At 35.8% G+C, this 288,358-nt stretch overlaps 1 protein-coding gene across 50 annotated transcripts; it reads left to right on the forward strand.

Annotated features, from left to right (window-relative positions):
- Positions 1-21,021: 21,021 nt before the first annotated feature.
- On the forward strand, positions 21,022-239,458 carry MBNL1 (muscleblind like splicing regulator 1). Of its 50 annotated transcripts, none has more exons than XR_008523969.2 (12): positions 38,352-43,287; positions 73,341-74,311; positions 189,074-189,244; positions 206,871-207,071; positions 219,134-219,391; positions 220,557-220,610; positions 221,471-221,624; positions 229,385-229,420; positions 230,108-230,202; positions 231,959-232,022; positions 233,112-233,186; positions 236,067-239,458. XR_008523969.2 is itself a non-coding variant. In XM_054552862.2 (12 exons), exons 3-11 carry the CDS (start codon positions 109,421-109,423, stop codon positions 233,166-233,168), a joined length of 1,032 nt encoding a protein of 343 aa, XP_054408837.1. In that variant the 5' UTR covers positions 38,352-43,287; positions 99,483-99,621; positions 109,307-109,420; the 3' UTR covers positions 233,169-233,186; positions 236,067-239,458. The 50 variants fall into 50 exon arrangements, 48 of the variants coding, with proteins under 48 accessions (XP_054408826.1, XP_054408830.1, XP_054408837.1 ...); XM_054552862.2 differs by lacking the exons at positions 73,341-74,311; positions 231,959-232,022 and adding exons at positions 99,483-99,621; positions 109,307-109,426; XM_054552851.2 differs by lacking the exons at positions 38,352-43,287; positions 231,959-232,022 and adding an exon at positions 21,022-21,141.
- The last annotated feature ends 48,900 nt before the right edge of the window (positions 239,459-288,358 follow it).

Consider the following 288,358-nt stretch of genomic DNA (forward strand, 5'->3'; position numbering starts at 1 on the left):
TTATTTTAGGTTCAGGGGGTACATGTGCAGGTTTGTTACATGGGAGAATTATGTGTTACTGGGGTTTGGTGTACAAATGACTTAATCACCCAGATACTGAGCATAGTCTCCAACAAGTAGTTTTTTAGTCCCGACCCTTCTCCCACTTTCTACCCTCAAGTAAGCTCTGGTGTCTGTTGTTCCCCTCTTATAAGTTTCCAACTTATAAGTGAGAAGTGCAGTATTTTGTTCCCTTTCCCTGCATTAATTGACTTAGGTTGATGGCACCCAGCTGCATCCGTGTTGCTGCAAAGGACATAATCTGATTCCGTTTCATGGCTGCATAGTATTCCATGGTGTATTGCACTGCAGTTTCTTTTTTTTTTTTTTTTTGAGACGGAGTCTCGCTCTGTTGCCCAGGCTGGAGTGCAGTGGCAAGATCTGGGCTCACTGCAAGCTCCACCTCCCGGGTTCACGCCATTCTCCTGCCTCAGCCTCCCGAGTAGCTGGGACCACAGGCGCCCGCCACCATGCCTGGCTAATTTTTTTGGTATTTTTAGTAGAGACGGGGTTTCACAGTGTTAGCCAGGATGGTCTCGATCTCCTGCCCTCGTGATCCACCCGCCTCGGCCTCCCAAAGTGCTGGGATTACAGGTGTGAGCCACTGCGCCCGGCCTGTACTGCGTTTTCTTTATCCAGTATACCATTGATGGCCATCTAGATTGATTCCATGTTTCTGCTATTGTAAAATGTGCTGCAATGAACATACCCGTGCATATGTCTTTATGGTAAAACGATTTATATTCCTTTAGGTATATAACCAGTAATGGGATTGCTGGGTCAGAAGGGTAGTTCTGTTTTAAGTTCTTTGAGGACTCTCCAAACTGCTTTCCACTGTGGCTGAACTAATCCAGTTTCTAAAAATAAATATTTTCTATATTTACTCAGTTTTCTAGTTGTTTATGGGTGAAAGTTAATTCTACACTCTGTCACTCTCCCAGGGCCAGAAGAAGAAGTCTCCTAGTTTTCAAGCATGACTTCCTATTGTGCTTATGGTTTCACTTCAGTTGCTTTTAACACACAAGATCCTGTCTTACCACTGTGCTTATATGTATACAAAATTGAAACATTCCTGAATAAGTGATTGTTTTTGCTTAGGTTATTGCTTTTCCTATTCTCAAGAGAATCTAAAATATTTTTTGATCTAGATTTTTGACTGGAATATCAAACCACTTTTGAGACAAGAGGCTTTTGTATTTGAGATGGAGAATCAGGTGGAGGCAGAATTAGAACTGTTCACTCACAGTTCCAATTATTAGTGGTGGTATCTGCAGATTCAGGCTGCCATAAGAATAACTCAAATCTCAGTGAAAATGAAAGTATGATATTCTATAGATTTTTATTATAATTAGTTAATTATAAGATAAGAGAGAAAATTTTCTCTTGTTGGTTGCTTTCTCTTCTAGTTGTTATCTATTACTCTGTTTTCAGTGAAACCCAGGATTACGTGACAGAAAGTTTTTGTGTGAAAACTCCTTGAAAATCAGTTTTAAATGTAGCTACAAAGTTAGGCAGTTACTACCATTCCAAATTAGGAAGAAGATGTAGCTGCAGATCTAGTTAGGCAGAAATTATTACTTTTTTTACCTTTGAAGATGAGAAATATAGAACTATTACCAAAATTGATCTTAATGTAATAATCATCATGAAGCATTAGTGGACATATAAGTTAATAGCTTTGTTCCATTTGAATCAGAAAATTCATAGAGTCTATGTAGTGCCAGTGGTGCCAGGATTATGTTATATCATTGTTTTAAAATTATTATCCATATCTCTATAATACAATTCAACCAGAAGAAATGATTATTTTTTTAGAGTCAGGGTCTTGTTCTGTCATCCAAACTGGAGTGCAATAGCACAATCAAAGCTCAATGCAGTCTCAAACTCCTGGCCTCAAGTGATCCTCCCACCTCAGTCTCCCAAGTAGCTGGAATTACAGGCGCACGCCACCAAGCTCGGTTAAATTTTTTTATTTTTATTTTAGTAAAAATGGGGCTTTACTATGTTGCCCAGGCTGGAAAAAAAATGATTTTTATGTGCAGAATTAAGATATGCTGTGTGCCCTAGAGGAAGAAGAATACCCAAGTGATTTTTGGTGTTGACCTAAATCTTTATTCAAGAACACTCACCGTTTAATAATAATGTTTTACTGTATACATTTGTATATATAAACCACGTTTTAAAAAATGCTCATCTGTTCCTAAAAATCATCCTAAGTAAAGTTACTAATTGAATCAGGTAAACAGCAAAGACCTTTTTGTGACATATTTCAGAGTGAAATACCCATGACTTTTAACTTTAAACATTTAGCAGCATAAACAGTGGTAAGTTTGCCTTAGACCATTTAGAAAATTGCCTGGAAAGAGTTTGGGTCTTAGAAAGAATTTTGCTTCAACATGAGATCTGTGAATTGGAGAGCTGTGAAACACTGTGCAGAGAGGCACCAACACCTTCCCGCCCCCTTTATAGTTAGTTGTAGGACTCCCTTGTAACAATACCCCTTTTGAAAACACTATTACAATGGAAGATAGTACATTGATTCAGTCACATTTCTAGTCTTTTGTAGTACAGTTAAAGATTGTATTGTTTTCTTGACCAAGCTAAAATAAAACAGATGCAAGTAAATCAGACAAAGATGTGAATTTGGCATATGAGTGGACACGGTAGATTTATTCCTTATTGTTTAGTTAAGCGGTGTTAAACATATTCGGTTAATATGAACAAGGGGGTAATGCTTTCATAGTAAAAACTGCTAAATTTTGTAAGTTTTGAAATTTAATAACTTAAACATTCGAAAAAGAGAGTAATGGGCAGAAACATGATACTAAAATCTGGAACATCTACTAAAGAGTAGAATAGTTCATACACTGAATCACTCATTCAACAAATACTTGTGAATGCTCTGAGTGTGTGTGTGTGTAATTATAAATATTGTGCTAAGTGATATGGGGAATGCAAATTATATTAGGTCAAAGTATAGCCATCACCAGTCTAATATTCACTGTGAGGGGAAAATAAGACACTATTAGTGCACAACAAAGTGGAATTTATGTTTTTTTTATTTTTAAATTTGTACAGATTCAGGAGGTACATGTGCAGGTTTGTTACTTGGATATATTTTGCAGTGGTGGGCTTTGAGCTCAGTCTCCTGCCTTTTGGAGTTGGAAGTGTTTAAATGTTAAACTCTTCTGGAAACACCCTCACAGGCACGCCCTGAAATAATGTTTTACCAGCTATCTGAGCATCCCTTAGCCCACTCAAGTTGACACATAAAATTAACCATCGCAAATGTTTTCAAAGGAGAAAAAACTAAATTTTAGCTGAAGAAAGACAAAAAGACGAAATTGGTGCTTAGGTCTACGGATTGTGATGATCTCGCTTTGCAAAAACATCTGGATATACTATGAGATCATGCTGGAAGATGCTCAGATTAGTTCCCAAGAATCTATGAGAGTTTAAATAGGAAGCAAATACTATTTTCATTTTAAGAAGGTATTTATTTTTCTTTTTAAAAAATATATTCTGGATAAATTTTTTAATATTGATGTCATAACCAAAATTTTACCAGGGTATATCATATTCTATTTTGTCAGTTGTGCTTTTATTTTTAACTAGATACTAAAATGTGAGTAAACAAAATCTCAACTAAAGTTGATTTCTTCAGTTTTTTTTTAATTTCAAAACAATTTTAAACAGAAAATTATGATAAATTTAGAGATATATTAATGTTAATAAAATTACCCAATATAAAGCCAGATGCAGTGGCTCACGCCTGTAATCCCAGCACTTTGGGAGGCCGAAGCGGGTGGATTACTTGAAGTCAGGAGTTCGAGACCACCCTGGCCAAGATGGAAAAACTCCGTCTCTAGTAAAAATACAAAAATTAGCTTGGCGTGGTGGCACATGCCTTAATCCCAGCTACTCAGGAGGCTGAGGCAGGAGAATCATTTGAACCCAGGAGGCAGAGGTTGCAGCGAGCCGAGATTCTGCCATGCACTCCAGCCTGGGCGATGGAGTGAGGCTCTGTCTCAAAAAACAACAACAATAATATAAATAAACCAATAAAGGAATACGGGATGTAAAATTATTTATTCATAAAATAATTAATTAATATTTGCAATAAAGGCAGGAAATCATTTAAGAAATATATCTTGATTTGTTTTACTAACTGATGGAGAATGTTCTTTCTTATTATCTTTTCCAAACAATACTTTATGTCACCATGAGAAAGAGCATGATTCACCAACAATTCAGTACGGTTTTTTTCAGGTTCTCTGTGTAATAGTTTTGGACCGTTTCAATCAAAACAGTTGAAATTCTTGCATGTAAAGTGCACTTTAAAATATTTATCTTTCTCAATCTTGCTACCTAATAGCAAATGTAACTTTATAAGATATAATTTTAATCAATGCTCACCAATCAGGAATTGTTAATTTTTCCAATTTGCTATATATGCTGAAGAACCAGGGAATTTGGTCTTTTGAATGAAAAAAATTGCTTTCTTAAGAAGTCAGAGTACATAATATTCTGTTTACTACATGAATAATACGTATACAAATATGATAAAATAAAATAAATATGACAAATATTATTTCATAAATAATATGAAAATTGTGATAAAATAATATAATATAAAATATAAAATATGTGTGGTAAATGATAGATCATATGTACAAATTGTCTATAGTTTTGAAAGGTGTTTATTATATTTGACTTTTATAAATTTTTATTTTTTTCAATAATATGCTATGAATTTGAAATGAATAAGCCTCTTTGTATGTGCCAATCATGTATGTAACTATTATTTCTAAAGTGGAAATAATTTGGGTTTCTAGTTATATTTAAGGAGTTTTTACAAAATTTTGAAAGAATCCCCAAGTGTTTTACTGAACTTTATCAAGAAACAGTAATCCAAAGTTAATTATGTGCAAGGCAAAGAACTATGTTCCAGTTTACATGCAATCAAATAATCAATAACTTAGAGGTGATTTATTTTAAATCCCCTCATTTTACAAATGTAAAGCTAAAGTCAAGAAAGGTTTGGTAATTTTTTTTTGTATTTAAAAGTTTAAACCTATAGAAGAGTTGAAGTAATAGTATAATGAACAACCATATAAACTTCACCGTTTGATAACATTTTGACAAATTTCTTTGTTCTCTTTTCCTCACACACACACATGCATATGTATGTATGTTGAATTTTTTGTTTAATTACTTGCTGTTAAACATCATGATAATTTACCTCTAAATGTTTTAAAATATACCTGCTAAGTAGGACATTCTCCTACAAAAGCACATTACTATTATTACCTCCAAAATTACTTAGTGTAACTCGGTTATAACATCTAATGTATCATTCATGTTCAGATTTTTGTCTCCAACATGTCTTTTGTAATGTTTTTCTCTTTATACTGGGTTTCAATCAAAGTTCATTCATTACATTTGGTTAAGAATCCTTGGAATCTTCTAATTTAAAACAATTCCTATGCTTTTTAGTTTTTGTTTTTAATGATACTGAATTTTGTGACAGTCCAAGCCAGTTGTCTTATACAATGCCCCCATTTGGATTTGCTTGATTGTTTCTTTATGATCAGATGCAAGTTAACATTTTTGGCACAAATATTAGGCAATTAGTTGACACTAGATAGTTCTTATTGCATCAATGAAGAATCACATAAAGTTGTATTGTCTTACTTTTGGTGATCCTAAATTATATCACTCAATTAATGGAGTGATCTCAAGATCTCTTCATTATAAGGTTTATTTTCCCTCTGTAATTTAAAAAAGTTATCTGTGATATGATATTTTTAGACTGTGTGAACATTCTGTTCTCTAATAAACTTTCACCAATTGGTTTGCCAAGGATCACTTCAGCACAACTGTCTCCTCTCCTAGAGAGCCTTTTCTCACTCCTCACCTTTAATATGGCAAATGCTCTAGTCTTCATCCATGCACCAACATCTACCATCCTGGCCATTTCAGACATGCCTTGAAAGCCACTCGGTCCCATTGGTTCTGAAGGGCTCTCATGGCTTCATGGCTCCCAGGTCCTCGTGGCTCTGAAGGACTGAGGAATGACTGGACGCGAGAGGTCCAGAAGAAAGGGTTTAGACTCAACCAAGACACAGTTTAGTGAAACCAAAGTTTGGATAGTAGGATTAAGGCTGACGGACAGATTATTTATTTACACTTTTAGTGAACAATTTCAAAAATAAGAAAAGCAGTAAAATAGTAAAATAAACCCTCAAATACCCATCATTCAATTTCAACAACTTTTAATATTTTGCCAATTTTATTGGATCTATTTTTCACTCTATTTTTTGTTGTCTAATGAAAATCCTATGCATGATGTCTTTCTATTCTTATATATGTCAGTATTTATTAAACTGATAGGGTTTGTGTTATGCAGAATTCCGAGATCGTCCCCCTAGATTCCTGGACCCTAGAGTACACACATTTTATCCCAGTCATTCAGTCAAACAGTAATCTAGGCACTGCTCTAAAGAATTTTGCAAAAGTAATTAAGAACCTCAATCAATTGACCTTAACGTAGGAAGATAATCTGGGTGGGCCTGGCCTAATCATATGAGCCCTTTAAATCTCAGTCTAGAGGTCAGAGACAGAGGAAGTCAGAGATTTAATACATGAGGGGGATTCAACATGCAAGACATTCTCCATTACTATTAATAGCTTGAAGATAGAGGGGGCCAAGTGGCAAAGAATGAGTCCTCTAGGAGCTGAGAGCTGCTCTGGTCAACAGCAAGTAAGAAAATGAGAACTTCAGTCCTAAAAGCATAGAGAACTGAATTTTGTCCACACCCTATATGAAATTGGACCCTAATCCTCAGACAGGAGTAGCAACCCCTAATGTTGCCTTGTTTTCAGCAGTTTAAGATCCTGATAAGAGAACTCAGCCAAGATTCCTGATCCATAGAAAGTGGAGATAATAAATTTGAATTTTTTCAAGTTCCTAAATTTATGGTATTTTCAAAACTATAGAAAACTAACAGAATTATAATAAAACTATATATTTGTATATAAAATAAAATAAAACTGTAGCAAACTAATTTTTAAGAAATATTACCACCATACCATTATCACATCTAACAAAATTAACAATCATTACTGGGGAAAAGACAGTCTTTTCAATAAATGGTACTGGGACAACTGGATATCCATATGCAGAGAATGAAACTAGACCCCATATCTCTTGCCACATACAAAAATCAAATCAAAGTGGATTAAAGTGGATTAAGGATGTCAAACTGTGAAACTAGAAGAAAACATTGGGGAAACCCTACAGGACATTGGTCTGAGCAAAGATTTATTGAGCAATACTCCACAAGCACAGGCAATCAGAGCAAAAATGGACAAATGAGATCACATCAAGTGTAAAAGCTGCACAGCAAAGGATACAATCAACAAAATGAAGAGACAACCCACAGAATGGGAGGAAATATTTGCAAACTACCCATCTGACAATGGATAAATAACCAGAATATATAAGGAGCTCAAACAACTCCATGGGAAAAAATCTGATTACCTGATCAAAAAATAGTCAAAAGATTTGAATAGACATTTCTCAAAAGAAGACATAGATTGATGGGCATTTCAGTTGGTTCCAAGTCTATGCGGTACATATACACCATGGAATACTCCGCAGCCATCAAAAGGGATGAGTTCATGTCCTTTGCAGGGACATGGATGAAGCTGGAAATAATTCTCAGCAAACTAACACAGGAACAGAAAACCAAGCACCACATGTCTTCACTCATAGTGGGAGTTGAACAATGAGAACACATGGACACAGGAAAGGGAATATCACACACCAGGGCCTGTCAGGGAGTTGGGGGGGTAGGGGAGGGATAGCATTAGGAGAAATACCTAATGTAGATGACGGGTTGATGGGTGCAGCAAACCACCACGGCACGTGTATACCTATGTAACAAACCAGCATGTTCTGCACATGTATCCCAGAACTTAAAGGAAAAAAAAAAAAAGCTGAGATACAACCTTGGAAAAAAAAAAGAAGACATACAAATGGCAAATAGACATATGAAAAGGTGTTCAACATCACTGATCATCGGAGAAATGCAAATCAAAACCACAATGAAATATTATCTCAGTCCAGTTAAAATGGCTTACATACAAAAGACAGGCAATAACAAATGCTCCAGAGGATGCAAAGAAAAGGGAACCCTTGTACACTGTTGGTGGAAATGTAATTAGCACAACCACTATGGGGAACAGTGTGGAAGTTGGGCTAGAAATTGAGCTACAATGTGATCCAGCAATCCCACTGCTGGGTATATACCCCAAAGAAAGGAAATCAGTATATCAAAGAGATATCTGCACTCCCATGTTTGTTGCAGCACTGTGTACAATAGCTAAACTTTGGAAGCACCTAAGTGTCCATCAGCAGATGAATGGATAAAGAAAATGTGGTGCATATACACAATAGAGTATTATTCAGCCATAAAAAGAATGAGATCATTCAATTAATGGAGTGATCTCAAGATCTCTTCATTATAAAGGTCTATTTTCTCTTTCTAATTTAAAAAAGTTATCTTTAATATGATATTTTAAAGCTGTGTGAATATACTGTTCTCTAATAAACTTTCACTAATTGATTTGCAAATCTCTGATATTCTTGTCTAAGTTACATATTACTTTGGGGGTTGTATAATGATGATGTTTTAACTCTGTAATTCTATATTTATTGTTAACATTCCTCTCTATGAAAGACAGCTCCTCTTTTTCAGGCATCTTTATTTCCTTGTCCTTTCCCATCATTATGTTCCTTCCCATCATAACATTATGTTAACATTATGTTAAGTAAATAAGCCAGGCATAGAAAGACAAACATCACATGTTCTCACTTATTTGTGGGATCTAAAAACCAAAACAATTGAACTTACGGAAATAGAGAATAGGATTGTTCCAGGGGCAGGGAATCGTAGTAAAGGGCTGGAGGGGAAGTGGGGATGGTTAATGGGTACCAAAAAAATAGAAAGAATGAATAAGACCTGCCATTTGATACCACAATAGGGTTACTGAAGTCAATAATAACTTAATTGTACATTTTAAAATAACTTAGAGTGTAATTGGATTGTTTGTAACTCACACGATAAATGCTTGAGAAGATACATACCCCATTCTCCATGATGTGCTTATTTCACATTGCATGTTTGTATCAAAACATCTCATATAACCCATAAATATATATACCTACTGTATACCCACAAAATTTTTTAAATAATTTAACAAAAAAATGAGAAAACAATCATTGCTTACTATGTTTGATCTTTGAGGGTTTTTAAAAGACATAATAATCATGGCTGCTGTGTTATTCGTTAAGTAGGCTTTCATGAACCTGTCAGGAAAGTTAACAACATCATATAACCTTATAATTATGAGAGAGCAAATTCAAACAACTAACATGCAAATAAACTTTCGGATCACATCCCAAAAAAACTTGGAGTCTGTCTGTATTTCTCAAATTAATTAGTTGAAGAGTTGTAATCAAATGACTGTGGAGACCAAATTACTTAGAACATGTTAAATCATGTCATAGTTAACATCACCTCTTTGATGAGTCTCTGCCATTTTAAAAAATTCCAATGAGTCACTTATTCTAAAAGTTGAGTGTGTATCATTTGCATTGCATATTACTTATTCTCACAAAGGTGTTTTCCCTTTCCAGTCCCTTTTATAATATTCCCAGTGCAACCACCTCTCTTCTTGTACTTCAAGGTTTGGTTTTGTAAATAAACTATATAAGAAATAAAATACTGAATGATGATGTACCCAAGAGTTAATGATTTTTCATTCTGAGATGTTAGTTATATCCCTTTCTGAACTTAACTCTATTTAGAATTTTGTTTCCAAATTAAAAACAAACTGGTCATTTTCTAAATATTCTGCAGCTCCTGACATCAATTCCTTAGTGAGTTTTGATCTCTTGATGATTCTCAGTACAATGTTCACTGGATATTTGTCTGAGATTTTGATTATATATCTCCCTGAAATCTTCATTTTCCAAACTAACTTTCTTAAGTACTATAGCTCCTTCCCTAATGACCTCCTCCAGATCTTATCTCTTTTTAGAAACTTTCCCAGGTTTTGTGGAAAGAAATTACTGATGCATTTCGCTCACTTTTAGTATAAAAACCACTAATACATTCCTCCTGAAGTCACATAATTACTGATTTCCAAGCTTGTTTCTTGCAAGTTGTGGCCTATTCTGGTTTGGAGCAAATATTTTGCGTGTCTTTGTTGATAATTACAGAAACTATAGCAGTAGAAATTGCTTTGAACATGGAGCAATCAGCATAGCCACAAAAGGTTGGCTTGCTGCTAAAAGATTTAAATCAGTAGTTTACATTTGCAGGTCACAGTTTTTACAAAAGTTCTTCAAATCATACATCCAAATCATTCAGTAGCCTGGCTATATAAGTTTTCAAAGGATATGTGTAACTATTGTTCAGAAATATGCAAGTGATGCTGTGAATAATACTTTTATATGTTACTAAAATATAGTAGCTTTGTCATTAGCATATTTCCTGTCTGTAAGTAATAGAAATAGAAAGGCGGTTATATAGGATTTTGTTGTATTTATATATAATCCTACTTTCGAAAAATAATCTCTCTCTAATCTGTATCTATAGATAGATAATAGATAGATATAGTCATGCATCTTTTAATGGTGGGGATACCATCTGAGAAATGCATTGTTAGATGTTTTGTCTTGTGTGAACATCAGAGAGTGTACTTACACAAACCTAGACAGTATAGCCTACTACACACTTAGGCTATACGGTATAATCTATTGCTCCTAGGCTACAAACTTGTACAGCATGTTACTGTACTGAATACTGTAGGCAATTGTAACATGAGCTAAACATTTGTGTATCTAAATACGTGTAAACATGGAAAAGGTACAGTGAAAATACAGTATTTTAATCTCACCAGAACATCATTGTATATGTGTCCATTATTGTTATGCGATGTGTTTATATACACGTACATGTGAACCTGGAAGGATGTACGTCAACATTGAATAGTAATAATCCCCAGCTGATTGTAATAAAGAATGATCTTTATTTTCCTTCTCACAGTTTTTTTATTTTCTAAACTTTTATGATGATCATATATTGCTTCTATAACTCCCCATCCACCAAAAAACTATATCTATAGTGTACATATATATATACATATATATTTGTGTATGTATATCTCCAGAAAAAGTATTTTCAAAAAGCAAAAGTTTATCATGTCCTGACCTTCAAGAAACCTTTAAAACTACTGATTTAGTTAAGAACACAAAATAAGGACTTAGTTTCCCTAGTGTGTGCCAAGTACTTGAGCTTTGATATTTTTGTGAGTTTTTAGTCACTGTGAAACATGTGAAGCTTTCTAAAAGCTGTGTAACTGCTGGTAGTTGGCTTTTGGGAAGAACAGATACATTAAGGTCCAATTTCTAAACTTTTTATTATAAACAGTACCTTGAAAAGCTGTTCAGTATGATTATCGAGGGCTCAGTCTGTAGTGACCACATGGGTATCTATACTTGCCATCAACTGTCAGAACTAGTCTTCAATGTCAAAAAGAGTTATTTCTATTGATACAGACTACTACCTCCAAAAACCAGAGATTAAATTCTTCCTAAGAAATACCACTTCCCTTACTGATGATTAACAGTTCCACAAACTGTGGATTCCACATTTCCAAATATGTATCTCATCATAACTACAAAGAAAAAGCAAATAAATGAAGTCAATGTATCATTTTATGAGACCTCCCAACACTAATTGCTCCATTGTTCCCTGGTGCCCTTGTTACAAAAGTGGCTGCAACTATCTCATTTGCTGAGGCCACCACTGATGGCTGTTGCATTACCTTCTCCATGGCTAGACATGGCCAGTACCCAGCAACTTCCCTCTTGGGACTTTTTTCTGACCTGCCCCCCGTTTAGAAACATGTTCTTCTCTTGTACTGGTTTCATGCTGTTGAAGGAAAACATATCCTTTTTTGTTTCACTATAGAAATAATAAACATAGCCCTCATCCAGTTGGCAGAAACAAAAAAATGTTTACTTAACTATATAAAATGCCTCTGCTCAGGAATTTGAAATGTTCTTACAGAAAAGGGTGTTTCTCACAAAAAAAGTTTTCTGTTTATGTAATCCATTTGCTAGGACATAAAGACTCTTGGAACTTACAATATCATTTGATTAAAATTGTAATTAATGTTCTAGGTAAGAAGTATTATATCTTTAAATAATTTCACATTTATAAAAAAATAGAAAGAAAATGGAGTGTTGATCAGAAAATTTTAATTTAAAAAGTTATTAAAAGATGTTAAATAGATTTAAAATGGAAGACTACTTTTAAAGAATTCTATTTTATTTTATATTATTTATCCAAGAAGATTAGAAAGACTATTATTTGTATTTTATAATTCACTAGCTCCATTAAACAATTTTTTTTTCAGTACCTAATATGCCAAAGAACTGAGATGGGACAACAACAAAATGAAGCATACTTTCCTCCTTTGGAGCAGAGAGTAGATAGTATATTTTCTTGACTCTAAGACTTTGTTTTCCTGTTTGAACATGTCTCAAACCAGGATTGGTCTTTTAGTTAATGAATACATTTGAAAAAGTATTATTAATCATTCATGCATCTTACATTTGACTCCAGTCTTCTACTGTCCCGGATGATCTAGAAGTAGAAATCAGAAAGCCAATGCCACTTAATGCTATGGGGATGTTCCAAATCCTATCAGGGACAAAAGAATGGGTGGGCTAGGTCTTGAGAGAATCCTGCTCCTCGTGAGTTATTTCTATGGCTGCTGCACTCTAAATGACTAAGCATTTCTGACCCTGAGGAACCTGGCATGTGTCCTTATGACTTCACGTGAGAGGATTATAGAGAAAGGCATTAATTTGACTGGGATATCAGGAAAGATTTAAAGATACTGGAGCTGTCAGATTATTTTTATAAAAGCATTGTTTTGCTTCCATTATTTCTTTGTTCAAAAAATATCAAATATCCAGCCTGAGCAACATAGTGAGACCCCTATCTCAACAAATAAATAAACAAATAAATAAATAAGCCTGGCATGATGTTGCACACTTGTAGTCCCAGCTACTTGGGAGGGAGAGGCAAGAGGATCGCTTGAGCCTGAGAGGTTGAGGCTACAGTGAGAAATGATCATGCCATTGAGAACGGAATTTTTAATTATATTTAATCAATTAAATTTAAATTTAAAAAGGGAAACTTTGATTTTCTATATTGCTGCATATTTGAATGGTAACATTTTTTATATATTGGGTTAAATAAAATTTTTTATTAAAATTTATTTCACCTCTTTCTCTTTAAGGTAGAGACTAGAATATTTTTAATGATATATATGGTTTGCATTATGTTTTTCTTAGACAATGCTAGTCTAAGGACAATAAAAAAGCCTGCTTTTCTTAACATTCTACACTTCAAATAAAACATTCCCTTTCCTCCAGATTTCCTCCCTGTTATAAAAGACTTTTGGTTGCAAGTGACAGAAGTTTAATTCAAACTGGTTATAGAAAAAAGAAAGAATTTATTGGCTTAGTTAATGAAAACAAGCGGAAGACGGATTCAGGCATAGATGGAGTCACAGACTCTGATGATGTCATCAGAACTCTCTTCCTCTTCTCACTTTCCCTCAGGTCTACCTTCCTGTCTGTTGGCTTCATTCTTTGGCTGGTTTTCTCCTCACAGTAGTCCCCAGTTTTAGGCTTATATAATTCTTACAGCTAGCCAATCCCAGCAAAAGCAGAGCTTCAAATTTCCATAGGTAAGTCTTATTGGCTGGCTTGAATTACACGCTCCTCTTTGAACCAATCACTGTGTCAAAGGAAAACAATTAAACTTATTTCCCAGACATTGGTCATATGCTTACACCAATGTTGGTGTAGGAGGAAATTGATGCCACTCACCTCACATGCAGTGATACCAAAGAAGGGCCTGTTTCTCAGAGAAAAATCGTGACAACTTGTCACCAGAAGAAAGAGAATCATTAATGGGTAGGAAAAAGCACAGACACCCAAAAAAACTGATTGTTCACACTAGAAGTTTTTTCTTCTTCTTCTTCGGAAGACATATAAGACGCCTGGTCAACGTAATGAAACCCCATCTCTACTAAAATACAAAAATTAACTAGGCGTGGTTGTGGGCGCCTGTAATCCCAGCTACTCGGGAGGCTGAGGCAGGAAAATCGCTTGAACCCAGGAGGCGGAGGTTGCAGTTAGCCGAGATTGCGCCATTGCACTCTAGCCTGGGCTACAAGAGTGAAACTCAGTCTCAAAAAAAAAAAAAAAAAAAAAAAGACACTGTTCCTTACAACACCCTTCATTTTCTGAAGCCCCTTTCTCTCTGGCTTCATCTGTTGTGCTCCTTCACCACCCCATGCCCAACCCTTCTAGTTTATGCCTCCCAAATAGGATATTACATGTAGCTCCGTGAATATGATTCTGTTTCTCTGACTTTCATGCCTTTTCCAATTTGTTCCCTCCCCTTTCAAACACCCATGAAGTCCTACTCATCCTCAAGTGTCAATTCAATCATTACACTTTCTGAACCAATTCTTGATTTGGCTAGCCTATGACATGTTCTATAACTCTCCTTTGTGTTTCCTCTGAAACGGTACACCTTCTAGCAGATCAGTTTCCAATTAAAGTGTATAATTTAATTGTATGACAGGACTAATGTATATTTTTTTAACCTTGCTTTTTCCCCTTTAGAACCTTGTTTTCTTGCTCAGGCTGGACTTGAACTCCTGGGTTCAAGTGATCCCCCAGCTTCAGCTTCCCAAGTAGCTAGGACTACAGGTGCACACCACTGTGCCCAACAAGGACTAATGTAAATCTTGAGCAATGTCTGCTTGAAGTGGTATATTTTAAATGATCGATTTCATGTAGTTTAATGAAGGGAGTATTTAGAGGTGTTGCCATGATTAGTAGTAAACGAGGTTTGGCAGATATGAGCAATGGCGGGAATTGCTAATTGGATTACCACCCCTAGACCTGAAAGGCAAGGAAGAATCATGATATTGGAACCTAGTAATAGCTAATAGCTGAGACTGAGAAAGACAGAGAGTAGCTGTGGCTGTAGGTGGAGGGATACAGACACTTCCAAAACCATGCCCTGGCAGCGTAAAGGAGATACAAACAAGCACTCCAAGTTCTCTCTTCTCTATATCATGCTGATCCATCCATTAGCCAAAGTTAGCTGGAATTCATTTGTATTCCCAGTCCCTATCATAACTCCTTACATATAGCAGATACAAAATATTGAATGAATGACTCTCCATAAACCTCCTATATTCCTAGTTTTTTAAAGTTCATTTTTCTTAGTAAACACAATCAATGTAATATAAATATACAACTAGATGTGATTTAATTTGTTAACCTTTGCTATGTTTTCAAATAAATATATTCAAAAATTAGAAGAATATTTTTGTCCAACTATTCATTCACAAATCAGGTTTGAAAATGCTCATCACCATCGTTCTCAGGAAGCATGGTCTTCTTGGCCCTGTACCTATGATATTCAATTAATCCTCACAGTACCCCAGTGGAGTTGGTATTATCACCCACTTTTATATATAAGGAAACTAAGGGTCAGAGATACTTGAAAATAATCAGACTATGCTTTCCTCTTCAATTCTTTAACTGTGCAAAAAAAAGAATGTTAAAATATTTAAGCCATTCTCTTAATAAGTAAAAAACAAAATCAGTGAACCAGAAATATTTCTGTCACCACTGAGCTATGAAAAGAGCAGTTGAAATATTGCTACTTCAGTAGTTTTAAAGTGGCCATGAAAATATGCCTTGAGAAAGAAATAGTGGTTAAAACCATAAATATATTTATTTTATTTTACTTGAAATCTGTTTCCAGAGACATATGCACAGATGCTTATTTTCTTCTATGTGATAGGCACATAATAGCAAAATTTAAAAAAAAGAAGAAGAAAGCCGATTTAGGATTAAAATGGTAAATGAGAAGGAAGATAATGAGAAATATGAAAACTTTAATATTTTTCTAATCTGCATGGTTTTTGAAATTTCTTTGGAAGGGTATTTTGAAAGTTCTAAATGCAAAATGTGATTATTACTGTATTGTTACCTTTATCAAAATATCCTTTCATAAGAAAATAGTGCCCGAATTGTATTTAAAAAGAAGGTATTTTTGTGTATTAGATATATTAATCGTAAACTATTTTTAATGCAATATATGATGTAACATGTTCATATATAAACTCCTAATACATGTTTAAATATATTTTTTCTTGCAATTATATACTGCTTGGCACATAGAAGAAACTAACAATGTGTTGACTGAGTTTATTCCAAATGCTATTAATAACCCAATAACAATAAGCACTACTAAGGTTTAGATGGTGATCTCAAAAATCTCTGTCTACCAAAAGCAATGAAGGTGCTTTAGATAAATGACTGATTTCAGTTCTGGGGCAAGAAATACACAAAATGAACCGGGCTATCTTGTGCCAGAAATCAAAGACATTATCAGAGAATATTAGGGTCATCTCAAGAGGTTACCATAGCCAGCATGAAAAGCCCTAAAATGGAGGATGGGGAGAATGGACTATCACCAAAAAAGAAAAATTATTGCAATGCATTCAAACAGAATGTACTTATAATCCTACATATCAATAAAAAGTTGACAATTATGCAATAAAGAAATGTTTGGTCCTAGTAGTAGGTGATCAGGTAAAAAAAATAATAATGAGATAAAATAAAAAGAAAAGTTTGGAATGAATTAACAGGTAGTTCACAAAACTGGAATTGTAAAGGAGGATACAACATTAATATGTGTTCAATATCCACAGTAATCAGGGAAAAGCAAAATAAAAATATTAAGACTCCATTTTCTTGTCCATCAGATTGGCAAATCTTTAAAAGTTTAATTAAAGCAAATACTGGCAATCGCATAAAAAAACAGGAAATGTCGGAGTCAAACCTTTTTTGACTGGGCAATTTGGCAGTGACAATTATTAACACTTTAAATGTATATGCCTTCTGATCTAACAATTCTACTTTCCTGTGTCTACCTCAGATAAAGACTTGTACTACTTTTAAAGAGACATTTAAAATGCTCAACTGATCACATTATTTTTAGCTGTGAAGAGTAACACAAATTCAATCAGTAAGGGAATTAGATATATATGAATCCGTTCAAAAGTATGTCTTGGGATACCTTCAAGCTATATTAAGTTTTTTAAAAGTCACAGTGAAGAACATACAGTGTGATGTTATTTACATTAAAACCCCACAAAATTATTTAACTCCTTATATGTCTTACAGGTAATTATATAGGAAATAGTTAAGCAAGTATACACATCAAACTGATAGTATTACTTATTTCTATGGAGAAGAATCATGTTAGAAGGAATTAAAATGGACTTTTGCTTTAACTTTATTTTTAATACTATAAACATAAGAAAGTATTTAAGTAGTCTTTGTTTTATACTTCCAGTAACCATCTTAGGTGGTCATTTAAGGCCCCATTTACAGGTGAGGAAATAGGGCTCAAAAATAATCCCTGACCTGCTGAAGTTTAAACAATAGTAGAATTGAAAAATTAATTGAGGCTTATCTTAGGGCCTCTATGCAGACTCTTTTCTGTACATTGCAAGTAGAAATGATTTTATATTTTGCATTGGTGAAAACTTTTCTAGGGAGATAACTCGGTTGGAAACAGAGATTTGGGAGCAATCAGTATTTGCCAATTAAAACCATGCAAGGATACTGAGATTGTCGGGTAAGGAGAGCAAGCCCAGGACAGAATCCTGAGAAGTGGCAACGTTTACTAGAGAAGCAGAGTTAAAGACTCATAAATAAATCAGAGAAGTTGCTACATAATCAGAAGGTGAGAGTGAAGTCAAGAACTGAAAGACAGAGAACATTTCCTGGAGGAGGAAGTGGTCAACATTGGCATGTGCTGAAAACAGGTCAAGTAAGAGGGCTTTTGGATTTTGGATTTGGTAACAGGGAGATCACTGGTGATTTTGGCAAGAGTCTTGATAAATAGGAGGAAGCGGAAACCCATGCAGAAGGAAGAAATGTGAGAAAGATAGGTGGACTTAGTATGGTGGTTCCTAAAAAAGTAAATATAAAATTACAGTATGATTCAATTCCACTTCTGGGTGTATATACAAAAAAAAATGAAAGCAAAGATTCAAACAGATATTTGCACACCCATGTTTATAGCAGCATTATTCTCAATAGCCAAAGATAGAAACAACTCAAGTGTCCATCATCTGATAAATAGGAAACAAATGTGGTATATATATACAATAGAAAATTATTCAGCTTTAAGAAGGAAGGAAATTCTGACACATGCTGCAACTTTGATGAACCTAAGTGAAATAAGCCAGACACAAATGGACAAATGTCATATGGTTCCATTCATATGAAGTACCTAGTGTAATCAAATTCATAGAGATAGAAAGTAGAATGGTGGTTGCCAGATTGAGGGCAGGAAGGAACATTCAGTTATTGTTTAATAGGTACAGAGTTTCGGTCTAGAAGAATGAGAAAGTTCTGGACATAGTTGGTGGTGATGGTTGCCTAACAGTGAGAATGTACTTAATGCCTCTGAACTGTACATTTAAAAATGGTTCAAATGGTAAATTTTGTTAAATATATTCTACCATACACACATACAAAAAAGATATAAGGGCTCAAGTCAATGTGGGCAACTTTCTCAAAAAGTTCTGATGAAGGAAAAGAAAGTAATATGACAAGTCAGTCAGAGGAGGAGTTTCTAATATGGAAGAAAACTTGAGCATATTTATCAGCCTGGAAGGGATCATTAGAGAAGAAGTAGAGATATACATCCACTATTCAGGCAAAAGGTACACAAATATTGAGAAAATACATTAAAATTACAGCAGACATTGAGGACTATGCTTCCAGAGTGTGACTGGGTCTTTGGGGACTGATAAGCCTAGTGTTTTATATAATGATACCCAAATACAATAATATTTAAAATTTGTCTAAACACATAGAATCTAAGCAATTTTAATCACATCAACAACAATCTTATAAGGGATTTCCTTATAAGTAGTTCACAAAAGAATTCAAATAAAATTTGATATCGATGACATACTGGGGTTTTGTTCGTTTATTTGTTTGTGTTTTTGGTGTGTTTTTTTGGAAGGGGCAGCTTTCTTCATTTGGTTTATTTAACTTCCTGCAAACTCACATTAAGTATGAGTTTAGGTGAAATGGAAAATATTTCAGTTTCTAATCATCTCCTAATTACTCTTTGTTTGTTTGTTTTTGAGATGGAGTCTCACCCTGTGGCCGAGGCTGGAGTGCAGTGGCAGGATCCCGGCTCACTGCAAACTCTGCCTCTCAGGTTCAAGGGATTCTCCTACCTCAGCCTTCTGGGTAGCTGGAATTACAGGGGCCTGCCAACGTGCCTGGCTAATTTTTGTATTTTTTTTAGTAGAGATGGGGTTTCACCATGTTGGCCAGGCTGATCTCGAACTCCTGACCTCAAGTGATCCACCCACCTCGGCCTCCCAAAGTGCTGGGATTACAGGCGTGAGCCACTGTGCCCAGTCTAATTACTCTAAATTTAATGCCTCTTTGGACATAAGGTTAAATAAAAAGCAAAGAGTGTGGTGTAGTGACAGCTTCTAAAGTCCAGAAAGTGGTTCTTGCAACATGTGGAGGTTTGCATAATTACTGTATTGCGCTTGCAATCCATCTCCTTCTTCCCCAATGAGCGAGGGAGGTTGGGAGCAACTGCCACACATAAAAAATGAAGCTACACATTGGCTTCTATTATCTGGCAACCTAAACCCATGATAAATATATTTGTATATATCCTTTTATTTGAAGTTGGCAGTAGTACTTGCTTTGATCAACTTTTTTATGTCTTTTTTCAACCATTGTCCCTACTGTCCTTTAAATATTCTCATTTACTACTCCAACCTGTAAGAAACTTAGCCAGCTAAATGTTCAGTTTTGCAGGATCTGCACCTCTGCACCTGTTTTTTACTCTTGTAGCTGAAGTAGTGAAAGACCATAGTTCATGTGTAAGTAACAGTTTCAGTTTTGCAGTGCTTTATCTATATGTAACAGGCAACTATTCATGAGAAAGGAAGTTTGAGACTTGTAGGTAAAAAACCACTACCCAAATTCCAGGAAAATGCCTGTTTACTGGAGGTTTTTTTTTTTTTCTTCCTTTAGTAAGATGCCTGTAGTCAGACTGGCATTTGGGTCATACTTCAAAGACTTTAAATTAATTAGATTTGTAAAAGCAAGTTTATTCCCATATATCAGCTGGACAGTTTTCTTCTGCATAGAGAAATATTTTCTGTGATCATTGAGCCACACAGGAGATGTTTCCTTATGTAAATGAGCACTACTTAATCAAGTACACGTTTCTTTTCTTTTCTTTTTTTTTTTTTGAAACGGAGTCTCACTGTGTCTCCCAGCCTGGAGTGCAATGGCTGCGATCTCAGCTCACTGCAACCTCCGCCTCCTGAGTTCAAGCGATTCTCCTGCCTCAGTCTCCTGAGTAGGTGGGATTCAGACGCCTGCCACCATGCCAGGCTAACTTTTGTATTTTTAGTAGAGACGGAGTTTCACCATGTTGGCCAGGCTGGTCTTGAACTCCTGACCTCAGGTATTCCGCCCGCTTCGGCCTCCCAAAGTGCTGGGATTACAGGCGTAAGCCACCGCGCCAGGCCAACTATAGGTTTCAATAGCTTAACTTTTCTAAAATTTGCTTACACATATAAACATGCGTATACTTTAATTATATATGTGTACAGGCACCAATTATAGCCTGTTGCTGTGATTTCAAGTGTAAGCTTTATGAATAATTTTCCATGCCCCATAAAATGGATAAAGCATAATGACTGTTATTTCATAACTTCCTCTTTTGGTGCACTATCTTTTTGCAGAGGAAAAAAAATAATGTAACTAGAGAAGAGAGTTGAGCAGAGAACCGAGCTCTTTGAAGTGCTGGTAGTTTGTCTCAACCCGTGAAGCAGCTTAACAAGCAACTATAACTAAGCATAGAGGTAAGAACAATTATTTGCTATTTTTCATTTTATTATTTGGATTGCTATTTATATAGCAACAATTTAAATGCTGACCACATTACAGTGTAGATTAGATAAACCTGATACCTCTTTCAAGTAAGTAACCGACATTTTAAATAAAAAGTTTAATACATTTACAAAGCTTCAACTTCACATACAAGCTTTTAAAAACTTAGAAAAATTTAAAGTCTTCATTGATCTTCAAACTATTTTACCTGCAAAATAAAATGTTATCTTTCTTGTGTATTTGTAATTTTGCACACAATTTAGTGCTGAAGAGGCATTTGGATTATTAACAAATTTGATAACTTTTCTTCTTTCCCAGCTCTAGATTATTTCTAATATTCTCTCACAGATATACTTTTGTTCATTTTGCATATTATTAGTTGAGCACTTTCCAGAAAAAAGCATTCTTACATTTGTTTTTACCCACTGTGAAAATATATTGTATCACTTAAAATATGACATTTCAGTATTATTTTTATATCATCACTTTATGATGGTATTTGTTTAGAAAAATTAATTTGTAGTGTAGATAGCATGACTTAAAATTTTAAATGAAATATGCAAATCTAATTTTTAAAATGTATTGTTTTCTAAATAAGTTTAATTTGTATTTATAATGCTTAAAATATAGTAAGAATGAAAACAAAGTAAGACATTTGGATTGATAATTGGAAATCAAACTAAACTGAAACTGATCTTATTAGTGAAATTCTAAAATAATCTAGATCCTAGAAACTTTTATTCTCATTTGCACTAATCTAGAATAATACCTACACATATTAACTGTATTTAATACAATCATATTCATAATATAGCAATTTTTAAATCTTCCTTTTAAAAGCTGTTGGTTTCTTTATACTTTGGTAAAAACATTAAGGAGTGTTTAATACAGCTTTGAAAAGAAAAATCGGTTTAAGTGAACTACTCTGGCTATATATACAAATGGAGGTTTGAAGAGTTTGCCTCTGAGCATTTTCATAACTGAATCGTTTTGAGAAAGTTTCATACATCACACATTTACCGTGTGAGATTTGGTAAGTGTAAATATCCCAAGATGTATTTGAAGCTTTCTTAGTTTGGTTTGAAAAAATTAGACTGATCTCATGGCTTCCAAAAAAGAAAGTCCACATTATTCCATCAATTAATAGATTTAATTTTTGATAAATTTTGGTAAATGATGCTGTTATTACTGGTTCTAGTATGTTACCTAGTACCTAGTTGGTTTTTTTTGGTTTGTTTGTTTTACCTATTTTCATGTACTACACCAATAGTTGCTGTCTTCTTATTATAGGGAGAAGGAAAGCAGATTGTTAGTGTTACAAACTCAGATGTGAATTGTTGAATCAAATTTGACATACTTAACTCGATGAAAATTTTAAAATTGACGGTTGTGAGAAATCCGTTACAATTGTGTGTCTTCATCTTTATCACACACTAATTAAACACAACTGCTTGTCAGGTCTGGGGGCTCAAGCCTGTAGTCCCAGCTACTTTGGAGGCTGAGTCAAGAGAATGGCTTAAGTCAGAAGATCAAGGCTGCAGTGAGCTGTGATTGCATCACTACACTCCAGCCTAAGTGACAGAGCCAGATTCTGTCTCTAAAAATATAAAAATAAAGAAACCTTAAAAATAAACACAACTACTTCCATCAGAAGTTCAAATGTCCACAATTTTAACTATGAGATATTCTGATATCATGAGCTATTAAGTGTCATATGTAGTATGGTAATATACTAATATATTAATATTATACTAATATACTAATATAATGGCTAACAATCACAAGGAAACATAGCCCAAGAAGATTACAATATAAGTTGGTCATAAGTGTAATTCAGAACAGCAAATGAAGGCTAAAGCAGCAGAGAAGATATTATCTTTCTGGCAAGACAGATTCATTGTTGTTGTTGTTGTCAATAATTAATAAAGTCTGAATGAACATCCTAGTTCTAGATTATGGAAAATAAGTTTTTAAGTTGTTCTCTCTTTGATAAAATTGTCTTTACATAAGAAAAAAATGAGTGCTCATCTGAGTTTCCATGATAATATTAATAGTAAATAAATATTAACAAATATTTAATATTAATTATTTAATATTATTGTTTATTCATCATAAATAAATACAATATATAATTTATTACTGGAAAATTTAATTTTAACTTCTGAGCTGTAGTATATATTTTACTGTGTTTTAGTAGATTATGTTTATGTGACATGATTATCTAAGAAGCTTTCATTGAATCTAATAAAAGTTGAGACTGGATGACTGCTGTATACAGTATTGTAAAATTTGGTCTCTGTCTTAATAAGACATAGTTTGACTGTGTGAAGTGGATGATCTTCTTGGGGGTCTATTAAACTATTGGTTCCGTGGTTGATGCTGCTAATCTCACAGTTAAATGGATGTTCTCCTCCTCCTTCACAAGATGACCTTCCCAAAGTTGCTCATCTATAGAAATAGAAAAGAATGATTTGCTTATAGAGGGCTCTATCCCACTCCAACAAATAAACATATATTATTTTTCAAATAATAATTACATTTAGGAATAACAGTGCTATTTGTTTTTGACATAAATTACTAAACTTCCAAAAGAACATTGAAACATTTAGTTTTTGTTTAGTTGTTTTGTTTCCTCTTCTTTTGGCCATTTTTCCATTTGCAAGAATAAAGAGAAGAAAGTTTGTTGCCTGAAAGAAAGATTACAGTTTGGGTGCAAACTCAGAGACATGACCTGTTATTGAAAAACAAAAATCTTTGTATCCCAGATAATGTGGGTATTTCAGCCATTTAAAAGAAAATTTGTGCCCTCCTGTGTTTGTTGACTTTCTATTTGTTTTTAATAAATGTAAATTCCAAATGATTGCTATATTTGCATATTCACATATAATTAAAATATGCTAAATAAATAAGAAATTTTTATGATTGCAAAAATATGAGCTATGGCAGTACATGAGCTCTGTATGATAAAATATGTATCATTTTCATGACACGTGAAAAGAAAATACCTTTTACAGATACAAAGAATAAGGGTAAGCCATTTTATATTTCTGAATATTTCCATTAAAAAAAAATGAAATGGGATCTAATTTACATATCTGCATTGTAGAAAATAAAACCACTGTTCATTAATTTTTAATCTTTAAAATGTAACTTGTTATTTGAGAATTAGTGTAGTTCTGTTATTTGTCTGACATCATTGATGCTTTTTATCATTTCTTATTAACTAAAATTAGGCACTTAGATTTAATGTTTTTAAAATGCCTTCCAGTTTTATTTTTATCTTTATATACCTTTTCTAAATATAGGTTTTAACTTTTTATTTAATTTTTTTACTTTTAATATTATGGGGGAAAATACCAGATTTGCATATTCAAATCCAAATTTAAATAAAAATGTCATTAGAATCATTCTTTAATATTGGAACCTTGGAAAGCAGATGAAGAATGAAGTTAGTCTATTGGTGTTGCTCCATGAACCAGTATAAAATTTCATACCTCATTATTATTCTACTTTACAGATATTTCATCATGAGCCTTTAGTTTTTTTTTAATATGTAGTGGTTATCACATTCTCAAAATTTTTCTCACCTTGGGAAAAAATAAATTGTAATATGATTTTGAGAAAAATCACCACAGTTGTGATTTTGAAAAAATAAGTAAAATTTTTAAAAGTGTACTTTAATTCAATTTATTTTCTTTTTGCAAAAGAGAAAAATTTTAAGTAGGTTGCTTTTATTCTCGTTCTATGTAGGTGAATATAGCTGAATTGGAGGAGCAGCAAAAACATTTTCTATGCAATTAGGCAGCCTTCTGAATAAAATACAATCATATCTGATGGCAGTGAGTTTTCTTAAATGCTCACCAGAAACTCTTGTTACACTTCACCTACTTTAAAACATCTTATTTAGAAATAATTGGAAGCTCATAAAAGTTGTAAAAATAAAAAAGTATAATGAACCCCTTATATCTTTACCTAGATTTGCTTAAATATTTTATCCCATTTGCTTTATAACGTGCTCTCGTTTTTTTCTTTATATTTTTCTATGATCATAATTTTTTTCTGAACAACTTAAGAGTAAGTCACACATAACAAGCAAGGCCTTTCAGTCTGAATTTTCCAAGAATAGAGATAATCTCTTATATAATGGTTACATCCAATTATCTACTTCATAGATTTACATAGCTACACTACTTTTATCTAATTATTTGTCCATGTTCCAATTTTGCTGTTTATCAAATAATATCTTTTTAAATATTTCCTCTCCAGTAAATCACCCAGTCTGGAGTCAATTATCACACTTAGTTGTCTTGTCTTTTTAAAATGTATTATTCTTAAATGATAACTAAAAATTGTTTATTTTTCTTGTGTAAAGCATGTTTTAAAACATTTATACGTGGTGGCTAAATGTATAATGGATCAATTGAACTAATATATGCATTACTCAAATCCTTTTTGTGGGGAAAACATTTAAAATATAATCTCTTAGCAATATTTAGGAATAGAATACATTGCTATTAATTATAGTCACTATGTTGTACAATAGATCTCTTGAATGTCATCTCTCTTTAGTCTCCTTTTGTCTGGAACATTTCCATATCATTTCTTTGTCTTTTATGAAAATGAAGATTTTAATGATTATGGTGTATTCACTAACTCTTTTTTTTCATTTTAATCAAGTGCTCCTCATTGTTTATTTTTCTGACATTTCCCCATGATTAGATTACGGTTATATACTATCTGCTGGAGTTCCTCATGGGTGATGTTGTTTCCTCTCCTGCTATCATATCTAGAGGCACATGAGGTTCTTATGTCCCACATTGTTAATGTTCATTTTTGTTGCCTAGTCAAGGTGTTGTCTGATTTCTCTATTGCATAATGATGGCTCCTCATCAAAAATTTCCCCTCAGATTTAACATTCATTGATGTTCTTGTCAAATGCAATCTTTACTATAATGGCTGCAGTATGATGGCTTTACAACTTCAGCACTCCCTCCACATTTACATTAGTCTTTCCCATTCTACTGTAAGCAAAAGAACTCCCATCTTCAACATCTATTTAATTATTAATTTATGTATCTGTTTGTTACTGGTATGGATTCATGAATTTCTTTTTTCCATGACTCAACTATTTTGGTGCTTAAATTGTTCACATTTGACCAACAGAGCCCATCCATTCTAGAACAAACCAACCTTCCTTCCCTCCTTCCTTCCTTCCTTCCTTCCTTTCTCCCTCCCTCCCTCCCTTCCTCCCTTTATTCCTTCCTTCCTCCCCTCTCTCCCTCCCTTTGTTCCTCCCTCTCTCTTTCTGGCTTCCCATTCAGGGTGATCACAACACTCCTTTTACATACAATTAGGTTCATTGTTCCCAATTTTAGGGTTTTTCCCTTTACATTTTTATTGATTTAATTTTATTTTTTGAGTCAATTAATTTACTTTAAATCTTTTTTTAACCTCTAGAGATTAAGTGCTGCTTGCCTTAGACATTTCTACTAAACAAACCTGATACACCCTAACTCAAATGTTATTGATACAGTTCAAAAATACCTGCTTGAGTTTGGGGTTGAGCTTTTATCTTTGTATTTCAAATCTCTTCAATCTACATTTAGTCTGAAGTCAAATTATCCTCCTTTGCATTCCAAAACGTGACAATTTCAGAAAAGAAAGTAGATAGCTGTAGTCACACTGGTAGTTCACTTACCTTATGGGTTTATTATTCCAGAGTTTTTAAAAGTTAAATGGGCATGTTATGGAAAAAATAATTCCGTAAAGCAAATAAAGACAAGAGCAATCATAAATCTATATGGTCTATAGGAGCTAAAAAATTTTCGCCCTTTTATATGTGATTCTAGAATATTCCTGCCCCCAATACTTCCCCATATTTTACTCCAGTATTCATAACTGAAAATAAACCCTAAAATTCATAATAAGAAGAGAAATTTGTGGTTGGTGTTGAAAGATTCATTTTCAAGTTCCATTTTATCACTTACTGACTGTGGATCTTGTATAAGTTACATCTCCTGTTTTTCCAGACATCCACCCTTATAACCCTAAATAAAAAACAAATTCATACCTCCTCAACTTTCTACCAATTTCTGGGCTCATACTCCACACAGATTATTAAAGCTATACACTCAGATGTTAAGAGGCATCTCAAATTCAACATGCCCCACATAAAACCCCTCATTTCCTCCCACTCTGTCTGCTCCATCACCAGTCTTCTTTGTTTACTAAATAGTACCAACTTACCCCCATTATCCAGGCCAACAGTATCCTTAATTTCATTCTTTGTTTCTCTCACCTACACTCCATCTATCAGCATGCCTGTCTCTTCTGTTCCCAAAATATATTCCAATGCTGACCAGAATCACCTGTTTCACATCTTGAGCAAAGTGTAAGACACTGTCATCTCTGTTCTGGACGTCTCTGTTTTTGTCTTAGCCTATTAAGAAACTCTCTTTTTCTATTCTTGCATCCCTACCAATATGATCATTTAAAATATCCATCAAATCATGTGACCTCCTGCTCAAAATTCTTCAATTGCTTCTTATTTTAATTAGGATAAAATCCAGATTCCTCACTAGAGCTTATATGTCTTTGTGTTTTCTCTCATATCCTTTCATCTCTTCATTCATGATATTCTGGCTCTACTCCTTATTTTCCCCCCCAGAGTATTCTGAGCTCATTCCTGACTCAGGGACTTTCCATATGCCCTTCTCTTTTCCTGGCATGCCCACACACCTTAGTGTGACACAATCTCTTCTTTATTCAGGTCTCTTCTCAAACATATCTCCTAATAGATGCTTCCCGTGGTCCACTACATATTTAGTTGTAGTATTCCCAAACCCATCACTCTGTCATTTTACCCAATTTTAATTTTACTGATAGCACATAAAATGTTACACAACATGTTGATTTTTATTTCTTTATCCAATTATTTATTATCTGTTCCTTTCACTAGAATGTAAGTTCCATGAGGGCAGAAACTTGGCCTTTGTTGTTCATGCTACCTTTACATTTTCTAGTAAAATAAATGGAGCATAGTAGGCGCTCAATAAATAAACAATGATTAAGTAAAAGGCCTCGACATTTCTGATAAGCATAATAGAAATAACTATCTTCCAACACTGTCTTCAAGGGGCCAGTACTCTAAACTGCCATGCAAATGTCAGGTGTAGTTTATTTTGTCTGTGTTGAGTCAAACGAACTGAGACCAAAAAGTGGTCCTTGGAGACAACAAATAGACAGAGAAGTTCTCTTTTTTTCTGTGCTGGAAATTTTCCACTGAGCTAAAAAGAGATAAGTTCATAGTGACTGCCACTAACTTTTTAGAATCCTGGGGTGCAACACCTCTGCATTTCTTGCCCCATTGCCTCTGCCCTTGTCCTGCCTTGCCCTAGCCCCCAAGAAAAGCATGCACCCACTCTTCCTTGACAGTTAGGGTTCATTGTTTTCCTCAACCACATGGAAGAGTAATCTCCTTCCAGAATCCTTTCCTGATTAGCCATCTGCCTATGCTGGCCTCACTTCTATGTTTATTTTCAATATTGTTTTGTAATTACTTCCTTGTTCTATTTTTGATCTTGAAATGGATTATAAAACTACTCTAGGAAAATTCTTTTTCTTGTACATCCAAAATATCAAGTTTAGTTATATGTATTAACATATAACTAAGTTTTTGAGATTATAAGGCCCTAATAATAATAAAACCAATGATAATGATGATAATTGCAATGTTAGTAACAATAATAGCTCTGCTATTTCATGTTAAACTTTTTTTGTAACATCATATGTCAGGTGCTTCACATGATTAACGAATTTAATGCCCTCATCAGTCCTATGAAATAAGTACTATTATTTCCACTTTACAGATTTAAGGAAAAATATAGAAGTTCGGAGAGGTAGGTAGCTTAATAAAGGTCACACAATTGATCTTGGTGTGTCTATCTCTAAACTGGATCTGCATCATATTTATATATGGCCTACACCACTTAATTTTTGAGAAGCAAAGTAGGTAAATCTGTGGTTTAGATACAGTTAAGAATTTATGGATTATTATGATGCAGTCCTAAGCCAGAAATCTTACAATTTGGTGGAGTAAATATTAAAAGAAATAGATTTTAAGACACAGCATAAAAAATAGAAGGTGCCACATGAAAGATCAAAATAATTTAGAACTGTATTTCCAGGTGCATTGATGGTTACAAGGCTCCCTGGAGGTAGCTGGTTTAAAGATGAACTATTGAAATTGTTTCACTAGGTGGAGAAAAGTTGTGATAATAAATTTTCAGAAGAGTCCAGAAAATTTTCAAAGAAATAAAAATATTCTAATATTACATTAATTTAATATTGAGCCTTAACTTAAAATATTGAGCCTTTTTAATATTGAGCACTATCTCCTATAGTGCTACCACAGGAGATATTTGGTAGCTCTGACTTTATGGTTCTTCTCAGGAAGTGGGTTATGTGATGAGAGGATTTTTAACTCTTGCAAGAAGCTCTGTTTTCATTTTAAAGTGAGTTTATTCATGAAGTCACATATCAAGCACTATACTTTGGGCACTATTTTAGGTGCTGGGGAAATAGTTACGGACAAGATCAAGTTTCTACCCTCAAGCAGCCTTCAGTCTAATGGGGAAAGAATTGAGTAAACTAGTAAAGAATTAAAATTTTAAAGGACTTTTAGATAGTGATAGTGACCAGAAGAAAATCCAGCAGAGTAAAAGGATAAAGAGAAGATGGGAAAATCATCTTTACATAGGTGGTCTCCTGAGATGGCCTATTTGAAAAGGTAGCATTTAAGCTAAGACCTGAACAATGAGAAGATTGAGAGCACCATGCAGAGGACTCCGGAAAGAGTAGTTCAAGAAGAGTGATTGACCAGCGCAAGGGCCAGAATGAGCTTGGCATATCTGAGAAGTAGAAAAGAGCCTGGGTCTCAAAGATGGTGGGAGATGAAGCTCAGGAGCTGGAGTTGAGAAAGGGCCAAGTCACATAGACTGCAGACCAGGGAATGGAGTTGCACATATGAGCAAACATTTGCAAGGACATTCACATGTGTTAACTGGGGATGGGAATGCAATGAGTGAACCATTATCTCTGGCTAACACAGGCTTGGAAAAACTGTTGTTTGAAGAGAAACAGGAATTACTACATAGGTAAAAGTTTCATAGGAGATAAATTATTACATTTAGGTGAATTTCAGATAAGCCAAGTTTACCTGGATAAAAGTGAAAGGGGCTCAAGTATTATTTAAATTTGCAAACTCAATGTTTTCAGCAAAAATTGCCATGGAATAGTTGACTCTAATCTTGGCCATTTGAAGATATGTACACTGATTTCTGATAATGGTGTCATCATGCAACCTAGTTTCTGCATAGATGAAGCAGAAAAGACTACAAAAACAACTATATTTTTGCCTCCAGAGACCGCAGATGTTCCCTTGTTTATTGTTCCCAAATCCCAGTAGCTATTGGGATTAGGGATAGCAATCCCTGGCAACATCAACCTGCTCCTCTTAAAAGTAGACGTAAATTACTCTGCCATTTTCCATAGTAATTATATTCCCTATGATTTATTTTTATTATCCTAAGAGATCTAAATGACTCATATCACTACATTTTAAATCTCTGTTAGTTGGACACTTCTTCCTTTAAGGGGTAGGAGGTTGAGGGCTGTGATTTGGAGAAAGAATATAGAATAGCTTACTGAAAAGACTCTTTTTAAATTGAGTAAACAGGCTCAATATTTATTTGTTAGGAATAATGAGAAAAAATGGCCTTCCCTCACACTTAAGAAGTTAATAACAACAAGTATAGATTATTCTATTTCTGGTTCAGGTTAAAAGCCACCCATTAAAAACATTACCTGGCCTTGGACTGAGTGTGTACTAGAAGGATGACAATCATGTTGTCCCCAAGGCAGTTGGATGTGTTGTTGCAGGAGCCAGAAGCTTACTTTTGAGTGCTCCTGGCAACCTCCAAATAGAAAACCATTGTGCTACTGGTATTACAGGATGTGGAGGATTATAGATGACTTATGCGCTATTTAAGCAATGTATTCTATCTTATCATGTATATATGTGGGTATGATGACCACCATATTATCAGATTATTGCAGAATGTGAGGTAGTGTGTGGTTTTTAAGTGCGTGTGTGTGACAGAATAAATGCATGAATATCTGCAATAAGTATTAGAGAGCACTCCTGAAATATAAGCCACTTCCTGACCTGGGCATATTAACCAAGAAGCAAACCTATTAAAAGTATGAGAGCATTCGATTTTCTACAATAATAGTACACATTTGTTGACATGAACTAGATTCAGGAAGGGAATACAGAAAGAGCAGGTGGACATTGAGCCTATTTAATTAACTTGGGGCTGATGATCACCCTTCAGAAGAGGATGCTAAGGATGCCTTCTCCAGAGCCAAGAGGCCTCTCCTTGTGCCTTTACTTGGCTTTCCTCCTCTCACTGGTGACCCATCATGTTAGGAAAAAAAAATCTCTCTCAAAAGTGTAAATGTTATTCTTTCTGTGGGTGATGTCATCATTTTAGTGGCCCAAGCATTTGTTACTAAAATAGTACTTAGCAACACATAATCATTATTTTCTCCTCTTAAAATTCTGAGTGTGTTTGTTCTGATGAAGTCAGGAGACACATTTCTCAGGGAGGTAGGAGTAAGAGCTTAAAAACACGAAGTAATGCCTGGAATAATCTCTTGACTTGTGTTCCTTAAATAAGCAAGAAGACAACTAAATTTTCCTTCCTGTGGCGACAGCTCCGGCAGAGTAAAAAAAAAATTTTGAAATATAGTGCTAAAGGAAGTGGTTTTCATGCAACTGTGCATCTTATACTCTTCGTTAATGTGGTAGATACCGTTTGCTTGGCTTCATTTGACTTGTCTTTCTCATGTTTTTGCTTGTAAAGTGGGTGAGAAAACTTCGACCAAAGAAACCTGTGCACTGACCAATCAATAGTGATGTTTCTAAAGTTCCTGTTAATCATTTCAGGAAACATCTTGGGCTCCTTTTTAATTACATCCTACCTAATATAAAAACTGTAAAGGTATCTCTGTATAGCTATACCATCTTGTAGAAAATAGCTATATATTTCTTAAAATTTGTAATTTGATTTGAATCCTCATATTTTGAAGAGACTTGAAGCTTAACAAGAGCTTATTTTTTAAAAAACATATTCTGTATTTTAAAATATCTAATTACTATTTTAAATAATAAAAATAGCTGTAATTTATCAAAGGCCTGATCAATGTTAGGATAATTCTCATGAAGTTATTCATTATCATAATTCCACAAGGTAGACATTTTAAGTTTGCAGGAACCTGAGACTAGGAAAAAATTGTCCAAAATCTTATGCCTAATAACAGATTCTAAAGCCTGTCTTTATGTCTAATAGCCAAGGCCATGGGAAATTACACTTAATCTTTTCCTGCCCTGATTCTTCTAAAAAGTGTGTGGGTCATGTGCAGGCCATTGCACCAAGTTGGTTGGCAGGGGGAGGTGGGTATGCCCTGTTGCCAAGAGCAGCCAACAACAAAGGCAGCAGGGCAAGGTTGCAGCAAAGACCAAGGTTGCAACATCAATAACTACTGCCAGTGGAAACTAGCCCATGTGTCATAATTGGTATGTGTATATCTGTTGCCAATAACCCCAAAGTAGATAGTGTTTTCCTTTTAGTCACTGAGTAATCTAGTCATAAACAAAATAGATTTACTTCATTGGCTGCTTCTTTCATCATGGTAAGGAAAATGCCCAAAGTTATGCCACATATCATCTAAGCATACCTTCTTTCTAACAATTAATTTTGGCTGCTTTCTATGAATCTGATATTGGTGCCAAACATTCCCTTTCCCACAAGTTCAAGAGTAATCAAGCAAAGTTGACACCTTCTAGTGCCCACGTGGGCTTCTTGGTATTTAGGGACCTTGGCAAATTATTTACAGCTTCTTTCAGACTAGCCTTCCAGAGCTTTGTAAGAATAAACAAACTTCAAAGGTCTCCGAAGGGGAAAAACTGTCCTGGCTAAGTCTATAATTTAGGCTATCTTTAGAGAGTAAAACTCCTTAAAGAGAGAAGTCCAAGAAACCAGCTTCTTTTATACAATTAACTTTTTCTTTACTTAATTGTAAAGACTAAATGGCAAGTAGGAAAGTGCTTTTGCAGGAGCGTGGGAGTCTTAAAGCTGTAGAAGGAAGATACACTGTGCATGGGAGTAAGTATGTGGGTGGGAGTTATAGATTACTGCTCTTTTGCTAGTCTAGAATAACTACGCATAAACATCTTTCTAGTAGTAACTTGAATAGAATCGTTAAACCTCTATTAAAGGCACTTGATACATCATTCAAAATAAGCACAGGTTACCTTATATCCGGAAACAGAAAAAAATCATTTTACATCCAGCCAAAAAAGATTTTAAAAGAGCCTTTGATTTTTGACAAAACAAATGATAATAAAATTAAATTTTCATTTTATTTTCAAGTATTAATTCAAAAGCTGACATGCTATACTTCTTGAAATTATCAAAGATAAGCTGGCTAGCTTTGTCTGTAGATATCATACCCTAAAAAGATTAAGCCCAGGAAGTGAATGACAGTAACACCAAAGACAGCAACAGCAAGAGCATAGTACTAATGATCAGTCACAGATTTCTTCCGACCTTGCCTTTAGAGGCTATGTGGTGGACACCTTGCCACTTAACACAAATAGTCACTATTTCATGCAACTAGTAATAGAATTCTGTCCTTATAAATGAAGAAGAATTCAGACAATGTGCACATGTAGTACAAGTACTGTGAAGACTTTCAACTATAATGTGAGACATTTGAATTCAATAAAAAAGGGAGAGAGCAATAAAATAATTATAATTTGTTTATCTGTTGAGTTTAGATTCACCAGTTACACACTCTCATTTTTCTCATTCACTAAATTTTGCACATTTATATTATTTACTTAGTTGATCATAATTATTTACCATTTCATATTCATTGTTCTTGTTATACTGCATATTTCAAGAGGCTTCAGGTCTAGTTTTTCTTACCATGTAGCCTCAGACTCTAGGAAAGACTGGAATTATGGCAGGTGCTCAGTGACTATTTGTAGACTGGATAGGAAAGTTGATAGCAATAAGGTTTAGAATGAAAATGCAGCAGTAACTGGTGAGCTGGTGACCTATGGCCAGAAAAGTTTGAAAAAGGAAAAGAATGCTCCACATTGTCTAAAAACACATTCATTACTGGGAGGGCTCGATGGAACCAGGCCCTGTCAGCAGTTACTCATTGCTAAGCCCATTGCAGAAACATGGGCATTCAGATCCATCCAGGTGGGACCAGGAGGGTCAACTGGACTGATGGCACATTCACAAAGGCCATAAACTAAGATGTCTAGCATTATCTTGAAATGAGTTTCAAATGAGGTATGTTCTGCTAACTTGTTTGTGTTTATAATTTAACTATGTTAATTTATTGAACAAATTTATAAAATATATTAAATGTACAGAATAGCTTTTGTTGAATACACATAATTACATGTATGAGTATGTAACTGGTGAAAATATGTGTATCTTCAAAAGGAAGTGGACAAGGACACACTTTATCTCTCAGAGGCTCTGAGGTCACTCTCAAGGGGGTGCTTATAATCACAATTTCTTAGCAAGAGACAGGGTATAGAATTTTAAACAAACAGCAACCTAAGCATTTTAGAATATGTAGGATTCTCCTTTGTGTGATCTTAACTATTTGTCTTATCTGTTTTTAATCCTATGGACCACTAATGCTTACCTGGCATAAAGTGAAACATATTTGGGTTGCCTAAGAAGCACCACTTCCAACCCCGTGCATGACAAAATGTACCACCTTGCACCACCAGTTTAGCTATCCACAGCTAGTCCTAACTCCCTCATTTCTAGACACATATGGGCACCGGCCTACCCAAATCTAATTCTATTTGAGACCGAGTTTCCTGCAGATAATTCTGTTTCTATTGAGCCAAATAAACTTTACTTGCCAAAGGAAAAAATGGAACAGGTCAATGGATTGCTACCTATTCTGGTTAATTTCCATTTCCTAAACTCTAGCTTCTTGCAGAGTTTAGGCAAGAAGCTGGCAACCTTGGCTGTGCTTTGAAATCATCTAAGGGGTTTAAAAAAGATACAGATGCTTGGATGCCACTCCCAGAAATTTTGATTTAATTTGTCTGGGTTGCAGCCCGCCTATCCAAAATGTAGTCAGGGTTAAGAACCACCGCCCTAGTTTCAGTCTCCTCATTATGAGCATGGGGTCATAATTACCTCACATACCTCTTGTGATAAGTTCAAGGAGATAATGTGTGACCTTAGAGTCCCTAACACTTTCATTCCTCCTTTGCTTCATGAAAGACAAATAAAAAGGAAGGACGTGGGGTTGGCAAGTCTGGGAAGGTGAGGAGGAGGGATCCTTCTGCAGAGTTCTTCCAATGAGCAGTTCATTAGGGTTAACAAGCCATCTTTTGTTAAAGCAAACGCTATTGAAGGATTAAGCCTCATTCTCGCCTTAGTGTGAATGACTTTAATCAGATAATCTCCTATCACCTAGTTGAGGATTTGTTACTGAAAGCCTAGGGGAGGCAAGGAGAGAGAGTTGCAAGGCCAGTTTGGGATTCACTGAGGCAAGCCAATGAAGCCTCAGCCTCTAGGAAATAAACCTGACACATAGTAAGCTTTCCATAATGACAGCATGAAAAATCTGAACAACAAACTTTCTCCTCACGTTGCTAGGACAATATTTGTTAAAAGTGTTTTTCTGATCAAGCCTCTTGTCTGTCCAATAGCCTTTCATGACTTTTTTTCTGACTTTCTTTCTGCCATGACGCTCTTAACAAGTGTCGGATAATTTTACCATTTGCCAGCTGCTTGGGAGTCCCCGTGAGGAGCAAGGCCTTGCCCAGTCCTATCCTCCTTGCCATCTGCTTGGCACATGGTAAGCACGCAGGGTTTGTTGAATTTAACTGAATGGTTTCATTTGCTACACTCTTTTCCAACTGTGTTTTTCCCCCATGTCTGTCCCCAACCGCTAGACTATGAACACCTTGCAAAAGACTTAATAACTTCTTTATCCCCAGTGCCAAGCACAGCCCTTGGCACATAGTCAGCAGTCAATGACTATGTGTTAAATGTATTAAGGAACAGTAGCCAGTGCACTGATGCCTAAGTTAAGATATTAAAATTAATTTATGACTGTACTGCTCAGTTCCCACTCTTTTGGACAAGGCAAAGAGGAAAGAAGAGAAAAAGAAACAGATATATGAAACTCCCACCATTTATTAATGGGACAAATGTTGTTCTTATTCAAAGGTCTCTTTAGAACATCTTTGGAGACATGATTTGAAGGTAATTTCAGGAAACTCAGATAGGTAAGAAGGAATAAGAGGAGCTAACAAAAGATCCACGGAGAGAACTCACACAATGGAATGCAAAGAGAGGGATGTGGAATATCATAGAAACCAAAGGCAAGGAACTTCAAGAATACAATGAGTAAGTAGATAGATACAGCCAACATTTAGGAACATCGACCCTGCTATTGGCATTGTCAAAGACTGGTTTACCTTTAGAAATAAATAAGACAATGGCCATATTTTTTCATATTTGTTTTCTATATGGAACAGTGTTACTACATAGAAATGTTTGGGTTACAGTACATAAAACAGTTTCACTACAACATTTATATTAAAAGCCCTATTAGACATTATTTTTAAAAGATTGCAAGGGAATTCTGGGCTAAATGACAACACAGAATTTTATGAAATGGTAGAAAGTGTTTTACAATATTACATGTAATTACATATTATAAGCACAAATAGATAATATGTCAATTTTGATCTTCTGGCTGTATTCTATATTTATTTTTATATCCGTTTAATTTACTGAAAGACCACGATTGCATATTCACTTGTCTTTAATAACAGTCCATAGTAGAAGGTACGCATACATCCCAGGTAGAGTGTTTATAAATATATTACACATTAGACAGATGAATTCAGGAGCTTGGGGTACTGGCTGTGAAACACTGTGGGGCAGGAGGTTTGTCCTCTTGTTAGCTGCAAGGCTTTGCTCAAGGGCCAACTCTCCAGCTTCCATTACCTCATGAAAAATGAAGATTATATATAAATGACATGAGGGGGGTGGCCTTTGTTTTATAAGACTGTCTTAAAAGATTAAATTTAGAAAAGAAATTGCATATATAGTACAATATTAACTATGCTTTTAAAAATGCGTTGGAAAAGCCTAGAAGGAAATAAACTGTAATACAAACAGTTCCCTATCTCTGGGAACTGGAAACACTGCTGATATAAAAATATTCTACCTTCACTAATTTGGAATTTTCTATATTGTATTGACTCCAAATAATAAATAAGTCACACACAAACAGGCATACCACATCTCCCTTCCCTCAAGGTATCTTATCTCGAGGATCATGAGTCTTATGGCTTCTCTTCAACTCTGCGACGTAAGGTTCTAAGGTTTGTTGTACCCCATTGCTGAGGGTCTTCAACCTGAAAATCACATTCTGCTGCTGGGTCCCCAGCCATTTGTTGTCTGTTGCCCTCCTAGACAGAGCCCATTTTTGGTTTGCTCTCATTCTCAGCAGTGGTGCACTTCATGCACTCTCTTCTGAGATTAGACTATCAGCCTTTACACAGCAGTCAAGAGTTATCTATTTATCTTTGTGAAAACAAAATTTAGATAATGTTCCATCACCCCACCCCACCCCTGCCTCTAACATAATCAAACACTTCAATGGTTCCCAGAGAGGAAAAGTATCATGGTTGTAGCTTTGCATTTTGAGTGTGATTAATTTGATGGAGATTCATTTTTTCCCTTTCTTGACTGTGAGCTCCTTGAGGATAGGTAGTTTTTGTTCACCGTTGGCTCTCTAGCCCTACCATGAACTCAGGCCTTAGGGCTCTTGCCATGCAGTCCCCACTGCTTTGAACGCTCTTTCCCCAGTTATTCCTCACTTCACCAAGAACCTTGCCTGCAAAACACCAGCTCAGTCCTCCATCCTGTTTCACACAACCTCCTCTCCCAAATCCCCCTAACCTGCTTTATTTTATTTCATAGCGCTTATCTCCATCTGCAATTACCTCATATGTTTATCTTTCATTTTTTATTTTTGACTTATTTTTTGTTGCTTGTCTCCCCCTAGTAGAATGCAATCCCTTTGAGGGAAGTGATTTATCTGTGCTGTTCATTTCTGTAACCACAGTACCTAGTACAGGAGTTAGCCATGGCTGATGCTCAATAAATGTTTGTGAAATGAATAGAGTCATTGTGTGAAAAGTGTTTTCTGTATGGAAAGAAGAAAGGAAGGATGAAAAAATAGAAAGAATAAAAGAAGGAAAAAATGAAAGAAGGAAGAAACAGAGGAAGGAAGAACTATACTCTTGGAAATCTAATGTAGCACCTCCTCACATTAAACTGGAGGAACTGTTAGTCCTATTTTAGAGCTTCTTCTTGTCCTTATTGTCTTTAAGAGAAAAAAAAAAAGGCAATGAAAATGAATGGCCTGAGAGAGTCAGAAGACACTGATGTCAGTTCTGCTCTGCCATGGTGCCAAGTTCCTTATATAATGCACTCCTCTGGTTTAACAAGGGAACAAGGCCAGATGCTCTCTAACATTCCATTCAATGCTAAAATTCTATGATTTTGAACTTTTAATTTCAAAATGTATTTGCTTACTGTCTCTCTATTGCCAGATCCTAAAATAATGATATTGAAGATATAGATTCAACTTTTAGGTAAAATAACTTAATTGAGAAATGCATAATATTTAACTGCTTTAAATTTTATAAACATTTAGTAGCAAATATATTGATTTTATATATTTTCACATTCATGTGCAATATACATGTTATACATACAATATATTGTATTATATATCAAATATATACATAGCATCTATCAGAATACATATTTTTATTTTTAAATAATGAGCACAAAGAAATTGTGTTGTGTACGAAATATACAAAGGTCCTTGAAGATAAACTAAATTTGTGTAATTCTTTCTCTCAAATATATGTATTCAAATATCTGAACAAGTTTGAATTCTACAAAAGAAGGCTACAAAAGGTCTCACCTCTCTCCTCAACCCTGTTGTGAAGTTTAATGTGATACATTTAATGCATCTACTTAAACTTGATTCTCCATACAAGAATGTTTGCAACTTTTGATTGCCTTTTAGAGTCATCTTCTCTTGACCATCTATATTTAAATATTGATTAGGAAGCACAGGACATGAGACTAGGTTCTGGTTTTGACACCATCTTTCAATCAATTATTTTTATCCTGGTATAATAAAAACAGCATTTTAAAAGAGTATACCTCCTTGAGATATTTTTATTTAGGTGATTTGTTTGTGTGAGTGTGTGTGTGTGTGTGTGTGTGTGTGTGTCAGGAAAGACAAGTTATATTGCAGAGGCAGTGAGAGCTTATTGAGCTATGAATGAGGTATGCAGAAGAAGTAAGTCACAATTCACACAGGCACTCACACACTTACATAGGTACCTTAAATATCGCCATTGGACTGAAAAAGATAAATGCTGCCATTATCTTTATCTTTATTATTGGTAAACAAGGAGCTGACATTATCTATAAAAACCATATTCCTTAACTGTATTTTTATTGAGATTCATTGGTATAATTAAAACTTGAATGGACTGAAATATTTCAGGAACCTGCAGTGAACACTCTTTCCTTTAATTGAAAATGTAGTTTATTTCACCTGAAATTGTTTTCTATAATTTCCCTCTCCACCCATAAATGACCTTCTTTTTATACTCATGGATATACTCACTTACGAACCTGTAGACTATACACTTCACAGAAATAGGAGAAACCATAATGTTCTCCTGGCACTGAGGGAATATCAATGGTATTCTAAATGAGGAACTATTAACTTATTACAATAATGATTTTTTAGTAATTTCCATAGTTTGAAATGTGGTTAGGATGCTACTGGCAGTTGAAAGCTGACAACATGATTGAATAGTTTTAACATATGATCTGGTGTTTGTTACAGTGCTTTAAAATTTTAAATATTATCATTCATGTTATAATGCTATCAATGATAGTAAATTAGGCCAAATCAGTGGTAATGTAGTGTTATATCACAATATATTTGGACTCGAGTTATAGATTGACCATTGCTTTATGAGTTTTCTTAGCCATCCTTTTTTTCTGTATCTAATGTAAAATAACATTTTTTCTCTTCTTTTTTATTTACCAGGATGGTTACTCTACTGTTTCTAACATTAAAGGATCATCCTTGTATTGCTTTGTATTCTGTCATGGAGTAAAAAACATGTCTCATCTCAGTTTCAATTTCTCTTTTGCTCCCAGAAGTTCCCCCCTCCTCCAGTGTTGAAGTAGAAACATAATTTCCCCTTTTGCACCATAAGCAGGTTCAAAAGTCCTGTATTTCACCATGTTGCTCCAAACAGCAAATTTTCTAACCCACACGAAAAAAGAACACCACAGTTCTAACTTGGAATTCTACAAGGGTTTGAGAACAATTGAAAATAAATTTCTACCACTAGGATTAGTCCCTAGTGGTTCGCAGGCATTCTAAGCAGAGGGGGCATGGAAGCTAGCTAGGGCACCAACCTGCTAGCAGATGCAAAGTTTGCTCTACTAAGAAGTTAGGCCTTTAATATCACAGACAATGGGAGGCAAAATGAAGAAATAAAAAGGCAAGTAGCAAGCAATTCAGTAGGCTAAGCCAGGGATTTGAGAGTCTCCCAAGGCTCCTCCCTTCCTCATTCCCTGCATGAGTCATTTTTCCAGTCTGTCTACACCCATTCACCCCTCCATCCCACACTCTCATTCACCTTCCAAGCTGCCGTCACAGGAACTTTCTGCAATACAAGTCCAGACTCCATCTCTGGCCCTTGCTGCCTAAACTTTCCTAGTTCATTAGTTTTGACAGTGAAGTTGAGACTCGTTAGATCAACACAGATCTACTTTTAGCGTCATCTCCTGCCACTCTCCTGTACTACCCTCCCCTTGCTTCTCACAGAAAGGCTGAGAAGGCTGGCAGGCCCCTTGTATATACCCTGCTCCTTTCGTTTTCTTTGAGACAGGGTCTTTTAATGTCACCCAGGCTGGTCTCAAACTCCTGGCCTCAAGCCTCCCTCCATGGTCTCCCAAAGTGCTGGGATTACAGGTGTGAGCCATGCCATCCAGCCTGCCCTGCTTTTTTCTCTTCTCCACCTGGACTCTACTCCCTTTTGATCTTGCCAACTTCTACACACCTTTCAAGGCACCAGTTAAATGTAAATCCTCCAGGAACCCTTCCTTCGCCATCCTCAGAGCCCTCACTGGATTGCTTCCCACATATAGCACTTATCCCTTATGCAGAATTAATCGGTTTGTCTCTCACCTAGTAGAGGTGTTATCCTTGAGTGTAGGGACTGTCTTATCCATTGTTGCATCACTGGCATAGTAGGCACTAAATGTAGTTGCTGAATGCTTAATAAGAGGAATGGAAGTCTTCGTAGCTTGGGGTAGATACTAATGGGCAGATAGAAAGTTCCCATCCCTGTTCTCTGAGAAAGTGTCAGTGTTCTTTTAGTTTCCTTAAACTGTGTGGGTACTTGAGTCCTTTTAAACGATTAACGCTGGGAAGAGGCACCATTTAATTAATTAATTTGTTCTGGAAGGGATCAGTGTACAATTTTAACTCAGTGCTTTGTGGATCTAGCTAAAGGTCAAGAACTCAAGTCGGCTATTAGTGCCTCTGGAAGATATTTCTGCACTTTAGCACCTTTCTGATGTTTTTCCTTCACCTTGAGCTGGCCTCACTCTCTTCAACAAAACCGAACCTGCAGGAAGAATGTTGTACCATATCCAGCATTATTGTCCCAACAAACACGGGACAAACGTTTTTCATTAGAATCATCCTTGAACAAGTTATCCGAATTCCTTACATTCAAAGGAAATCCTGCCCCCAGTCTCCAAAACTTCATCACATCACAGACGTTCAGGATTCTTTCCATTCAAAGCGAAGCCAAGTTACGTCTTATAGCACCCAGTGAATTATGATATGGGGCTGCGGTTTATTTGCTCTGGTGACAATATGGCTTACTTGCCGTGGAATATCCCGGTATTTCAGAAAGTAACATATTATTTTTAAAGAGGGAGCTTTACTTTCTCTAAATCACATGGTGCAAAGTTGGGAATACAGTGGCTTGTAAATTACAAATATTATTTACAAACTAGAAGGAAAGCTGACATGTGAGTGTTTGTGCTTGTGTGACAGTTTCACTAAGGAATTCCAAAACTGTGGATAGCCTGTTACTTGAGAAAAATATACGGTGGCAGTCTTGCAGATGTTTTTCCCGCCTGTTAGCCCTCCAGGTTCAAAAACTGTTTGGTGCATTTTAAGGCGACAGTCTCACCAGATCGCAGGATTCTAGTCTAATCGGCTTCTAACCTTCAATCTAACCTTGCCGGCTTCCTTGCAAAGCCCGGTGCAAGGGCCTCTTTCAAAACGAACCCACTGGTGTGCCCAGCAGTCGGTAGAAGTAAGTAGCGGGAGGGCGTCCGGTCTGCACGCCCGCCGCGAGGTTACAATGTTGAACGCATGAGATGGAAGATACCAACGGGAGGCCGAGGGGATCCACGGCGCCCGCGCGGGCTCCGGCTTCCTCCTGCTCTCGGCGCCGCGGGGCGACCGCCCATGACCCGCCCTTGCGGGCTCTGTCCGGTTGACAGGCGACCCTGGGGCCCGGTGAAGCGCGGGAGGGCGCCGGCGGAAAGTTGAAGAGCGTTTTTCTCGCCGCCGCGTGCCTTAGGAGCTCGACGAGTCCGCCCTGGGCTTCCTGGTGGGGCTGGGCGGGCGGGGGAGGGGCCGCGCAGCAGCAGCGGAAGCCAGACCTCGGCGATAAGAGGCTGCACAGCGACATGCAACAGTCTTTTCACTGCAGCTGAATGAGTTGTGGCGTCCACAATGCTCCCATGACAAGGAGCTGACAAGTTCCATTTTCCGTCGCGGGCATCTTGGAATCATGACTCCCACAATGCCTTGGGCACTCGGTCGACAGTGGGGCCGCTTCTGAAAAAAAAATGTGAGAGGTAAGTTTCCATTTTCACAGTTTCCCGGTGCTGGTCCGCCGCGCTTCATTGTTCGGACTCCGGCGGGTCTGCCCGTGGCTGAAGGAGGAAGTGCGAGGAGGTGCTCGCCGGCCGCGGTTCTCCCGGGCAGGGGCGGGCCGCGCGCGGTGGTTGGTTTCGCGTCCCTCAGCACCTCCTGCCCGGGGGAAGGCGGGAGGGTGAGCCGCAGCCGCTCCTGCGCCCTTCCCTGCCGCGGGCTCTGCGGACGCTGTCACGGCACAGCCGGCGCACGGCTTGGCAGCCCTGCGGGACCCAGGGAGAAACAAGGGGGCGAGAAGAGAAACAGGTGCGTGCAAGTGTACTCACAACTTAATGACCTTTGTCGGGGGAAGGTGTGAGTCCTTCCGAGTCGAGCGGCGCGCGGGTCTTCCCGGCGGCTCCCGCATCCCTGGCCCCGGGGCTGCCATCCCGCCCGGTTTTCATCTGGGCCAAATATGTGCACGCAAAGGTTAATTCTCTGCCTGCTACCCATAAATTACGCATGACATGTTTAGCTGGGCTGCCTTATATGGAGAGTGCTGTATTTCAGGCCAGTTTGCCTTTTGCCAAGTTTACAGGGCGGAAGACGCCCTGTAGGAGAGGGCTGCCTCCTCCTTTTCTTCTTCTTCTTCTTTTTTTTTTTCCATCGTTCTGTAGTGCGTCACTCAAAAACTGTAAGAAAAGTAAGTATAGAAGCTCTTTGGGTGGAGCCGCAGTTGGTTGAATTGCTTTCATGGAAGGTTGAAAAGAATGAAAAGTAGTTAGTACTTGGGTTCTGGTTTTTAGACAAAAGCAGGACAAATATGTAGCCCCCCCCCTTACTTTTTTTTTTTTTTTTTAAACGGAGCCGGAATCTGTTATTGGTAGTAATGTGTCATGTGAGAATACTTTGATTCCAGAGCCTGTAACACGAGCAGGTATATGGTGGCGCTTATGCCTTCCCCTCGCACAGCACTTTACAACTACAGGGGTGTTGCTGCCAGAGTAATATTGTGTTCTTAAGGCTCTCTGGGGCCGGGAGAGTATGCGGCTGTTGGGATTCTGGGGTGTATTTCCGTGGAATATGTCTCCCCAGGATTAAAATTAAGAAGCTGCCAGAAAGGTTGTTGCCGCTGACTTCACTTTGTGTGCCCACCAGCACAGGCACAAGTCATAGCAGATGGGTGGCAAACTCTGCCATATACTCTGAGGAGTTTCTTAAATTAATATGCTAGGAGAGAAGTCATAATTAATGCTTTTAGACTTTCGGGCCCTCTGCAGCGTGCTTTGAAATACTACACCGGTGGACACTGTGTCCCTTCCTCCTGAGCTTGAACACAGTGTCTGTTTATACACAGAGGGTGTTTAGTACCTAAGTATTCTATACCAGCACAAGAGAGCCACTCCACAGTTATCTCTCTGTGTGGGTTCGTAAGTGTGTTGGTGTTTCTCCTTGCTGTTGAGATAAAATATTATCACCCAGAGAGAAAATGAAAGTTCAACGACTGTAAAATTTATCCCAGGAATGTGCAGTTCAATACTTAGAATGTCTTAGATGTAGTTATAGGTAGAGGCACTGAATAAGTTATTTTGTAGCCTGAGAATGCACATCGCTGTCACTTGTATCTTGCTTTCTTAAAGTTGGTGACAACTACGGCTTAACTTTTTTAGAAAACCTAATGTTCTAGTTTTTATCTGTTTTGTGTATTTGCATGGGAGTTACTTTATTATTATTATTATTATATTGCTAGGTCTTCTTTGAAAATGTAGGCATAGGTTTTTTAGTCTTATTTGTTTAATGGGGGGTTTCCTTGCTGAAGACTACAAAAGTTGCCTTTTATGTTTTAAGGAACAGGTTGGGTCAGCAACAGAAAACCTGTTCATCTATAATTATAGTGTCATTTAAGACATAATAATCAGATTTCATTATTACTAAGAGACTCAGAAAAACTCACATATGCCTAGTTTAATTTTTTTCCTTATATAACTATGAACAAATTTGTGTGTAGATACACATCAAGTGTGGTACTTTGCACAGTCATGCCAAAGAGAAACTGAAGTGTTATATGGTTTGAGATATTATTGCTTGTGTTTACATTTCCACATTTGAGGCAAAGTTAGACTCCAAGTTGAATTCATTAAATTTTGATTCCAACATTCTGTTCTTCCTTTGGGCACAGAATTCCTATGAAATGAAACACTGGGTTTTGTTCCAGAACAAGAACAGACTAACCCAAAATTTCTCCTGGGGGAAAAAAAAAGAGTAAAATTATATTTCTCATTGAAAATTGTATTTCCCATTGAGGAAGGGTGTGTTACTTTATTATATAAAATGCCTTATTTTCATTATAAGAAAAAAAATGCCCTTGCATTTGTCACTGTTGCCATACATTAGGCCTGTATTTGATAGATCTATTTATGGAAACAGAGAATAAATAATCTTGCTGCACCTTCTGGCTTTCTGCTTGGTGATAGATGTGCAGATTAGAGAACATCTCAGGTCTTGCTTAGGAAAAGCTGAAAAGAATAGGTGATTGGGTTTTTTAAATTCTGTATGCAAAGGCATTAGGGTGGGTAGTAGATATGAGAGTCAAAAGAGTGGAGGAAAGAAGTGAAATAGGTTCATGGAGTGATTGGCCCAAAATAAAATCCCATCAACCATATGGATCATAGAGAATGTGACATAGAAAGATTTTAAAGTGTATGGTTTTTTAGGCCAAAAAGCTTCATATGTTTGGAAATCTAGAATGTGCTGTCCAGTACAGTAGCCAGATGTGGCTGTTGAGCACTTGAAATGTGTCTTGTCCAGATTGAGAAGTGTAAAATACTACCGGGTTTTGAAAACTTTATATGAGGGAAAGAATGTAAAACATCTGATTAATGTTTTTATATTTATGATATGTTTTAATGATAATTTTTGATATATTGGTTCCAATAGAAGATCTTACTAGATTAACTTCACCTGTTTGTTTTCTCTCTTTCTCTCTCTCTCTCTTTCTTTCATGATGTCTAGCAAATATAACAAATGTGGCTAACATCGTATTTATTTTGGACAGTGTTGTTCTAGGATAAAGCAGGAAAACAGTGTTCTGGGAGAAAGCTTAAAGATTTTGCTGGTCAAAACAATAAAATTGGCTTATTTTGTTATACATAGAAATACCTCGTCTTTCTTATCCATTGTAACCAAAATTTGAGAAAACACACCACCTAACATCTATTTTTATTTCCTCAAAGCTGCTATTTAGTTTAGAGATTTGATGGTGAGGTAGTAATAATAGAGAAAAACTTATAATTAGAGAATGAGTCTTAACACCTCTCAAAGGCCAAAATAGAGTATGATTGTTACTTAGGAACATTTTAGAGACACTGTAGCTATCATTGTCCTGAAGTTACCAAACATAAACGAGTCACTAAAATTATTTTAAAATAGAGATTTTGGTAAATAGCAATTATCTTCAAATACTTAATATGTGTTTTCTTTTGCTAGAACTTTCTTTAGAAAATTAAAAAAAAAAAACCCAAATCCAAAGTCCTGAGCAAATGTTAATAAAAGATTGCTGAATTCATAAGAATGAAAGATTTTTACCTGCAGATAGGAGGGTATTGTTTTGAATGTTAACAAAGGTGAAAATGTGTTTCTACTGTAACATTATGGGCTCTGAAGAATTTCTATACATGGAGACACTGTCTTTATAATTTGAACACATTCTTGAGAAAGCATCTGACTGGTAAACAAAGCACAATGGCATAGGTCCTGGAAACATTCCTTTCAGATATTTTCATAACTGAAGTACATTTTGCCATTCACAGTGAGTGTTAAGCTGAAAAAAATGTGGTTCTTTTCTAGCCATATAAAGTATGCTTACTATTATTTTCTTGAAGGATGCCAAAAAATGTAAAATGGATGTTGTGGATTCTTTGTGGGGAGGGAGCTAGTTTGTATATAGAGCCTCAAGAAGAGTTGCCTCTCGGCTTGGTGGCATCTTGAATCTGTCTTCCACTATATGAGGCATAGCTTCCATTAGTGTCAGTGCGTGTGTGGAGGGTGAGGGGAAGAATGATCCCCATTAACTTTGTATATTGTTTCTGATGAGTCATGGAGCATATTCACTAATGGTTGGAGAATTATTGATTGCAAGGCAGAGGATTCAAGAAGAGCTGTTGGCATATGGCATTAACTGTCTCTAGACATATTTTTTATTTTTAAATTTGAGGTAGAGAAATCGGTTTTTACGTAGTGTTTTTCATGTTGTAAAAAATAAACATTTATGTAAGCATTACAGATATATCCTTGAGGAAAAAAATAGCAAATACATGGTTATAGTTTTCTACATATTACTAGTTTTTTTTCATAACAGATCCACAACATCTCTTTCAGATAATCGTTCATGTTTTTAGAGAGGCATCTCATCATATGTGCCTGTGAAATCTGTAAAAATATGTGGAACACACATCTTGAAATATTTGTGTTAGGAGAATTAGGTCTTACACATTTGGTTCTTTTTCTACTGCTTTTGATTATGTTCTCTAGGTTACTATGATTATCCTTTGTTAAAACAGTTCAGGAAATATTAATCTCAAAACGAAATGTAGCCATATTGGACAGAGTAGAGAATTGCTTTTCCACAGAGATCAATTATTCCAAAAAGGTGAAGACGTTTCTGAAATAATATCATGCTCATATACTCCAAAAGAAAAACCATCATCTCTTTTGACATTCTTTTAGGAAACTGAGAGATGTATGTTTTATATACCAAAAGAGGTGAATAATAGTTGATAAAGGTATGCAAAATACATACTCCTGTGAAGTGTGAACACACAATTTGTATGTAACGCATGCATGAACATACAACTTTCCCCAAGACAATGCCAATTTATTCAAATCACCTGAATGTTAAATAATATCATACTGTTAAAAAGAATTGTGGTAAATATGAAATCTAAATACCAGTGATGATATCTATGCTGATGTCAGCTCCATTCCAGTCCCGCTTTAGCTAAATTCACAAAATGAAGAGATGTCTTTCTCCAAAGTAGTTTTCCAAAAATTTGTATTTGGCACTGGATTTTTCCTACGTTTTCACTTTTAAAAGTTTAGAAGCTATTAACTAAAAATGAACTAAATGAACTTTTAGACAGCTAAGAAGATTCTAGACATATTTAGTTCTATGAAATAAGCATTACATTGCTGACTTGAGATATTATTTTATCATATAAAGTTGATTTATAAGTGAATACATATTGTGAAAAAATACCACACTAGGTTTAGTGAAATCTACCACACTTAATCAAGATAGATATACCTTGTCCTCAAAAAAATAAGAATCTGATAGGGAAAAATAAGAGCTTCGAAAATAACTATAAAGTAGAAAGTGATATTTAATAAACAATGGCTGGGTAACATGGTATGAAAGTTCAGATAAGGGAAAGTCTTAAGATAACTCTGACTTGACCCACATACATGTAATGAAGGGAACAGTCCTTAAATGTATAAATAATGGGAACAAAAGGTATTCAGTATTTTTCAGCCTTACCAAAATATTATTCTGTTAAAGCAGTATTCTATTCAGCAATGGTTCCATATTTTCCATATGTTTATAGATGACATTGAGATATCGAATTTTCATATATGTTTGAATTCATTTATTTATTTATTTTATCTAGGAGAAATATAATGGTTTCCAAATGTCCTATACTAGATTATTGATAGATTTTGTCATTTTACTATTGAATACCATGAAATATCAGCTGTTGCAGCCACTAAATAGTTACAAACTGTAGGTACTACAGTTTAATAGTCAATGCATGGTCATATGCTTGTACTATGCTAAATATAAAGGATTCAAGATGAGGACTTAAGCAGTTCATATTCGTATTTAGAATATTATCAAAGATATTTTCTTAACTTGTCTCAGTATTAGAATTTACAGCCCATTTTCAGCTTATTGTATCCAAAAATTTCAATCTTATATCCAGTAATTTATCAGCATTTGTTGATGACAGTAAAAGTGACACATTAGCATTTTATTTGTTTTTGTGTTGTTTAATTAGAACAGTGACATTTTAGCACTCTTTGTGGATGGATAACTCTTCTAGTAGAAAGAAAGCAGGAGGGTGGTCAAGCTAAGTGACAGATACAAAGAGTTGGAGGACATAGGGCTTTCTGTGGGTAAGAAATTGATGAGAAAAGCTTTATGCCACTGACTAGGCTTGCAATTCAGTATTCCCCTATCAAAGGCCCCCTTACTGATGTTTCTGTTTACTGGATTTTGTTGTCAAGATGCCAGGTTCTGAAGAGATACACCACGAGTTCTTATAAACACTATATCTAAATTTGGTTTGAAAGTCTAATGTTTGGCCGTGTGCGGTGGCTCACACCTGTAATCCCAGCACTTTGGGAGGCCGAGGTGGGCGGATCACGAGGTCAGGAGATCGAGGCCGTCTTGGCCAACATGGTGAAACCCCGTCTCTACTAAAATACAAAAAATTAGACGGGTGTGGTGGCGCATGCCTGTAATCCCAGCTACTTGGGAGCTGAGGCAGGGGAATTGCTTGAACTCAGGAGGCAGAGGTTGCAGTGAGCTGAGATCATGCCACTGCACTCCGGTCTGGCAACAGAGCAAGACTGTCTCAAAAAAAAAAAAAAAAAAAAAAAAAAAAAGGTCTAATGTTTATACCAGGCAGGTAGAAAAACAAAAACGGACCTCATTAGAGGATACATGAGGTTTCTAAAAGTGGAACTCCTTTGTAAATGTAGGAAGTGGTATCAATATTATTATTATTTTAATATACTTATTTTGAAGTAACTAAGTTTTTTTGTTTATTTCTTGAAAGAAACAATAGATTTGGGGAAAAACCATTTGCTCTTTTCATGCCCTAGTTTCTAAATCTGTGACATTATAAAGGTAGAAATATTTATGAAAATAGTAGAAGTTGCCACTTGCTGTATACTTTTAAATAAGGTGTCTCATTTAATCTTTTTTACTGTAAAGTAGCTCTAAAGTAGTCCTTATGACTTTTACCTTAAAGATCATGACTAGAACAATTTTTTCATTTGCAGAGATATGAGGCTTGTGTTATTTTTATTATTCCAATGTTCATGTTTTTAACCAATTTTTCTTGTCTTGCCTCCACTGATTATATGTAAAGAAGAGTGATGAGAATATAGCTGTAACAATGATTACTAACATCTTTGAATACTTTCTATGTGCTAAGCTAAGGTTTATAATTAATTCATTTATTCCTCAGAACAACCCTATGGTATAGGTACTATTAATATCCTGATTTTACAGATAGGGGAACTGAGGCACAGACAAGTCCAATTAATTGTGCAAAGGTACTTAATTAATAAGTAGCACAATAAGGAGTTGAACCAAGGTAGCCCAGTTTTAGAATCCATGCTCCTATGTAAAAGAATAAAAACAGATTTTAAAAATACTTATTTTGGATGCCGATAGGAGCTTGAGAACGTAAACGTTTGGAATACTTTAAAAGACTTGTACTTTCTACAGCATTTGAAGAGACTCCAGAAGAATGGGCAGAAAGTAAGAGGATAGAGAGAAAAGGCCTGGGGTGAGGGATGGGAAGCATTAATAGGATAGGAAGAAATGAGGAATCAGGTGTTCAAGGGAGATTGGTGCTACACTTTTGAGGTCATTGATGACCAGGTAGTAAGTTTAATAATATGTAGTGTGGAACATAAACAGACACTTGGTGTTTAGGGTAGTAACCTTACAGGAGTTGTGTTTCGGTGACATTTTATAGGGGAAGTATAGGACACATATAGAATGAAGTAGACATTGTGGTTATACAGAACAGAGATGAGGGACTAGATGAGGGGCGTGGCCCTAGAATGAAAAGGAGGACATGTATGCTGAGAGAAATGTGATAAGGTTAGGCTGCATAGGATGTACCAGCTGACTGGATGTGGATATTAAAGGCAATGGGGGTATTAACAATTATTTTTAAAATACAGCAAGAATTTAAAAAACTTTTAATCAATCAAAAATTCCTTATTTAAGAATTATATAAAATATCAGTAAGTGAAAAACATTTAAAATTGTATTTTATCAGGGATTATAACTTAAGTAGAAGATACATGTTAATTTCTTAAAACATTTCATTTCTGTGCCAAGCTCTTTTAAAGCACTGGATGGTGATCTAAAGGTCACCAAATTCTTTGTCCCAAATTGGTAATTTTAAAGTAAACATAATTTCAGCGTTAGGTGTATTTTGTTATTTGCTGAGAAATGTCTCAATGTCAACCAGGCAGTTCTCCTCTCTTATTAAAGTTCATGCTCAGAATGCCTGTGTAACCTATCCTTAGTGATAAACAAGGTGGCAGATAGATACATGATAAAACAAGTTTGCAATGTGCTCAATGTGGCTGACATTTATACTTCTCAGACCTTGCTATTTTAGGGAAGGTATCAGTATAACCAGGGCATTCTTTTTCCTGGAACTAAACATCCTTAATAATCAGTCACTATTATAAACAGAATGATTTACATACAGGAATCAATAAACAGTTGCATTTGGTTAATGGTTATCTGGAGTAGGAGGATAGTTATATTTCAAATAGAGTAGAAAGCTTTATTGGAATACTTACATGTCTTTTTAGTTTGAGGACCTTACAAGCTTTTTACAAATAAATGGTTTAAAATAGTTTAAACAGAAAATGTCAGAACATTGATCGATTATGTTTTATTTAATATACAGAGAAAAATTCCCGTGAAATCAAGACAGTTTTCAAGAAAAATATTCTATTTATAAATATTTACAACTTATTAGTTATTTAGATTGCCTGTGTCCATAAAAATAATACAGAAATTATTCCATTTATGTCTTTAAATATAGCATGTTTCTATAAACTAGAGAATAATGTTGACAGTATTTTATTTTGCCTTTGTTAGTATTATGTGAAAGTCACACTTATTAATTACATGCCTTTTTCTATTATTAGACTTTTTTTTCCTATCTAGTTTTTGCCTTGTGCTGTATAGTATGGTGAAAATCTATTTAGCTATGTCATTAAGATAATGCTTAGAAAATGCAATTTTTAAGTAACTAAGATTAAGTAGTATTGGACATTCTTTGCCTTCTTTATTGTTCTGTCATTGGGCTAATTTTAACTAGACAAATTTATTCCAAAATATTTTGAGCCATTATTGGAACTTCACTGCTGTAACATTCAGGAAAAACTGCATTGTCTACCTAGTGGCATTCAGATAAGGCGTTTGGTCTTAGGTACCTCTTTCAGAAGACTTTTAAGAGATTTGATAAACATAGCAAAATTGAACTACGGAGGATACAAGAAAATCTTTGATCCAGGAGTAGTCTCTCTGAAGCATTGCATGACCTTTCCAAAAAATAATTTGAGAAGTGCCTAACAATAGAAAAATATATATTTTTTCCTTCAATAGGAAAGACTTTAGAAAAAATATACTCAAGTAGAATTCTGCATAATGCTTTCTGGGGGACCACATTTGCTGAAAATTGCCTATGGGAAATCACTTTCTCAGAGCGATATAGTTTTGAGGACTGAGATTTTTTTAAAAGTAAATATTTTATTGGGAGCAATTAATTTAGGAAGAATAGTATTATGCCTATTCCTCTGTAGTTGATTAAAGTTTACTAAGTGCTGAGGTCTTTTCCCTTAAAACATTACTTTGTCATGTTAACAATCAGGTCATAGAGGAATCAGTTCATCTTTTGTGTTTTGCTAAATAATCAGTTAACAAACATATTCTGAGCATGTTTAAAGTCAAAGGATTGTAGTAGGTCACAAGAGGGGGATCGAAAGTATAATTACATGGTGTCTTTCCTTCTTTGACATATAATTGAGTTGAGGAGAAAGACGAAGACTTAACAATGCAAGGCACTATACAAGTTAGTACCAAAGGAGGAAACTGAAAGAGGGAAGGAAATTCAAAGAAGGAAGTTTTTGTGGAACTGAATGGCCAGGGAATGCTGTGGGGAAGAGGGGGCATCTGTCATAGGCCCAAAGATTAAGCACTCTTTTCGGAATATGGAGTGACATAGTAAGAATAAGGTGAAAGTAATGATGAAAGCTACCATATTTGAGCAGCGTCTTTTCTATGTGAGGCCTTGCCAGCTTATGTTGTTTTTGGAAAAACATTGAGTGAAGATAGACAACCTGGTAGTGATAGTAGACAGTGAATGAATTGGGCCTGTGAGTCAGGAATCATCATCCTCTTAGAGGACACAGACTTAGAGAAATTATCTTATTTGCCGAAATCCACATAGCTGGTGATCAGCTGAACTGAACAGAAGCCAGGTCTTTGAATACTTCAAAACCAGCATTCCCCAACCCCATCCCTCCCCATCCCATGATTCTGTTGGGAATGAGTGTGGCACGTTTATGACATAGTAATTTTAAAACTTCACCCATACAACAACTGACATAAGTCAGGAAGATAGAAATTTTATTTAAAAGGCTGTCAAATGTATTTTCATCTTTTTGCTTTGATGATGGGTTACGAATGGCGTATAGTTTGACAAATGCTTATACTCTGTTTCTTGGATTTGTAAAAACAAAAATAAAACAAACTAGGCCCCCCCATCTTCAGTAGATATGGTATGGAGTTGCAGTATCATGATGTTATAACAGTGCATTTGGCAGTAGGTAGACCCATTTGGGATTCCCTCAGAGGAAGCTTGTGAAGTTTGAAGACAATGTACTTTCTCACCAATAATATGAGGCTATAACATTTTCACCAAGAAATGATAGGGGCAAAAGTTTATAGATCATGGTTGTTTGATTGTAAAGTTACATCATCTAATTTATACATCAGACTCTGCTCTCTGTAACTTTACATGTGATGTAGCCTGTGACTTTAAAAGATAAGCTGTTAATTGTAGAGTTGTGCTGTTGGAGACCTGTCACTTTGCTAACAAATTCCTCTCTTCATAGAGCTATTTAGAACGTATAGCAAATGAAATTATGTGATTATGTGTTTTTAGAGAAAAATTTATTTATATAAAATGAAAGTATTTGCTTTTGGCTGCAAAAGAAAGCATCCTTATTTAGCAAATATTTAGTGCAGTGCCAGTGCGCTATGTATCATGCTATACCCTTTGGCGGAAAAAGAGATAAGATGTGCCTGTTCTCAAAGTAATTTCCAGTATAGTGATAGAAATATTCACAAATAATGGACGGGCAAAACAAAGTGGGCACAAAGAAGCCAAGAATAGGCTGTTTGTGGGCAGAGTGTGGAATTTGCCTAAAACCATTCGGCAGACAGGTTAACTCTTTAGATACTTTGTATATATTGGAGAAGAGACAAAATCAACTCATAATTTATTAAAATGATGTGATTCGATATGTAAACCATTTAGTTTTTCTGTTCAAGTATTTGGTAAATAAGTGTGATGCCAGCATAGTATCATCCTGGACTAGACAGAAGAAATTAATTTATTTCTGATGCTGGCAGTTTTGGAGAAAGGTAGGCACATACAGTTCATCTGAATCTTCCTCATGCTAAATTCCTGATTGGAAGCAGGTTAAAACACTCAGGATTGGTAACCAAGTTTCAGTGCCTACAACGTTTATGTTAACAGAAAAAAAAAATCAGAGAGAGGTGAGTTGTATTTAACTTTAATGACAGAGAATTTTAAATATGCACATGATTCTCTTTTTCCTCCAGCTTTTCTTTCTGCACAGGAAATAAAGCTGTATTTTGTAGGCTAGCTTCCAGACTTTGAAATGGTGAAAGTGCAACTGTGCATATTCTTCTATAAGACCCCATTCAGCTGTGACTTGTTTGTTCCTTGTTTCCAAGATTTAATCTGCATTCTAGGTTAGAAAATTCAGGATTTTATTGCTTATTATTATTCATTTTTAATCATAAATATTTGTTTAAAGCCCATTACATATAAAGTTTTACTATAAGATTTTAATTGAAATTTTTAAGACAAATTAAGAATATGATTTCTGATTTTCTGAAGTTTATGTCCTACAGAAAAAGGCCCATTCATAAGTGAAATAATAAAAGCAAAACAACAAAAGACTCGAGCTTTAGCCATTCTAATAATTATTAAAATAGCTACTTTCTTCGTAGGAACTTATTATTTTACATGTGTGATCACATAGCTCTTACACAATTCTGTGTGATTTAGGCATTGCTATCTTCCAGGCTCCCAAGTGAGAAGATTGAGGCTTGGAAAGATTAAGGTTAGGGGATTTGCTCAAGGGTCATATGGTAAGGTACTGTGAGAGCTGGGATCTCAACCCAGGAGTTTTGCTGTTTTTCTGCTTGTTGATTTCCATCAGTATGGTATGAATTAGGCACACAAATACTCATTGCATGTAGATTTGAGACCTACTCCAAGTTAATTCTGGAAAGACTCAGTGAAGAAGATAAGATGTGGAAGAGGTTTTTTTTAAGCATTGTGGTCATAAAAGAGCAGACTATGCAATGGACTTTGAAGTTTCACTAGCTTTGAAAGGAGGGATATCTCAAATAGCCTAATCTGCCTGTGTGGTTTGCTCAGTATTAGTTCTACTCACACCTAATACCCTCTGCCCCAGCACTCGCCAAGATCAGCAAAATCTACTTTTAGACTCAAAATCATTACCACCTGTGAAGTTTCTGATGTCGCTTCTGAGTGACATAGCACTCTGTCAATTGCTCTGTTGGATGGCTTTGCTGAATGGCACCTTTTAAGAAGTGCCTTCGGCCCCAAAAGAGTTTCAAATGCTCTTGTAATCTATTCAGCTGCATTATTGAAGATATTAGGGTAATTCAATTCATTTTTTTATCACTAAAACATAAAAATCTGTTGCCAACATTAAAATAGAGAAACATATCATTGAAAATTTAATAGCTCTACATTCACTCAGAGATTTCCGATAAACTTTTCTCACTTCCCCTCAAATCCCTAGTAATTAGAGCATGTCCGTGTGTGTGTGTGTGCATGTTTTTGTGTCATATCCCTATGTGTCTATATATATATTCCATAAATGATTGTGAAGTAGTACACAAGTTGTAGCTAAAAATGAAATAGAATAAATGTATGAAGCTAAGGGATCCATTCTCCAACTAATGAGTTAGTTGACAGATTTGCTTTGAAATATTGATATCATTTTGTGGTTCCCTATATTGAATACAAGTGTGGGCTTGTGAAAATACAGTATCCACAGACCCTAAGTAGAAACAAAATAAAGGTATTCTAATATACCTATGCAAATTTAAAGTTTTAACTTATTCATATAACAGTTTTCAGCTTGTCAGTGACCTGATATCAATGGATTTGAAAGTGATTTTACCTTTAAGTACCAAGAATTCTTAGGGATACGTGTGTGTGTGTGTGTGTATTCAGATTAAAGCTTCCATGCTAATATACTAATTTTTTGGCAAGAAAATTAAGCACCTATATTTCAGTTTAATAGTACTATGGTAAATGAAATATATTAAACATGCAGATTCTGTTACATTCACCTAATATTAATTTGAATTTTTAATATTCTAGGCACTGTGCTAGATATTGAATACATAATGGTAAGCATAAACAGATAGTAAACAGTTATAAAATTTAGACGTCTCTCAATTTTTCAAATTGGCCACTGCAGAAATAGTGACATTTTATTAGGTTTTGTTGCCACAAGATTTTCAATAATTAAAAAAAATTATTTATAGATGCCAGTAAATATTTATTTTACAGCACCTACCAATGTTAGGTTTACTATGCATGAAGGAAGGATTTTATTTTCATGTAAAGAAAAATGCCATTTTATGTTTAGAATCAATGCTTTACAATTAAACAAGAGAAATAGCATCACAAAATAATACGGGAAGAGAAAACTCATTTTGAGCAGCAGCAAAATATTGTGAGTTTAAAAGGTCAGGCCAGTACAGGAGGCTCCAGTTTTGCCACTCACTATGCAGAATGCTGTGACAGCCAGGGCTGATACAGCTGAAAATATCTGCAGCTTTGGAAGCCTTGTAAGTTTCAGAAGGTCATTTTGGCATCATGATAGGAGCACAGATTCACATGGAAGGTCAAACTGGACAGCCAGGCAGGAAGATAGGTTGCTGAACCCAGTGCTTGTAGACTTTAGAGCAATCACCAGCTGCAGTAACTGAGTTTTTTAATTCAATGTAGCCATCTTTCATTGTAATATTTGTTGGGGAATGAGCTTTGCTTGGTGGGGAAATTATAAGTTACCTTTTCTCTTCTGAAACCTAAGTGTTGCATCTACAACTTTCCCTGGTACCAAGACAAACGTTACTTTAATTTTATTTACGTGTGATATATACCCCATCAAGCTTACAAAAGTAAAGTGCACATCAGATAGGACTGTTGTTGTTGTTGTTGTTGTTGTTTTTAATCAATTAGAAGGCAAAGAAATGAAACAAGTACTTGAGATGAAATTGAGCACTAAATTTATCTCTCAGCTTCCTGGCAACTGAAGCAGAAGCTTTAGGAAGTAAAAAAGTGTCCTGAGTTTATTTAATAAGATTTCTTCAGATCCCATATACTGTCTTATTCTTAGCTCTTTTGGTGTTTAGTTAAATATTCTGACTCTGCCCTTGGGTGAAGTCTTGAATGGGTGAATTCCAATTACTTAAAAGGTGAAGGCTGAATTCTTTAGCCTGCCTTTAAGGCCCTTACTGATTCAGCTTCAGCCCAAAGTTCCAGGGTCATCTTCTGCCAGCCCCATTACATACAGGTGTTTCATACAGACCAGTTCTTCCAGTGTTCATATGCAGTGCTTTCCCACATCCCTGCCATTACCGTCTGGATTTCTACAGTCTGGATTTCTACTCCTTTTTGTCTCTAACCAAATGAAACTTGTCCTTCCAGACCAACCTTACATTTCTTATCCCTTTTGAAACTACCCCTGACCTCTCTCTTTAACTTAACAAGCTTTCTTGTTACCTCTACTGTGTACTTCTCGCTTTCTTTTTTATATATAGTTATTTGTGTGTTAGTTTTATACCTTTAATTAAGCATCAAATTCTTAAAGGCTGGATCCAAGTATTCTTGCTATGTCTAGGCTACATATAAAAGGTGGTCAATACACAGTTAATATAATCAATACACATAATTTGTGTGTATTATATATTGTTAATGAATATATTTATTCATTTAATAAAGTTACTGTTGAATGTATTTGAATTTCTTGAAGGAAAACATTTCTTTTCCTAGGATAGTAGGGAACAAAGAAAGAAAACCTAAAAAAAGAAGCACATTTAGAGAAACACACTCCTGTAATTTTTCTCAAAGGAAATATTTTGAGGCAGCAGAACCAAGATTGTAATTTTTTTAATTGTTTTGACTTTGGGTTTTCTTTTTATAAGTCAACTTAATATATGTGATTTCTCTGTGCCAAAAAGTAACCAGTATTAGTAGAGAACAGCTTTGGTACATGTAAAAGAAAAAAATCATTTATGCCATTTCAGACCCTCAGTGCTCTCTGACAGATTTTTAATGGTTTTATCAGCTGTTAATTAGGTTGGTGCAAAAGTAATTGCGGTTTTAAAAAAGATTGCAAAAACTGAAATTACCTTTGCACCACCCTAATAAAAAATTGGCCTGACTATATGCCTTTGAAATGTTTCAGACAGTATTCTGTCTCCTTCACTGCTCTTCAAATACTGTTTTAGTAGTTTATCTAGATCAGTCTTACTGTATGCATAGTCAGCATACATCAGTTTTATACTTTTAAAGCAGCATTGCATTTTACCTACGTGGAAGTTTTCTGCGGACATATTTTAAGCTTCTCTAAGAAAAGCTCTGAAGAAAATGCAGGCTCCTGTTGCTCGGAGGGCTGATGAATAAATTTAAAAAAATCATGCTCAAAGACCACTTCCTTGACAATTAATCTTTCAAAATCAGCTGAGTATTTAGAACTTCATAATCTATTCAAAATTGATTAACAATCTTAATTGAGAAGACATTTGTATCTGAAGTGTAGAATTTTCTTGTCTCCAGGTATACATTATTAATGTTTAGTGTCTACCCCATGGACATAAAAGAGCAATAGCATCCGTTCTCAGCTCTGTAAAAGAGACCATCTTATCTTCTCTAGAATCAATATTCAGGGGTTTCTCTTTCACTTACACATACCTCGCTCTGAGCTAACCACAAGCAATGCAGTAGTGGTACCTCCAATAAATCCCACTCACCCCCTGTCTCTCTCCCTTCTTTTGGCTTCTGTTGTATATATTAGTAGTCATTGTCATTTCTACCAAGTTTGGTATTAAATTGCTAGCATGTATCGTGAATGAAGTTTTACATTTGGAATCAGAAGAGCTGATTTGGAGTTCTGGTTCTTCCATTTATTTAGCGTAGGGATTTTAATGGGTCAGTCACTTAACCATGCAAGCCTCAATTTATTTGTTCACAAATGAGCAAAATAATATAACCAACCATCCCTTAGAGTTGTGAGGAACAAATAGTAATTAGGATGAAAATAAATTGTATGTCAACATATAAAATATTATTTGCTATTTTTGAATAATAGAATGTATAAGTTGTTGGGGGGAAAGTAAATTTCTGTACTTGGCTTCTTCAGTGGAAACTTTTTTTTTCAATTTTTTTTTTTTTTTGAGACAGGGTCTCCCTCTGTTGCCCAGGCTGGAGTGCAGTGGCATGATCTCACCTTACTGCAGCCTCCCAGGCTCAAACAATCCTCCTGCCTCAGCCTCCCAAGTAGCTGGTACTGCAGGCATGCACCACCATGCCTGGCTAATTTTTGTATTTTCTGTAGAGACGGAGGTCTCACTGTGTTGTTCAGGCTGGTCTCAAACTCTTGGGCTCAAGCAGTATTCCCGCCTTGGTCTCTCAAAGTGCTGCGATTATAGGTATGAGCCACTGTGTCCATCCTGAAACATTTTTTTTTTTAAATTAAAGAACCAAATGAACACCTTGCAGATTTTATGTATAAGCCAGAAAGAAAGCTCAGTACATGTATAGAATGTAGCACAAGCCAACTTTTCAAAACTTAATCTTTTTAAGGGGCATTATGTAATGAAGGAGCATACATTTTTAGTTTTATCCAGGATAAAAGTGGCTCTTTTTCCCCCTATTAACTTTAACACAGAGGTTTTACTTTAATTTAAATTCCAAGGACTAGGTTTTTGTTGTATATGAAGAAAACAATTTGACTAAATCCAATGTAAATGTTTTTCCTTATTCTTTGGGGGCACACACATACACACATTAATCCTTATTTTATATTTTATTTATAATATAAATAATTATATTTTATTTATAATATAAATATTTAATTTATTTTATAGGTTGAATAGGTTCCTTGTTTATCTTTTTTGCAAAATAATTTTATTGTTATAAATTGTTCTTATTATAAGCAATAAATAAGGAACCTAAATATCACAATCTGTAAAGCATTTTATTTGTGTGTGATTTTATATGACAGTTCATTAGACATTAGATAGGGAAAGTATGGAAAGTTTTGAGATTGCTACATGATTGCTCTTTTAATTTGTCCAATGTATTCCTTTAAATGTTGTCAGGGATTTTTTTTACCAGTGAAGTAGCTTTTGCATGCTAAGTTGTAGTGAACTGCTGGGCAGAACTAAAACATAAATGGTTTGAGGCATGATTAATAGTTGTATATGGTGGCCGGGCGTGGTGGCTCACGCCTGTAATCCCAGCACTTTGGGAGGCCGAGGCGGGTGGATCACGAGGTCAGGAGATTGAGACCATCCTGGCTAACATGGTGAAACCGCGTCTCTACTGAAAATACAAAAAGTAACCAGGTGTGGTGGCGGGCACCTGTAGTCCCAGCTACTCTGGAGGCTGAGGCAGGAGAATGGCATGAACCCAGGTGCAGTGAGCCGAGATCGCAGCACTGCACTTCCAGCGTGGGCAACAGTGTGAGACTCCGTCTCAAAAAAAAAAGGTTGTATATGGTGTAGTATCTTAGAGTGATGTGCAGTGGCATGCATGATTTAAAATAATATTAATAATCATAACAGAGCTTTTTTGTAACATTTTATAAGGATACTAGCTTGCTGAAGTAGTCGATAGAATATAATCAAAGATCGTGTCACCAAATCTTTAAAACAGGCCATTTTATCAGAGAAGATACTCTGGTTTCTTAGGTAAAGTTACAGGGTAGAAACACAGTAAGCAATCTCTGGTAAGAGTAATATTTTAGCCTTGATTGATTATGGTTGCCAAAATTTAATGGAATTAAAAATAACCTGGGAAAACATAGATTCCTGGTTTCTATCCTCAGTAGGTCTAGGGTAGGTCCCAGGAACAGTATATATTTTTAACAGTTACCCACAAGTGACTGATTCAGATAATCCAATAATCTTTCTGGAGCATCAGTATCCCAGAGAAACAAATGTTGCTGTTAATAAACAATTTGCAGTTATTTCAGTTTATTAGCTAGCTACGATTGCATTCTGATTTGCTGTGGAAAGCTGGTCATTACTTTTTAAGAGCATATGATGCTGATGGAAACATGTAGAGTTTTAATCGCTGTCTCATTAAAAGGATGTAGTTTATTCTTTGTGTTTCCTTATTTGTTACAGCTTTTCCAGACTGCACAGAACCTTATGTGCAATTAAAATAATTAAGAAAAAGGTATTGTTTTCTATTTAGCAAAGGAACTAAATCTCATGCTCCCTTATAGTTTCTGTTCAATATGCATTCTCTTTTGAAAGTACAAATTTGTAATAACAAAAGTTTTGATCTCGTCTCCCAAGAAGCCTAACTTTATTTATACTCTGACAACACGGTAAAATCACATTGTCAAAATAAAAGCATTGGAAATGCTCACATTCTGCCAACCAACCATATTTGAAGTCTTTTAAAAATTCACTTTCAGGTACTTTATTCTGTAGTCTGTTACTTAATAACTAAGAAAGAGAGTTTGAGGAGGACAAAGTGAGGGCGGAATGTTTTTATTTTCCAAGAGGACATACATGCAAAGGCATAATCATACAAGAGTATATACCTATCTTGGTTATTTTAATTAGAAGTGCATGCTGCTTCAGGGAGACTCCCCACTCCTGACTCAGGAATGACTACAAGTGGAACCCCAGCCTCAGGGAAAATTACTACATGGGAAAATATGCTTGGGCCTACATGAGTTTTCCAGAGTTCTCTTGTGCCTTAGCTAGTTTGATAATGCTTTGCATTATGTGTAGCAGTTGTCAGAAACTATTTCCTTTAATCAGGTAGCATCTAAAAAAGGAAGGGGTAGCAGATATTTTCTGACATCTGTAGATATAATGTATTTAAAAAAGCATTCCCTTACTCTTACGACATAGTGTTGTCAGAGATTTCCCAAGTACAACATGCCCTGCAGATTCTTAAAACTACACATTTTCTTTTTGTTAATAAGAAAATAACAGTAAAATATTTATTGTCTGTTTTGATACTCTGTCAACCCAAACATTTATTCCAAATTCCAGCCTCTGTTTCTTTGTAAATAATTACAAAATGCAAATACTATGGTTGTTTTAGGAATGAAATGCTATGTTTTGATGCAACAGGAGTTGAAAAACTGATTTTACAAATGTTTCCATTGATTAGCTGCTATATGAGGGCTAGCAGTTGAAAATATTTTGGAAAAATACAAAAACAGGCTTTCATTTCTATTTATAGAAAAACAGACATACTTTTTTTGCATGTTCCCACAAGAGAAATTTACAGTGTAGATAAAGTACAGCCTAGGCTTAACAAATATAGAAAAATATGTTATTGACTCTTGGTGGGAAGTACATATTGGTAAAGGTTTCCTTAAAGTTTTTTATTCTAGTTCAAAGTTAATACACATATGAATACACTTCATGTTCTAAGGATTTATATTATTAAAATCACTCAAATATAAGCATAGCTTTTTATATGCAATTTCAGCATTGATTAAAAGAGTGAAAAATGGGCATTAACTTAGTTGACTACTGATAACAAAATGGACATATAGTGGAGTAATATATAATAGTTAAAAAGTAATTACATTGATCTGTTTCTATTGACATAGAAAGATCATTAATATATATTTTATATTGTAGAATATTAACATAATTTGTTGTTTAATCTCTGGACCTAGTTAAGTATGTGAATTATGTGAAACCTTTTTCAAAGGATATTTAAGTTACATTGAAGTGAAAATAGGAGTTGTCAATGCATGTCTTTGTTTTGTGGTGTATCTTAGTCTTTTAAACCAGGGAGAAACAACTGGGTCTTGAGTCACTGTTAGTCAGTGAAAACATTATTCTTGTTTGTGAGCATATGTGAATTTGTTATTTTTTTTGAAAAAAAGTCAAGTTAAATTGATATATCTTGTTATGAAGAATATATTATTATGAGGAATATATTAACATTGGTATATTTTTTAAAAGTATGTTTGAGATTATTCATTAAAAAGTAATCCTTAAGGTCAGTTGTATAAGCCAATAGAAATATCCATAGGATTGTAATGTTAAACTGTGTAGCACTATGTGGCTTCAGTATTTGTAAGTTTGGAATAAGAAATATGTTAGTGAAATAATAGGGACTTTTACTGATTATATGGAATGGAGGAAATATTTGTGTATTATGTTGTGTCATGAGAAGTTCACTAATTTGTTTTTTTAGGATACATTCGAGCAATTCCATATTCATTCGTAATTGGTTTTAGTCATTGTATTCTGAAGAATAATTATTTTAGATATTTTTATTTAATTATAGGCATAGATTTTTCTATACTTTTTTTCATAATGATTAATAAATCACATATTTTGGGCCATATTCAATATAAATAAGCTAATACAATTTTCCTGATTGAGATTATCACGCCAGGTTTAAAATCAGACATTTGGAAATTCAAATTCTATCTGTTAAGATAAAGCTTCTGTGGTCAGATTTAGTGGGTAGTATTGAGGGCAATTATCACATTGAAGTTTTAGAAATTCTGAACAGTGTGGCGACTATTAAGTTTGATCCTAATGAGATATGCTTTATATTTTGGGCAGGTTTTTTAAAAATTATATCTGTCATTTTTTTCACATGTTGATTTTATAATTTATCCTACTTGAGTCTGCTAAAATAGGAAAAAAATATAGGTTAATTATAGAGAAGATCTTATAACTATTGGTTGTGAGAATGATTTCTGTGTGAGAGGGAAAGTCGGAATAGAGGGGCAAAGAGGTACAAAATGCAGCAAATTTCACCAGTGTATGAGGTGCTGTGGAAATATTTTCTTAGTTCTGTGATAAATTAACTTCATACTTATTTTTGTGTTGTGCAATAATGTCATTAGGGATGCACAGATGACTTTGCTACCATTATTTAAGCAGTGAGCATCATATTTTAAATGTTTTAGGCAGAGGTGCCACCAACCTCAGCAAGAAGCTTGGTGATGTTCAGAAGATATAGAGGTTAAATATGAAAACTATGATTTTGGCCCTTAGTTACTGTGTCAAATAAAATAATACTCATTTAAGTAAGCTTTAGAATCAAAGTCTATAATCAGGGCATTGTAACGGGAATAACAATATTACTGTGTATTGCATTTCATTTAGCGTTCACATTTTTGTTGTGTTAGTTCTACATTGACAGATTCGGGTTGGGTCACTGTACCATTCTTCCTGAAAATTGCTAAAATGATGAGATTTGATTTTTCTACCATTTAGCTCTTGAGCACATAACAGCATTTTAAATTTTGCTGTAGTCTGTGTTCTGATTCCCTATTTACTATTTTGAAATATTAAATGATATGGACAGATCAGATATGTCTACCTGAGGCTAACAAGATAATGTCTTTGTGTAATGTATAGGTAAATAAAACACTAATTAGGAGTAGTGCTTTCTCTTGTTGAACAATTAAGTAGCATTCACAGTTTTATCTCATTATACCTTCTTGTAGAAGGAAATGTTAAAATACTTCCTCTTTGAATAGCATCAGAAAAAATGCAGTGTTTCTTTTGCTGGAATTGAAGACTGGTTCTGTCAGAATTTCACAGATAATTATTTAAATATTTTAAATTTGCAAAGCCACATAAATCTGTTTCGAATATTCTGTGGCTCAAAATATCTTTCTTCAACTTCATAATCAAGGAGGTATTTAAATATGTTGCTATTTTAACTTCATCGCCTCATGTTCTCTTTCCAATGAGTGACGTTTGATGCTGGTTTCATTCACTTATAAAGGTGACATTCCCAATATACTAAACCATATAGCTTAAGCATTGTAATTTGTCGAAAATACAAACTAGTCTGATATACTAAGAAAAATATTCAGTCATACCACAAATATTAATTGTTTGCTTCCTCTGGGCCAGGCACTGTTTTGGTGATCTGTTTCTATTAATGGAGAACTAGTGTAACCACTGCCTTCTCTCATGGAGCTTACATTTTTGTGGCAAAGGCAAATGATAAGCAGATAGCGAGATAAGTGTGTAATATTACTGTGCTTTCTTCACAGTACTATGCAGTATTAGGTGGGGTTTTTTTGTTTGTTTTGTTTTTTTAGATGAGGTCTCACTCTGTTACCTAGGCTAGAGTGCAGTGGCTCAGTCATAGCTTACTGCAGTCTTGATCTCCTGGGCTCAAGCAGTACTCCCATTTCAGCCTCCCAAGTTGCTGGGACCACAAGCACATGCCATCATGTGTGGCTAATATTTTAAAATTTGTTTTCTGTAGAGATGGGGTCTCACTGTGTTGCTCAGGCTGGAAGTGTAATGTTATGTACTTCTCTCAAAACGAATCTGGACTGCTGTTGGGAGGAACAGAAGGTTGGGTGCTTTGGATGGTGGCCTGAAAATCTTCTAAGAAGATAACTTTGCAGTAGGGACTTGGACGAAGGCCTATTGGGGTATAGAGCTAGTATGCAAAGTGCAGTGATTCATTGTGATAATTATCTTCTAGTGAGCTTAAACCTTTTACATTTTTAAAAATTTTGCCTGATACAGGAATTAATTCAAAATTCACTTTTAAATCATTGTCTGCATAGAAGCTTTATGTTCTGTTTTGTCCTAAATATAAATACTTAAGGATCAACAATCATTTTCTAATTTGAATGCAGTTTAGTTGCCTCTGGAATTCTAATCTTTGGCAGTAGTGTGTCACCTAACCAACACTCCTTCATTATCCTTCCTACAGTAGACCACTAGGTGATTTAGGGAACCAAACTGTTGAATGGATCAGAATTCTAAAAGACTGCTTCGACAGAGCTTAGATTACTTATTTGAGTTGTAAACACAATCTTCCTTTCTTGGCAGCAGCTAGTCTGAAATGTGGCAGACCAGCAGGCCACATTGGCAGTCTCTATGCCATTCCAGAGGATGTGTGATGGAAAGTTATCTTTTTCTTTGCAGTATTGCTAAAACTTAGTCATTACATATCTCCTTCATGATTTTTATTTATATATAGTCTGTTAGGTATATTTGTGTGTATATGTATATATTCTTTAAATCTTTTTTAAAAATTTACTTAATTAATCCTTTTTTTTTTTCAGACAGGGTCTCACTCTGTTGCCCAGGTTGGAGTGCAGTGGTGTGATCATGGCTTACTGCAGCCTTGACATCCCGTGCTCAAGCAGTCCTCCTGCCTCAGCCTCCTAAGTAACTGGGACTACAGGCATTTGTCACCCTGCCTGGCTAATTTTTGTACTTTTGTAGATATAGGGTCTTACTATGTTGTTCAGGCTGGTCTCGAACACCTAGCCTCAAGCAATCCTCCACTTAAGCCTCCCAAAGTATTGGATTACAGGCGTGAGCCACGGTGCCCGGCCCTTTAAATTTGTAAATTAAACTTTAATTTTTTCCTAAGTTATAATATTGATGTAATCACAGACCGGACACACTAGTTTTAGCATTCTAATCCATCTGTTAAAATTATGTTGTTTGTGCATCACCTGAAATTGCCATGGGTACTGCTGGTAGTGTGCTTACCCCTCACTGAGAAATACTTACCTCTGCTTTTTGCTATGTGGAGTTGAATAGTGCTGAAGGCTGCATTAACTCATTCAGATGACATTTTTTCCCATATAATGTATAACATCTTTGTTACTCTACTTAGCACCTTAGTGAATACAGAGATGGCTGTACAGCCTCCAGAAATGCTAAGTTGGTTGTTGGTATATGGAAATCTCTGTTAATATTTGGGACAAACCCTGGGAATAATTGTGTGAGCAAACTTAGTTTACTAAAGAACTGCATTGCTAATTATGGACTTGTTGACACCAGTGAGCCAGGGGAAGAAGTTGTGGTTTTGGGCAAGGGGTTCTTTCTTATCAACTCCAAACTTACAGGGTGAAGTTAGCCATCTCTTTCAGTTAGATTGAAACTATCTTAATAAACAAAAATCATAATAAAGGACCTCAAAAAATTACTTAGTTAACTTCCTCAATATATAACTTATACCAACATTAAAAGCATATTAAATTCTTCAAAATTACCAGCTAACTACTCTGGGATGTAACTGGACTGATTGCCTATATTTGCTTTAGAAGAACTTTTGCAATGATTAGTAAACATATGTGAGCAAGAAATTTAACCTTGCTCATAGAGGCCATCCAGTTCTCCAAAAGAGAATTTCATTTTCATACCTTGTAAGCATCTCTTTATCTTCTATAGCAGTAGGTATGTGACTTTTAAATAGGCATTCATATGAAGCCATATATATATATATATGTAATTTTTAAGAATAATTGTTGAAAGAATAAGAATAATTTCATTCTTCTTTATCCTTTTCTCAGTTTTTATTATCTCTGTCATTTCAAATTTTCATTTCTTTCCTTTTTATTTTCTCCCTTGTATTTATCTTAAAGTAGAATATATACATGATTTCTGATATCATTCAAAAAGAAATTGGTTCTTGTGGCAGAATATTAGTGTTGTAGATGATGTCAGATAAAGCAAGAAACTATAGCATTTGGAATGTGATCAGTAGGTTAAAGAGGGACTGCTGTTAGCTATTATTCAGATTTTTAAGTTTGATTCTTTTTTTTTTTTTTTTTTTTTTTTGAGGCGGAGTCTCGCTCTGTCACCCAGGCTGGAGTGCAGTTGCGTGATCTCAGCTCACTGCAAGCTCTGCCAGCCAGGTTCGCGCCATTCTCCTGCCTCAGCCTCCCGAGTAGCTGGGACTACAGGCACCCGCCACCACGCCCAGCTAATTTTTTGTATTTTTTAGTAGAGATGGGGTTTCACCGTGTTAGCCAGGGTGATCTTGATCTCCTGACCTCGTGATCTGCCTGCCTCAGCTTCCCAAAGTGCTGGGATTACAGGCGTGAGCCACCGTGCCCGGCCTTAAGTTTGATTCTTACAATATTTTTGTTGTTCAGAGAAGTTTATTATAATGTATTGAAATATAGGTCAGATATTTACCTCAGAAGCAATGTACCCATTAGTAGAAATCTTTCCTTTAATGATTATTTACAGACAAAATTTATTTTAGGCCAAATATGTTTGCAAGAATTCTCATAATCTGGACATTACCCACATATCTTTAAACATTATATCTATCTATAGAACCAAAACCCCATTACTTAGTTAATGTTTTGTGAATTCAATATTGATCCAAATTCTATAAAATCTTAATTTACCAAAAGAGATTTCTATTTTTTGAAATTCTTTTTTTAATATAGAGAAGGAATATAAAACAATAATCTGATATCAGCAGTTTAGTGAAATTGATCTATAGGATATAATTTGAGTTTGTTACCCACAGTGCCCTATATCAAGGGCAGGCACATACATTATCAGGTCCAGCTAGACTAATGCATAATGGCCAGTATCTGTTTTAATTGTTCAGTGTCTATGCCTGAACGAATTATTAATACTTTGATTATCATCCTTGTCTATGTCCTTTACAATTAAATGGTACAAATCTATGTTAATAATGCTTTCAATAGCACTTTTGAAGTAAATAGAATTTCTCTGCTACAGAAAATAAATAGAACACTGATTTGCAAACATTTTAGTAATCAAAGTATATTTTGTACTTGAGGGATTGTCTGTAACCTGGCAAAAAAGAAAAATAATCAACTCTAGAAATAAATTTTTAGTTGTATTTAGATATGACTACCAAGCAATGCAGATATTTCTTGGGGTACCAGTCTTCTTACCTGTATTGTCTGGATGCCATAGATCATGATTAAACAATCTATTTTGTCAGTGTTGGGACCACATCCTCCCATACATGTTTATTTCTGTAAGTATGAATGAAGTTTACTCATTTATCAAACATTTTAAAAAAAGATCTGTTATGTTCTAAGAACTGTGTGATGGGGGACACTGGACCTACACCCTGTTGTCAGGGCATATATAACATTGAGGGGGAGAGGTACGAAGAGATGCAAAGTACCAAAAACATTCTGAGATGGAATAATGTTTAGCATAGTTGACCCAGTCCTATAGAGAAGGTGATTTTTGAACAGCAATTTAAACAAGGAGAAGGAATTTGCCAAGTTGCAGGGGTGAAGAAGTGTGTGTCAAACCAAACAGGGAGTTAGCACGTAACAAGTCCCAGGAGCTCACACATGTCTTGGCACCTGCGAAGAACCCTCAGCAACTCCTCTCCAGGGGGGATACAAGAGGTACAGCACTGAGAGAAGCAACAAGATAAAATGTGTCAGTTTGTTAAAAGGGAAAGGTTCAAGAAAGAGGGAGTTGTAAATCATGTTACAGGTCAAGTAAAGGCAAGAACAAAACACATAGTCTTTGGACTTGGCTTTCCTGACAGCATTGATGACCTTTGCTGAGCAGTAAAGTAATGGGTGTGAAAGTCAGACTGATAAGAATTCAGAAGTGAATGGGAAAGGAAGAAGCAGAAAAACAGCATGGTAGATGACTCTTTAGATAGTTGCCTGGGAAGGATGGATTAAGTGCATTAGGAAGAGGAGGATGCTAGCCAGGGCAGGGTCCTCTTCCTCCTGCCATGTCACCGTCTGCATGTTGGAGTTTCTTCAGCACATTTGGAAGCTAAGAGAAGGAACTGCTGAAAGACAGGGCATGCATGTATAGAGGAGGCAGAAAAAGAGCTAGGTCTTGAGAATGAATGAGTCAAGGTGGAGGCTTGTGGAAGCTTAATTGTGGGCAGGAGGAGGGAGAACTGGGAGACCAAGAAAGATACAGAAGGATAGGTTACAGACTCGTGGGTAGGAAGGTGAGAAAAAGTTCATGCTTAAGGGCTACTGTTAGGCTATGAAATATTCGTGACACATAATATTATTATCCACTGTTGCTAATGAACATGGAGAAAGAGTAATGAAGTTTTAGAAAAGCTGCTGTGTGCAATGAGATAGGGAGGTGTCCAAGGACAGGGCTAGATTGTGAGGCAGTGAAAGGGCCTACATGACCCTGGAACATAATAATTTATAGAGGCAATGATGGTGTGTGTGTGTGTGTGTGTGTGTGTGTGTGTGTTTTCAAATGTATGTTTCAGTGTTCATGTGTTGTATTCATATATGTGTTCGTGTGTGTGTTTGTATATTTTGTACCCTAGAGGTAATCCAAATCCTGATGCAGCAATTGATAATTTAATTTACCAATATTTTTGGAACTCCATCTATTTTGCATCACTATGCTAAGCCATGGGGTTATTGAGATGAATAATATATTTTTTCTGTCCTTAAAAACATATGGTCTAGTGGGTCAGATATATAAGGAAATAAAACACTGTATAGGGCATAGGTGCAGAGATAATTCAGAGAAGGCAGTACTAAGATATGGATGGATAGAGATGGGGATAATGACGTCTTGGTAGCTTTTTGGAGGAAGTGACATCTTAGCTGGCTTTAGAGGAAGAAAATAGTTACATGTGAGGCACTTGAAGATTCTGAAGAGAAGGAGTAAAGAAATTGTTGACCATGCAGGTGGTCCATTCTCAAGGCATGAAATCATTGAGTAATTCTTAATGCAGAACAAACTTTCAGGAAGATAGACACAGCTTACAGTTTATGACTGGACCTTTTTTTTTTTTTTTTTTTTAAATAGAAACTAGCATTAAGACCTAGAAACTTTTTTGAAAACCAAAATATTTCTTGAACACTGGGGATGAGGTTTTTTTTTTTTTTTTTTTTTTTTTTTCTTCTTCTTGATGGAGTCTCACACTTCCTTCCGGCCTGGAGTGCAGTGGCGCAATCTTGGCTCACTGCAACATCCACCTCCCAGGTTCTAAGTGATTCTCCTGCCTCAGCCTCCCAAGGAGCTGGGATTACAGGCGCCCGCCACCATGCCTGGCTAATTTTTTGTATTTTAGTATTTTTAGAGATGGGGTTTTGCCATGTTGACCAGGTTGGTCTTGAACACCTGACCTCGTGATCTGCCTGCCTCAGCCTCCCAAAGTGCTGGGATTACAGGTATGAGCCACTGTGCCCAGCCATGGGTTTTTTTTTTTTTTTTAGACAGAGTCTTGCTCTGTCACACAGGTTGGAGTGCAGTAGTGCAATCTCAGCTCACTGCAGCTTCCGCCTCCCGGGTTCAAGTGATTCTTCTGCCTCAGCCTCCTGAGTAGCTGGGATTATAGTTGCCACCACCATGCCTGGCTAATTTTTGTATTTTTAATAGAGATGGGGTTTCACCATGTTGGCCAGGCTGGTCTTGTACTCCTGACCTTGTGATCCACCCACCTCAGCCTCCCAAAGTGTGGGGATTACAGGCGTGATCCACCAAGCTTGATTGATTTTTTTAATCTCTATCAAAAGTTGTAGTCTTACTATAGTATTTTCCAAATAGTTTTGGAAAGTAGTTTTTTAAACGAAAATTAGTGTTAAAATGGCAATATTAATCTTAAACAATTTAAGTTCTAGAAGTTCGTGTTTTTTAACATACGTATGTATTTATAGCCTATACTCTAATTTCCAAAAATTATAAATTTACATATGCCAATAGAGCAGTTTTGGCTCATGAAGAAGTATCATCAAATACTAGTTATCATACTGTGTCATTGCCTCTTTAAAACGTGAAAATTTTACTTTTTAAAGCCTTGTTTTCCTCATTGGCAACATTCAAAAAAAAAAAAAAAGAAGAAGAAAAATCCTGATAGAGGAAGTAAGTTTTTAAAAGTAAAAATGCCCTGCTCTAAGAAGTAGTCTTGTGTTGCTGAGTTAACTGATCATCAGGCAAAAGGGGATCCCTCATCCCCCACCCTCCAGCTTTGTTTGGAATTGTACTTCTGAAGTGCATTACGCTGCTCAAATCAAATTGCTCACTTAATATTTAATGTTTCTGCGATGGAATCACTTTCTCCCTTGAGGTTGACTTCAGATTTACCAGACACACTGACAACACTGCACTCCTTATTTTCCCCACATGACCTCAGCTTCTGCTTTAAAAATGTACGAATAAAGGATGCTTTTGTTCATATCTTGCCTGCCTGTGATATATTGACAAAGTGTCTGCGGGCTCAATGGAATAGTTTTACAGTATGAGTGCTGTTTTCAGTGGAGGGGCAGGACTTGGGCTTTAGAAGGAAGTGAATTGGATAGGTCAGGAGAATGTACCATTTGTAAACACCCCTTTCCTTTTTTATTCACGTGTCAGGACAGCAGGAGCAGGCTGTTCAGTGCGTCCCTGCGCAGAGCCGGAGGGAAAGCAGCTTGGAAGTCAGCTGCAATTTTTAAACCTTGCTTTTTATTCCCCGGTAATGATCTTCAAGTGCTTAGACTTGTCTGAGAAGCTGTTTTGAAACTAACATGGTTTAGTCCACTAACTGCATGTTGGGTAAATTCAAAACCCACATGCTCGTCCTCTTGCAGTGGAATAAGTCACATCTGATGGACATTTTCTGTGCTTATAGCATAGTAATGAACGTCTGACAGGCGCGACCTTTCATAAGACAACCCACACTATTGGCTTTCTGCCCAGAATATTGCTGCAACACTATCTGTGATTGGTTATCTCTCTATCATGCATTGCTTCACAAGGGGAAACGGCCCCTTTTTTTAATAAATCTACGATGGCTGGCTGCAATATGCCTCACTGTAAGTATTTTGTGTGTGTATATGTGGGAGAGAGAGAGAGGCTGACTTGAATATTACTTAGTCTGGTATCACATGGCATGGTTGTGATACTGTAGGACATCAGTGAAGTGCTACTTAGTAAATCTTAACCTATCTCTTTTTTCTACAGGTTGGTACTAAGAAGTGCCTTTCCTGACGTCTCTGCTGCTTGGAACCGCTTCTAGAGCAGTCTCTGCTTTTGCCTTGCTTGCTGCCAGCTAGACTGTGACGACAGCACATCCACCCTCCACCTCTAGCCCAGACACCCCCATTTCTACTTATAATCAAGAGAAAAGCTCTAAGTATCTGGCATTGCCCTAGGCTGCTTTAGTGTTAAAAGAAAAGTTTGCTGAAAAAGTAAGATATCTTCTGCCAGGAAATCAAGGAGGAAAAAAAAATCATTTTCTCGATTTTGCTCTAAACTGCTGCATCTGTCTATGCCAAACTAATCAATACCGATTGCACCACCAAACTCCATTGCAAATTCAGCTGTGAGGAGATTCCCTTTCAGACAACTTTGCTGAAAGCAGCTTGGAAATTCGGTGTCAAAGGGTCTGCCACGTTTTCATGCTTGCATTTTGGGCTCCAAATTGGCACTGGGAAGGGGTTACTGAGAGCACAAGGCTGATACCAGGCCCTACTTTTAAACGTTCATCTACTTACAATCCTAGTATTTCTCTAAAAACCAAAACCTCTTTGAATTAACAGTTTCATGCTGTGAATTTCTAGTGGGAGATCTTTTCCTTGATATTGACGACACAATTTTCCATGTACTTTTAAAGCAGGGAGTGGGGAAAAAGTATTTTGAGGGGACATTTTCATCATCAGTTCAGCTTTTTTTTTTTTTTTTTTGGTTGTTGCTCTTTTTTGGGGGGGGTTGGGTTTGCTGGTTTCACTGAAACATTTAACTACCTGTAAAATCTAAACATGGCTGTTAGTGTCACACCAATTCGGGACACAAAATGGCTTACACTGGAAGTATGTAGAGAGTTCCAGAGGGGGACTTGCTCACGGCCAGACACGGAATGTAAATTTGCACATCCTTCGAAAAGCTGCCAAGTTGAAAATGGACGAGTAATCGCCTGCTTTGATTCATTGAAAGTGAGTAACTATTATATTCTTTTAAGGATATTCAATGATTGAATGAGGGGTATGTGGACATACAGTTCTCTGCGTATGAGATTATGGATTGCTTTGTTCATAGTTTAGTTATACAGTGTGTTGATGATGTTGGGCTGGGGAACTTTACGAGAAGCAGTAGAATCAAGTCTGGCCAAACTTTGTTATGAATAACTTTATCAGTCCTTTCACTGCATGTTTTTTTTTGCTAGGGCAGAGAGTGTTGACATATTTTTCACTTAGTAATGGCAAAGTGAGTGTCTGTCCCTGGAAATGGTAAATGTAGCTACCTGTGAGTGTTTAGCATATGCATATATTATATATAAGGCCATGGCAATAGCTGAATGAGGATGATTTTTTTTTGTTGGTAAAGGCATTGTACAGTTGCAAAAGAGAAGCAGATTTAAAATCAGCTAAACTTGGATAGACTTTTTACTCTTTTAAAATTTTGACATTTTGGATTTTCTTTTTATTTTGTGGGCATTTTATTTTAAGGCCAGAGCCACACATTTTGTGGAAAATGTAACTAGAAGTAAGGTGCTGAACTGCTGCTACAGCACCTTACCTGAGGCACAAACTTTGTTGCATGTGAGTTTTATAAATAAGTAGAAACTCATAAGTACTGTTGTTTATTGGATTTTTCCAGCTTCAGAAATTCTAATGTGAATTAGCAGTTTATTTTCTGTTAGATCGTGATTTTTTTTATTTGTAATAGTCTTAGCTAGAAATGTTAAAAGTTAGCTTTTGTGGGCACCATAATACTAAAATATTTACTTTAGTATTTCTTGACATTCAAAAATGTCATTGGATTTGTAATTCAGGTATCATATTTGAAAATGAGTCTTTTAAAAGATAACATAAATATCTTTATTTTGACACACAAGGTCAAGACTAGAAATGTGTTCCTAGGTACTTTCAACCTACTTGGTTTAATCAAATTGCTTTTGAATATTAATGTCCTAATTTAATTCTTTGGACCTTTGAGGGGAGGACACTATCACTTCTACATATGTAGAGAAGTAAAAGTCTTATAGGTCCATCTTGTCTTTAAAAATATATAGTGCTATAATAATCTTTTCTTTAATAACATCAGGGTGAGTTATGAGTTAATTGTTTCAGTTCATTGTTTCCTGGTCCAGTTTAGGCTGTTCATTTTGCTAAAGTTTTTGCCAAAGATTCCAAGAATATGATCTTTAGAGTTAAACAGAAAGAAGGTATTAACAACAAAAATATTTTAAAAATATTAGATTCTTCTTAATGTCATCGTCCTAAAGATCAATAAGCAAAAGTTATAAACTCCCATTGAGACTTTCTTCACCCGTTCTTTGAGAGGCATCAGTGAAGGGCACAGTGGTTGTACCTCCGTGAATGTGTATTCCTAAATTCATGCTGGCTGAATTCAGGTGTAATTAGAGACTGAGACCCATAAAATGAGGGGCAAAGAGCTAATTACTCTTGTCGGTAACCAGCTGTGGCCATAAGTAACCCTGTTTTGACCCAATTAATAGTAAATCCAATTTTTAATCCTACAGACAGTTGATGGTGCACTCGTAGCTGCAAAATGAAGGACATTAAATTTGGCTGTGACATTGAGTGGTTTCACAGAAGACCTGCTTCTACAACATTTGGAAACATTGTGAAATATTAATATTCAGTTGCTATTTTTCCATCTCAAAATATTTTTTTAGTTGCTGCTCACTTATGGCCACAGAAGAGTCCCTTTTTGAGTAAAGCAGCAAGGTTGCTTAATGACATGCTATGTGGTTAACAAGATTCAACTGCCACATCAAGGACTTTAAATAATTTCAAGATTTTAAATGTATTTATGAAATGAACTCATTACAGCAGCTAATCAATGCAAACTTTGTCCTTTTTCTTTGTCTTTCTAAGAGAAACTGAATTTAATTTAAATTTAAATTACAGTGTCTAAAACTTGGTAAAATATTTTAAATTTGAATAAGAGGAAAAAAATAAACATGAATTTATTTATGATGGAGCTTCATACCCAGGACAGTAGCTTCTTAAATGTTAGTAAAATAAGTATGTTAAGCATTAAAACAATTTTGAATATGTAATTAAGCATTTATGTTAAAAAACATGTTTCTTACGTGTGTGTGTATATATTTATAACTGACACATGTGATTCTTTGTACAGTATTTAGAATCCTTCCCTTCAGATAGCAGTCCTCTTGTATTCAGTCTTGTGGCTAAAATAGATCAAAAACATATTTTAAAACTGTTAAAGTAACTGTATGACTCATGCTTGAAGTTCTGAAATTTGGGAGCGTTATGAGGTTTCCATGCCAGTAACCGCTAGATCATTTGCATTCTCTCACAGAGTAAACGGAAAAAAATTTAGAAAACTTGTAATATCCTGACTTCTTTAATAAAATGTGTCCTGTGTATTGCTTAAATCCATAGTCCAGCCTTTTCTGAGTTCTTGAGCCATGAGATGGAGGTGGCCTGTGTAATCTACTATTTTTAGAAAGTTAGGAAAGCAAACCAAATACTCTCTGAGAGGACCCTATGAAATGGCTGTACCCTTCAGCTGTGCTGCTTCAGACTTTGGCCAGGCTCCCAGGTGACTTACGTTAATAGCAGACTTCTAGTTAGAAGAGGAGAATTTATTTCATTAAAAAAAGATGTAAGTCAAACAGTTCAAGAAAGTATTCACTTATGTAAAAGAAGTCAATTGGTATGTTACTAAAGATAATAGGAAGAAAATTAGCTGACTATTTTGGTTGCATACTGATGATTTTAAGGTTTAAATAATTAGATTTAAATATACCGTATGAAAATGTAGAAGTCTATATCATAATAAATCTATTGCTAAGTAAAATGGGAATACATGATAAGGAGGAATGTAGGTATTTATTAAGAATGTCAGAATTAGAACGAGAACAGTAAAAAAAAGCTGTAATAATGTGTGCTAGTATATAAACAATACTCTAAATACTTAGTTTCTCTAATTTTCCTTTTACAATTGCAGTTTTAATTTATAATAGTCTAAGAGTGTATTCAATCTGAGAGTTAAATTGCTTACATGCTATAGATTTAGGTGTATTAGCTATATCAGAAATCCAGAACATTTGCAAAGGTGCATTATTTTATGTCAAAGAGGAATATGTTCCCCTATGGCTTGTGAAAGAGATAGGAAAAAAGAAAAGAAAAATATTAACACTGCAAGCCACCATTAGAAAATTATATTTCAAAAATGATGTTTCAAATCAATGACAAATTGCCTATTCAGTCATGAGCTCTCAACTAAAATTTGGGGAGTCAATGTAAAGAAAGCCTACAGAATGTATTTTAATATTTGCCAAGTTATTTATACCCTCAAAAAAAAAAAAAGCTTTTACGATATGATCAACAGAAATAGACTTATTGTTTACTGAATTCTATTTCAAATACCCATTAATTTTTCAGGTACTAGGGATGGGAGGAAGAGAATATAACCTTTATATTTACTATCTATTTTCAAAAAATCTAGCAAAATTCTTTTACCTTTGAAAACTTTAGTCACTTGTTCCTTTATCAAATTAAGCAATTTTATTTAAGATAATTAAAATTTCTTTTCACTATATACAGTGATATCTATCTATAAATAGCACCCCTGATCAGATTTATCATAGACACATTTGAGATCAGATTCCACTGCAAAGTGGCATACAATCAAGGGCACTGAGAACAGTTTTAAAGAGCCTCTGCAGACTTAGCATAATATATGAAGTATGGAAATTAGGTATTAGAAGGCACACAAATATATGTACATACAGGTAAATGAACAACTAAAACACTCAAAATCAGTAAGGCAAATCAAGTATCCAGATGGTCACATATGGATTGGATGGCATAACTAGACATGATAAAGTAGTCCCAAAGGTGGTTATAGTTAAATTTTAGAAGATCCTCTGTTGCTAGCATGGTTTATCCTCAATCCAGAAATTGCCTGTGTTGCTGCTGTTCTTTCTAAGCGCCAAGCATAGACTTTTCATCATATTTTAAAAACCAGTTTCACTGATAATCCTGATAAAATATCTGCAAGTTTTAGACTAAATATGCAATTTTCAATTAAAATTTTGATCTAGTAGGGTCCTAATTGGAATCACTGTTACCAGGAAGTTTTTTTGTTGTTTGGTTTTTAACCACTGGTATCTCCCATGTATTAAAACTTTGACAGATTATTATATATACTGTGCTGGCACATATATTCAATGTGTCTTTCAGTGACAGATTGACATATCACTTCCTTGTTTTCTCCTAATGACTTAGGAGATGAACTAACTATAAGGCATAACCTGCGCAGCAGTGTGTTTCATATAAAAGGTCCCTAAGCAGAAACTTCACAGCTTTGTAAAGAATATCCTGTGAATATGCTGCAATGTCATCCACTCTGACATAAACCTTTCTTTAATGAAATTCTCAATAGCTGCAGTTGCTTTGGTGAAACTAGTAATTGTATTCATTTGCCTGTTTATATTGTTAGAACTTTTTTAGAAAACTTTTCTTTTAATGAGTAAAGGTTTTTTAGACTACTAGATAAATTGTAAACCATGTTTTGAATGAAGCTACCTGCTACAGTAATTCTAGAACTATTTATTTTGTTTCATATTATAAGATTTTGGTACACTGCGTCTACTTTTTTTCTCATGAAATCTTGCTTCACTGTGTGAGTGTGACAAACTAAAAACAATTTAGACCTCAAGCAATGTGGCACTTACAGTTGAATTCAGTTTTGTTGTAATTCAGATGTCTGAAGCTACTCAAAATTCCACGGAGTACCCTTGAAACAATTTCATGTATAAGGCTGTTTCTCACTTAAAAGAGACAATGCAGTGTGGGGTGACTTGTCTTTTGAAGAACTGTATGACACATGCCCAGTTCAGGTGAAAGGTGAGAAATGGAGTGTTTCTCAGACCTAGCACAGACACCTAGGGACCTAGTTTGGGAAGCTTATCTTGTCATTTTCCTTGCCAAGGATAAGGAGAGGATTTCAGCTATCAACATTGCTAATCCGTTACCTTTCATGCTGAGCAATGTCTCTGCCTTCCCACAGACTTAGACAAAGCTTCTTATTTTCTTCCAAAGAGATCCTATTGAGGAAATTTGAATTTGTTTGTTTGTTTGTTTGTTTGTTTTTAACTTAGCAGTACTACATCCTGTGCTTTTAGATAGGTGAGCAATTTTCCATGTTAACAGCTAGGCCAAAAATCATGACTGCCAGTAGAAGTGGATAACTAGATAGATGGCCTTTGAATTAGCACTAATGATAGTTATTAGCATGTAGCAACTTAAGTAAAAGCAACTGGAAAGGCTTGATAGAAATTCTGAGTTGTTTGAAGTATTATAGATGATTAGAATAGTAATTTCTTCATGAATTTTACTGTAAACAAGCTTGGTTCTAGTGAGGACTTATGCCAATTGCTCATTTATAATATACTAACAACAACTACAGAGTTTTTATTTAATACTGTTTCTTATACAAATATCATCAAATGCACATCTACCTACAGCATCATCCCTACATTTTTGGCACATGTTTGAAATATTTTCACTTTGAGATAAAGTTTGATTTTTTTGCTAGCGATAAAACTTTCTATGCTGTGAGCTTGTGTTTTGAAAATTACTGATAATTACTAAACAGTGTAACCCCTGATATCTTCTAATTTGGTTGACAGGCTGTTTGTCCTCTGGATTCCTGAGGGCCTTGGCCATCTCTGACCATTACATTTCTTCTTTTGTTATCTCTGAGTTCTTTCCAGCTTTCTAATTGTCCATCTTTAGAACTATTGGTTCAGATCTTAAATATGTCTTTCCATAGTCACACAGAAGTGATGTAGACATTTTGTCTGTGAAGAATTAGATTCAGCTTTGCATAACAGAGACACCTCCCCCGCCATCCCCAGCATTTGGCATAAACAAATTAGGGGTTTATATTTCAGTCAGTCGTCTAGGTCTATTTGGCGACTCTATAGTCATTGGAACTCAGGTGCCTTCTCTCTTAGTTCCTAAGGAGCACATGGCTTCCAACTTTAGGATTATTTCAAAATTGCAATGTGGCCACTGCAGTGCCAGCCATCATATCCTTAGTCTAGCAGGACGCAGAAAAGGCAAGACACCATAACTCAGCCCAGCCAGGCTCCTTTTAAGCAAAGGTTCTCTGAGCTTCAGCCAGTAATTTTTCAGTCTCTTATTGACTGATTTTGGTAGCAGGGATTGCTAGGAAGTATTTTTTTGTATGCTTGTTTGTTTTGTTTTTATTTATTGTTATTTTAAAAAACTGTTGCCTTGATTGAAATCAGGAGTCTGGTAGGTAAGACAGAAGGGGAGAATGGAAATGGATGTTCAGGAGGGCCATTTCTGGAATAAAAGAGTGATTATTTTTCCCCTCATAAAACTTTCAGAATTAAGTAAGTCTCTCTGGAAAGCATCTGGGTAAGGGAGGTGGTTGAGGAGATACCACTTTTGAAGAGAAACTGAAGTCTTCTCATCTTGACAAACTTGTCATCACTTCTCCTGTCTTGGTTATTTAGTAAATAAAACCTGGCATATCACAAATGGATTTATTTTTCCTTATAGAGAAAACTAAAACAGCTTCATTTTTTATCTCTTATAACTGTACTTATTTATTTATTTATTTATTTGAGACAGAGTCTTACTCTGTTGTCCAGGCTTGAGTGCAGTGGTATGATCTTGGCTCATTGTAACCTTCGCTTCCCACGTTCAAGCAATTCTCCTGCCTCAGCCTCCCAAGTGGCTGGTCCTACAGGCGTGTATCACCATGCCCAGCTAATTTTTGCATTTTTAGTAGAGACGGGGTTTCACCATGTTGGCCAGGCTGGCTTGAACTCTTGACCTCAGGTGACCAGCCCGCCTTGGCCTTCCAAAGTGCTGGGATTACAGGCGTGAGCCACTGCGCCCAGCCTACTATTCATATTTCTATAAACAGTCACATATTTATAACTGGAATATAGCAGAAATGCCATGTCATTAAAAACAGGTCCCAAATGATTTTATGTGACAAAAGAATCTGTACTTTGATTTGTATTTCTGCTGCTTCCACAAATACACTTTCTTATTTTTTCTGTACGGAGTAGAATAACAACATGAGTTAATATTTATTGAAATTTAATATGTCAATCAGTGTTTTCAATGCTTTTCATTTTTTCATAGTATTTTGTCCCTATAAAATCTCATTGAGATAGTTACTGGTGTTACTTCCATTTCACAGATGGGCACACTGAAATACAGAGAAGTTAGGTAATACATGCAAGGTCAGTCAGCCAGTAAAATACGGACTTGAAGCCTCGTCATCTGATTTCACAGCCTGTACTCTTAATTGTTTTGTTATGTTTGCTGGAAAACATTGCTTCTTAATTTCCATATGCATATTCTAAGGATTCGACAAAGAAAACATAACTAACAGCAGTACTTAAGAATAAAAATGAATATACAAGACAAATTTATAGTACAGGACGTAAAACAGTAAGTACTCAGAAGTAATCACTATATTTTAAGTCAACAAATGAGTCAAGGAGTGAACCCAAAATAGCAGAAAGAATGCTGCCACCAACTTTCAAAGATGTTGTATCTGTTGTAAAATATATGGCCATATAGGAAAAATTTTAAATGAATCATCTCAGATAAGTAGTCACTGTATAAACTGTATAGCTGCCTCCCCAGTGCATAAAAAGCCATATTCAAAAGGTTTAATTGTTTAGAAAATGTTTTTCCACAGAAGCAAGGTGATTAAGTCATCAGGTCAACCCTGAGAAGCCAAAGTAGCCCAGAGGATGCTTGAGTTATAGTTCAGTACAAACAGTACCTTGGAAACCCTGGTTATTATTTAAACCCAAGAGGCTCCATAGAAGTGTTATCTTATCATAAATCTTGAGAACTACTAGAGTCACAGACCCCAGCTGCTTTTGTCAAACTATTTCTGTGGCAAAGATGTGTTTTAAATTTCAGTTTAGGGTTCCAGAAATTCAACTTGCCTAGTGCAGGGGAGGTGGCCTTTCCCAAACTCCTGGAACTCATGCTGTGAGCCAGTGTAGTTTTCCCCAGCTTTAACTTTGGGCTGCTTCTGTTTCTTGAAGCTAGTCTTTAATAGGGCATTTGCTTAGAATCAGCAGGGTCTAAAGACAGGGTATGCAGTGAGGAGCTGGAGTCTAAAGCTTCCCACGTGTGTAACCTTTAGGGTGGGAAGGTGTCGTCAATATGTCTTCCAAGTGACCCCCATGTTTCTAAGGACTCAGCCTGCCTGTTTTTTGAATGTAGTGCTTATTGATTCTGGGCCCTGTCTACTGCAGAGCTTAATGAACAGCTTCTCCCCATTCTTCCTTCTCTCGGGAATTTTCAGGTGTGTGGTTGTTGCTGTTGTTTTCTAAATACTAGTAGCCATGGGGAAACAGGTAGATCATAAAAGTATCAAACTCAATTTTTGTTTTGTTTTGTTTTGTTTCGTTTTTGGCATTTTATCATAGAATATGGTCAAGAGACCAGTTGTAAAAACTCAGATATGAGGAAGAAAACCATTAGGAGGTGATAAGGATTCAACAATTTAAGTTATGTAACTTATGTACTTCCTATGTCAAACTTTAGGGAGGCAGATGTTAACTACAGTCCTCAAGGAGCTGGTTACTAACAGGGAGACTAGTATATTAGGTGGTGGTGGCAATGGTTAGGAGGGGGAGGTTTCTCAACAGCAATTGCAGGGTCAGTGAAAGAGATACTTGAGGAAGAGAGAAAGAAATGGCTCTGGTGGTTTATCTTTCCTTTTTCCCCTTCCCTCTCTCTCACACTATTAATTATGACACCACAAGTGGGAATAAAAGAACTAGAGGGAATCCCCAATAAGAGACTTCACATAGCCACAGGCCACCAGACTGTGGCAGCTGTCCCTGAATCATCATGGGTCAGTTGGTAACCACCTATATTTTAACCCTAGATCACAATTTTAGGCCCAGCAAAATTCTTCTGAAGCTGTCTAGATTTATTAAGCAATATTTATATTTTAGTTTATGTTAATATGAGGTTGAGATCCAAGACCCTGTTTTCTCCAGACCGCATATGAGTCCAGTATCTTAAGTTAGAATTTATCTCTCTGCATAAAATTCAGACCTAGTGCGTAGGCTTCTGGATTTCAGAATCACTTATACTTAAGTCCAGGCTGTTCTCAAATAAGGCAAGAAGCATCTGCTGTTAATAGCTGACAGTAAATTACACAAAGTAAAACATGGAAAATTAAAGTCAGAAAAGCTAGGAAGCTTTTCTATCATTTTCAATTTTCTGCAAAAATACAGACATAATCAGTGTTTAGGATCTGCTTGTGATGGATAAATTACATCTGTAATTCCTTCTTTTCCATATTACTGCATTCAGACGATAATTTGCTTTCAGATATCTTTGCTCATCTAATCGTTCATAGACTGGAAATAAGTAGTAACATCTACCAATCCTAGGAAGCATTTATAACTAGTCTTTGCCTTTTTGGGTGTTGATAGACTAGTGGTGATTATAAGCTTTCGAGCTTCTGAAAAGCACAACGAAGATTAAAATAATCATAGGATAATAAAATACTTTAAAACCCTTCTAGTCTTTAATTTTAAAATGTTCCAGTAGGGCACAGATTTGCTCAGGTAACACACAAGTAAGCATTAAATGCCTTTCTGTGTATCTGAGAAGTTTGTTATGAAATATTTTGGAAACTGCTGCATAGTCAGTGTAGGAGGAGCAGATGAATTTTAGCCGTGGTTATGTGTGCTGTAAAAGACTATACGTGCTTGTATTAGTCGGAATGAGCACACCACTAAGTTTTGTATGGTAAGAGATTTATACTAAGCTCATCATCAGTTTCTGTAATACAATGAGATAAAACTGAGTCAGATTGATTTTTAGGTAGCACATGTAGAAACAGCTAATTTTATTCCCCTGATTTGATCCTCATCTATTGATTATATAAACTAATGAAGCTAAGAACAATTAACCCTTACGAGTTTACACAGGAGATGCTGAACTGAGATTCAGTGTAGGAAGTCTGTCTTCAGAGCCTATGCTTTTAATCTTTATGCTAAGTTTAACTTGTTTAAATTAGCAAGATTATGAAGCACTATACAGTGACCTTGTATAGACAAAAATATAGTATATTGATTATTAGAGAAACTACATATTAGACTGTTGTACATACATGGGCAAGTATTTGTTGAATCATTTCAGTTGCCTAAATTTAAGCAACTGTACTGTTTAAAACATGCTCATTCACATTTTTTCTTAATCTAGAAAGTCGCTTGTGAATAACTGCTTGTTTAGATTTTCTCATTTGATGTGGGAAATTTATATTAAAATTTTAACTAATATTCTAACAATACAGAGTCTGAACCTAAAGTCAAGAAGAACTTTTAAGTCATGCCGCAGACAGAGGATGAACAGTATAGCAAATCAGAATAATAGACTGTTTGGGGGGGGTCGGGAGAACCCATGAGAATTTCAGGATTCCAAGATAAAGCTTGGAATTGAGGTAAAGGCATCAGATAAGGAAGTGTTTCATTTCATAACTTTTTTTTTGCTTAAAATATAATATATTTTAAATCACAAAAGTATTATAACTGTTATTTTTCTAATGCATAGAACCATGAGACTTTTTTTTTTTTTTTTTTTTTTTTTTGAGACAGAGTCCCACTCGGTCGCTCAGGCTGGAGTGTGGTGGTGCCATCTCAGCTCACTGCAACCTCCGCCTCCTGGGTTCAAGCGATTCTCCTGCCTCAGCCTCTTTGAGTAGCTGGGATTACAGGCATGCACCACCGTGCCCAGCTAATTTTTGTATTTTTACTAGAGGTGGGGTTTCACCATGTCGGTCAGGCTGGTATCAAACTCCTGACCTCGTGATCCGCCTGCCTTGGTCTCCCAAAGTGCTGGGATTACAGACGTGAGCCACTGCGCCCAGCTCAAGACATTATTTTATAAGAGGCTGAGATTTTATTCATCTTACTAGGCATTTATTTATATTATATTGTTTCCAATATATGCCTAGTAAGACAGAAATATGCTTAAAAACCTTTGTAAGTCTTTACAAGTTGTACTATATTAAGTTAAAATGAAACCATTCACCACGTCTTGACAATGATTCATATATCTTATTGTATGTCATGCTTGTTTGTGATTTTGAGTATTACATTTCAGAAATTTTCTAGAAATAAAATTTCAAGTTTATTTTAATTTTTTGTTTATTTGTAATAATTACTATATCAATAATGCTGAAATATTTAGATCTAGTAGGTAGAATTTTTTTCATGTGAATACATTAATTTTAATGATGTATTTAAAAATAGCTCACACTATTCTTTTTAAGACTTTTGTTATATGTAATTGGACAAAAATTTGACCATGTAAATATAAGAATCATTGATTCTATTATGGCATAAAAAGCATGATATGGCATAAAGAACATGTTTGCTCTCAAAAAACATGGGTTTGAGAAGATGAAATTTCTGGGCATACTGGGTATTTAGTAGCTATCAGATTGTAATCCTGAACTCTTAAGAGATGTATCTCAAATATTAGAATTGATCATGTTATTTAAAATACTCCATGGGAAATACAATTATTTTTATGGAACAGTTCATTTGGATGAATGGTAGCTTGAACAGAAACTTTCGATACCAGTAGCTAGTGTTATATGTCCTTTCCTGAAACTCTTGCCACACTTTGTGTTTTGGCAATTTTCATGATTGTACGAATTTAGTCAGACAGCCAATTAGAAATATATTTTTAGAAAATTAAAAATGAATTTATGTGGATTCAGTGAGATCGGTTGGGTAAATCCCTTAATTCAGTGTCATGCTCTGTGTAAATACTCCATAAATGGTAGCCATTAGTATTGATTGTTCTTATCTGAATGCCAGAGTTTAGTCTAAGTTATCTTTCTTCTTATGGGAGGAACTTTGTCTTAGGTCAGAATAAAGACTGTTATATAGATTCAAACTTGGTATGTAATTCAAACTTATTTTATGTTCAAGACTAAATTGATCATAGGGAAAACTGACTGGTGTTCCTTGTCCTTTCATTTCATTTCTCTGGGCGCTTTCTTCATTGGTTTGCATTAGCTATAGTGTAACTTTTTATTGTGTTTTGGTATTTTCTGAGTGTCTAGATTGGCCTGTATGCTCTTTTCTTTGGGATGAAATTTGTAATAAAAATTATTTTGTAGCGAATAAATACTGGTGACAGGAATAGTGACAATGTGACTACCAGTGGTTTTCACTTCATTCCCAGTGTCACGTTTAGAATTTTCATCAAACTAGGATCTTCAGAATAATTGCAAAAAGCCACATGAAAAAATGTGCAAGTGAAAACTTTTTTTTTTTTTTTTTTTTTTGAGACAGAGTCTCGCCCTGTCACCCAGGCTGGAGTGCAATGGCACGATCTCGGCTCACTGCAACCTCCACCTCCTGGGTTCAAGCGATTCTCCTGCCTCAGCCTCCTGAGTAGCTGGAATTACAGGTGCGCACCACCACACCTGGCTAATTTGTTTTTATCTTCAATAGAGACAGGGTTTCACCATGTTGGCCAGGCTGGTCTTAAACTCCTGACCTTGTGGTCTGCCTGCCTCGGCCTCCCAAAGTGTTGGGATTACAGGTGTGAGCCACCGCGCCCGGCCAACAATTTTTTTTTTTTTTATGGCAAATAATCAAGACTTTGTTAAGAGCCTAAACCGTGGATTCAGCTGGATCTGAGTTTGAGTCCATAGTGACTTCCTAGTGACATTGTGCCAATCACCTTACTGTCCCAAGCTGGTTTCCTTATCTGTAAAACAAGTCTAGTGTCATTTGCTTTCAAGATTTGTGAGGATTCAATGAGATCAGTTAGATATAAATCATTTAATGTAGTGTCTTACTCCATGTAAATAGTCCATAGATACTAACGGTAGCCGTTTGTATTGTTCTTATCTGAACAACAGAGTTCAGTCTAAGTTATCTTTCTCTTATGGGAGAAACTTTGCCTTAGGTCAGACTGAATGTTATTTGTCATTATGCACATTGCACTACAGGTCTCTGTGTTGTTTGAAAAAATTAAAAAGGACTTACCTTGAATGTGTATAAGTGTGCACATACTAGCTTATTTACTTACCTGTTATCAAGAGAAAATAACCCCTTAACCTCTTAACATGTGTATGACTTGACTACTAGCTAAACCAGTAGGTATTAATAGAATAATTCAGAATTTATATTGTCTGTACCTGAAAATTCATTTTGTAAATGCAGTTAACTATGAATGGAAAAATGGTTGTAGCCATCTGTTAGCAAATCTAAATTCATTTAAAACTAATCCTATTTAGCTTTATGCTGGTACACAATAAATAATTCATATTTGATATTTCAAATGCTGTATTATTTATGTAAATTTTCTCCTAAAAGACTCACCTAAGACTTTTCTAGAAATAAAATTGTTTATTCAGTTAAGTACCTGCACAGATTAGAAAGTTAAATATTGAAGTTTTATTTTTCATGATTGCACTATTCTTTTCCATTTTTTTATACCTACATAAACGTAATTGGTCAAATATCTACCACTCACTTCCTCAAATGTGTCAAGAAGCATCCAAATCCATAATACTCTGTTTATCACAGCTTTTTTTTTTCCCTTTCACTGTCACTCAGAATCGATAGGGATCCAGTTCTAGCCTGTTGAAATGGTCCATTTTGCTCCAAGATTTTTTTTTTTTTTTTTTTTGAGATGGGAGTTTCACTCTTGTTGCCCAGGCTGGAGTACAATAGCGTGATCTTGGCTCACCACAGCCTCTACCTCCCGGGTTGAAGCGATTCTCCTGCCTCAGCCTCCCGAGTAGCTAGGATTACAGGCATGTGCCACCACGCCTGGCTAATTTTGTATTTTTAGTAGAGACGGGGTTTCTCCTTGTTGGTCAGCTGGTCTTGAACTTCCAACCTCAGGCGATCCGCCTGTCTTGGCCTCCCAAAGTGCTGAGATTATAGGTGTGAGCCACCATGCCTGGCCTAACTCCAAAATTTTTAAAAGCATTTGCCTCATTTATGAGTTTGAGACTTTTAACATGATTACAAATAGGAGAGCATGTACTTTTTCCAGCAAATGAAAAGGAGGAAACAAACACCAAAACCCCATCTCCCTGATTTTTTTGGCTTTTCAGAAATAATATAGCCTAGTTGTTTCCTATGGCCAGTTTTGGGTTTTTCTTGACAGTGTCTATAACTGTTCTTGTTATAGTCTAATTCTGGGTATGAGTTATGCGTTTACAGTTTGATTTACTGAGCCATGCTACTGCATTCTTGTTAAGGTTATTGATTATTGCCCATTCTATTCTGCTGTGTATTGATTTAGTGTGTGACAATGAGTTAATTGTATTACTTGATGTTGAAGAAGGATCAAATATCTGTTCAAAGGGGATGCTTGTAGCCTGTGTAATTGAGTTGGCTATTTCAGGCTTTTAACATGTTGTGAAACAATTAGGAGAAAGTACAGGAGGACCTCTGAGGGCAGGGAACATAAAATTTGTTTTCAGCTTTTTCGCAGTTGCCAAAAATGGTGCGGTAAGGCTTTCCTGGAATTAAGTAGTCAGTTGGTATTTGGTTAGCAGATGCTTTGTAAAACCTAATATATTCCCACAATATTTCCTTTAAAAATCAAGGGGGTTAACACCTTTAGATTGTCATGTTTTATTGAGAAAAATCCACTTCTCTGAAACTCCCTATTACTGCATATAAGAAAAAATAACAAGGTGTGTTGTGTATGTTGGTACCCACATTTTGGAGGAAATTACAGAGATAGAAAATTAAGCTAAATTATTAAGAATCTGATGAGTTCTTTTTGCTTACTACAGTTTTGTTTCGTATTTTATAAAAAAATTTCCATGTAATAACATTTAAGATAAGGCCAGTATTATTTTCTTTGACATTATTTTGCAGTTTGAATTTTCTAAGCTTTAGACAATTCACACTTAATGTAAAAAAAAAAAAAAAATTAACCTTCAGAATGAGATCATGGTGCCATGGTTCTCTAATGAATGTTACCTTTTGTTTTAGCAGCTCAGTTGGCTCTAATCCATGGAAAAGTTTTTATTTCCCATCAGCTCCAAAGTAGGAGCCAAACCAAAGTTTAAAGAAACATTTTCCAGCAGACAAGTTTCTACAGATAATATCAATAGTGAAAGCGTGTGAACACACACACACACACACACTCTCTCTCTCTCTCTCTCTCCTCTCTCTCACACACACATATGCACGCACACACACACACACACACACACGTACATCTTATGGAAATATTAAATCAGGAAGAATTTCTGAGGTTCTCATAATAAAAATAACTGTAATATTAATAAAGTACTCCTTACCAGTTATTTCTCGTCACATTGTGGCCCCAAGGGCTTGCTTGACTTTTCAAAATGTATTTGCTTCGGGATAAATTGAAGAAGTACCACTCTCTCCCTGTATTAATACCTTTCAGGGCTTTTGATCTGTAACCTCTTGCCACCTCCGGTTTATCTGGCTTAGCATATGAATTTTGAAGAATGAGGGAGCATAAACAATTATGACTGCCTTTTAAAAAATGCATGTTAAACCTGCGGCCTCAAACTTCTCAGTTCTGAACTTTAACAGTAGAAAAGTGAAAACTCGGCGTTGAAAGTACAGAGTGTAAGAGATTTTGCCAGTTGGACCACTTTGCTGCAAATACCTATTAGACCCAAACCTTTCTTTTGCCTAGTGATCAGCCATACTAATAGCAGGATCCACTTAATTCTGTGTGAGTCAACAGCTTGCATGGCATGCCCACTGTGTGCAAATAGCTTCTCAGGTACTTTTCCAAGTGTCCTGCCTGCACAAAGCAGAAGAGACTTGGAATATATTTATTTATTCTCTCACCCCACTGCTTGCTCCATCACCTGGACCTGCATGCTCCATCACCTAGTCCTACTTGCTCCATCACCTAGTTGGAATTTCTAAATCAACAGACATGGGCAGATATATATTTTAAAAGCTGTGTGCCTCTGATTAACAACCATTCCTTTAATACTGCTGAGAGGTTCCGGGAACATAGTATTTTTACCATGACTTCTCAATCTATAGAGTATTTCTCTCCTAAGGATAAAACCGTCTGGAAATTTTCACATGTTCCAGACTTTCAGATAGAGCTGGCTTTGCCTTCTCTTTTTCTTCTTCCTCCTCCTCTTCTTCCTTCTTTTTCTTCTTTTATTTATTTATTTATTTATTTTTGCTTTGCTTTCTTATTAAAACTATGGATGATTTTTTAAAAAGATTAAGAAGATGAAATAACCTTCTCACCTACTTAGTAATTTCTTATTCATAGTTAGAAGGTATAGTAACTCTGTTTCATAAATGTCCCCATTAAATTTCTGATTCAAAAATATATTTTTTTCTTTATAAATACCATTTCCTATGATTTTTGGTCCCTAAAAAGCAAACAAAAAAAAGCTACTTGATGGTACGTTGGTTGTAATTAGCAAGTCTCCATTTACTACAGATCTTCCATTCTGCTTTATTAATTTCCTTTATTAATGATAACAAATCAGCCAGTTGATAAAATAATGTGTTAACTTTTAAAAGATTCTTATAAATTTATGTGGAGTTCTGTGACTACCTGATATGACTTTGTGACTATTTTAGTTGTATAGAGAATTTCAGATTATTTATTCCTTTAAAATTTTTTTTTCCAGAGACAGTCTCACTGTCACTCAGGCTGGAGTGCAGTGGCGCAATCTTGGCTCACTGCAACTTCCACTTCCTGGGTTTAAGTGATTCTCCCGCCTCAATCTCCTGAGTATCTGGGATTACAGGCATGCACCACCATGCCGGGCTAATTTTTGTATTTTTTGTATAGATGGGGTTTCAGCATGTTACCCAGGCTGGCCTTGAAATCCTGAGCTCAAGCGATCCACCCACCTTGGCCTCCCAAAGTGTTGGGATTACAGGCGTGAGCCACCGTGCCTGGCCTATTTTTTGTTTTATTTTTTTATTCTCGAAATAACTCCATAGAGTTATATCCAAGTAAGTCTAATATCTTCTCTTTGAATTTCTAATTGATTCTTATTTATAAACCCATAGAATCTGTAAACCCACAAACAAATGATTCTTCATCGATCAAGTTCTGTTTTCAAATAGATGTTCAACGAGATGTTCAAAAAGATGATAAAGGATACATTATAACCTAAGGACTTTAATTTGTTCATTTGGTCTTTTACCTTTTAATTGTAGTAGACTTAAATGTATACAGATTTTCTTGTACAACAAGTAGTATCCTTTAGCTGCAACAAATGAATAGATTAGCCTGTGTGAATATAGTTTTGCAAAATACTAATGTATGAAAGTAGTCCTAAGACTGCAAGTACTATTGCTTTAGAACTTCATGCATAAATTGGGTGTGTTGTTACAGGATACAGAGAAAATTGATGGTCAGCCTTAGCCTGTAGTATATTTTGACAGCATGAATGAGTCAAGCAAGCAATTTTCCAGACTGTTTAATGGTACAAAGGAAAGGGCTGCTAAGGAAGTCATTCTTATGACTAGCTGAAAAATATTTTTCTTAGTAACTGTTCTAGAGAAAAACAGGTCACTGTTGGAAGAAAAAAGCAGTCTCACGTTACAAGCATTTTGAAAGTGGTTTGATCACTAAAATGTATTTATCTTATGACAAAACTTAAAATGGATACTGCTTACTATATTTGCAATGTCTTGAAACTCAACAAGAAATTATGTAGCATCATTACAAGTTTTAATTCATGATAGAATTTTGGAGGTTATATTTATTGAGCTATGTTTTTTATTTCATTAGTACAAATAAAACTGCATTATCATAAACATAAAGATAAAATGTTTTAAGTTTATAAAATTACTGCAAATTTATCCCACTGTGTGGTTCTAAACTGCATTTGAATTAAAATAGGACTTGATTGATGGAGAATCATTTGTTTGTGGGTTTACAGATTCTCTTCTAGGTAGTTTGAAAAGATTCATTGTCCAGCAGCAACTGTTCACTCAGAGACATAGTGCTTAGCATGAGCTTGATGGATTCAAACCACTGGGTTTATCATTACTACATAGATCTTTGAAAAGACAGGCTGCAAATCTTGTTTCTAAGCTGTGACTAGCTATTATTATGTCAATTTGAAGAACAGAAGTAAAATCAATCCAGATTCAAAAAAAGACACTCTACAGTCATTCACAGACTGCAACCAGTTCAAATTGTAATATCCTGCCTATTTAAATTCCGCTGATTATTATGATTATTCAATACATGTTAATATTTAAAACTTGGAATACAACCTACTAACCTTATTTTTATTTGTACTACTGGAAGTTCCTTTAGCATTTTTGAAGTAGCTTGGAAAAAAATTGAGATTCAGTTGTGGTTCTACTTACATTTTTACTAGAGTGAGTTGGAGAGACAAATCAGTGAGTAGTCAAGTCTTCATATAATCAAAGCTTTTAAAATATAATAACAAAAACTTCAGGTGTTAGATTTAGCTTCATGGAAAACCTTTTTTTGGGGGGCCTGAGTTTAAAATGTGTTTTTTCTTTGCATTTTAAAAGATTGCTTGTGCAGTATTCAATGGTTTTTTTAGCATTTAGAGATGATTTTTTCCTTTGTCACTTTCCACATTGAACTCTACTGATTTAGTGTGTCAGAATTGCTGTCAGAAGAGTCCTTAGAAATGATGTCATGCAGTTCATTAGTTTTACAGATAGGGAACCAAGGAGTGGTGAGGTTAGGGTTTAATCATATTCATAAAGATCTTGAGGTCATTAGGACCCTTTAAATGTGACTAGTTAAATCACAGCAAAAACTAGAATATATTGTCTTCATTTCAGGAAAATGGCATCATTGACACACCTGACAGATGAAAACTGCTATTAAGGTCGAGTCCAAGTGACAAAACTTTCTTGACTGTTCTGAGGCCTTAGTTACTGGTGGCATTAAAGTTCTATACTGTTTTTTTTTTCTTTTTTTTTTTGGCTGGACAACAGACTCCAAAAAAATGCATGTATACATTATGCTTATTATAAAATTTACTAATAAAATGACATGGAAGACAATTAAAAATTATAATAAAATATACAATGCTCAACATTTAAATTCTATATGGCCAATTGATTCTTACAGAATGCCTTTTTGATTTTTGTCCAACTCTTGCATCTATAGTCAACCTGTGGTCGCAATTGACAGAAGAGTTTAATTCTTTCTTTGTGCTCTTATTCCTGAATCCCTCATTGTACAGTGATCATCAGATGAAACACCCTTCATGAAAATGAGTAGCTTCACTTTTTGGCATTTCCTTACTTTTTATGTGTCATAGAAATACACTACATTATTCTTTTTTTTTTTTTTTTTAGTTTTGATTTAATTTTTTTAATTTGAAAAAACCTACTCTTAAACTTAATTGATTTTTTTTAATATGAGTTTGGAGATAATTTTTAATTCAGTAAAGTTACAGTGATTGAAAAAGTAATTTATAATTTTTAATAAATTGATCTTGTTTTAATTTTGAGTCATATTCTAGAATTGCTTCTTTGCAAATTGGTAAATTGCACATACATTTCCACTTACATACAAGATAATTGCTATAGTTGGTTTGTATAATAGATGCAGTGCATCTGAAGAGGTATTTTATGAGAATATTGTTTCCTGTATCTGTCACGAGCCAAAAAGAGTATTTTTAAGAAAGTTATATTCTTGGTGATAGAACAGCTAATAATTTAGAAACAACTGTAAGACAGTCCACTTTTTCTGATTATGTATTCTTGATTTTACAGTTAATTTGTAACTTGTTTCTAATCCCCACTAGTTTATAAACTCCTTAAGAATGAGAAGCCTGCATTAATCACTTCTATATATGTAGTGTTTTGAATATCCTTGGCATTCATTAAGTGTTTAGTGAATTGAATGCAGTGTTTCTTCCAGACTGTGACCAATAATTGTGAGAAGATTTTATGTGTTTTTAAATTCAACTTTAGAGAATTTCTTTTTATGTAATAGGACATTTGTTGGACAGCAACATGTAATTACTCATAAAATGTTTCTCTGCGGAGTCCAGCATCCTTCATTTATGATAGGACTCATCCAGTTAAATTGCTTAGGCACTATAATGGACTATTTATGTTCTGTTGATGTAAATTTCTAGAACAGGCCTTTCCTTGGACTCATGCCGTGTTTTGTATGTTATCTTGTGCAGGCAGCACATGGGGACCTAGTCAGGCTTCCTGATATGATAGCTGTATATACAGCCCATGTCTCAGAGGGGAATGATAAATTGGCCTGTGCAGTGACACAATACACAGTTATTTTGGTGACAGTATTAACTGTCTTTTCATAGGGTGCTTTGTTGGAAAACTATTCAGCTTAACACAGAATATTTAGCTTTCAAAGGTTGCATAGGGAGAAATGATACTGCCAGGATAGAAACATTATCAGTTTTTTCTTTTTTTTTTTTTTTTTTAATCTTTTTTGACTCTACCGAGAATATTGAAAAGAGTTTTGATTAGTATTGGTGTTTATTATGAGAGGAACATTCTGGGAACCAGACTACTAGTATAATTATTATTGTTTTTATTATCAAACTAATAGCACTAACAAGGACATATGGTATTTGTCAAGGGATTCGTATATCTCTGTTACACTTCAATTTCTCTACACTGTAATTTTAGAAAAAAATTGTTTTGTCTTCCAACTGTGAATACTTTATAGTGTTGCAACTTCTACTTCTAATCTTTAATCTGAAGTAGAAAAGAGAATCCAAGCTTCCAAGAAGTATGTCTCTAGACTCTGCCACTTATTAACTTGCTCCTTATTTTTTCTCTCCAACAGTTATTTTAAGATCTGTATGATATAAGCTATTTTTAGAAGAACTGAAAAGTTCTAGAGTGTAAAAAAATGTTCCAGATTGTGTGTTGGTGCCAGTAGTACTGACAATTAAATATTTGATTGAGGAGAAACCTACATTTATCCACTTTGAAGAGGATCATAGGGGAATTAAAAATTTAGTACTTCAGGCTCATTAAGAGTTAGAATAGAGTAATTATGTAGCTGGTAACAAATACTACAATCACCACTTGAGCATTGTGATATGTTACTCATTGAGACTTACTGGCCTTCAGGGAACTTCAGATTTTATAAAAGTCATTTGCTTAGAGAGTAAAGTTCTGCTAATCCATTATTTTAGTTCTGTCATCTTTTTCTGCAAATAGGGTGAGTTTTCCAAGAAGATAAGTCCCTGGTAATAATCTTAAAAATGATACAACTTTATAGAATATCTCCCCTTGGCATGAAGCAATACTTAATGTCTTGAACAGTGAGCCTCTTGTTCATGCAGCATTTAAAAGAGATGAGTGTAGAGGTCTTCCTTCTACATTCATTTTATTCGTTAGTAATTGAGAAGCTGGTCTAATTTTCTAATCTTGCAAGTTGGGAAATTATTAAAATGCTCAAGAGACAGTAGATCAAGCCTGGTGTCCCTTTCTCCATCAAATTTTAAAGGATTTTTTTTTTTCCTCGGTAATTCTGCCTTTGTGTATTTCCAATCTTGCTTCCTATTTGCATTGCACACGGTGGCATGTCAATTTCAAAAGAAAATGTATTCAGATCTACTTTCAAACTAACTGAAAGAGATAGTGGTATTTATTTTATCCTGAGGTTTTGTTGTTGTTGTTATGGTTGTTCTTTGTTTTGTAAATCTGGACATATCAGTAATCTCCTAAGAGAATCTCTTTATTCCAAACCCAGAGACTGTTTATTCTTGTTTTAGATACTGTTTTAAAAGCCAGGTAATGTTATTATAGTATAGATATTTTTAAAAATAATGAAAACAGACTTTTTTAAACCACATTTTTGTACTGCATAAAAATGCAGTGACAAGAGAAAAACATTAGAACTCTGTCGTACCCCTAATACAGACCATTGCTGTTAGGTTTCTAACTCCATGTCCCCTGTCTGGAAGCTTTATAAGGCTGTGCCTTAGTCTTCTTAAGCCTAACACATTGTAGGCTTCCAATAAATATTACTTTATTTGTATTAAATTTAAAATGGAATAAAATGTGGTACATCGCCAGCATTCATAGCTCCTGACCCATGCCATAACTTTCCTTGCCCCATCCCCAAGATTAAAAAAACACAAACTATTAGACTAATTATAGTCATTACAGTTGTAAATTAGGTCATGCATTTCATTAAAAATTGACGCAGCTCCCTTTTTGAAAGGCTATGTCACGGAAATGCAAACTAGCCTTGTATATGGAACACTAAAATCATTTAACTTGAATTATTCTAATTACGATATCACAAATATTAAAAAATACATCTATATTATCATCTCAGTCTGATAACTGGGCTGGGAAAAAATGTCAATTTTGATATGTAACAAGATTGGTATGAGTTATTTTACATAACAGTTTTATTGATTGATTTTTTTTTCATTTATAATCACTAATTTTGTGAGGTTTTCTCCCCTGCAGCAGTGGACTGAAAAAGTTACATTTTTCTGCCATTTATAAGCGCTAAGAGTAGAAATCAATAGTTAAATTGACCTAATAAAAGATTTGTGCATCCTACTACAGTGACAAGAAGAACAACAGAAAGCAACATATATAGACTCTTAACAAGGCTCAAGGCACATTTTACATTTGTTTTGCATATGAATTTAATAAGCATGAGACAGTGCTAGTGAATTACATTTGTTTTATTGAGTCTATTTAAGCCAGGATACTGTTAAGTAATAGGCTGTTGGTTTGTGGGAGCCAGATTCAGTAACAGGTCAGCAACAGACTTGCCACATGCCAAAAATGGGGTTATACTGGTTTCAGTTTGCTAACTGCCTAAGTAAACTTGTGTAGAATTTGCATTTTTTGCTTTGCAATTACTAGTTACTTCTTTAACATTACATTTGCATTCCATGTAAAAAATAGATTTTATATTTAATTTAAAATGTATCCAAATGTACTTACTCATTGGACATTATTTTTAAATGATAAAGGAACTTAAAAAAGTGATAGGATCAATATAGTAATAATTCTAACTCCCTTTTATACCCATATAAAATTCATTTAACTAGACTTATTCATTCAACAATATTGTTAAATAACCTAAAGGAATTTTTTAAAGAAATAGTGTAAACATACAAATATGAATAATTTGAACTCCCTTTTATATAAATATATCTGTATTCACTAACTGTAAATAATTTTAAAAATATATATGTACACACCCGTGCGTGCACACACACACACACACACGTCATGCCTTTAACAATGGGGATACATTCTGTGTGTCATTAGGGTATTTCATTGTTGTGTGTACATCATAGAGTATACTTACACAAACCTAAATGGTATAGCCTACTACACATCTAGGCTGTATAGTACGGCCTATTGCTCCTAGGCTGCAAACCTATACAGCCTGTTATTCTATTGAATACTGTAGGCAGTTGTAACATAATATTATGTATTTGTGTATCAAAACATACTCAAACGTAGAAAAGATATTGTGTTGTGCTGTGAGGTTATGATGGCTACAAATGTCACTAGGTGGTAGGAATTTTTCAGTTCCATTGTAATCTTATGGGACCACCATCATATATGTGGGTCCTTTCTTGACTGAAGCGTTGTTATGCAGCTATTGACTATAGTTAGTGAAAAAATCTAGTTCTGTGATTGGTTTTGTTCCCTCCTTTCTTATGATCACTATTCATTCAACACCTTTTATATGACATGTAGTTTGAAAGCACAGGGTATGCAAAAATTATCCCCCAGTTTTCGGTTGCAGTATCTGTTGCTGACCCAGATAACTTCATTTCCTTCAGCTGTGCTTTCATTTTCAACTTCTCTAGTTGGAAATAAATCCTCTTGTGTTGCCCCTTGAGGGAGGAATCGTTTAGCAGGAAATCACTTACTAATCACAGTTCATTAATCACATATAAAGAATACTTTATAAATGTCAACTGTCATTCATAGAAAATGTATGTTACCTTGAGGAATGTCTATGAATTACTTATTCATTTTCATTGCCTTTCACACATTACATTATCTTCCTTAGGAGTTTATTAATTTCAAATATAAATTGACTATGACTTTTATACAGTCTTGCAAACAAGAGAGATCGCAGTTTTGCACCTTTTCTTTGATTTACTTGTTATCTTCCTGGTCATGTAATTAGTCTGTTAAAGTCACTCTGCCTATAGCTTGTTGAAGGTTACAGGCAGTGGAGTGCTGGAACTGGCTTATGTCGAGACCTCTTCCCAATTCCATGTTCAATGATGTCTTTATTGATAGCTTAAAATTGGCTATGGTGAGAGTGTTTACACTTTGGAAATTGGCAGATGCCAACCATAGTTCTCTCCTAGACAGCCACTTATTAAACCTTTAGCAGCACTCACTGTTTACAGTGTTCTTTTTCATTCTTTAAAAATACTTTTATTATGAGGAATAGCCATGTAGAATTTTATTTCCAGATATTTTGTTGTTTGAAACACTAAGAACATCACTCACTATACCAATTGCCAACTGAGTAACTGGGAAAGTTACTTACCTTTTCTGTGCCCAAGTGTCCTTATCTGTAAGACGGGGATGATAATAATAGCACGTACCTTGGGATTGATGTGAGGTTGAATAAGAAACACATTTATTTCAGTGCATACATAATGACCTGGAATGAACACTCAAATAATGCTACCTCTTATCTCTCTGTACTTTAATTAATAGATATTTATTGATCCCTTACTAAGTACTTAGCATTTTGCTATGTACAGTGGGTCATCTACTGAGACTCAATACCTCTCACATCAAGTATTAGCCACATTGACCTGTGGCAAATGACTACTTTTGATGTTCCCATGTAATGCCCCGCCCCGCTTTTTTTTCGTTTGTTTTTGTTTTTTGGTCTTCCTGCCTGGGACTCTTTTTTCTTCCTACATGAGTTTTGCAGACCTTTTTCATGTTTATATATGGCTCATACATTCCCTCCTCTAGAAAGCTTCTCCTCACTCTAGACCTGGCCACATAACTGTTTTGCCTCTTTGCTTATGTAGTTTGGAGTATGAATCATAATTATACATCTTACTCCATCTCTGCATTTGATTCCACAGCCTACGACTTACACCTTTGTGTTCTTAACCTCTTAGGAAGAAATGCCTGACACATGGTAGACTGACTAGAAGTATACATTGAATGTTTGTTGGTTAAAGGAATGGAACATGGACTTCACTCATAGAGACCTTACTATTTGGTTGAAGAGATAATGCATACACATGTGACATGAAGGTAAACGCAAAATATATTGAAGATATCTATATTTTATTTTTTTTAGTTTATAGTTAATTTTTACATACCTATGTATTTTTGTAGTAGGTAAGTCAATTATTTTCATGCTACACATGTGGACATTTATGTATATATGTACAAATACATTGATGTAGGTTATCTAGGCCAGATTGTAAGTAGCAAAGCCCAGTTTGTAAACCAGGTTTTGTGACTTCAGGTGAGAAATATTAAAAAAAAAAAAAAAAAAAATCCTTGGTTGCTCTTCCAGGCATGAACTCATTCTTTTTCCCCCCGCTGTGATTTCTGTCTTTTTTGTTTGTTTGTTAAGTTTAAGAAATTCTATGGCAATTTTTAAATGTACATAATATTAGAGAAACAATAAAACAACCCCCTCCATATATCTATCAGTCAGCATTTTGTATGCATGTATCCGTATGTGCATCAGCCAACATTTTGCCCTTTTTATTACCTTTCACACTCCTTTTATCCCTGTAGCATGTTAAAACAAGTCTCAGACATCCTATCATGTCACCTATACTTCTTCAGTAGTATCTCTGACAGTTAAGAACTTATTTTAAATATAACTCCATTTCTAAATCTATGAAAATTGACAATAATTTTATTGTATCATTTGATAGCCACTTTATGTTCAACTTTTCCTGATTGTCATAACAATGTCTTTTTTTAATAGGTATGTTTTTCCAGTTAGCATCTATGGTGTCATTTAGCTTGTTCTTCCATCATCCTTATTTTCTGTAAACTAAAAATTAGAGTCAAGTTTAACTTTAATGTTATTTATTATTATTTGGGGGGAACATTTCCTAGAAGGTTCTGTATACTTTCTATTTCATCGTATCAAGAGGACATAATTTTAGTAATCCCTACTTTTAATGATGCTGCAATCTATCAGTGAATCAGATTGGCCTGGGCCAATCCTTATAAAGTTCTCCATCAGACTTGGATCCAGTGATTTCACCTCATTGTTGATCATTTTGTAGCCATGATATTTTTTAGAGTTTGCAAAATGATGACTTTTAATTATATAATTTCTGCTGCATTTATTATTAAGAATTTTTTTCATAAAGAACTTTTCATAGTAACTAATGGTCAACTTCAAAATATAGTTTATATAGAAAAAGGGAAAAAATGCATATTTATCAATTTTCAGAATCAGATATTCTCTTCTAACGTAAGATCTAAATAAGGTTACATATATAATCAAGGATGCCAGTAAATTTTTCTAAAAAACTTTTCCCTTGGAAAAATTATTTATTTATTTATTTATTTATTTATTTATTTATTTATTTATTTATTTATTGAGACGGAGTTTCACTCTTGTCTCCCAGGCTGGAGTGCAGTGGTGCAGTCTTGGCTCACTGCAACGTCTGCCTTCTGGGTTCAAGTGATTCTCCTGGCTTAGCCTCCCGAGTAGCTGGGATTACAGGCATGCACCACCATGCCCAGCTAATTGTTTTGTGTGTATTTTTAGTAGAGATGGGGTTTCATCATATTGACCAGGCTGGTCTTGAACTCCTGACCTCAAATGATCTGCCTGCCTTGGCCTCCCAAAGTGCTGGGGTTACAGGCGTGAGCCACTGCGCCTGGCTGATAAATTATTTGAATTGCTTCTCCTAATTTTTTTTGATTAATATGTTTTGATAACATTGTTCCTATGGTAATATTATCAAAAAAGTTTTCTTTCCTTCCTTTTTGTTTATCATTAATGTGCCTCTGTGTGGTTGAATTTATTTACGCAGAAGATATTTATTGGGCATCTGTCTTTTTTTTATCAAGCTCTGTGCTAGTCCCTGAGAATGTACATATGAGCCCTGGTTTTTTCTTTTCTTTCTTTCTTTTTTTTTTTATTTGACACAGAATCTCACTCTGTCACTCAGGCTGAGTGCAGTGGCATGATCTTGGCTCACTGCAACCTCCGCCTCCTAGGTTTAAACGATTCTCCTGCCTCAGCCTCCTAAGTAGGTGAGATAACAGGCATGGGCCACCATACCCAGCTAATTTTTGTGTTTTTGGTAGATACGGGATTTCACCATGTTGGCCAGGCTGGTCTCAAACTCCTGGCCTCAAGTGATCTGTCTGCCTTGGCCTCCCAAAGTGCTGGGATTATAGGCTTAAGCCACTGTGACTGGCTGCTTTTTTCCTAGAATATATAGTTTGGGTTTCTTTTCCACTCATGATGTGATTTAAAAAATTGAACCTGTTGTATATGAATGTGGTTTTGTAAACTATAATATTTGGTATCATATACTATATATTTTAACTAGCATTTTTTTTTTTTTATAGCTTTCTTTGGAGTTCTTGGCCTTAGTGTCTAAAATAGTGGCAATAAAGGAATTTGGAAGTTAAGTTGTTCTTGCTGACCCAAAGAAAAATCAGATGTTTCTGTTTAGGACACTGTATGTGACAAACAAGGAAGGTTTTATTAATTTATTTTTTTGAAGAAGAATTGATGAGAGAATAATGAGAATTCCTCCAAGATTAAAAGCAAATTATAAGATCCTGTGCTATTTTAATGTAAGCAAACATTTGAATTTAATTTGGCTTCTATTTTCAGTAAATTAGAGTGAAATTTTAGGGATGTCTTTATCTCCTATAGTGTGTGTTTTGCCAAGATTTATTAAGGGTAATTTTGGATTTTAGAAAATGTATAGTTTCTAAAGGCTTGTGAACATTTTATATTGATAGAAAATGTAAGTAAGACTAGTAACACACTATTTTCTCCAAAGGATCCTGTGACTGACACAAAAAATATGATATAATATTGAATCTGCCAAAAGATGCACTGTTAATCTGGGGTTATGTTATGTTGTTATTTTATTAGGTATGTGATACTATGCTGTGAATTTTAGAATATAGGGAATTATTTAAGTAATTATTATAATTCTAAAAATCTTCTGAGATGTTTTCGCTAAAGCAGAAACTCAGCTTTTACTCATGTTTCGATAATGTGATATAGCTGTTCTAGATATTTGAGATTAGGGTTGAGGCAAATTGTTGACATATAATTAAAATGTATTTTATAACTAAAATTTGGAAGAATGGAAAAAGTTTACATTGTATTTATAAGACTTTGCTAACATGCTTTATGACATTATGGAGAAGTACTAGGAAGAAGGAGATCTTTAAAAGGAGTGACATTCTGTTTGCTTTGCTGGAGTACCTTATCAGGAAATTTGAAATCTTAGCCCTTTAATTGTGATATCTGTTAATTCTAAAACTTACACTGAATTTAACTTTGAAGATCAACACATGGATTTTTTTAAAAACAATGTTTATCAAAAGAGTAGTTGTATTTTTGACTTGAGGAAATAGCTTAATCTGAACAGCACAAAACTTGACAAAAAAGTTTGCTAATACGTAAATATTGGCTATTTTAATCTGTTGAAAACGGAAGGCTAGTACCAAGGGAGACAGTAGTAAAATTATAGAAGGAGCTAGTGAAAAGTAAACATTATGCAACATGAAAAGAATACTAGGGGAAAAACTGACAGAGTAGAATAACAGGAAGATTAGTCACTTCTGGAAGGAAAAAAGTAGGTAGGGGGCAGGGGGATGAAGTACTTTAAACAGGAATGTGGAACTGGAAGTGCTAGGGCTAAAAGACAGATATGAGCTCATTTGGGCGCTAAACTGCGCTTTGAAAAAGGAATAATACTGGTAGCATTTAATATCAAAATTTAAATTTTATATTAATAAGAAAAAAATGGAGAAAAATTTTTGTTAGGGATTATAAAATGCCTGTTAAAATAAAAAGAATTATATTTACTCCTTTGTGGAGCTGAATTGGTTTCAGTCAGACAGCAATGTCAAATGCAAATCAAGAAAATACATTTCTGAGGCCAAGGCAGGAGATTACTTGACCCCAGGAGTTTGCGACCACCCCAAGGAACATAGTGAGACTCTGTCTCTACCAAAAAGAAAAGAAAAGGAAAAGAAAAGAAAAAAAATTAGCCAGGCATGGTGGTGAGCACCTGTAGTCACAGCTACTCAGGAGGCTGAGGTGGGAGGATTGCATGAGCTTGGGAAGTCAAGGATGCAGTGAGCCATGATCAGCCATTGCACTCCAGCCTGGGCAATGAAACAAGACCCTGTCTCAAGAAATATACATATATATTATATCATATATATAATACATAATATCATATATAATATCTTATATATATCTTATATATAATACATAATATCATATATAATATCTTATATATATCTTATATATAATACATAATATCATATATAATATATATCTTATATATAGTATATAATATCTTTTATATATAAGAAATATATATATATATAATTTCTTTCAAAACTGGCCAAAGTTCTTTTACTTTCAAGTGATGGATAAAATAAAAGCATTGTGGATATCATGGGATATATGTGCTATTGGTTTGAAATAATTTTCACTTTTGCATTTATTTGTCTGACAAAGGAGTACCAATCTCTAAATATTTTAAGGATTATTTCTATGAATTCTCTAAAAAATGTAAATTGTAACTGTCTATATCATACAAAAATATTTAGCAATCCTTATAACAAAACAAGATAGTAAACATTGTGTTATGTTCATGTGTGTGTATGTGTGTTTATTGGTAGTCTCATTAATCCCTAGTCTCTACTGACGTTATTGGGGACATTAGTGGAACAGATTTTGCTGAACACATCTTAGGTATTTTATTTATTTAGAGACTGAGTCTGTGTTGTCCTGGCTGGTCTCAAACTTCTGGGTTCAAGCGATCCTTCTGCCTTACTTTTCCAAGTATCTGAGACTACAGATGCACACCACTGCCCAGCTAAAATGTACTTTAAATAAAGTAGATAATTCTTGGGTTATCTCAAACTCCTGGCTTTAAGTGATCCTCCTGCCTCAGCCTCCCAGAGTCCTGGGATTACTGGCTTGAGCCACTGTGCTTGCCACCTCTGGGGTTATATTAGCATGACACCAGGACAAAAATCTGCCCATTTTTATATCAGGAAAAAGAATGCTACTTTTATTTAGGTGCAGAAAATGGCTTATGCCTATTGAAATAAAAAATTCAGTCTAATTTAGACACCTAAGATTATTATTTGATATAACGATATGGAATACATCACTCTGTGTCACTGAATTCATGGAAATGTAGTACAGAATGCAGTACAGTAATCCCCCCTTATCTGCAGTTTCACTTTCTGCAATTTCAGTTACCCATGGTACAACACGATAAAATATTTTGAGACAGAGAAACCAATAGAGAGACCATATTCACATAACTTTTATTACAGTATAATTGTTCTGTTTTATTATAGTTATTGTTAATCACTTACTGTGCCTAATTTATAAATTAAACTTTATTGTAGGTATGTATAGGAAAAAAAAATAGTATATTTAGGGGTTGTTACTGTCCATGGTTTCAGGCATCCTCTGGGGGTCTTGGAATGTATTCCCCATAGATAAGGAGTATTTACTATATACAGTCAGGTAAGCCATTCCCATTGATTTTATTACAAATTGCAGTGCTTCCATGGCTCGCTTACACATAATTTGCTGAGGTAACTTTTGCAGAAAATAACCATTTTACGTGAACACCAAATACTGATAAAAAATCTTTTTCTCCTTTTCCCTCTTTCTCTCCCTTCTCCCTCTCTCCTTCCCTTACTCCCTCGTTCCCGCTCTTCTTCTCTTTTCATACTCACACAGACACTCCTACACACACACACACACACACACACACACACACACACACACACACACACACACACACACACACACACACACACACACACACACACACACACACACACACACCCTGCCCCTGGGCATAACTGAATAGGAAATGTTTATTTTCCAAACTACAGAAAAAAACCTTATCTCAAACACTGAAAGTCCTTCCTTTTCCTGGTTTGGAAACACTAAGTCATACTGAGTCACTTGTAGATTTTCTTTAGCCAATTTTATTTAAAGCATAAAGTTGTGAGGACAAAGTGACTCAGGAATTTGTAATGTACCATTAGAGCTTTTCACTTTTAGGATACTAGTTCATATTCAGATGACTTAGTATTAAAGATTGATGGGTTGTTTACTTTCTAGAAGAACCTGAGGAGCTCACTGTAACTTCACTTATTTTGACCTAAGTATGGCCTAGAGTTTATGCTTATTAATTCATTTATTTCTGGGTAAAGCCATGTTCAAGGAATTAAATAAAAGGAAATGGACCCAGTAAGAGTTGATGAATAAGAAGCTGTTACCTTACTCATTTACATATATTACTTCAAATGTTATTGATTGATTGATTGATTGATTGATTGAGATGGAGTTTTTGCTCTATTGCCCTTTTTGCTCTATTGCCCAGACTGGAGTGCAGTGGCATGATCTCAGCAACCTCTGCCTCCTGAGTTCAAGCGATTCTTCAGTCTTGGCCTCCCAAGTAGCTGGGATTACAGGCTCCCCACTACCACACCCAGCTAATTTTTGTATTTTTAGTAGAGACAGGGTTTCATTATGTTGGCCAGGCTGGTCTTGAACTCTTGACCTCAAGTGATCCACCCGCCTCGGCCTCCCAAAGTGCTGGGGATTACAGGCATGAGCCACCGCTCCCGGCCTTGATATCTCTTTAAAAATGAAGTTTGTTAAAATGATCGGAAACTTATATGCAGCTGATTGCATTGCCATTGACATCAGCGAGAAATAAAAACTATAGCTATAGTGGTTAAGTTGAGCAGTTGGAATCTGTATGTCTGTATCTATCTGTGTTTATTTAGATGACTGGATAAGAGTCATGATTCCTCCTAGTCTATCACGTGGTAATGCCAAGGTCAGAAAAATCATTTGTTATGGTCTATCTTATGTAAAAGCCTGTGGAATTACTTTGTTTTCCTCACTCATAAGATGTCAAAATGTGCTTTCTAGAATTTTTGAATAATTTTTGCTTAAATTCAGTGTTAAAGTTGGAGACTGAAACAAATTTAAATCTGTTGTTAGCCAAAGAGTAAATCAAGCTTATGTGGGTGCAGTATATAACATGACTACCCAAGAAATTCTGCAAAAAATGTAGTTGTCTAGCAATTAGGTACAGAGTTGTCATCTTCCTTCTATGATAACTTTTGATTATAAAAATAATTGAAGGTAAATAAACTGTAAATGACACACCACCTCAAGCTATGCCACATGGGCACCTAAATAAGTTCTTTTTAGTAAATGACACCAAATGGCTATATTTCTTACAGCTTATGGCTAAATTCTGACAGAGGGGAGGTGCCTTCACCATAAGAGTATTTTCTCTCTGAAGTTTTCATGGTTTTGTGTCTGTGTGTGTGCGTGCGCACACACTAGCTTATATTAGGTTAGAGTTTAAAAAAAGCTGAAGATAGCCAAAATTAGTCCAGAGAGTTAGACTTGCTGCCAAACTAAAGCAATAGCTTGGTTTCAGTATTCTTCTGGCTTCTCAGTCTTAACATTTGGGGACCTGAGTGCTTGATTTGAGCTGACTGAAATTACCCAGATGGCCCACTTTGGGTCCTCAAGAGCTAATTAAAGGAAGTCATTTCAGCTGCTGAATAATCAAGGCCGTACCTTCCTCCAATGTTGGTTTCAGCCCACACCTTACAGATGATCGTTGGCTTTCTGAAGCTCTCTCTAAACTCATAATTATTATCTGGACCCTGCATGTAACTAAATTAATTTGCCAAGGATGGGAATGAAATATAAGTTTTGTTGGCAACAATGGTAATCCCCCAAAACAGAATGACAGATACTGTGATGGTAATGATGTTACTGCCCTGTTAATGCCTCCGAAGATAAGATACACTTGAAAAATAATGTGAAAACTGAATTTGTCCTTGACTTGACAATCTGAGAATCACATAAAATGTTTGTTAATTTCTTAAGCTGGTAAACATCATTAAGAGAAATGGACACATATAAGATAACTTTGTGTACATATTTGTACACAATTAGGTTTTTGAAAAAAGACAGGGATATCAGATGCTCCTGCCACCAGGGTTCTGGCCAGACACGACATTTCCTACTCTCGTTTTTGGAGTTCTAACACTTCATCAGTTTTCAAGCGTCAGTAGAGGGTGGGCATAAAACCACAATTTCAGAAGCTGCATTCTCTGGGTCCACATTTCATCTTTGCTACTCATTAGTTGTATAACTTTTGGCAACTTAACATTATATGCCTCAGATTTATCAGATATACCCTATTACCTGGGAGTGTGTCTACCTTGTTAGGTTATTGTGACTCTTAAATAAGTTAATACATGTAAAGAACTTGTGGAATTTCAGGGCACACAGTGTTACCTTACCATTGATGTTATTTGCTGTTATTAAATCTTAATGTTATGTAAACATTTTAAAATGTCTGTCTCGTTAACAATAAATGTGCAATATACAAATAAATGAAAATCAAAATTAGTGGTGGAGTTTTAATGAAATAATTTAGAGCTCCAGCTCTGGAACTATATAATCTTCATTCAAATCCCTGTGACCTTGAAGAAGTTATGTAACCTAACTAAGCCTCAGTTTCCTTGTTTCCAAAATGGGAGCAGTACTAATATCTAATCCTTGGAGGAGTTGTGAAAATTAAATGGGATAACACGTATAAAGCACAGAGAACAGTGCTTGGCACTTAATGAGTCTACAATATGTGTTAGCTATTGTTTTATTAATTCTGTCATGAAGAAGTGAACACTGCGATGCAGTACTTATATATTAGAAACATTATACTTAGAATCTGCCTACATAGGGTTTTCAGTTTTGCTAATGAGGAGTGTTATTCTCTGCTGTGTAGAGAACACATGCTTTGGTGTTTATAATTTTTCTCTAATAGGTAAATGATTAGGAAAAGAATAACCTGTTTTTTTACTTATCCTTTGTTGAGATATTTAAATTATACAAAAAAACTAGATGGCTTTTTATATCTATAGGATTTTAGCTCTGGATAAATCAGTTAGGTAAATGCATTATTAATTTTGGAAACTGCTTAACTCTGTTGTCCAGCCACACTGTAGTTACTGATTAACTCGAATGCCACTAGAAAGAAAAGCAAATAATCAAAAACATCAAAATGGAAATGAAATATGAAGCAAGGAAGTCATTACTTCTTCTGTAAAATAAAGGTCTGAGACCTAGTATTTTCCCATCGGTTAAGAGTATTGATTATGAAAACATTAGAATTTTCAGTAAAATTGTTTCTGTGCCAAGATGGCAGATAGAATATTATGAAAGAAATGACCAAAATTACATGTGACATTTATTTTGTATGGTAACATTCTTTCTTTCATTAACAGGAAATTTTAGGGCAATTATTTGCTTATTGGGAATGAGCAGGATGAATGAAAATTTAAAAAGGATTCATCAAGTCTTCCTTATAATAAAGTAAACTTTTAAGAGCATGTTTTTCCATAGAATTAGAAACTTAGAATTTCATAGTAACAGTGTATTCATCACCTTGTTTGGGAGCAGATTTTCAGTACGATCACAGGAAAACACCTGTTTTGACACTCTGAAAAAGGTGCAGACGTACGGGCAAACTCTTTGTAGGTGTAGAGTAAATAAGAATGCTTTGGCTAGCATCCTGCGAGGAGGTGGGTCTAAATGGTCTGCTCCAGCTTCTGCTGCTGCTGCTGCTGCTAATATTGCTGGGAAGGAAAAGTGGCTGACCTGGCATATCCATTACTCTTGGTGCTGCAGCAGTCACTCAGGAAATGTTGTTTAAGGGGAACCTTCTGGATCCTTTTCATGGCACCATGGCAAGAAGAGGCTGTATCTTATCTATGGAAGATAAAGCATGGAGTTGGCTAATGGATGCTGGTGAGTGAATAAGGCAATTGGGGAGCCAGTTTACTAAGATACCATTTGGGTAGGCCTGCTCGCTCAAGGCCTGAGATGACATCCATGGGAAATGGCTTCTGGTATTCTGTACGTTAGAAACTGTTCTAGAGGGGAACCGTGGTTTTCACATTGGTGATCTGATCTGTGATTCTGTATATGTTCCGTAAAGTTCTCATTTATTCTCTGCTTCACTACTTGAAATACTAATACTGAAGTTTGTTCAATACTTCAGTAGATGGAGCATAGTTTTCCATGTAACTTCTTAGTCACTAATCTCTACTCTTGCTTTTGACTTGCCCCACAGTGATTTTTTAAAAATAACTTTGTGGTATATGAAAGCAGTTGTTCCTCCTTTCAATTCTAAGTGAGAACCTTTTTTTTTCCACAACAGTAGATTATAGAATTTTAAATTATCTTCCCTTTTATGATTTACATCAGACACAAATGTGTCAATAGTTTACTTTTGTCCAATTAATAATTGGAAGAAATAAGAATTTTAAGTTAATCAGAGATGTAGGTCAAATTTTCTTAGAATTATTATTCTGTGGTTAATAGGTATCCCATAAAAATGATAAGAGCTATGTTTGGGAACTTACACAGTGGCATAGTAAAGGTTCTGCCAAGTCATGGGGGAACAGACTTGTTTAACTTCAACTTTTAACAGATTCATTTGACCAACCTCCTCTCCCCAACTCTTCTTTTTTCTTGAAGAGTGCCTTTCCACATGTGGCACTACCAGACAGTAAGTATTTATTGAGCACCTACTATGTTGCTAGGCAAACTAGGTGCTGGAAATATAACTGTGAGCACATTCATCAAAAATTTCTCCCCTTGCGATGCTTAACAGTTATGAAAACCTTTGTTTAGATGATCTGATCTTATGTAAGATACTTTAATAACAACATAATTTTTATTCAAAAATGTAATCTAAAGGGCTTCATAAGTGAATAAACCTACAGTTTCTGATTCACAATGTTTATTTACTTTGTCTTCTCTTCCACTTTTTTGGGAGTTTGTTTCATTTTTGTCGTTTAGATTGTTAAAAACTGGTTTTCACCAATGGGATTAAGAACATAGGTGCAGAATACAAACTGCAATTGATTTTTAATTTTTTATTTAAAGTCAAATTATTACCTTTAAAAAAAGGTCAGCCTCCATTTGGATTCTGCCATAGAGGCTTACACAATCTTTCTGCATTCAAACCTATCATATTGACATGAATATATTTTTAAAAAATTAAGTTTAGTTTAAGTCAAAATCTAACCTTAGGCACTGTCTCTAAGATGAAAAAGTATTTTTAAAGGAAAATTTAGATTCCTCATTCTCTTATAAAATCCCAGTTCCCTCAAATTTAAAATACTAACCGCTTAGGCAGTACTTAACATGTCGTAAGGCGGGAGTTACTTCATTTTATAACAATGTCTAACTCTTAGTGACTTATCAGACAGAAGTAAACCTTGCACAGTCAAGAGTAGCTTTTATTTCCTGTGTCACTTAGAATATATATTTTGCAGGTGAGGGGAGAAATCAATTTTTCCCAACACAGGATAGTTTGAACCATTTGTCTCAAAGTAAAATAGACTATTACTATTTTAGTTACCTTAGAACTAAATACCTTGGAATAGAAGAAATTAGATACCTGAAGTCAAGAATTACACACACATAACTGCTTTTAGGCAATAGCTTTTCTTCTTAACTAACTACAACTATAAAGTCTGTGGTTAATTTGCTTTGAGTCTTGAAAAAATGAGAGTTCCTAAATGATATTGACCATTTTCATTTTCATTTCATACGTATTAGGAATTATTAAAGTCCTCTCAGAGTTTATACTGAACCTCTGACTTGATTTTATCCAGCTATTCAAAGCAAAATTGTCTTTAGTAGCACTCTTTTGTAGCTGTTTAATATTTAATATTCAGTGGGCTCCTTAAGGTGAGTTCTTGAAGGCTTGTGAGTAGTTGAAGAGCTGTGAATTGTGGTTAACAAGCTATTAGCATCTCCTTGAAAAGCATAACATTATGAAGCAGAGATTCAGGAAAATCTTAGACAGTGAGTAGTCTATCTGACAATGCATCGGAACTAAATTAGTTGGCCAAGCATGGTGGCTCACGCCTGTAATGCCAGTACTTTGGGAGGCCAAGGCAGGTGGGTCACTTGAGGTCAGGAGTTCAAGACCAGCCTGGCCAGCATGGTGAAAGCCTGTCTATACTAAAAATACAAAAATTAGCTGGGTGTGGTGGTGCACGCCTGTAGTCCCAGCTACTTGGGAGGCTGAGCCAGGAGAATTGCTCAAACCTGGGAGGTGGAGGTTGCAGTGAGCCAAGATTGCGCCACTACAATCCAGCCTTCCAGCCTGGGTGACAGAGTGAGATTCCATCTCAAAAAAAAAAAAAAAAAAAAAAAGAGAAAAGAAAAGAAACACCAGTTAACTAAATTGTTACATTTTCTGTCCTTCCTCTTCTTTATCCTTTTTCTTTTTCCATCTTTTGCTCTTCTCATCTCTGCACTGCTTATCTATTTGCCTCTTCTTTGTATTCTTCTCTTATCTCATTGAATTTCTTCCATCTGCCTCATCTGATCATAATAGAAAGTGATGAGTTTGATAAAATGTATATTGTACTTACTAAAAACAATTTTAGTTATTTATCAATTTAAAAATCAGTTGTTTAACCTTCTGTCTGTCTTTCCATTTTCTCTCCTAATTCCCAATAATGTTGCCTTTTAATTTCTGCTGCCTTGTGGATCAGCACCCTGGGATTTTTTTTTTTTTGTATTTGTAAATTAAATATTGCGATGACAAGATATAATAATTTTATGTCACTTACTAGATTTTTAACCATAAATGTCGTAGGCATGCTATAATATGTATTCCTTACTTTTCTTTCTAGAACTAAATCTCCATACCCACCTCATCTGTGTTTTTGGCTTATGTATGGGATGCTAGAATGGCCTATCTCCATGTATTTTGTTGCATATCTCCATGTATTTTGTTGCATCTCTCCATTGCTTCTTGTGTTCTGGCGGGAATCTTGGTGATTCTTTTCAAGCACTACCTGAGCTCTGTGCCAGTTGTTCCTCTTCTCCCAGGGTCTTGTGCTGCGTGGTCATGTCTCCACTTCCTCAGCCCTGTCCATTGACAGAACCTTGGGTTCTGTGATGGCTGCCTCTAAACTCTTGTGAGAGCGGGGAACATTCCTCCCCCTGCTGCTACAGTTGAGCACCGTGCTGGGTACCATGTTGCCCTCTACACTTGCTTTCAGTTGTTAAGGCTTCCCAAGCTTTGGCTGTGGCTCAATGATCCTGCTGTCAAAACCCTGAAACTTTTCTAGCCTGGACACTCAGTGGTAGCAGCAGGTGTTGGGATTTCTCCAAGCCCCTAAGACTCTGGGAGGAAGAGAATGGCTGTTTGACATAGACCTCAGGAGTTTTCAAAGCACCAAGAAACCTCTTCAGAAGATATGTAAAGGTAAGATTATGATTTCTCTAGGAAGCCGTTCTAGAAGCTAAAAACAACACAAAACCCTGTAGCTATGGATTTAGTGTAAGTTAGTAGTTAAAGAATGTCCTTGGGAAACTCTGTGTTTGATAGAACCAAAATATGAGTCTTAGATTAGGGAACTACTTATTAAAAACTCTTATAGGAATTTTGTGTGAGATTCACAATTGTTTTATTTATATTAAATCTGGCATGGAACAGATTTTTAAATATTCCATTTTTTTTATTCGGACTCTGTGAAGCACTTTTTCTCTATCACAATCTGCATTGTATATCTAGTAAGAGAAATCTTGTTGAGAATTAAAATGGTTAAAGATAAAATAGAAATTATATTTTTCAAATACTGATGTTTTATTTGCGTCTGTGTTAATATTTAAAACCAAAAACATTTAATGAATATATCTTCAAATTCTTCAAGCTGAAATTCTTAAATCCATAATTAATTCAAAAGGAATTAGAAGAGCAGTTCAAATCTTAGTTGGTAGTGCTGGGGATGCATTATTGTCTTTTGTGAAAAGTTACTGCTTAGTATTCTAACTATAGTGATTTCTTGCTTTATTTTTAGCTTTTAAAGGGAAAAAAATTAAAAAAACTTTTTGGGAAAAAAATTCACTACATATGGATATAAATAACCTGAATGGAGGATACTTGCGGAGCGGTGGGTGGGGGTGTGTGTGTGTATGATGGGTAGGGGAGAGAGATCAGCAGCATCTTAAGTGAACAATACAAAACACCTCTTCAGTGTTATGAGTTTGTGGCAGCTGTTATTTAGCGCCCCCTTCCTTTTCTTTTCTTTTTTTTTCCCCTGCCTCTATTTTCAGGCAGTAATCTGTGAAGACACCTCTTCTAATATGAGATCATTGTTGGCCTTACTGTCAGTTTAGGTCTTCTTTTTTTCACCCGTTTGTTTTCTTTTCAATATTAATTTAATTCCTTAAATGGTTTCCCCTTGTTGAAATTAAGGCTATTAGCTTACTACCACATTGAAGCCCTTTAATTTCAATGGCCAAAAATGCAACTTAATTTTTAAAAATGAAGGAAAATGTTTACTAATAGCGGAACAAAATGAAAAATATTGATCTTTGATAGTGTTTATTAAGGATGCTTTTTATTTTTAGTAAACTTTATTTTTATTGATATTTCATTTAACATAATTTCAGAGTAGCTCTGTGCTGTAAGATGAGCAAAAGAACAGATACCCTAAATCTCAAAGAGCTTTTTCTTTCGTGTTTTTCTTCTGAGTAGGGCATGAGGTTTCAGATTCCCCAGCGTCGACATCTATTATTTTCTACCTTGAGATTTTACCTATAGATACAGAAAGAGGAGATAAAAAGGCTGGGCATGGTTGCTCATCCCTGTAATCTCAGCAATTTGGGACGTCAAGACTGGAGGATTGCCTGAGGCTATAAGACCAGCCTGGGCAATATAGCAAGACATTGTCTCTTCAAAAATAAAGAAACGAACAACAGCAGCAGCAAAAAACTGGGCATGGTAGCAGGCACCTGTAGTCCTAGTTACTCAGGAGACTGAGGCAGAAGTATTGCTTGAGCCCAGGAGGTCGAGGCTGCAGGCACCACTGCACCCCAGCCTGGGCAATAAAGTGAGCCCTTGTCTCAAAAAGAAGGCGGCAAGATATTATCAACATGCAAAAACTGAACAATAGTAATCTCTTGTGGTGTATACTTGCCACCTCTGTAAGATTGTAATGACGATGACTGAGTTTTTTCCTGCCAAGTTCAGTTCCGTTTTTTTTTAAATTTAAGTAAAATATCAGACTATGAATTTATAGACTTATTTCTCAGAGTATATTAAAAATAGTGGAAGTTGGGAGATTTTTAATTCTTCATGAGTCCAAGCTGACACACAGCTACAACTGACAGGATCTGTTCACCATACATACTTCCAAGTTTAGAAACTATGAGCAGTCACCTGCAACTAAACCCACAAGCATAAGTGTTCCAGAGTGATAGAATCTTATTCGCATAATACCTAGCAGGATCCCAGATGTAAACGGGAAAACGCAAATGTTCCTTTGGATTCTGTGACAGCTGAGAAGCATCCAGGCCTGCTAACTCACTGAAGAAGAATCCAGCAGAACGGGACTGGACAGAACCTACTTTTGCATAACCACTGATCCCACCTAAAGCAGCCAGTGCTGCATAGACAAAGCCAAGCCAGTATAAAGGCACCTGTGGGCCAGGGTCCTTCTGCATTGTTCTCTTCTAATTCTCTCCAGACAGGAGACTGCAGCAGGCCTGCATCTATGCCACTTTGCTGAAGGTCTGGGTGAATTGATGAGGGGACACAAACTGAAGGATGCTTATTTTTTAAAACGAAAAGATGTTTAACAAAGCATTTTATTCATACATGAAAACATTCAAGTTTATTCCCTCTAGACTTCAAAGTATAACTAAATGAAATGTTTTGAAGTGCATTAAAATGGGTAATTCTTTCATATGTAAAAACAGAAAAGTAAAATTTTCATGCTTTTGTTAACATTTATAGTGAGTTTATAATTTTTTTAAATGTGTGGCACAGTCTCAAGCTAGTGGTTAGCATTATTTGCAAGTTTGTCTATAGAGTGCATTTTTTCTTTTCTATTTCTAGAACTCTTAAATTCCCTTGGGACAAGAAATGAAACAAATATAAGAATGTAAATTATGAATTCTCTTTCTTGGAAGTTCAATTTTAAAAAATAGTTTAAGTACTTTTGGAGTGGGAATTTAGAACACTTATTTCACAAACAGTATGAAGTACTTAATCGCTGTAAGTATTAGAAGTGAGTGTTAATTCTCAAAATAAGGTCTCAATCCCAGTCATAATTTCTATAAGAATTTCTGCCATCACTCTGTTCATAAGACTAGTACTGCTCAATTCCCATTGTTTCCTCTCTCCCTTCTGTTCTGTTCTGTTTTTGGAGAGCATGGGAGCTGTCCATACCAGTAGGCAATGAGGAGAATATTTATAATTGAGATTGAGTAATGTCAAATATAAGCCTTTTATGATACAATTATTTCCTTTGTTGTAATAAATTTCTCAGCCTCATTAGGCATATCCATGTAGAAAATAAATTTAAAAATAAGGTGTGTACAGAGCAGCTAAAAGAGATGACAAAAATAGGGATGAGCCCAGATAGTGACATTTTTGATACTTTAAGGGAGTGTTCCACTTCAAAAACAAAATATTCCTGTTTATTATTTTTAGGTGGAAATAAAAGCTCACTGAATCAGAATTATTCAAAATTAAAATGATCTCTTTAGTTAATGGTAGTAATGTATGGATTACCTATTATCTTCAGTCCCATTGCAATGATTATTTTATTTATTTTTCACAAAAACACCTTGAGGTAGTTAGCATTATTTCACTTATACAAGTGAGGAAACTGATACCAAGAGAAACTTGGCCTCACAGCTGGACACAAGATTCAAACTCAGGAAGTGTGGCTCCAGAGTCCACCCATCCTTAGAGGTCCTTGTTAGTTGTAAATCTGGTAGTGAGTGCCAGTTCTCAAATCAGTCCTAACCCTTTTCATAGCCTGGTACCAGCAAGGGGATTCTGTCTGCACCTCCTTCCAACTCAATTTTGGGTTGCCATTCACTTGCTGGCTATTTGACCTATCCTCTCTCAGCAATAATCCCACCCTGTCTAAAATATGAATAATATTATCTCCTTCTCAGGGTTTTTATGAAGATTTAATTTTAAGAGACAGAGTATGCCAAGCACTTAGCACAATGGCTAGCATATAGAAAATAGCCAATAAATTGTTGATGTTATTATGTAATGTTCCCAGGGTCACACAACTAGAAAAAGATTGAGTCAGAATTCAGGCCCAACTCTGTCTTACTAGAAAACTAAACAAAACACACACACACACACACACACACACACACACTTTCCACAAACAACAGGACCTACAAAGCAAAACTCATGCTCTTTCTGGATTATAACACTACCTCTCAACTCTAACCATAACTTTTATGATGAGTAAATAAGGATGTCATGTATATGCTGAAGGGATAAGTAGCATAGTTTAGTGGCTTAGGGCAAACTTTCAAATTGAGGCTTCCATTGTGTGACAGTAGGCAAGTTAACCCCTCTGAGGTTTGTTAACTACATATATTAAACTAAAAACAGTATCAGTGTATTGCATTGTCATGGATAATAAATATTAATACAATTAAAGAGCTCCAATAAATGTTGGCTTTTAGTAATTGATATAGATATAAATGTTTCTTTAAAAATATATTCACAAAATTGGGATGCATAGTTAGTGAAATCATAAACGTGTAAAGTCTTAGAGATGGATGGCATCTTAGCAGATGATCTTCCGTTTTTGAACAGTCTGTATGCTTTCCCTGTCAAATCCATTTAACCTCTCTGAAAGGTCAGTGGAGAAGGGGGAAGAAGACATCAGAGATCAGGACTGACCCAAATATGAGGTGGTTATACTTCCAGAGATGTGGGCACGTTTTCTCAGTCTTGGCTTGGTGTCAGTGACTAGCATTGGAACACCAGATGGTGGAAATAATCCCTGTTAAGCAGATGATGGGATTATCAATCTTGTGTTCTTTCTCTTTTGAAGCAGAACCCACACCAACAGTTGGGACTCCAGTCCTGAAGAGAGAGAGAGTTACCTGGACTGAGTTGAATGCCAGAGTTTAACCTTGAATGCTAGTCACAGCAGGGACTTCTTGAATTCTTGGAGCTCAAGTGTCTGGCCTGCCTTACTAGATTCTGAAGACCTTGAGGTTGAGAATGTGTATCGTAATATTTATTTGCAACTTTAGAACAGTGTCTGGGAAATAGTGGGCACCCAATGCATGTTTGATAATTAAATAAGAGCATAAGATCCAGAAATGGTACAGAAGATCTTGTTTAAGGATCCCAAGCCATCAAAGGGATTAGAAATCGAGGCTGCAGTGCAGAAAGCATAGGATGTCCTGGGGATGGGGGTGGGTGCCATGGATCTGAGGGTGCATAACCTTTGTAATGACGAGTTTAGGAACTCGGTAAACTGAAACTGTCAGTGTAGCCTATTCAATAAATGTAGGAATAAAGTGTTCCAAATTGTTTAAAAAATGTTGTAAGCAGATGACATATTTAAAGAATTGAAAGCCATTGGAATCCATTTATATTAGTTTTTCATACAGTGAAAAATAATATTTCTGGCACTAGAAACTCAATTTGGTACCAGAGACTTGAGGAAGAATGTATTTATAAATGTGTCATTGATTTATTCCCTTATAAATAAGTTATTAAAATAGGGTTTATGTTTATAATATTATAAAATTGTAATTTGTATGTATGAATGTTAAGAACTTACATGGATGATGGGGGAAGTAAGAGTGGAAGTGTAAAAGATGACATTTTTTGGGGGGTGACTGGTATAACTTTGAGGTTTGTTTTTTTAACTATAATTTTACTACTTGTTTGATACATTTTTCCCAGAAATATGGTGAAAACATCTTTCAGTCAGAATCTAAGTTAAAAAACATAAAACATAGTAAAAAGAACAAAGAGAATTTACTATGCTCGGTCTATTGAGACAACAAAGGAAACCACAAAGCACAAACTCATACTTTTTTTCGGACTATAACACTACCTCTCAGCCCTAACGGTGCCTTCTCTGATAAATAAGTCAGGATGCCATGCGTACTAATGGGAGATGTAGCAGAGTTTAGTGGTTGCCACAAAGGTGATTTTAGGTAGTCCTAACAGGTATTGCAGTGATTTGGCATGGTATATTAAAAGCCAGACACACTGGTACGTATTAAAACCCTGGATATTGTGTGCTGGCACCTGAAGGAAGGTTGTTTAGAAAACTTAAACTGAGAGTAAAACTCAAACCAAGTGTTTCCGTGAACTTTGTGTCTTCTTAATTTGAAAAAGGCCATGTATTACACCAGTGCTCCTGTCAGTGTGGAACTTTCTGGTTTCTCAAGAACAGTCTCTTAAATCAAGCAATAAGTTAATATTACACATTTAAACATTTTCGTTTAAAAAACATACATTGTTGTGAAAGTAAAATATTAAGTGTAGAGAGAAATTATCACTTACACGTGTACCTTATTTTGTAGAATATAGAGTCCATTTGTGCTATTATTATTTTCAGATGTGCCTGTAAAGTGGCTTCTTTTGCTGTTCTTCTCTTCCCGCTCTCTTTGTATATGCAAATGTACACACAGATGGAAAGGCACACAAAGACACACAGACACCCATGCTTTTGCTTTTACTGTAAAAGAGTCATACTAGGATAGAAATTACATGACATTAATTCTCTATAATTCTCTGTTTCTTTGCTTTCATGGCTATGTATGCCTGAATTGTATGTAGGTCTAGCATACCATTTGGGCATGAAAACATTGTTTTACTTCACTTACCCTGGGAGACTTTTTTTTTTCCTAAATTCCTAATGCCTGTTTTTAATTTATTTCAGCAATTCACTATGGGAGTTTTAATTAGGTAGTATGTTTGGGATACTATTGAAGCAGTGTGTATTAACTACCAAAAGTTAAACTCATCGTAAAACCCTTTACACATGAAATAGCTTAGATACCTTGAGTACCAGCTTTTCTTTTCCCTGCCCTTATCCTGGATGTGTCCTTGGCAGTTTAATCTGCTTTATTTTACCCCTTTAAAAGCGTAAGATGGAATGGCTCAAATAAAATCAGTGGGATCTCTCCCTGAGGAGAATTTTGTCATCAGAAATAAAAGTGACAACACCAAGAGGGAAAGTGTTATAAATAAAGTGAGTGGTGTTTGGTAATCATCACCATTCTTGATTTCCTATGTGGAAATAGGACTTTGATATATGCATTTTTTAAAGCATCTTGCAATTTAAAAAATTACACATGGAACAAGCCAAATAAATATTTTTAAAATACTGTTTTTATTTAGAGAGACAGCTGTATAAACTGCTCTGTGTATGTGTAAAACATTGATAATACATTAGACATAATTTGCAGAAACTACTAATTTTCACATCATTTCCAAGTAGAATTGCAAAGGTACAGTACTGGTTTAGCTTTATGGTTAAAAGCATTGGCCCTAGAGCCAGATAACATGGGCTCAAACCCTAGTTCTGCCATTTACTGGTTGTGTTACCTTGGGTAGGTTACTTGACCTTTGTAAGCTTCAGATTTCTAATCTTTATTTAATGAGTTTTAATAATAATATAATAGGATTGCCTTGAGGATCAAATAAGTTAATAAACCACTTAGAACAGTGTTCAATAGGCTGGATTTTTGTTTGTTTGTTTGTTTGTTGCTATTCTTTTTGTGTTATGTTTTGTATCCAGCAGAAGTGGTTATTTAGCTTCCTATTTTATGAGGTAGGACTGATGGGAATTGACAGTCTTAGGAAAAGGTACAACTGTAAGTCAGTGGAAGTTTTTCCTAGTCAAGATGTCAAATGCCAGAGGTCAGATTCATGTGGCAGGATGGGGTCCAAACTGTACAAAAGCTTGGAGATGAATGAGGCGAGACAGCTAAGCATAAGACAAAAAACAACGTGAAGTTATGTTGTTGGGCAGTGTTTGCAGTAGTATAGTGCTGCTTTGGAAAACTTAGAAAATGATCCTCAACTGTGTCCACTCAAAATAGATTCTGCATCTCAATGTCATAGAGTCAGAAATTTCTACCAATATCTGTTTAAATCATCATTTATTTATATTCCTTAAATATTCATACCTTTCACATAAATGAGATACATTATTTTTAAAAATGCAGTTTTCCATCTTGATTTTTTTCCATATTGTCCCATTATTCTGAGAAGAGTTTATTTTATGAGAATTAAGTTATTATCTTACAGAATAAATCTGATTACTGACTAGATACAAGATAACCACATATTTTTCCTAGAATAATTTAATTCTGATTTTACTTATTTGTACCTTATATGACTATTTTCAGGTTAGAAAAATGTGTTCCTACAGTTTTGTTTTGAAGTTTACCTGGGCCATATGAAGCCACCATTATCATTTATATCAAAAATGAAGGTTATCTGTTGCCCAAGAGAAAAATACAGCATTCTCAATTTAAAACACTAAAATAGTGAGGGTTTCATAAGCTGTTTCAGTGATTTCTGACCTTGGGTTGGAAAGCTCTCATGTCTCAGTTACCTCAATGGGTATAGTGACATTGTCCCAGTCTGCATTACCAAATTGTTTCAAATCACGTTAATTTAAAAAAAAAAAAAACCAGGCATGGTGACTCACGCTTGTAATTGCAGCATTTTGGGAGGCTGCAGTGGGAGGATCACTTGAGTCCAGAAGGTGGAGACAAGCCTGGGCAACATAGTAAAGACCCTGTCTCTACAAAAATTTTTTTAAAAACGAAAATAAATAAATTATCTATATTGTATTTTCAGAGTTTAGGATTGAGAGATTGAGCTCATGCTTTTTAGTGTAATTATAATTTTGGAGCTATGCTGACATATTTGTAAACAAACACTTAGTGAAAACTCATATAACAATAGAACAGCCAACTATACTGTGTTAAGATTGCTACATGAGAAGAGTTCCCTTTAAAAAGGAAATTTCAACTCAGAGGAAAGTTTGATTTATGTTCATTATAAAACCAAAATTATTTTAAAATGTTTTCCACAAGTTGAAAAGTAACATGAAAAAAATGGATTATTTTAAAAGCATTAGTTGACACTTTTAAAAAAAATATTTTTATAGAACCTCAAAGTGAGTTAAAATTATACTTTTAGTCACTTTTAGGTTATATTTTTCATACCAAATGTATTTTAAATTTAGGTTTTATGTTTTTAAGTCTTCAAATAGGCCATTTTCTGCCTATTGCTCAAATATGTCGACCCTTATAGAGTCAGGTCAGTTTACACCGAAGGCTTTCAATGTGTTTGGCATTTTTAATGGAAGTCAGGAGCTTTACAACAAAGAAGACAGAAAATCATGTAAGAAGACAGTGGACAAAACACTGGACTTGGAGTCAGTTATTTGGCTTCCTATGACAGGTCCCCATTTGATCACCATGTTACTTTGTGTGTGTCATGTTTTCTCGGAAGCATACCCGCCGCCATCTTGACTCCTTGGTTGAACAAATCTAATAAAGATACTGCACAGCACAGTACTTTTTGTAAACTGATACTCATCTGTGTGAAATAATTCATTTATCTGAAAAGCAATATAAATGCATGTTTAAAAATATACTGTGAAAGTCAATATTTTTATGAATTCTGCTCATGAATCCCACAACTGTATGTTGTTCTCATGAACATTAAAATTGAAAATGTAATTATTGTTTTTATAAGGATGATTGGTAGTATAAATTTTAATCTTTTTAGAATAACAATGAGGTGGGTGAAAAGAATACAGATTTTTCCTCCAGGATGAGTCATAGATTTTAAAAATTAAGATGATATTTACCATTTAGTCTACAGTTTTGAGAATGATAGTTCTATTGCTTGAAAGAGTTTAGATACCTTCCAAAAGAGAAAAGGAATATAATGGGAGGAGAGATAGGCAACAGAAAACAAGCATCTGTCCCTTATGGAGAAAAATGTATTTTTAACAGATACTAGAGAATATAGAAGTTGCTATATCAACAAAAAATTTTTATTTGCTCAAACAGGTGGATAAGCCAATGTGTATTTACTGAATAAATGAGTGTGTGCTAGTGGAAATCAATGAGTGAGTGAATAAGTGAACAAGTAAATGGATAAACTCAGTAGGTAACACATTATTCTTCCTGTTTATTATTTTTAGGAAACAATACTTATTTTAAAGTACTACAAAGAATTCACTGAAAGAACCCTGGTGAAATTCCTCATTTTCTCTTGTGGTAATAGGCAGTTGTTATAGTACAATCATAATCTTTTGGTTGTAATTTATTATTATGTAGGTTGAATTACTCTACATTTACAGAGCTTTTGGGAATCAGGAGATGAGAAAACACAAATCATAAGCAAAAGGGCAGTTAGTACTATCCTAAAAATAAACATTGGCCCATGTAATCACATCCTAAATAAAATAAACTAAAGTGGGTTAAGAAAATTATAGTGGTTTAGAAGAATTTAGTGTGTTTTCTAGCCCCATTTTCATTTGATTTTGATAGTAATGATTATTAAAGGAAGACAGAGTACTTTGTACTTTTAACATTTAGCCGGCAGCAGCAATTGCAGCAATATCCAAAGTGTATTGAATGTCTTTGGTGTAGAAAAAGGCACTGGACTTGATATGATCGTAGAAGGTTTTTAAGTGCTTGAGAAAAAGGTTGGGGAAGCAGGTGAAATATGAGATTAGGGCTTGTTGGAAGTCTTAGGACATTACAGAGAGCATAATAAGTCTTGCTACCTCTTCGGAACAGAATGCATGGTTACAAAAATAAACTGAGGTGGAATTTGAAGAGAAGAGAAGAACTTTCGCTGACAGGGAAGCAAGATCAGGTTAGCAAAAGTTCTGGCTATCAAGACCTCTCCTGGGGCCCATTCCCTAAGAATGTATCCCTTGTGCTAAATAGAGTATGTATGTACAGGCACACTGTACATGTTTGAAATACTTGAATAACAGTTCTTCAGGGATTACTGTGTAATTATTTGTAGCTATTGCCTTTATTTATCTTAGTGCTGATTTATGGGGCTAGATTTTGACTTATGTTACCTACAATGTCTTGTTTCATAGTTTGAGAAAGTACATAAACAATATTGAAAAAAATTGTAAACATCAGTGGTGTTATTTAGTGAATAGAACATTTGGAAACATATCTTATTTTTAAAAGAATAGCTGAATGTGACATATCCATGGCATGTTAAAAAATGAAAAAAAATGGAAACTGACTTTGAACAGATTATTGAAATGCTAGTGTATGATTTTTCTGAGTTGCACTATAAAAAATTTTTACTCTTGCAACTACAGGAAGTCACTCAACTGGAAGTGCTGGATATAATTTCTGACTTATCTATTAGTCATCCTAATATTCAGAAAGTATTTAGTTCCTTTTTTTCATAGTGGTCCATCTTAAACAATAAAATTGCATAGCCCACTCAAAGATATTTCAGGAAAATTGAGGTGTTGCTTTCAAAAAAGTATTAAAAAGTGGGCACAGTAAATTGTGTGTGTGTGTGTGTGTGTGTGTGTGTGTTTTATTGCTACTGTTTTATCATTCATTTCTCATCACGTAGGTAGGAAGGTTAGCAGAAAATTACCTTGAGATTTATAGTTTGGGTGACTAGGCCTGGAGCATTGCCCTTTGCTAAGATAAGAAATATAGGTGTTAAAATTGATGTTTTCTCTTTCTTTTTAGGGAGAACATGTAATTGGTTTGGGAGGGTTGAATTTAAGGAAAAACATCTGAAACCCACTTACACAGAACTGATAGTGCTGTGATAGGAAGAAAATACCCAGAGAGAATGTACAGTAAGAAGAAGGAATCTAAAGACAAACCTTGGCGCATCTCTCTATAACCAGCAGTCAGAAAGGAGGGAAATCAAAAGAAAGTGTCAGAGAGTGAGTAGGTTAATACATAGCAGGTAAATGAGGATGGTGCTTTGCGAAGGCAAAAGAGAAAAACATTCAGAAAGTAACTAGTTATTCTACAGAGAAGACAAGAAATGAGAAAAAAATCACTCTAGCAGTTAAAAGGACACTAGTAATCTTTGAAAGCAGATGAGTAGAATTGGGAGAGGGGAGGTAGAATTCAGATTGTAAACCAGATTCCAAGAAGATGAGTCACTAGTAAATTGGGAGATAATGCATGAGGCCTCAACACATGTAGACAACTCTATAAAGAAATTCAATAATAATAAGAGAAGTGGGAGTCAGCTGAAGGATTCACCACAGAAGAGATTGTTGTAGAGCAGTGAGGGTTATTCCACTGCAGAATAGTGGAAGCATGTCTTTTTCACTAAGGGAAGGGGGAACAGTCAGTGGAGAGTGAAAGGATGAATGACAAATCGCTAAAATAGGGAAATATCAGAGAAGTTGAGAAGGGATTAAGAAAATGTGAGTTAGAGAGGTTGGCCTTGAATGGAAGATTGACCGAAAACTTCCTGAGAGGCAGAAATGAAGGTGCTTAGCCAGATTCCATTCCCTAATACTACCTTCATTTTGGTCATCCTTGTCATTTGGGTGGTTCCATGCCTTGGGTCCACACTCCTTTCTTTACTCTTTTTAAAAATATTTTATTTTGACTTTGACTTATAGACCCATCTCGATTGAATTTCATGAGGGCAGAGGACATGTTTTATCCATGCATGTGTTCTAATGTGTTTCAGTAACCCCCGAAGTCAGTTGTTCTTAGGGGAAGAAGTTTCATAGCCCTGCCTATCGATCATAGTACAAGGCTGATGACTAATTAGCTACCTAGATGAACCTCAAAAGCTGTTTCCAAAACAAATCCTCAATTTCTAATGAGTGGGGCAGATTATTATGTATCAGACTTTTTTTTTCCTGTTTTTGGTTAATAAAGTTACTGCATAACAAAACATAACTTAGAGTTCAGAAGTGGATATATCCAAAACCAGATAAAAGTTGTAACTAGAATTCATTGTAATAAGTAGAAACATTTAACTGAAAAAAATGAAAAGACAAAAATTTGCAAGGCAAATAGTTGTTAAATGCCATGGTTTATACCACTATTTATATCAAACAAATGAGATTTGATTATGTCATTATATTTTGTCTGATCCATACCGTAGGCACAAATCCCTTGATTAGAATAGTTGGATTGCATTTTCTGATTCTTACATAGCAAAAATAACTCTAAGCAAAAGTTAACTAAATGTTGTCTATGCCTCTCATGTAGAAAACATGTTTTATGTTAGTGTTTGTTTTATGGTTGCTATTTTTTCTGTAAGTTATAAGTTTTCAAGTTTTATTAAAGGTGTAATTTCACAGTTGGAGTATAATTGTCAAATCCTGACCCTTTTTACTTGTACATATATGATATAACAATTTTTTAAACACCTTTTTATGTGTAAACACTTACAGGAGGGGTTTTAAGGTAGTGGGCTTGAAGTCAGAATGCTAGTGTGTTGAATTCTGGCCTCAGGAATCACTAGCTATGCAATCAGATACAAGTTACTATAAGCTGTAGTTGTGTCATTTGTAACCCTGGGTTACTTAAAATTCTTTGCTGAAATGACTTTTAAGATATTTAAATGAAGTGAAACACCAAAAGCATGCAAACAGGGTCTAGCACATGATAAAGCCTTATTAAATGTTAGTTACTATTATGATATCTTCAGATTATATTTTGGAGATTCAAAAGTACTTAGTAAATGTCTAGCATTGCTCTAAGCATAAATTTGGTCTCTACTAATCCACTTTATTTATTTTTTTCACAAATGATCGATAATCTATTTTTCAAAGTAGAGTTAGACACAGAAACATTATGAACTGTCTACCATTTTTATGGCTTTAGACTCAACATTATATTTGAAGTGAAAAATTGTAGCTATTTTAATTCCTAAGTTATGTAAAGCTATAAAATGTGTTATGTTAGCCACTTGATTTTATTCCTTCTGAAAATACTTTGTTTTATTTCTCTTCAGAAGGAAAAATAGAAAGATAAGACAGTAAATTTAGGATGAGCAAAATATGGCCAATGACAACTTTCATGTATTCATTTTTTCATGTTTTAAAAATCATTACTATCACTAATCACTTAAAACACTGGTTGATTATGACTATTGTACAGTTGCACAGACATCTTGTTTTCTTCTAGAGAGTCCCAGGAAAGCATGAGAACATCATTTAACTACACTAGAATTGTAAATTAAAACACAATTTTATCCTGCCCCACTTCTCTAGGGCTGCCTTGAACCACTCTTTAGTGTAGACTCTCCTGTCCAACCTCCCCGGAGTTTTTAAAACACATCGCCCTGTCTCAAATGCCTGTCTTCACACAATTTTCTTTTCATAAAAATTTTCCCACCCTGGTTTTTTTTGCTGTTGTTGTTTTTTTTGGTTGTTGTTGTTTTTAAACTTACGATTCATCCTTTTAGACTCAATACCAGAGACAGCTCCTCTAGGGAGTCTCCCTTGATCCCCTCCATATCCTAAGCTGTGGGAAATGTCTCTGTTAGTAACCCATATCAGTTTCTGTTGCAATCATTTACTGACCTGAGTCCTCTGGGATGCAGCAGAGACAGATCATTTGCCCTGGATGTACCGTGGCTAACACTGTTGTGTCAGTGCTCACTTAGTGTTGGTTGAATGACTGCATGCAAGAATAGCTGTTTTAATTTGGACATTAGGCTAAGTTTTATCCTTATTTGTTAGGGAGGTGCATGGATGTAAACTTCTTGGATTATGTAGTATGTTATGAAATGAACTTGTTTAAGTCTATTTTATGATGAATAGTTTACAAACGTAGAAACAACACTTGTAGTAAACTCTCTTAAAATTAAATCCAGACAGATTTAAACTGTGTGTATCAGATATAATTTTTTATCTTTTATATGAGAGTACAAAAGTCAGAGTACTCTGTGATCAGCGAACAAAAACACACCTCAATCTCAGAAGCTTATCCTAGCAAAGGTGTCTTTCTTTCTCCTGTAAAGTCAATGGTTTACTCTTTCATCCAGCTACTCAGGAATCCAAGCTTACTCTGCCTTCCTCTGATGTGTGGCTTCCAAAGTGGCTGAGGCTGTGGCAGAGAGAGATGGGAAAAGAACATTGGTTTCCAAGGATTTCTTCTGGGAAATCAAACCACCATTTACGCTTAGTGTCTTTTGGCTAGAATAATGTGCCACCAACTTAATGCAACAGAGGCTGAAAAGGTTGCCTTTTAGAGCAGGCAGGCAGAGGAAATAGTGCGTAGGAATTGACCAAGCCACTAGGTGATTTGTCTCCTTTTTTGTGTTTCTATTTTTTATTTAATTTTTTTTTTGATACTCGAGGGCCTGGATGAATGGTGTGAGGTAGATACCACTGGGTAAATTCAAGTATAAAACATAAATTCTATACTAATTATCAAGCCCTTGTCATATCTTAGGCATATTAATTATTGAAGAAGAGTCTATCTCAACAAATCCTTTTTTTTTTTTTTTTTTTTTGTTTGGCTTATAGTCCATTTTGAAAATGTGGTAGACATTTTAAAACATAGTGCACATCAGCATGTAACCTCAAAATCTGGCATGCAAATTCAGAGGTTCACAAAATCTCTGCAGCCCACCCACTGTAGCCTTCCCAGAGTTAAGAGCACCTGGCCTGTGCTACATGGATTGGTGAAATATTAGAAAAGATGAGAGAAAATCAGTATGAGCATAAATTTTATCTTCTTTTTGGTGAGTACTTTGAAAGAAAATTAGGATCTAATCCCCCAGTTTAAGTGAAAGAGGTAATTTGGTTGCTACCTGATAGAGATTCATTGAAGGAGAAAGAAGTAGACAGTAGACAAAATTGTTGTTGAAAGTATAATCAAGAGTCAGGCATCCAATTGAGGTCTGAACAATAGCTTTTATTCATGTTCTCTCACCAGTCTGTGTTATATGAAGCTTTAATGATATTTGATGATTGAATTCATTTTTTAAAATAGCTGCATTGCAGAGAAGTGGTTTGCTATTAAAATATTACGTACCTTAGGAGACTGAGGTGGAAGGATTACTTGAGCCCAGGAGTTTGAGACAAGCCTGGGTAACATAGCAAGACCCCATCTCTAAAAAAAATAATAATAATAACTGAGCATGGTGGCTTCCGCCTGTGGTCCCTGCTACTTGGGAGGCTGAGGCAGAAGGATCACTTGATGCCATGAAGTGGAGGCTGCTGTGAGGCGTGGTGGTGCCATGGCCCTCCAGCCTGGGTAACAAAGCAAAACATGCCTCTTTAAAAAAAAAAAAATTACGTACTTGAGTTTGGATCATACAGATTAATGAAAGAACTACAAAAGATTTTTACTGCTTAATTCTGTATTTGGGGTCTCTTCATTTTTAAAAATAATAAAGCAATTTGCTTTATCTTACATTGGGGTTTTATATTCCCAATTATTTCACCTTAATTTTACAATTTTTACTATATGAAAAAACAAACAAAAAAACTGCCCTGAGGCCTTTGGTTTATATAGAATAAAATAGGGCACATATTGTTGTGTAAGGAAAGTAAATACCAACTTAGCATGTTTAATCATGTTGTAGAATTATGTATTTTCAGAGATAAATACTTGTTACTTAATGTCGGTTTTATGGATGAGGAAATTGAAATTCAGTGTTTAAATGATTCCCCCTTAGTATTTGCTTCTATAGAAATTTTTACCTGTTTTCACTCTGGTTTCTCTTCAGCTCGTGTAAACCTTTTGCCTTTTACTAAAGAAATTTTTACCTATTTTCAGCTGTTTTCTCAGTGTATTGTAATTATTTCATCAAAAGTTGAATCTCCTTACCAAACTTGGGTACTACTGAAAGGCAGAAATTTCTGTTATTCATCATTATTCTTCCAGAGCTTGGCATTTTTTTTTTATGTTCAATACATTGAGTGAAGAAATGAGCAAACAATTAAAAGAAAGTATGAAAAAAAAATCATAAGTGAGATCCAGTCTCTGCCCAAATGCCTGAGAAGCAAAATAGCAACATGATTGGTGCTGGGACTCCAGAGCCAGGCTTCTTATCAGCTTGACTTCGTACTGTCTTGGTCAACTTGGCAATTGATATTATCTATCTTATAGTGTTGTTATGAGAATTAAATGAGTTAGTATACACAAATGTCTAGAGCAGTGCTTGCATCCAGTTTAATTTGGCTTTACAAATTTAAACCTGCAAGGATTATGTAATTAGACATACATAAATTTTACACTAAAATAAAAATCAGAGTGAATGTAATTTGACATCAGTTGAATAAAATGAAGCAAAATATCTTTGGTTTATTACTGTGTATTTGGTAATCCTAGAAATTGATACAATTTGCATTTTAGTTTAAGTGCATGTTATTTAAGTAACATTTAAGTTTTATAAGATCATGGAATTAACCATTTTTTCATATTTTTCCATTGTCAAATGAGCATTCAATTAGAAAAGTGTAATTTTTTATTAGTATGCAACAGATATGACACAGCTAGGCTAAACCAAATTATTAGATATAGTCCAGAATTTAGATGATTATACTGAATATTAGTATTCATTTACTGTACTACTGAAGAGTCAACATTTCAAAGCTAATTATGAAAATTATCTAGTAAGTGTGTGACTTTTTCCCCAAGAATGATTTCGTCTGCTTCCACCAATTTCAGTATTCTAGTTGATAGAGTCAAAATCATAGCATGCAGAAGCAGCACAAGATATCATGTGCAACATGTGCTGTGCCAAGTCAGTAAACAGCCATCATAGGAGTGGCCAGCGTGGCCTTATACCTTACTAGAACACAGAGAAAAAAGAGCCTGCTTTTTAAAGAGAAAGGCAAAATTGCTTCTGGCCTCCATTTCACAACACTGTTTCTCATGGGAAGAAGCAAGAATTCCAGAATCGTGTGAAATTTTCATGGTTTTATGAAATCATTCTCTGACTCATTAAAATGCATGCTAAGAAAAAAAATCTTTCTAACTTATGCTTTATGCTCAGATGCAATTTTAATAGTCTCAAACTAAGATAAACAGATACCCCAGCACACTTTTAATTTTAAAAAAAAGAGCCCGAAAAACTTATTACTCTATTCTTTCCTGAGATTGACTAGAATTAGTACTTTTCACAGTTTTTATGTGCCACCAATAGCACTAAACTTTTTAAAGGGTATTGTCTCTATAAAATATATTGACCAGACTCTGCTTCTTAAACAGTGGAATACTAGAATGTGTTACAGAGGTGAGGAAGCTTCTAGTAATCCAAGTTTGCCTGACAAAGTCCACTCTTTAAAATGTCCTGATTTATTTATTTGAGACAGAATCTCACTTGGTCGCTGGAGTGCAGTGGCACAATCTCAGCTCACTGCAACCTCCACCTCCTGGAATCAAATGATTCTCGTGTCTCAGCCTCCCTAGTAGCTGGGATTACAGGTTCGCACCACCACTCCCAGCTAATTTTTAGTAGAGACCGGGTTTCACCATGTTGGTCAGGCTGGTCTCGAACTCCTGACCTCGTGATCTGCCCACCTCGGCCTCCCAAAGTGCTGGGATTACAGGCCTGAGCCACCACACCTGGCCCTCCTTTTTCTTTTTTAAAATGATAAAAAATACAGTTACTTTTATTCTGTATTCCAGAGGTGATCTGGACATATGTGTGTAGTTGTGTGTGTGTATGTATGTGTGTGTGTGTGTGTGTGTGTGTGCTTACTGTAACCCAGCTATATCTTAATGCAAAATCATGTGTTTCCCTTGTGGTATTACCATGCTTATAATATCAAATGTGGTGGGTCCTGTGGTAGAGAGGCAGTCTGGGAATGAGTAGACCTGATTTTAAACCCCCAAGTCACCATGCTATTGATGTAAATGTTGGTCTTCACTTTACTCATTTTCTCAACAGAGATCATGTCATCCTGAATTATAAAGCATGCCTTGCCCATCTCTCCAGGCTGCTGGGAGAATAAGAATAGAGAGCCCAGTATAGTACAAGCCCAGAGAGAACTTCAAGAGTGGTAGCTGTGGTTTGTGAATTATTAGCTACTATTCTTAATAGTGACACAAGGAAGGAGGCAGGATTCAGTTTTCAGAAGCCCACAGTTATAGTCAAGACCATTGCTACTCCTTAGTTATGTGATCTTTGAACAGACATTTTACATCTTAGAGCCAATTTTGGTATAGCTAAAACAAGGTAGTAGCATCTGCCATGATTACTTCAAATGACTGTTGTGAGTTGTATATAAAATAATACTGTTATGTAAATATAAATCATGGTAGCAGTTTTCCCATGCTTTCTTAGTACTACATTTCCAGTCCTGAGATGGAGTGTTGTAGGAGCAGGGAAATCAGCCACGGGTAGATGTGGGCAGGAATGGTTAAACACTACTGTTATTTCAGTAATGTGATAATTGGAGTTTTAAGGGTATGTGTGTGTGTTTTGGGAAAGTAGAGTGGAGCAGGAGAAAGGGTATGTAGACAACTGTGTTAGAGAAATTGAATCTCAGATGGTGAGTGTTTCATTTTCCCACCTTACTCTTGCTTCTTTAAGTTACTACTCCCACAGGACATTGGCTATAGACTGACATGAGTGAGTAAAGTTACTCATTAGGGGAATCTAAGCTTCAGTGAGATGATAATAAAGTGATTGAAGCACGGAGCTGTGAAGAGTTCGAAATAAGGTTGGCTCATGGCATGCATCATCAGCTTATCAGGACATGGATGGTGGCAGAGAAAGGAAGAGAACTCATTGAAATAAACCTGGGGATTTGAGGGGTCCATGGAGCAGAACACACTTGAAAAGGTCAAAATGAAGTTAGAAGGCTGTGTGTGTGTGTATCTGTGTCTGTGTGTGTATAAATTAAGGAATGAGTATGCTTGTAGGACGTATTTAAGAAAAAGGGGGTTTGTTAATTTTAGTCTTCTAAATTTTACACACTACATCAGTGAGGTCAGTTTCAGGCATCCCATGAAGAGCCAAACGTGTATAAAGAGAGATTTTTTAAGCTTAAAAGACAAATTATGATTTCTGAAGTTTTGAAGTCATATAAAAGTTTATTCACTTCTTGTAAATATGTTATTATCTTTGATTACTGATATTTTATTAAAGGTACTTCTCATTTTTATTCGTATTTAAACATAAATGTGTTGATGAAGATAGTGATGGTAATGTTAAATCATTGGCTTCTTGAGAATTGTGTAGTCCTGGTATGTGAAAGAAAAAAAGAATAAATGGTAAGTGACTCATTAGGATAAAGGATAGAAAAGAGAGCAAGAAATATTTGAAAAATATGTATTTCATTTACTGTTAAATATCCAGTTCAATTAGTTTTCCCTGCAAATAGATCTATTTCCTTTGCTGTTAAGGAGAATGAATTGAGATATCCAACTGATGACATTCTGTTTTTTCATTTTTCCTTTTATTCATGTTGCTAAAGCATGCTTTGCTTCTTCCCTGATTATGGATTACATAAGGAAGCACTAGTTTAACTATCTTTTCTAAAAAAGTAACTAAGTGATCCACATCAGTTAACCTCCGAATTACAAAAGAAATGTTGTGGACACTATTATTATTATTATTATTGTTATTATTTTAATAGAGATGGGATCTCACTATGTTGCCCAGGCTGGTCTCAAACTCCTGGGCTCAAGTGATCCTCCCACCTTGGCCTCCTAAAGTGCTGGAATTACAGGTATGGGCCACCGTGCCCAGCCTCATCTGGTTTTTAAAGTAATAAATACACATGCTTTAGGAAGATATCAGTTGCTTAAAAGTACATTAACAGTTAATTTCCCTTGAAGGGGAAACAGTTTGACTCATTCAGAAGCCAGATTTACTGCTTATGAACAATGACTAATTATTTCCCTGAAGATTAAAACCTTATATCCCTGAAATAACACAATTTAAGTTTGTATGCCTATTCTATTATTTGAGTTTAACTACATGTATAAGCAAGAAGTTGTTTTTGCATTCTTCTTTGCTGTCACTAGCAGAAGAAACTGTATGTATTTTGACCTAGTAAGTTTCAAGTCATTTGATTTAAAAGGAGAATCCAAATGGATTTGCTTATCAGCAGATTGCCAAACTAAAATTTAAAAAATAGTATCTCCATTTTTCATGTAATTTTTATTTGAATATTATTCAAGTCTAAAATTCCATCTATTATTTATCACACAATTCTTAGTTGACTCCTGACTGTCTAGGTGAGATGGATCCAGTGATATACTGGTAAATGTTTACCAACGTGCTCTTCTGGGGGTGGGGAAGGAGACACTGATTTGTCACGTTTGCTGATTTCTGTGGTGCAGACACTAATATCACAGACTTAAAGCTACCTAAGTGAAATCACTAAATGTGGAGTTAAGAAGAGATGCTCTCAATCAGCTATTGCCAGCCAGTGTAAGCTGGCTCCTGCACATTGCTGGAGAGGCTGAGATTTGAGAATCCCAGGATTTTCATTCTGGGATTAGAGAGAAGAGCATAATGAAAGATAAGGGATGGTTCTAGATATCTCTGATGGTGTTAATGAATGTGATTGCTACATGTGAGCGTAGGTGCTCCAGGCCCCTTCTTCTATTCAAATAGAAAATTCCTCAGTGATTCATAGTGGTTTTAAAAGCTAGGAGAGAGTTCAGACATTAGGTAAATCATCCCTGTTTTATGGTGCCTGTCTTTTCTTCATCTGCAGTTAGACCAGTCTCACTATAAAACACAAAGCACAATAATACACAGAAGCTATTTACAAGTGAGATTTAAAAATTATACTTACTGCCTTTTGAAAACGTTGAGCTTTTTCCTCTCTGTTCAGCTTTGCCCAGGATACCTGTTAGACAAGTCTTCGGTATATTCTTTTGGCTTTGTCATGTCAACCACATACCTTGGCTATGTCTCTGATGATTTCCAAATGTTTAATCATCTTAATTTATGATATCCTTGTTCTGTCACTTTTTTAGTATCCTCAGCCTAACTTGTCTTGAATAGGTCTTTGGTCTGTGCTTATAATCAGGTTAGTGGTCCTGTCGTTTTTCCCTCCTCCAATAAATCTTTCATATTTTAAAGGAAAAGCAGCTTCCTTGTTAAACCAATCATAACAGAAGCCCCACACCCTTATCCCAAACCTTCGTGGTTAAGATTAATGATAGCTGAAAATCATATACCCATTTAATAATTGTCTTGGTAATGTTAATAAAAATTTTAATTGTTTTCATTGAAAAAAATCAAATATGAACAATCCCTCCCTGCCTATGCCATTTAGGTCACTTACTCATCCTGGAATCCCCTGATGTTCTTCCTGTCCCCATCTCTCTCTGTCCTTTAAGACTCATCTCAGGAATCATCCTTTCCATGATGGCTTCTCTAGTTAACTCCCTCCGCTCCCAGGCCTGATTGGGGGTTCTTCTCCTATGCTTCTTCTTAGGGCTCCCGTAGAACTCTGTTGACCCTTCATTGAGTAGTTCTACATGTATTATATCTGCTGTCATTTTCTCCCCAGCTTTTATTTTGAAAAAAAATTAAACCCACCAAAAGTTGTAATACTAGTATAATAATACCATATACCATTCAAGTAGATTTTCCAGTTGTTAACATTTTGCTGACACTCTCTGTCATATACATTTTTCTGAATCTTTAAAGGAAATAAGTTGTGCGTATCCATTCCTTTTGTTAGTCAACTTTATCTAGATTTTGCTATTCTTAGGTTAATTATACTTAATAATTTTTGAAGATTTATTTCCTGATTTATTCATTCATCAAATATGTATTAAGCAGCTATTATGTAACAGATGCTAAAGCCTTGAAGGTTTCAATGTGTACATAGCCTCATTACAGGATATTTTAGATGTATATGATATAATTATGACCAGATCAGATGAGGAATAAAATATTACCATTGTAAGTGTAGAAAAAAAACCATATACCCAGATCTATGAAAGTGTCATCACTGATTCATCATTGATTTGTTCAGTCACCAGTTGTCTACTCTGTGCTGTTCTGTGTTAGGTACTGCCAGAGACTGTGGGTATATATTTGAGGCTTCTTACCCTTAAATAATCTAATCTCACATGAGAGACAGAATATTATCCAAGAAAGCAGTGGAGTATGAACATCAATGGAGTTCCCATGGTTCTATGGAAACAGAAGACAGAGAGGCAGGCAAATCTTCCTGTGTAGTTCCAGTGATGCTTAGATAGTAATTTGAAGGATAAGTAGAAGGAATAAACTAGGTAGATAAAGAGACAGAAGACATACGAGATTGAGGCACTATTATATTTCAAGTCAAGGAAGCATGAAAAAGATACAAGATGTTCCAGAAACTGGTAGTGGTTTAATACAATGGGAGGGGCAAATGCTAAGGGGCAATGATGAGAAAAGGAAAGACACAGGGCTAGAGGGTTAGGCCCAGGTTATGAGGGACTTTGTGAGTTGAGCGGAAGAGTTTAAAAGCTATGGTAAACCCCTGAATGATTCAGATGGATAATGATAGATACCAGATTTGTGTTTTTAATAAGGTTACCCTGAAAAAGATTGTGGAACAAAATTGATCTTGATGTCTTGATAGTTTTAATTTAGGGAGATTAAATCTTGCTTTAATAGGAGCTAACTCAAATATTAAAAGCTATTCAAAGGTGATTACTGTACATTTAATAAATTATCCAGGTTATTGATGCCTCAGCCAATTTATCTTACCTAAGAATTTTGTTTTCTTCCACATTGTTTTCTTCTAAGGAAACCAGTATTTAAAATTTTAAAAATGTGTTGCTCTCAGCAAGGAGTTAGTAGTTTCTGCAGCTAATATTGCTGCCTGAAAGACAGAAAGAGGGAAAGGAGTTGCTATAATTAGACACCTGGCTTTGTAAGAGGACTAGATGTCATTTAAAGCATTTTATTTCTTGCTGCAAAACTCTTTCTGTTGAGTAAATGAGTAGGAATTAATCAATGACAACATGACAGTGATTCTGGAGGTTTTATAATTGATGTAATGTTTTTGTTTATTGGATCAATTAAGCCTGATTGACTTGCAGATTGCAGCAGCTCTGACAAAGCACCCATTGCTTGTAACATTTCAATTCTGTGTGCTCACTGCAGTGCGGATCCACTGGCGGGATCATCAGGCTGCAGGGATCTTGTCAGAGATAGCACTAATAGGGGTGGTTTGTGCAGATGTTAAAAGTCATATGATGTAGACTCAAAAAAGTTACCTAGCTGTATTAGTTTAATACTTTGTTTTAACAGTTTTACACTCCTACAGTCAGATAGCATAGTTCATACTCTAATACACCAAAAGAGCTTACTAGTTTGATTTCTGAAGGATGTCAGATTGTTAAATTTCCATGTAGTCTAGGGTTTCTTAGCCTCAGCACTATTGTCATCTTGGACCCGATAAATATTTGTTGTAGAGGGGTGTCCTGTGCATTGTAGAATGCTTAGCAGCATCTCTGGCCTCTACCTGCTAGTAACAGTTTTCCCCCAACCTCCAGATGTGACAACCAAACATATCTCTGGGTATTGCCAAATGTCCCGTGGTAGGCAAAAGTGCCCCTGATTGAGAACCATAGTTGCAGACATTTAACAGTTAAAGTAAAACAAAAAAGTAGTTCACTTAACCTTTCCATGGGCTAATTGTATTTATTTATTTAAAAATCTATATTGATACATCTGTACTTATAGAGATATAGATAAATGTTTGGCACTTTGCTAAGTACTCAAAGTTGGGGAGTATTTTATAGAATGAACAGATCTGAAAGATCCATGCAATTGGCTAAATTAATGTGTGTGTGAAGTTTCCATGTTTTTAAAATTAAGATAGGCAGGAAACTAAATCACAGAAATGGGTATCAAATAAAATAGATGTTCTATTTAAAAATTCTATGTTTTGACATAATAATAGGAGAAATAGAATTGCATATGTAAGAACATCATCAGAAGATTATCTTTTTCATTCATGGTTTAGAATATTGGAATTATGCATTTGTTTTATAATTTTATTTTCATATGTATGTTTAATATATTTTATTTTTTTCACTTTTCAAATGGTGTTACTAGCATGTGAAAATAGCATTGAGGGATATAAATTGAAGCTGTTATGGGATTTTATGTGGACCTTGCACACCAAGAGCCTGATCTTTGTTTTAAAATGTTGTTAACTCAGTGTTAAATCAGACTGTAAGACAGCAGGGAAAAGAGTAAGGCCTTAGCAGGGACTATGTGCTATGATCATTAAGTTGAATAGAGGTGTAAGATCCTTCTAGCTATTATAGAAGAGCAGTTCATGGAAGACAAAGTTTCTGAGAAGAGGAGGATAAAGATGGTAGATAAATGAATATTCCAAAATGAAACTAATTGTTGTCTTTGTCCAGTGTTAAACTATTACTATCCATCATTTTCTTCTTTGGTAATCACTTACCAAATGCTGAGCGTATGCCAGGCATTAAGGTGCTAAGCTAGAAACTTTCATTTACATGGTTTCATTCAGTCTATAAAATAGCCCTCTGAAGCAGGTATTGATAGTTCCATTTTAGAGAGAGGGAGACTAAGAATTAAATGCCTAAATACGGGTCATACAGTCTGTTCCTATTGCAACTAGAGATTGAGCCTCATTGCTACATCATTACCTTATTTGATATATTCAACAAGCACCTTCAAATGTACCACGTAGTTTTTTTAATGAAAAAATATCAATTCCTGCCCATTTGTATATAATAATCCTTATCAGATCCTCTTCACATTCTACCCTTTTTCATACTCTTTCTGAAACAAATTAAGAATGAGATTGATCCTTCATACAGCTGATAACCTGTGTTGATACAGTAGCCATATTTCACCAAAACCTTTTTAATAATAAGACTATTGGTCAGGTGCATTTTTTTCCCTACAATACATTATAAATTCAAGATGCCCTTTGTTTTTCATGGACAACTCCGGGAAGCTAGTTAGTTCCTTTTGTCTCTAATTTGATTACTTAAGCTATAAAATAGAGGCTATAGTAATAATCTCCATCTGTTTCATAGCTCAAGAAATAGCATCTTTATTTAGCAGTGCCTACATCTTTTATGTTTAAAATTCCTTAAGACATCTGTACACAATGTAGCTATAGTGTGATTTACAATAACTTTGTGTTTTTGTTATCAGCAAGAGATCGCTTACAAAGAGACAATACACCCTTTGTACTTGCTAGTAAAACACTACATAATTTTACATGTCAAGCATATGTAAGGCATGGTGGAGATCAGGAAGGATAAATTCATTACATGCCTGTCATCACATCAGAAATCCACCTCAATCAGAAGTGGTGTGGGAGTTGAAACATATCTGCCACTCAAGTGATATATTAATCAGATTTGCCCTTTGAATTGTACAGTAAGAGCTGTAATGGCATTACATATTTATGGCTAAAATTGACTCATTAGTGGATAGCTTTGATTTGGAGGTAAAAAAAAAAAAATCCAACTATGTTTTATTTTCCAAACCCAGTTTTACTAACATGATGTAGCTTCTCATAAAATATTTTGAACTAGTAACATTAAGTTTTGACAACAGCTTGTAACCTGAGGGGAAAAAAAATTGGTCAGATACTATGAGAGAGATTGCAAAAGAATAGGGAGTAAATTTGTTATGACAACAGTGAAAAGGAATCCAATTTGTTGTTTTGTGACTTGTCCTGCTTTTTTTTTTTTTTTCATAACCACTTTTAGAGTTTTTAGTAAAGATCCAGGGGACGTTGGTTCGATGTGCTAGCAGCTGCATGGAAATGGACTGCTTCATGTGTGTGCTCATCTGTCTTCTATCTCACCAAGTTGTCTTTGACAATTGACCTCTCCTTTGGAGATCTTTTCAGATAATTCCAGACACTGTATAATGCCAAACCTTAGGATAGTTGCAGGTGGCATATGTAGAAAGCAATTTAATTATGCTACAGATTTGAAATAGATGCAAGTCATAACTTTATTGAATTTAACACCTTTAACATATATATTGAGATGAATTTCCTAAGGTGTAGTCCAAAAACTCTTGTCAGTTCATTGATTTTGAAAGTAAAATGGGCATGGGGCCTAAACAATTTTCTGATTTTTTTTTTATAACCCCTCTTATCACTTGATTATGTGAATAGTTACCACATGACTATTCTCTTCAGGTTTCAGCAATGAGACAGAATGGTTGAATGTTTGCTACTTCCACATTGCTTCATTCAAGGCAAAATAACTCACCTATTAAAATTGTCATTATTTCTTTTCTGTCTAAAGTCTCAAAGACTTTCCCTTTTCAAATTTTGATACCTTAAATTGGATGAATATAATTGAGCCTTTAAGCTCAGTTTATCTTACCTAACTAAATTCAGAGGTTGCTAAAAGGATGTACTAGAGGTTAAGTTAGTAATGTTAAGCAGTTAATTTTTTTTCCCTAAAATTATGGCTTCTAAAAATGGAATTGGGAAACCCTTGCTTAATTTTACTTGGTGTCTTAAGAACAGTTTGTATACAACTGATATAACCATGAGGTTGATATAAACAGAACTATATTATTTTAATTATGCAATTCTATTAAACATCTGTTAAAGGCTAAAAGGCTGAAGGTTTATGAAATGTTTTTCCCAGAAATTCCAAGATAGCTTAAGGGACCTTTTTTCTTGTCTAAGATATTTTATTAGCATAAAAGAAAAGATATACACAAACTCACACACATATATTAGTGATAGGAAGATATTTTTGGACTTAAATATAAAGAACCCTTTCAAAATCATAAACAATAGAGCCTTTGTTAGGACAAACATGTAAAAAGGTGCTATATTTGCTACAACCTAGCAGGAAGACAATACTGACATTTCAGGAGCCTTCATTTCTTCATCTCCAGAATAAAGTAGTTGGCTTAACACTTTCTAAATTCTATTTTAACTCTAAGAAATTACTAACTGCAAAATTAAAGTCAGAAAAAAAAGAGTAGTTTTGTTGATCACAGTGTAGCTAAAAAGTTGTTAACTAGGCTGGTAATCATAGCCCGAGGGTTTGTTGCTGTTTGAATATTGAGTAACAGGTTTCTAACCTTGAGTTTAATTACCATCAGAAGTGTCTTATTCTGATATTAAAGGCCAAATATCTGTGATTTCAGGACATAATTCTTTGAGAAAGTACACACCTTTCATCGCATGTAATTTTTACCAGCTGATTTTTATAGCACTTAATGTTACTCCATTTCAATCCATTTGTCTTCTTATTTTGCTGTGTGAGTCATCTTGCCAAGCTCTGCAGAGTATAATGTAATACCCTCAGCACCTAATAAGCTGGCAGATACATTTCCATTTGAATGTAGATGCTATGGAAAATTTAACCAAATTAAGCTATAATGCTTCACTTACTTTTAAGTGGTCCATGTTAGAAGATTAATGAAGGAATCTTTTCAGTTCATTGTTATATTTTGGAAATATAATACTTTGATAGGATACTTTGGTAGGATAAATTATAACAGGTGTAAGACTGCAATTTAAATATGTAGGCATAAGGAAGAAACTATCACAGCCAATTAGGGAAGTGAGCAAGCTTTTGAATGTCATTATGCTTTGTTGTTTTTGTTGTGAAAATGAGGGGCATCAAATTAATTGATTATTAATGTCAGTTATTTTAGATGGTGAATAAAGACAAATTTTCTTTAGATATCATCTCATTTATTTTCCCTTAACAGTGAAGGGATAGTTTGCAGAATATTAGACATTAATAATTTTATGAACAAAAGAGAAAATAATACAGTGTTCATAATTCTGGGATTGAGGATGTATTATATATTTACATAAAACAAAGCTGTAAATTCTAAAGGAACAATACATTAGACATAGTTTACATTTGACTTTTTAAAATTATATTTTAAGTTCTGGGATACATGTGCGGAATGTCCAGGTTTGTTACATAGTTATACACGTGCCATGGTAGTTTGCTGCACCCATCAACCCGTCATCTACATTAGGTATTTCTCCTAATGCTATCCCTCCCCTAGCCCCCCACCCGCTGACAGACCCCGGAGTGTGATGTTCCCCTCCCTGTGTTCATGTGTTCTCGTTGTTCAGCTCCCACTTATGAGTTAGAACATGTGGTGTTTGGTTTTCTGTTCCTGTGTTAGTTTGCTGAGAATGATGGTTTCCAGCTTCACTCACGTCTCTGCAAAGGATATGAAGTCATCCTCTTTTATGGCTGCATAGTATTCCATGGTGTGTATTTGCCACATTTTCTTTATCCAGTCTCTCAATTGATGGGCATTTGGGTTGGTTCCAAGTCTTTACTATAGGGAATAGTGCTGCCATAAATATACGTGTTCATGTGTCTTTATAGTAGAATGATTTATAATCCTTTGAGTATATACCCAGTAATGGGATTGCTGAGTCAAATGGTATTTCTGGTTCTAGATCCTTGAGGAATCGCCACACTGTCTTTCACAATGGTTGAACTAATTTACAGTCCCACCAACAGTGTAAAAGTGTCTCCTGTTTCTCCACATCCTCTCCAACATCTGTTGTTTCCTGACAACAGATTGGAAAACTCTTGTTTTCCAATCCAGTTAGAATGATTGCGATTCTAACTGGCATGAGATGGTATCTCATTGTGGTTTTGATTTGCATTTCTCTAATGAACAGTGGTGATGAGCATTTTTTCATGTGTCTTTTGGCTGCATATATGTCTTCTTTTGAGAAATGTCAGTTCATATCCTTTGCCCATTTTTTGATGGTTTTTTTTCTTGTAAATTTGTTTAAGTTTCTTGTGAATTCTGGATATCAGCCCTTTGTCAAATGGATAGATTGCAAAAACTTTCTCCCATTCTGTAGGTTGCCTTTTCACTCTGATGATAGTTTTTTTTTTCTATGCAGAAGTTTTTTAGTTTAATTAGATCACATCTGTCAATTTTGGCTTTTGGTGTTTTAGTCATGAAGTCTTTGCCCATGCGTATGTCCTGAATGGTACTGCCTTGGTTTTCTTCTAGGGTTTTTATGGTTTTAGGTCTTACATTTAAGTCTTTAATCCATCTTGAATTAATTTTTGCATAAGGTGTAAGGAAGGGGTCCGGTTTCAGTTTTCTGCATATGGCTAGCCAGTTTTCCCAAAACCATTTATTAAACAGGGAGTCCTTTTCCCATTGCTTGTTTTTGTCAGGTTTGTCAAAGATGAGATGGTTCTAGATGTGTGGTGTTATTTTTGAGGCCTCTGTTCTGTTCCATTGGTCTATATATCTGTTTTGCTAGCAGCACCATGGTGTTTTGGTTATTATAGCCTTGTAGTACAGTTTGAAGTCGGGTAGCATGATGCCACCAGCATTGTTCTTTTTGCTTAGAATTGTCTTGGCTTATACAGGCTCTTTTTTGGATCCATATGAAATTTAAAGTAGTTTTTTTCTAATTATGTGAAGAAAGGCAGTGGTAGCTTGATGGGCATAGCATTGAATCTATGAATTACTTTGGACAGTATGGCCGTTTTCATGATATTGATTCTTCCTATCCATAAGCATGGAATGTTTTTCCATTTGTTTGTGTCCTCTCTTATTTCCTTGAGCAGTAGTCTGTAGTTCTTCTTGAAGAGGTCCTTCACATTCCTTGTAAATTGTATTCCTAGGTATTTTATTCTCTTTGTAGCAAGTGTAAATGGGAGTTCACTCATGATTTGGTTCTCTGTCTATTACTGGTTTATAGGAATGCTTGTGATTTCTGCACATTGATTTTGTATCCTGAGACTTTGCTGAAGTTACTTATCAGCTTAAGGAAATTTCGTGCTGAGACAGTGAGGCTTTCTAAATATACAATCATGTCATCTGCAAACAGAGACAATTTGACTTCCTCTCTTCCTATTTGAATACACTTCATTTCTTTCTCTTGCCCGATTGCCCTGGCCAGAACCTCCAATGCTATGCTGAATAGGAGTGGTGAGCGAGGGCATCCTTGTCTTGTGCCAGTATTCAAAGGGAATGCTTCCAGCTTTTGCCCACTCAGTATGATATTGGTTGTGGGTTTGTCATAAATAACTCTTATTATTTTGAGATACATTCATCAATACCTAGCTTCTCGAGAGTTTTTAGCATGAAGGGGTGTTGAATTTTATTGAAGGCCTTTTCTGCATCTATTGAGATAATCACGTAGTTTTTGTCATTGGTTCTGTTTATGTGATGGATTACATTTATTGATTTGCATATGTTGAACCAGCCTTGCACCCCAGGGATGAAGCTGACTTGGTTGTGGTGGACATGCCTTTCGATGTGCTCTGGATTCAGTTTGCCAGTATGGTATTGAGGATATTCACATTGAAGTTCATCAGGGATATTGGCCTGAAATTTTATTTTTTTGTGTGTGTCTCTGGAGGTTTTTGGTATCAGGATGATGCTGGCCTCATAAAATAAGTGATGGAGGAGTCCCTCTTTTTCTATTGGTTGGAATACTTTCAGAAGGAATGGTGCCAGCTCCTCTTTGTACCTCTGGTAGAATTTGGCTGTGAATCCATCTGGTCCTGGGCTTTTTTTGGTTGAGAGGCTCTTAATTACTGCTTCAATTTCAGAACTTGTTATTGGTCTATTCAGGGATTTGACTTCTTTCTGGTTTAGTCTTGGGAGGGTGTATGTGTCCAGGTATTTATCCATTTCTTCTAGATTTCCTAGTGTATTTGCATAGAGGTATTTATAGCATTCTCTGATTATAGACTGTATTTCTTCGGGATCAGTGATGATATCCCCTTTATCATTTTTTATTGTGTCTATTTGATTCTTCTCTCTTCTTTGTTAGTCTGGCTAGTAGTCTATCTATTTTGTGAATCTTTTCAAAAAACCAGCTCCTGGATTCATTGCTTGTTTTTGGTTTTTTGTGTCTTTATCTCCTTTGGTTCTACTCTGATCTTAGTTATTTCTTGTCTTCTGCTAGCTTTTGAATTTGTTTGCCCTTGCTTCTCTTGTTCTTTTAATTGTGATGGGGTATTGATTTTTAATCTTTCCTGCTTTCTCCTGTGAGCACTTAGTGTTATACATTTTTCTCTAAACGCTACTTTAGCTGTGTCCTAGAGATTCTGGTACATTGTGTGTTTGTTCTCATTGGTTTCAAAGAACTTATTTATTTCTTCCTTCATTTCATTATTTACCCAGTAGTGATTCAGGAGCAGGTTGTTCAGTTGCCATGTAGTTGGGCGATTTTCAGTGGGTTTCTTAATCTTGACCTCTAATTTGATTGCACCAGGGTCTGAGAGACTGTTTTGAGACTGTTATGATTTCCATTCTTTTGCACTTGCTGAGGAGTGTTTTACTTCCAATTATATGGTCAGTTTTAGAATAAGTGTGATGTGGTGCTGAGAAGAATGTATATTCTGTTGATTTGGGGTGGAGAGTTCTGTAGATGTCTGTTAGGTCCACTTTATCCAGAGCTGAGTTCAAGTCCTGAATATCCTTGTTAATTTTCTGTCTCATTAATCTGTCTAATATTGACAGTGGGGTGTTAAAGTCTCCTACTATTAATTGGGTGGGAGTCTAAGTCTCTTTGTAGGTCTCTAAGAACTTGCTTATGAATTGGGTGCTTCTGTATAGGGTGCCTATATATTTAGGGTAGTTAGCTCTATTTGTTGCATTGGTCCTTTTACCATTATGTAATGCCCTTCTTTGTCTTTTTTGATCTTGGTTGGTTTAAAGTCTGTTTTATCAGAGACTAGGATTGCAGGATTGCAACCCCTGCTTTTTTTTTTTTTTCTTGGTAAATATTCCTCCATTTCTTTATTTTGAGCCTATGTGTGTCTTTGCATGTGAGATGGGTCTCCTGAATATAGCACACCAATGGGTCTTGACTCTTTATTCAATTTGCCGGTCTGTGTCTTTTAACTGGGGCATTTAGCCTGTTTACCTTTAAGGTTAATGTTGTTATGTGTGAGTTTGATCCTGTCATGATGCTAACTGGTTATTTTGCCCATTAGTTGATGCAGTTTCTTCATAGTGTCAATGGCCTTTACAGTTTGGTATGTTTTTGCAGTGGCTGGTACTGCTTTTTCCTTTTTATATTTAGTGCTTCCTTCAGGAGCTCTTGTAAGGCAGGACTGGTGGTGACAAAATCTTTCAGCATTTGCTTTTCTGTAAAGGATTTTATTTCTCCTTCACTTATGAAACTTAGTTTGGCTGGCTCTGAAATTCTGGGTTGAAAATTCTTTTCTTTAAGAATGTTGTGCTGGGCGCCGTGGCTCACGCCTGTAATCCCAGCACTTTGGGAGGCTGAGGCCGGCAGATCACCTGAGGTCAGGAGTTCAAGACCAGCCTGACCAACATGGGAAAACCCCATCTCTACTAAAAATACAAAATTAGCCAGCTGTGGTGGCACATGCCTGTAATCCCAACTACTTGGGAGGCTGAGGCAGGAGAATCGCTTGAACCCAGGAGGTGGAGGTTGCGGTGAGTCAAGATCTTGCCATCATACTCCAGCCTGGGCAACAAGAGTGAAACTCCATCTCACACACAGAAAAAAGAATGTTGAATATTGGCCCACACTCTCCTCTGGCTTGTAGGGTTTCCGCAGAGAAATCCCCTGTTAGTCTGATGGGCTTCCCTTTGTGGATAACCCGACCTTTCTCTCTGGCTGCCCTTAACGTTTTTTTCATTCGTTTCAACCTTGGTGACTCTGATGATTATGTGTCTTGGGGTTGCTCTTCTCGAGAAGTATCTTTGTGGTGGTCTCTGTCTTTCCTGAACTTGAATGTTGGTCTGCCCTGCTAGATTGGGGAAGTTCTCCTGGATAGTATCCTGAAGAGTGTTTTCCAACTTGGTTCCATTCTCCCCATCATTTTCAGGTACACCAGTCAAACATAGGTTTGGTCTTCTCACATAGTCCCATATTTCTTGGAGGCTTTGTTCATTCCTTTTCGTTCTTTTTTCTCTAATCTTGTCTTCATGCTTTATTTCATTAAGTTGATCTTCAATCTCTGATATCCTTTCTTCCACTTGATCGATTTGGCTATTGATACTTGTGTATGCTTCACAAAGTTCTTGTGCTGTGTTTTTCGGCTCCATCAGGTCATTGATGATTTTCTCTAGACTGGTTATTCTAGTTAGCAATTCCTCTAACCTTCTTTCAAGGTTCTTAGTTTCCTTGCAGTGGGTTAGAATGTGCTCCTTTAGCTCAGAGGAGTTACCCACCTTCTGAAGCCTACTTCTGTCAATTCGTCAAACTCATTTTCCATCCAGTTTTGTTTCTTTGCTGGCGAGGAGTTATGATCCCTTAGAGGAGAAGAGGTGTTCTGGTTTTTGGAATTTTCAGCCTTCTTGTGCTGGTTTTTCCTCATCTTCCTGGATTTATCTACCTTTGGTCTTTGATGTTGGTGACCTTTGGATGGGGTTTTTGTGTGGACATCCTTTTTGTTGATGTTGATGCTATTCCTTTCTGTTTTTTAGTTTTTCTTCTGACAGGCAGGCTTCTCTCCTGCAGGCCTGCTGGAGTTTGCTGGAGGTCCACTCCAGACCTTGTTTGCCTGAGTATCACTAGCAGACACTGCAGAACAGCAAAGATTGCTGCCTGCTCCTTCCTCTGGAAGTTTCGTCCCAGAGGGGCACCCGCCAGATGCTAGTGGAGCTCTCCTGTATGAGGTGTCTGTTGACCCCTGCTGGGAGGTGTCTCCCAGTCAGGAGGCACAGGGGTCAGGGACCCACTTGAGGAGGCAGTCTGTCCCTTAGCAGAGTTCAAGCGCTGTGCTGGGAGATTCACTGCTCTCTTCAGAGCTGGCAGGCAGGAACGTTTATGTCTGCTGAAGCTGCACCCACAGCTGCCCCTTCTGCCAGGTCCTCTGTCCCAGAGAGATGGGAGTTTTATCTGTTAGCCCCTGACTGGGGCTGCTGCCTTTCTTTCAGAGATGCCCTGTCCAGAAAGGAGGAATCTAGAGAGGCAATCTGGCTATGGTGGCTTTGCAGAGCTACGGTGGGCTCTGCCCAATTCGAACTTCCCAGAAGCTTTGTTTATACTGTGAGGGGAAAACCACCTACTCAAGCCTCAGTAATGGCAGACGCTTCTCCCCACACCAAGCTTGAGAGTCCCAGGTCGACTTCAGACTGCTGTGCTGGCAGCAAGAATTTCAAGCCAGTGGATTTTAGCTTGCTGGGCTCCGTGGCGGTGGGATCCACTGATTCACTTGGCTCCCTTGCTTCAGTTCCCTTTCCAGGGGAGTGAACAGTTCTGTCGCTGGCCTTCCGGGTGTCACTGGGGTATGAAAAAAAAAAAAAAAACCTTCTGCAGCTAGCTTGGTGTCTGCCTAAACAGCTGCCCTGTTGTGCACTTGAAACCCAGGGCCCTGGTATTGTCAGCACTTGAGGGAATCTCCTGGTCTGTGGGTTGTAAAGACCATGGGAAAAGCATGGTATCTGGGTTGGAATGCACCATTCCTCATTGCACAGTCCCTCATGGGTTCCCTTTGGTGGGGGAGATTGTTTTCTCACCCCTTGAGCTTCCCGTGTGAGGTGATGCACACCCCCTGCTTTGGCTCACGCTCTATGGGCTGCACCCACTGTCTAACCTGTACCAAAGAGATGAGCCACGTACCTTAGTTGGAAATGCAGAAATCACCCGCTTTCTGTGTTGATCTCACTGGGAGCTGCAGACCTGAGCTGTTCCTGTTAGGCCATCTTGCCAGCCACTCATATTTTACTTTTAAGTGATTAGGTAGTTTGGGAGAAATGGTGATTTAATGCAAAACTTATCCATGTTTACATATTTTTAAATTAGATTTCTAAATGAAGATTTTCAAATATGTACAAAAGTAGAGAGAATAGTGTAATATACCATAATTCAGTGTTGATGATTTTCCTTATTTATTAATCTTGTTGCTTCTATCTTCTCACTTTTTTGGGAGAAGGGAATAGGTTAGAACATTTTAAAGCATATCTTAAATGGCATGTCATTTCTTGTGTATATGCATCTTTTACATATAAAGGCTGTTTTAAAAATGAGTCGCTGCTTTATAGTTTCTTCTTTAGAAACATATAAGATTAAAGATAAAAGAAATAGAATAGGGAAATAGCCTAGCTATAGAAACAGCACTTTTAAATTTCATATGTGCAGTGATTTATTATTTGCAAATCATCTAATTTTTAAAAGTATGATACTTTATTATTTGCAAATTATTTAATTTTTAAAAGTGATTTTTGTGGGAGGTCAGAGTTGGATGGAGAAGGGCCGTTTTCATTTTTGAATAGAGGATTCTTGTAATGACCTGATGAAAACTGCTCTGAGGGCATCTTCAGCTGGAAAATATGTATTACTACTTTCTGTAATCAGGGTCAGCCACCAGTGTCTCCCAGCAGCACAGCAAGTAGTCATTTCCCAGCTCTATTATAAATCACTAAGTAATCACACTGCAGTGCCTTAAACCCATAGAGTTGACAGATATGCCTGGTATTCCCCTTATATGCCATGACCATTCAAACTAGGGTGTCAACTTGGACTCAAAGTAAGCTGACTGAAAAATGGGCAGCATACGATTACCAGGAAGGTGAAATTGAAGTCACACTCATTAAATAATCTAGATCAAATTTACCAAACAAAGTGTTCACTGGGGATCTGAAACGTAAAAATAAGTGGAAAAGTAGAGGAAGGCTTCAGGGATGCTTGAACTGTTTCTAACATGGCATATATAAATTGCCACACCCACTGTCTTCTGCCCACTGGCGGCAGATCCTTTGTGTTCTCATAGGTCAAAAGAGGACTCAGGAAATGGAAGCAATTATTTCTCCCATGAGCAAAGAAGAGTTGATTTCATTATATTATTTCTTGGAACTTGTCTGTTATTTTCATATTTTATTTATGTGGCAAAGAAGATATCTTCTAAGACATGCATGTTATAAGAAGTTGAGGTTATTTTTGTTTGCCTGTTCGCTTTTTTTTCGCGACAGACTCTTGTTATGTTGCCTAGGCTGGTTTCAAACTCCTGGCCCCAGGCAGCCTTCTCTCTTCAGCCTCCCGAGTAGCTGGGATTACAGGCGTGTGCCAACCACACTTACCCAGCGGAGTTGGGGTTGTTAAGATACTATTGAGAATCGTATTCTACAGTGAATAAAGATGGGTTTGCCCAAAAGAAATTTTTTTCCTCAAGTAAAGCATTGGCACTAAAAGGCTCCTCTTGGCAATCTGTTTATAGCTATTCTCACAATTAAGTGTGGAGAATTAGATTAATTCCATTGAAATCATAAATGCACTGCAATCTGTAGATTATCAGTTAGTAGATAAACACCACTGATTACTGTTGAATTATGCATACAGATATTTATAGCATCTTGTATAATGTACTTGTAAAAATAAATAATGATTATAATAATAAAGATTTAGATCTGGGTGTGGTGGCTCATGCCTGTAATCCCAGCACTTTGGGAGGCCAAGAGGGGAGGATCACTTGAGGCCAGAGTTCAAGAGCAGCCTGAGCAACATAGTGATTGGTATTAGGTCTTCTTCACATGTTTGGTAAAAATTCAGCAATGAAACCAGTAAGCCCCAGGCTATTCTTCTCAATATCTACAAACAAAACAAAAAAGTTACCCAGGTCTTTGGTGTGTGCCTGTAGTCCTAGCTACTTGGGAGGCTGAGGTGGGGGGATTGCTTAAGCCCTGGGGATTGAGGCTGCAGTGAGTCGTGATTGCTCTGCTACACTCCAGCTGGGGTGACGGAGCCAAGACCTTGTCTCAAAAAAAAAAAAAGACTTAGTACTTAAATTTCTATATCTTTCTCCATCTTGAAAGGAATATTTTCCAACTAGTTTAATACTGTTGTTTAATAAGAATAAGATATATCCTTAAATTAAACAACAGTATTAACCAGATTTTGAGATGCAATGTTAGCCACATTTATTTCCCTTTAGCCTTCAGAAAAATCCAAGTTTAGATACCAATTCTTTGTTTCCTGGATAAATTTCTCCATTTTTCTTTATATATTGCTGCTCAAAACTCATACTGTCAGGCCGGTATCCCATGGTATCTTATATTCCAACTATAAGATGCGTGAATATATTCATAAGTTTTTAGTTTTAAGTGTAGTATGACATATTTTACAAAAGTTTTCAAGTTCAGAAATAGTTTCTATTTATGACAAAAATATTTAAAATGTAAGATTTTTTTTCTTGAGAAAAGACTATATTTTGTTAACTTTTTCAGATTATACAAGTATTTGACTCAGATGCCTCAGAAAATAATCTCACATATTATCTTGAGGAAACATACATTGAATTATGCTTTAATTGTTTATCTCTATCATTTTAATCTTTTGTCTAATACAGTGATACAGTTTTCTCTTCACAGTTAGACTCTCTTAAAAAAGAAGCTCTTGAGAGTGTAGTTAGGTATGGTTCATCCCTAAAATAAGAAGCTGTTTTAGAAGTAAAATGTGATGTTTATGGTGGACAAGACTTGCTGACTAATGGTTGTTGGAAATTTTCCATTTGTCAGATTGTTATGTAGATGATCATATATTAAATATAGCTAAGAGGAGAGCAAAAGCCCAAGGAATCTAAAGAAAAATTTTTTTTTTGGCTAATAATGTGTTTTTGGGAATAAGAGCTGCTGTAAAGAATGCAGAAGCCTCATGTCATTAGCTGCACGTCCATCTCCTAGCAGATGAGCTGAGGGGTGCGGCACTCTCTCTCTCTCTGTATATATACACACACACATGCACACACACACACATACACACACCCCTCTTCTTGGGGAAAATGGGTGTTGCTGCTTCACCTGAAGTCTGCATGCTTTTTATTCCCTATCTTCTGCTAGTTTCTCTTCATTTCCTCACTTCCTCTTTTCTCTTTTGTTCCCTTTTCCCCTTACTTCCCCTAGACTTAAAATGTTATATGAAGTTGAGTTTGTGGCTAGTGATTTACGTGCGAACTTCTTGTTGTTTTAAAACAAAGCTCCAAAACCGTGGCAGTGAGGATAATATAGCAAAAACAGTGAGGCTATTCCAAGTAGTTGAAAGATTTTCATTGTGAGTGAGAGGCCGTTAATGATGGTTGTGGTTGTTCCTTTTTTCAAAGGTTTTCTCATTTTTGATAAGATGATATTTTACTACATTTAATAGAATTATGCTTAGATAAGATGCTTTTTTCATTGAATTGGCCTGGTCCTTGTTTTTATGTGGGCCTTTGAATCTGGGTTGATTTGAAACTACCTACTGCTGTCCTCTATACTGTCTGCAGAGATCTGAACCTGTAGATCATATAGAAGTCGTGTAGTAGCTAGGACCCATCGGGTGGTTATAGAACCGAAATTAAATTCAAGCCCTGACACCTCCACTCATCAGCCATAGACTGTTGGTAAATTAACTTGTTAATTTATATTGTATCATCTCTTATTTGGGGACAATAAAAGGCCTATTGAATAGAATTTTAGGGCCTAATATATGTGAAGCTCTTAGAACATTGTATAGTACACATTATATAGCAAGAAATGTTAGTTGTCATTATGTGTTCAAAGGCAAATTGTTGATGGAATTAAAACCTATATTGTGACACACATTAATATATCTGGAGGCCGCATTCATGTTTCAGAATCTTTGGTATTGTTTAAAATTATTTAACATTTAGTAAATTAACTTCTACAGTGATCTAAATTTCATCTGTGATCAGATCTATCATGTTAATCTATTGTTTCATAATAGGTTGAGCTATCAAATGATGGGCACAAGGATAAGGTATAGGAAATCTTCGCTTACTGTCTTTCGTGGGTTCTTGGAAACTATGACTTGACATGAAATGTAGTATAACAAAACCAATTGTTTTTCTCATCAGTGTTATAACTAAATGACCTTGAAGGAAACGATATTATTTGAGGACCTGCTGTATATTGTTTTACATAAAGTAACAGTTTCTAAGAACCTATTGGTGATGTTAAGTGAGGACTAACTATATTAAGAATGTTTCAGGCCATGTGGGGTGGCTCATTCCTGTAATCCCTGTGCTTTGAGAAACCAAGGCAGGAAGATTGCTTGAGGCCAGGAGATTGAGACCAGCCTGGGCAACATAGCAAGACCTCATCTCTACAAAAACAAAACAAAACAAAAAAACAATTAGCTAGGTGTGTTTCTAGCTACTTGGGAGGCTGAGGTGGGAGGATCACTTGAGCCTAGGAATTAGAGGCTGAAATGAGGCATAATTTCACCACTGCACTCCAGCCTGAGTGATAAAGCAAGACTCTATGTCTATTTTTTTTTTAAATTAATGTATGTTCTAGCTACTCAAGAGGGAGATAGTAATGTACTTTTAAAAAATATTTCTATTTTGCATGATAGCTCCTACCAAGAAATGGGTACAATATAATGCAACAACATGTTTTTAATGCTACCTCTCTATATTTATTTAGGTAGGTAATAGTATATTTCTATCTGATATTTGTGTAATAGCTAGACAGCTTTTTGCAAAAATCTTTTAAAATGTGCTTATATCATTACTTTTTCCTTTGAAAGCTTTTCTCTTTGAAATCTTCCAAGGCTTTTTACAACTCCAATAATATCGAGAAATCATACCCAAGATACTGTGTTGCATCATTATTGAAACAGGAGTTTTACTTTTTATCCTTATGTTATTTATTTATTTTATATTTAGAGACAAGGTCTTGCCCTGCTGCCCAGGGTGGGATACAATGGTGCAATCATGGCTCACTGCAGCCTTAACCCATCAGGCTCAAACAAACCTCCTATCTCAGGCTCTCAAGTAGCTGCAACTACAGGCACGCCACCATGCCTGGCTGATTATTGCATTTTTTTAGAGATCAGGTCTCACTATGTTGCTCAGGCTGGTCTTACACTCCTGGGCTTAATTGAGTCCCCCTCCTTGACCTCCCAAAGTGGTAAGATTACAGGTATGAGCCACCATGCCTGGCCTGAAGTTTAAAATGTGTGTTTGTAGTAGACTAAATACTCTATCAACTATATTTTGATTTGTAAAAGGGTCATCCTGCATGTTTAACATTACCAAATAATCTCAAACTAGATTAGAAGCAATGGAAATTAATTAAAAATTTGTCATATGAAGTCACCACTGACATTTTTGATAATTAACCTTGGGTTTCTCTTGGCAAATTGATAGACTCTACACTGAAGCAGGAACTCCTATATATTTAGCTCTCTGCTTTTAATGTGGTTATTTCTGAAAAATATTATCAGCGTTTTCTGTCAACCAATGACCATTAATATGTGGTAATTACAGCATTTTCCCTTGCAATAGAAACCACTTATGGAGGTGTAGCAGCTTTTCTTGCAGGTTTAAATATTAAAACTCTTTTAGCCTTTCTTTGGAACTATTTTAACTATGAGTTATATTTTTGGCAAAATATATTTTCCTTTCCTGGGGACCTTTCCAAATTGTTCAGAATTGTCTTCATTAAATTAAAGCACTTCTGTTTATGCACTTCAAATGCGTGTGCATGTCACTACACATTCTTTTTGTTTGTTTTTTATTTATTTATTTTATTTATTTATTTATTATTTTATTATTATTAATACTTTAAGTTTTAGGGTACATGTGCACAATGTGCAGGTTAGTTACATATGTATACATGTGTCATGCTGGTGTGCTGCACCCACTAATTCGTCATTTAGCATTAGGTATATCTCCTAATGCTATCCCTCCCCCCTCGCCCCACCCCACAACAGTCCCCAGAGTGTGATGTTCCCCTTCCTGTGTCCATGTGTTCTCATTGTTCAATTCCCATCTATGAGTGAGAGAACATGTGGTGTTTGGTTTTTTGTCCTTGCAATAGTTTACGGAGAATGATGATTTCCAATTTCATCCATGTCCCTACAAAGGACATGAACTCATCATTTTTTATGGCTGCATAGTATTCCATGGTGTATATGTGCCACATTTTCTTAATCCAGTCTATCATTGTTGGACATTTGGGTTGGTTCCAAGTCTTTGCTATTGTGAATAATGCCGCAATAAACATACGTGTGCATGTGTCTTTATAGCAGCATGATTTATGGAACCAAAAAAGAGCCTGCATCGCCAAGTCAATCCTAAGCCAAAAGAACAAAGCTGGAGGCATCACGCTACCTGACTTCAAACTATACTACAAGGCTGCAGTAACCAAAACAGCATGGTACTGGTACCAAAACAGAGATATAGATCAATGGAATAGAACAGAGCCCTCAGAAATAATGTTGCATATGTACAACTATCTCATCTTTGACAAACCTGAGAAAAACAAGCAATGGAGAAAGGATTCCCTATTTAATAAATGGTGCTGGGAAAACTGGCTAGCCATATGTAGAAAGCTGAAACTGGATCCCTTCCTTACACCTTATACAAAAATTAATTCAAGATGGATTAAAGACTTAAACGTTAGACCTAAAACCATAAAAACCCTAGAAGAAAACCTAGGCATTACCATTCAGGACATAGGCATGGGCAAGGACTTCATGTCTAAAACACCAAAAGCAAAGGCAACAAAAGCCAAAATTGACAAATGGGATCTAATTAAACTAAAGAGCTTCTGCACAGCAAAAGAAACTACCATCAGAGTGAACAGGCAACCTACAAAATGGGAGAAAATTTTCACAACCTACTCATCTGACAAAGGGCTAATATCCAGAATCTACAATGAACTCCAACAAATTTACAACAAAAAAACAAACAACCCCATCAAAAAGTGGGCGAAGGATATGAACAGACACTTCTCAAAAGAAGACATTTATGCAACCAACAGACACATGAAAAAATGCTCATCATCACTGGCCATCAGAGAAATGCAAATCAAAACCACAATGAGATACCATCTCACACCAGTTAGAATGGCAATCATTAAAAAGTCAGGAAACAACAGGTGCTGGAGAGGATGTGGAGAAATAGGAACACTTTTACACTGTTGGTGGGACTGTAAACTAGTTCAACCATTGTGGAAATCAGTGTGGCGATTCCTCAGGGATCTAGAACTAGGAATACCATTTGACCCAGCCATCCTATTACTGGGTATATACCCAAAGGACTACACATTCTTATAAGCACTGACGTAATACTTTCTCCTTCTGAATGTTGATATGTTTTTGTTTGGCATTACAAGGCAGAATCTCAAAAATTTTCTAAATGACATCTACATTTAATAATTGCTGCAAATATTGTTGGAGAACCATGAGGTTGCAGTAGGGTTTTGTTTTGTTTTGTTTTGTTTTTGAGAAGTTTTAAAATTTGTCTTATTTTGGATTTTTTTCCCTTTCGTTAAAGATTCAGATGAAGACTGAGTTAGAAGATAGGTTAAGCTTTCCTGCCTCTGCTCCATTGGAATGGGATAGACGAATTTCCTTGGGATAGATGGAGGCTACTTATATAGGATGTTTATACTGTAAGGCAATTAAATACTTTCTAAGTAGATATAATTTCTGAAAGTAAAACAGAACCTAGAACCACAAGACTGCTATTCCTAGCCCAGATAAATTAATATTAATTCTAAACCACAAAGATCTTCATAAAGATTGCTAGATATGAAGATTTTTATACCATTGCTCAGTAATACGTATCAGGTTGTATAACCTTGTGATGAAGAAATTTTCCTTCCCTATTCGTCACTTACTGTTAGGTTCTCTGAATTTGGAAAGTCTCCTTTTGTTACAGATTTGAAGTTTAAAGATGCATCATAAAGTCTAAAAGTAGGAAATGCCCACAAAATTTAACATTAACAGTTGTAGAACATATTGAATGCCTAAAATACAGTGTCTGAGTGATTAGAGGAAGAAAGTGGAATATTTCGAGAATTTGACACACTCCTTATCTTCCAAATTGCTCAAATCTGTTTCCTTGTATCTAAACTCAAAGTTTATGGTAAGGTCTAAACGGGCATTGAGCCAGATAGAATGGAGAGAATGAGAAGAAAAGAGGAATCGACAGGGAAACAGCAGGAATGGAAAAACTTTCTAATTGTTAATTGATTACTAGATGTAAGCCTCTAAAGAGGTATTGAAAGAGGTTTTACAGCTTTTGCTTCATTATCCTTACCTTCAAAACCTTGGCTAAATGTGTCCAGAGTATTTTGAGCTCAGAGTATGAGCCGAAAAGAGTAATATTTCAGATACCTTAATACATTATATTTAGCCCTTCATGTGGGAGTTACTGCATTTTCATATTATGTACTTTAACACAACTTCAAACATTTCCTATATTGAGTTTTTTTTTAAAAAGGCACTTCTGTTTATGTATTTCAAATGTGTGTGGATGCCACTACACATTTTTCTAAGCACTGAGTTAATATTTTTCCTTCTGAATATTCACATTTTTGTGGCACTACACACACAGACTCTTTGAATAATCAAACTATTCACAAGCCAATTCTAAGTTAGAATATCTTTGTATTTTTGTTATTTTTTTGTTAATAGCAAGTACTTATACCTTAATATTTGAGAAACATACAGTTAATAAAACAGAAGGAGGAGCAGCAATAAGATAAACTGGCTTTGCTTCACCAAATTATCTTGTTTTTAGACAAATCCAAATGGCAACAACCATGCATCTTTTATCAAACTAAGATTTTATAATAGATGTTTTCATTATAACAACTTGTATATCTACATTTCATTTATATAAAAGGCAGCTCTAAACTCTGACCACATTGAAAGTTACTTGTAACAAAGACTGGATTGTAATATGAACACATCTGGATTTGGGGAAATGTGTACAAATATGGCTGTATGTAAAGGTAGTAGCAGTTTATAGCTTTCCTTATTAGACTTCTGTCTATATACTTCAGGCAGGAGTAGAAAAAGCCCACAGCATATTGAGCTAGTATGTGTCCTTACTTGCTAAAACAAACAAACAAAAAAAGTAAAGACAAACTGTCCATAAGTGCACACTCTTCTGTAAAGAAAAATTCCTATTTACAGTTAAAATATTTTAAATTTTAAAACAACATAAAAATGTGAATACATTTTGGTTACTTTTTGGAATATTAAAGCAGAATAGATAAATGTGTCTGTGTCGTTTCCTGGAAAATCACTTGTTAGAAAACTCATTTTGGTAATCATCTAGTAATTCTATAGTTAGCAAAATTTTATTTTATATTTCTATATTCATATTGCTATGAAAATTGTTCTTAATTTAACATGCAAATAATTCTTTTCATTCACATGTTAATTTCCACACCTGTTTCTATGAAATCTTTGTTTTTAATTTTTCTGATTAAAAAATGTTATCTAGTTTAGCTTTGTAACTTAGAGTGAGAAAAGGCTATGGTTTGTTCTCTGAAATGCTTAACTTACTTTCAAACTGATTAAATCAGCCAAAGAATTTGAAGGGTTTAGCTATTAGATGTCAAATAATTGCTTGATTAACCTATACTTCGTTTTTTCAACTGTTCTTTTGACATATTAACCTGCTTCAGTGCAGGGAACAAATTTTTGAGGCTGGGGACATGGTAGGTGTTTGGCGTATTCGTCAATTGATTTAGAAACAAACTTAGTGTAACTAAGTAGGCATAACATACTCTTTAGTTACCCCAAGAAAGATATATTTAGACTTGTTTAGTAAGCAGAGGTGGTAATAGTCAACCAAGTAAGCAAATATAAGTATGAAATAGTTTGCCTTTAAACCCACTTGGCAGTGGAAAGAGCCAAATGGAAAACTAGCTGACCACTCTGATCCTGTTTGTCTTACACAGTAGTTAAGCTAAATGCCACTCAGACAATGATTTATTTATTAAGGCAAAGAAAATATTTTTCTTTCCTAAAATCGTAATGTAAAATAATAAATATAGAGTACATTTTGAATCTGTGATAGAATCCTTGTTCCTTGCCATAATATGTTAGGTTGCGTGGCTTTTTTTTAAAGGGACAAAAGCTGGAGAATTCATACGTTGTGTTAGCAAGAAAAAATAGATAATGGAAGCAGGACTTTCCTGCCCCTTCCCTAAAGCTTCAAGTAATTTGAAGCGTGAAAAAGAAAATGAAACTTAAAAAATCAGTGGAGAACAATGTGCTTCCCTAGAAGCTCTTTTCATTATGATAGCACTTATTTCTAAGAATGCTTCTGAATATGTATCCCAGGCAATTAATGCAACGTACATTTGTCTTTAATGCTTTTCCAGTTTGAAGATATTTGTCCTCAGTGGCAGAATATAAATAGGAGTTGAATAGGTTTCTTTCTGTTCCATTATCTTTTCTTTTTACACTGCTTGCCCTAGCAGGGGCTATCTTTTCCTTGTTTTTCCTCACCTTTTAAATCCAGTTTTGTTATCTTTAGCATTTTATTCAACTTCATTTTATATTTTGCTTTAGCATTCTGGTTCTATAATGCTACTTTATCTTGTATATCACTCCGTACTTATTAGGGTTTTTCCATGTCTGCCAGTCACATCTCTTGAGAAATGATTCTTACTTGAGAGGTAGTGAGATTTTTCTTCCAGCTCATAATCAGGAGAAAGGAAGACCTGCCTGATTCCATCTTTGGACTCAAGGAGCCCATGAGATAAAGGCTGTCTCATATGGTAGCATCAGGCTTTTGTTTTGACATAACTTTACCATGCGTTTTCTATAGTCTCCTTTCATTACCTACTAAAACTTATCCAAATGCTTACAGAGAATGGTTTTGTGCAAACTGCTTTGCTCTTGGCTGCTTAGTGGAGCCTTATTTCCTGTAGTCTGTAACAGCTACTGCAATGAGTAGAACTTAGAATTCCACCTTAAAATTGGGATTCTTACAAAGTCCACCAAACCCATGAGGAGTCCATATTTGAGTTTTGAGGATATTCAAAAGCCCTGAAATGTTATGTAATTTCACGTGTACAGTTTTCTGGAGAGTGAGTCTGTAGCATACAGAGGTGTTTGTGTCATGCCTCACCACAGTTTAAGAGCTGTTTATATGCATTGTACAGAGCCCAAGGGTATTCCGGAAACAGCAAAGATATGAAATCTTGGTTATAGAGAATTAGAGAATTACTGTTCCATGAGTGTGGAATACATTATATTAGACTAGATGAGCTGGTGTAAAGGAGTCATTGTAACAAAAGCAACAAAGGTTTCTTATGCCTGTGGAATAGCTGCCATGGAGCTAATTCCCAAGTGATCCCTCCTGAGTTGTTTTTGTAGAATCATCTGGGCAGCTGTGCATTGTATTCATGCTGAGGTGATAGATGAATACTTTTCAGAATGTGGACATGTTATGATACATTTCAGGATCCTTTTACCTTGAAAACTATATTGCTGCCATGTTGGAAAAATAACACCTAGCAAGAATGATTAATGTGGAAGGGTGCATCTTTAATCTGTGATGAAGAGAAATTAATTTCATCTTCACTCACCTCAAATCCCTGTTCTATGTAATGGACATTAGCAGATCTATATTGTACTCATGGCACCTAAATAAATTCATACTATTAAAGGGAGTTTTAGATTTATTACCTATTAGATATATTACTTATCCAGGTTAAATGAGAATTTGGCTTTGCAATGTGTATTAGTTATTTGGGTAATGAAGTAACAAACATTTTGATGTTACTTTTCAAAATGTAAAATGTAAATGATTTATATTTGAATTATTATAGACTCCATATGCTTAGCCTACAACAGAAGTTTGTAATGTTTTATTTTTAAGAAAAGTTACACTTTGGGAAGGGTGATCCATGGAGGCAGAATGTACCAAACTGCCTAGAGGAAATGTTTTTATTTTTCCTAGAGAAAAGCATAACGATTGGAGTAGCCACCAATAGTTAGGCTTTTTATCCATATTATCAGGGCATTAAATTTTTTGGCATATAAAATAACGCTTTATCCTCAGAAGTTGTTGCTTCTGGGTTTTTGCCTGACTAGAGAGTTACAGAAAGATAATTGAAAATAAAATGTATGCAGTTTGAAAAATATTCAAACTAAATTCAGATTGGTTTTTAGAAGTCACATTTGTAAAAAATCACACTTGATTGCCATTTAAAAACCATCAAACTTCAGGTGTGGGTTTAATGACAATACTATAGAACAACATATCTTAGAAAAAGAAACTACATGGCAAATAGATTGCAATGAGCATATTTAACATCCTTTTAGGCAGCCTGTCACAGTGCTGGTTAGTGACCAAGTCAGACAGGCATTTAAGCAGGTCATTTCCAACATTCACTGGCAGGTGCAGGTTTTATATGATGTTTGTTTTCCAACTTTTGATTTTAAAACTTTGAAATCTTAATTTGCAGAGAACATTCTTGCCTGATAAAACAGACATTCTTTTGTGTTGCTTTGAAATGTTCACTTTTATAAACCTATGCTGTCCGGAGTTTGTATTTCCAAACTTTGTACCATTAGATAGGCTGTGGTCCTGAGTGGGCCAGTTGTTTGAGTATTGCTTGCAGATTTGATTCCTCAATGGAAATGTTCCCGTAAAGCTTATTCAGATAATTATTATTTATTCTTTAAGCATGAAAAGAAGGTCAAATAACTATGGTGTAATTTTCAGAATTATTTACACTTTATGTGTAACACAAGAGAGATTATACATCCCTAGTAGAAATCTCAGGAAAAGAACCCTTTCCATTTGGTAGCAATACTTAGTTTTGAGATGTGATTTGCATCTTTGCTGTAATTTGAAAGACAAATGGCTTAAGGTGCATGTTTTTAAATGAAGTTTGAGGTATTTTTAAAAATATGCCTTTTAAAAAAATATTTCTTCTCGTATTTAGGCCTCTCTTACATTAAATCTTTGAGAGCCATTGTTTCCTTAAGTAAATAAGGTACTTCTTTAATCCTCTCTGAGAGTGGGGAAAATGCCCACAGGGTATAGAGAAAGGAAGGACTGGTACTCTCAGATACTTTGTAATATTTTAGTTCTTTGATTTAAAAAAATCACTCTCCTCTTTCTTAACAACTGCTTTCTTTCATCTAAATTAGACATTAGATGTTAAAATCTTCATGGATTTTAATTATATCAAATCATGCTATTTCTGGATAATTAATGATGGACAATTAATACTAATGTATTAATTGAAGTATTCTATGCAGTACCTTTTTACATGTTGGGTAACTCTACCCTCAACTGATAAAGGAATACTTTTAAATTTCATAAGTCATAGGATATTTTCATTTTATGCATAATAAATCAAGACACATGCTAATAGATTGATACTTTCAAAAATCAAATTTTAAATGTGCCACTTGCCTTTTAGAGTGATACTGAAGTGGTGCAATCTGGAAAATGCATGATAGAATTTCTACCAAACATTAATATTTATCTTCTGGGTCACCACCTGAAGACTAATAGCACTATGTCTAGAATTCTTGTCATGGGCCGTGTTAGTAAAACAGTAATAAAAGTGATAGAGTAGTTCACTATTTTATGTCCTGTGGCTGGTTATGGTCATCTGGCTGAAGTCTATCCCATATTAATCCCTTGAGTCAACAGTCGGGAACATTCAATGATATACTTGAAATATTTTTAACATGTGGTATTTAGAATGTTTAGAATGTCAAAGGATGCTTTGTAATGATCTTCCCCTTGGGTAGTTCAAAAGATATTTTTAAAGTTATTTTTCAAAGAGCACAGTATTTGAAGATTTTAATAAGATATAAATCTAGAGTACTTTGGGGAAAAAAAAGCTCAGTTCTAGAAAAAGAAAAATCATACCATACAGTGAAGTGATATATTAGTCAAATAATCTATGAAAAAATTCAAGAAAGCAGAGCATGTGTTCATTTTTGGTTGAAAAAAAGGAACTTTTTTTAAGAACAAGAGAATGCGTTTGATGCTCTCTTGGGAAACTGTTGCACCCTTCTCTAATTGTGTTTTTCACATTTTATGTTCAAGTATAGATGACTGAAGAGGTAGCATAACCTGTTCATATTTTTCATAGAACATATTAAAGCCTGTTTCTATGGCAACAACTTTTAATTGGCAAATCCCATTCTGTCAGCACTCTCAAGTGGATTTTTCTTGGGTACATTGAATTGTTAGAAATGCTTCACAAAGTAAAAGTTAGATTTGGCATTACTGTTTGGCATGAAAGATGTTCATGGTCAAGGATTTATTTTATTAAAAAATTTATAGTATGTGTAATAAGTTGCTGTACAGATGATACATCTATCTCAACATCCTGTTGGTGTGTCAAGATACCTGCTGAGAATTGATACAGACACTTAGGGCTTGCACACTGAAAATAGCAACTTGGGTTATTTCACACAAGTAAAGTAGGCAAGTGCCTTACTTGGCAGGAAAAAAAAAAAAGTTTGAAAAAAACACTAAAATCCTTTTAGGCAACGTTTTAGAGTTTTTAAAGCAGCATATTTATAGTTTTTATTTCCTTATGGCCCTGACTTTAATAGTATAGATTGATTTGTTAGAAACATAGTTTGCAGCTTTCTTACTCATAAATTTTAATTCTTGAATCAATGTGGTGCAGAATGTTGAAGCAGGTATTTGGTAAGTTGGATCTGGCTACTGCAGTGTTATAAAAATAGATGAAGTAAACAGACACAGCAGGCCAATGCAGCTTGAATTTTGAACCCTTCTGAGACCCAGTATAGCTTTAATAGTCTTTAGTTCTAAGAAGGAAAAACTATGAATCCGTCAGGTAATTTTAATATTATATAATGAAGGAAGATCTATCTTACAGCCAAGAATCAGGTGTTGTATCTTTTGTAATTATTTCAGAGTGCTTTATCTGAAAGCTTCAATTTTTAAGCTATTCCAGTCTGCTGTGTATTTTTTTTTTTTTTTTTTTTTGGTCTTTGCTATTTTTATATCACTGCGGTAGCATAACCCTGCACCAAGTACAAGACAGTATTGCAGTTTGTGTTGAATGTAAAACTGTTATTAAATGAAAGCTAATAAAGCAAATTCTTGGAAAGAAGGAAATTGTCTACATTCAAGACTTAAAATATTAAAATCAAATTTGTCTTCTAAAAATTAAAATATGAAAGGACTAAATGAAACTGTATGTTTCCCCTCTTCAAAAGTCATGACTTCATGTAGTCCAGGACCAAAATCTGATTAGTCACTCTTTTTAATTATTTTTCACTGTTGCAGATATTCTGTAAAAGTGTTCCTTTCTCATATATCATCTTTGTCTCTTAAAACTGTCCTTACTGTGTTTTTGGATTTTTGTCCTTTTCATCAGAAGTCACAGAAAGCTTTTATGGCTGAATAGTTCAACCTTACCTAGGTAAAGTGCCGTTGTATCTTTCTAATCCATATGTTTCCTGAGCAGTTATGACTCTTTTAATTTTATAATTATATTTAAAAGAAATAAATTGTGTGTATATATATTTATAAATATAAGTATGTGTACACACATGCATATATGCTCTGTGGGTATATTTGTATGAATTTATTTCTAGTAGTCTAAGTAAAGGATGAGATGATATTATTAATAACTTAGATGAAGAGTGGTAAGCCAGTTTACCAAGGCTTTTCCATAAATTAGTGAGAAAGGTAAAAGTAAAAATAAAGATTAGATGGCTTACAGCTCCCTGTAAAATAATCCATTCTCAGAACCACAGGCCTTGGGCATTGTTTTATGGGCCAACAGGATTTCACTAGACCCTTGACATTCTTGTAGTTTAGATTTCTGGTTTTTAACATTCAGGAACTGTCCCAAAGATTCATTACATGTAATTGATTGTTTTTGGTCCTTGGGAGGAAATTTACATCAGGTGCTCTGAGTTGGCTTGAGGACTCAGCTGGAGAAGGCATCTAGTTGGCCACCCTCTTCAAGATATCTTTGTTGACTGTTCACATAAGCCATAACTGTGGTAAGAAGGATGGAGTATTTGTCCACTTGGGAATTTACAAAGGTCCGTGGAACACATAACATTAAAATATCAGGCTCTTTTCATACCGGTGCTTTACAAACAGGACTTGAGAAATGAGAATGGTATAATAAATGTCAGTAGTTACGGATTTTAGCTTTTCAGCTTTTATTAACCCTACCAGTCCCAGTCCCATAGTTGAGTGAAACAATATATGTCTGTCTTCTCTTTGCTCTCAATTTCTATGCCAAGTGCGGTTCCCTTGATTGTGAGTGCTTCAGACTCCCAGCTCTTACCTTTACCTACCTAGGTCCAATCTAAAGTTTCTGACTTTGAGGAGGTATGACTAGGTACTGTATGGGAAAAGGGTAGGATAGAAAGGGGCATAGAATTCCTGGGAAATGACCACTGATTCTGGTTCAGAGGCCTAGCAGTTGAAAGCTAGAGCTGGAAATCTGGAAGCTTTATTAATGATATTCAGTAGGTATCTGGCAGCACATCTGGTAGCCTGCGTGTGCATTATTTACACAGGTATTCAGGTAGATGAAGTGACTAAATGAAGAAATATCTTTATCACACACAATGAATCATGTTCTAACATAAGGGTAAAGAAGGAAGGTGAAGTGGTGGAGGAATAGTTTCTGAGTTACTGGAAAATATGAATGTAGACATTATTAATAAAGATTAATAATAAACCTTTTCTGGTTTAGAGCCTAATTCACGTGCTTTTAAACAGTTGACATGAAATATTTCATAGATTTAAATGGGGATCAGTCTTTATACATACCCTTTTATACAGTCATGCATCTCTTTTTTTTTTTTTTTTGAGATGGAGTTTCACACCACTGCACTTCAGCCTAGATAAACTTATAATAAGAACAACAGCTATACTCTACCTGTGTTCTCTAGATGCAAGGTATTGACTTTACACAAATGTTCATTTAAATCCTCTTATATAACCTTATCAGGGAGATAGTATAGTTATTCCCATTTTATTGATGAGGAAACAGAGGTTTAGAGGATTAAGTGCTATGTACAAGGCCGCAGGGCTGGTAAATGGCAAAATTGGGATTTGAACCTGAATACATCTTTCTGCTTTTTGAGTTCCTACTATTAAGCACTCTCTCCTTTTTCAGTTTTAAAGGAATGTTGCAGCATAATATTACACATTAAGTTGCCCTTTCTTAGATAAATTAAAACCTTACCTAAAATGAGTAATGATTCTAAGTTTGAACCATGAAATCTTCATAGCAAGGACAGATGTTATGTAACTGCTTAAACTTCTGTTCACAGATTTTTGACCCTACCTTTCAAATTTATGACCTTCTTTCTACGTTTTCATTTTTTCTTCCAGTTCTTCATACCTATAAACCTTCCTCCTTTTGACCTTGTTATTTGCATTTGAAAACTTGGTCCGTAAAGCTTTCCTGAAAATCACATGGGAAGCAGTATTTCATACAGCTCCAGAAAACTTTTGAGAGGAAGGCCGACAGTGTTGGGGGCTTAATTCTACATGCTTCTTTATTCTCTGCATTTAGCTCCTGCCTGACATGTGCAGCATATTGCTAAACACATGCGAGACGTTATTGTAGTGATATTTCCTATAGAAAACACCTTGGTATAATTCAAGATGAAAAATAGAATATACATGAGAGGTGAAAAGGCAAATTTGATTAGTAAAGTGCTGACATCCCAGTTGGAAGCACTGAGAAGTACATTCAGTTGCCTCTGGCTTGCTGAATCTGTTTGTCTATTCCGTACCCACCCCCATCTCACAGGGCTAACAGGGAAGCACATTTTGAAAATTCTGATGAATGCATTCCAATTCTCTTTTGGTGGGAAAGGCTGAGTTTGCAGGGAATTGGTAGTAAAGTATTGGCACTTTCTTTGTTTCTATAATATCAATAAATTGCAAACTGTCGTTTCTTTTACTGAACATGGGTTTCAAATACAGAGCTCATCATTAAGTCCTGTCATTTTGTGCAAAAAAAAAAAAGTATGATTACATTATGGAGAAGCAGTTGACATTTATAAATAGTAAGTGGTGGCATAGAGACTTCTTTTCTCTTTACGTAGTGCAACATGAACAGAAATCTCCGCAAGAAGTACCTGAAGATGGGCCTTAATATTTTTTTAAATATAATCCCCTGCTTAGGTAACATTAGACATATGTTAATATGTATTTCACTTATTTCTATGTAATACTTTTATTATCAATTTCAGAGCTCATTTCTGAGACAAAAATTCAGAACTGAAATTGATATTAAAACCATTGGAGTGGTGTTAATGGGAGACAGAGTTAAACAAATTGAGCCTTTTGTACATATTTACATTTCATGTGCTTTTTAAAAACTCAAAAAATGAATGGAATGCTTTTGAAAATCAGCATACTTATCCTACTTCTGCCTCTGAATAAACTACTATCCCAGAATTTCTACTTTTTAAAAGCACCAACAAGAAGTAAAACAAAACATTCAAAGCCTTAGTGTTGAGATTTTGAATAATATATGTCTGTTTTAACATTTATCCTTAACCCCTTTCTATTTTTGTCCTGCTTGGCAAAATTATGTAATAGCCTTAACTGGGTGAGCCATAATCTCCGGATGGGTAAGATATACACAAAGAAGGAAGATATATTACAAAAGCACCTTTCAGAATATTCCGTGTTCTGGCAATACAAACACGTTCTTCTGAAAGGTAGCTACTCCCACTTTTTTGCAGTAATGTCAGGGAAACTTTATATGAGATGTAAAAATATTCCTGAGAAGTATTCTGAGTAGAAAATCCCAAAGGTCTTCTTTTTTTGTTGTTTTTAACAGGAAAACATGTTTGTACAGATGGCTAGTTGAATTTTCTAGCTTTTAAAATGGTGTACAATTTGTTGCCTTGGATCTTAAGTTTCTAGAGTGCTGCTATCTTATTGCTTCAAGGTACCTCCTAAAAGAAGCCCAGAATCTCTTGCCAAGATGCCTCCCATAGGAAGGTACCAGAACTCCTTTACATAAACATCTCTGTCTTCTCACCCAACCCTCCCTGGCCGGTCTCCTTGACTTCTGTCATTCCTCCCTGAAATCCCTTTTCCATGCATACCTGCTTTCTAAATAGTCCTGAACTGCTGGAAAATAGACATTGTATTCCCAGTGGACTGAGAGTAGAAAGGGCCCCTGGCCAATGAATGGCTTTTAAATCTGGAATGTAGCTTAGAACTACAAATTAGCTTGCAGCTACAGTCTATCTTAGAGAATTTCTTGGTATCCAAGACTAATCGTAGGTATCAGATGACTTTTAATGGGCATGATAATTTTAGGCCTTTTACTTTCTGAGCATTGAATCTACCCAAGAATAGCAGCAAAGAGCTAAAAGACTCTGGAACTGTACTGAAACACTGGGTGAGAAAGCCATTGACTTAGCTTCTTTAGGAAATGAATGTTAGGGTGAAACATGATTCAGGTCTGAGAGAATATCATTTGACTATTAGTATCCCAGCATTATTTGTACCTCTTCTTGAGAGTGTTTCTCATGAAGTTACCTTCCATTGATGTCTTCTATAGCTAGCTTTCTTTACCAATTGGAATTGCATTTTGTGTTTCTTTTTCTATCCTGCATCACCCAGCATAATGATAAGCAAGTAGATACCTAATATATATATTTGTTAATGGATAAATATAAATAGAGTATTAACAACACATTGTGGATATATGTTCCCCTTTCCTGTGCGTGAGCTATAGTTGGCACAGTGAATTTCAGCATTATGTAGTTCACTAGTTCTTTGTAGAAATTGTTTTCTCAGAGGTAATTTCTTTATCGCTTTTAGTAGGAGATATGAAATTATTTTAAATAATTTTTTCTGAGAACTGTACTGAAAAAAGTGTCTAATTTATTAAGCTATTCCAGCGGTTATTGAGAGTAACCAATTTAGTCATAAATCTGTTTTTATCACTGACATTCAGTTCATCCTACATGGTTTTCCAAAACGAACCTACCATTTTAAAAACCAAGATTGTTGGATAGATTTTCTTCACAATTTCATCCAAAGTGAGAATCTCTGAGACAGCAGTAATATTTTGAGGGCAAAACCAAATTTTTCCAAAGGGTAACAGATAACATTGTTTATAATTTGCAAAATAGTCATAGTCAATTAGTGTGAAATACATATTTTAACTAAAGTGTACTGTGATGAAAGCTATAAGAAGTCTGTCTGACTATATTTATATACAGTGAGAAGAGTCGTCCACAGACTGTTTGCTTAATTGCTGCATTTTTAAACACCACTAGCTATTTGAATTTCAGTTTAACACTGTTTTAGTTCTGAATATAGCCTGCCAAATTTGTTTATACGGTACATATGCATCATGCAGATGTCTCCGACACCTTAATTGTTCTGTGACCTTGTACAAATTATTTAATTTCACAGGATGTCTGAATCCTTGTCAGCAAAGTGGGGAGTAACAGTACTGGTGCTATAGAATCCTGGACAAAATAATGTGAGATTTAGTCTTTCCTTTGTTCAGCACTCTGTGGCACACTCTAAGCTAGGTGAAACAGGGCCCCTGCCCTCACGGATCTTATTCCCTAGTGCAGGAATTAGTTGATAAATAAACACATAAATAAGCAACATAATTACAGGCATGACAAGTACTATACAGAAAATAAACAGGGACAAGTGTCAGATGGAGCCTGACTCTGGGAGACCTTTAGATGGGTGTTATGTCTACTACTCCTGGAAGAGCATAAACAATAAATGGTAATTTTCTCCCTTCATCATCTATAGTTAATTTTTCTCTTTTTTTTTTTTTTTTTTTTTTTTTTTTTTTTGTCCCAAGAGGGAGCCTCACTCTATTGCCAGAGTGGAGTGCAGTGGAGCTATCTCGGCTCACTGCAATCTCCACCTCCCAGGTTCAAGCGATTCCGCTGCCTCAGCCTCCCGAGTGGCTGGGACCACAAACATGCACCACCACGCCAGGCTAATTTTTGTGTGTATTTTAGTAGAGATGGGTTTCACCATGTTGGCCAGGATGGTCTTGATCCCCTGACCTCGTGATCCACCTGCCTCGGCCTCCCAAAGTGCTGGGATTACAGGCGTGAGCCACCATGCCCAGCCTTCAGCTTTTATTTAATTATTATATTCACAGTCTATAAAACAAAAATATGGATATGTAGTTTTTATCCTCTGAGAAATATTTTGAAAGTTTAAAATTTCATAGCAGACATGTTATTGCTTCAAGGTTAATGGAGTGACTAGTACATTTTCATTATTTTGTAGCATAATATAAATTATTGTAAACTTTTTGTTTAAATAAAATGCAGGCCAACTGTTGTGCTGTTTATCAAATGATAATAGTCGTAATTAATGTTTGTCTGTTTTTTCTCAAGCATTTTGGTGCTGTATTTCACAGAAGACATTTGTGTGCTAGCTTATCTTGCTACCCCACTTGAACAATTTAGGCAGCTGTTTTGTCTTGGATTGTTAGGTCCTATATAACCAGACAATTAGTCATTACTCTTGACTTCTCTTAATGAGTGCAGTCTTTCTGTATCCTTAGGTCATCTTCACTAAGGAGTATCTTCCTGAAATTCAAGTAGGCCTCAGCAAGAGCATTGGATGGATGGATTATCTTTGCTTATATTGTAGAGTTCTTAACCTGGCATTGATGTTACTTTCACTTAACTCTTGCATTAACTCTGAACTTAACCTCCCCTGAACAAAGCCTTTACCCCAAACAGATTGCTTTAGTTACTGTCTGTTGCCTAGCAGGAATGTTCACACCTGTGTGGTTTTAGTTACTGCCATTTTACCTATCAGGTCCTCCTGGCTTTTTTAATTCCTGGGAAGTCAGCTGTGTTACAGAGCAGGGGTCCCCAACCCTGGGCCGCACAGCAGGAGGTGAATGGCCAGTGAGTGGATGAAGCTTCATCTCTATTTACAGCTGCTCCGCATTGCTGGCATTACTACCTGAGTTCTGCCTCCTGTCAGATCAGTGACAGTGTGTGGGATTCTCATAGGAGCGTGAACCCTATTGTGAACTGTGCATGCAAGGGATCTAGGTTGGAGACGCTTTATGAGAATCTAATGCCTGATGATCAGTCACTGTCTCCTGTCACTCCAAAATAGGACCATCTAGTTGCAGGAAAACAAGCTCAGGGCTCCCACTGATTCTACATTATGGTGAGTGTTATAATTATTTTATTATATATTACAATGTAATAATAATAGAAATAAAGTGCATAATAAATGTAATGCACTTGAATCATCCCCAAACCATCCCCCACTCCACCACCACCAGTCCAGGGAAGAATTGTCTTCCACGAGGCTGATCCCTGGTGCCAAAAAGGTTGGGGACCACTGTTATAGAAGACATAATGCTCAGACTTGATATCAGACCTGATTTGCTACTGTGTGATCTTAGGCAAATCCTTTCACCTCTCTGAGCTTTAATTTCCTCATTGGCATAATGTAGTTAGTACACTTAACTCATATCATCATTTCAGGTTAATTGAATCTGCTTTTGAAAGTGCTCCACTCCCAGTCTGTCTTTCCTCTGCATTTTTTCCACCCTGGTTTTACAGCACACTTCATATTAACATTCATCTATTTTCTGTAATATATCCTATATTAAGCTTTATTGCTGCCCTACCTTGACCCTATTCCACCTTTTCTTCTGTTTTTTGTTTGTTTTTGTTTTGCTTTTGGTAGTTTGTCAGATAACAGAGTTAAGATTCTCAAAAAAGTTTGGGGATTACCTGTTTATTGTAATGAGCCATCTTTTCAATTGCTTGAACAGTATTTAGTATAAATGAAGTACAAGAAATGGTCTGTATGAATTAACAATTTCTTTTCCATGGTGGACCCATAGAAATCTATTAAAGAAAAACTCATGGGGGTATAGCATGTTCCTAAGTGTAACATTGGGAAAACAGCAAAAGGAAAAAAATGACAGAAATACACTCATGGTTAAGTAGTAAGCTGGCCGGACAATACAAAGAGAAAATATAATAATGCAATGCTGTTGGCACATGTAATAGGATGTGATGTACTGCCAAAATGGATTGTCTAATCTGAAAGTTTCCTCAGTTTAAAAAAATCTTGGAGATAAGAACATTGGCATTCCATTCTAAGACCTGTTAGGTTTCAAATGATTGAGAATATGTTTATTATTATTATTATACTTAAAGTTCTGGGATACATGTGCAGAATGTGCAGGTTTGTTACATAGATGTACACATGCCATGGTGGTTTGCTGCACCCATCAACCCGTCACCTACATTAGGTATTTCTCCTGATGCTATCCCTCTGCTAGCCCCCCTCCCCCGACAGGCCCTGGTGTGTGATTTTCCCCTCCCTGTGTTCATGTGTTCTGATTGTTCAACTCCTACTTACACGTGAGAATGTGCAGTGTTTGGTTTTCTCTTCCTGTGTTAGTTTGCTATATGATGATATCCAGCTTCATCCATGTCCCTGCAAAGGACATTAACTCATCCTTTTTTATGGCTGCATAGTATTCCATGGTGTATATATGCCACATTTTCTTTATCTATGTTTTAAGCATAAATAATAAAGCGCTGATAATCTTTAAACTTTACTTGAATCTATTTAAAGTATTTCTTGGTCCTTTCATGGTAATCTTCTTTAATCTTTCCTTAAAATAACCCTATTGACTAACATACTATAAATACTTTCCTACTGTGTGTCATGTGAGCTCCAGTGCTTTTACCAATTCACACATGTAGGGAGGAACCTTCCCCCCACCATAAACTAGTAAACTAGCAAAAATCAGTAGTCTGTAATGTGGAATACTGGTTTTAGAAGAAATTCTATTTTGTTTGTGTAATCAGTTCATTTTATTATCAGCCAATTTTCTACTCTTTCAGAGATTATTATTTAAAACAAATTCACTCGCTAGTCTTTTCAAACCACAATTTATTCATTTATATTTTTTAACAATGTATTTTTAAAAAATCAAAACAAACCAAGAACAGTTGCCCAACTACAGTACAAAAGAAATGCATTGTAAATTCAGAGCCATATTTTAAAAATGAAATTTGAAATTATTTTGAGTTATAGGTAAGTGCTATGAAACAAGATATGCGTAATTTTGGAAACAGGCAAAAACAGTTGCATGTAGAGACTGGGCCCTATTTTGAATAACATAGAACTTAGTCACTCAATTATGATTTTTGAAACAGTTTCAGAACAGTTGTTTAAAAGTTAGGCCCATCTACTCATTCTTTCTCTTTATGTTAGTGCATGTAATATATTAGTATAGCACAGTTTTTTTTTTTATTAAAAAAGACCTTTCATGTTTAATTTCAGGAGAGGTTAGGATTCTTTTAGGGTGTGTAGTAAATTATTGTTTTTAAATATTATGGCTGAATATGTCACATTCAAAAAACATACATTAAAATTATCTAATAGAATCAAATGAGGCAAAAATATGGAGTGTATGTGTGTTAGTATGCATTAGAAAAGGAGTAAAGTGGGAGATTATGAAAGATGGGTCTGGGATTATTATCTGGACAATGGTAAAGTCTGTTACCTCTTGCCTGGACTGTTAACATAATTACTTAATTGGTCTCCCCTTTCCAGGCTCTTAGCCACTTCAAGCCCTCTTACATTCTTGTCTGAGGAATTCATGAAGTACAGCTTTGCTAATGTCCTTTCCACCCCATTCAGTGGCTCTTTCTGGCTTACAAAAGGAAGTAGACAATCTGTAATACAGTATTTGAAACCTTCCCCAAGCTAGACTTTTCTAGGTGCTTTTTCAAACTTGTTTCCTGCTGCTCTTATTACAGATTTATTACTTGTCACTGATGCCCCAATCTATGATATTTCCTCTACCTAGATATCTTTTCCAACTCTTCATGTGTAAATTTAGCTTCTTTTTTGAAGCTATTACCTGATACTTCTAAATGGAAATAGTCCCCTTGTCTTTAAAATGACAAGAACTCTTTATCTGAATGTCTTTTGTGACACTCTTTGCCCTATAACCTTATATTCTATTAATAGCTATTTATATGCGTGCCTTGTTTCCTTTCTTAGGATAGGTTTCTAGTTCATTTTGTGTTTCCACTGTCCCATAGCACAGAGCACGAGAGGTCTCACCATACAGTAGGTAAATAAATATACAAGTGAGCTGTTCTGCAATTTGGTATAAAATATATTCAAGGTGAGACCACTTCTGCCTGCCTTGCCTTGCCTTCTTCTTCCTTCATCATTCTTCCTTCCCTCCCCCTCCTCCTGTTTCTTTTGTCTCATCTATTATTACCTTTTTTCTCCTAGCTTAGAAAACAATGAATTAATTGTTCTGCCTTCTCTTTTGCATCTGTGTCTACACATACTGTATTTCTGACCTAGATATCTAGCTCTTCTACAACAATTTCAGAAAGTAGGTATACTCTGTTATTATTCTAAGAAAAACAAAAGGGACTTCTTATTTAATTTTTTTTTTTTTTTTTTTTTGAGACAGGCTTTTGCTCTGTCACCCAGGCTGGAGTATAGTAGTGCAATCATGACTCACTGCAGCCTCAACTTCTTAGGCTCAAGCAATTCTCCCAAGTAGCTGAGACCAAAGATGTGTGCCACCACATATGTCTATTTTTTTCTATTTTTTTGTAGACACGGGGTCTTACTATGTAGCCTAGGCTAGTCTCAAGCTTCTGAGCTGAAGTGACTCTCCTATCTTGGCCTCCCAAAGTACTGGGATTACAGGCCTGAGCCACTGCACCCACCCGTTCTTACTTAATTTTTGATGACTTCTAATGGGAGAAGCACGTTATCAATTTTCATTTTCCATCTCTATTGTAGTAAAATCATTTGTTGTATCTGAAAACAAGCAGGAATGACAAAGTTTTCCTTCAATCCCTGGATTATTTAGGCCACTTTCATTCTGGCTACAAAATGGTGGAATGCATGCTGACCCTGACATTACTAGTACTTCCTAACTTCATAACTTAATGTTGTCAGGACCTTACATGAGATATTTAACCTCTGGGAACTGCAGTTTCCTGATTTGTACTATGAGGCTAATAAGAATACCTCATGGGATTGCCATGAGGATAAATGCTGCATATTATTGTGAGAGTTAATGGTAGACATTGTAATTACCTTTGAACAGGCCACTGAGGAGAGGATTCTATTGATAGTACTAATTGTCTTCCTAAACAAACAGCAGCAGTCCTGTTGAGACATCTTATCTCCTTACTTGAAATTTTATAATATGCCACTTTACTTTTATAAACATTTGCTATAGCTATGAAATTTTTAACTTGAGCTTAAGCAACTTAAAATTGAGTTATAAAAGCAATATTGTCAGGTTAACATAGGAACTGCCTAAGACCTCTAGCCCTTGATGGGTGATAAGAATACTAAATTATATAGAATCTATTATTACTTACCTAATTTGCTATAAATAACACTGATAATACACTCTTTCTTAAGTGTACTGTGTATGTTGAGTATATTTTTAAAAGAATAAGGGCTTTCACGGGTACATTGATGTTGTGGATCCGTTATCCCCCCTTTTCCCTTGAAATATTTTCTTTCTTGTAAACAAGCTGTTTAGAAATAACCCTGTGATTATGCAGGTGTTCCTGGTCTTGAGACCCTGTCCAGGATTATATGCCCAAGGGAACAGTAGCTTTTTATGCCGTCCATTGCACTTGAGTGCCCTTTTCCCCAGTGTATATGAAACGAGCTATTTGGAAAATTGATAATTTAAAAACAGAAGTATCAGTTAACTGACAGTCAGATAACATTAGCAGTTATCTTGAAGTCACTGGCAAAAACAGAGTTTAAAAAAACTCTGGAAAAGGTTGTGGTTGATTGGTAAATGAGAATGTGTGTTAGTATATGTAAACCAACCTGTGGTCTTCGGAGTAGCTGTCATTAGAATCATCTGGGGAGCCTTTAAAATACACTTATGCCTGGGAGCCAGCCAAAACTATCTAAATAAGAATTTCTGGGAGTGGAGGCTGGATGTAGGAATTTTTTATTTATAATATACAGTCATGGATGGTCAAGGACCAGTGACTAAGCTTTACAGTATTGTCAAGTGATGTGATAGCTGGGACACCCAGAAATGCCCTTCTGTCTCTTATTCATTCTACAGACATTTATTTTAAATGCTTAGGTTGCCAAAGTATATAATTCCTAATCAAGAACGGTAGACAGACTTGTAGAAATTACCTATAATATAGCTTGGGAGGTGCTGAATTCACTACTGTGAGTTTATTCTACTTGGCAAGAAAAGAAGAAGGGAGGGAAAGTGAAAGAAAATTTCCTTAGTAAGTGACATTTGAAAAGGGTCACTTCTCATAATCAAATTTAACCTATTAAAATGATTTACTTTTAATATCAGCTCCTTTTAAAAACAGATGCCCAGTTTCTTAATGGTAAGTGAAATGAACATGAGTTGATTCTTTGGCCTGAGGAAAGCTTTGTCACAGCTACTTTAGGAGCTACTGTTTCTTGAACACAATTTCCCAAGTGAAGGTACGGCTTGGGCAGGGAGTTTTGAGTACCTGCATAAGGTCGTGTAGCTAGCGGGTGAGAGAGCTACAATGAACACAGGTCTCATTGGTTCCTGGATATGTGTTCTTTCATTGCACTAAACTATACTATAGTCCAGTGAAAGAGGCTTCGTTTGGGTTAGTTAATTAAAAGAGATTCACTAGAGGCTTCGTTTGGGTTAATTCATTAAAGGAGATTTGCGGCTGGACACGGTGGCTCACGCCTGTAATCCCAGCACTTTGGGAGGCCTGAGGCAGGCAGATCACGAGGTCAAGAGATCGAGACCATCCTGGCTAACACATCCTGGTGAAACCCCGTCTCTACTAAAAATACAAAAAAAATCAGCCGTGCGTTGTGGTGGGCGCCTGTAGTCCCAGCTACTCGGGAGGCTGAGGCAGGAGAATGGCGTGAACACGGCAGGCGGAGCTTGCAGTGAGCCGAGATCGCGCCACTGCACTCCAGCCTGGGTGACAGAGCAAGACTCTGTCTCAAAAAAAAAAAAAAAAAAAAAAAAAAAAAAAAAAAGATTTACTAGAGGCTTTGTTGGGTTAGTTCATTAAAGGAGGTTTTAACTTGATGGTGAGCTGGCAAACTCTGACAAAGGAATGTTGAAGGAACAGGAGAAAAGGATGCTTTCAAGCGTCTCTGGAGAAATTGACCTGGGTGATGGGAACCAGGGGTTGCAAGGTAAAGAACGTGCTAGGAGAGTGAGAGTGCCTGGTCATTTTCCTTTTCTGAGTACCAGACCATAATTGAGGCCCTTGTATTTATTCCCCCATTTAATATTCACGTCATCCCTAGCCTGGTATTCTTATCCTCATTTTCGTAGAAGAGGAAGTTACAATTCAATGAGGTTGAGTAATTAACCCAAAGTCTCACTGCTCTTAAATATCAAAGTTGGGATTTGAACAAGCAACTTTCTGATTTCAGTTCATGTGATTTTTAACCATTGAGCTGGGACTGTATTTGCTTTTTCCATGTCAACTCCTGGGACTGTTTCTCTGTGCTTATCTCTAAGGCTTGTGTATATGAGAAGCTTACAAGCTTAGGATACAGATACATCTAACAGGTGACCATATTGTTTACTTAGGTGGGAGCAGAGCCACAAATTCGTACTTGGATAACAGTAGTAAGCAGTTAACTGAGAAAAGGAGGAAATGGTAGAAGACTAGGGGAGAGAAAAATATATTTGAATGAAGAAAAAAATGGGGCTATAGTATGTCAGTTTATGGACCCTGAAAAAGATGCAAAAGGAATGTTTGAGAACTGTTTTATTGGACAGAATATCCTATATTCTGAAATATAGTCAGGACTCATTCACTTGGTAAACACTTATGGGGTTTTCTTGGCCTGATATAGACTGTGGGCATGAGCCTCCTTCTGGAGGCTGTCACCAGGGAAGGAAGATGTGTAAACAGTGCCCAGTATTAGGAGAGGAACATGTACAAAGTACAAAGGAAGATACAACAACTATTTCTAATAAAAGCCACCTGTTCTCAGCACAGGTAGAGAGTGTAGAAATCACAGATATATTTGTTTACTCACTTAATGCACCCGGGCAGAGTGTTTAGCAGATCCAGGCTTTCAGCCTAAATGTTGTTGGTATGATAGCAAGAAAAAAAAAAAAAAATCATGTGACAACCTTCTGTGCTTTTCCCTCTCACGTTCACATTCTGGTTTGTTTAAAAAAACTGTGTTGCCATGGCTGACACTCCTGTGAGGCCCAACATTTCCATACTTTTCATCTTAACTAAGCACTTAAGAATATGCGCTACAGCTTCTGATTGCCATTTAGAACAGAGCACCTTGTGATGACTAAGCTCTTTCAAGTATCTGTGCTTAACGTGATGGCTTCAATACCCTTTTGCTATATAGACTCATCTGTAGATACTTGGTACAAGTTCCATAGTTTATAGTTGTCATCTGTTTTTATTTGTATGTTTATTGTTAATATGGATCTTTTTCTGAAAAACTATTCAAGGATACTAGACACATACTGTATATGAAATGATTCTAAAAATTCTGAGACTTTTCTATTTTATTCTCAGTGGTAATTTTTAGGTAGTTTGTTGAGTATTACTTTAGCTATTTGGGGAAGTGCCCTAGAAAACCAGTGAAATTCTCTAGGTATGGGGGTGGAGTGCAGAGGAGGAGACAGGCTCAGATAACCTGTGTTGTGATACTGCTTTTTTTGCCTCAAGAGATTTTCTTTACCCTTACTGCTTATGCTGCTGCAGTCCATCCAATAGAAACATGTTCTGGGCTCATGAGCCAATTGTCTTTCCCCTCGCTGCTGCCTCAAGTCTGAGAGAGCTGATGGCAGTGCACAATTTTAGCAAATTGTCATAGGCAGGGGGGTGGGGCAGGGAGGGGAGTGTTTTCTCCATGGGGACAGAGCCAGTGTCATTGAGCACATTTTGTTCAAGTACAGAGTTGATCTGTCTGAAGGAGACTGTGGTCAGCAGTGGTGAGGACCTTTATTGCCTCACCTTTTCTTCGTGCTCTGTCATTGTTTATGTGAAGCAGTAGCATTTAATGGCTGGACTTGAGGCAGAATTTGTGAGGTCAGAAATTGACAGTATTTGTTTTTCAGTTAGGGAATCCCACAGATTTAGAAAGGAGTTCCAATGAAAAATTGGGAAAAAGAAAGGGTCTTTGTATTTGGCAAAGACAATGCAGAGCAGTGTAATATATACTAATTTCTGCATGTAAATGGCAGCCAAAATTTTAGACATCTGTTATAGTTTAGAAAATTTTTTAAGCACTAATTATATGCATAATATATGCTGTCCCATCTAGAAGGCTGAGTAGACTTCAATGGAAGAGTTACAGTGGAAATATTGACATAGGTTGTTGGAAACATATTACATAATATACTTTGAAATTTATCATGACTGAATAAGTGTTATCACTTTAGAGATCCTTTATTTGTAGGGATATGTGGGATCTAGCAGGTACAAATACAACAAATGCCTCATATAAATACTAAGTAATGATGTTATTATTCTCAAGCTGACTTAACCAAAATGTTTTTCCTCTCTGATTTCCTTTAGTTACTTTTATATTTCTCAATAAAGACTTGCCCCTTAAAACATACCATCCTATATTACTGTCTAACTTTATATCTTTAATTTTATGTGTTTGTATGTATGTGTACATATATATGTATGTATATATACACACACAAAGATATATAACTTTTTCATTATATAATAGTTTTTAAATTATTTTATATCTAAACATAATATATAACTATATAATAAATTTTTCATTATTTGTGTTATATCCAAATTGAAGAGGCATGTCAGTGAAATATATAGATAATGCAAGAACCTCTTGCTTCACTAGGTTCTTATTGAAGTAGATAATATGAAGCAATATTTTAACTTCTTTGGTGTTCCATTTCTTAAAAATATTGTTGATACCATAAGACAGGTTCCTCTGAGGAAAAAAAAAAAAAGACAAGTAAATTGAAATTTACAAAAGCATCCAAATTTTTCCCATTACACTTTGGAAATGCTATGTGGATTAGTCTTCTCCAAATTCAGTTGCTTACATTATGAAATATCTTTTCCTTTGCAGAACTCAAAAGGGTTGAAGACTTCCATTTGGTTCTGACCTAGAGTCATCTGTTTCTAGTGTTAGCAGTCAATGATTAAACAAAAGCAAAACAACTTACAGATGATCAAGTGGGATACACTTGGTACAAATACATATCCCTACAGTAATGATTAGGAGCACCTAGTTTGTAGTTAAACTGCCTGGGTTCAGTCACTTGTTTTGTCTGTACTTACGTATTCAGAAAAACTGAAATGTTATAAACAACCCTTCCCAGTAATATTGAGAGAGGATTAAGGGAATTAACATTGGTAAAGTTTTGAAAACAGTACCTGGAATATAGGAAGCACTATGTAAGTTTTATTATTCCTGTGTTATAATAAAAATATACCTTTTGGTTTTTAGTCAGTACTTCATGAAGGGAAGGAGAGATTTAAAGATGGAGCATTTTTGCTTTGTAAATGTACTAGGAACTAGTCTTATGTTTAAGCAGTCTATAAAGAACAGCTTAAACAAGTCTTTCAAGAGATTGTTAGAAGAAAAATTGGATGCATTTGACTTAAGAAGTTTACCTCCGTTTTATCCCCAGGAAAGCTCTAGAAATTTAATAGAGACAGTCATACTGTAAATCCACCTAGTAATGGTACAGTGATAAATTGGATGAATATTTATAACACATTTTGTGTTTCTCCACCGAAAGGCATGCTCTACACATAGAGCACTAACATTTATTATGTAAATGTTAGGGCTTTTAATTATTAGCTAAGATTGAAAAGTATCTGATTTGGATGTCATAAAACTTCAGAAGTATTTCAGCTACAAACAGTTTAGAAATCTGATTGTTGCTGTACCGAAAAAATAATGAAGCAATTTAAAAATAATAGAAACATAGTGATCTGGCATTTCCAGTTTCATGATGCTATAAAAAAGCAGCCAACAAATGTTGGACTGTTTAATGATGCTGGCACCTACCAAATGTCACTGGGCTTTCACAAGGTCATAGAGAGTCTGGTTTGGCTCAGGGATGGTGGTCAGATCTCTCTTTGGAGCCTATGAAGACTATGGAATAGTGGCAGACAATAGGTGCAGTTAAGCCCTGCATAGCATTAACCTCAGCAGTGGTGATACACTTTTCTAAGATTTTCTGGGATAGAGGAGGCCATAGGTATGAAAAAAAAGTGAGACTTTCTTTTTACAGCATCCCATCACAAGCAACTCTGAATAGAAGAGCCTTATAGGCCCACTCTGAGGAGATTAAGATTTCTTCAGATGACTATCAGCTAAAATTGTGTGCTGAAATAACTGCTACTGCAACAGTTGTATGTGTATCTGATTTCTCACAGGCAAAAGCTGCTGGAGAAAAAAGTGGTATTTTTTGTCACAAGAATGTGTGTGTGATTTGTTGCCTTTTTCCCTTTCTCAACCCTCTCAGTGGCAGCTACTTTGACTCTCATGCATTACATAACATTCTCTAGAAGTGTAGAGTTTCAGTTATGCCATTTTCAAGATGATTAATGGGAATTGTGCAATTAAAGCTCTTAGGTTCTCTGGGGAAAAAAAGTCATAGTATCCCAGTGTTTGAGTGGGGGTGTGTTGATATTGCGTCAATAGTGAGGATATTTTGGGATATTATAAATGTCGCTATTGGTTTCAATATCTGAGAATCTTCACCATTAAGCTTCGGCGTGTTCTACAAAGTAGTGCCCAGAACAGCTATTGAATACTCGAGAGGGCTGTTTAAGTAGCTAGAAAAGTCTAACCTAAAATCCCATTTGAGATTAGATTATGCACTGATGAAAAAATGTTTAATGCCTATTAAAAGAATCTATTACATTATATTCTTTCAGGCCATGGTAAAGTTACAAATTTGAACTCAATAGGCTGTGTGTGTATGTGTATGTGTGTATTTTTCTGTCTTTTATTGGCAATCTCAATAATTGTTAAGCCACTGTGTGTGTGGGGTGTGTGTGTGTGTGTGTGTGTGTGTGTGTGTGAACTTTTCACAGGACCAGGAAAGGGGAAAAATCTAAATTTGTTTTATATTGTGTTTCATTTGAAAACATGTTTTATATCTGTGGTAAAGTAATTGAAAGAAATTGGGATTATTTCAGTGGAAATATGTTCATTTTTTTTTTAGTTTGTTTCACTGGTACGAAAAAAATCTCGCAGCTCTTGTGGTTGGATTGACCTCCATGCGTTTGCTGTTACGCTGATTGGGCGAATAAATAGCAATTTACATCTAGAAAGTTAAGCTTTAAATATTGATTAGGATTGCTATATCTACTTTGATTTAGAAGACTAGAGATTGCTTGCCTAGCAAAATAAGAGAATTGCCTCATTTTTTCACCTTCTGTGGGGATGCTAGGCATTTGTCGCTGGTGTTACCTGAAAGACCAATGAAGAAATCAAAACAGTAGAAGTTGTGTTTGGTTTAAAGAATAGTTTCTTGCCTTTAAAGATGGTAAAACTATGAAATAAGTACAAGGGTGCTATGATACTAAACACAGACAATTATGTAATAAAAAAATCCTATTTACTTATTTAGGTTAAAGAGTCATGAATATTTGAGAATTTAAAAATTAATAGAAAAATTAGTGTTACTACAATAGCAAAGACATGGAATTAACCCAAATGCCCATCAATGATAGACTGGATAGAGAAAATGTGATATCCCTACACCATGGAATACTATGCAGCCATAAAAAGAAACACAGTTACATCCTTTGCGGGGACGTGGATGGAGCTGGAAGACATTTTCCTCAGCAAACTAATGTAGGAACAGAAAAACAAATACCACATGTTCCCACTTATAAGTGGGAGCTGAACAATGAGAACACCAGGACACAAGGAGGGGAACAACATACACTGGAGCTTGTTGGGGAGGGCGAGGCAAGAGATTGAGGGGGATTGGGATAGCAGTAGGAAAAATAGTTAATGTATGCTGGGGTTAATACCTAGGTGATGGATTGATAGGTGCAGCAAACCGCTCACTGTGGCACATGTTTTCGTATGTAAGAAACCTTCACATCCTGCACACGCACCCCAGAACTTAAAATAAAACAAAAAACAATAGTGTTAATATGAAAACATTTCTTCCATAGTTTAACATATGATTTAAACATAGTAGATACATAGTATTTACTTATTAACAGGATATATACTATGTATATTTACTCTGGTATAGTATATTACTTGTAAAACAAATAACAGCATCAAAACAGTGAAATCTCCCTAGAGACTTTTCAAAGAAAAAAATGAATGTAATGTATCTGTTATAACTACTCTAAAAATTTTAGGTTTTATTTTATAGTGCCATAAAAGTTCTTAAGAGTTTATTAAAATAAAACATGAAATATAAATTATGTCATATATCCTAAGTTTTGAATTTGTAACACAAGCAAAATCTGTTTGTAATACATATGCTGCTGTTAGAAATAGGTGCATAATTGGGGTGAATATATAAGTGTGTATTTATGCATAATTATACACTGTTATATTTGGTATTTTGTTATGATAAATATTGTTATAACTGGTTATGATAAAATCTGGTATACCGGATACTGGTATAACTGATATTTTGTTATGATATCCCAGGCAGATGAATACAACCCCGCACTAAATTCCATTAGGTGTAAAGTGGCGGTTGGCTCTCAACAAAGGATGATGCTGTCCTCCCTCCTCCCCACCAAGACATTTATCAATATCTGGAGACATTTTGGTTTATCAGAACTGAGGGTAGGGGTAATATAGACATTCAGTGGTTGTAAGTTAAGGATGCTGCTAAACATAGTACAATGCACAGGACAACTCCCACAACAAAAATATATCTAGCCCAAGATGTCAGTAGTGCTGAGGTTGAGAAATTGTGAACATCTTTTTAGGATGTATGTGCTTTTGTAAGCTAACCCAAGTCCTTTATGGAAACAAGTGAGTTATCAGGAAATACACATTTAAGAGCAACAGTATACTTTGTGTTAGATGCAGTTATTTTCAGTACTTGCAAAAGCTAGTAAACTGTGATTCTTAGAGTGAATCAAACTCATATCTACCAAGGTGAAAACAAAACCCTGAAGTATATATGTGTGCATGCATATTTATATTTGTATATATGTGAAGTATAATTTTCTCTTAAAATCATTCACCTTATAGGCTGCCATAAATTTTCTAACACTAGATACTCATAATTTTTAAATATTTTATATGTGTGTGTGTGTGTGTGTGTGTGTGTTTATTCACCCAGGCATTAGAATTGATAACTAAAAAGCATGGCAGAGCCATAAAAAACATTTTTTGCAAGTGTGAAATAATATGGCTTGACTGCCAATCTTACTATTTTTGGCAAAAATTTTTTGAGATATTTGTATCATCTTAGCTGAAAAAAAAAATGGTAAGAATTTTCAATAGCTAACTACCAAACTTGTTAGCCAGAGTTTCTGGGCAATATCTGAGCAATGAATACTCAGAAAGTGCTTCAAAAACATTTGCATATATCAGCTATCCCAAAAAGAAATCTTGGTTTTAACAATTTAAATAAATGATTATAGCTTGAATAGTCTTACCAGAAAACCATAATGAAAATTCGAAAAGACTTATGAATATAAGCTAGTAGTCCTGTACTTTTCCCATTGCTCCTTTATTTCCAGAGTCTGCTTAAATAGAACTTGGTAATTGTAATCCTGCCACATAGTTACCATTTGGCTGCTTAATAACATGTGTCTTTAGACTCTGACTCCACAAATCACAATATTCCTTTTAAGTAGAAGAAATATAATTAAAAATGGAAAATTAGTTTTCATTTCGGATTTTGATATTTTTGCTTTATTAAGTCCAACCAACTTCTAATCGTTTTGTTTTCAATTAGCTAGTTCGTAATTGCATTACACATAGCTAGGAAATAGCTTTCTCATATTTCTAACTTACCATCTCTAGTTTCACTTAGTTTTATTCTTATTTTGATTGGCTATTAATTACCTAGCTTCCATCATATTTTATAATTTATATCTTACTCTATATATCACATATGCAGTTTATATATATATACTATATTTGTACATATGTAATGTAAAAGTATACTGTATTACTGTATATGTAAAGTATACTGTAATGTTTATAAATGAATCATACATTTATTTGGAGGATTAAACACTTAATCTAAATGTATATTTTCCCTTATTATAGCCACAAAAAATTTATAGCACTTTGAAAGACTAATGAGATGATTCTTAAATTCACAATTGAACAACTTACAACTTCAGAAATTACTCGATGAATTTATTGAATGACTGTTATTGGTCTCATACAGGTTTTTAAGACTACAAGGGACAAATTTTGCCTTTTTTGGACAGATTATTTTTAATTGAAAAGTATAGAAAAAATATTACAAGAAATGAACTTGGTGTAGACCAATATTTTGTTAACTTTCCTTCTTTCACTTAAAATATATACTGCATGTATTGCAATGATGTCTTTGGAATCTTTGTTGGATTAATTCTGTTTTAAAAGCCTCCTTGAATGGAGCCTAAAGGATCTATTAGGCTGGGGCAAAAGTTTTGCCATTGATGACAAAAACTTCAATTACTTTTCCCCAACCTAATACTATGGAGGCTCTATAGAGTGGCCTGCTAGTCAGCAGGACAGCTCTCCAAAAGTAAGATTTCAGTGTAATCAACAAAAGCAAGGCACAGAAACGTAACATTGTAAAAAATGTGGTTTTTTTTAGACACTTTTTCTTGGTGGATGTGGCAAATACACAATGATTAAGAGCCAAGCTTTTATTACATTATTGATGACTGATATGCATTGTCACTGGGTTTTGCTACTTGTATTATTTTTAGAGCTTTTAACAGATATGCTGCTAAATTGAGCAACTGCTGCTTGTTATTAGCTTGAGAACTTCAGAAAAGAGAGGAAAGTAACTAATATTTATTGGCTGCCTATTATGTCAGATGCCATTTGTGAAGATGGCCTGTAGTCTTACTGATCTTCATACATCACCAATGAGATGTTATTGTTACTATTATATAGAAAAGATGTGACCACTCAGAGAATTTCACTAACTTCCACAAGGTCACACAGCAAATAAGTAATATAGCTACAATTTGAACAAAGCTATATTTGATAAAATTATACAGTTATCTCAATAGTTGGAGCTACCTGTACCTATCAAAACTGAAGACAGCTGGGCACGGTGGCTCACGCCTGTAATCCCAGCACTTTAGGAGGCCGAGATGGGTGGATCATGAGGTCAGGAGATTGAGACCATCCTGGCTAACACGGTGAAACCCCGTCTGTACTAAAAATACAAAAATTAGCCGGGCATGGTGGCTGGCGCCTGTAGTCCCAGCTACTCAGGAGGCTGAGAAAGGAGAATGGTATGAACCCAGGAGGCGGAGCTTGCAGTGAGCCCAGATCGCGCCACTGCACTCCAGCCTGAGTGACAGAGCAAGACTCCATCTCAGAAACAAAACAAAACAAAAAAAAAACTGAAGACAGAGATCTTTTATATTTATATTTCGCATTAACCTAGCAGCCCAATTTAATGTATCTTGAAGTGAAATCTCTAAATGATTTAGAGTAGTAGCTCCAATATAAAAGTCTGTATATGTGAACTTTAGATACTGATGAATTTCTGTTTTTAGACTTTTAAAATGTCATTGTATAGATTTTGGGATGCCAGAAACATTGAATGTCTATACAAATCTCCTTTTGTACCTGGTGAAACTTACAAACCTCCTTCTGTTTCCTTTTCTTCTTTTATGTGGCTAGCTTTATCATGTATTTAAATGACTGACCTCTTAGTGAAAGCATCATTAGGTCAGTACAACTCAGAACCAAGATTTGGTATCATATTTAGTTTTTTTCTATTATCTCCATTGTCTCTAGAATAGAGTTAGAATAGAATTCATCTTGAGGCATTTAGTAAGAAATGAACATTCATTCATTCTGTGAATGTTTATTGAGGTGTGATGCTACTAAGGGCTCAGAGATGGATGAAGCTGGCAACATACCAACGTAGTATTTACCTTAACTCTCAAAGGAAGGTATGTTCCTCGTGGTTTTAGGCAATTCTAATGGAGGATGTTTATTCTAACTTATTTTTGACCTTTTTATTTGTCAAACTATAATCATTCAGCAGCAGAGTCAGTACTAAACATGTTTTAAACTTCCTAAGAAGCGAAGTGTATCTAATATCATTTGCAGACATTATTCTCTTATTTTTTCCACACATGTCAAATGAAAATTTATCTGGCTTTGCACAATTGTATTTTGTAGTGTTTTCTGCTATATCAGAATCTGCTATATGGAATGCTATATATCTGCTATATGGAATGCTTGTTAAAATGTTAATTTCTGGGCCCTCAAACCTGTGGTCACAGCTCTCTGTGGGAGAGTCTTGGTAGTCAATATACATTTTCACCAAATATCAGTTGATTCTTAGGAACACAGCTTTTTGAAAATGAAGGGCTCAACACAATCAAATCAAGCTGGGCATAGAAAGGTACCATAGATAAAAAATGTAGGAGAACAGCATTTTTCCTGAGGAGATGTCATATATTCAGAATGAAAATCAAAAGTCTGAGCTTCTTGTAAAAGTTTTGAGATGCACTGATGCAGAATGTATACCAAACACATGTGATTTCTCTCTGTTATTTCAGTCCAGGCTATGTTCATTGGCAGGACGGTCTGGGTGGTGTGTATTCAAGGAAGGTACTGGAATGAAGTGCTTAGGAAGACCAGAGTTAGTGTTGGAAGGTCTGGTTCATGGCCCAGGGCTATCTATCTACTATTTACAGAACTATAGAAACTGACATGAGTGAATTGATGGGAAGTGAATTCTGATGGTGACCATAACCCCGCTTACCTGCATTTCAAGAAATCCAGTTTTAGTAAGAAATATGATGCGGAGATACTGAGAGCAAGAATTTCTGTTGCAGCCAAATGATTCTTTGTATTGAAAAAGCAGGCTTTTTCTAGGAGACTTCAACTAAATATCCCTGAAATTAGGCCATATGCTATCCAGGAGTTTATTTATTTTTGCCAGTCCTACTCTGTGGTTTATCTTGCGAGTCTAAGGTTGTTTTTGGTTGTTTTGTATCAAGATGCTTTTAAGCTCATAACGCGCTCATGATCCCAGCCTACATCAAGCATGGTGATTTTATATGGAATAAGTTTAATATATATGTTACTTCGTGAGCATACCAATAGCCATAACTAAAAGATGTTTAAAAAATCATCTTCATACCAGTGTTTTGTTTTTCTTTTGTTTGATACACAATTTAAATTGTGGTGGCAGTGATACACATTTTCTAATAATTCGGTACTAGATAGAGAGCCTGAGGCTTACAAAAGTTAGCTTCTTATGCAGTTCATGCAGTTGATGAGTAGGAGAGCTAGGCCTCTGTCCCAGCTCATGAGACCTGTAAGGTCTTTGCTGTCCACTGTCCTCTGCTACCTACTGATTTCAAGTATTACATGAAGCTTGTAAAAATAACAAGCTGTATCCTATGATTCTAGCCTAGTGTAGAGACTCCTAAAAACCTCATACAAAAGGAGCCAAAACCGATCATTTAAATTAGAATTATGACAGATTTTATCATAAGTATAAGCATCAGAGTCAATTTATAGCATAAAGTTAAATTATACTAAATTGGTTTTTTTAGAATGTGAATGATGGCTTCAATTAATCTTTCTTTTATTCTACTGCTTGTGAACAGTTTTAATTAGATTTATTGGTGAAAGAAATTGTCAAGGTGGTTGATGAGATCTGCTACTATTGATATGATTTGAAAATATATTGAAATAATATGGGTAGAGTGCCTCACACCATATTGCATATTATAGGTTTCAATGAATATTTTTATTAAAAAGAATTATCCAAAAGGAAGGCATATTTATACTTATGATTTTATAGTAACTTCTTTTTTTTGAGGTGAGCTCTCACTGTGTTGCCCAGGCTGGTCTCAAACTCGTGGGCTCAGGGGATCTCTTGCTTTGGGAGGTAGTCAGCCTCCCAAAGTGCTAAGATTACTAAACATATATGATTTATCTCCATTATTTCAGTCCAGGCTATGTTCGTTGGTAGGGTGGTCTGGATGGTATATATTCAAGGAAGGTACTAGAATGAAGTGCTTAGGACAGAGTACAGAGGTAGTGCACCGCCATTCCTGGCTTATAGCAACATAGTTTCTCCATTTTTTAAATTTTTTGGAGGGTAAATATATCCATTTCTTATTGTTTCATAGATTTTGTGAAATGGAGAAGACTAGATTTATCTTTGAAAAGTTAAAGGCCACATTTTTCCAATATTTCATTATACTTATTAATTTCTATATACAGTGGGGACACATGGGAGTTTTCTTCTTTTCAATTGTAAATTCCTAATGAATGGACTGGTAAAGCCTAGTAGTAATTTTAATTTTATTTGTTATTAGATACTTTTAAAGGTGTTTTACAGAAGATACAATGTGCCTTGAGTCCTCTAAGTTCATTTCCTAAGATTTCAGTACAAGTAAAAATAAAATATAAAACTTGGATTCTTAAATCATTAAATTTAACCAGGAAGATATTATGACAGAAGCCTGATATTCTTTGTTTGATATTTTGTGTTTTAGTATTACCCTAGCAGTTTGTAGATTTTTAAACTTGAATCTGGAAATGTTAATGCTAATATTATTAAAATAATTGAAACTCTTTAAGCTTTTAAACTTTTTCAAATATCTCGACCTCTCATATTGATAGTACATTCTGGTGAATTCATTACTTGTTCTAAATGTATGATCAAATGATATGGACAATGCATTGTGTGAAAAACCAATGATACATTCAAGTGGGTGGTTTGCATTATATTTTTTTTTCATAATTTGCTGATTTTATTCTTTTCTAAGATGATGTTTGCTGCTTTTGTTTTTCTAGGGCCGTTGCTCCAGAGAAAACTGCAAATATCTTCATCCACCCCCACATTTAAAAACACAGTTGGAGATAAATGGACGCAATAACTTGATTCAGCAGAAGAACATGGCCATGTTGGCCCAGCAAATGCAACTAGCCAATGCCATGATGCCTGGTGCCCCATTACAACCAGTGGTAAGCATGTTTTCAGTCTTCACTCATTAAGTTTGTAATTCCAAGTGCTCAGTTTTAGTACTAAAGTGATTATTGCACCGGATCAAATGAACACAGGCAACAATTTCAGTTGCCTTACCATTTTCTAGCAAAATTAAGTATCAGTCAAATGCTGGAACAATTTGTACTTTGTGTAGGTACTCATTTTCTGGCTAAATCATGTGGACATTTACATTATAGCATTTTTTTTCCTCTAAATTTTTCTTCAAAATAAATCCCAAGACTGGCAGGTGTTAAAATGGTCTGTGTTACAATGATCATCTAACTCACCAGTATAGTCAGTATACATTTTTAGCCACCTTTAGAGGTAATAATGATATTTAAAATTGGTATGTATAGTCTTTAATTTTGAGAATAGTTCTCCCTTTCCTCCCTCCTTGAAAAGAATGTGTATAGTTCTTTTTCTTGAAAAGGCACCTTTCTTATTCTTCTATAATTTAAGTTGAAATTATTTCATAGCTACAAATGCTAGGAAAATTCTGACAGTAGTAAATCAATATCATAGACTTGGAAGTCTCATTAAAGAAGAATTAATCAGGGGAGGCTGAAACTCCGAGGGCTTAAAGAGCTAAAGTTGAAAAACTGGGCGGTCATAGATATTTAATGTTTGCTGAGCAGTATATGTGGGTGACTCTTGCTTCGAAACACACATTTCTATTTAACTGTTTGGATTTCTGGAGTATGTGTGTAATAAATGACTTTAATAATCTCTTCTTATTTATTCATCAAAATGTGAAAGATTATTATAAGAATTAGTGTTAGGTTGAAAAAGGTGCTTTGATGTTAATTGTGATATAGTAATTCTACATTTAAATTTAAATGCATGTTGAAATTTGCAATGATCAGAATATATCTGTTAGTAATTTATGTCACTAGCTTATATGCAGTATTGTGGGGGTCATGGGAATGTGAAGACCCATGTTTTTCTGCTATGCTAACTGTAGCATGTGTGCTGTTTTTTTTCCGAATACATTCTAAAACCTGAACTCAATGTAATTATTATTCTCTTTTAGAACTTAATGCAACAATCATTCCAAAAAGAGTGGGGGATTGCATTTCAAGGTGGGAGGATCTCCACATTACATGGACAGTGATACCAATTATCAGTTCTATACAGTTGAAGTGAGAGAATATAATTAATTATGTGTCTGTTTTAACCTGATCTGGTTTTTTCCCCCATTATTGTGGGTTCAGTTAAAAATGTGATAGCTTAAAGTTATTTCTGTGACATCTACTAATTTTGCATGGCTGTATTGGGATAGCAGGAAGATTTCCATTTGGTTAAAAAAAATTAGCTATAATCATTCTCTTAACAGAACATGTAGGACAAAAGTCTCATTTGCACTTGGCTCTCACATACAGTTTCAAAGATCTGACAAGTCTTTAGGGTGGCTACCACCTTAGCTGCTCTAAGGCCTATCCTTGATGTGAAGATACTTTGTTCTACTTAAACATTTAAAGCATGCTTACCACCAGGCTGTACCCTCTCTGTGACCGGGAGCACCTTTGAGATCAGCAAGTGTGGTTCCCAGATGGAAGAGAACACTGGTCACCATATTTCCTGACCTAGTCCTTGAGTCTGACTCTGAAGGCCATTCTAGGGTGTCGTATGTGCAATCTTGGGACAAACTGTAAACAATATTTATGCTCTTTGAAATACTAGTAACAAATATATTGTTCATGAAATCACTGAATCACAGATTTCTGAAACCATCTGAACAATCATCACATTTTCTGATGCTTTTGTTAGAAAATTCTCTGCTTAGACAAAGAAATTATTTTTATTAGTTGTGAGCATATTCAGGCTTTATGTTAATTTTTCCTCATATGACTAGATTTGAATGTGGAATTACCCTTCTGCTAAAGGTATCCTGAGATCATTGTCTAAAAATATACTTTATTCAGAGTGATGACTTTATAATAAGTACAGAAATCATTTTAATTATTCAATTTTAAGGCATTTGGGACTTTAATGACTGTAGAGAAAGTTTTAGTACAGGAAATTTGCCTTCAAAACCTCACCTGAGACTTCTTTATCCTTTTTGTAGTCAGCCCTGTTTTGATGAGGGTAATGACATGGAGATTCAGAAATGAATGGAATGGTCATAATCAACTGCTTACTGGGAGTTTAATGTGGGCCTTACAAATAGGGATTGTAACAGGACTAGAAGAAGCCAGGTGACTAATGTGGAAAAGGGTTGCCACTCAAAGAGAATGGCCACTGCTACAGATGAGTGTTTGAAGACAGGGCATTAACTTGGATCCAACCCAGGTAGTGGTCATATCAAAGAAGATAAATACTATGAGCAGTTCCGTACCATCAGTAGTATTCAGAGTATCTGAGCAGTGACAAGACTTTTAGTCAAGTAGGTGACAGCATCTAACTTCTCTCGGGCCAGTTTAGCTCTCAAACCTTGGAGGAGCAGGAAGGAGAGAGGGAGACAGCAAGGTCTAAGCAAACTTGGAAGCATCTAGTATTATGTCTGGCATATAGCAGAGATCAATAATTACTTGATGAATGAACAAATGAAGGAAGGAGTTTCCGAAACACCAGAAAAACAGGCAGAGATTCATAGTAGTTTACCTGCTCCATAGTTCAAAGGAATCATAACCAGCACCCAGAACACAAGCCCAGTTACAGAGGCTGCAACATAGAATGGGGCATAGAAGTGGACACATATTGGCAGATTATTAGCAAAGGCAGCTAGAGGCTTGATGGCTACAAGTAATATGCCACTAAGCTTGGGTTATTATGCAACCAAGTTTGGGTTCTCATTTTCTCATAAATTGTGAGTAACAAGGTCTATACATTTAATATCTTCAGAGCACAACACTGGGCTAACTTGGGGAATGCGGGGATCTGTAGGAAGGTTTCCCATTTTTATATACTTTGTGAGCTTCTACTGAAATGTACCAAGCCAAGAATCAGAAACCAGACTTAAAATGTTTGAGACAAATACAATACAATTAGGGGCATTTACTGCACTTGGCACTTTTTGTATATTAAATCCTCAGAAACCATCCTTTAAAGTAGTAATGTTACCCTAAATTTAGAGATAGACTGAGAAGTTCAGAAGGGTTAAAAAGTTTCCTTAGGTTACACAGCTAGTGAGTAGCAGGGCCAGGATTTTAACCACCTTGTTCTGCTTTTGGCATTCATGATGTGGAAGCACCTAATTGGAGACATACCATTGGCCAACTCAGGGTCCTTGGTTGATTCATTAAGATCTCTAACCTAGCTGGATGTGGTGGCTCACACCTGTAATCCTAGCACTTTGGGAGGCTGAGGCAGGAGGGTCACTTGAGGCCGGGAGTTCAAGACCAACCTGGGCAACATAGCAAGATACCAACTTACTCAGGAAGCTAAGGCAGGAGAATCACTTGCGCCCAGGAGGTTGAGGCTGCAGTGAGTTATGATCAAACCACTGCACTCCAATGTGGGTGGCAAAATAAGACCCTGTCTCTAAAAAAAAACAAAAAGAGAGATCTCTGACTTTCTTCAACAAATAGTGAAAAGTTTGAAATATATTACCTACAAGGTCTTAACAATCTTTTTTTTTTTTTTTTTTGAGACAGAGTCTCACTCTGTCGCCCAGGCTGGAGTGCAGTGGCGTGATCTCAGCTCACTGCAAGCTCCGCCTCCCGAGTTCATGCCGTTCTCTTGCCTCAGCCTCCCGAGTACCTGGGACTACAGGCACCCGCCCCCACGCCCGGCTAATTTTTTATAGTTTTAGTAGAGACGGGGTTTCACTGTGTTAGCTAGGATGGTCTTGATCTCCTGACCTTGTGATCCGCCTGCCACAGCCTCCCAGAGTGCTGGGATTACAGGCATGAGCCACCATGCCTGGCCAACAATCTTATAATGTAAACATAATCTCATTTCATAAGATGAGAAAATAAGTAGTAGAAAATGAATGATTTAATCTGTGTCCACACAGATTAATAAAACTAATATTATCAATTATAGAATAATTGATATTCTGCTGTCATTCCTATATCACTAATAAAATGCAAAATGATCTTTTTTTTAAATCATATGTTCTTTGAGGACAAATGGAAGGCCTATAGTGTTTAATTATTGACATTAAAAAAAATAAAACTTCTGGAATTGCCCGGGCAAGATGGCCAAATAGGAGCAACTCCAGTCTGCAGCTCCCAGCAAGATCAATGCAGAAGGCAGGTGATTTCTGAATTTCCAACTGAGGTACCCAGTTCATCTCACTGGGACTGGTTAGACAGTTGATGCAGCCCACAGAGGGTAAGCAGAAGCATGGTAGGGTGTCACCTCACCCGGGAATTGCAAGGGGTCAGGGAACTCCCTTCCTTAGCCAAGGGAAGCCATGAGGGACCCTGCTGTGAAGGATGGTGCTATCCAGCCCAGATACTATGCTTTTCCCACGGTCTTCGCAAACCGCAGACTAGGAGATTCCCTCGGGTGCCTATACCACCAAGGCCCTGGCTTTCAGGCACAAAACTGGGTGGCCATTTGGGCAGACACTGAGCTAGCTGCAGGAGTTTTTTTTGTTTGTTTGTTTTGTTTTTTTCATACTCTAGTGGCTCCTGGAATGCCAGCAAGACAGAACCGTTCACTCGCCTGGAAAGAGTGCTGAAGCCAGGGAGCCAAGTGGTCTTGCTCAGCGGATCCCACCCCCATGGAGCCCAACAAGCTAAGATCCTGCTGGCTTGAAATTCTTGCTGCCAGCACAGCAGTCAACCTGAGACTATCAGGCTTGGTAGTGGGAGGGACATCCACCATAATTGAGGCTTGAGTAGGCAGTTTCCCCTCACGGTGTAAACAAAGCTGCCAGGAAGTTTGAACTGGGTGCAGAAACCACCTCAGCGCAGCAAAGCTGCTGTAACCAGGCTGCCTCTCTAGATTCTTTCTCTCTGGGTGGGGCATCTCTGAAAGAAAGGCAGTAGCCCTAGTCAGGGGCTTATAGATAAAACTCCCATCTCTCTGGGACAGAGCACCTGGGGGAAGGGGCAGCTGTGGGTGCAGCTTCAGCAGACTTAAATGTTTATTTCTGCCTGCCAGCTCTGAAGAGAGTAGCAGATCCTCCTACCTAGCACAGCGCTTGAACTCTGCTAAGGGACAGACTGCCTCCTCAAGTGGGTCCCTGACCCTGTGCCTCCTGATTGGGAGACACCTCCCAGCAGGGATCAAAAGACACTTCATATAGGAAAGCTCCAGCTGGCATCTGGTGGATGCCCTTCTGGGATGAAGCTTCCAGAGGAAGGAACAGGCAGCAGTCATTGCTGTTCTGCAGCCTCTGCTAGTGATACCCAGGCAAACAGGGTCCGGAGTGGACCTCCAGCAAACTCCAGCAGACCTGCAGCAGAGGGATCTGCTTCTAACTGTTAGAAGGAAAACTAACAAACAGAAAGCAATAGCATCAACATCAACAAAAAGGACACCCATGCAAAAACCCTATCGAAGGTCACCAACATCAAAGACCAAAGGGAGGTAAATCCACGAAGATGAGGAAAAACCAGCTCAAAAAGGCTGAAAATTCCAAAAACCAGATTGCCTCTTCTTCTCCAAAGGATCACAACTCCTCGCCAGCAAGGGAACAAAACTGGACGGAAAATGAGTTTGACGAATTGACAGAAGTAGGCTTCAGAAGGTGTGTAATAACAAACTCCTCTGAGCTAAAGGAACATGTTTTAACCCAATGCAAGGAAGTTAAGAACCTTGATAAAAGATTACAGGAACCGCGAACTAGAATAACCAGTTTAGAGAAGAGCATAAGTGACGTGATGGAGGTGAAAAACACAGCATGAGAAGTTCATGAAGCATACACAGGTATCAGTAGCTGAATTGATCAAGTGGAAGAAAGGATATCAGAGACTGAAGATCAGCTTAATGAAATAAAGCGTGAAGACAAGATTAGAGAAAAAAAATGCAAAGGAATGAACAAAGCCTCCAAGAAATATGGGGCTGTGTGTAAAGACCAAACCTACATTTGATTGGTGTACCTCAAAGTGATGGGGAGAATGGAACCAAGTTGGAAAACACACTTCAGGATATTAGCCAGGAGAACTTCCCCAACCTAGCAAGATAGGCTGTTTGGGCAGACACTGAGCTAGCTGCAGGAGATTTTTTTTGTACCCCAGTGGTGCCCAGAATGCCATCAGGACAGAACCATTCACTCCCCTGGAAAGGCGGCTGAAGCCAGGGAGCCGAGTGGTCTTGCTCAGTGGATCCCACCCCCATGGAGCCCAACAAGCTAAGATCCACTGGCTTCAAATTCTCGCTGCTAGCCTAGCAGTCTGAAGTCAACCTGGGACTAAGGAGCTTGGTTTGGGGAAGGTGTTTGCCATTACTGAGGCTTGAAGAGGTGGTTTTCCCCAAACAGTGTAAACAAAGCCACTGGGAAGTTTAAACTGGGTGCAGAAAATTCACATTCAGGAAATACAGAGAACAACACAAATATACTCCTCAAGAAGAGCAACCCCAAGACATATAATTGTCAGATTCACCAAGGTTTAAATGAAGGAAAAATGTTAAGGGCAGCCAGAGAGAAAGGTCAGGTTACCCACAAAGGGATTAACAGCAGATTTCTCTGCAGAAACCCTACAAGCCAGAAGAGAGTGGGCGCCAATATTCAACATTCTTAAAAGAATTTTCAAGCCAGAATTTCATAGCCAGACAAACTACGCTTCATAAGTGAAGGAGAAATAAAATTCTTTACAGACAAGTAAATGCGGAGGGATTTTGTCACCACTAGGCCTGCCTTACAAGAACTCCTGAAGGAAGCACTGAATATGGAAAGGAAAAACTGGTACCAACCACTAAAAAAAAATACCAAAATGTAAACACCATTGACATATGAAGAAACTGCATCAACTAATAGGCAAAATAACCAGCTAGCATCATAATGACAGGATCAAATTCACACATAACAATATTAACCTTAAATGTAAACAGGCAAACAGGCTAAATCCCTCAATTAAAAGACACAGACTGGCAAATTGGATAAAGAGTCAAGACCCATCGGTGTGCTGTATTCAGGATACCCTTCCTACGTGCAAAGACACACATAGTCTCAAAATAAAGGGATGGAGGAATATTTACCAAGCAAATGGAAACCAAAAAAAAAAAAAAAAAAGCAGGAGTTGCAATCCTAGTCCTTGGTTGCAAGGACTTGGATTAAAGGACTTGGTTTAAAGTCCTTTAAACCAACCAAGATCGAAAAAGACAAAGAAGGGCATTACATAATGGTAAAGGGATCAATGCAACAAGAAGAGCTAACTATCCTAAATAGATATGTACCCAATACAGAAGCACTCAATTCATAAAGCAAGTTCTTACATACCTACAAAGAGACTTAGACTCCCACACAATAATAATGGGAGATTTTAACACCCCACTGTCAATATTAGACAGATCAACGAGGCAGAAAGTTAACAAGGATATTCAGGAATTGAACTCAGCTCTGGACCAAGCAGACTTAATAGACATCTACAGGACTCTCCACCCCAAATCAACAGAATATACATTATTCTTAGCACCACACAGCACTTATTCTAGCATCAACCACATAATTGGAAGTAAAACACTTCTCAAAAGGTGCAAAAGAACAGATATCATAAACAGTCTCTCAGACCACAGTGCAATCAAATTAGAACTCAGGATTAAGAAACTCACTCAAAACCACACAACCACATGGAAACTGAACAACCTGCTCCTGAATGACTACTAGGTAAATCATGAAATTAAGGCAGAAATAAATCAGTTCTTTGAAACCAGTGAGAACAAAGACACAATGTACCAGAATCTCTGGGACACAGCTAAAGCAGTGTTTACAGGGAAATTTGTAGCACTAAATGTCCACATGAGAAAGCAGGAAAGATATAAAATCGACACCCTAACATCACAATTAAAAGAACGAGAGAAGCAAGGGCAAACAAATTCAAAAGCTAGCAGAAGATAAGAAATAAGTAGGATCAGAGCAGGGCTGAAGGATAGAGATACAAAAAACCCTTCAAAAAATCAATGAATCCAGCAGCTGGTTTTTTGAAAAGATTCACAAAATAGATGGATCACTAGCCAGACTAATAAAGAAGAGAAGAATCAAATAGACACAATATAAATGACAAAGGGGATATCACCACTGATCCCACAGAAATACAAACTACCAGCAGAGAATACTATAAACACCTCTATGCAAATAAAATAGAAAATCTAAAAGAAATGGATAAATTCCTGGACATGTACAGCCTCCCAAGACTCAACCAGGAAGAAGTTGAATCCCTGAATAGACCAATAACAAGTGCTGAAATTGAGGCAGTAATTATATTAGCCTATCAACCAAAAAAAGCCCAGGACCAGATGGATTCACAGCCGAATTCTACGAGGGGTACAAAGAGGAGCTGGTACCATTCCTTCTGAAACTATTCCAAACAATAGAAAAAGAGGGACTCCTCCATCACTCATTTTATGAGGCCAGCATGGTCCTGATACCAAAAGCTGGTAGAGACACAAGAAAAAAAGAAAATTTCAGGCCAGTATCCCTGGTGAACATCGATGTGAAAATCCTTAATAAAATACTGGCAAACTGAATCCAGAGTACATTAAAAAGCTTATCCACCACGATCAAGTCAGTTTCATCCCTGGAATGCAAGGCTGGTTCAGCATATGGAAATCAATAAACATAATCCATCACATAAACAGAACCAATGACAAAAACCACATGATTATCTCAATAGATGCAGAAAAGGCTTTTAATAAAATTCAACACCCCTTCATGCTAAAAATAATAAACTAGATATTGATGGAATGTATCTCAAAATAATAAGAGCTATTTATGACAGACCCATAGCCAATATCATACTGAATGGTCAAAAGCTGGAAGTATTCCCTTTGAAAACTGGCACAAGACGAGGATTCCCTCCCTCACCACTCCTATTCAACATAGTATTGGAAGTTCTGGCCAGGGCAATCAGGCAAGAGAAAGAAATAAATGATACTCAGGTAGGAAGAGAGGAAGTCAAATTGTTTCTGTTTGTTTCTGTTTGCAGATGACATGATTGTATATTTACAAAACCCCATCATCTCAGCCCCAAAACTCCTTAAGCTGATAAACTACTTCAGCAAAGTCTCAGGATACAAAATCAATCTGCAAAAATCACAAGCATTCCTGTACACCAATAATAGACAAACAGAGAGCCAAATCATGAGTGAACTCCCATTCATAATGGCTACAAAGAGAATAAATTATCTAGGAATATAATTTACGAGGGATATGAAGGACCTCTTCAGGGAGAACAACAAACCGCTGCTCAAGGAAATAAGAGAGGACACAAGCAAATAGAAAAACATTCCATGCACATGGATTAATCAATATCGTGAAAATGGCCATACTGTCCAAAGTAATTTATAGATTCAATGGTATTCCCGTAAAGCTACCATTGACTTTCTTCACAGAATTAGAAAAAAAACAAAACAAAACAAACTACTTTAAATTTCATATGGAACCAAAAAAGAGCCTGTATACCCAAGACAATCCTAAGCGAAAAGAACAAAGCTGGAGGCATCACACTACCTGACTTCATACTACAAGGCTACAGTAACCAAAACAGCATAGTACTGGTACCAAAACAGATATATAGACCATTGGAAGAGAACAGAGGCCTCAGAAATCACACCACACGTCTACCACCATCTGATCTTCGACAAACCTGACAAAAGCAATGGGGAGAGGATTCTGTATTTAATACATGGTGTTGGGAAAACTGGCTAGCCATATGCACAAAACTGAAACTGGACCCCTTTCTTGCACCTTATACAAAAATTAACTCAAGATGGATTAAAGACTTAAATGTAAGACCCAAAACCATAAAAAGAAGATGACCAAGGCAATACCATTCAGAACCTAGGCATGGGCAAAGACTTCATGACTAAAACACCAAAAGCAATGGCAACAAAAGCCAAAATTGACAAATGGGATCTAATTAAACTAAAGAGCTTCTGCACAGCAAAAGAAACTATCATCAGAGTGAACAGGCAACCTACAGAATGGGAGAAGATTTTTGCAATCATCCATCTGACCAAGGGCTGATATCCAGAATCTACAAAGAACTTAAACAAATTTACAAGGAAAAAAAAAAACCCATCAACAAGTGGGCAAAGGGTATGAACAGACACTTCTCAAAAGAAGACATTTATGTGGCCAACAAATGTATGAAAAAAAGCTCATCATCAGTGGTCATTAGAGACATGCAAATCAGGGTCCGGGCGTGGTGGCTCATGCCTGTAATCCCAGCACTTTGGGAGGCCAGGGCAGCTGAGATCAAGACCATCCTGGTTAACACAGTGAAACCCTGTCTCTACTAAAGATACAAAAAATTAGCTGGGCATAGTGGCACACACCTGTAGTCCCAGCTATTCAGGAGGCTGAGGCAAGAGAAGCGCTTGAACCTGGGAGATGGAGGTTGCAGTGACCCGAGATCACGCCACTGCACTCCAGCCTGGGTAACAGAGAGAGGCTCTGTCTCAAAAAAAGAAAAAAAAAAGAGAGAGAGAAATGCAAATCAAAACCACAATGAGATAGCATCTCACGCCAGTTAGAATGGCAATCATTAGAAAGTCAGGGAACAACAGATGCTGATGAGGATGTGGAGAAATAGGAATGCTTTTACACTGTTGGTGGGAGTGTAAATTAGTTCAACCATGTGGAAGACAGTGTGGCAATTCCTGAAGGATCTAGAACTAGAAATAACCATTTGACCCAGCAATCCCATTACTGGGTATATACTCAAAGTTTTATAAATCATTCTGCTGTAAAGACACATGCACACGTATGTTTATTGCAGCACAATTCACAATAGCAAAGACTTGGAACCAACCCAAATGTCCATCAGTGATAGACTGGATAAAGAAAATGTGGCACATATACACCATGGAATACTATGCAGCCATAAGAAAGAATGAGTTCATGTCCTTTGCAGGGACATGGATGAAGCAGGAAACCATCACTCTCAGCAAACTAACAACAGGAACAGAAAACCAAACACCTCATGTTCTCACTCATAAGTGGGAGTTGAGCAATGAGAACATATGGGCACAGGGAGGGGAACATCACACACTGGGGCCTCCTGGGGGTTGCGGGGGCAAGGTGGGGGATAGCATTAGGAGAAATACCTAATGTAGATGACGGGTTGATGAGTGCAGCAAACCACCATTGTCCATGTCACATGTATTCCCATGTAATAAACCTGCACGTTCTGCACATGTATCCCAGAATTTAAAGTATAATAAAAATCAAAAATAATCAAAAAAATAAACAAAACTTCTGGATTCTTTTTCTGAATTATTATTTTTACTTTGTCACATACTGTCTGGTGCAAATTTTATCTAATGAAAAATTGGTACATAATTTAACCAAAAATAGGCTGTATATCGTGGCTTACAACCTGGAGACCTCTGGTAGATTTCTTTAGTGCATCCCAGCCAAGTGTCATTCAGAAATTCTGTTGTTTCCAGGCTCTCTTCATTGCCCTCAAAGAGCTCTACATAAGCAGCGGTTATAAAGAGCTTTGCATGATCTCTGGAGTTTCTCTAGTAATGGTCTCATGTGCCTTTACCTGTGATCCCAAAGTTAACCTTGGCTATCCATAATTTGTGATGGCAGCTATTCTTTGGGTACACGAATTAGCTATCTTAAGGTACATAATTTGTGTAGAAATCCTGTGCATTACATGAATTTTGAAATAGCCTAGGAATAGAGAAATTCAGTTTCTGGTTTTAGCTAATGTCTTGAGAGCTTCTTTGCTGCTTCTGTAACCTAGATAGATTTTGCTGTCACGTCATGTTCCAAGCATTTGTTGCCATTCAGATGCAGAATGCTTTGAAGTCATCATTTGTCATACTTCCAGGAACACCTAGAATTCTTAAATAGTTTTTTGGTTCTTTACTTTCCACTTTATCCAGGTAATGGTTGAGATAAGGCACTTTATCCCATAGTGTTTCTGGTAAAATGTTTCCATGTCAGTTTCTCTGAGTAGCCTTTCATCCATCCTGCTGTTCTTACTGCCTGTTTCCATTAAGGAGCCTGTGAATCCTCAAGCAGCCTGAGAGAATGGGCCCTGGATTTTAGGAACTAGGCCATGCCTGGTTGATACCTTTCTACTAGGAAGGCCAGAGTGTTCTTTATTTAAATGTTTGTTATTTCAGTAAAACTGGATTGAAGGATAAAGTGAAACTAAGAATAAAGGAGGTACTCATTGATTTATCCAGTTACAAGTCAGTCTAGGAGCAAAGTTATAACAGTATCTCTTATTTTATTCATCATTTGCTACCCTTTTTTTAAAGATAGAGGGTCTTGCTTTGTCACCCAGGCTAGAATGCAGTGGCGCAGTCGTAGCATACTGTAAGTTCACACTCCTGGGCTCAAGTGATTCTCCTGCCTCAGCCTCACGAAGTGCTGGGATCATAGGCCAGACCCACTGTGCCTGGCCCTGCTTTCTTAGAAAAAAAGAACTTTATAATATGAATTCGTTGATAACTCCTGTTAGCTTTTGGCACTGTTTATATTCAAAATAGTTCACTGAGACTAGTTACAGGGTTACGCCTACCCAGAAACATGCTTTCATATACCTTGATTATGTGTGCTTTTTTTAAAAAAAAAATTTTTATATTAAAATTTTTTTAAATAAAAATTTTAAGAAATATTAAAAAATTTTTAAATATTTTATTGCTTTATATACATACATAAAATCTAGAAGATATGACTTAAAATTTGTGATCTGTGAATTTCAGCTGATATTGATTACATATTATTTGTTACATATACTCCCTCCATTTTTTTTTTTTAAATCTCAAACATGGCAAAACAAACAGTGTTCACATGGTGTTTTAAGATAAATATCAGCCCCTGTGATATTTGCAACATTGCAGCATGGTAACTACATTACTGAAACTTAGAAAGCTTAATATAAAAAATTGCAAAACAAAAGGAAAAAATAAACTTTGGACAGGTATATTAGAGATAGTAATTATTGAATTTTGAGGTAAAGAAAGAATCACTTTTATTTCACATTCAAGTATATATTCTAAAGAATATTTAATGTATTTGCTTGTTTCTGTGGCAGAGAAAAGCAGCAAATCCATTAGTATATATGTTAAGTAAATGTTTGTAGAAGATCTGTATAGATGCTAAACGCAGCATATACATAACATGAACAAGACATAAAGCAAAAGTCTGCCCTCTAGGAGCCTCCAGTCTTGTCAGACTAGAGGAGATATTCAGGTAAACACAGGCAGTGGTATATGCTGATTCGAGTAATTAGGAGTTCGTGGGAACAGAGGGTAAGAAAAACCCCTTTATAGTTACAGATGTAGATGGATCAAGAGAAACTTACCTCAAGAGTCCTAATTCTTGAAGTATAATTAGGAATTAAACAGATTGGCTAGGCACGGGTAGCATTCAATGTGGAGGATAAACCATGTTTAAAAGAAAAGAGCTATAAGGGAACATGTATCCTTGGAGACCTTACTTACAGTCAGAAAAATGTACCTGTATCTGTAGAAAACCACATAGTGTGTGGAACTAGAATCACCTAGGAGCTTTCAAAAAATACTGCCACTTACCAGAGATTCTGACGAGTGAGGAGTGGCCAGGGCATTCACGGTTTAAAAGTCCTCCGGGTGATTTTAATGGACACCTGGTTCCTTGTGTGAAAACCACTTTATCAGAACCACTTGGAATCAGACATACCTGTGGTCACATCTAGGCCTTCGATTCACTCATTTGTGTCTATACACACATAATCTTTGTGAGCCTTTTTCCTTATCTGCAAAAATGGGGCTAATACGCACTTCAGAGGGCTGCAGTTCACTCATTCATTCATTCATTCACTCAAGTACTAATTAATTCAACAGGTATTTATTGAGCGCCTACTGTGTGCCAGGCATTGTTCCAGGCTCTGGAGATTTAGTAGGGAACTAAACAGATCTCTTCTGATCTGTACCCCTAAAAAAACACAAAAGAAAAGAAAATTACCAAGGGAATTTATACTCTACTGTTGTAAGGATTAAATATAATAAATAGCACAGATAAAGCACTCAGCATGATGTTGACACACAATAAATAAGGAATTACTACTAATAATCATGTTTGCATAGTTAACTGGGGTCATAATATGAAATTAACACTTTGATTTATAATGAAGTCTGATTACCTTAATGGAATCAATGTCTGATTTAAAACAAACAAGTGATTAACCCATAAACAGCACCAGAATTAGTAAGTTTGTACTTTATTTTTCTCTGGTAAGGATGTTCATTGGCAAAAGGCAATTATAAACCAAACTTTCTTATGTCTTTCAGGAACCAGAGATACTTACAAATCATTATCACAAGAATATAGTCAGTATCAAATATACCAATTACATTGTTATATGTTATCCTTCAGAGAAAACAGGATGCCACTTGATAACAACATTGCATTAACATCTGTCTTTGAGATTCTGCTGACCCCCCTGCAGGATAGCTTTTGGAATAGACAACTGGCAGTAGTGCAGGTCAAGTGCTTTCTTAATCTGATTTCTCTGATTAGGGCACTCTCTGATGGGGCTAGCCGTGACCTGTCTTCAACACGGCGCTCTTTGAAAAAACAATATAACCGAAGTGATGTAACAAATTTACAAAAATTTAAAATAAATGAAGGAATGGTGTGTGTGTGTGTGTGTGTGTCTGTCTGTCTGTCTTTTGCAATCAAGTTTCAAAGTATAAAGCTATTGTTATTGATTGTCTGCCTGTTCAGCAAATAGCTCTACTTATCGAAAGAGGAAACAATTTGAGATAGTGCTTGCTGCATAGTTGATGTTTCACATTTTTAAAAGCTCCTACCAACTTTACTTGGGGACAGTGCCCTAAAATTGTTCAGATTTGAATTTGCTCTGCTGAATTAAAGTGAAAGATCAATTCTCTTGATGACTCTATAAAAACAACTCAGGAAAGATTATTGCCAGTTATTAAAAGCAGTATTTTTACATAATAAAAGTATTATTCTGCCTGTAATGTGCAACAGCTGCATCATATGCATTTTTAGATTTCCAGTGTATTTTATTTGACGAGATTTAAGAGAGCTGAGTTTTATTAGCCTCTGGTCTCATTTTATTAAAATAAAAATTGCTTTTTCCTCCAAAAACATTTTTAAATTTGACCTTTGCTTTTAAATAATTATAGTAGATTATGTACAATAATATAAACATCTCAATAACTTTCTGAAGTATACATTAAAAATGCAGTATCTGGAAATACATGTTTATTCATAGTAAAAGAATGCAAAGAGGAATGATATTGAATAGCTTCTGTTGTCCATTTGCTAAACTAGTCTGTTAGTCCCCTGACATAGACTCTTTTAGTCTTCTATGCTAAATTTCTTATAATTCTTAAATGACTAATATAGAAATTAGGGTGCTGGTCTGGCTGGATTTTCATATGCAATCTGACAATGTATAACAAAGTACAAGTTTAACCTGAATATCCTTGAATAGAAATCCAAGTTCAACATACATTCACTATATAATCAATCCTTGTCCTGCTGCCACCTGGGCAGACAGTGGACAGTGGCACAGTATTAAGTCAGCTGCGGCTCAGGGAAGTGTTGGTGGACAGAGACTGCCCTAGGCCCTAGTTTCTGACAGCTTGTTGATAAGATTTGGAATGCACAGATAGTTCTTGTTGTCTGCAGGTTGCTGCTTTGTGCTGGGAGGGGTTGGGGATTAGAGGTGCTACTTGAGGGCACTTCATCAGGCAAGAGCCATCGACCTGGCAGAGCAGCTAAACATGGCATTCAAACCAACATGTTCAGAGGCATAATTATTTTAAGTTGAAATGGTATAATCTATATTGTATTGTTTCTTCTCAGTGAATCACATTAGGTATTACATATTCTGTTTTTTCATATTTTTGTTAGTAAAAATGTATAGCTAAATGCAAAGAGTTTGTTTCCCAAGCAGTTTTTGAGGTCAACAGAAGAGTTCCCTAAGAAAGGCCTTCTTAACATTGACAGTATTGATTTTGGGGCTGGATAATTCTTTGTTGTGAGGGGCTGTCTTGTATGTTGTAGGACACGTAGCAGCATCCCTGGCTTCCATCCATTGAATACAATAGTTCCCCTCCAGCTGTGACAACCAAAAATGTCTTTAGACATTGCCAGGTGTCTCCTGAGAGGCAAAATAACTCAGTTGAAAACCACTGCCCTAAGAAAAAGGGAATACTTGAAATTCATTTTATTTTTCTAAATATAGAATCAGGGCCAGAGTGAATAGAGGATATATTTTATTTTTTAACATATATCTTTTGTACTATAAGAATTACATTTGTAATATATACCTTATATTGCAAAAAGTTTTACTACAGAGCTCTCTTGAATACTACATATATTCAGATATCATGTAACTTCTTATTCCTGTCAGATGGCAGAATTAGTTATTAATACATTCTAATGTCTCTTTTATTCTAAAAAGTGTTCTATAATTCTGTTCATTACTGCTGAGTAAAGAAAATAAATTGTTAAATATTACCTTAAAGAACAGCATCCGTTTTGCCTACAAGCTTTTGTGTTTCAGAAACAAACATTATTACACGAAGCATTAAACTTCAAGAATTAGAATTGAGACTCTATTAGGAAGTTAAAAATGTACTATGAATAAGGTATGAAATTGTGTTCTGTTATACTTTAAACACTAGAAAAACAAATTGTTAGATTTCAGGTAAATTAATGCTATTCAAGAACAAATATATTTTATGATATGCAAGTTTGCATATCAACAAATAGAAACAATCCTTATATATCCATCAAAGCATTTCTGGAAGAGATTCTGTCTTGTAGCAGTTTATTCAGTGCTGCAATATGTATTTCCTTGACCAGTCGTGTAGCATTTCTTTAGTAGCAGTTCTACTTCAGACTTCACATTTCAGACTTGTTTTCCCCTAGTAAGGTGTGATAGGCTAGTGGAACACATAATTTCCCCCAGGAAAATCACCATCAAGTAAATATACCAAACACTTTATCTTATGTGCTCAAAAGGCAAGGTGTCACATCACCTTTCACATACCCCATGAGATTTATTTACAGCTTACGTTGACTGTGAAACTCTTTTATCCCCTGGGAGTTCTACTTTATTTATTCCAGATAATAGGACACTTGCAACCTATTAACAGTTGTAAACAGGTCTTTCAAGTACATCTGACATAGCAATTACAAAATGTATTTCTTAGACAAATATCTAGAATTAAATCAGGGCAAAGATGAAGATTAGATGACCACAAGAAGTTTCTACATAGTTTATCTATTTTTCAAAAAAAATTACAAGTATTATAGACCCTCAGCTACAAAATTCCAGTGAATAATTTAATGGATATTTTACTTATTATATTTTAGAAAAACATTGATTTGATGAATGTTTATTTAATAAAACAGCCTTACCCTAAATGATAGTAAATGAACACAGGATTAAAGGGAAGGAGGGAAGGAAGGAAGAATGGATAGATGGATGGAGGACAAATGTATAATTAAGAATATCAACTTTGAGCTGAGACATGCATGTTAAATTTTGCTTTTATTTTATTTTTCAGCCAATGTTTTCAGTTGCACCAAGCTTAGCCACCAATGCATCAGCAGCCTTTAATCCCTATCTGGGACCTGTTTCTCCAAGCCTGGTCCCGGCAGAGATCTTGCCGACTGCACCAATGTTGGTTACAGGGAATCCGGGTGTCCCTGTACCTGCAGCTGCTGCAGCTGCTGCACAGAAATTAATGCGAACAGACAGACTTGAGGTAGGAATGACTAGTTGGTGTCTTTATATACTACATTCTAATTCTCAAAGTGTGTTTTTTTGTTTGTGTGTTTCCATGGCCAAAAAGTTGTAAAAATTTTAAAACAGAGATTTTGGCTTAGGGTTTGGAACATTTTACTAGAGTATAGATAATGCTGTATTTGATTAATGTAATGTTTATAAAGGCTACAACATCCATGTTTAGAATAGTGGATAAGAGGTTGGACGCTAAAGTCAGATTGCCTGATTACATCACTGTACCTCAATTTCCTCATCTTTAAAACGGCTCTTACCTCAAAGAGTTAGGGGAATATCTGGCACATAGCAAATGCCTCCTGAATGTTTCTTGTTGTTGTTGCAGCTATCAAGAATAACAAATATTATCAATCCCCTAAAAATTGTTCTCATAAAGATTAACAAATATTAGTGTCTATAAAACATTTTACAATTTATTATTGCAAGTTTCCTCATAAGCTGTACAATATTTTGGTTGAAGTAGAAAGAAAACTTTGTTTATGAAGTATGCTCTCATAAAAGTTTTTTGCATAATCCTCTAAGTTCTAGAGTAAAGGATGATCAGATGCGTGGGCTCTGCTGTTGGTACATGAAAAAGATATTAAAGTTTTAAATCTTATTTCAAAGTGTTTATTCAGAATTTCAGCATGACTATGAATTGGTAAACTATAGATGTAGAGAAAAAGTGACAGCATCAAATGTACATTGAAGGTACAAACCTGTCATTCATTGAACCCATCTAAAGAACAAAATGACCTTTTCCTCTTTTCCCTGGTGAGGATGAGGCGATGTTTTTTTTAACTTGCATTTTAGGTTCAGGAGTACATGTGCAGGCTTTTATATTGGTAAACTTCATATTATGAGAGTTTGGTGTAGAGATTATTTCATCACCCAGATAATAAGCGCAATACCCAATAGGTATTTTTTCTGATCCTCTCCCCTCTCCCACCATCCACCCTCAAATAGGCCCTAACATCTGTTGTTTCCCTCTTTGTGTCCATGAGGTCTCATCATTTAGCCCCCACTTACAAGTGAGAACATGTGGTTATGTGGTTTCCTGTTTCTGTATTAGTTTGCTTAGGATAATGGCCTCCAGCTCAATCTATGTTGCTGCAAAGGATATGATCTCATTCTTTTTTATGTCTGCATAGTATTCCATGGTGTATATGTACCACATTTTCTTTATCCAGGCTACTATTGATGGGCACTTAGGTTGATTCCATGTTTTTGCTATTGTGAATAGTGCTGCAGTGAATATACACGTGTGTGTCTTTATGGTAGAATGATTTGTATTCCTTTGGGTGTATACCCAGTAATGGGATTACTGGGTCGAATGGTATTTCTGTTTTTAGGTCTTTGAGGAATTGCCACACTGTGTTCCATAATGGTTGAATTAATTTGCACTCCTACCAGCAGTGTATAATTGTTTCTTTTTCTTTGCAACCTTGTCAACATTTATTATTTTTTGACTTTTTAATAATAGACATTTTAACTGGTGTGAGATGGTATCTAGTGGTTTTGATTTGCATTTCTCTAATGATTAGTGATAATGGGAATTTTTCATATGCTTGTTGGCCACATGTATATCTTTCTTTGAAAAGCATCTGTTTATGTCCTTCACCCACTTTGTAATAGGGTTGTTTTTTGCTCATAAATTTAAGTTCCTTACAGATTCTAGATATTAGACCTTTGTGGGATGCATAGTTTGTAAATATTTTCTCCCATTCTGTAGGCTGTTTACTCTGTTGATACTTTCTTTTGCTGTGTAGAAGCTCTTCAGTTTAATTAGATACCATTTTTCCATTTTTGTTTTTGTTGCGATTGCTTTTGGCATGTTTGTCATGAAATCTTTGCCAGGTCCTATGTCAAGAATGGTATTTCCTAGGTTATCTTCCAGGGTTTTTATAGTTTTGGGTTTTACATTTAAGCCTTTAATCCATCTTGAGTTGATTTTTGTGTATGGTGTAAGGAAGGGGTCCAGTTTCGATCTTCTGTGTATGGCTAGCCAGTTATCCTAGCACCATTTATTGAATAGGGAGTCCTTTCCTCATTGCTCATTATTGTCAGCTTTGTTGGAGATCAAATGGTTGTAGGTGTGCTGCATTATTTCTGGGCTCTCTGTTCTGTTCCATTGGTCTGTGTGTGTTTTTTTGTACCAGTACCATGCTGTTTGGGTTACTGTAGCCTTATAGTATAGTTTGAGTCAGGTAATGTGATGCCTCCAGCTTTGTTATTTTTGCTTAAGATTGCATTGGCTATCCAGGCTCTTTTTTTATTCCATATGAATTTTTAAATAGTATTTTTTTCTAATGCTGTGAAGAATGTCATTGGTAGTTGGACAGGAATAACATTAAATGTATAGCTTGCTTTGAGCAGTATGACCATTTTAATGTTACTGATTCTTCCAATCCATGAGCATGGAATGTTTTTCAATTTGTTATGTGTCATCCATGATTTCTTTGAGGAGTGTTTTGTCATTTTCATTTTAGAGAGCTTTCACCTCCCTGCCTAACTGTTATTCCTAAGTATTTTATTCTTTTTGTGGCAATTGTGAATGGGAATGCACTCATGATTTGGCTCTCGGCTTGGATGTTGTTGGTTTATAGGAATGCTACTGATTTTATACATTGATTTTGTGTCCTGCAACTTTGCTGGAGTTGTTTATCAGATCAAGGAGCTTTTGGGCCAAGACTATGGGGTTTTCTAAATAAAGAAACAAGTTGTCTGCAAACAGGGATAATTTGACTTCCTCTCTTCCTATTTGGATGCCTTTTATTTCCTCCTCCTGAGGATGAGGCAATACTTAGTGCTGATAAATTTTACTGAGAAAGTGGCAAACTGAGGCTGTTGTATGAACATAATTGATTCTAATACTTTGTCAGTTTGGCAGGAATTTAGTTAATTAGCTGATTTATTATTTATTAACTTTTGTTGCGTATATTACAAAGGCTGTCAGGTTTTAGCATGTTGACAATCATATACCAGACACATGCATCACAGGTTTAATGCTCAAAACAATCTTATGAGGAAGATACTATTATTAATTCTCTTTTACAGGGAAAGATTTTAGGGGAAGAGATGTGAAGCAACTCTTTCTCGTTAGGTAGATACACCTGATACACCTGGATTTTTGAGTGATTTGTCATTACACAACTGTACTTGCTTATTAATTAACTAATGCTGTTTGCAGATGGATTAAGAGGAAACTTAAAAATTTTTAAACATCTGAAATTATTGGATCCTCAGCATGTGAAGCAGTTTTATTCCCCCAACCTTTCTAAAGCAAACCCTGAGTTCTTAATGCATAATTGTTGATTGATTAGTGGGATCCAAATAAGCAGTCTGAGATGAACTTTAGTGAATTCATTATTAATAGATGATATTCAAAAAGCTGGTTATAACTCTTCTAAACCAGTCCTCCCACATTCACAATTTCAGGTAGTTTGTTACTGGTTATATTTTGTAGTGCTTAATTGAAATGAAGACTTTGAGTTTTTTCTTTTTGTGAGGAGCTACTTAGTGTATTTTGTCTGTTTTCTTTTGCTGTAATCAGTACAAACGGCTACGACTGCGTCAACTGTCATTTCCCTTTTATCTGAATCCCGCTTATCTAAATGCTTGATTGTAGTGCAGCTTCCTATCTTATTCTTGTTAACAAGATCTGATCCAGTGTCACAGTTACAACCTGTTAGGATACTGCAGTGTGAAGCTCAGAGGCGCATCTTTCTGCTCTGTGCTTGTGATTTTAGACAATCCTACCTGCAGGTTATTTCCTCGCATGCTAATTGCATTACGTATTGAAGTCTAAAAGACATGGCAATAAATGCACACACTTATTTATTAATTGACCAAATGTTTGGTCATTTGGCATTTAAATGTATACTCTACTTCTTCCTTGTGAAATTCTGAACCATATTTTTGAATGTTGAGTTCCTTCTGAGGTGAAAAATTTTCGGAATCAGTTAAACTACTGGCCAGTTCTTCTTGCCACTTCTTTCTCTCTTTTTACTGCAGCTTGTTAGACAGTAAAGAAATTTAAAATACCATAGATTGTCAGCCTTCTAGTTCTTACATAATTGCTTAAAACTGACATCTCTACAGCACCCAGTGTGATACTACAGAAAAAAAAATGTTAAATTGGAAAACAGGAATTCAAGAATTACTGCATGTGATGTTGCTAATTAGGGTGAGTCAGCTTGGATCAGGATGCTCTTATTCTCTGGGCTTCATATTCCTCACATGTAAAATTAGGGGGTTGCACCAGATAATCTCTAAGGTCACTTCCAGTTAGAACATTCTAGGGACATTTAGGTCATTTTCTTGTTTTTAACACCAGCCACAAGCTACTGAAACATTTATTTTTAAAAATTATATACATATATCTATAAGCATATATTACATATATCACATATACACACAACATGAGATTTATGTCAATATTCATATTATCCTTTCTTTACTGGCTATCTTTTAAAAGACTTTGTTGCCAAGTACTTTCTGTACTCCAAAATTCATACTTTTTTTTTTTTTTTGACACGAAGTCTCACTCTGTTGCCCAGGCTGGAGTGCAGTGGCGTGATCTCAGCTCACTGCAACCTCCACCTCCCAGGTTCAAGGAATTCTTCTGCCTCAGCCTCCTGAGTAGCTGAGAGTACAGATGTGTGCCACCATGCCCAGCTAATTTTTGTATTTTCAGTGGAGATGGGGTTTCACCATGTTTGCCAGTCTGGTCTCAGCAATTTCTTTCCATGATTACGTTAAGAAATTATTCAAATCTGTAGAGTCTAGGAAAGACTGAGTTTTTTAGCCATACCCCTGCTTTACTACAAAGAGTTAGTAATTGGAGAAATCGTTGTTTGGCTTATTTTCAAGATGCGCAGTAATTTTTTATGGTGCAAAAAGAATTCATGAATGCATTCATTCTCTCATTTACTGAACAATATTCAGTAGAAAACTGTTGAAAATATTTCAAGTAGAAGATGTGAGGAATGTCTTTGAAATGCTTTAATTCCTGTCTTATCAATGACAATAAAAGATCCACATGAGAATAGTGCCCAAACTCACGACTGATGCCCAGTAACTTGTTAAATGAATGGATAAATGAGTCAGTCAACCAATTACTCAGGTAATTAAACACAGAAAGATACATCCCCTTATTCAGGACTCAGGGTAATCCCACAGAGGTACTAAAATATAAAAAATGTTTGTCATGTGTTAACATTCTCCTTGGAAACATGTTTGCATTTTGAGCACTTCAGCTATAAAATATGGCATCTTGATTATGCACCTAGACCTAAAGGAGTGTTTTTCATACTTTAATGAGATTAGAATCACTTGGAGTGATTGTTAAAAATGTAAGACCTCATCCCCAAAGACTGATTCAGTAGATCTGCAGCGGGGTTTGGTAATATTTTTCACAGATCTGCCATGTGATTCTAAATGCAAGTAGTTATAAACACATGCACTAAAAGATACTAGCATCTCTTATTTAGGCTTCAACTTTTCATTGTTTACTTAATGTATTTGTAAATGATACGGTTTTTTGTGAACCTTAATTAAAAATCTGTCTCCTCCGATAAGTTGGTAAGAACACTGTGCACGGCATAGTGAAATACTTTAGGTAAACAATGATGACTGTTAAGGTAATTCATATTACATAGGCGTAATCAAATAAAAACCAGGGGACACGTATTCCAGACACTGATGAAAACATTAGATTGACATTTGGTTAGCTGCACCATTTTTACATCAGCAGTCTATATGAGAAAAGCATGAGTATTGCAGGAAAGGTGGGCAAACGAGTTGGTTTCTGATAGTTTCAGTTCGCGTTTGCTTGTATTAAAATAAATTATTCTTGGCTGAAAGCTTTATTCTGTGAGGTAATCATTACATGAGTTTCTAATTCAGGCCACTAATTGTTGTATGTTTCCATTACTTACACAGAAGAATCTAATAACCCTTTTCATATAGGCAGAAAAAAATATAATACCCATTGACTATGAAAAATAGAACGTTTAAAGCTAAATGAGGATTAGAATGACAGTGAAAAGCATGCCTGTGTTGGGATTTTTTAGGTGTTTAGTGGATTTAACATGATGGGATAAAAGACTTTCTATTCAGAAAAGATTAGAAAAGAAGATGCTTTTAATAATGTAGGAAAGTCTTATTGGTAGCATTATTTTAATTTTACATTTTTGTAGGGGATATTTGGCTACTGTTTGTGTGATTTTTTTTAAATATCTCCAGAAAATTGCCAAGAAACCTTAAGAGTTTTGCACGTAGAGGTTTATGTAGGTTGTTTTTTTATATCTGTAATAAACTTTAGAATGGCTCTTAAAAATGTAGTCACGTCTTCATTTAAACAATTTAATACACTATGGCTCTGTCAATTATTAATCTATGTGATTAGAGTTTTGATGTGGTATAGAGTATAGTAATTGCTAGATTAAGAACAGTGGTTCACACCTGCAGTCCCAGCTACTTGAGAGACTTAGGTGGGAGGATCACTTGAACAGGGAGGTTAAGGCTGCAGTGAACTGAGATTGCACCACTGCACTCCAGCCTGAGTGACAGAGGGAGACCCTATCTCAAGTAATAATAATAATAATAATAATAATAATAATAATCATATAAATGAAATAAGGTAATGGCTAACTTGGTGTATTGACAAGCTTGTTTCAAAGTTGTGTCTATTTTCCTGTCCTGTTGGGTTTGCACAGTCATTCATGGGAATGAATAAATGACAATGTGGAAGTGGATTTAATGGTTCTGTCTTTGGTCATTCCTATTCAGATTTTATTTTATGTTTTTATAAGAGATCAAGTGGTAGATTCTTAGTTCTGTTACCTATAGAAGTATGCTTGTGTTTTCTGGCCTGAATAGTAATGATGGAGTCTGCCTTTTAGGCTTCAAAGAATGCTCCCATTTGATCCTAACAGAAATACTATGAGGTAGCTAAAGTAGGTGTCCTTTTCTTGAATTTTTTTGGAAGGAGAAAAATTGATCAAATATGTACAATTATTGAATAACCAACTGTATTAGTCCATTTTCATGCTGCTGATTAAGACATACCCAAGACTGGGCAATTTACGAAAAGAAAGAGGTTTATTGGACTTACAGTTCCACATGGCTAGGGAGACCTCACAATCATGGCGGAAGGCGGAAAGCACGTTTCACATGGTGGCAGACAAGAAAAAAGGTTGCACAGGGACATAACCCTTTTTAAAACCATCAGATCTCATGAGACTTATTCCCTATCTTAAGAACAGCTCAGGAAATATATGCCCCCATGATTCAATTACCTCCCACTGGGTCTGTCCCACATGTGGGAATTCAAGATGAGGTTTGGGTGGGGACACAGCCAAACCATATCACCAGCTGAAACTAGAAATCACATCATCCGGTATTTATCTAGGGATTTTAATTGTACAATAAATTGACTACAGTTACATTTACCTAATCACCAGAATTATGAGGATTACAAAGTAGATATTTTAATCCTTTTAAAATGAAAATAGAGATAATTTCTTTGCATTAAATTATAAACTCATGATCAACGATGCTGTGGACACTTTGATCAAAGTGATTGATCAAAGTGATTATCCAGGATTATTTTTTAAAGTAATAGTTACCAAAATTTAGCTTGTTAGTTCCAGCTTAATAGAAAGTGAAGTCCATGCTGCTTATTGGTGAACATGTAGCTATATGTCTTTGAATACGTTTCTTAATATTGGCCATTAACTATTAAATTGACTTCTCAAAATGTTAAAATGGACAAAGTCCCTGTTTCTTATTATAATTAGCTTTCTGTTCCTGCTTTTGATTGTTATTCTGCAAGATGACTGAGTTAATTATACAAATATGGTGAACACAAAACATATTACTTCAAAGGGATATCTCCTTAAAGAACATGCAAATGACTCTCCACTTTTGAATAAATTCAAATATTGACATTAATCTCCTTAGAATCCCAGTGCTTTAACTTGAGAGCATTGCTGAGTTTAATACTACTTATAAAACTTACATTATTTTGACCATTTTGAAATATGTTTTTCATGTATTAAAAAATTAGAGATCAAATGACAGGATTATTCATATTATCCAGATTTGTATGGTGTGTTGTAAGCTATGCATTATTTTATTCAGTATTCATGACCTTTTACATAGATGTTAATAGTGTTTTCATTGTGAAGATTCCATAGCTAGTAAAGTGATAGGAACTGGAACTCAACAATTTCTGACTCCAAACCCTATTGTCTGTCCGCTATATTATTGCTATTTAGTTAACAAAAGAAGGTTTATTTATAATTAATTTACATTTTCTTGGGAAATTTTCCTGATTATGTTTTCTTTTGATTATTTAAAGTTTATAATTATTCCATAAATATTTTTCTGGAAATAGAACTTAAATGTTTTCAGTGAATATCTTCATTGGCAAATCTTGCCTTAGTACTTGTAAAGTAAAAGGCTCATGTTGAATCACATTATATGTGTAGCTAAATAGATCTTATTGTTTTAATGCAGGTTTGAAAACCATTTATCAAACAATATTTTTTTTCTTTTGTGACAGAGTCTTGCTCTGTCGCCCAGGCTGGAGTGCAGTGGCACAATCTTGGCTCACTGCGACCTCCACCTCCCGGGTTCAAGCAATTCTCATGCCTCAGCCTCCTGAGTAGCTAGGATTACAGGCGCCTGCCACCATGCCCAGCTAATTTTTGTATTTTTAGTGGAGATGAGGTTTCACCATGTTCACCAGGCTGGTCTCGAACTCCTGTCCTCAAGTGATCCACCCACCTCAGCCTCCCAAAGTACTGGGATTACCAGCTTGAACCACCGCGCCCAGTCAGAAAATATTTTTATATGTTGACCCAGTACATACAGATATACCAATAAATCTGTACATTTATCTGCCAGAAATAATGAAAAATGCCTACAGTCATGGATATATTCTTTGAATATTATTTGTAATATGGAAATACTGGAAATTATCTAGATATCCTCCAAAAGAGTTACCTGTATTATGTACACTATTTGATGAAATTTGATGCAGCCATCAAAAGTATTCACTCTGGAAATTATTTAGCAAAATGAGAAATGCTTATGCTGCATTGTTGAGCATAAAAGATCACCAAATAGTAACTATACTATAATTACAATTATTTTTAAAAATGTGTGCATACATACAGAAGACTGGATGAGAAGAGAAAAATGACCACAATGTTATTAGAATTTTCAGATTTAATTGTACATTCTGTGTTTCAAATTCTCCGTATGATAAATGTTATAATTTCTTATCCTGTTTTTAATTATGAGATTAAATTTGTGGAATGTTGTCAGTTATAATTTACTAATGTAATAGTATGTCGAAGAGATTTATTTGGGGTATCAGCATAGTCTAAAGTGTCCTTGAGTTTATCAGAGAAACCAGATCAAACCCATACTGAGCAACCAAGGGATAGATCCCATTTTATTGATGATGTCTATTAGGGGAAATGTGTTTTAGAAGGTTTGGGAAGTTCATGTTCCCGTAGGTACCCCACTATTCAGATGCATATCTAATGCTTGGTAAATTTCCAGTCCCGCTGGCCTGTAACTCTCACCAGTACAAGTTTTCACAAGAGATTTTCTCTTCCTTATTTTTTCACAGGCAAGAATAATGTGAGAGTAGCTATTACAGTATGTTTCTGTCCTATTTCTTAGGAGAAACCTTAAGCTGCAAAAAAATAAAAATATGAAAGAGTCAAACATGCATATTATGCAAAAGCAATTGACTAAGTTTTTTTTAACCTCAGGAAAGGTTGGTTTTATGACACATTCTGAGCTAATTATTAGTTATTAACTGCTTAAATATTTTTAGAATTCTTTCTAAATGTTCCACAGGAGAGTGAAGAATGAGAAATTATAATAAACCAATCCTTAACCTGTAGAACCGCCCCCCCCGGCATGCGCACACACACACACACACACGTGCACGCGCGCAAATACATACACACAGAACCTAAATAAATTCAGGTCTTCCTTCTTGCTAATGTGGAAAAGAGTAAACTAAATTGGAAAAATAGAGTGTTAGTTCCCTGCTGCCAATTCATTTTGAGCATATTCAAGAAAGCAGGAATTACTGAGGAGCAAATAGCAGCTGAGACAGATCACTTATAGACCTTCTGCAAGTTTCCTGTTTGGTGATGCCTACATTGACATAGACTTGCTTAAACAGGAAAGTAGCCCTTTCGTTTATGCAGTAGTATATATTTAGCATACACACACACACACACACACATAAAACTTTTTATCATTATTTAATGTAGGCACATCACTTTTCCTGAGTATAGTGATGAGCCTCACATACAATAAATTTTGATTAGGTACTGGGTACTGTTTTAGCAAGCTCCGTAGCTGATGCTAATGTTCAGCCAGAGAGGAGGATAGTTATTCTTGGTAACAGCTTGATCATTTTTGCTTTTAAGTTATAAATCTTGGTAATACTTTTTTTTCTTCTGTTCAATAAGATAAATACACTAATAAAAAGCCAGAATCTTGAATAACTTTTTAAGTCATTTTTGTGTTCTTAATAACTCTGAGTGTGGTGATGAATGACACTGGTTCATTGTATGTATTTGGAACACAAAGCTTTAGCTAGGTTGAGGTTTCCAACTAGTGCAAGATATCATTTATAATGCTGTTTTTTAAGATGTAGCATGGTACAGATTATAGTATCTCCTTCTTTAAGAAACACTTTCCTCAATAATAGGATATGAATATAATGTGGGGAAAACACCCAGATTTAAATGCAATCATTGTGTTTATACAAATCAAAGAAAACCTTTGCTTCCTAAGTCATAGTAGGTTACAGTTTTTCTTTCTTGCTTAACTTCAAAATAAAGTGCTTAGTATCTGCGTTTGCTATTTGTGAAAAGATACTTGAACAATTAAAAACTGTTTCCTTGAAGCTTGAAGTAAGAGCACGAAAATACTAAAAGGACATTCTGTGTTTTAGATGGCCCTCTTGTGGTAAAAGGGTCAAAGTATCCTGAATGAAGACTGCTTTTAAATAGTAAGAGTCAAAATGCACAGATGAATGAGAAATAACGTTTTCGCCTTTTCCCTAAGATCTCCGTGGCAAAATTAACAGAATTAGCAAATATAAAACAGACGTAACAAAACCAATCTTTTTTTACTGCTTTATATAGCTACCAAGTGAATCTCTAAAGATTAAAAAAATAACTCCTGGAAACATTTTCATAAAAAGCTATCAGATTTGATTTTGTATATTTTTCACTTGGAAATAATTTTATATTTACACAAAAGTTGCAAAAATGGACCCAAGAGTTTCTGTCTACCCTTTACAGACCTAAATATTAGTATCTTACATAACTGTAGAATCTCTCCTAAGACCAGAAAAATTAACATAGATATGCGGCTGTTTAACCAATCTACAGACTTTAATCACAGTTTACCAGTTGTCCTCCCAATATTCTTTCTGTGACTCCAGGATCCTCCACTTGTGATAATATCTCAGTCTGTCTTGCATGACCTTGACACTTTGGAAGAGTACTAGTCGGTTATTAGTAAAATATCTTTCCATTCACTTCGTCTGATGTTTCATCTTGATTAAATTCGGCAGTAATACCTCTACTGTGATTGTGTGCCCTTCTCGTTGTATCAAATCAATAGATACACAATGTCACTATGTCTCATTATTGGTGATATTAATTTTGATCACTTGGTTAAAGTGATGTTTTCCATGTTTCTTTACTGTGAAGTTATTATTTTTCCCTTTGCAATTAATAAGTATATCAACACCATTTCAGATTGTATTTTTTCCATAATTAACATTATACATGCATTTTCTTATGGACATTTATACTGAAATAGAGTTATAATTTGTAACTGAACTAGGAAATGCTGAAGTTACTTGTTGCCTTGTTTGAAAATCATTTTCCCCTTTGATCTATAGCCTTCTATCACCAGTCTTGCACTTTAAGTTAAAATCTTCAGAAAGCTTCTTCTTGTTCATGTTGACTAAACCTCATGTACTTAATGACCTCATAGGTATGTCGAGAGTACCAACGTGGCAATTGCAACAGAGGAGAAAATGATTGTCGGTTTGCTCATCCTGCTGACAGCACAATGATTGACACCAATGACAACACAGTCACTGTGTGCATGGATTACATCAAAGGGAGATGCTCTCGGGAAAAGTGCAAATACTTTCATCCCCCTGCACATTTGCAAGCCAAGATCAAGGCTGCCCAATACCAGGTCAACCAGGCTGCAGCTGCACAGGCTGCAGCCACCGCAGCTGCCATGGTGAGTAGAGATATCAGCTCTCTCCTTGTTAGCAGTCAGAAAAGCAAAGTAAGCAACTATATCTGACTACAAGCTATTCATTTATTAACCTTTTTAAAAAAAATTGCTGAAGATATGTTTGTTCAGGTATCCCAGACAATATATAAAGAAGTTACTTTCACAGAAGTGAGGGTAACTCCTCAAATGGTTCAGATTGCTCCTACTCTTGGCCTAACTCTTAATCTGTCTTATTCTGGATGTAGGGTTTCTGAAATCTCTGCTTTGTAAAGAACCACCTGTGTCCTTTTCAACTTAACGATATTGCCATTTTCAGTCTTCTTATTTCTGTGTGCCATCTAATCAGCCATTGTTTTCCTTTGGTGTGTTCTTTTGCACATCAAGGCTCTTCTTTACATATATCTTGCTTTTAACAATAACATGATCTGGAACTATTTAGGAGAATTGTTCAACAAAATTGTTCTTAGAATTAGCTACAGGATTTTGAGTAGTATACTATCTAGATTGTCTGAAATAATATTGTGGCATAAACATAATAGTAACACTGGAGAAGCTTGACTATGCCATTATATAGAAAGGAGAGAGACAGCAGTACTCAAGGAGTTAGAAATTGGATCATTAAGAATAGCTACTAAACTATATTCTCAAGGTAAATTTTAATGTGATCTAGTAGCTGATTTTAATGAGCCCATTCTTTGTTTTTTGCTTACCTGTTTTAATGTTGTCATTTTTTTACATAAATATATGACTTAAATCAATGAAATACTCATTTTAAAAGTCACTGTGTAGTATTTCATAACACAGTGAAATAATCATGAGAGAGATCTTTTCTGTGTTTATGGATACTTGAGCAAAAATACAGAAGGCAGACTCTCTCCTCCTGTCTTCCTTTCACTCTTTTTTTTTTCTGTTAGAGTATCTTGTTTGTAATTAACTACAAAGAGGAGTTATCCTCCCAATAACAACTCAGTAGTGCCTTTATTGTGCATGCTTAGTCTTGTTATTCGTTGTATATGGCATTCCGATGATTTGTTTTTTTATTTGTTTTTTCTCACCTACCCAAAAATGCACTGCTGCCCCCATGATGCACCTCTGCTTGCTGTTTATGTTAATGCGCTTGAACCCCACTGGCCCATTGCCATCATGTGCTCGCTGCCTGCTAATTAAGACTCAGTCGGCTGTCAAATCACTGAAGCGACCCCTCGAGGCAACCTTTGACCTGGTACTATGACCTTTCACCTTTTAGCTTGGCATGTAGCTTTATTGTAGATACAAGTTTTTTTTTTTAATCAACTTTAAAATATGTATCCTTTTTTCTGTTATAGAGTTGTAAAGTACAATGAAAAAACTGAGTGTGGTTTCCTGACAAAATTAGTAGAAAGACCATAATCTAAGTACATAGATGGATATCATACAATAAAAGATTCTGAAAGCCCAGCAGCCCACATTCAGTTTAACTACATTGTAGAATGTTCTAAAGAAATAGTCGGAGGACATAAAGAGTGTATTTTTGACTGTATATTTATGTACCTGTTTGGTTAGCATGGCTTTAGTGGTAGAATTATTTACATTTTAATATTTATAGTTCAGTATTTAAGGAAAAAAACTTGCATGCTCTGGGACATTTGCATGTCTAGGTAGATCTGGGGGGAGGAGCAGAGTGGGTTAGTTTTTATTTTATCTGTTTCAGTCACTCTGTACAATTAACTATTAACATTGCTTATACTTGTCAGTCCTCATGGAGCTCGCAGTGCGGCTTTTCTTCTTTTCCCAAATCAATGGCTTCTCACAGAAAGCCTGAAGCATTATGGGACATAAAGCACTTTAACACATTATAACATGTGCTCTCGTACTAGTGAGATTTTGTTTTGGACAAAAATAATGCTTCCTTTAAAGCTTTTATCTTGCTTTTTTTTTTTTCCTCTCCTTAATTTTTTGTTCATTGGATTTTTCCCTCGGGTAGTTAAGTGCTCTGCTGCTTGCTTGCTCATGCTTCCTAACAATTTTGGCCTTCGACTGATTTTTCTTTTTTCTTTTTCTCTTTTTACTGGTATTTGTTTTTTATACTCATTCACTAAACAGGGAATTCCTCAAGCTGTACTTCCCCCATTACCAAAGAGGCCTGCTCTTGAAAAAACCAACGGTGCCACCGCAGTCTTTAACACTGGTATTTTCCAATACCAACAGGCTCTAGCCAACATGCAGTTACAACAGCATACAGCATTTCTCCCACCAGGTAAGGGGTGGGGTTTCGTAATAAATGAATCTTATGATCTACAGAGAGTCCTACTGTTAGAGCAGATAAACCACACCCCAAGCTTGTTTGTAATTATAGATGAGGTGTCAGGTAAGGTGGTCAATGATGGAAACTTATCTGAGGTATCTCATGTGGTTTTCCTTAAAAACTAAGGATTGTAGCTTAATGAAATGTGGATTAAAGATCAGTGGTATTTTATATATTTGTGTTTGTGTAATTTGGAAATGAAATATAGTTCTCTTTTTTTTCTGTTTCCTCAACACTTATACATGTCTGTCAAGCTATTTTATGATACTTTCTTGCTGTAAGACCCCTTTGCCTTCATTATTCCATAGAGTTCATTTAAATTACATAAAACAGCACTTTCAGTTTTGATTTTTATTTTTCAGCCTTTTTGTTTTCAAGGTCAAGAATGAAAACAACCATGCGTTCTAGAGCTCTTAAAAGGGCTCTTATTGGCATCAATCAGTACACTGTTTAAAATTATGACTTCCTAAGCTAATATTGAAATAACCCTAAGTGCTCAGCAATGTTTAATTTATTATGGAGTTCTACATTTGTGGTTTCAGCTTATTTTCAATTTGGTAATGTATACATAATCTAGAATTATTCACACAGATTGCAAAGTTTAAAACACAGACTAGCTACTCATTTAATTACCTGGAAATTTACTCTTTTTATTCACTCTGAAATTATTTCAGAAAATACATGTAAACTCATTATTATCTGGAATTTTACTAACCAGAAACTCAAATCTCACTTTCCTCTTTATTGCTTCACCCTTCTTTTCAGAATACCATGGTTTTAGAGACTTACTTAATAAAATTATTTTATTAATTAAATTAATGGGTAGATATATATGTCAAAAATCCAGCTCCCAATTTTATATTAGACTATAGTGGCAGTATTTACAGTGTATTAGGTTCATAATGCTATAAGAGAATGTGAATTTATTTTTGATTGACAAACAATAAATTATATGAGCTTTTAATACTAACCATAAGTTTTATACAGTACATCTTTGAAAATCAATCATCCATATGTAAAATAAATATGAAGTAACAAGTAACTACAATATTCCACTAGCTGAAATAGCCAGTGCCCCAGACACGTGGATAAAATGATATTTGTACTTGTGAAATAGTATCTTTCAAATTGCAGTTTGTCCATATTGGAACAAAAACTAAATCATTTTGACCTGCAGTCTCACATTTCTCTTATGTTTTGTAATATTATAACTTTCTTCTCAATATGCATAGTTTTTCAGAAATTAATCTTTTTGCTCTTGTGCAAGTTGCTGTGTCCCTAGATTTTCCCTGCCCCCAACAAACAATCCATCAGTTTTTCTATAGTCAGATGAGCAAAGTTTCAAGGGATTATATGTAACTATCATAATCTCTTTGAAGAAATTAAAACTTATTTTTGTCAGTTTATTTTACTGGCTAAAACATTACCATGAGAAATGACAGTTTCAGCTAGACCAGAGGTAGTGAGTTATCTCAATTGATTGTTCACAGTCAATTACAGATTGAACTCCTCGTTCTACTCATTCCTGTCTTCTCACTGCTGCACTTGACTAGTCTTAAAAAATATGATAGTTTCTCTACTAAAGTCTAAAAAACAAATCTATGCTATTTAAAGAAAGCTGAAAAAATCTGTTTTATCAAATAGGTTTCACATTAGTTTTTTCAACAACACTCAAATGACTATAGTTTTTTTTCTAAATAAGTATAACCAATTGCATGGTATGATGACCCTTACTTGTGACACTAGTGTCTCCCTAGAATAGCTTTTTGTCTGTGGATAGAGCCAAAGATGCTAGATAAAGTTCAAATTAGGGAAAATAATAAACTCATTCATAAATCAGAATCAAACTTGTCTCTCTGTGCTAGGTTAAGCATTGCTAATTTAAATAAAATCTGCATTAATTGAAATATCCTGAAAATTTTAAGATACATTTGCATTTTTATGATGCATTTTGCATCAGAGATATTCCATTCTTGATCAATATTTCTCAAATATTGGCCAGGCGCAGTGACTCATGCCTGCAATCCTAGCACTTTGGGAGGCCGAGGCAGGCGGCTCACTTGAGGTCAGGAGTTTGAGGCCAGCGTGGCCAACATGGCGAAACCCCATCTCTACTAAAAATCCAAAAATTAGCTGGATGTGGTGATGCATGCCTGTAATCCCAGCTGCTTGGGAGGTTGAGGCAGGAGAATCGCTTGAACCTGGGAGGTGGAGCAGTGAGCCAAGATCACATCACTGCACTCCAGCCTGGGCAAAGGAGTGAGACTCCGTCTCAAAAAAAAAAAAAACACACACACACAAAACAACAAGAACAACAAATATATGTATACACACACACATATTTCTCAAATATAATCAATATAGTGTGAAATTATTGCATTAATAACATAAAATAACATTTATTTGCAACTCAGTTTTAAGGGCCTGAAACAGCAGGTGGACCTTTATTAATCACATAATCAGAAGTAGGTAGTGACTCCATGATTATTTTAAAATATTTTCGTTATATAATATGTACCTGCTTGCACAAAAATTGACCCTATGACATGAAAAGGTTAAAATGGATAGCTCTTCATTATTTCTGCCCCATCACTTTGTCAGACAGTCAGAAAGGAAAGAAGTCTAATGCAGGGAATGTATATGCAAAAGCCTCAGGGGCCAGGCAGGAAACACAAGTGAAGCAAGAATAAATTGGGAGCTGTGGGGTCTGGGAGGCACAGGGGAGCACAGGCTCAGCCTAAAGAGTATAGTCAGTGTTCAGACTTTGCCTTTTGTTGCCTTAGAGGATTGTCTGCCTGGCGGGTTGTACCTGCTGTCCACTGCAAACCCTTTGTGGCTTCATTTATATCATAGTCTCTATAAACTACAGTTGATTGTGTATATGCCTCATAGGGTTGGTTGTAAGAAACCCGCACAACCTAACACAGTAGCCCTGACATACAGTGTTGCTAGGTCTTATGGTCTTATGATTTTTTTCCCAGATATTCTAGACATTTGTATGTTTATATGTGAAATTTCTCAATATTTAAATTTTGGCAATTCAGTTTTTTAAAAACATCCTTTGAGAACTAAAGGAAATCTATCTTACCACAAATTCACATGTAATCTCGTGTCTAATACCTGGGAGAAAAGGAATTTCATTTTCCAAAGTTTAGTTGTTCTGCAGACAAATAATACAGAAGAATTAGATGATCAAGGAATCCGATCTGAACACAGTTTAATAATTTGGAAGGTACACTTTTGAAGGCTTTATTGGAACTGGGAAGAAAATGGAATTCTTTTATTTTTCGCAGCTCAGAATTATAGTGGTCTGTAGTCTTGTTTCAATGATAACTTCAGATGTGTAGATCTATTTTATTCAAATTATAGTGAAGCATGGTTAGCTAAATTCTTAGAGCAGGTGGCTGCATATAGAGTAGGTTGCTGGCAAAAGATCAGGGTTCAGTGATAAGCCAGCCAGCTAGCTAAGAAAAATTACTACATACTTTAACTTTTAAGAACAGAATTGGATTTAATATGGACGTTACCCATCTAAGCATCATTCAACCATACATCCATCCATCATCCTATCATTCTATTCTCCCCTCTCCTTTCCTCTCTTTATCCTTTTTTCCTTTCTCCCTTCCTCTGTCCTTCAGATTTCCATCTATCTATTCATCCCCACATTTATCTATCCACCCATCTTTCCATTTATTCAGTCAATAAACATTGATTGTATGCCACATGGTGTACCAGTATTTATGTGAAGGATTGCAAACTCATGGCTCAAGGGTAAAATCTGGTATCTAGAAATATTTTTGTTTGTTTAAGAGTGTTTAAATGAAAACTAAATGTAAATCCTTTAGATAGGACACATACTGTACCCTTCAGTTCCAAACGCTACAATTCCCTATTGCCTTAGGCCAGGTTGTTTCAGACATTTTGTTCAAAAGAGCTACGTTTTATTGAATGGTTGCTCTTGTTCCCTGCTGCACTGAGTGCTTTGCCTACATTATCTCATTTTTTTTCACAACGCCCAAAAGGTTGGCATTAATATTTTCATTTTACCAATGAGTAATTTGGAGCCTAGTAAGGCACAGTGATTTGTCCCAAGTTAAATGGCTTTTGTAAGGTTTAGATTTAAGTACAACTTGAACTCAAGTCAGGCTGACTTGGTTAGTCTCTCAATATCTATTACACGAAGACCTTAAAAATGATTTGGGAGACTGGAAGTAGCCCTTACTGAACACCTAACTCCACGATGTTTCACACCTTCCACCTCATTTAAAGATAAATATAAGTATTAGGTTAAATTCGTATTGAAGTTTTGTCTTTTCAAATTTCAATATATACTTGTTTTAACCTTCCCCTTTCAGGACCAGATTGATTATTTGTAGATATTATGCATAATTTAGGATCTATTTATGTTATATGTATGAGTTTTCACTCATGAAATTATGGCGTGTAAGAAATATCACTTTCCTTTACACCATTTTTTTTTTCATTGAAATTAAGTCTAGCTCTGAACTCTGATCTCTGTCTCCCTGAGTTGAGAGAAATAACAGGCATTACTGGGAATCCAGGACTACATGCCCCAGCTCCCTCTCTTTCCTGACCTTACCTCAGTGTGAGGTCCTGTACAGTCTGGTATTCTCAGACAGGCTATGCATTCTTCATTCTTCAGTCACCGCTGCTCACTGCTGATATGATCATTGTCCATGCTTGCAAGAGCTCTTAAGACAGGTACTCCAGGGGTTCTGTGCTTGCCTTGGGTATAGGCTTCCTTGTCTATGCCCTCCAGGCTCCCATGCCCTTGAGGGCCTGATGTCTGCAGGGCTATTGTGAAAGAACAGGCTACCTACCCAACTACCTGTGGAGCTGCACACTGCCTGCCACTTCAATCTTGAGGAATTTTTTTCTCTGCCCTACATCACCATTTTTGCCTACCTACCATCTTCAGAATCACACCTCTTGTCTCCCTCTCTAGCATATCTCCCTCAATCAGTGTTGGCATATGAGTTTTAACAGTTCTGAAAATACATTTGCTTTAAACAACTTCTACTTTGGCTTGTATTACAACTCTACCAAGAATAAGGCAACAAAAGGCCAGGAAACTTTCTTAGGTAGTGGTGTAGGTCTAAGGGCAGGGGTAGGCAGGGTTGTGTTTATACAAAGAAGAGAAAAAGATTTGTCACATTTAGTATCATTAATACATATAATCATTTATAATTATGTATATTAATAAATTATAATTAATAAAAATAAAGAAGGTACTGCTTGTTTCGATACCAATTTTGAGAATAATCCAACTGATTAACTTTTAGTCTTAAAATGATATACACTATTTTTAGAAGCTCTTAATCAGCTTAATACTTCTTATAATCAACCTAAATAGGACTGAATTATTACATCGAAATTCTAACTTCCAACTAAATCTTCATTACAATTCTTTTTCTCTCTTCTACTTACTTCCCTTCTACTCCAAGTAATTTTAAGTATGCATACATCTTATTTGTAAATTATCATCCTAGTTTTTCCTACATTTTCATACATATCAATTAAAATTTTTGATTTAAAAAGTCATGCAGTTAAAATAACACATTTCTCAGAAGCACACCATTCTGCTCTGCAAATATCTTTGTAGGAGAAATTGGGAATTGACAAATACATTCACTTAAATTTTGCTTTGTGCTGAAAATTGAGGAAAAATTTAAATTGGCCATTTGCACATTATTATTAGTAAATCAACCCATGTAAAGATGGAAACTATGGTCATTTCAAAAGTGATTTTTGTTTTTGGTAAGTGGGTCCTACAGCATTATGTCCTCATATTTGTGAGTTATTGCACCCTGGCTAGTATTTTCATTGCTGCCTTATGTTTATTTGCTGCAAATCCCTCTCAAAACTGTGTGCATTGGTTATAATGCTAATGAGGAAGATAATTCAAACTAAAATTCAAATCATAATAGCTTTAGGGTTTTAGAGAGATAGTATAAGGTTAACTCATTTTCAGCATGTGCAGACTTAATTATGCATGGGATGAAATACAGTAGGCAAGTCTCAGCATAATAATAAATAATTGAAACATATAACCTGTACAATATTTAAACTGGCTTTAATATTACTTAATTATCACATTATTCTTTTTCATTCGTCATTTCTTTTCCAATTCTTTCACCCTACCATTAAGACAGTAATGATTTTATAAGATGTAGATCCGGTATTAAGTTTTGCTTGCTCTACTGTCTCAAATTATTATAACTTCTTTGTTATTACTGGCTTGTTTCTGTTTGTCTTTCACAAGTCTTTGACTCAGTAGTAGTAGCAAATGACAGAGATCTTCAAGTGTCTTAATGCTTGTCAATATAATATTATTCCACTTGATGGGATGTGTCCCCAGATTCATTACAGAGTTTAATCATTGATCATTCTGCCCACAGTCTAATTGTGATAACAAACTAATCGCAGCTGTTACAGAGATGCCAGTTAAGTAATCCATGTTTCAGTTGAGTTTCTCAATGGCAGCTTTATTTTATAGGGCCATCTCTGATAAGATTCATTTGGCAGATATTTTTCTAACAAATGTTCGTCCCAGATGCTGCTAGTATTTAAACAGGATATGCTAAGATTTAGATAGAAATATAAAATCCTCGGATATTTTAAAACCTAGAATTCTAAAATAATCCCATAGAAAGAACAGTAGTTCTGCATATGGGAAAGTGCCTTGTGCTTGTAAAATAAGTTAAATTTTCAATATTTACATGTCATAGAGAACAAGGACTATCTATATGTGCAACATTTATTTTTGCTTATCATGGTTGAACAATTGTCAGCATCAGTGCTAACACCCCATATGTGATGTATGTATTTTCACTCTCTCCCACTCAAGGTTTTTATTGAAGTCTAATTAGCAGTTTCTTGCGTGTGAAATTTTGTAGAACATTTGCTACTCCCAGAAGTCTTGAAGGTCTAAACCAGCAATGAAAACCACTCTGATTTCCTAGATACCGTGAAGTAAACCAATTTGATACTTATAAGAAATTATATTCCCCCTTAATGCTTTTCCTACATTTTAATTTCAAACTAAGGAAATGCACAAATTTCACTTTTTTATATATAATTTATTGCTTGGCATCCCTCCAAATACAAATCCTGTATGAATAATCACAACCCTTTTCATGTTTATATGGTTGCTGCTACAATGAACAGGAAAATAAAAGGAATGAAAATGAATGTTTGGGTTTCATTATATTGTTAAGTCAGTTTTGTACATTGAATTATTTAGTATTTAATAATAAATAATATCTTTAGTAAGTTAATATGTGCCTGATATAAAGAAAATGTTAAGGCATTCATAAGTTAAAGTCAGAAATAGCAAAACGACCAGGTGGTTAGTCATCAGATTAAAACAAAACAAATTACAATATTATTTTTAAAAGAATTAAGTGGATTTAAATTACTTCCAAAATACTTTTGTTTATAGGCAACAATTAAGAGAAACAAAGTGTACCAGCACACAGTTAAACTGGCTTTTATTCTTCACTTGAGACTAGTTCTAATTGATCACTGTGCTATTGTATGATTTGATTGTGCTGACAGTTACATGCCACTGTTCCCATAATAACAATTTTTCTTCTTTGTTCAAATGAATTTTCTAATTACACGTGTGATGGGATGTTTTAATTCTTTTCCCTTTTCAAATCCACCTTCCTGTTGCAATGCATGATGGGCAGGCTCAATATTGTGCATGACACCCGCTACAAGTGTTGGTAGGTGCCAGCTTTGTTTCTTGATTATCTTAAACCTATGGTGTACCTCACAGCCCCTCAAAATCCACTGCTAAGTTTAACTTATATCTATTGGGCAAGTCCATTTCCCTTTTACTAACACTTGTCAATTAAATGCCATTTTCTATTTAATTGACATGGACTCACATAAGTGTTTTCTTTACACACGACAGTTTCCTTTAGTCACCTTTGGTGGATTTTGATTGGACTATGAGTTCTGGTGTGTAAAAAAAATCTATTTCATAAAAGTAATATACTGTATATTTTTATAATAGTAAATGAGAAAAAAATACTTTCATTCAAACATAACTGTATATATGAAGTAAATACTTGTATTTTGACTTAGATTTTGAATGTCTGACTATAAACACTATATAAAATTCTTGTTTTTGACTTAGCATATTAAGCCTGTTTGTGTCAATTTTCTTGATTTGATGGTAACAAGCTTTTTTCCCCCTTTTTTTTCTCTTTCATCCCTCCTCCCCTTCTCTCCTTGGAATGTTGTCCTGCTTTGCGCTGTGATTGCATGTCACTCGCTGGTGATGATGTCCTGTCACATGGCTTATTGCTGTGATAAATACCATGCCCAATTATCTCTTCCATGTTGCCATGGTTTCCATATTGCTACACTCTTCTGTATGTTCGCTTATATGATTTTCCCTCCGAAAGTTCCCATGGTGCACGGTGCTACGCCAGCCACTGTGTCCGCAGCAACAACATCTGCCACAAGTGTTCCCTTCGCTGCAACAGCCACAGCCAACCAGGTTTGCTAATTTACAGCTTTGTTTCTTAAAAAACAACTCTAATAGGGCTCAATCCAACAGCCCTTACGCACGTGGATTTCCCATTGAGGTCAGTGGGAATCATGTGTACGTGAGGGCTGTAGAGGGTGCTTTAATAAGCATGGGGTTTCAAAGATACCTCTTGTTGGCCTACACATTCTCTCTATGATGAGCAGCAGAATGCTTTTATGCCATTTATAAGTGCTCCAAAGTCGTCGCAGCTCCATTTCTGAAGCTACTAAAATGATATTTACACAAGCAATTCTCAATTGGTTTCAACCAATCGTGCAGGTATTTTGACCAATCAAAAATAGAGGCCATTTTAAGGTTTTTATTTAAAATATTTGGTATATACAGTTTCTTAGTTATTGCCTAAATGATTAATAGAAAGTAAAATATTTAAATGTATTACATATGCCACAAATGACCACTCTTGTAAATGTTTGTTATAAATTCATTATAATCTGAATCATTTAATAAGCAGATTCAAAATAAATTGTTTGCATATAGCATTTCTAAGCTTTTATTCTCAATGCTTTCAGTGAAAGAAAAATCCTAAGCACTTTTATTTTTATAATTACCCTGCATAAATGTAGGAGATTTATGAAGGAAAAGAAAAGTATGGCAAATTGACAATCATTCTGTATTCCATGCAAGTTTATTGCAGGATACTTTTCAAGTGAAAGGGATTTGTTTCATAAATTTAAATTTTATGATATACAATAATAACTATTTAAAAATAAATGATTTAAAATATTTAAAATTTAAAAATTGACATTTATTCACCCAGCATTTTCTGATTCTACTTAAAAATATTTTCTAGAAAATACTGGTTGATTTCAAGTTTCATTTATGTAGATTTGGGCTTCAATAGAGTTGACAGTGTATGAAAAACATAGAGCCAAGCCACATTTCAGATAATACACAGATGAAGATTAAATGTAGCCAAATGAATCTCAAAAGAATGAGTGTCAGATGAGAATGAACATGTTCCCCCTTGGGAAGGGAAGACCAATTAAGACATCGATTTGTTGTTATTACTGTGAGGAGTAGCCACCTTTGTTCTACAATACATCATGTACTGTTGATGAAGAACATTCAGCTATTAGTACAACCATTAAAAACTTTCAAAATCAGAACACAAAAATGAATTTAACGTTTCAGTCAAGCTTTAAACATTTCTTGGCAAAGAATCATTAATTTTTCAGAAGCTTGTCAAAATAGCCCTGGGTTTACGTGAACACATCAGACTCATTTACAAGAATGCTAGATTGTGCATATGTGGCATGTTAATAAGTAACCTTTGGTAGAACTATTGTGATGGATTCAATACAATCCATCTATGGTGCCGATCAATGATAAAGAACTCTCATGCGTCTACCATGTGTGACTGTAGAATTGCTGGTGTAAGCAGAACTATAGCAGAGCAAATTTCAACATGCCCTTGGCCACCTGGGTTGTAGGGGACACTTTACTTTTTGCATTGTGCTGTGACCATTTCATGCATAATCTTGGGTCTTCAAACTATTTGACAACCAAAAGAAAGAAAAGGGAATGGATATATATATACACACATATATTATATCTACATATACATACATATGTATATGCCTACAGTACATTAGCAATGCTGGAAATAGCTGATGCCACAAAATGCAGCCTGCATGCATGCAGAAGTTTATAGCTGGCCCTTCATCTGCATCGATTGGTGTTGAAGGTCCTTGGTATGTTTCGACAGCCCCATCCTTGATGCTTCTACACTGTTGGGTGCAACATCCTGTCCTGCAGCAGCAGGAAAAATGGTATGAGAAGCTTCATTATGCTTGGAGCACATTTTCGTGCCATTTGCCAATGCTGTAAAATTGTGTAAAAATGTCAGCTGAGAACTGGAAATAAAACAGGGACATATTAATATACACACTAGACTGTGGATTGTAGTATGTTGAATTAGCCTAAGATGTCTAAATTGAAAAAAACAGCAACAAAATGCCTTTGTGTATGTGATTTCATTATTCTCCCAACAACATTGCTGAAATGGGATTAGTATCATTTTATAGAAGAGACTTAAGCATAGAGTAATGAGTTGCTTTGCTCAGGGTCACACAGCCAGTAAATGGATCTCTGGGGGTAGCACCTGTGTCATCAGTCCTCTGACAGTCTCAATTTATTGTGCTGCCTCTCTCAGGTTAGCAGCCATTAATTTCAGGTTGAAGAATCAAGCTACAAATTTGAAGTTCCTAACTTTGGGAACTATTGAAATAAGTCAACTATATTGGTTTCTTATTGTACTTTCTCTCAAGTTCTCTAATTCTCTTGCCCATTTAAAATACAATAAAAGGTGTCGTCAGGATTCAGAAATACGTTCTGAAGTAAACTTAGGCTCTTAGCTAGTTCTTTTCAATCACTGCTTTATAATTCTTACCTGGTATTTTTAATTTGGAAAAAAAAAGTTAGACACCCTAATTTGAACAAAAATGTTAGAAATTTGGTTGCACAAAAATAGGCAAGACATTTCCTTATCTGATTTCTGGATGATTACTAAGTAACTGAAACCACGGGTGTGTGTGTGTGTGTGTGTGTGTGTGTGTGTGTGTGTAGGCCAACAAAAAGGGCTTCTTTCAATTACTGCTCTGCATGAATTTTTGATAGTTTACTTATTTCCTAAAAGCTGGTAACATTTATAGAATAGTATTTAACATGAAGATTTTAAAGTTAGTTGCTACTTTGGCATTTAAGTTTACATTAACTTACTGTTATGTTGACCAGATAAGGACTGTCACCTCACAGCTGAATTTCACTTTTCTTTAAAAATTTAATATTAAAATGTTTTCATCTCTTAATTGTTGGCTTGCTTGCATGGATCATTCATTAAATAATTTTTTATTTGCTAGATACCCATAATATCTGCCGAACATCTGACTAGCCACAAGTATGTTACCCAGATGTAGAATTTTCATCACTAAACAGTAAGTCCATTATGTAATATATAGTTGCATATTTGTGGTGGTTTTCTTTAAGATAGCAATTGTATAGTGCACTTAAAATTTTGCAAAATCTCTGAGAAAATATATACAGATCACATTTTTATCTTAAATGGGTTGTGAGGAATTTTATCAGACATATTTATAACAAATATGTTAATACCACTTAAAGTACCAAGAGAAAATAAATTTTTTAAATTTCTGATTAAACACAAGCATAAAGAAAATATATGACCAAAAAGTAATTAGAAGGTGTAGATCAAGGGTTGGCAAACTTTCTTATAGGGTCAGACAGTAAGTATTTTTGCTGTGTGGGCCATATCGTTTCTGTTGCAGCTACTCTCCTCTGCCATTGTATCATGAAAGCAGCCAGAGACCACATGTAAACAAATGGGTGTGGCTGTGTTCCAGTAAAACTTTATTTACAAAAACAGGCAGTACATCACATTTGGCCCACAGGCAGTAGTTTGGCTGACCTCTGGTGTAGATTATCACTTTTTTTTTTTTTTTTTCATTCTTTGGCTAAACCTTAAATGGGACTATGTACTTACTTCATCCCATGCACCACCATACATAGGGGCATTAGAATGTAATGAGTTTGGCTAAGTGTGGTGGCTCACACTTGTAATCCAAGCACTTTGGGAGGCCAAGGTGGGTGGATTGCTTGAGCCCAGGAATTTAAGACTAGCCTGGGCAACATGGTCAAACCCTGTCCTACAAAAAATACAAAAAAATCAGCTGGGTATGGTAGCGCACTCTGTAGTTCCAGCTACTAGGGAGGCTAAAGTGGCAGGATCACTTGAGCCCAGGAGGTTGAGGCTGCAATGAGCTGTGATAGCACCACTGCACTCCAGCCTGGGCAATAGAGCAAGACCTGTCTCAAAAAAAAAAAAAATGTAATGAGTCTGACTTTTAATAAATATATACACATAATCAAATATATGTGTACACACAAATCTACATATTCAAATGAATCTTAGGTACTTTAAAGTAGTTACCTCAGAGGATCATATAATTCTGAAAATGTTGCCATTGCCACATTTTAAAAATGGTTTGAAAGTCTTCTATTTTGTCTTTAAAAAGTCTTGTATTTTGTCTTTAAAAACAGTCTTAAATACTTAAAAAGGTGCCCATTTTTCGTACATAGGAATATGTTTTGTCCAGTATGCATGCATTCAAGTTATAACATGTGCTCAGATGCTTTGTTAGATATTTATTTTTATATTTAGAAAGAGACATTACATTTAAAACTGAAATTGGTTAAGATGGGTGACCATTCTTTGTTGCTTCCTTTATTTATTTGTTTATTAACATATTTACAAATGAGTTTTTGGTGCTACTTTGTGTTAGTTACCATGGCAAGGAGATAAAGGTAAATAGACAATAAGATAAAGATGTAAGGAATTTCAGGATAATATAGTAAAATAAGAGAGGTTTGAAGAAATTTCTCTTAGAGCAAAGATGAAGGAGCAACTGTTCCCAACAGGATCCATAAACAAATGAATGTGGACAATGAAGGTGTTGTTCTAAAGAGAATGGAGGTGTAAAGGCCTTGTAAAAGAAGGACAGTGTGCCAAGTCAGGAAACGATGGTGGCTGGGAACCAACTCAGAAACTCTTGTGCTGTTAATCTGTAGCAAAGCTGGAGAAAGTCAAAGCCCATGCAAGAAAGGAGAATAGGCAGAATTCAATAGCCATTTAAGAAAGAAATGATAGGCTCAACTGGAGAAGTACTACCAAAGACGTGCTGCAATCGTGAATTATTAAAATTGATTTTTGTCTATTTCATAAGTTTTCTCAAAGCAGTTCTGATAAAAAGGTTCAGATTCTGAACAATAGCCATATTTGTAGAAGAAGAGGCATTACTTTGTAGTGTTGTAGGTTTAGAAGACGAGTGTTTTTGAGATGCCAAAAAAATCTGTTTCAAGATCTTATAGTCAATTAGGTGTGTTTGGTATGTATATATTTAACTATATTCTGTTTCTTAGCAATAATTCAGGTTGAAAAAAATTTCTAAAAATAATTAGCAAACCAGTAGTTTTGTGTGTATTGAAGCTAAGCTTTTAATGTTCTGTTCATTTAACAAATGATCGCTCATCTTCATGAGGAGTTGCAACATTTAAACTGGTTTTTGAGTCACTAGATTATGATTTCTTTCATTTTCAAGGTTGTATTGTGAAGCATACTTTTAATATATGTAAAGATTCCCTGCTGAGAACAAATTTCATGTAAAAACTGGAACTGTTAATCCACAAGTACATTGTAATGTCTATTACAACTTAATTCATGAGTAATAATTCTGTAATTCAAAAAGAATGATTTTTATTTTCTTAGTTTTAGGAGAAAAAAGTTCAACAAACTGAATTATCCAAAGCCATCACTTAAAGTATCATTCTTTTTTTTTTCAAACATGCATTATGCTAATCAAGCACCCAAAAAGAATAAATCTTGTTTAATAGAACATATTACATTAATTTTAATTTTGTAGACCAGACCTTTACTCTTGAAACCTTATTAAACTTCAGAAAAGAAGTTTAAATTTTGCCCTACAACAATTGTGCTAAAAAAGAGCTCTGTATATTAGGCCCCTTGATTCTGCAAATGTATTTTATACTTTTAGTTTAGGATTGGTAAATTTTTGAGCACATTCTACAGTTTTATTAAATTGTACATGTTACTTCATTCGTGTAGAGATGATAGACAAATTCTGATCTGTCTACTCTTATAAAATGGTTTTGTTTTTATATGAAGATACAATAATGTGAATATACTGGCTAATCAAAAAGAAAACTTTCATATTAAATGTATATTAGAAACTGCTTTTAGATATCTGTTCTAACAAAGCTTATCTCTTTTTCTCTTGTAGATCATGCTAAAGAGGAAAGGACAGTGTGCTTGGTTAGAGTAAAGGACAAGGTCATTAGCCATATTGTATATATCGTCAAGCAACACACACAAAAGTTCCTCAGCCACAAGACATCCACATATTGCATGTTAACCAGAAGAAAAGACAACATGGAAATCCACTGCACACTGTTGCCTATACACTTTGTACATTTAATTGATATTTGTGCTGAGGTGATATTCCTGTCTAAAAGAACAACATTGTCTTTCTTTTCTAGCACAGAGTTATGCATTCAAAGATGCATACCTAATTAGTTTCCTATATATTCATGCCATCTTGAAAAGACAGACTATGGTGTAACCATGATTCTATTATGTATTGGTACGTCTGTAGACCAAGATATAATTTTTTAAAAATAAGTTTATTTCTTTCAAGGTTTACAAATAACAAAGGTGCACCTTGTATTTAAAATTGCCATTATAGATGAGAGCGTGCATGCACAGTCATTTTTGTTTAAGAGTAATATTTTTAATGTAATAGATTGTAAGACGTGGTGAGGGAGGGATCTGACAGAGATGAATGTGCCAAGCAAAACCACAACTGTGTATATTTTAAAGCACATCATGGCTTTAAGTACCATGTTGTTAAGGATTCTCATGAAGTGCCATAGACTGTACATCAAATTAGAGTATTATTTCTTCAGTGTTATTGTTTTCAGAGCCACATTTTGTTGCATATTTGCTAGTACTAATCAGTCAAAGGGCACCATTCTTTTTTTTTTTTTTTGAAACCAAAGCTGTCTCAGAAATGGCCAATTTAACTTTACAGTAACAATAGACAGCACAACACAAACTCTCTCAATACAGATAAACTCACACATACTGGAGATATATATATAATAGATATATATAAAATTATTTTAATGCATTGTAGTGTAATATTTATGCGTACTATACTGTATAACATGTTATTCAAAAGGGATTGCCATTTCTGAGACACAGTAACAAAAAATGAGGAAATTATTTTGCTTCTATTTATAGCCTCTGTCAAAAGTCAAAAGACTATAAATGCTTTTGCAAAAATGGTTTCACGTTTGCTTAAATGCTTCATCACAGTCACATTCAAAATAGTGACTCTAAACAAAGAGAAAGCAGCACTGTCATCAGATGCATGATAAACCAAAATATGAAAATGGGAAATGTTTAATTAACCTAGTAATTGGGTGGGTTAAGTACATGGGTGAATTTTATATGTGATTTTTGTTTTGTTTTGTTTTGTTCAGATTAACTGCTTATAGCCTTAGAAAGCCTTTTACAAAATTAAAAAAAAAATAGATGTGCATTCAGTTTTTAAGAATGGAATCATCCAAAGGAATTCCTTTTTTTGAGGTTTGGATGTTGCAGCTAGTAAAGGATATTTTTGCTCTGTTCAGCAGTTCTAAAAATTGCTGAAGTAGGGGCCAGGTCACTGGTAGTTATAGTATGGAATGGGAGAAGTGAAAGTTCAGTTATAGAACTTTCCATACTTCCAAGTTTACTGCAAGTTTTTATGCTTGAGAGAGATGCTTTCTAATATAAGATTGATGTGTTGATTTTACTGATTGTACTGTACATCTATTAAAGCCTTAGATTATTACATTACGGGTTGGAACCCATACCAATGTAATTTCAATCGTGTTAAGAAAGTAATGGTGACTTCACATGTTATTGTAGTTAGTTACATTATAGAATATTACTTATTTTTCTTGTTAAAATGTAGTTTTTCATTTCCTACATTTATTAGATTTTCATTTTCTATTAACAATGGAATACCATTTCAGTTTATAGACTATTGTTTTATTAGATTTTACCAATGAATTTTTCAAAATACAAAAAAAAGTAGTTTTTCCTTCATAACATACTCAGTTTTGAATTACATGTAGTGTCATATGAATATTCGTATTGTTAACTAAATGATTTATATTTTACTGATTTAATATTACAGTGTAAGAATGTCAGTCATTGTTAGTTCTTGTCTAGTTTTCATTAAAAGAACAAAGATCTTTTATATGGATATCTTATAAATATATAATCATTGCTAAGTAAGAAGTTAAGTTGTTGCTATCGCAACAATCCTGGCAGACAATTGAGTAATATTTTGATGATTTATTTTGTTTGTAATTAGTTATTATAAGAAGATCTAGATCCTAGATATTAGAATAAAATTTATTTTCTACTGTATCCATTTCAAATGTTAAAATATTGTTTAATATTTTTGAAATCCCTGAGTATCAGGCCTTGTTATAAATAAGCTGCATAATCAATAAATAGAACAAGGGACTTTTTGTTGATAATCCAAATACTCAAAGTTTACGTAATGAAAATTATAGCGTGTGTGCAAACTCTTGAGGGTTGATTATGCTGCAATTTAGCATGTTGGAACGTCTAGGGAGAAGGTTGACTTTTTGCACTTCTGTATATAGTCAAAAGAGAGAAACCTGTATAATAGTAAGATCTTATTTTGAATAAAAACGTCTATAATTACAAGGAGTTTTGTTAAGGCTAATACAATGACAGACTGAGCAAAATTGCTTGCAAAAGTGGCACAGAGTTAGCACTCCATACCCCTTCAAACATGTTGCTTTGCTTTCTTGTGGACAGCTTGTAGTTTGCCAGGATTTTTTCAGCTGGAAAGATACGCCATCCTTTCAAACCCTCATGACTGACAAAAACTCCATGGGGCCAAATCTGCCTGAAGATCATTACCAAAAATAGCAGGTACTTCTACCATTAAGGTGAAATCATGGATCAGATATTCCTTACATTTTTCAAAACTACTGCATGTTTAAAACTTCAACAAAAAAAGAGAGAAACAACTATACTAAGATCATATATTATTCAGATCAGTTTCTGCCAATTTCAGTGGTTTATTGTTCACAAAAAAATCTTCAAAACAAGTATTGACTTTCACAAAATTTAAATCATAAACAGGCAAACCAAACAGCACACTGTAGCTATAGTTGTTATGTGATTGTTTTTTAATTGCTGTAGGATCCTGTTCTTTCAGCAGGTGAAAAATAAAACGCAGTTTCAAATTTCACGGTTTTAATTTTCAACTCAGAAGCACTCAAAAATGCAAAATGCGATAATGGGCACTTGTTAAAAGAATTAGTGTATCCAGCCTTCACTCCAGCTGGTTAAAAATGTTGCACTTATCAGCAACCCTACCACTTTCATCTGCTGAAAGGACAAATGTGCTTGGTTTTACTATTATGTAATCACAACTTACTTTCTGCTTGTAGTTGCTTAAAATTATGTATTTTGTCTTGGGCTGCAATTTGTTTTATGCTTATTTTATTATTACTGCAGTAGTTGACTTTGCTGTATGGAAAAATAAAGTGAAATTGCCCTAATAAAACTTCTCTTTCTTAAGTATATTTGTGTATCTGAGATTGAATACTAAATTATTTTTGCGTGTTTCATGTATTCATGCCTATGTATCTTTACAAACATATTATGTATAAATTTGTTGCCTGGTTTTAACTGATTGCAACTGTGAGGAAGGCATTTGTTGTCTTTCTCACTAATTATCCTTTGATACTGAGAGGGAGAATCTAAATCAGCATATATTGCCCTCCTGTGCCCAATGTTTTCTGAAATTCTTGCCTTCCCCTGTCTGACACTTTAAGTGCCGATTGAAATGTTTTAAGTGTCGGGGCGAAAAACAGTAAGAAAAAAATTATACATTATAGATCACGATCTTTTATTAAAGAAATGTTATTTGCCTGACTGCTGCGTCAGCTGATTAGGACTGGAAATCAGGCAATCCAAGAGAGATGATGGCACTGTATTCAGAGGGATAAAGGAATTTATATATATGATCTATGAGGCAGGCCATGATATTACTCCTGAGGGGGGGTGTGTGTGTGTGTGAATTTCTTAAACGGTGGGTTAAAAATTTTGTTGAAGAAGTGGGGCCTGGCATCACATATAAGCTTTGCAGTTTCTGCAGATAGCCAGTGAATGCCAAAGTTTCAACATGAAGAACGTCCACATTGTATCATTTAGTTCTACTTTATGCTGACTGCCACTTGGTATTTGGTCAAGAGTTAGTTACAAATGCTCATTTGTAGGTTGATGCCTTTTTTTCTAAAATTTATTGTGATAAAAATAGGTGCATTATTCATGATCAATACAGTTCTGTTACTGGTTGAGTTCTAAAGGACAATTCTGTTATTTTCAGTAGGTCCAACTGTTCTGGGTGCCACTTGTCAAAAAGAGAATGGCTGCCCTGAAGATGATTGTCTAAAGCAGGAGTTCACAGCCTTTTTTGAGTAATATCAAGACATCTGGCTCTTTCCAGTTAGTTAATGATATTTTGGAAATCTTTTCATTGAAAAAAATGTATAACTAAAAGTCCTTGTAACTTTTGCAGTACTTTAAATGAAATTGTATTTTGTTAATCACAACAGCATATACATGCATCTGAAAAATTATTTTCAGAAGAGTTATTATTACAACGACCACTAGGGGTCCTCAGCTCACAGAATGGGACTCTTAGAAGTCATTTTTCATCTGGAGAACAAAATCATTTGCTAGAGCTATTACTTCATCACATACCCTTGGTACTCATGGAATTTAAACTTTGGAATGAATGACACTAAAGGTCAGTGATGTAGCAATCTTATTTCACTGAGACATACTTTTGAATGCCTGTATGAATGCTTTCATACAGGAAGTAGTCACTAAAGCACTGGGGTGACTGCAGTGGTCGAGGAACGGCTCAAAAATCAGAACACCTGGAATCATGTCTCAGCTCCTTGACCTTGGCAAATTACTTCTCTGACTCAGTTTCCACTTTAATAAAATAAGTACAAGAATATAAATACTGCACCATTGTTGAGTGGTTTCCAGACTTTGCTGCAAACTGGAATTATCGGGTTTGTTTTTTGTTTTGTTTTGTTTTGTTTTGTTTTGTTTTTTTAATAGACAGTCTTGCTCTGTGGCCCCGGCTGGAGTGCAGTGGCGCGATCTTGGCTCACTCCCAAGTTCCGCCTCCCAGGTTCACGCCATTCTCCCGCCTCAGCCTCCCGAGTAGCTGGGACTACAGGCGCTTGCCACCACGCCCGGCTAATTTTTTGTATTTTTAGTAGAGATGGGGTTTCGATACTTTTAAAATAAAACTCAATAAAAGTATTGATACTTTTAAAAGATCCCCCAGATAACTGGTTCCTACCTGCACACATTCTGGTTTAATGACTGTGGAGGAAAGAACTGGGTTAATACATAAAAAGAGCTTAGAAAGGTGCTTGGTTTATAGCAAGTAATTGATACATGTTAACTATGATTGTTATTTTATCCATTTTAAAAATCACTCCACTTATTCTTCAACTTTTTATCCTGGTTCTTGGATTACACATCCCTTTCAAAGCAGCCAGGTACACACACTCTATTCATTTATATTATCTGTAATTTTATCTTTCATGTTTAGCAATGAACCTAACTATCTTGTAATTTACCACCACCACAAGATCTGCTGTTACTTCATTTGTACTATTTCAAAAACAGAATCAAGTACATTTTTATTAACTCTGAAAATTTTGTATAATTCTTATTTCAATTTGATATGGTCAATCTGAAAATTTTGTATAGTTCTTATTTCAATTTGATACGGTCACAGACAACACCTAGCCCATTTAGACCCAATATGAAAGCAACCATTTAGGCATATCTAAGCTTAACTCTTTGAATCCCCCTTCAAATATTTTAACTGTGTTCAAGATCAAGTAATAGAATGAATGCATTATGAAAATGGTACCATTAAATAATGTATTTTAAATATTTTTATTGTATTCATCAAAATAATACTTCTAGTAACATTTCAGTGACACTAGTATATTTCTGTAACATGTTTCATCATAGGTTTATTTTGAATGCTTAAATTAGTACTATCTCAACTTAAACATATTAGAATCTGGTTATATACTGTACATGATGCTAGGCTCTGAGATACAAGGATCAATGGCAAGAACCTTACAGTGTAATGACTAAAACAAAATATGTAGAGTATATAATTCATCTGTATAGACACTGATCTAGTATTTCCCTCCTCCCTCACTAGTCCGAATCTCTTTATACCACAAAATAATTTAGAATAAAATTAAATAAAAACTACATTCTCTTCTGGAATACAATGATACGACTACCCTACGTACTGTCTAACTCACTTTATCCTTAAAAATTAACTTGAATATTGAAAAAATATTTTTGAATAAACATGTTCATTGCAGCATTTTTATAATGGCAAAATCCTGGTCTCAATACTTAGGAAATGTTTCAATACTTAGGAAATAATTAAGTGAAGTATCATACAGTGTTATACATTTATAAAGCATTTTTTTCAAAAATGAGTTAATCACATAGGAAAGTAATTTTAGTGGTAAGATAATAGGAGACTTTAATTGGCTTTTCAGAGATTTCTAGTTTAGTAAATATTCATTGTTTTTTAAATTTTTTTTTTTTTTAAATCTTTGAATTATTTACTTTTTTTCTTAGACCATTTCTCTGTTAGGTGAGTCAGTTTGTCATCTTCAGAATCTTAAAATGTCCTACAAAACTTCCACTTTATCTATCACTGTTAGTTGAGAAATTATAGAAGACATCTTGCCAAATCAGTAAAATATGTATGCTGTTTTAGTAAAATATGTGTTGTTTTAGTGAAAAATAGCAAAAGGATATGAATAAAACTCCTTTTTTTAAAATTGTTCTTTTTTTTGAGGCAGGGTCTTCCTCTATTGTCCAGGCTGGAGTGCAGTGGCATAAACATGGCTAACTGCAGTCTCAACCTTCTGGGCTTAAGCAATCCTCCCAGCTCAGCCTCCCAAGTAGCTGGGACTACAGGCATGCACCACCACACCTGGCGAATATTTTAATTTTTTCGTAGAGATGGGGGGTCTTCCTATTTCTCCAGGTGGGTCTTGAACTCCTGGGCTCAAGCAATCCACCTTGGCCTCTCAATTTAAATTTAATCAATTAAATCATCTTTTTGTTTAGGATTATCTCATCACCTTCCCAACTCTTTAAAAGATACTGAGTCACCAGAATTGGTTAATATCTATTATAATTTTATCAAAAAGAGATAACTGTGTGCAAAACACTTTAGGAGGATTTGCTAACAGGGTAACTATAATAATGTGGGAGATGAGAGCAAGGTGTGCTCCAAGAAGGTGACATTTGAGCAGAGACCTTGTTAAAGTAAAGGTGGCATAACATTACCTTGGTGGCATACACTCTCCAGTCATCTTTGCTATTGGATACTGACTCATCCTTCTTGCCAAATTAAATGCCATTGCATCAAGAAATATTATTTTCCCTCCTGACACTATGAAGCATTATTATTTGCTTTATTTTTTTTGTGATGTATTGCTTTTAACTGTATTTCAGTACTCATTTTGTTCTGATATTTCAAATTTGTTTACACTTTGGAATTGTTCCAAAGACAGGTACATTCTTGCTAGGAGGAACCAGTCTTACTCATGTCTGTGAAGCACCTAGAGCCTAGCATCAAGTTTTTATTTAGTAGGAACTGGCTGATTGTATACATGAATTTTTATTAAATCTGTCTTCTAGCCTTGATGGAAAATGCAGATGAGGAACATTCTATCACACTCTACTTTTCAGATTGTAAAAACAATGCAAACACAGTATCTAGAAAGGTTGACTCAATACCTTCCATTCTTTGAAAATTAGTCTGGAAAACTGAACTGGTATTTTCCAGCCCACACTGACCCTAAACCCCAAAAGCCCAAACTATACCACCAAATACAGTATTTTAGAATGTGTTTAATTAAAACTTCCCTCGCTTGAATACAAATATGTGATTACCTAACTCGCCATCTATGGAGAGAAGGATGTGTGGGAAGGAATATTCTGGTATGAGTGGTATACATTATGAACATTTTCTTATAAAGCATCTGTGGTGAAAGAGAACATACCTTTACGTTCTCTCTGCATCCCTTAAAATATTTCTAATTCTGAACTTATGAATCTCTTGCCTTGCATTCGAATGCCTTTCCTTACCGTCTGCTGAACTGTTTTTATTTATGTTTTGGTTTCTTTCCCTTGGCACCTCAAGCCTGTGCTAATTAGCATCAACAGCAGAGCATAGGAGGAACATAAGCCATCAACTTGTGAACAAATTATAAGAACTGCAGTGGACATTGATTCGTACAGAATATATACTTACAGTTGAATGCTTTTTAACATATTTATCTTGCTTTAATTAGTTGTGTGTATTTTTCTTTCATCCTATTCCCTTTTATATTATTTCATAGGGCTCGAAGCTCTGATCTCTATTTAGGCTATCTCAGCTCCCAGGAGAACCCTCATTATGAAAATGTGTATCGAACAGTTACTTCATTTGATAAGGGGGTCTAAGGAGCCACTATATTCTCCTAAAATTTCCCACTTGTTCACAGCTAATTAACAATCGCTGAGTTAGACATGAATTTAAAAATTCATAGTTAATGAGATTTAAAAACTGTAAGGAGACTTTATTGAAAAGTGACTTAATTCCATATTAGTTTATTTCCTTCTTCCCTCCTTTCATCCCTCTTCCACCCTCTCTTCATTCTTTTGTTTTTTTCTGTTCTCCTCATAAGAATTTACAGAATGCTAATCTGCTAAGCACTGTGATAGACAGATTAATCCAAAAAAGTCTGTGCTCAAAGAATCCAGTGAAGAGTGGGCAAGATATATGTGTCAACAACTAGTTAAAATACAAACTGATAACTGATATGCTAAAAGACTGCCTAGTGTTATGGGAAAAGTGAAAGGCCACTGATTCCTAAGGAGCAATGGAAGAGAAAGAGCCCAGAAGATAGGTCTGTGTTGGAACACAAATTTCCCCAAATTCACAGTTTTTCCCCTGGTTTTCAGTGTCATGCAACTTTCTAAAGCATTATCATGTTCATGAGGATAAGGAGAATATTACTATATGCCTTCTATAATTGCACAGTAACCAGACCTTCAGTTGGTTAAGACAAAATGTGATAATCACCTGCATTTTGGTCCTACAAACTCTAATGATACTGTGTCTTTAACTTGAATTGATTGGATGTGTTGGTATAATGTGGATATCTTTTGAAATTTGAAATTCTTTCATTTGTTATTATCAAGTTCTTACCCACCACATGCATATGTATATGAAGGAAATATTTTATATAAGAAAAATTATTGAAATAATTGCCTCATTGCATTTTTTTCAAGACTCCAAAAGATAAAATCAATGTATTAATTTATTTATTAGTCGTGTTTCAAAAACAAATAGATAAGGATGGACAAATAAACTAGTTCTCCACAAAATTCAGAAATTTAGAACTTAATTTAGTCAGGTTTTTGGTTTTTTTTTTTTTTTTTTTTTTTTTGACAGAGTCTCGCTCTGTCACCCAGGCTGGAGTGCAGTGGTGCCATCTCGGCTCATTGCAACCTCCACCTCCCGGATTACAGTGATTCTTCTGCCTCAGCCTGCTGGATAGCTGGGACTATAGGCACGTGCCACCACACCCGGCTAATTTTTGTATTTTTAGTAGAGACGGGATTTCACCATATTGGCCAGACTGGTCTTGAACTCCTGACCTCAGGTGATCCACCCACCTCGGCCTCCCAAAGTGCTGGGATTACAGGTTTGAGCCACCACGCTAGTTATTAGTATTACCATTTTAAAAGTTTTCCTCCAGATTTGCTATCAGTATAAAACAGACTGATTCTAATTTATGTTGTTTTCCTTCTCTTGCTCGCCCTCTGGTGGAGCTTCCTGTAACCCTAAAATGACAAAAACTCTGGGCAGTCACCGTTTTACTCGCGTCATCTCCCAAAATACAAATAACTTGCTCTCCTAATGATTCAAAACACTGGAACAAACTAATCAATTATTTTTTATTTTAAGAGTTTCTAAAAATAGTAAATTCTTAAATTACTAGAGCCTAACTCTTTGGATTTTACAAAAAAATCTACTGATTACTTTGAGCTAAGTATGCGCTAGCACTAGACATACGCAGATGAAACGAGTAAGGTAATGTCGCTGCTCTGGTGGAGGCTGTGGTTCCCTTGGGCAGAAAGGCACAAGGCAGTAACATGTAAGACCTAGGAGTATTGAGGGGGTGGGGTGTTTGGTGGGGTCCAGCAGTAAATCTAGCTTGAGGTGATGTGAGAAGTTCTCCTGGAGGAGGTGCCAACCAGATGAGCGGTTGTGTTTAGGAAAAGAGGAAGGAAGGTTATCCCAGGCAGAGGAGGCCACCTTACTAAGGCACAGAGGAAACAAATACAATACCTGAGTGGAAGGCATCAACAAAGTTGATACCATTATCACATAAAATAAGAGGCTGAGAGGGCCAGATGAAGACACTGATGTGATACACTGGTATGGGATTATGGAGATCTGATGGGCCTCAATAGAGAGTTTACACTTCCAGGGGACAGCTATGGACAGATGGATTATTCTGGCTGCTGCTGACAGAGGATTTGTGAAGGCAAAATTGCACGCAAGGAAACCAGCTGTTGGATAAGAGACAACATGGTGGCAAATTGGAATAATAAGTACAGGGACTGTATTACTTAGGGTATTCTAGGAAGTAGATGCCAAGATAGATAAAAAATGCAAGAGACTTAGTGTGGAAGGAGCCACAGAAATTAAAAGGAGATGTCAAACCGTCCTACAGACCTGACACCTGTGAAGGAAAGGGCACTAGGGTAGAAACATTTTCAAACTGAAGCACAATTCCAGGAAAGTTTCAGCCAGGTCAACAGTCTCCAAGCCAAAATAGCTCGTTAAAGGAACCCTGATTTTTCTGTTATAGGTCTGCATTAATAGGAGTAGGTATTTGCAACACATTCAAAGGGCAAATAAACCGAATTTATGAAGAATTTCTGGAAATATGTTTTTGAAAAGACTGACACCCCATTAGGAAAAAGGGCAAGGGGCTTATACAGGTACTTTATAAAACAGGATATTCAACACAAGTTAAAAACCAAATGAAATGCCTCTACTCACTCCATCCCAATTGCCAAGATGAGAAAGTATCCATATCAGGTGTTGAAGATGTGAAGTAAATGAAACACCATGTACTTCTGGGTAGATTTCAAATTGGTAAAACCACGTTATTAAAATATATTGGTGTTACTTAAATTGAAGACCTATAACCTATGAGCTACCAAATTCATTCTTAGATTTATATCCAACAGAAATGCCTGTATTTGCACCAAAAGACTTGGACAAAAATGCTTATATTAGAATTAGAAACAGCCCCACATCAGAAACAACCCAGAAGTTCATCAAGAATACTTTGGTTCAAAAAATGGTTATATGTTCATAAAATTGAATAATATTAATCAAGGAAGATGTATAAATCACAGCAAAAGGCAAAACTAAACTATAGTATTTAAAAATGTATACTTGGGTTAAAGTGTAAAAGGAGCAAAGATGTGAAATGTAATACAAAAGGGGCAATGAGGATTTTCTGAAACATGTTGGCAGTGTTCTATTTCCTTATCTGAGTGGTGGTTACATGAGTGCCCACCTTTCCATAATACATTAAGCTGCACATTTGTATATGATATACTTTTTATATTTACTTGCTATGTTTTATAATGCTAAGATTTTTTAAAGAGACAAAATAAATATTTTCCCAAAAGGATAACTTGTAAGATAAATTCAGAAGAAAATATTAATATTTCCTAATATGCAAGGCTTATGCTAGGAAACTAGGAGGTAATTTTTACAGATACCCATGGAAAATATACAGTTTTTCTGAAAAAATGAAACAAAATAATTTTTAAGTTGTAGAATTATTTTTCTTTTACTGAAAAGTTTCAGTAAATGAAAGATTAGTGTAGCAAGGAATATTTTGCATTAGATTATACTTAAAATTTATATGTAGCCAAGGGTAGGAAAGTGTATTCTTCTTCAATTTGACTATCCCTCAAATACCTAATTCATATCACAAGTAAGACAGCAGGAAGAAAACTTAGAAGAATGGGCAGAATAATACAAACCACAACAACAAATCATTTGTCAAAACTGTGTTCTCCATATCAATGAAAAGTGAGGCCTCCAACTAATTTAATTTTTTCTGTAATCCAGAGAACAATAACCATGCTACTTATGAAACATGGGGTGAAATTAAATTCTTCATATTCAGAGATATGTATAATGTTTTGCTTTTAAAAATATCAAATACACTTATTTGGACCATGCTAAGGCTTATGTATATAACAATTAGTAATTTAGAGTAAAAATCCTATGGCCATGTTTATCCCTAAAAATTTGTTTGCCAAGATTATCATCTCAATAGAACAAATGTTTCTTCTTGTTTTTTTGCACTTTATTTCTACTTAACCAGCCGCAGGAACTGTGAGCAATGTGCATTTCCAGCAGATGTCAGTGTTGGCGTTTGATGTAATGTAGAAATTCCTCCAAACCTGAGGCCTTACCCTGAAGATGACCAGAGTATAGTGCAGATTCTTGTGAAATGTGAAAAGGCATTCTGGAGAATTCTCTTCTCTTGGGCAATATTTTCTTAAGAAATATATTGTTATAGGTTAGGAAATAGACATGGAGGTCTTCAGCAGTATTCTCCCATCTCTGAGATTGCATTTCTTCTGGTTATACATTAATTACCTGCATTTATTCTTCCTCTTGCTCCAAAAAGTATATTCACTACCTATTCCTGTCTCTGAATTTCTTCCCAGAATAAAGTGTTTTTTTTTTTTCTGCCTTGAAGAATTTCAATGCATTTATATAAGAAAAACATATTTAGCATTTACTGGGTGTCAAAGAACTAGAATAGTCTAGCTGCCCTAAGAAATTCTTATAATGATAGAATTGAGTTCTGTCACAAGGTACTAAGAATGCACAGAAGAAATACATGTAAGGCACTTAGTGCAGTGTGTGGCACATATTAAGTCCTCAAAATGTTAGCTATTATTAATAGCTATTTCATCTCATTAGGAATAATGAAGAAACATATTTTAAAAGTTAGCATCGAGTAGAGGTACTTAGATTTTAATTGGGAAAATAAGTGAGTTGATTAATTTTTTTTTCTACCAGTAGCTCACTAATGTTTGATATTTGTATGAAAACTGCTCTATCGCCTAGGAAAGAAAACATGTCAAAACAGCCATTTCAAACAGTTGCCCCTTCTGTGTTTCATGCTATTTGGTTTGTATTATGTTCATATATTATCAGTGAAGGACCAACTCAGGTTCAAGAGCATATAAAGAGAAAGACAGGCTTAAAGGGCAAAATTTGAGAAAAATCTTTAACCCAGTAACAGTTGGGCTAATTTTTTATCTTGTTCCTGTGCACTTTTTTTTTCTTTTTCTTTTTCTTTTCTTAGATGGAGTCTCGCTCTGTCTCCCAGGCTGGAGTGCAATCTCAGCTCACTGCAACCTCTGCCTCCCAGGTTCTAGTGATTCTCCTGCCTCAGCCTCCCAAGTAGCTGGGATTACAGTCGCCCACCACCATGTCCAGGTAATTTTTGTATTTTTAGTAGAGACAGGGTTTCACCATGTTGGTTAGGCTGGTCTCTAACTTCTGACCTAAGGTGATCCACCCGCCTCAGCCTCTCAAAGTGCTGGAATTACAGGCATGAACCACAGAGCCCGGGTTGCTTTTTTTTTTTTTTTTTCTTTTTAACCAATTGCAAGAACTGTGGGCAATATGCATTTACAATACTGGGCATGTTCCCAACAATAGCGCTCAAGCAAAGAAAATAAGAGAGGACTTTGTCAATATGAGTCTAGAAGCCAAAATTCCACTTGGAAAGACTGATCACCCAGTAGTCCTGCTTCCCCTCTTATGAAGAATCGTGACTCTTTTCCTAAGTCAGAACAGCTGAGAATAAAATGCTTTGGTTGAGGGAGAGAATGGGAATCATATCCTTAGCTTTCAAGTTTACTGACAATGAAGTCTCCCTCATTGTTAATTAGGTGAATTATGGGGCTTATTAATGTTGGGTTGAATGTATAGTAGGTATTTATATTTATTTCACTGAAGTGATGTTATTCAGAAAATAAAATGGCATATAAGAGGAAAAACAAGACTTAGAGAAGAAAATCAATTTACAGCAACTGGGTAGATATGCCTTACTTTGATTTTCCAGACAACAAAGTAAAAAGATTGACTGAGTTTAATTACTCACATGAAGAGAGAAATACATCACTCTCCCAAAGAAAGCCAAATTTTTATAAGAAGGAAATTTTGTCAAATGAGGTATTGTGTAGGGGCCAGTGAGTTACGTAATTAAGAATATTCTCAACAACAATTTTACAGTATTGTTCCTATATCAGTCTGATGTATATTTGGATATATAAGGTGACTCTACAAAAGTTTTAAATACAACTTTAAATACTTTTCTTAGATTAGAATTCTTATTTTTCATAATGAGAGTAATATACCCTCTTTACTTCTCTTTTTAACTACATACCATCTCCTAGCTATATGAACTTGAGTGAATTACTGCCCATGTCTTGTACATTCCCTCATGTGCAAAATGGAGACTAATATTAGTGACTTTGTGGTTGGAATTTCAGGAATTCAGAAATTCTCCAAAAGGACCTAATCTCTACTTTTCCATGATAACACTAAAGATATTAATACAAACAATAAGTTTCACTTGCCCTGGAAGGATTTGATCAATTCAAGGTGATAGGAAATACTGACAATTAGCTATATGTCCCTTGGTTTAAAATTGGAAACATGTATTAATTATTATTCAACACATGTAACTTGGTTAGTAGATGTACTCATTCATATAGAGTATGAAATAACACAAGTTAAACTGTTGAATGTTTCAGTTCTGAAAATTGGTATAATTCTAGGGTAGAGAATATGGGATTTACCTTGATTCCCACCCTTGGCTTTGGAACAAATGGTCTGGATAAGAATCCTAGCTTCTCTAAGCCTGGCCTCAGTCTTCCTGGTACAGCCTAGGTACAAAATGTACCGTTTTTACTGAAATGGTATTTTCTTTCTATAAAAAGCCCCCATTCTGCTTGAAGAATAAAAAAAAAACCAAATAACAAATATTAAGCCCACCTGATTCTAATCACTCCCAAACAAACATACTCAAATTTAGTGATGGAGTTAGTGACTAAGTTTTCATTGTCCAGCCTACACTGGCATTCTTCTGAGATAACCACATCCTAAAATAATCCCTGGCTGGGATTATTTATTATTAACTACGTGCAGTTGTGCACATAGTTGCTGCTACAGAGCCCCTTATCTTAGCTAAAGGAACCAACTCCAGGCTTTATCAATGCCTTTCTCATCCAGCTTCTGTACTCTTTCTGTTGGGCACTGAGAAGTCTTAGCTGCTCTCATGCACCCCTCTAGGGTAGCCAGAAGCCATAACATGTTCCTATTACCCCTCATAGACTTCTTGATTCTAGTTTTCACAACTTTTAATGGGAGGGCACCAGCAAGGCCGCCAATCACCAGAGTCTGGAAGGGACTGGGAGTTCATAGGTCTTCTCAACTCTCGAACCATTCCCAGGGGTTCTGAGAAGTCCTATTGCTGCTGCAAAGTCCACCTCAGATGTATCCTGGGATGAAAGTGGCAAGCAAGGCACAGAGAACAACCAATGTCCAAATGCTTTCAATTCTCCTCACTTTATGATTGTTTTTATCTGGTCTGGATATGGATGCAAGTAGGATAAACTTGTTCTGGCTGAACACTGTCACTTCCTAAAGTATCCTTGCATGAACTGTTGGCGGTTACATCAAAAAGCTATAAATTTTGATCTTTGATCTCTTGTCCCTTTCTGATGCATCTTTGCTAGGCAAGATAGCTCATATCTTTTAGCCCAAAAGAACATTTCAAATTATTAACCTACCACATTATTTCTTTCAATTGGGCCAGAATCTGGTGAAGTTGTAATAATGACACCTGTCACATTCACAAACTGAATACCTGCAAAGGCTTTTGTCAGAGGAAAACGTTCTCAAACTTAACTCTATTTGGCATATACTTTAGGATAAAAGCTTCGTAATTTATGGATTACGTAAATTCTCCATAGAAAGGTACATATTCTTTTTTTAAAAAAAGCATTCTCAGAACAAGAAGAAGGGACATTATTTTTTTGGTGGCAACTTTTTTGTATTTAAAAAAATTGTATTTTTAAAATGTACCTGAGCATTTAGAAAAAGAGAGAGAGAATACCGTAAATATAAAGGATACAGCTGAGATAGGTAAAAGCCAAACAGGCTTAAAAGTCACATTGCTACGAATATGATATATTCATTCAGAATATGTATTTTTGGAAGCAGAGAAAAAGTATTCCGTAGTTTTAGTGCCAGCTGAAAAACATAATTGTGCCGTAATGATAATTACTATGTACTAGGTGCTTCCATAAACTAGATGCTGTACTTCGCTTTTTTCTGAAAATCATTTCTTTGTTGTCCGTTGTTGTTGGCCAAAACGTCTTCCATTTTTATTTTCTTCAACTTCTATTTTAGATTCAGGGGATACATGTGCAGGTTTGCTACCTGTGACTATTGCATGATGCTGAGGTTTAGGGTAGGAATGATCCTCTCACCCAGGTACTGAGCATAGTACCCAACAGTTAGTTTTTCAGCTCTTTCACCCCTTTCTCCTTCCCACCCCTAATAGTTCCCTGTATCTGTTCTTCCCATCTTTATGTCCCTGATTAACAAATGTTTACTTCCCAGTTAGAATTGAGTATATGCAGTATTTGATTTTTTGTTATTGTGTTAATTCATTAGGATAATGGCCTCCAGCTGTGTCCATGTTGATTTCTTTTTTTTTTCTCTTTTTTTTTTTTTTAGATGAAGTCTCGCTCTGTTGCCCAGGCTGGAGTGCAGTGGTATGATCTCAGCTCACTGCAACCTCTGCCTCAGCCTCCTGAGTAGCTGAGATTACAGGTGCCTGCCACCATGCCCAGCTAAGTTTTGAATTTTTAGTAGAGATGGGGTTTCAAGATCTTCGCCAGGCTGGTCTTGAACTCCTGACCTTGTGATCCACCCGCCTCAGCCTCCCAAAGTGCTGAGATTTACAGGCATGAGCCACCACACCAGGCCGATTTCATTCTTTTATGGCTGTGTAGTACTCCATTCTGTATGTGTATCACATTTTCTTTCTGAAATTGTTTACTCTGTATATGTGTGTGTGTTTATACACACACATATATAAACACACTCACATATGTATATGTACAGAACACACACATATATATTGCTGCACAGAAGCTCTTTAGTTTAATTAGGTCCTACTTGCCAATTTTTGTTTTTGTTGCAATTCCTTTTGAAGACATTGTCATAAATTCTTTCCCAAGGTCGATGTACAGAATCTGTTTCCTAGGTTTTCTTTTAGAATTCCTATAGTTTGAGGTTTTACATATAAATCTTTAATCCATCCTGAGTTAATTTTTTATGTGGTGAAAGGTAAGGGTCTAGTTTCATTCTTTTGCATATGCCTATCCAACTATCACAGCACCATTTATTGAATAGGGAGTCCTTTCCCCATTGCTTCTTTTTGTCAAAGATTAGATGGGATGGCTGTAGGTGGGTGGCTTTATTTCTGGGTTCTCTTTTCTGTTTTATTGCTCTGTCTGTTTTTGGACAAGTACTATGCTGTTTTGGTTACAGTAGCTTATAGTATGGTTTTTAGCTCAGTAATGTGATGTCTCCAATATTGTTCTTTTTGCTTAGGATTGCTTTGGCTATTCAGGCTCTTTTTTGGTTCCATATGAATTTTAGCATAGGGTTTTTTTCCCAGTTCTGTGAAAAATGATGGTGGTGGTTTGATAGAAATAGCATTGAATCTGTAGGTTGCTTTGGGCAGTTTGGCCATTTTAATGATATTGATTTCTTCTTGTCCATGAGCATGGAATCCATTTGTTTGTGTCATCTATGATTTCTTTTTGCAATGTTTTGCAGTTCTCATTGTAGAGATCTTTCACTTCCTCAGTTAGATGTATTCTTAGATATTTTGTATGTGTGTGTGACTATTTTTTTTTAATTTTTATTTTATTATTATTATACTTTAGGTTTTATGGTACATGTGCACAATGTGCAGGTTAGTTACATATGTATACATGTGCCATGCTGGTGCACTGCACCCACTAACTCGTCATCTAGCATTAGGTATATCTCCCAATGCTATCCCTCCCCCCTCCGCCACCCCACAACAGTCCCCGAAGTGTGATGTTCCCCTTCCTGTGTCCATGTGTTCTCATTGTTCAATTCCCACCTATGAGTGAGAATATGCGGTGTTTGGTTTTTTGTTCTTGCGATAGTTTACTGAGAATGATGATTTCCAATTTCATCCATGACCCTACAAAGGACATGAACTCATCATTTTTTATAGCTGCATAGTATTCCATGGTGTATATGTGCCACATTTTCTTAATCCAGTCTATCATTGTTGGACATTTGGGTTGGTTCCAAGTCTTTGCTATTGTGAATAGTGCCGCAATAAACATACGTGTGCTTGTGTCTTTATAGCAGCATGATTTATAGTCCTTTGGGTATATACCCAGTAATGGGATGGCTGGGTCAAATGGAATTTCTAGTTCTAGATCCCTGAGGAATCGCCACACTGACTTCCACAAGGGTTGAACTAGTTTACAGTCCCACCAACAGTGTCAAAGTGTTCCTATTTCTCCACATCCTCTCCAGCACCTGTTGTTTCCTGACTTTTTAATGATTGCCATTCTAACTGGTGTGAGATGGTATCTCATTGTGGTTTTGATTTGCATTTCTCTGATGGCCAGTGATGGTGAGCATTTTTTCATGTGTTTTTTGGCTGCATAAATGTCTTCTTTTGAGAAGTGTCTGTTCATGTCCTTTGCCCACTTTTTGATGGGGTTGTTTGTTTTTTTGTTGTAAATTTGTTGGAGTTCATTGTAGATTCTGGATATTAGCCCTTTGTCAGATGAGTAGGTTGCGAAAATTTTCTCCCATTTTGTAGGTTGCCTGTTCACTCTGATGGTAGTTTCTTTTGCTGTGCAGAAGCTCTTGAGTTTAATTAGATCCCATTTGTCAATTTTGGCTTTTGTTGCCATTGCTTTTGGTGTTTTAGACATGAAGTCCTTGCCCATGCCTATGTCCTGAATGGTAATGCCTAGGTTTTCTTCTAGGGTTTTTATGGTTTTGGGTCTAACGTTTAAGTCTTTAATCCATCTTGAATTGATTTTTGTATAAGGTGTAAGGAAGGGATCCAGTTTCAGCTTTCTACATATGGCTAGCCAGTTTTCTCAGCACCATTTATTAAATAGGGAATCCTTTCCCCATTGCTTGTTTTTCTCAGGTTTGTCAAAGATCAGATAGTTGTAGATATGTGGCATTATTTATGACGGCTCTGTTCTGTTCCATTGATCTATATCTCTGTTTTGGTACCAGTACCTTGCTGTTTTGGTTACTGTAGCCTTGTAGTATAGTTTGAAGTCAGGTAGTGTGATGCCTCCAGCTTTGTTCTTTTGGCTTAGGATTGACTTGGCAATGCGGGCTCTTTTTTGGTTCCATATGAACTTTAAAGTAGTTTTTTCCAGTTCTGTGAAGAAAGTCATTGGTAGCTTGATGGGGATGGCATTGAATCTGTAAATTACCTTGGGCAGTATGGCCATTTTCACGATATTGATTCTTCCTACCCATGAGCATGGAATGTTCTTCCATTTGTTTGTATCCTCTTTTATTTCCTTGAGCAGTGGTTTCTAGTTCTCCTTGAAGAGGTCCTTCACATCCCTTGTAAGTTGGATTCCTAGGTATTTTATTCTCTTTGGAGCAATTGTGAATGGGAGTTCACTCATGATTTGGCTCTCTGTTTGTCTGTTGTTGGTGTATAAGAATGCTTGTGATTTTTGTACATTGATTTTGTATCCTGAGACTTTGCTGAAGTTGCTTATCAGCTTAACGAGATTTTGGGCTGAGACAATGGGGTTTTCTAGATATACAATCATGTCGTCTGCAAACAGGAACAATTTGACTTCCTCTTTTCCTAATTGAATACCCTTTATTTCCTTCTCCTGACTAATTGCCCTGGCCAGAACTTCCAACACTATGTTGAATAGAAGTGGTGAGAGAGGGCATCCCTGTCTTGTGCCAATTTTCAAAGGGAATGCTTCCAGTTTTTGCCCATTCAGTATGATATTGGCTGTGGGTTTGTCATAGATAGCTCTTATTATTTTGAGATACGTCCCATCAATACCTAATTTATTGAGAGTTTTTAGCATGAAGGGTTGTTGAATTTTGTCAAAGGCCTTTTCTGCATCTATTGAGATAATCATGTGGTTTTTGTCTTTGGTTCTGTTTATATGCTGGATTACTTTTATTGATTTGCGTATATTGAACCAGCCTTGCATCCCAGGGATGAAGCCCACTTGATCATGGTGGATAAGCTTTTTGATGTGCTGCTGGATTCTGTTTGCCAGTATTTTATTGAGGATTTTTGCATCAATGTTCATCAAGGATATCGGTCTAAAATTCTCTTTTTTGGTTGTGTCTCTGCCCGGCTTTGGTATCAGGATGATGCTGGCCTCATAAAATGAGTTAGGGAGGATTCCCTCTTTTTCTATTGATTGGAATAGTTTCAGAAGGAATGGTACCAGTTCCTCCTTGTACCTCTGGTAGAATTCGGCTGTGAATCCATCTGGTCCTGGACTTTTTTTGGTTGGTAAGCTATTGATTATTGCCACAATTTCAGCTCCTGTTATTGGTCTATTCAGAGATTCAACTTCTTCCTGGTTTAGTCTTGGGATGGTGTATGTGTTGAGGAATTTATCCATTTCTTCTAGATTTTCTAGTTGATTTGCGTAGAGGTGTTTGTAGTATTCTCTGATGGTAGTTTGTATTTCTGTGGGATCGGTGGTGATATCCCCTTTATCATTTTTTATTGCATCTATTTGATTCTTCTCTCTTTTTTTCTTTATTAATCTTGCTAGCGGTCTATCAATTTTGTTGATCCTTTCAAAAAACCAGATCCTGGATTCATTAATTTTTTGAAGGGTTTTTTGTGTCTCTATTTCCTTCAGTTCTGCTCTGATTTTAGTTATTTCTTGCCTTCTGCTAGCTTTTGAATGTGTTTGCTCTTGCTTTTCTAGTTCTTTTAATTGTGATGTTAGGGTGTCAATTTTGGATCTTTCCTGCTTTCTCTTATGGGCATTTAGTGCTATAAATTTCCCTCTACACACTGCTTTGAATGCATCCCAGAGATTCTGGTATGTTGTGTCTTGGTTCTTGTTGGTTTCAAAGAACATCTTTATTTCTGCCTTCATTTCATTATGTACCCAGTAGTCATTCAGGAGCAGGTTGTTCAGTTTCCACGTAGTTGAGTGGTTTCGAGTGAGATTCTTAATCCTGAGTTCTAGCTTGATTGCACTGTGATCTGAGAGATAGTTTGTTATAATTTCTGTTCTTTTACATTTACTGAGGAGAGCTTTACTTCCAAGTATGTGGTCAATTTTGGAATAGGTGTGGTGTGGTGCTGAAAAAAATGTATATTCTGTTGATTTGAGGTGGAGAGTTCTGTAGATGTCTATTAGGTCCGCTTGGTGCAGAGCTGAGTTCAATTCCTGGGTATCCTTGTTGACTTTCTGTCTCGTTGATCTGTCTAATGTTGACAGTGGGGTGTTAAAGTCTCCCATTATTAATGTGTGGGAGTCCAAGTCTCTTTGTAGGTCACTCAGGACTTGCTTTATGAATCTGGGTGCTCCTATATTGGGTGCATATATATTTAGGATAGTTAGCTCTTCTTGTTGAATTGATCCCTTTACCATTATGTAATGGCCTTCTTTGTCTCTTTTGATCTTTGTTGGTTTAAAGTCTGTTTTATCAGAGACTAGGATTGCAACCCCTCCCTTTTTTTTTCTATTTGCTTGGTAGATCTTCCTCCGTCCTTTTATTTTGAGCCTATGTGTGTCTCTGCACATGAGATGGGTTTCCTGAATACAACACACTGATGGGTCTTGAGTCTTTATCCAGTTTGCCAGTCTGTGTCTTTTAGTTGGAGCATTTAGTCCATTTACATTTAAAGTTAATACCGTTATGTGTGAATTTGATCCTGTCATTATGATGTTAGCTGGTTATTTTGCTCGTTAGTTGATGCAGTCTCTTCCTAGTCTCGATGGTCTTTACATTTTGGCATGATTTTGCAGTGGCTGGTACCGGTTGTGCCTTTCCATGTTTAGCGCTTCCTTCAGGAGCTCTTTTAGGGCAGGCCTGGTGGTGACAAAATCTCTCAGCATTTGCTTGTCTGTAAAGTATTTTATTTCTCCTTCACTTATGAAGCTTAGTTTGGCTGGATATGAAATTCTGGGTTGAAAATTCTTTTCTTTAAGAATGTTGAATATTGGCCCCCACTCTCTTCTGGCTTGTAGGGTTTCTGCCGAGAGATCTGCTGTTAGTCTGAAGGGCTTCCCTTTGAGGGTAACCCGACCTTTCTCTCTGGCTGCCCTTAACATTTTTTCCTTCATTTCAACTTTGGTGAATCTGACAATTATGTGTCTTGGAGTTGCTCTTCTCGAGGATTATCTTTGTGGCGTTCTCTGTATTTCCTGAATCTGAATGTTGGCCTGCCTTGCTAGATTGGGGAAGTTCTCCTGGATAATATCCTGCAGAGTGTTTTCCAACTTGGTTCCATTCTCCCTGTCACTTTCAGGTACACCAATCAGATGTAGATTTGGTCTTTTCACATAGTCCCACATTTCTTGGAGGCTTTGCTCGTTTCTTTTTATTATTTTTTCTCTAAACTTCCCTTCTCGCTTCATTTCATTCATTTCATCTTCCAGGGCTGATACCCTTTCTTCCATTTGATCGCATCGGCTCCTGAGGCTTCTGCATTCTTCACGTAGTTCTCGAGCCTTGGTTTTCAGCTCCATCAGCTCCTTTAAGCACTTCTCTGTATTGGTTATTCTAGTTATACATTCTTCTAAATTTTTTTCAAAGTTTTCAACTTCTTTGCCTTTGGTTTGAATATCCTCCCGTAGCTCAGAGTAATTTGATCATCTGAAGCCTTCTTCTCTCAGCTCATCAAAGTCATTCTCCGTCCAGCTTTGTTCCGTTGCTGGTGAGGAACTGCATTCCTTTGGAGGAGGAGAGGCACTCTGCTTTTTAGAGTTTCCAGTTTTTCTGCTCTGTTTTTTCCCCATCTTTGTGGTTTTATCTACTTTTGGTCTTTGATGATGGTGATGTACAGATGGGTTTTTGGTGTGGATGTCCTTTCTGTTAGTTTTCCTTCTAACAGACAGGACCCTCAGCTGCAGGTCTGTTGGAGCACCCGGCCGGCCGTGTGAGGTGTCAGTCTGCCCCTGCTGGGGGGTGCCTCCCAGTTAGGCTGCTCGGGGGTCAGGAGTCAAGGACCCACTTGAGGAGGCAGTCTGCCTGTTCTCAGATCTCCAGCTGTGTGCTGGGAGAACCACTGCTCTCCTCAAAGCTGTCAGACAGGGACATTTAAGTATGCAGAGGTTACTGCTGTCTTTTTGTTTGTCTGTGCCCTGCCCCGAGAGGTGGAGCCTACAGAGGCAGGCAGGCCTTCTTGAGCTGTGGTGGGCTCCACCCAGTTCAAGCTTCCAGGCTGCTTTGTTTACCTAAGCGAGCCTGGGCAATGGCGGGCGCCCCTCCCGCAGCCTCGCTGCCGCCTTGCTGTTTGATCTCAGACTACTGTGCTAGCCATCAGTGAAACTCCGTGGGCGTAGGACCCTCTGAGCCAGGTGCAGGCTATAATCTCCTGGTGCACCGTTTCCTAAGCCCGTCAGAAAAGCACAGTATTCGGGTGGGAGTGGCCCGATTTTCCAGGTGCCATCTGTCACCCCTGGAAAGGGAACTCCCTGACCCCTTGTGCTTCCTGAGTGAGGCAATGCCTCACCCTTCTTCGGCTCACGCACGGTGCACTCACCCACTGACCTGCGCCCACTGTCTGGCACTCCCTAGTGAGATGAACACGGTACCTCAGATGGAAATGCAGAAATCACCTGTCTTCTGCGTCACTCACGCTGGGAGCTGTAGACCGGAGCTGTTCCTATTCGGCCATCTTGGCTCCTCCCTCGTGTGTAACTATTTTAAGTGGCATTGCATTCTTGATTTGACTCTCAGCTTGGACATTATTAGTGTATAGAAACGCTACTGACTTTTGAACATTGATTTTGTATCCTGAAATCTTGCTAAAATCGTTTATCAGTTATAATAGCCTTTTGGCAGAGCCCTCAGAGTTTTCTAAGTTTAGAATCATATCATCAGTGAAGAGAGAGGGTTTGACTTCCCCTTTTCCTACTTGGATGCCTTTTGTTTCTCTTGTTCAATTGCTCTGGCTAGGATTTCCAGTATTATGTTCAATAGGAAGAATGAGACTGGGGATCCTTGTCTTGTTTTGGTTCTCAAGGGGAATACCTCCAGCTTTTGCCCATTCAGTATGATGTTGGCTGTGGGTCTGTGATAGATGGCTTTTATTATTTTAAGGTATGTTCATTCAATGCTGAGTTTTTAACGTGAAGGGATGTTGAATTTTATTAAAAGCCTTTTCTGCACCTATTTAGATGATCATGTGGTTTTTGTTTTTAGTTCTATTTATGTGGTGAATAACATTTATTGCTTTGCCTATGTTGAATCAACCTTGAATCCCAGGAGTGAATTCAGTTGATCATAGTGAATTAACTGTTTGGTGTGCTGCTGAATTCAATTTGCTAGTATTTTCCTGAGGATTTTTGTGTCTATATTCATCAGGGATATTGGCCTGTAGTTTTCTTTTTTCACTGTGTCTTTTCCAGGTTTTGGTTTCAGGGTAATGCTGGCTTCATAGAATGAGCTAGGGAAGAGTCCCTCCCTCCTCAATGTTTTGGAATAGTTTTGGTAGAATTAGTATCAGCTTTTCTTTGTATATCTGGTAGAATTCCACTGTGACTCCATCTGGTCTAGGGCTTTTTGTTGGTGTTTGTGGTGGTAGGTTTTTATTTTTTTAATTACTGTCAATCTTGGAACTTGATATTGCTCTGTTCAGTGTTCCAATTTCTTCCTGATTTAATCTTGGGAGATTGTGTGTTTCCAAGAATTTATCCATTTCCTCTAGATTTTCTAGTTTGTGTGCATAGAGGTGTTCATAATAGTCTATCAGGATCTCTTTTCTTCTTCCTAATCCTCTTACACTCATCTGAGGATCTTTTGTATTTCTGTGGGGTCAGTTGTAATGTCACCTTTGCCATTTTTGATTGTGCTTATTTGGATATGCTCTCTTTTTTTTCTTTGTTAACCTAGCTCTATTGATCTTGTTTATCCTTCCAAAGAACCAACTTTTAGTTTCCTTGATTCTTGATATTTGATTCTTTGTATTTGTATTATTTGATTTTGTGGCCTCAATTTTATCAGATCCAGTCTGATTTTAGTTATTTCTTTTTTTCTGCTAGCTTTGGGGTTAGTTTGTTCTTGTTTTTCTGATTCCTCTAGGTATGATGTTAGATCATTAATTTGAGATCTTTCCAACTTTTTGAGGTAGGCATCTAGAGCTATAAACTTCTCTCTTAACACTGCTTTTGCTACATCCCAAATATTTTGGTATGTTGTGTCTCTTTATTTATTCTAATTTTTTTAAATTTCTGCCTTGATTTTATTGTTTACCCAAAAATCATTCAAGAGCAAGTTGATTAATTTCCATGTAAATGTGTGCTTTTGAGAGATCTTCTTAGTATTGATTTCTATTTTTATTCCACTGCAGTCTGAGAGAATGGTTGGCATGATTTCAGTTTTTTAAATTTATTGAGGCTTGGTTTATGGCTGAATGTGTAGTCAATTTTGGAATATGTTCCATGTGCAGATGAGAAAAATGTATATTCTGTGACTGATGGGTGGAGTATTCTGTAGATGTCTTTTAGGTCCAATTGGTCAAGTACCAAGTTTAAGTCTAAAATTTCTTTGTTAGTTTTCTGCCTTAATGATCTGTCTAATGCTTTCAGTGGGGTGTTGAAGTCCCTAACTGTTGTTATGTGGCTAAGTCTTTTCATAGGTCTAGAAGTACTTGTTTTATGAATCTGGTTTCTCAAATGTTGGGTGCATATGTATTTAGTATAATTAAGTCTTGCTGAATTGAGCCCTTTATCATTATGTAATGCTCTTTTTTGTCTTTTTTTTTTCACTGTTTTTGATTTAAAGTCTCTTGTATCTGACATAAGAATAGCAACCATTGTTCTTTTTTGTTTACTGTTTGCATGGTAGATCTTTCTCTAACCCTTAGAGCCAGTGGGTGTCATTATGTGTGAGACGGGTCTCTTGAAGACAGCAGATAGATGGATTGCATTTTTTTTATCCAACTTGCCACTCTGTGCCTTCTAAGTGAAGCATTTGGGCTATTTATATTCAAGGTTAATATTGATATGTGAGGTTTTGATCCTATCATGAAGTTCTTAGCTGGTTGCTTTGTTCTTTCTATTAGGTGGTTGCTTTATAGAGTCAGTGGGCTATGTACTTTAGTGTTTTTGTGGTAGCAGGTATTGTTCTTTTGTTTCCATGTTTAGAGTTTCCTTAAGGATCTCCTGTAAGTCTGGTCTAGTGGTAACAAATTCCCTTAGCACTTGCTTGTCCAGCAAATATTTTATTTCTCCTTCACTTATGAAGCTTAGTTTGGTGTGACAAAATGAAATTCTTTGTTGAAATTTATTTTAAGAATGCTGAAAATAGGCCCCTGATCTCTCTTGGCTTGCAAGGTTTCTGCTAAGAAATGTGATATTAACTTGATGAGGTTCCTTTTGTACATAATCTGCCCTTTTTTTTCTAGCTGTCTTTAAATTTTTTTTCTTTAGCACTTACCTTGGACAATCTAGTGACTATATGCCTTGGTGTTGATTATTTTGTATGATATCTCACAGATGTTCCCTATATTTCTTGCATCTAAATATCTACCTCGCTAGCAAGATTAAAGAAGTTTTCTTGAATTATTCCTTCAAATATATTTTCCAGGTTGTTTACTTTTTCTCCTCTCTCAGAAATGCCAGTAACTCACAGATGTGGTTGCTTTATGTAATCCCATAATTCTTGAAGACTTCATTTATTTCTTAAAAATCTTTTTTCTTTATTTTTGATTTTTGTCTGACTTAGTTCAAAAGACTGATCTTCTAACTCTGAAATTTTCTTCTGCTTGGTGTAATCTGTTGATAAGGCTTTTGATGGTATTTTGAAATTCCTTGAGTTTTTTTTTTTTTTTTTTTTTGAGATAGAGTCTCGCTCTGTTGCCCAGGCTGGAGTGCAGTGGCGTGATCTTGGCTCACTGCAAGCTCTGCCTCCCGGGTTCACGCCATTCTCCTGCCTCAGCCTCCCGAGTAGCTGGGACTACAGGCGCCCACCACCACGCCCGGCTAATTTTTTGTATTTTTAGTAGAGATGGGGTTTCACCGTGTTAGCCAGGATGGTCTCGATCTCCTCACCTCGTGATCTGCCCGCCTCAGCCTCCCAAAGTGCTGGGATTACAGGCACGAGCCACCACGCCTGGCCTTAACTGAGTTTTTTAATTCCAGAAGTTCTGATTGATTTTTTTTAAGATGTTTATTCTTTCCTTCATTTCCTGGATTGCTTTAGAAGTTTCTTTGTGTTAATTTTCAACCTGATCTTGAATGTCGTTGAGCTTCCTTGCAATCTATGCTTTGAATTCTTTTTCTGTCATTTCTGAGTTTCCATTTTGGTTAGGAATCATTGCTAGAGAGATAGAGCAATCCTTTGATTGTGTCACCACATTCTTATTCTTCATGGTGCCAGAATTCTTATACTCTTTCTTTCCCATCTGGAGATGCTGGTACCTCTAATTTTTGTAATTGTTTTTGTGTGGGTAAGATTTTTTCTTTTTTGTTCTTCTTCTGTAATGTTATTATGATGTTATTTTTATTTTTCCTTTTCCCTTTTTCCCTATCCCTAGGGGTTGTGACTGTAGAGAAAGCTGGGTAGGGTATTATAGCTTTGCTTCCATAGCCCTATACACTTCTTTTAGCAGGTTTTATATTGCACTGTGGAGTACAATCTACAAGCCTGCAGATGGCACTTACAGGTAAGAGCTGGTGCTGGCCAGTTTGGCTGTGTATATACTTGATCCTTGTTTAGTGGCAGAAACTCTCTGTTGCTTCAGGTAATGAGATGATTTGTGAAATGTATGGTTGTCTAATCTCCCTACTGAGCCCTGGGAAGGGGGGTACAAGGGGCAGACCTGGACTGGGAAGGTCCATGCACAGATCCTCCAATGTCAGGCATAGACACCAGTGCCAAGGGAGAATCCCATGAGAAGCCACCAAGTGCCTAGAGGCGTGCCTAGATGCGGAGCTAGGAAACCACCTTGGCTCTAAGTTCTCTGCACAGAGAGATCAGGGATGCCCTAAACTACCAATCCAGAAGAGTGAGTCCTCCATATGCCTGGAGATCTGCCTGAGCATGGTACAGAGAGAAGACCCCTGCACCAAGATCTCTGGACAGGAGGGCTGGGGTAACTCAGGCTGCTGAACTAGGCAGGCAGGTGCTCTGAATACCTGGAAATCTCCTTGAGCATGTAGCAGAGAGGACCCCACTACACTAGGATCTCTGCACAGTAAAGATTGGGTGGCTCAGTCTGCTGATCTAGCTGAGCTGGTGCTCAGAATGCCTGGAGATCTGCCTGGACATGGAGTAGAGAAAACCCCACTGCAACATGGAAATCATTTTTTTTAATTCTCACAACTAACTTACTGAGATAGGTATTTTTATCTCTATGAGGGAAATGAAAAAACTCAGGAACAGAGAGAAGATGTACCTTGCCAAATACACCAATAATAATTAAGCAATACTTCAAAATAGGTATTTCTGACTCTAGAGTTCTTAAGAATGTCTTGAATTCTCAAGGCAAATATCATTGGTCTTGATCAATTTTAAATTGTGGTTCACCTGATTTATAACTGATCTGTTTTATTTTTATATAAATTTGATCACAATGGCTTAAAGCCATATAAACATTTGAAGAGATTATGCAGCTGGATTACTCATTAAGCATTAATTCGGGTTAAAGGATATATATATAAAAATACCAAATATATTAATACCAAATAATATAAATTAATACCAAGATAGATATACCCTGATTTTATATATATAATAGATATACCCTGATTATATCTATATAACAGATATACCCTGATTTTATATATAATATAATATTATATATATTATATAAAATCAGGGTATATCTATTTTGGTATTAATTTCTCTTCTTCTAAGGAGAGTAAATGACATGTTTAATTATAAAGACGCATTGATTCATTTGGATCCCTGAGCACATTTTACAAGAAACCAATTCTAGTCATTTTAGTCATATCAATTGAAAAATTACTTATAAAGAGTGATAAAGAAGAAAAATATTATCATAAATACGTAATATTTTATATTCAAGGTAATATTTTTTGTCTTTTATATTTAATGAGTCCAAAACTGATCTTTGTAACTATTTTCCTATTAAATCACCACCTACTATTTTAGTAAATTTGAATAAGGCAGATTCATCTTAATCTTGAAAATTTTTTAGCTCCTATTAAGCTCCTTCGTTATGAAAAATACTCGCTTGGATTCTCTGAGAGGCTGATGAGCTGTTTCTAAAACCATATGTCCTCGAATCTGAGGGTGGAGTGACCTTGGAATTTATATTTGAATTATCCAAATTATTTATAATTTAAGACAAAGCTCAAGCAAGTGAATTTATTAGATTGTCTTCTTCAGTGAGAATCTTATTTGGAGTTGGATTACGGAAGGAAGCAGCACAGTACCTAACTTCCAAACCTATCACTCTTGGTAAATGCTCAGCTATGAAACCATTACAAGTGGGGATCAGAGGCTTAATGCTTACAAATAAATTTATTCATGATGCCAAAGTATTATAGGTAAAGTAATTTACCTCTCAGTACTACATTTCATTAGGGAAAATTAGATGTAAATATATATCTTAGCAGAAAAAAATATAAATATATATCTCACTGGAACAAACAGAAATGGTCATGTTTTTATTCTGAAGTGTATTGTGAGTGAAAAAAGCCTAGAGGAAAAGAAAAAAATCTGAATACTTTCTGTGAGAACTCCACTTTATGAGTTTTATGTGAATGATAAAATTTAATTGACAGAAACCTTTTATGATCTTCAGTTCACTTTTCAGGGGGACTAACAGCATTTCTGAGTCTCCTGAGTCAAGATCATATGAAGTTACATCATTTGGCAGTAAGGAAGCCAACAAGATCAGCAAGCCATGTGTCAGCATTTGTCTGCAGGTACTTCTTTGTGTGCTTACTATTTATATTTATAATCTCATGTAATCAAAGGGAGACAAATGATTTTGTTCATGTCATAGAGGAAAAAAATTACTTGTTATTTAAAGTCAAAATGTATATAGTAACTTCTGCCTACTAGGAGGCATGGCACATTTTTATCAATAGAAGTAATAATCTCCTTATTGCTCTATTCCTCTGAATTTTCTGTTTTAGAATAGTATGCTGCAAATGCAAATGTCTTGTGTAAGTAGGACATTTATGTTCCAGTCATTTTTTTCAGCCGTGAAGGAGAGAATTCTGCATTTTGATCAAATCAAGTGCAAAGACACAAACAGTCTTGGGAGAGGAGGTTCGAGTGAGAATCATAAGAGAGCGTGAATTATGAACCTAGGGTGATCACAGGAACCTAGGTCCCTGCAATACATAGAAATCTAATGGGTCTACACAGTATAGGAGGCAGCATGTGTGGGTAGGTATATTCCAATGTGTACTATGTTTGTGCAAGTATAGTATTACAATAAGGTTATGACTCCATTTCTTAATGTTTGTCTGCTAACAACTCTTAAGCTTCTCCTCTTCCTTTTCTTCTTTGGTCCCACATGTGGGCAACCTGATTAGAAAGCCTAATGCTTTCTCCTTTGGCACCTGCAGGAAGTTCAAGCTGCATACAGGAATCCTCACCTCAGTCTTCCTCTCTAATTACATAAAAACCCCATGCTAGTCTTTTTTCCCTCCTCTGTCAAACTACTTTTGGATTTGCTTGGAATCTATCTTCCTCAAAAAGCCTCATTATTTGAGTAGTAAACCTTTTCTTTTAATTAATTAATTTTTTTTTTGAGACAGTCTCCCTCTGTCACCCAGGCTGGAGTGCAGTGGTGCGATCTCAGCTCACTGCAACCTCCACCTCCCAGTTCAAGCGATTCTCATGCCTCAGCCACCTGAGTAGCTGGGACTACAGGAGTGCACCACCATCCTCAGCTAATTTTTGTATTTTTAGTAGAGATGGGGTTTTGCCATATTGGCCCAGCTGGTCTCAAACTCTTGGCCTCAAGTGATCCACCTGCCTTGGCCTCCCAAAGTGCTGCGATCACAGGTGTGAGACACCAGGTGATATGGTTTGGCTGTATCCCCATGCCAATCTCATCTTGAATTTCCATATGTTGTGGGAGAGAGCTGGTGAAAGGTAATTGAATCATGGGGGCTGGTCTTTCCCATGCTGTTCTCATGATAGTGAATAAGTCTCAGGAGATCTGATAGTTTTATAAGGGGGTGTTTCCTGCACAAGCTCTCTCTCTTTGCCTGCCACCGTTCACATAAGATGTGACTTGTTCCTCCTTGCCTTCCCCCATGATTGTGAGGCCTCCCCAGCCATGTGTAACTGTTAGTCCATTAAACCTTTCTTTTGTAAATTGCCCAGTCTCCGGTATGCCTTAATTAGCAGTGTGGCAATGAACGAATACACCACGCCTGGCCAATAAACTTTTTCATACCCTCTTGGTGTATCATTCTCAACATTCAAACAAATTTTGGATATAGGTTCATTCCCTTGTGTTACATAAGCATGTAAGTACATTTCAGTATATATGCACAGTTAGATTTTAGATTTAGGTGGAATTTATAGGGAGAACCCTACTATCAGAAAGAGAACTCAAAACTTGTGAAAGGAAATAAGAGATCTGAGTAAATATTTTTCTGAAGTCCGTGTTTAAAATTCACATTGAGTGAATATAGCTAAAAAGTCATTTTGAAAATTAAGGAGCTACTGAGAAAGAGATAATCACTTTTAAAACAGCATCTAATACATAAGCTTTTTTCTTTTAAATATCAGTGAGGTTTTAAAATCCTACCCATAGTTACAGAGTACAAAATAGAGTCTCAGGTGACTATGGCAGGCATAGATATAGATTAACATAAGTTCTTGCATTTGCATGGCTCTAGTCAGAATCAAATCAAGGACAGAAATAGACAGATGAGATAAAACCAAATGTTGATAGAGTCTATACATGAACTTGGCACCGTTAGAGATGGAAAGCCTGAGTATTCTGTCAATTCTGGCACAAGGTAATTAGACTGATAAGGGCAAAGTATTATGATCAGATGCACTGGATGACATTTAATCACATGATGATTAAGAAAAGAGGCATGTGGGTTTTTTGAGGTGTTAGGTGAGAAAATTCAGGGAAGTTATATGTTTAATATATGCCATTCAAGAAAGGAACATTCCAACCATTTTTTTTTTTTTTTTTTTGAGACGGAGTCTTGCTCTGTCACCCAGGCTGGAGTTCAGTGGCGTCATCTCGGCTCTGGGTTCATGCCATTCTCCTGCCTCAACCTCCCCAGCAGCTGGGACTATAGGCCCATGCTGCCACGCCTGGCTAATTTTTTTGTATTTTTAGTACAGACGGGGTTTCACCATGTTAGCCAGGATGGTCTCAATCTCCTGACCTCGTGATCCGCCTTTCTTGGCCTCCCAAAGTGCTAGGATTATAGGCATGAGCCACTGCGCCCGGCCATTCCAATCATTTTTATGTCATCAGCATCAATGTGGTTTCTTTAGAAAAAATGAAGTTTCGGGCTGGGCATGGTGACTCATGCCTGTAATCCCAGCACTTTGGGAGGCTGAGATGGATGGATCACCTGAGATCAGGAGTTCAAGACCAGTCTGGCAAACATGGTGAAACCCCATCTCTACTGAAAATACAAAAAATTAGCCAGGTGTGGTGGTGAATGCCTGTAATCCCAGCTACTCAGGAGGCTGAGTCAGGACAATCACTTGAACCTGGGAGGTGGAAGTTGCAGTGAGCTGAGATCACGCCACTGCACTCTAGCCTGGGCAACAAGAGGAAAACTCTGTCCAAAAAAAAAAAAAAAAAAAAAGAGAGAAAGAAAAGATGAAGTTTCAAAAGTCTATCCAAAGTGGCTGTGTTGGGTCATTTTACTTCTAGAGAGGGTTCTGAGGTTGAGGTCCTTGGATACACTATCCAAATTAAATCATGATCTCTTAGAGAAACAATTATTCCTTCTAAAATATAATAAAACCCAGCTAGCTCCCTTAGGAGTTGTTAACATCTCATTGCTATATCAATGTTCAGCAGAAGCACAAGGAAGAATTATATTCAAGAAATTATTCTGACAGATAATAGTTTGAGGTCTTGTTAAAGGTTATTAAGGGTTATGTCCTCCAAATGATTTTTCCATCACAGTAGGAACAGATACACCAAACAGCCTGAGTAAGAATGAGCACCGCCATTTGAATTAGCTGAGAACTGGATTGTTAAAACCCAAACAAGGTCATGTGCAGTGACTCACACCTGTAATTGCAGCACTTTAGGAGGCCAAAGCAGGAGAATCTCTTGAGGCCAAGAGTTTCAGACCAGCCAGGGCAACACAGTGAGACCACGTCTCTTAAATATATATATATTTTTATTAGCCGGGCTTGGTGGTGCACACCTGTAGTTCCAGCTACTCAAGAGGCTGAGGCAGAGAGTATCCAGAGCCCAGAAGGTGAAGGCTCCAGTGAGCTAGTATCACACCACTGCACTCCAGCCTGGGCGACAGACCAAAACTCTGTCTCTAAAAAAAATTTTTTAAATTTAATTCTAAAATAAAAAATGAAACACAAACAAACAATGTTATAATCAATATTCAATAGAGGCACTGCAAAACACTTTTAAATGATAAAATCTTCATTTAATTCTAATTAGGTTGCCTTAAATATTTCTAGTTAACACATTTTTTTCTCCATTTACCACAGATTTTCATTCCACCATCTCTAAGTGAATGAAGGAAAGGTAATTCTGTTGTGGCACATTTTAGAAATTACACTGTTATTGAAGGTAAGAAATGCAGTAACTTTAGTTATACCAAGAGAAAAGTTACGATTACATGAGAAAGACCAAATGGCTTACAGTCCACTTGCAGAAGCCAGTAGAATGTCAAAACAGAAATGTGTTTCATTGGGAATCTCCTTAAACAAAATCATGAAATAAGGAACAACTCATAATGGATTCTACAAAACAAATTACTTTGAAAGAAGTATATCATATAATTGTGCCTATAACAATATTAAACAGTAAAAATACACTAGCTGTAGCCACTTTGAAGATAGAACCTATAGATAATGAGCAGAAACAAAAATCAAGACTGTAGCTAATTGTTTTAAGAGACAAGAGCTAAAGAGTAGAGAAGAGTACTTTGCAAGGGGATAATTAGACTTGTGGGAGTCAGAATCCAATCTCGTTAATGGTATGAGGCTTTTTATTCTTTTCCACAATCAATTATTTAAGCCTATTTCAGGAATTTACACAATGAATGCAGTCAAGGTACAGAGATTTTGGAGGACATGAAATTGTCCAAAGATGCACTGAGAGTAATTTAGTCTACACTGGAAAGTTTCCAATGTGTGAGTACTTGTAGAAGCTCTAAAACGGATTATTTTCTTTCAACTAAAGTCTTGGGAAGACTTATACACTTTAGTGACTCTCAGGACTGATAGAGCCTAGCAAATAATCTGGAGACATTTGACACTCTATATATCCATCAAATATTGAAAACCAAACACAAAAATAACAACTATCTATTAAGCACCTATAATATACCAAACACTCTGTTAGGTCCTCTCTCTCTCTCTCCATATATATACATATTATATATATATAAAGTATATATAATATATATAATATATATTATACAGATATATAATCTCGTTTAATCAAGGAAAGCTTTATAAGCCTTTAAAAAAATGGGGACTTTGTGACTCTGAGGGCTTAAATAACTTCCTGAGGTCACTCAGTGGATTAGTGGAAGGTTGAAGACTAATACATTGCTCAGATTTTACTCTGTCAGACGCCTCTTTGTAGATTCACATGGATAGTATTGAAATTAGCTCTAATAATTCCAGTTTTTCAGTCACGTTTGCAGGTCAACTTTACACCATTTCTTGTTTTTTTTCTGGTCACAAGGTACTATGAATTATTAGTGTCTCCTCCAAATTCTTATGTTGAAGCCTTAATTCCCAACATGGTGGTATTAGAAGGTGGACCCTTGGGAGGTAATTAGTTTTAGATGAGATCATGAGTTTGGAGATTCTATGATTGGACTAACACCATTATAAGGAGAGGATGAGACTGGATCTCTCTCTCTCTTCACCATGTAAGGATACAGCAAGAAGATGGACAAGAAGAAAACCAAGTTTTGGTTGGCCATCTAAAAACCAAAAAGAGGGCTCTCGCCAGGAATTGAATAGCAGCAGTTTGTTATGGACCTCCTAGCCTTCAGAACTGTGAGAAATAAATTTGTGTTGTTTGAGCCACTCAGTCCATGGTATTTTTGCTGTGGCGACTGAACTGATTAGAACACAAGGCTAAAGGTAAAACTCAGAAATGTGACGGTATGAATCAGGCCATTCTCTGACAGCTTCCATATGATAGGCTGCTTTTATGAACACTTCCTGTATTTGATAATTTGATCTGTAGTGGTTAAAAAATGTCATATGTGGGGTCTAGCTCTGACTTCATCACTAACCACCTGTCTGACCTGTGGTAATTAACCTTCTCTCAATTCCTCTTCACTCACCTCTAAACTGGTAATAATAATAATAATAGGATCTACTTCATAGGACTGATAGACAATATTAAATGAAATAAAGTACCTGATTCCTACTGTATGCTCAATTTATGTTCAGCAGCTAGAGTTATAAATAGCTGATTTCTATGAGCAAAACCAGTATTTCTAAAAGTAAGATTCCAAGAGCTTTACAAAGCTGTTCACTTGATTTTTAAAATTGATTACAAATTTTTGTTGCTCAGCGTCAGAGAAATCTATAAAGAGCTTATTTATATGGACAAAGGACAACAAAAGACAATTTTCAAAAGGCAATATAATAAAATATGTAAAAATTTAAAGCTAATTAATCAAATAAATGCACAATGCGAGATGCCATTTATTATTTATTAAATTGATCACTCCCAAAATGATACCACTCAATGATGAAAAGAGTGCAGTAAAGAAAGTAATTTTATACATTGCTGAAAAGGACATTTAGGATAATAAATAATATTTTCCAAAAACTATATAAAAATAATAATTTTTAAATATTAACTCTACATCTGAGAACTCCCACTAAGGAAAAATCAAAAAATGAAAAATCACTATAGATACAGATTTTCATTATAGTATTATGTAATTGAGTGAAAATTGAGAACAATCTAATTACCCAACAAGAAAATTGTTTACAATAGTCATGGTGCCATCTTTTCTTGGCATATTATGTACTAATTAAAATTAAGGTTATGAGGATAATGTGGCATCATGGTAAGGATTAGGAAAAAAAAAGAGAAAAGTGTGATATAAATTGTGTATAGACTGGTTAAGGTTAAATGAGAAAGAGATGACCAGGAAAAAATGATTGCTAGAAAATTCAATATGTTAATAATTGTGTTAGGGTTATGGAATATGAGAACATTATTCTTTTGCAAAATTATAATTTCAATATTAATTATATATTTAAAAAACCAATTTCATTAAAATAGTATGAGTGATTGTGGTAAGAGGTGACTATCTTCAATTCTACATAATATTGGCAAGTTTTAGAACAATTTAAAATTTCTGACTTTAGAACATAATTTATAAATTATGGTGGTTTTTATATGAATAAGATCAAGAAAAAACAAGAACCAAATAGTAAAATTCATCCTAACAGACATTTATGCTTATTATTTTTAGAAGTATTTTCAGTCAAATTAATACTTTCTCAATATGAGTCATAGATGATATAGGACTAATTATATTCATTCAGTAGGTTAAAATTTACTCCGATCGATTAATATCTTTAATTTCATATGTACATGGACATTGATAATTTGTTTTCTCAAAGTTTTGGCATAATCTCTTATCTTTCGGGAGTTTCTTTAGAAGGATCAGTCACAATACCAATATTGCTATATTCTTGCTAAAATCTTTTTAAAAAAGTGTGGGGAAAGGTACACAGTCAACCATTACAGCAAGTAGCCAGAGAGGGCTTTGATTAATAGACAGAGCTTCTTCACAGTAACAGAAGAAGCTCTGAGACTATGACAACAGAGAAAACAATCTACCCAGTGAAATTTAACATTCACTAAGGCTTATATGCAAGTGCTAGATATGGTAGACAGAAGAAAAGATGAGCAAGACACAGGTTTTGGTGTCAACCTAAATTACAAACAGAGACTCTAAAAAGAAATTATGTTCGGCCGGGCACAGTGGCTCATGCCTGTAATCCCAGAACTTTGGGAGGCCAAGGTGGGCAGATCACATGAGGTAAGGAGTTCGAGATCAACCTGGCCAACATGATGAAATCCCGTCTCTACTAAAAATACAAAAAATTAGCTGAGTGCGGAGGCTCATGCCTGTAATCCCAGCACTTTGGGAGGCTGAGGCAGGCGGATCACAAGGTCGAGAGATAGAGACCATCTTGGCCAATATGGTGAAAACCTATCTCTACTAAAAATACAAAAAATTAGCTGGGTGTGGTGGCGTGCACCTGTAGTCTCAGCTACTCAGGAGGCTGAATGAAGCAGGGGAATTGCTTGAACCCAGGAGGCAGAGGTTGCAGTGAGCCGAGATTGTGCCACTGCACTCCAGCCTGGCGACAAAGTGAGACTCCATCTCAAAAAAAAAAAAAAAAAAAAAAAAAAAAAAAAAAAAAAAAAAAATTAGCCAGGAGTGGTGGCATACACCTGTAGTCCCAGCTACTCAGGAAGCTGGGGCAGAAGAATTGCTTGAACCTGGGAGGTGGAGGTTGCAGTAAGCCGAGATTGTGCCACTGCACTCCAGCCTGGGCAACAGAGTGAGACTCTGTCTCTAAATAAATAAAAAATAAACATTATGTTTATTTGGAAATAGAGTGTTGCAATGCTGCAACAAACTTTGTGCTTATTCAAGGAAGTAAAGGAAAACAAATCTTTCTAAAGGAAAAAATGAAGAAGAGTACATAATTGTTTTGAAATAATTACCCTTGGCTGCAAAGATCAATAACAAGGGTGACACCAGTCCAAGGTTGGACAGGCAGTTGCTGAACAGATGTTCTTGCAGAAGTATATATATATGTAAGTGTGTGTATATATATATACACACACACACACATCTATACATATACATATACACATATATACACATATATATACTTCCATATATATATATATATATATATATATATATACTCTTCAATGGCCTTTGTGTAAGGTCTTTGTAGAATCTTTTTCTTTATCAGGTATACAAGGGAGAACCCTCCCTTCATGGACTTCCTTGACTCAATTTGTCAGGAATTTCTTAACATTAGTGACTCCATTTTAATTCTGAAAATTTTCACCCTGGCAACAAGTATATATTTTAATAAGGAAGAGAATACATATGAAAACAATAATAAATATACACAAGTCACTAAACTATATTTCTTTCAGTTATGCTGGGCTGAAATTCTATAAAAGTATTTTTTGCCAAGCAGTTTTAGAAAATGTAAAGCAAAGGCTATTTTTATCATTTTATATTTATTCCTAAATACATACATAATATTTGTGCTCATTATAATAAATTTGGTAAAGTGGGGCGATGATGAACAAAATTACCCACAGACTCTGGCAGTGAACAAAATAGAATAAGAACACTATATCTATCTTTCCCATTGACTACAACCAAACACCCTGGATAAAATACCCAAAGTAAACAAACAAGCAACTACTCTGAAAATTAATAAATGAATTGGTAAAGACCAAACTTGATAAACAATCTTTATTGGGCGAGTTTCCCAATTAATTCTTTCCTCTATTTTCTTTGTGCTTTGGTCCAAGGGCAGCTCCAGCTTCTGGGCAATTTTTTCAGGCAGCAAATTTCAGAAATGGTCTTTCCGGCCAGAGTAACAGGAAAGGAGCTACTCTTTGCTTTAATGGCAGCCCGAATTGTGCATAACTGTGGAGCAGCAAAAGTGGCTAAAACGCCAAAAAAACAAAACAAAGAACATCTTTCAAGACAGGGAACTAGGAAAAGAGAGCCCTGGGAGTCAGATAATAGGGGAAAACTTGCAGAAAGGAGAGAATTGAAAATAGGGATGCCTTAATTCTGTGTGTGAACTGACAAAAGTTCAGCTCAGCCCTGAGCTGTTCATATGTGGGATAGACCAAAAGCAGCGTAGCAATGGCTTTTGAAACTTAATTGACTTTGGAATGCTCCCCATGGGAGCTAAGACAGAACTTCCAGTTTGAACCTAACTAGGTTAATTGCCTGCTGAAACAGCCACAATAGCAGAAAAGCCAACATTCTCCAGTGTATTGTCAAAGGACTCAGAGTCTCATACTATCAAAATGTCCAGGATATAATCCCAAAATACTCACCTTACAAAGAACCAGGACACCCTGAGAAACTCTCAAGTGAAAAACCATCATCAGATCAACAGATGGAATCCCTGAGATAAACCAGATGTCAGTCGGAGAATAACTATGTAATAGTTCAGTCATTTTGAGTTTATTGAGACTTGTTCACAGTCCAGCATATGACCTATGTTGGTGACTGTTCCAAGTGTACTGAAGAAAAGTGTTTTTTGTTATTGTTGGTTTAGGGTTCTAAATTCCCACTGACTGCCATTTTTCTGGATTATAGATCCCACTTTCTTCTTTCTTTGCATGTCTAGTAATATTTGAATACTGAACATTGCAAATAATATATTGTAGCCACTCTGGATTCTCTTGTGTTCTTCTGGGTATTTTTCTTTTTAATAGTTGGTTAATTTTTCTAGATTCAAACTGTATCCTCACTCTTCCCTGTGGAATGCAGCAGCTGATAACTGCTTATTGCACACAGCATCCAACTGCTGTTTTTCTTATCCTTGTCCACTGAGGGTCTCTGCTGTGGCTGCATGGCAATCAGCTGAAGACTCAGACAAAATGTATTGTTACATTTTTAAGCTCACACATCATGGTTACTCTGCTGCTGGAGAGTTCCCCTTGAATTTCTAGATGCTCTACCAGCTTCAGGCTCTTTTCTGTCTATTTCAAGCTAGTAAATTTTTAGGTTTTCCTTGCTAGATTGAAATATGAGTTGGGAAATACACCCAGTTAACAACAACAACAAAAAAGCAGCAAACTCACAATCTTACCTGGTGAATCTGTCTTTCGGGACTATATGACTCTTTGGTCTATATTTACCAGACACACATGGCTCTTCTCTGCACATTTGTAATTTACTAGCCAGTTGGAGATTTCTGCAGAGCTTAACATGCAGATTTTGGTTCTCACCCCTTCTGTAGTTCTCCTGCTTACAGGATTTCCTTTTCAAATACTCAGCTGCTTCCCTGGTACTGAGTTATTTCACCTGCATCTTTGACCTGGTTAGGCTGGCTTTTTCTCTTTGTTATAGGTGTTCTTAAAGAGAATATCCAATCATTTCCTACCCTTTGTAAACACAGTTTTATAAGAATAAAATTTCCTCTGGCTTTTGTTTGTACTTGAATACTTTCTACTACTTCCAAACAGTTATTTTTTAAAAAATATATTATGTTTAAATGTGGTAACTTTTATTTGTGAGGTTTATGACATCACTTTGTTACCACTATCAGAATTCCACCCAACACCCTCCCAGGTCTTTGATCTGCACTCCCTTCATGGGCAAGTTTTCATAGCTGCCTTTGTTTTTGCCTGCTGTAAAGGATGAAGCTTTAAGTCTAAATAATCATTTTAAAAGAATTCACTGTCACATAAATCTTGGAAAGGCCATCTCACTAGAGTCAGTAGATCTGCATTTTAGTTTTATTTAACTTGAGCAAGTTGCTTGACTGCCTTGTATCATTGCTTTCTCTTCTAAAACTTAAGGAATTGGATGAGCTATTCAATGACTTATCTGATAAAGTTTCTTTTTCCCATGGCTAAGTCAGTAAACAAGATCTCTCCTAATTTATAGGCATAGTGATTGTCTAAGCTAAGTGTTCCTTCTGTTTCCATTTTCCCAGAAGAGAAACTACTGGTCAACTGAGATGTTCTCAGGAGTTGAAAGAAGCATTTTATCTATCTGTTGCTTTCTACATCCTGTTTTCAATTTCAATGCCAAAATGTTCATCAGGCACATTACTCTTAAGGATATTTTGCAATGTGCTCTAGTTTCCCAACCAGGGTGTCTCATTTTTCTTTCCTCGATTTGCTGTCAGTTTTCTCCCTTTCTTAGTATCTCGCTATCACTCAACTCTAATTTCCAATTCTTTCTCAGGATTTTAATATCAAGTTGCATTTTTTCTAAATAAAAGAAAAACTATGATTGGCTATCTTGGCCCAGAGTATTTTTACTCTCTGCACAATTTAAAAGATGGCTGCTGAGCTGTATTTTCTCTGCTGAATGACAAAGTAAACAAAATAAGAAACATGTCTTTCAGAAAGTGTCAGGTGTTAGCAAGAGGCGATAAATAACAAGTTGAACAAAGTGTAGGAAGAATTCTACCACACATCATGGTTACTCTGCTGAGTAATTATTCATAGTTTGTGAACATGTCACAAACTATGAATAATAGTTTTTGTCATCTTTATTTTTATGTCATATATGTGGAAAAAGTAATATTTATCTTACTAAGTCTAGCATGCTTATTTACTATAGCTGTTATATTTTCATTTAATTTTTTATTTATCAGAAATGTTTAAATTACTACCATCTGCCATGGAGCAGTGAATAAAACAAAGTGTTTCTCACTTATTGTTGCCCCCACAAGTCACAAGAAGAAGAAAAGGGCTACTTGGAGTTGACAGTGATCACGGGATTCAGAAGTTAGGTAAGGCTTCTGGACAAGACAGCAGAAGTAAGTAAGTCAGGGATAAACTTCTTTTTAAGATGACAATATGAGTGATGAAACAGGAAAGGGAAGACGAGAGACTATCAAATGATTTGTTTTGCTGTTCTTCCACTGAATTAACCAAATTGTTTCTAATTAAATTTATTAAAATCTTATTACATTTCAAAACAAATACCTGCTCATTTTGACAATTCAAACAAGAGTTAAGTTTGAAATTACCTTTCATAGTTATATTAAAAAACCAATTGATCGATGTTGCATTATCAGGGAATGAACATCATAATACATTTTCCTTTTATTTATTAAATGCACAGCCAGAATATGGTAAAATGTATTAATCTAATTAATATAAAATTGATGTATCAAATATTTTAAAACTTATTCGCTTGAATTTATTTGTAGTACACATTGAGATTAATATGCGTAAATTTTAGAAATATACAATTACATTTTGTGTGAATTTTATGATCAATTTATGAAAGAATTGAGAATATTTATTTAGGAATCTTCTTATATATCTTAAAGCAAATGATGTCTTCCAAAGTAGTTTACTGAAAATTTTATTAAAAATTGATTTTCTGCTAGCACTTGTTCTGTAATACTTTGATTTCAGAGATGCTGAATTTCTGAAGCTGGATTTCAAAATTAAAAAAACAAAGTCTGTCATGGTAGTTAGATTATATAGATATGCCTTGAATCATGGATTGTATATGTGAATATGCAACTTTGATTTAATATGAAATATGGGAATACTAGAATTTTTAAAGGATGTGTTGCTTATTTGCTAGTTTGTATTAGGATGGAGATAAGTGGAATGTAAGACTATCTTTCAAAACCCCTTATCATCCAATCCTTTTATTCTGGTGATGGGGATGCAAAGGAGAGATGAGAATTTCTTGGTAGTAAGAAAAGGTAGAAAGTTGGGGAAAGAGAAGTATATTTTTAGTAAGAAAATTAGGCTTTCTTTTTTATAACATATGATTTATGTGTAGTTGACATTTACATAAATGTTCATATTTTGGTCAAGTAAACTTTTATGTTTCTAAACTATCTTTACCATTATCAATAATATGTAATAAGCTAAGGTATCTTAATATTGGTTATATGGACATTAAACAGATATGATGACTATGTTGCTATAATTTGAAGCTATTGTGCATCTAGATTTATTCATAAATGTAAATATTACTGATCTTAGTAAAATGCTTAAGAGAAATTGCTTTTTAAAGAATATATGCTTTCTCCAGGGAATAATTTTGGCCTTGAAAAAACATATATATATGCTTTACTTATCTTTCAATATTTACATCCCAATATCTTCTGAACAGAGATAAAAATTCTTGCTGTCAAAGGTGGCAGACCAGGAACATGCATTTGTCTCCCATGCCTGCTAAGACCTCGCTTAAAAAAAAAGAGATAAGGTGTGTGATTAAGAATAAACTCATAATAGAAAAAAAGAATTGTGGAGGTTAATGTAAGGGAGGATATCATCGTGAAAGGGAAATTACACTGAATTTCTGCAAAACAGGAAGAGGATGAGAAATCACAGTTGGAGGAAACAAACTAAACAAACAGAAACCCGAGGTAGCTTTTGTTCATAGTGAGCTGTTACCAAAATTTACTCCCATAAAATAAACTCTAGACAAATCTCTAAGGAAATTGAGCAGAGCTTTAGAGTAGAGCTAATCTCTATGCAGGTTTTATTTTGTCATTTGGCATTGCATTAACCAGGAAATCCAGTGCCACACCAATTCAGTTTGCTGACCTTCACACCCACTTGCCTTGCTCCGGTCAGAATTTCCATTCCAGGGAGGTCCGTGTAAGGAAACAGTTTTATATACATAAACCCACACCATGTACCAAAATTTTTAAAAGGGTAGCTCTTTGAGAAACGTATTCTATGTTTATTGGATTGGCTTATGCAAATGTAAAGGCCAATTTTAGTAATGTATATCTTCCTACAAAATTAATGTTTTCATTCATGTTTTAAAATATGTTTAGATGGAGTTTAATCAGGTAGTCAATTTTGATCATTTAAATTTTGTTTGTATCTGTGGTTATTTCACCATCTTTTAAAAATTTAATTTTTTTATTTGTAATTTTTGTGGGTTCATAGTAGGTTGATATGGTTTGGATTTGTGTCCTCACCCTAATCTCATGTCGAATTATAAATCCCACTGTTGGAGGAGGAGCCTGGTGGGAGATTATTTGATCATGGGGGTGGATTTCTCCCTTGCTGTTCCTGTAATAGTAAGTTCTCATGAGATCTAGTTGTTTTAAAGTGTGTAGCACTTCCTCCTTTACTCTCTTTTTCCTGATCCCACCATGTAAGACTTGCCTGCCCTCTTCACCTTCCTCCATGATTATAAGTTTCCTGAGGCCTCTCCACCTAGCCATGCTTCCTGTACAGCCTGTGGAATTGTGTCAATTGAACCTCTTTTCTTTACAAATTACCCAGTTTCTGGTAGTTCTTTTATTTATTAAATTTTTTTTTTGAGATGGAGTCTCCCTCCACCTCCCAGGCTGGAGTGCAGTGGCACAATCTCAGCTCACTGCAACCTCTGCCTCCTAGTTTTAAGTGATTCTGTGTCCGGAATTGGTGGGTTCTTGCTCTCACTGACTTCAAGAATGAAGCCACGGACCCTCGCGGTGAGTGTTACAGTTCTTAAAGATGCTGTGTCTGGAGTTTGTTCCTTCTGATGTTCGGACATGTTCAGAGTTTCTTCCTTCTGGTGGGTTCGTGGTCTCGCTGGCTTCAGGAGTGAAGCTGTAGACCTTCACGGTATTACAGCTCTTAATGCAGCACGTCTGGAGTTATTCATTCCTCCCGTCCGGAGTTGTTCATTCCTCCCGGTGGGTTCATCATGGTCTTGCTGGCCTCAGGAGTGAAGCTGTGGACCTTCCTGGTGAGTGTTACAGCTCATAATGGCAGTGCCGACACAAAAGTGAGCAACAGCAAGATTTATTACAAAGAGCGAAAGAACAAAGCTTCCACAGTGTGGAATGGGACCAGACTGGGTTGCTGCTACTGGCTCGGGCAGCCTGCTTATATTCCCTTATCCGACCCCACCCACATCCTGCTGATTGGCCCATTTTACAGAGAGCTGATTGGTGCATTTTACAGAGAGCTGATTGGTCCATTTTGACAGTGTGCTGATTGGTGCATTTACAAAACTTGAGCTAGACACAGAGTGCTGATTGGTGTATTTACAATCTTCTAGCTAGACGTAAAAGTTCTCCAACTCCGCACTAGATTTGCTAGACACAGAGCACTGATTGGTGCCTTTACAAACCTGGAGCTAGACACAGAGTGCTGATTGGTGCATTTACAATCCTTTAGCTAGACACAAAAGTTCTCCAAGTCCCCACTAGATTAGCTAGACATGGAACACTGATTGGTGCATTTACAAACCTTGAGCTAGACACAGAGTGTTGATTGGTGCATTTACAATCCTCTAGGTAGACATAAAAGCTCTGTTGCCCAGGCTGGAGTGCAATGGCACAATCTCAGCTCTAGATCTTGGAGGCATGCTTCATTCTTTTTTATTTCTTTTTATTTTCTCTCTTCTGACTGTGTATTTTCAAATAACTTGTCTTCAAGCTCACTAATTCTTTCTTCTGCTTGATCCATTCTGCTGTTAAAGGGCTTTGCTCCATTCATCAGTTTGCCAATTGCATTTTCAGTTCCAGAATTTCTTCATGATTCTTTGTAATTATTTCATTTCATTCACTTTGTTAAATTTACATGATAAGATTCTGAATTCCTTCTCTGTGTTGTTTTGAATTTCACTGAGCTTCCTCAGATTTGAATTCTCTGTTTGAAAGGTAACATAAGTCTGTCTCTCTAGGATTGGTCCCTGGAAACTTACTTAGTTTGGTGATATCATGTTTCCCTGTATTGTCTTGAAATCAATGTCAAAAAATCAATGTCTGGGAATTGATTTTTTGAGTGTTTTAGGACTTGTTCTGTGACTTAATATATGGTCTTTGAGAATAATCCATGTGCTGAGGAAAAGAATGTGTACTCTGAAGCTCTTGGATAAAATATTCTGTAAATATCTATTAGATCCATTTGGTCTGTAGTGCAGATTAAGTCTGTTGTTTCTTTGTTAAGTTTCTGTCTGAAAGATCTGTTCAGTGCTAAAAGTGGTGTGTTGAAGTTTCCAGCTATTACTATATTGGGGCCTATCTCTCTCCTTAGCTCTAATAATATTTCCTTATATATGTGGGTGCTCCAGTTTGGGGTGCATATATATTTAAAATTGTGATATCCTCTTCCTAAATTGACCCCTTTATCATTTTATATAGTGACCTTCTTTGTCTCTGATAGTTTTGGTCTTGAAACCTGTTTTGTCTGGTGTAAGTAGAGCAACTCCAGCTCTTTTTTGGTTTCCATTGGAATCAAATATCTTTTTTCATTCCTTTATTTTCAGTCTATGTGTATCTTTATAGGTGAAATGTGTTTCCTATAGGCAACAGATCAATCGGTCTTATATTTTGTTCATTCAGCCAGTATATGTCTTTTTATTGGAGAGTTTAGTCCATTTACATTCAATATTATTGATAAGTAAGAACTTACTTCTGCCATTTTGTTATTTTCTTTCTGGTTGTTTTGTGGTCTTCTCTTCCTTCTTTCTTTCATTCCTGTATTCGTCTAGTGAAGGTGATTTTCTCCGTTGATATGATTTAGTTTCTTGCTTTTTATTTTTTGTGTCTCCATTGTATGTTTTCTCGTCTAGGGTTACCATGAGACTTGCAAATACTATCTTATAACTCATTATCTTAGTCTGATAACAACTTAATATTATTTGCACACACAAACACACAAGCAAAAAGGAAACTAATAAAACCTTGCTTTAACTTTGTCTCTTTGCTTTTTTACATTTTTATTGTTTCTATTAATATTCACATCCTATTTTACTACGTCTTGAAAAGTTGTTGTAGTTAGTATTTTTTATTGGTTCATCATTTATTCTTTCTGCTTAGAATACAAGTAGCTTATACAACACAGTTAAGTGTTATAATATTTTGTGTTTTCCTGTGTACTTATATTACCAGTAAGTTTTGTACCTTCAGGTGATTCTTTATTGCTCATGAATGTCCTTTTCTTTCTGCGTGAAGTACTCCCTCTAGCATTTCTTGTAGGACAGATCTGGAATTGATAAAATCCCTTAGCTTTTATTTTTCTGGGAAAGTCTTTATTTCTCCTCCATGCTTGAAGTATAGTTTCACTGGATATACTCTCCTTGGGTAAATTTTTTTTTCTTCAGCATTTTAAATATGTCATGCCACTTTCTTTTGCCCTGCAAGGTTTCCACTTAAAAGTCTGCTGCCAGATGCATTGGAGCTCCATTATATGTTATTATTTTCTTTTCTCTTGCTGCTTTTCAATCCTTTCTGAATCCTTGACCTTTGGGAATTTGATTATTAAACACATTGAGGCAGTCTTCTTTGAGCTAAAACTGCTTGGTGTTCTACAACCTTCTTGTACTTAAATATCTTTCTCTAGGTTTGTGAAGTTCTCTGTTACTATCCCTTTAAATAAACTTTGTACCTCTATCTCTTTCTCTTCCTCCTCTTTAAGGCCAATAACTCTTAGATTTGCCTTTTGAGGCTACTTTTTAGATCCTGTAGGCTTCCTTCTGACTGTGTATTTTCACATAGTCTGTCTTTAATTCACTAATTCTTTCTTCTGCTTGATCCATTCTGCTGTTAAAGGACTCTGTCTTCAGTGTGCCAATTGCATTTTTCAACTCCAAAATTTCTGCATGATTCTTTTTAATTATTTCAATCTCTTTCTTAAATGTATCTGATGGAATTCTAAATTCCATCTCTGTGTTATCTTGAGTTTATTTGCATTTCCTCAACACAGCTATTTTGAATTCTCTATCTGAAATGTCACATATATCTGCCATTGTTCCCTGGTGCCTTATTTAGATAATTTGGTGAGGTCATGTTTTCCTGGATGGTGTTGATACTAATAGATGTTCTTTGGAGTCTAAGCATTGAAGAGTTAGGTATTTATTATAGTCTTCACTGTCTGGGCTAATTTGTAGCTGTCCTTCTTGGAAAGACTTTCCAGATATTTAAAAGGACATGGGTGTTGTGATCTAAGCTGTTTCTGCTTTAGGGGGGATCCCAAGCCCAATAACACTGCAGTTCTTGCAGACTAACAGAGGCACTGCCTTGATGGCCTTGGACAAGGTCTGGGAGAGTTCTCTGGATTACCAGGTAAAGAATTTTGTTGTCTTCTCTTACTTTCTCCCAAATACACAATCTCTCTCTCTGTTTTTCAACCACCTAAAGCTGTAAATGGAGTGACACAAGCACCCCTGTGTCCACCACCACTATGACTTCTATGGGTCAAACCTGAAGGCAGGACAGCACGGGGTCTCACCCAAGGCCTGCTTTAAACACTTTAACCACTCCCTGAATACTACCTATGTTTGCTCAAGGCTCTTGGACTCTAAAATCAGCAGGTAGCAAAGCCAGCCAGATCTGTGTCTTTCCCTTCAGGGTGGCAAGGTCCCCCAGGCCCCGGGTGGGTCCAGAAGTGCCATCCAGGAGTCATGGACTAGAGTCAAAAACCTTAGAAGTCTACCTGATGTTCTATTATATTATGGCCGAGCTGGCACTCAAACCATAAGATGCCATAATTCCCACTCTTCCTTCCCCATTCTGAAGGCAGAGGATCCTCACCTCCATAGCCAATGCCATGCCTGGCCACAAGGAATACTGCCAGACTACCACCAATGTTCCTTTAAGGCCAAGGTCTCTTAAGTCAGCTTGTGGTGAATGCTGCCTGGCCTGGTTCTCACTCTTTAGAACAGTGGGCTCCCTCTTGCCCAGGACAGGTCCAGAAATGCTGTTCAAGAGTCAAGTCCTGGAATTGGGGAACTCAAGAGCCTGCTTGGTGCTCTACTCCCTTGAGGGAGTGTTGGTACCTAAGGTGCAAGAAAAAGTCCCCTTTACTTTGCCCTGTGCTTTTCTCAAGCAGAAGTTTTGCCCCATAGCCACCACAGCTGGTTATGTGCGAGTCTCACCTGAAGCCAGCAAGTCTCATAGGCCCACCAAGGCCCTTGATGTACACCTCTCTATTGCTGCTGGTTATTCAGGACCCAAGGGCTCTTCAGTTAGCAGAATACTGGCAGGACTGAGTCCTTTCCTTCAAGGCAGTGGGTTCCCTTCTAGCCCAGGGTGTGTCTGGAAATATCATGTGGGAATTAATGCCTGGAATAGGGGTCTCATGACTCTAATCAGTGCCTTATTCTGCTATGGCTGAGCTGGTATCAAAGATGCAAGACAAAGTCCTCCCCGCTCTTCCCTCTCCTCTCTTTAAGCAGAAGGAAGGGGTCTTTTTTGGAACCATAAGCTGTGCAGCATGGGGTTAAGAGAGGAATGATGCCAGCACTCCCTAGGCTGCCCCAACTGGTGTCTCAGTATGTCACATGCCCCTCCAGTCCACTACCTCTGTGCCTAGTTCAGCCCTGGGACTCGCCTACAAGTTGCAGTCCTAATGGACTAAACTGTCTTTCATGTTTACCTACAGACCCAAGGCACTGTTGCCCTCGGTGGTGAGGTTTGCAGGCACTCAAGTTCAGACCACTGGACTAGGTGATTCCCTTCTGACTAGGGCTGGTTTAAATGTTGCCTTTGTGGGCGAGCATCAGCTGAGGTTGGTCTCGTTTTCCTTTCTGCTCTAAGAGAACAGCCTGAGCTCAGTGCCTCATGATTGCTGTGTTTTTTCCTCCCCAGTTCCCAGAAATGCTCTCCACATCATGCTGCTGCTGTGGGAGGTGGGAGGATGGGTGGCATTGGTGATTCAGGACTTAAAAAAGAAATCTTTTCACTGCCTCTTTCAGCAATATGAAGTTAAAGCCAGGTACTATGAGTGCTCATCTGATTTTTTATTCTTATGCAGGTGTTTTTTTCTGTGTAGAGAGTTGTTAACTTGGTGTCCTTGCAGGGAGGATGATCAGAGGAACTTTCTGAGGATGATCAGAGGAATGTTCTGCCATCTTGCTCTGCCTCCTAACTATTATTAATCTTAATAGCTGTATCCAACATTTATAGCAATGTATCAGTTTCATGTACAAGGCACTATTGTATGCTCAAGGAACACTAACTCATCTAATCATTACCAGTTTGCAGGTCAGAAATAAGAAAACTGAGATTTAGGAGGTTATAGGCATCATGTTAAGTCATACAGCTTACTAGACTCTAAATTAGAACATGTAGAATCTAACCTAGGTCTCTCACTCCAGAGCTAATGCTCTGACATCAGAGCCACACACTCTGATGAATGTGTGTAAGGGAAAGAGCATAGGAACTGGAGTCAGTTGACTTATATTCTAGCCCCATCTGTGCTACAGTAAGACCTGGTTCAGGTCAATCAAGCTCTATGGCACTAAGTTGGAGTTGTACTAAGTGAGTTCAAAACTCTACTAAAGTAAGCAGCAATATTATATGATCCTTGATTTGCTATTTCAGGAATAGGGATAGATTTATGCACTTCAAATACTCCTCATGGTCAGTTGCATTATCTGCGATATGGCCAGCTTTGAGTAAGGGTACATTCCAGAGTCACGGAAAAGAAAAGCTACCTGCCCAAGATACAATGACATCATTAAGACTATACTGTCACCAAGTACTCTAACAGTAACCTAAGATTCCATGCAGGCCTAAAACTAATGCTAAATTCTCAGAAGCCATAGGGGTGAGCTGATGTCAGAACAGTCCACATCCATGTGATAACTGCAGTGGACATAACAAGCTTCAAGTTTAATTATTTAATACCAATAATATTGGGTTTGACTAATCCACTATTGGACCAACTTTAGTCATGTGTTAAGTAAGTACAATTTTGAATACAAAAACTACTTCAGTTTCTTAAGTAAATGCAAAAGAAAACAGCCTTTTCAAAAGAAAGCGAAGATGAAAATATATATTATATATATAAATGATAATATGGCAGAGTTCACAGTATAGCACTGAAGAAAAAAATAACTAGGGCTAAGAAAGAACAGTTCTCAGTATCTAATTGATTAGAATTAAAAGGCAGTCTCTTCAGGATGATGGGAGAAAAATTAACCCCAAAAACTTTTCATCTTTTTGTCACTCAAGGGACAAGTTTAGGACATATGAAATCTCACTGGTCAAGGTTGGATTCTGTGCCCTCCTCTTGCACGAGGGAGGTGGCATCTTGTTTCATAGACCGACTAAGAGAACCGTCATGGTTCCACAAAAGCTGAGCTAATGTTACGGAAGAAGAGTGAATGCTGCAGGAAATTATGACAGGGAACAGATAACTCCTATACTTACTACATTTTCCCATCCATTGTACTCCATAGAGTTATTTCATTAGACTTAGTGTAATACCATACATTAGAGTATTACCATATTTAATTTGACTACATGTATCTGAAAACTCAAACAATAGTGCCTTAAGTTTAAAGTTTATTTCTCTCTCACATAAAAGAGGTAGGCATATAGGGCCATTCAACAATTAGCTGGCTTCCCTCTTCAAAGTCACCTTCAAGATGGCTTCTGAAACTTCACTCATGAAATCTGATTTTCAGGCAATAGGAAGGAGGAAGGGGGAAGGGGGAAGGCAAAAGAAAATACCTCTCAAATGAGTCAGATTCTAATAAGTGGCCTTCCCAAAAGTCCCCCACGCTTAAAATTACATCCCAGTAGTCCAGAACTTTGTCACCTAGCTGCAAGCAGGGCTGGCTTTGATCTAGTCCATTACAAGAGTGTATTATAGCCCCATTATGATTTGGGTTCTATTACTAAGGAAGGAAAGAGTGAATACTGTCTCTTCATCTTAGAAATTACTCTTCTAATCTTCATAGTGCAGGATTAATTCAGGTTCATTATAACAATCTGAGAGTTTTAAACAACTCAATTTTTAGCAATCAATGAAGTCATTATGTCTAAGATTTAAAGTCTTTTCCCCCTTCTTGCCAATCATTTGTATTTTTTTCTTAATCGGCTGCTATTTTCAATCAAGTACAATTGCTTTAAAGTGAAGTTAGAGTCACATTCCACTGATTAGAGTTGTCTTCTAATGATTAATGAGCCAGTCTTAAATTCACACTGAGCTTATTTGGAACATGATAGCATCGTTCAGTAATGAACTTTTGAGAGATTATTTATTTCCCGTTGCCATATTTCTAATCAAGTGCTCATATGCATAATGAATGCTTCAGGAGAAATCAGTTTTTGTCTTGTTTACAAGAAGAGTCATTTTAATGGCAAACCATAAGCAT

The sequence above is a fragment of the Pongo abelii genome, chromosome 2, assembly GCF_028885655.2.
Source record: "Pongo abelii isolate AG06213 chromosome 2, NHGRI_mPonAbe1-v2.0_pri, whole genome shotgun sequence".
Taxonomy (NCBI): domain Eukaryota; kingdom Metazoa; phylum Chordata; class Mammalia; order Primates; family Hominidae; genus Pongo; species Pongo abelii.

Excerpts from the sequence above, each read along its gene's own strand:
- MBNL1 (XM_054552851.2), top strand. The coding sequence starts at position 74,138 with ATGGCTGTTAGTGTCACACCAATTCGGGACACAAAATGGCTTACACTG. Across the intron at positions 229,421-230,107 it reads GACACCCGCTACAAGTGTTG|TTCCCATGGTGCACGGTGCT; the intron begins GTAGGTGCCAGC and ends TCCCTCCGAAAG. Across the intron at positions 230,203-233,111 it reads CAACAGCCACAGCCAACCAG|ATACCCATAATATCTGCCGA; the intron begins GTTTGCTAATTT and ends TTTATTTGCTAG.